The sequence below is a fragment of the Corvus hawaiiensis genome, chromosome 1 (assembly GCF_020740725.1).
Source record: "Corvus hawaiiensis isolate bCorHaw1 chromosome 1, bCorHaw1.pri.cur, whole genome shotgun sequence".
NCBI classification, from domain to species: domain Eukaryota; kingdom Metazoa; phylum Chordata; class Aves; order Passeriformes; family Corvidae; genus Corvus; species Corvus hawaiiensis.
The window spans coordinates 80,136,749-80,374,390 of record NC_063213.1 but is presented as its reverse complement, the minus strand read 5'-3'; the positions used below and the strand labels follow the sequence as shown (position 1 = coordinate 80,374,390).

The 237,642-nt window shown below is 41.2% G+C and overlaps 1 protein-coding gene across 1 annotated transcript; it reads right to left on the bottom strand.

Moving 5' to 3' along the window:
- Positions 1 to 4,708: 4,708 nt before the first annotated feature.
- Positions 4,709 to 167,143, bottom strand: MYO10 (myosin X). Its single transcript, XM_048311502.1, has 41 exons — positions 166,811 to 167,143; positions 133,472 to 133,570; positions 94,996 to 95,154; positions 78,024 to 78,211; positions 70,938 to 71,072; positions 69,808 to 69,932; positions 68,894 to 68,907; positions 68,685 to 68,769; positions 67,910 to 68,013; positions 65,712 to 65,841; positions 64,668 to 64,786; positions 63,846 to 63,992; positions 63,566 to 63,666; positions 63,277 to 63,343; positions 62,075 to 62,167; positions 61,267 to 61,335; positions 61,006 to 61,088; positions 59,410 to 59,518; positions 56,582 to 56,662; positions 34,824 to 34,948; positions 34,563 to 34,677; positions 31,430 to 31,536; positions 30,256 to 30,465; positions 29,916 to 29,955; positions 28,584 to 29,486; positions 27,230 to 27,353; positions 25,789 to 26,032; positions 23,415 to 23,510; positions 19,981 to 20,074; positions 19,166 to 19,221; positions 17,493 to 17,635; positions 16,853 to 17,047; positions 15,606 to 15,763; positions 14,178 to 14,301; positions 12,485 to 12,782; positions 11,552 to 11,759; positions 10,835 to 10,971; positions 9,905 to 10,025; positions 6,984 to 7,436; positions 6,429 to 6,620; positions 4,709 to 6,153 (listed from the first exon to the last, which is right to left on the bottom strand). The coding sequence occupies exons 1-41, from the start codon at positions 166,829 to 166,831 to the stop codon at positions 6,043 to 6,045; spliced, it is 6,183 nt and encodes a 2,060-aa protein (XP_048167459.1). The 5' UTR covers positions 166,832 to 167,143; the 3' UTR covers positions 4,709 to 6,042.
- Between the last annotated feature and the right edge of the window lie 70,499 nt (positions 167,144 to 237,642).

Sequence of the window (237,642 nt, the reverse complement as noted above, 5' to 3'; positions counted from 1 at the left end):
TCTTGGAGCTGGCAGGCATTGGCTCTGCAGACATAGGAAAAGCTCCTGGCAGCTTTTCACATTAGCCACCCCTGTAGCTCCCCTCTGACACTACCAGAACCTTGCCATTGCAAACCTCATACAAGGTGCATCATACCAGGTGGTATAAGATGAAAAATTTAACACAAGTGACAAAAAACATATGAGTGTTGATGCTGCTTCTAATTCAGAAATGATAGTATTTGGGATTTTTTTTCCTCACCGCTAGAGGTTACGCTGCTTAATGCCCATGAACTCAAAGCTTTAAGAGCAGAACTCAACAATGAAGCAATGTATGGAAGAATAATGCTTCAATTTTATATTTTCTGTAATAGAGATCATGATCAGGAAGCTCTGATATCTCCCACATCAGATATTCCTTTTTGTTTGGTAAAAGTGTGTGAGGACAGTAGTAAATATTCCATGATCAAATGCAGCGTTGTTCTTTTTTGAATCCAGGTTTTATAGAATTGAGCTAATGTAGCAATTATATACACTTATTTTAGCAATTATAAACATTTATATGAGTAATTAGAAAGAATAGTATTTCCGATACAACTGTTTAGGACTTGGGACAAGGGAGTTTAAAGAAGAAAATGTATGGCTCACCAGCTATGGTCAAAGCCAGTTAAGCCACTTAAGTGTTTTTAGCCCAGAAATATCACTGTACAGCAATCTCATGAAATATTTATGCAACAATTTACAGGTGTTTAACACCAAACCATGTTGAACACCAAACTATGCTGATCTTCTTGTCAGTATAATCATGCCATGTAAAAGATCAGTAAGAATAATTGATTTTCAAGGATCTAATTTTGGACCTAATTACTGTAATCTCTTAGATGGCATTACCTGTTTGATTGTATGTGGTGGAGAGTCGATAATGACTTTATAGGTTTAGCTCCCCTCTTCGGTCAACTTTGCCTGAGAGCAGGCCAAGCAGGCCAGCAACCTTTTTGAATCTTGCAATTGTTTAGAATTTATGAAACGGGTAAACTCATACAGGAGATGCCATTGGCAAGGAAGAATCAAAATCACTCTTAATCAGCAAGTTTGGACATTTTGGCCATATTTGTAGAAAGAGTGATCTAAGTGAAAACATTAGTACTGTTGTGAAACTGTACGAGGCCTTAAATATTGTGAAAAGGAATTAGATGCATTTGATTATTATGAACTTACTTTTTAGATGCAGCTATGTGAGTGATCTGTCAGGAGTTGATGTTTGGCATTGTGCATGGTTTAGAAGCTGTAGTTCAAGAGATCAAGATTCTCCAAGTGGGAAGAAGTGTGGGACATGGAAAACTGACAGCAGTTGAGCATGGAGAATGTTTGCTGTCTAAGTAGCCAGAAGTGCACCCCCACCTGCTTCCAGGGAGAGTGCTACAAACAGTGGTCTCCACAGCAAAGGCTAGATGAGGGCAGGTTATGTATCTGTGATTTGGCAAGGGTCAGTACTAAAGCGGTAATTTCATTTGAGGGCAAAATGTAGAAATTCTTTGTGGCAATCTGTGGAAAGGACACATGGGTGCAATGTTAGGTTTAGTGAACTGAGAAGTTCCTAATGAGGAGGGGCTAAGTAATGCCCAGCTAGAGAACACTGGACACTGGCACTGTACCTAGACATCTGATTGTGCTAGCATGGATGGGGAAATACTGCAAATGTACTATGAATATTGGTCTCTTAGATTCTTAAATATGTTAGATTAGTAAGTAAGTTAGGCCTGTGAGTTACTGCCATGCCTGTAGTAAATTCTGTAGAATCTTTTGTTAAATTGTTTAAATTAGGTTACCAATTAAGTGCTGTTACGTTTAAATGCTGTTTAAACCTTTAAGACAAAACCGCTGGTCATGTCTGAGATTAAACTTGGCAAAGGGGTCCACTGTGAACCTTGTGACTCAATGGGTAGGTCTCCCTCACTCCTTTTTATCCTTACCCTTTCTCATTCTTACCCTTTTTCCATCCCCAGCCTCCATGCAGATTACTTTTGGTTGATTCTAGGTTTAGATTGATTGATTTAATATTTTAGTTCGATTTTTCTCTGTGTGCTTTAACCACATAGTAAGTAGTAGGGCAAACCTTTAAACTAATTTTGTCATACTTTAATATTAAACCCGCTTTTGCTGGTACTTATTAGCTGGTGATTCTTTGAGCGACCTGAGACAGTTTTTTGTGACAGGTGGAGAGCAAGAATAATGAGAAGATTCCTCCCTGTTCCTTCTCCTACCCCAACCTCTTGATAAAGACCAGGTAAATTCATACTACAGGTGGAACCACTCGCTGTATAGTTCACTTCCTTGGATCGCTGCTGCCCTCTTCTGCTGGCTTCTCAGGGCTGCTGTGGCACGGGGAGTTCTTGTATTGCACCAAAGGCCTCGTGTCTGTTGTGATGTTATGGCAGGTTGTGGAGTGAAATGCAGTGACTTTCCAGGACTGGGCTCCACAAAGAATTAGTTTTATTCAGGACAGTGCTGTCATATGTGGTTGGTACCCTTTTGTTATTACTTCACAGAGCCGCAAATGATGTGGAGTGCATGTGTTCTGAGAAATAGTCTGTCAGCATTGAAAAAGCTGACGCTGTTCTGGCCATGTTTCTGTAAAATGGACTTGGGCCAGCATGACTGGCAGTGCTGTAGTGTGCCTGTGTTGGGCATTTGTGCTGGTGCAGACCTGTGAGTACGTGTAATGCCTCCGAAACGTGGGGCTTGAAACCCAGCTTTCTGATGCAACACTTCTGGGGTGAAGCAATTTCCTCTGCATAGCTTCTGTAATTAAGTTTATTAAGAATTCTGGCACCCTGACAAATGGATGTATTGTATTATGAGGCACAGGGAAAGTGCTAGACGGAAGCCTGAAGATGTAGGAGGAATTAAGGCATGGCCAGCTAAGTCCAGAGGAGAGCCACAAAGATGATTAGAGGGATGGAGCACCTCTTTTATGAAGACAGGCTGGGAGAGTTGTGGTTGTTCCACCTGGTAAAGGCTCCAGGGAGGCTTTAGGGCAGCCTTCCAGTACCTAAAGGGGACTACAAGAGAGCTGGAGCAGGAGTTTTTACAAGGCCATGTAATGATAGAACAAGAGGGAATCGCTTCAAACTGAGAGAGGGCAGGCTTAGATTAGATATTAGAAATTTACTGTGGGAGTGGTGAGACACTGGAACAGGCTGCCCAGAGAAGCTGTGGATGCCCCATATCTGGAAGTGTTCAAGGCCAGACTGGATAGAGCTCTGAGCAACCTGGTCTAGTGGAAGGTGTCCCTGCCCACAGCAAGGGGGTTGGAACAAAATGATCTTTAAGACCCCTTCCAACCCAAACCATTCTGCAATTTTATGATATAAGGGCATACTAAGATGAAGCTATACAATTTTATTTCCATTGAAGCTGACACTGTTCCCAGGCCTGACTGCACAGTTTCTGCCCAGCCTTGTGCTCTTGCAGGGTGCCTGGCTGGCTCCTGGGCTCTCCTTGGTGTGGCTGTATTCCACCAGGTGCAGTCCAAGGGTGTGTGTGCTCCCAGAGGGTTTTTGACAGAGTTGGTGCAACCACCTGGGAGTGACAGATCTTCCAGAGGGGAATGAGTGACAGTACCACAACTGGGGCCAGCTCCAAGTGCACGGACAGGCATTCTCACTTCCAAACCCAAGTGTGTCTATTATGTTGTATTTATTTTGGTAATCTGTGTGTTCTTTCTGTTGAGTATCGACAGTTATCTTTTTTTTTCTTTGCCTGAGTAACAGTAATTGGACTAAGATTTGCATGGCAGGTTGATAGACTTGGCAAGAATGAAGAGAAGCTCTTAATTACAGTGATGTAGTGACAGGCACTTCTGTGTACTGACCAAGAGCAAACATCCCTCCTAATGGTTGAGAGCATCCAGAAGTCAGTCAGCAGGCAAATGAATCAGGTAGTGGTGTCTGCTTCTCAAGACTGTGACCCTGTACAAGACTGTCACCAGGGGTTTCTTACCAATTACTGATTATGATGATGTGCAGGGACTTCTCTGAGCACGTTTACACATAGGCAAAATTGAACTTTTTTGCTGTGCTGGCTGAAATGTATAAATTGTTTCATTCCAAGGATGCCCTGATAGGAGCAGCTAAATTCTTTCTAAACAACTTGCATATGGGAAAAATAAAAACACAAAAAAGTCAGTCTCAAATACTCTGTGTGTGTGTAACTATGCATACTGAAGTTATAGTTTCTTTCATTCTTGTCTTCTTAGTAGTGTGATTTAGCCAGCCTTTAGGGACAGAGGGGTGGTGTCACAGATGGAGCGACTGAAAGTATCTGGCAGTGGGAGGAGGGTGGAGAATTTCTCAGAGCAAGCCTTGTAGTCTACAAAGGCTATGTACACTATGAGGGCAGTGCATGCTGCACTGCCATGATGTGGCTGGCTAATAAGAACATGCCATCTTTCACCAGGGCTACATAAATAGCAAAAGCTTTACTTGCACATTCCCTGTGGCATGGCATTGCTCAGCAGTCCTTCCCTCTATGTCATATAAAGACACACTGCATGGACAGGGGCACCTGCCCCAGAACAACACGCAGCACATGCACCTTTCCAAGCAAAAGCGCACACACACACACACACGTCTATGTAGCCTGTGCTGTAGGCTTGACTCCTGAGAAGACAGATGAAATTAGAGTTTTGTTGCAAGTTTGACTCAGTATGAAATAGAAACAGAGCACATTACATATATTTTCTTTATTGCTGGACTTTTTTTCCCAGTAAGTAGGCATGATTCCTTAAAGGCTGAGGTTTTTAACAACAGTAAGGTTTTTCAGGTTTCTTTTTTTCTTTTTTTTTTTGCTGTGGACAAAAAGATACCTTTGAACAAAGTTTTGCCTTATATTACAGTATTTCTGTACAAAAATAAAAGTCCAAAATCAAATCATTATTAGCTGATATTCCCCAATTTATTTACAGGGTACTGTCAAGAACCTTCATCAGGCAACCAGGTAAAATAGAGAACTGTATTTAAGCAGTTGCATTGCATAATGTTGCGTTCTCTAGTCATCTCTGAAGGGCTCTGGCCTTTGGCAGTCAGTCTGGGTTGAAGAGTCCAGCCAGAAGTATAAAACAGTGATGTCTTTCAAAGAAAAAATTAATATTTAAAAACTTAAGCTGACATTATGGAGAATTGAACTGATAACTGTATTTCCATATTAGGGTAGTCTATAAATATTCTCAGCTACATCTCTCTTTATCATACAGCAGATACAGAATGCAGACTTCTGCTACGTATACGGTAATACATATTTGCAATAGTAAAATCAATGTATGAAAATTTTGGAATTTACTTGTTAATAAAACTGCTTATAAAGTAACCATACAACTGTAACAACTATAACTCTGAACTATTAAAATGTACAGAAAGACTGTTTACACCATTGCACATACTTATTCCCTTTGCTTCAAAAGACTTGTGAAATACAGAATAAAATTTGTCAAGTTTTACTGACAGCTCAAATATGCATGCACAACGTGCACATCCACAGAAGCAAGGGGAAACAAAGTGTTGGTGTCCATCAGGAAGGCTGCCAGCAGCACTCCAAAAAAATATACCTTGCTCTTCTTCCCTCCCCCTTCCCACCTGTATACAGGCCAGTAGGTTAGTGCAGAATGGATGAATAATAACTTTGTTTTCAGTGTTCTGAAAGGACAAAGGAAATCCTCTTGACTTTTATCAGCAATTTTAGGACAATACAAGTTAGGCTTAATATTGTAAGGCACTTATTACTGCTTGTATTGCAGTGGATCGAGTCTTAAGGCATTTGTTGTATCAACTGAAGGTAATAATGCTTTGGAAAGTTTTGAATGAGCCAGCAGTTCTAGTATGTGACTATTTCAGCCGATTTTCCCCTGCCCCCCTGTGGTCTCTCTAAAACATTGTTTGAAGATATTCTCCATTGAAACTCTGGTTCTTGGTTAGCTTGTCAACAAAGGTGATCAATGTCCCCAGGTTGTTCTGAGGCCAAGGAGCGATAGATTCTATTTAGGGTGCAGTAGAACTGGTTTTGTTTTCACCTGGAGCTGCCCTGACTTCCATGACTACTCACGGATCGGGAGGTGCTGTAGCGTTTTTTCACGATCATACTGATGTAAGCTTTCATCAGCTTTGCAATGTCAACCACCTGCCAAGAGCATGAAGAGCACAGTTCTTAGTAAGGTAACAGTATGTGAATGAATTTCTTTGGACACTAACAATATAAAACTATCAAGCTTTCAACGAAGCCCTTTTGCAGTTAAACAAATAAAAATACTCAGCACTTCTACCCATGTCATTCTGTCTTCCCTTTACAAGGATCTTGAACAAATCTCTGACATTTGCAGCCATTACTTGAATTACTAAAGTGGCCTGGCTATCAGAACAGGAAGGCCACAATAACAAAACTACCTTGGCTCTTACCTCACTAGTTTCAAAAAGCAGTTCTCTTTCATCCACCACAATCTTGTAGGTGTTGGCAAGTGGAGCACCAAATGACAAGATATGTTCATACTGAAACACCTCCAGAGGCCTTCCTTCCCCACGCTTGTAGACAGAAACTGCATCGGCACTGACTCCAAGCCACAACTCCTGTGGGAATCCCCCTTCTTTACACTAGAGAAAAAAATGTAAATTAACAGCAAGGGGAACAGCAGGAGTCACACAACACTTACTGTTGGTGTTGTCTGTAACCACTTGTTAAAAAGTGCATATCACTTGTCCCTTTTTGAATGTAGCCTTTTACACTTCGTATACTTGTTTGCAACCCATCAGGACAGCATTCTGTCCCTCTATTTTATGGTTAACTGGTGGATTTAAATAGCTACAGTGCTTGCTAATGGGAGTAGGCTTTTAATAGCTCAAAGTTTATTACATCAGCTGTCTGAGCATTGTGATAATGTATTTATGGTTTCACTGCTCTGGGGTGAAATCATCACCTATACAGTGTAAGTAGTGTGAATGTTCATACGGTCTTACCTCTACGTCAAAGAGTGTTGAACCATAGCCAGGCCATTCCTTAATCAAAGCCATGTACTTTGCCATGGCCTGCTCCTGATTCATCCTCTGGAGTTTTTTCCATTTGTCAATAATACTAGTCCTGGAAGCTGAGATTTCCTCTTTGACCCACATGTCTAACATCTGATCCTCCTCAACCTTCTGTTTGCTGACAGAGCCACTGCGGAAACTCCTCCGCAGTGTTCCTTCAAGAAAGCTGGCTCGTTTCTTCTCGGCCTTCTCTGACACAGTAAATGTTTTGGTAGACTGTGTAATCCTAGACTTCAGCTTTTGCAAGGGATAGACTTCCTCCAGTTCTGGTATAGTGGTGTGCACACTGTAATCTCCCTGAAGGTACTGAAGGCGCAAAGCTGCAAGGACCTGGAGGGTTTCCTCAGGAGCAGGATAATGTCCTTTAATCACTGCTTCGTGAGCCTGCCAAGGGGAAAAAAGGTAGCTTTTTATAAAGCAGCCTTTGAAAGAAATATGAGAAAACAAGGGGAGTAGATTTACTCTCAGGCAAATTCAGGACCTGAAATAAATGATCCATTAAATAAATCAAATGGGGTAAATCTCTTGGCAAATTTAAGCTGGATAAGACTGGGTTTACCAGAAGAACTGCAAGGCAACTGAGGAACCTGCTAAATGGGAATTACTTTTACTAGGACAGCTTTTAGTGAGCTCCCGTAACTAAGAGTAACTGAACTATGAAAAAGGAAAATAAAATGTAAAGGGGAGAAAACAGGATCTAAACATCTGATTGAGGAGAAACTCTGTGTTCAAGGGCATTAGGAAGAAACGGGTCTCTAGTTTTGCTCACTGCTATCAATAATCTAGCTGTGAAAACGGATGTTTCTGGCCAAACAAGCCAAGCTCTAGGACAGCTTTGTAATTTTACTGAGGGGAAACAATAAATCTTCAATGGATCCCAAATCAAGTTAGTACAATGTCAACGTATTGCAGTGCTCTGTAGCATCAGGGATGAGATTCTGAACCAAGAAGATTCTCCAAAATCCCAGCTCTCTGCAAACTCATTCAAACCTGTGGAAATGTGCAGCAGCTAGGTGTTTTCTTTCATATGACAGTAGTAGAGGAAACAAACACACATCGTGTCTGGAGATCCAGGAATTGCAAGTTTAGTAATCACACAGAGATAATCCACAGTTAAGTAACAACTAGTTAGTTTAGGTGTACAAAATGTGCCTTTAGACATGCAAAATGGTTTACTTGAGATTGTACACGTGCAGAAGAAAGAGCTGTCTTTTAGAAATGGAAGGCCAATATTTTAATGAGGAAGAAGAACTAAAAGATTTTCTTCAGCGCTTTATGATTATTAAAGGATTGAGACTTTAAAATAATGGAGACTGCAGAATTAAAATTGATGACAAAAGGGAATTTTCATAATTGTGTGAAAAAAGTTGATGACTGACATCAAAAGCAGATAATTAGAAAAAATAGAACAGAATTGATGTTAGAATGTAATGTTACCTCTTCAAGGTATTGCTGTAATATTGCTGGTAGGGATTGAATGTCATGCTTTATAACAAATACTACTGGTTTTGGCAAGACATAAAGTATTTGGCTAAACACTACTCAGCACAGAATGCTGTGTGAAAACAATCTGTTTCAGCAAATGTGCTTGTTGTAGCTGCTCACAGAAAACTGCCTGAATCTGCCTCTTAAGCCAATAATGTAACGTAGCAGATTGGATGCAGAGTTCTCATAGATTTTCTTCTTGCTGTTTGAACTTCATCCCAGAGAGAGGCACTGGATGACTCTTCTAGAGGTAACAACAGACAGACAGAATGGCTGTGTTTCTAAGGCAACCTATTGCCCAGATCCTTCAGCCAACAATAAGCAGTTTTGGGCTGAGCGACAGTAGTAGGCTCTGGAAGGAGACTTTTGGTAGACTGGTGATGTAATAGGGTGCCTTAAAGCCTAAACTGAACAAGGAAGAAATACTCCATTGCAGGGAAGATGTAGAAGGGGAAAACCCTTCATATGTATGAAAATTGAGGTATGTCAGTTCTTGATTGCATCCGTCTTGCTCACCAACAGAATGTCAGTGTCTTGGCATTGTAAAGAGCCAGAAAACAGAAATCTTAACCTTATACAGAAATCTTTATCTGTGTCTAGTGCCCACCTGAAAGAAGGTGACTGCTGGAAGAATTTTTAATCATTTGCAATATAGTAGAACAGGAGAAGGTCAATCAACAGTAATAAGTGCCATCAGTGAGTTTCTGTGTAACTACAGGGATTGTTATAATGGAAATCCAGCTGCTGATGCATTTAATTTTCATTATAAATCAATTTAACTTGTTTTATGTTTTGTAATGTAGCTTCATTCTGAGCTCAGCATGTCCATTAAGTGGATTTCTGTTCATCAGAGATGTCTTAGAGTTACTGCTGAGACTGGACTGATTATACTATGGTACCTATGAAACGATGAGTTTTTGGAAAGATAAAAGGCTATTGCTCAATTAGTTCTGTACAGTTGCCAGCACGAGTCTTTTACTAATTAATTTGTTGCCACTTATACTTTTTTTTCACTTTATTTCTTACAATTTCCTCAGAAAATGGTTTAAGAAGAGGAAAATTAAAAACAAGTATTATTCTTGCTTATGCAGCTTAGACCCAGTTATCCCTTTTTCTACCACTGTACAGAAAGCAATTGGCAAGTAATGCAGAAGTAAGAAACGTAACACTAGAGAAATCATCTGCGCTTCACTTATGTCAGGATAGGCCTATTTTGACCACTGAACTGCTTCCTTTGCCCTTGATGCTTGAGTAGTAGTGCATTTAGTTGAACAGAATCAAAATCAAAACTCTCTCTGTGCTGCCTGGACCTCTTGCTTTTTTTCCTCCTCTTAGAAGTGCCTCAAAACAGAACCTTTGTCCTTTACCTGCTCAAACATAAAGGCAAATTCCACACTATCTTTTGGGACGTTTTCCGTGTCCAGGAAGCAGTAGAGCTTGAAGTAGAACTTCCAGTGCATCTCCCCAACTTCAGCAGTGGCAGCAAGCCTACACGGTTGTGTAAAGAGGGAGAGAGATCAGATCTGTGAAATCAAACTATTTTCTAAATTGCCACCTGCAGAATCTAAGCAAGGCATCAGCTGAATTTTGCTCTATGTGTGTCTGTGTATTTGGAGCCTACAGCAAAATCAAGGACTTACAAATGTTCAGTTCTCAAGTCAACTGTTTTTAACTCATATTCTCTTAGTAAACTTTGATTTTTAGATAAGTCAGGTGTTAATAGAGCAACATTATTAAGTCCTGTTATAAAACATAAGTGCACAACACTTAAAACATTCATTTTTTCCCCTTTTCTGGATAAAGGGTGCTGATTGCCATGCATACTACATAAGGATGATAAACAGGTATTTAGGCTTGTATTACATTTTCTTACTACAGTGCTATGGATGGTTTCAATTTTACTGGTAAGAGAAATGTTGTGATATTGTGGTGATTTCCATGTGAACTTAGATAACAGTTGGAATGGCAGTGACTGCCTGGAGGTCAGTTCTCACATCCACAATGGCAGTAATGGTGGAAAAATTTGTAATAGTGGAAAAGAAAATGTGGAAATAGTGATGAGAAATATTACTCTACTGATGTCAGGACAGAGGAAAACCAACACAAGTGTATAGGTGGCTATTAAGTCTTTTAAGAAAAAAAAAAAAAAGATCCTTTTGTTCCAGAAATGCCATGTGTGTAATTCAGCTGCATCACCACAAACAAGCAAGTGAAAGAGAAAATTCAGCATTATTGACATTGGAAATTTATTTAATTGCTACTTATTAGAGTGAAGAGAGACTGAGAGGTACACTCACTTTTCAAACTTTGCCAAGACATCAGCTACAATGGTTCTGCTTTCAATTGCTTTATCAGTAGTTCCATTGTATTCAAACAAAGCAAACATATTTCTGCTATCCTCCATGGCCAAGCCACGAATTAACTTTTCAACCACCTAATGAAAAACAGCACATGAAAAAACCATAGCATGGAAAAGCAGTATCACAGAGTAAGACAGATACTTAGAAAAAAATTAGAGCTAGGTTTTGCATTAGGCTAAAAATGTTATTAACTTGTCCTCATCAGCCTTATTAATTGTCAAATTCCACTGTAATTTTTATTCTTTCAGAATATGTATATGCTATCTCCTGGCCAGATAAAACACCTGTATTTTGCCAACTCAGCAAGAATCTTCCAGTTTTAGGAAGCAGCTTGGCTCTCATACACACCAATGTCTACTAAAGTTACTCCAATAATGCCCTCTGCCTAATTGCTTAGTCTTTCCTGTAATTCCTCCTGTAAGAAGGAACTACAGTTGGGTAATCCTCTGCAGCACAAAGACAGTTTTTATAGCAGGGACTTCTCCAGAACATACTGCAGGGAGGGACAGCACTGCAAGCCTTTCCTTTCCGGAAAGGAGGCACTGGCAGAGAAAGCCCCAGTACTTCCAAAGTGCAACACTACTGCTGCCTTGGACTGGCACATAAAGGGGCACACTGATCTTGCTCCAGAGACATTTTGTCACCACCTCTCACCTCTCCAGCTGTAGTGTGTGAGTTGATTGTAATCTTACAGGAGCCCCCACCATGGCAATAAACTGTGGATGTCATCTCCTGCCTGCCAATCAGTGCTTCTATTTCATCCCGCGATGGCACAAACTCTCTGCATTTGGTTTTCTTCAGAGATTCATAAGTAAAAAGTGCGTATTTCTCCATTTCAGTTCCTGGAAACTGGTCACGAACCCTGTGAGACAAAGTTTATTACTTTAAGCTGCCAGTCTGTGAAGCTTGCTTATTTGAGAATTTTTTTCCCCTGGGACTATTTCTGTATCCAGTACACTCTTTAATTGACATGCTCCAAGTACAGACAAAGCTTTTAAATTACTGAGTTTGTTGGTGGACTAACTTTCCTAATGACACACTCCGCATTCTTCCATTGCATCACAGCAAAAGGAACTCCACATTCTGGTTAATGCTGAACTGCCAACAATGATTTATTATTATTTAATGTTCACTAATACTTTAACATTAGATTTGCGATCATAAGTTTGTACCTCAAATACATCTTTAAATATGATACTGTTCTTTTATGTGCATAATGCATACCTCATAAAATTAAGGTAAGTGGGATGAAGAATTTTTAACAGGTTGGTTTGGACTGTTGAGAATGGGGGTATAGGCTGCAAGTTGTTTAAGTTTATACAGTTACAGGAAGTGCCCTTTTTGCCAACATTAACCAATTGTGCATTCAACTTTGTGGCATTTTGCTTGATTCTTCAAATGAGTGCAATTGCATCCATATGACCAACTCATACACACTATTCCTACAGCATTTTCTTTTTAGATTCACTATTTGGCATAGTGTAGTGGTATAGCCAGTTTGCTAAGGGAATACATCTTCAAGTCTCGCTTCTAGATGTCTAAATACTGGTACAAGTTGTGGTGCTTTAATAGTTCAAAGGTTCTTACCTTTTGAGATGAAACTTGAGATATTTGAGGATGCTGCGACTAGGCAGAAATGTGCAACTCATGCAGGTGAGTATTTGCCAGCTATAGAGGTTCCCCACGCTCCCAGGGTTAGGCACTTTATTGGTTTGCTTGATGAGCTGACAGTAGAGCTCATCTCGGAGAGGTCGTAAATCATGTCCTGTTTGGAGGATACCTTGGATTATAGGGATGGGATCAGACATAGACTCCAGCTGCTGTAAAGAATTAAATATCTTGATGGCTTCATCCTGCAGAGTTGTGTAGCCTTTGTCTTTCAGCACTGCAAAAGAAATATTAGGAGAGATGAGCTTAGATTGAGATATGAAAGAAAAAGCACTCAGGCTTAATGTGGAAATTGCCTAATGCTACTCTGACACCCTTGTTATGCAGGATATTAGAATCTCTATTTTCCACTTCAAATGTATGATGCAAACTCATTTTATGAGCTATTTTGCTGTTGAGATTTGTTCCAAATTTAATAATTTAAAAGGTGTATCTTGATTGATCATTTTTTGTCACTCTTGGGGCGGTCACAACAGACACAGACAGTGCCTCGGACAAAGGGCAAAAAACCATTTATTAAACAAAGCAGCCTCTTTTATACACCTTTTGTATGTTATCATTTGTGTTACATATTCATTGGCTGCTAAACTACCACAAAAGACTCATTGGCCATTATTAACTATAACATATTGTCATTGGCTACCTGTGGCATAAGCATTCAAGCATTCAGAAAAATAACAGGTGCAGATATGTTGCTGTTTTTCTCCTTCTATTGTTTAACTTTCTTGCTTCTGTTGATACTACATTCTCATGGGTAAAAACTAATTGCTTTTCTTCTCACGGGCTTTTCTCACGAATAGAAGTTAACCATGTCCAAATTAAGGTCTGCGAAGCCTCCAGACCTGCTGTTGGCCTCAACAATTTTTTGTGATGGATAGTCTTTCTTCCTGAGCAAGTCACACTGCTGAAGTCCCATATCACACTCCATATTAACCTCCCACCCTCCTCCCACGGATGAAACTTGTGGTCTGAGTAATACTTTGTTTAATATGCAGTTGCAAACTAAATGAACCAAATCCTTTTTAAGAACACCAAGTTCGCAATCATCAATAGTTCTGAACCATTCATTCAAAAGAGACTTCTAAATTAGTGCTTGAATCAAGAATATTAAAAGAGATGATTACACTCATTTCAGGACTAAACAAGCATTACTTTTTAAAACCATGTACACTCATAAATGTTTTTTCCCATAAATAAGGATTCCTATCACATCTGATAAAACGTACATCTGTTAATTGGAAGCTGTGGCTGCTGCAGGTTCCCACAGGGGGTAGGAAGCAACAATAATTGGAGGAGGAGAATATGATTCAAGGAGACTGAATGAATCAGGTTTAGTTGCTTATTTCAGTGCAAGACTTTTCAAACTCAGTCTTCTTAGCTGTGTTGCTGAAAGCAATAGCAACCTTCCCTTCTGTAACGCTCTTGCAGGGACACCACAAGCCCATGGCTCTATGCTAGGCAAACTGCTATTCTCAAAAGAGCACGGGGAAACTTGTCTATTTGTATTATAAACATGTATTTTGCCTACCATTACTTCACTGTAGACTTAAAAAAACTAAACCCTGGTTTAGTCTTTCATAAGGAAAAGTGGTTCTATTATTGGAAAACTTACAGTTTAGATTGATGTCCCCATATGGCAGTGGCAGTAATGGTGAGTGCAATGGATGATGAGTGTAACGGAGAATAGGATTCCTCTTATAAATCTGTTCAACCACATCAGCATTCAGGCAGTTTTCCTATTGGGGTGAGAAAAAAACCAGGATTTGGGGTCCAGCTTTAGAATAATGCAATGCTTTGTGCCCTTAGGTTGGTAGTAAAAAACTGAGCAATCGGTGTTACCAACACTATTCGGTGCTAAATGCACTTGTGGGTGCTGTGGCTGCCGTGGCATGCTGTGGGCTATGAATGCTTAGTACCTGCCAACCTCAGGCCTTGGATGGGCTTGTTTTATCTGTGCCATAAAAAACCAAACTACAGCAGAGCTGCAGGACACCAAAATCATAAGTAGTGTGAAGTATCATAACAATTTTTGAAGTGTGTTTTCATTTTATCTTCATTTTTACTCCAATAATTCATAATGGGAATTATGACATCTGTATTCAAGATTTATTTAAAAGTACTTCTCCAGCATAACTAATTGGCCTTTCAGTTAGAAATTGCAGGAGCTACCAAACAAAACAGTCCAGAAAAAGTGCTGCTGTAAACCTGATACACCCAGTCCAACATCCAAATACTGCTCTTACTGTTCCTCTTAGGCCAAGTTTGACAGATGTGTGACCACTGCCTTCCAGCAGTCCTGAACTTCCATATATTTCTCCTGCTCTGAGAAACAGCATTCACAGTCTTGGAACCAAGGACTTAGTATGTCTTTTCCATGAGAGAAGGGGTGGCACTCTAAGGGAGAAGGTCAGTAACAGTTCTCCCCTCTTGCCTATTTCTTTGATCTCTTGTGAGAATCATCATCCTCTCTTCTAAATGCACATTAGCAAAAAGCTGCAGAAGGACATTCTCTGGCTGTGCATGCACTGTCTCCAATGAGACCATAAACGGTAAGCATGAAATGAGTATTTTTCTCATCACACAGAGGTATGAGGTGCTTAACCCATGCTATCATAAAAAAAGAAAAGAACCAAAATGACAAAAAAATCCCCCAGAAGAGCTGTCTAGTCCACATCCTGGTGTGCTGCTCACTGTGGACAGAGTCAAACACATCTGCTAACTCATCAACCTGCACACTGTGCTCTACTGCCAGGTGTAGCCATGTCTGTCAAGTTACACAAACCAGTAAAACTTGTTACTGTTTTAATGGAAAAAAGTTATCCCTCTTGCCCTCCAAGCTGCACTTCAAAGTTTGCTCTTCTACTGTTTAGACAGAAATTCCTTTATCAGGTCAGAGAGTACATTCAGGTTTCACAATTTTAGTCCATGTCACTGTGTAATTAAAACATAATTTTCTGCTTTATTACCCAATATGGCAAAGCCAAATTAAAGATTTAAGCAACCGTTCTTTCTCACCCCACGCCATCCTGCTTGTGCCCACCTTAATATCCTGAATAAGCTGCTGAGTTGGAGTATCAATGGGTGCCTTTGTGTCAATCACGTTCTGGATGGCACTTGACCAGCGGGTCGCCTCATTAAGCAATTTCGTATAGAGACGGTAACAGTGTTTGCGTCCGTACACGGTCACGTTCCAGTAACCTGGCACAACAGCAAAACTGGTCAGCATGCAAGCTGCAGCCCAGCACACACCCACTGCTGCATCCCAGATCATGCTGGCAGTCTTTCAGGAACTATAGCTGTATGAGTTATTAAGTATCATAATACAGATACTGTGGTATTAAAGGAGATTTTCTCCTTTAAAGAAGCCTAGGAGCAGCCTCAGACTACAACTATGCATCATGCAGCCTCCTGTTTTACCCAGTAATCTTAGTAAAAATGACTGCAAGACAACGCTGTTAATACTGTAGAATACTGTTAGCTCCACTGTAGCTTGTGGACCCTACTTCTCCAGTCCTGTGACAGGAATATCTGAGACAGACTTGCTTTTCACTCAGGAGTCTTTCATAGTCTGTGGCATACGTACAAACAGGTACAAAGCACAAACTACCTCGTCTGTCATTAATTTTACACCAATGAAGTGGAAACTATGATAGAAAGAGCATTTCAGTTCAAATTCTCTCTCTGCATCGTTGTATAGGCTTTTTATGAAACAGATCCAATAAAAGGAAATGTGTTTCATCTTTCACTAGTGAAAGCCTCTTTGAAGTGTCAGTGACCCCACTGAGATAATACAGGACTGTCAACAGTCACTTCTCATTTGCAAACAGACGCTTCCGAGTTGAAAACCAGTTTTGAAAGTGCACAGTGGAGCTGACTCAGGTGTAATATGTAGGTTACCACAAACTGGACTCTAATTCTGGATCTCCCTATACCTGCTCCACCAATGTTGGCCCTCAAGAGTTCCTCAGCACAAAAAATAAGGTACAAGGAGAGTGCTACCTATGTCTCTCCCCAGGTCTTTGATGTGTAAGCACAAGTGTTCACACCAAGTTGGTAGCAGTGTCAGTCTGCGATAATTTGAATGTTGGTGAGAACAAATTTTACTCTTCTATACACTACTTTTGTTTTTTCACCCAGTAACACCCTGTAGAACACTTCAGTGACTTGGAACCCATTTGTTCATGGAACTGCACCCATAATAATCCATTTAAAATATTCTTATGCATTGTTTCTTGCATTACTAGCTACAAGGACAGAAGGCATACTTGAACAAGAGCAAACAATTACCTGTTTCTTTGAAGATTTTTTCATCAGGTGGGACCACTGAGCAGAGGCTGTTCAGGACCAGTGTACCCAATTTCAAAGCATTTTTCTCCGAACTCTTGTAGTAGTCCAAAGAGTTGTGTGTCAAAACAAACCAACGCTTCTTTAGTTTTAATGAGGACATCTTTGGGTTGTTCTTTACTTCCTTGTGTAGCCATCCTGTTAAGGACACAATTTGAATCACACTTCTTTTTCTTGAACAGAGTTGGACAAAAGTAGGTTGCTAAAAGTTGGTTGTATACTTTCAACAACAACAAAAACATTGTGTGAATTGATAAGCTCACATATTAAACAACATCAAGTAAAATTCCCAAACAATGAAATTATAAAGATAAAATTAATGAGAACCTTTCAATTTTGATGTTTTACTAGAAGAATTATTCTCTCATCTTACAAAAACACTTTTGTCATCATTACAGTGTTTTCTTACATGGCACAGCAAGAATATAATTTCAGCTGTATTAATTTGTGAGTAAACTCCACCACACAAAGATGAGGCTGCAACACTAACCATGTTGGCATATTACCCACATTGTATTGTGGGAACAATCTCTTCAAAGCATAATGGATGTTATTTACTTTTTACTGCCCAGTCAGTTCTTACCCCTCACAATGAATTCTTGTCCCTCCACTCTAGTGTCTCCCTTTGACCTCTGGAGCAGGGTTATCCAGTGATGCATCTCTTCAGGAGTGTCAGCATTACAGTGAAGAACACGATTAGCAGTGATGATCACAAATGAATTTGGTCTATGAAAATAAATGACAATTGAAACAGCCGTTATAATCAATATACCTACTGTTTATCTCACTCCCCATAACCATAAAAACTGTTCATTGTTTGCATTTTCTATTCAGACAAATACTGTCCACCTCCAATGCATTATTTATTTATCACCTAAAGAAAAATATTAAGCATTTGAAAAAACTCAGTTATGTTACATTCACACCAAAATGAGAGGGCTATGAATGGTGGGAAAGTTTACATTAAATTGCAACTTTTCATATCTCAAAATAAATCTGCGGTGAGAAGAACTTCCAATCTTTAATCAGCTTTGGATGTGAATCAGAACTGTTTCAGGGTCAGATCTATTTAGAGTGTCTGCTTCAGTAGCTACATTAGCTAAAACAAACTACAGTATACAAAGGTCTATAGTAAAGCAGCATGTGAACACGGATTCTTTTATTTTTAATGCAGTTGCAACCCAATTCACAGAGAATACAATCTATTTTTAATGAGAGTCTGGCTTTTACCCAGTCCTACACCAGGATTCACTGAAGCATGAAGAACTAGTCCAAGTGAAGTGTGCTGATGGCTCTCTGGATCAGACAGGCAGGTTCCTCAGCCTACAACGCTTTCTTTAACCCTTTATCATTAATTTTTCATCCTGGAGCAAACCCCCAAAACAAAACATAAAATTCCCCCACAAGACTAAAAAATCCATGTGAAAAATGCATATAAGAGAAATGCTTAACTTGTTGCATTAGCTTAATGCAGGAGAAATGCTAACTTAAAATTGTGAAAGCTTTGGACATTTGTATTGTATTGTTTATGAAATGTGGGCTTGTAAATTCAGTGTTACTTCTGGTATCAGTGTTTTGGCAGGCCAAGGACAAAGCAATAACTTAAAACCAGGTGTTTTACACATGTACACAATGAGGAGAAACTGAAGTGAGCCCTACAGTTCAAATAACACCTCACATCCAGTAACCTTATAAACTAGTCATAGTCTGAACCCAGTTTACTTTTTATTTCCCAAAACACCATTAGTAGTTCAAGAACTAAGAATATCCTGACATTTTTGTTGTTTTTATGCTACACTCTCTTCTTTGTTACAAGACATTTTTATTCTGGGGAAATAATTTTCATCCCTGAAGAATACAACATTCATGAATGAGAAGCAGAACAGAAAAAAAAAATTAAAATTAATTTTTCTACCTACTACATTACTAAAGAACTCAAAAATCAGCTGTTCTTTTTTTCAGGAGTATTATTCGTAGAAATGAAAGAAATATTTAATCTTCCAGTATTGGATCACTTTAGGAGCTGAAGAGCTCATGTATGAAGCAGTGTCATGGAAGTTACTGAAGCCCCCACAAAATGCACCATCATTCCTATTCCATCTTTTAACATGGGGTATTTAGTACTATGAAAAGGGAGGCAATAATGAATCATCAATACATGGTTGGCCAGTAGAATACAGAGACTAAAGCATAAAGTCTCTGATTTTGGCTAGAGAAATGACAAAAAGAAAGTCACCAGGCATGGTTCTGACTTACCTATCTGGATTGTCAGCAGCACAGACAGAATCAATTAGTCCTACATCGAGTGTACCCTATAAACAAATATCCAACCAGAAAATGAGGAAGACATTCACTATTACATTACTCACAGTACTCTTCTGAGAGACACGTGAAAGAAAAAGCAGCTTTGACCAACAAAATGAACTGCAGGTCTGGGCATCAGTTTCTCTTAATCATTAAAACTGCTGAGGGGAAAACTAAGAGACTTGGATGAACAGAACCAGTAAAAGATTATTTGTAGTTAGGATGGAGGCAGCTCAAAAACTGCTCTTTTCTATACTTCCCAACATTCTTGAATTTTTCACTGAAAACAGCATGCCAATATAAATGGCACCCTCTCAAACTTCTAAAGCCATTAAGCAGAAGTTTTTGTTTTCCTTTGCTTGATATTAGGTTCCAAATGTATTCCATTAATTACCAATGTATGTTGTACAGAATGATAAATGCAGGATCAGAGAAATCTCAAATTTTTAACTCCTGGGTTTTTAATTTACTCATTAACAGTATCTTTGCAAAATTTCAAAATCAAGTATCCACTGTGATGTGATAGGGAAGTGGACCAGAAAAAAACACTCCCAAAACCAACAGTCATTTTTCATCAAGGTGAATGATGGGAGAGCCACACTCTCTCCTTGTACAGCTACAGGACCAAGGACATGGAAGCTCTAGCCAGTGTCACAGCTACCACCACATTTAAAGAAACTAGGCTGTGACTCAGAAGCTGTGGCCACCACAGTGCCCCTGTTTTCTAAAAATATTTGGTTTGAAAAGTTCTTCAGATGTGTACTTACTACAGCATTCTGTGGATTTGCCTGCTCATCATGCATCTCCCGGATCTCCTGCTCTGTGGACGCATGGACTTGACTCAGTACACTGAACCACTGGCTGGGGAGAGAAAGGCAGCAGTGTAAGTAAAATTTTGGCTCTGCACAAGCCTTCTGTCACCTTTGTTCTGCAGAGATCTAGCAGGTTCTGCAGGTTTTTGAAATTGCTTAAGATTCCTTTTGTCAACAGGCAGCAAGGCTTTATGTCAGTTCAAGTAACACTGGGTGCAAGCAAGCCCCTCCAGATCTCCCGTCCAAGCTTGTGTCATTCCCTTCTTCCTGACGGCAAGTACCTTGTACACTAAGTGGCACCTCTGAAAAACTGCTGTAAGCATACTGAAGCATCTGAGTGCTTGGAGAGTCTTTGTAACACATTCACATATTTCATCTGGAATAAAATACATTACTAGCTACTCACAAAGCCTTTAATGGGAATCCCAACCTTCAGATTATAAATTGTGCTGCACTGATAGCATGACTGGTAGTAATTTCTTACAGTGAAAATTCTGCAAAGACCACCCAAGTCCACTGAGCTCTCTGTAGAAGCACAACTGAGAGGGAAAAAAAGAATAAAACCCCCAAGCAAATAGCTCTACAGTTTTTGTTGTCTATGGAGCACTGAAAAATCCAGCTGCTGGAAGGACGAGCAAATCTGTGCCACTCCAGTGGTACTGTGTATATCCACAACGGGAAAGTGGCAGAGAGGTTTCCAGCGCTTCAGCCCCTAGTCCTGAGCAGCAATTGCAGATGGATTTAATTCCAGCCACACCTTCTGCTTCTGGGAAACCTCTATCCTTCTGGCACTTGTATATGATAAAACTCAACTGCTTGAAGGAATCCCATTGAAATCTGAGGGCAGATCTTGGCCCGTTCAACAGGTTCCTGAATGCCATTCTTTGAGATATGAATTTGCCATTCTAATGAAAACCACCTGGGGCCAAGTTTTCAAAGGGCTCAAAAGCCCAGCCTTTAAAACAGACTCCTCACTTTCCAGCAGAGGCTCCTCAGCCACCACGGGGTTGAGGAAACACATGCAGTGTTTCTACTGGTCTTAAATATGGAGTTATCTTTCCTGCAATTGCTTTTAGTCATGGAATTTATGCCTAGGACACTAAAGAGCTGCCTCCTTAACTCCAGCATTCAGAAGCCAACTGTTCCCCAAAATGTACATTTCTGGAGCTCCTAAAATAGCTTGAGAAAAACTGTGTAGGCTGTCAAACGGTACCATCGCTGCCATATCCTAAATCCATTTTATCGGCTTACGATTTTATTAGAAACAGTGCTAGCAACGAAGAGAAACAAAGATTGAGAGTGCCAGACCATAAAGCAGATGAGAACATATTTAGTTCTGATTCTTTTTTTAAGACTCAGACACCCACAGAGAGGCTGTGCTTAACACTTTGCTGGATGTAAGGCAATGCCACCAAAAAAGGAGGGAAGCTGTCATCTAGAGAGGAGGAACCACCAGCTGAAGAAAGTAAAGAAACTGAAGAAAACTAAGCCTCATCTACTAAAAAATTCCCATAAATTAAATTCAGCTTTCCTTTCTGGGCTCAGGAATTGCAAATGTATTTAAATGTGAAACTTCTATTTCAATTTTAAAAAAAAGACTTCATAGCACTGTATGCACATTTAGTGATAATTTATGGATGGATTTTAAAGAACAATTCAGGTTTTCCTGATTTCATTTAATCTTCGTGTAAACAATGAAAATGAAATGAATCATGGCACTTTGCAAACGACAAAGGCAGACTTTACTTTTGCTTTCTTCCCTTTTGGGACCTCCTTTGTCTTTCAGCTGAGTCCCAGGACACACAAGTAGGGAAAAAAGACATGCTAGGGATTTCAAAGGAACAAACCCTCAGCAATGCCTGCCCACTGAAGCATTACTTCTTTCTTCAAATACATTTCCACAATCAAAAATAGTAATTCATCTTTTGGGGGCCTGTGCCGTGTTTTTCTTGGTTTTTCCCTTCATTTGAACAAAAAGCAACCCCAGATCCTGATCTAGCCCAGGTACAAAATATTTTTTCAATTGCAGATGCAGACCAAACACAGCCCAATGATTCATACTTCACAAGGCTTTGTTAACAAGGCTTTGACTTAAGCCTGTCTGCAAATCCTTACACATCTCCCTCATTAAGTCTCTGCGTTGAGTGAGAAAAAAGAAACATGAAATACACTGGTAAAAGGTAATTTAATCTGGCTGGTTTGTTATTCGTACTCTACACAACAAGAGTGTGCAGTGTCTCCTCCTCCATCTTTAAGAAAGAAATGAAGGAGATGCATGGCAATAGACAAGTCTGTGTGCTGATAATTGCTTATTGGTCCCTAGGGCATGTACACGTCTGGTAGAAGAGACTTTAGCTATGCCTTAGTTTTAAAGCATGCTTACATCCCACAAGAATCTTAATAGTAACTGCTAGAAAGGTCCTAAGTTATTTCAAGGATAACTTTAAGGATGCCTAAAAAAAGGAGAAAAGATTTTGCATTGCTACATCTACATCTGTACTCAGGGTCCTGTGACACAAGAAGGTGTTCTACCTTTACAAAGAACAGAACACCAAACAACTTTTGAGGCTTCTGAGCAAAGTAGCTCAAGTGATGTTGACAAAGGCATCCTGTATTCTGGCCTTGGGGCAGCAAGGCAATGGGTAATAAGCTCTGATTACTAAGTTAACTTTATTTAAATGCTTGATTTTTATAGGCAAGCATATTATTATCTTGCATGAACTGTAGCACAGGGATTTTTTTTTTTTTAAAGATGCTCTACAACTGATCTGACAAGTCAGACTTGCTCCTCACCTACTGCCTCCCCCCTATGGTTAGATATGGATCCTATAGCAACAAAAGCAAGACCCTTTTAAATATGTAGAAAGGGAAGCATTCTCTTACACACTCCTCTGACATGAATATGCTTTTGCTCTAAAATACAGTGACTGCATTACAACTTCCATCTGAAAAAATTTTAGGCTCTGCTTAGACAAACAGATCCCACCCCTGAGAACAAAATGCTTCATTTCAGCCAGACTACAAGGTCTGAAATATTGATTTGATCGATGCAGCTAAACACAGGAGGGTGATCCACAAGCCAAACATCAGTGGCTAACGACTGCCTCTCTACAGACAAGCTGTTTCAGAAAGTTGCTAGTAACACATGGATAACAGCCAAATTCTGGGCAAATTTTCACTGGCAATCTGACTCTTCCCAGTAGCTGTCTGCCACAAGGTTTTCTCCTCAGCAGGCCTTTCAAAAACCATGTTAAAAGCAACATGTTTAACACAGCCTGAATATTTTGTGACAGTGGTCAAACAAATTAGTGACAAGCCGAAGTCAGAATGGCGTAGAGGTTAAAAAGGAAAAGATAAGGAAAAGAAGATAGGCCTGATGATTTTCATACCTTGCATCCTCAGGAGATTCAGCAATTAAGTGGTAGGTCCTATCACTCATTATTAGATCAATACCATTTTCTTTGCCTGTATTATCAACAATCTCTCTGGAAAAAAGAAAAACACCAAGATTGAGCACTACAGATTGTCAACATTTTGAAAAAACTCTGTCCTGCTGAGAAGCTCACAAACTACTGATACTTACAACAGCAGTCAGTCTTCATCAGGTTCATTTGCAAGACTCACAACATGATTTATCACACAGAGTATTAGTTCACTGAACTACAGCTGTGTTTTCTGCCTACACAGTACAAATATTCAAACTACTAAGAATGTCACTATACCAAATTGACTATTCTGTTACCATTTTACGAAGAACTAAAGAAAAAGCAATGCATCATCAAACCTCAAGAGAGGCAAAGATAACTGAGTTGAGAAATGGATATATTTTTGAACTGACTGCATAACAAAGTGTTTTTTGGAGTGGTAAAAAGAAAGCTCTTGAAGATTGAAAACTGAAAGCAAACAAAACCTGGATTAGTGAATCTGTGTGGTTGTGAGTCAGCATAAAGACAATTCCAAACATGACTTCCAGAAAAAGTTAAGCACTCATCTGCTGAAAAATCACATATTTTTAGTTTGGAAATTTAATTATTGATATAAAAACAACTGTGAAGATTTTAAGCAATAATTAAAGTATTGTATTAGATTTTCCTGTGGCTTAAGAAATAAACTTAATTTCCTTTTTGCTGTTTTTCTGTATTTGTCTGAAGTTCATTATTTCCTTAACTGGCTATATTTCCTTATCAGCCTTACTATTCTCATAAATCTCTGTCCTACTAACAATATATGCAAGCTCTGCTTGTCAGACTCAGGAGGATGACCTATCTACTATCAAAAGAAAAAGCTGTAATTCTGTATTGTTTTCTTCATTTTGGATTCCTTCCCACCCAGTAACAGTGTCCAATAGAGTACCTCCCTGTTCTGTGTTTTAAGTGACTCAGCTTGAGATTTTAAAAATTGAACAGGGTCCCTAGTAGAGAGTGGTGAAATATGTGAGTTGCATTATAGGTTAGGAATGCATTCAGTAAATATTAACATTATCTAGAAAAGCTATTGTTTATTTCTTATGACACACAGTTCTTTATATACATGTACCCTTTCTTCTACCTAGTTTATACACAAATAGTCATTGACTGAACCTACAGCTCAAACTAGGTTCAACAACCTTCGTCTGACAATTTTAATTTTAATTTTTTTTTATTTTTAATTTTTTATGCAGCAAAGAACTTCTACAAGGCACAGCCAATGAAGCAATGAGGTAATGACGAAAAAAAAGAATTATTGATTGAACATATTATAAAAATATGCTAAATAAATGCTATGGTACATGAGACAGAGTCAAATCCAGTTTTAACAAAAAAAATATGGTAGGATCTTCAGCTTTTATTCAGAGATTTACTTGAAAGCCACCAGGCCATTGGTTTTTCAAGAGCAAGTCAGGATTCTCACTGAAACTATTTTCTGTACTACTTGAAATCAGGCTCAAGCCAGGACTGCCAAAGAAAAGATTAATCTAAGATTTCAATTTAGTTTAAGCTCCCTTAAAGTAACAGAATAAATTGGGTAGTTGCAGATTACAAGGCACAGAGTAGAATTGAGTGTTAGAAACCATTTCTGTTTTTCTCTGCTTTGGATGAAAGCTTAGGTACACTTTATAGAGAAATGGGACTACTAATGTTAGCACACCCTAATTTTTAAATTAGGTAGATAATCCTAGATTGTTTAGAAGGACAAATACCATCCAGTAGAAAACTGCTTTTATGCATGTTTCAGGAAGCGTAAAATTCTTAGGCACAAGGAACTTCAGGTAACAAGACATAAGTTATTAGGTTTAGTAATTTTGTTTTTTCAACGAATATATGCATTTTAAATACTTTCCTACACTACCATAATTATTTAAAGCATGAAAAAAAGATCCAGAAGATTCAGCTTTGACCCATGCGAACTTCAATATATTTGGGGCCTATTAATTCCACCCTCTTCATTCTGTGTTTGCCTGCAGCTACAGACTTGGCAACATGCCTCAAATTGCCTTGGGAATCATTACAGACTAAGTAGGGCCTCTAGTCTGGGAGAAAACATAGAGGGGTTCATTACAGCAGCAGTTTTCTGAAGTATTTGGCACTGGCTTAGCTCTGGAGCACTCTCTAGACTTAAGAGAGAGCCAACTAAGGACAACACTTGCTTTCACTAACTTCACCACACACACTCTCATGCTTGCATTCACACAATTTGTAGGCAGGGCACTCAATACCTTCCCAGACTGAGCCCCAAGAAGTACTCAGAAGGAACCACGGCTAACGTAAAACCATATAAACCTACTTGGCAGTTCGGACATCCATGGCACCCTTTAGCTTTTCTTCACTGTCATTTTCAAAGTACATCAGCCTGGACTGTCTGAGAACAAACCATCTTTTCTTCCAGTTCCTCCTGGAAAGCGTAGATGATCCACCCCCCTTTTTGTGAAGCCAACCCTGCTTAAGGGCTTCCTGCTTAGAACGAAACCACAGGAAGGTCTCATCTTTCAGGACACACCAGCGTCGCTTCCATGTGTTGATTAAGCCACCTGGCAAGAGAGACAAATGTGGGTTTATATGTAGTTAAAACAAACAACTGTATTATAAAATAGAAGCTGTGACCCCACCAAAACTGGAAGGTGCTGACCAACAACACTGCAGTTAAAATGACTTTCTGCTGTAAGCCACAAAACCTCATTTTTGCATATCCTTATGGCCACCAATATTGTTGTCAATCTAAACACCCTTAAATTATAAATTGTACTAAGTCTCTGTATTACAAAAATAAACGTTTTTTATATATATATTACATATACGTATACATAACATATCTGTAATAATAAATTACTGAAAAGTCTTGCTGCACACGACTGTCTGATCTTTAAGACAGTTTTCAATGTGTTTCAGTGATAATCTAAAAAAAAATTTAGCATTAAGCTCTTTCCTCTCACCAAGTTATTAGGAGGTAAGGATGTTTAACTCAAAACCACAAAACCCAACAAAGCTGTGTTTAGAGTAGGAAATACACCAGTGTGAGCTCGGTCATAACAAAGTGTGGCCATAGAGTAGGCAATGCATCTTGCACTGGAGTTACATCACAGTCATAAAAACCTTAACCAAACCAATATGCTCCTGTCATCCCACAAAAAGTGACTGCCAGCTATGTCAGAAAGTAAAAGCCATGCTACTGTGGAATGCATTGTTTTTCACACGAACATTGTGGTGTGTAGACTCATGACTGTTCCTACTCCAGGAAAATAAGGTACAATATATGAAATCATACAATGGTTCATCTAGATTATAATTTACTATCAATCAGAAGACAAATCCAAGAATTTTAACCAGAGAACTCCTGTGTATGTTCTTTCAGTCTCTTACACCCCTTTGCTACATGGAACCTTTGTCATGTCTTCCAGATCCAAAGCAAAATTCTACTAAGGTCAGTAAAATTGGTCTGCATTGTAGAATGCTGTCTGTGTTACAAGGTTTTGAGAGCAGGAATCAGCAGATTTGGTACAATTTCACTTTGTGACTTGTTTTTTTGTACTTATACTTTTGCAGAGGGGAAAAACACTGCTAGATGTAAGCCACTGCAAATAACTTGAGAACAGCTCAAATTAAATAAAGTCACTTTTCCACCACCCTTTGAAAAATAAGAAAATAGCGTAACTCTACAGGAACCGGAGTGTAATATACAATAAATATTTCTGGTTATTTTGTCTGTTTAGCAAATTCTGATTCAGTACCTTTCATGTACAGAAAACTGTGAAAGTAGGGCAAGCTGACACAGCTATAGACGGAATCCCTCCGGTAGGAAAGTTCATCATCTGTATCAAACCTGGAGTCAAAATCTTCTTCACTGTCTTCAAACTACACAAGAAAGGAAAGAAAGGTCATAATTTCTCAGGAAAGAGTTTAGACAAAGTTGGTTTAGAAGTCTCTAGCTAAAACAGTTATCATGTATTGGAAGGACATGATTCCTCATTAGTTTTCACCCAGCTAACAAAGGAAGGAGTACACTGTAGTAAGTTGCAGCTTAAGCTGTTTGATTACACAACAATCTGTGAAAAAGCTTTGTAGATGCTCAGGAAAGTTATCCCTTTGCAACAGTATGGTCAGGATAGGTTACCTTGTGCTACCTGCCCCGATCACTGAAGTGCTGTGGGGAACAGCTTACAGAAGTATTGAAAAAGAAACTTTGCACAAGCTGTGGTATTAGCTTTCCTCCACCCTCACCCCAGAAAGTCAGAATTTCTGTTCTGTATCTGACACACATCCAGAGTCATGCAGCAGGAAGGCATCCTCAACAAAAAACACTAAAAGTGCTTTTTTCTCAGGCAAGAACTGTCAACTTGTCCCAACACCCACGAGGCTTATCACTGCCTCAAATGCAGAAGATATTCTGTTGTTAAAGTTTTCCTTCTAAACAAGTCAGTGTTGCTGAAATACCTTTTCACTTTCCCAATCAGTCTCACAGAAGCACTGGATGAGTGGTAGAAGAAACCATATTCTTTCAAAAATATTTGTAGAAGGAAACCCCACTGTATACTCAGTAAACAGCACTGAAAAATTGCTCTGCAGAATGTGTGTCTCTGCCTCAATAATTTAAGCATTTGCCATTGTGTGAACTTTACTCTCCAAATAATCTCAAAATAACACCTGGATGTCAGGGACTTCTGCAAGCATCTCATTGTTCAATACTCTTGCAACTTGCACATATAAATAAATTTGGTTTTCCTGAAATCAATTCCCCAACATGCTACCTGGTACCCCAACTCCAAACTCATGCACAGAGAAGAACTTTGCTGTGCACTGAGCTCCTCACCAAGTAACACACAGTGCTGCATTAAAGCAGTTAAAATCACATGTGTGCAGAAGCCCAGGACTGCAAACAGCATCTGAGCTGCCTCTAACTCTAATGCACTCATCGCAGTGGCATCTAGATGGCAACAGACCACTATTTCCATAGGTGCTCTGAGCCAATCACGCTACACAATGTTTTCTAAGAACAGCTACAGTGAGTCTACAGCTGAACAGCAGGGAAAAAAATAATCAGAAAGCACCTATCAATTATTAGGTAATAAAAACAACGCTACTTACAGAAGACTGAGCTCCCTCAGAGCTGAACCGGTATGCTCCAGAGCTATTGTATGTCCCCACTGAGCACCGGTAGTCCGGTGACCACTGGCTACTGTGCGAGTTAGAGAAGGTCACACTGCTGCCAGAAGTGATAGCACCATCTTCGTAATCATCTTGGTCGTAATCATAGTCTCCATCAGGAGAAATAAGTTCCACAGAATTTGGGGGTCTGCAGGATACATTTTCTGGCATGCAGTAGGTGGATTCGCCACTCGAAGAGTTGTGGAGACTCACTGTGTCATGGGCAGGAGGTATGACCATGGCGTCGCTAGCAGCAGGAATTGTTGGCACCACGGTATCATTCATATAAGGATCCTCTTCTGAGGAATCATCGCTTGTTCTGATGCCACTGGTCCTTTGATCAGAATGGCCATGCTCACTCGGGTTGGGCGAATCCTTAAATGCATCATCATCAGCTTCAAAGCCCTCATCTACCTCCTCCTCAGGATATGGCTGGCTGAAGTTAAAATTGGGCTTTTCACCGCAGGCATTTCCAGTCTGTTCAGCCAGCTCAGCAGGATACCCACTGCCCACAGAGAGAGACATCTCAATGTTTCGGACACATTCGTCAATCTCATCAAAGTTCAGAGATTCCAGGAACTCCTGGGCTGCTCGACAGGCTTCATCCTCAAGCCGCCGGAGTTCCTCATCTCGACGCTGCTGCAGCCTCTGTAATGAGGCCTCTGTCAAGGACAGCTCCTGCTGCTTCTTCACACGCTGCAGGTCTTCGATTTCTTTTTCCAGACGTAGGATTTCTTCCACCTGTCTGCTTTCTTTCTGCTTCTCCACCTCCTGCTTCAGCTCTGCCTCCTTCTGGGCTTTCTGAATGGCAGCCAGTTCCTGCTTCTTTCTCTCTTCTTCAGCCTGCATAAAAAAAAATGAAACAAAATAAACTAGGCCCCTAAATGCAAGATTCTTTTTAAAAATTTATTTCTAAAGCACTATACTCCACCATGCTCATTCATTTAAAAGGAGCCCTACCTTCATATCAGCAAGAAATGAAAAGGAAAGAAAAAGAAAAAAAAATTAAAGCATGATTACATTTGCTCAGAGATAGCTGAGGAGAAGAAGTCCAAATATGTGCAGAAAATGCAAACTTTTCTGGAAATTAAATGAAGCATCAGGTGAAGGAAATTTCCATGCAAACAACTATACCGAGTTTCCTTTGGCTTTATCTGCCAGCTCCTGCAATTAGTTTAGTTTTAATGCTACAGGTACTTTTTATTTTTTTAATTGCTGGGTTGAGATACTCAAATAAACAGGGTGGCTGAAAGCATTAAGAATATCATTTACCTGCTGGGCAAGACGCTCTGCTTCTTGCCTTTGTCTTTCCCTAAAAGTGAGTGAAGAAAAGAAGTCAGTCAATTAAGCTCAACATAAGCTCATCACATTCCTTTGCTAGGGCAATAGCTCAGCTTACAGAGATCATCTGCCACCTGGAAAAGACATCCAAAAATAAGATCACCACGAATATGTTTGTGAATATGAAACTACCATGATAGCTACGTGCGTCTTTCAGCAAAATCAGCAAGGTTTCTAAAATCACTTGTTCAAGAATAGCCTGAAATAAAGGCTTTCAGACCAACACCTAATATGGCACACGCAGGAGAGTGATGTAAGACAGAGACTGCACCTTTCTTCCTCCTCTTTTCTTCTTTCCTCCTCTTGTCTCCGCTTCTCCTCCAGTCGCTCCCTGTAAAGACGCCGAGCAAGCTGGCCTCGCCACTGCTTCTGAAGGACCATGGCTGCTTTCTTCAGGCACAGGAACTTCTTCCTGCCACTGAATGCTCTGTAGTTCTTCTGTATCACAACCACACAGTAGAGGACCTTTCTATACCGTTTTCTGAGGGGAGAAAAAAAGAAGCAAATTTCTAATGAAACAGTTGTGAGAGATCTTGCCGTGGTGACCTGCAATAACGAGTCCATGATAATTATAGCTCTGAGATAGTTTCCCCACTGTTGCTCACTTTCTTCTCCCATTGAGAAGCAAGATTCTCTCATTTCTTGACAGCACTGTGTGTGTCTTCATTAAAGAAATGCACGTCTTACATGTTCTTATGCCCCTGCCGAGGAGATGCTAAAAAGACAGTTCTGTGTATGTGTGCACATGCAGAGAAAAAACACATATAGTCATCCCACATCTCTGAAAAGAAAGACCATAGATAGCAGGATAGGTGTCATTAAAAAAGGGATATAGTTTTTAAGAAACATACTGGTCAGAATATAAGAACAGGACTAATATGCGCATGAAAAGAAATTACCTCATTATGCAAACAAGCTTCCTTAAACTGTCCTCAACTGACTTGTAGAAAAAGCAGAGAAATAAACAGAGGGGATGAACAAGTCCACCTAACAGATAATGCATGAAGCCAGGTAAACAAGTGAAACATTAATCAGTAACATAATGTCTTGGTTCTCCAAGAACCAAATGGATTAGTTTTATTTTCCTTCTGTTTTCTTACCATGAGAAAGCAAAGATAAATCAGGATCTCAGCTGGTAACTTGGGGCAGCAGCCCCACTAGGTGCCATCCAGCTAGAGTTCCTACCATGCTACATGCCATGATACAAGCAGATGGATACTGGCTGACCTCCAAATTTCTGTACTGTCCAATTCATTATATTAAAACAATTCAAACTTTGTGTTATTCATGGGTATTTTCAGCTGCTATTTTCAAAGGCCACTTACAGGATTTGAACGCCTGGCCCCTAAGAAAAGTTGAGAATTGTGTCAGAAGGATTTAACTTCTTGACAACTCATCCATTTATTTCAAATCCTTACTATTAATATTCTCATCTAGTCACTTACCGGGCTGCATACCCTAAGATGTGTGCTCGGATAATCATTGCTGCCTTGGTGACTTCCACTTCTCGCTGTTTCTCCAACTTGTGTTCCAAGGACTCCCGGAGAAACACCTACAGAAGAAAACTTCTGGCTTAACAAATTTTGGTGAGCATCGTATTTGAAGGAGAGCCAGGGTGCTACCAATGTCATTCCAAGCAGCAAGCCTCAGCTTTGAATTCACAGAAAAATGTACGATTTCCTCAGCAGAAAAGAGAACAACAAAATGTAGTCCTCCTAAAAGAAAACCCCTGCAGATGATCCTCTAGCTCTGGATTTCAGTGGGAAGAGTTAGATTACTCTATTTCAACTTTTAATTAGGAGCAGGGTTTTTCCAAATGCAACGTAATTACTGGATTCATTAAACAGCCTTTCCCACCAGAATAACACAGACCAAAGAAGGTGCAGGACTACACATGAACTTTCCAATCAGAGGGGCAGAAATACCACCCCAATAATTTACTTTTTTCACAGTCACATCAGGCTCCACAACCCCTTACAAGGCTTGCTGCTTCCAAAGACATTGCTGCAGCACTGCAGAAGTAAGCAGAAATGAGAGTGCCTTCCTGTTCACATCGACTCACTGTGTTTTTCTGCCATTACATGGAGAGGGCTGCCAGGGCCAGACACCCCAGCACAGCCAGCCATCCTCTCACAGACAGAATGCTTCCCAGGCTCTCTTCCAAGCACTAACCTGCATCATTCACCTGCACTGCCTAAGTGCCTTTCAGAGGCAGCTTTAGCACATGGCATTGACATAAACTGAGCTAACATGGCCTATTTTGCCTTAAATGAGTAAAACTGCTTCTCCAGTCAAGCAGGGGCATGAGGGAGGCAGCTTCCCTCTTCCACCTGCCTTGACATCTGCTCTTTGCCACACACTCACATGCTGGTGAGCTATCTGCTGTCAGCACTTTTTCCAGCTCTTCTCAACTTTTCTTTTTTAAAGGCCAAGTATGCTGGTGTCAGCTATAGGTGACAACAGCCTGGCATGCTGCTGCCTAACACATGGGCAGCTGGAAATAGCCAGTTCAGTGACACTTTGATTATGTGGGATGAGAGCCAGGCTGCACACCACAACACAGCCATGAGAAAGCTCAGGGACAGGGTGGGCTCTGCTGAGGAAGGAGGGCTGCAAAGACATCTAAAAGCAGGAATGCATCTTGAAGTGCTGGGTGCTTTCTCTTGATGTGAAAAAAACCCCAAAAATCCAGCTAAAAAATCCCGCAACCCCCTTGCCCCTCCCCTCCACCCCAAAAAAACCAACCCCAGTGGACTTTTAGGGGTGTTTAAATGCAAAAGCAGCTGGTTTTTCCTCTGAGTTTACGTGAAAAAAAAGCCCATCATCAAAGCCAAAGCAGCACTCTCAAAGCACACTCAAGGACAGGCACAGTTGTGAGTTTTGAACAAAGCTAGAAAGAGACTCTCTAGCATGAATTACCCAAGAAACGGGAACAGAAAAAGTCCCACAGAAAGTTTCAAGGTCCCAGTGTCCAAGCTGCACTGGGCAGCTCTTTCTATATGAAGTTTTCCCTCATGGAAAAAGCCTTTCCTTTCACTCAGTGGGCAATTTTTCTTTGCTCTGCACACAGGCTTTCAAAAACACAACAAAATTCTTCAGAAAAGCGTTCAGCTACTTCTGGAACAAAAATGGATGTTAAGCTCAGGCTAATGCCTTTTCCTGACCAGGTGCATTGCAGCTTGAGATGTAAAAGACAAGAAAAAAAAAAATCACACTGAAGCCAAATCATTGCAATGTCATTATCATCCCTTTTAAATAATATAGGGGCAGGATAGTGCCTCATCCCATGTTCAGTCTGAAACCAGTGTCCTCTTGTGCTCTTCTCCTGTTTCTGAAGTCTCACAAATGCGCAGGCAGCTCCTGGGGGAGGATGAGCCCAGGCCACAGTAAGGGAAGTTAAAACAGAGCTCTGGCTCCTGCCAAGGTCCTGATGAGCAGTTGATTAAAACAATTTCTGATAAACATATGTCCCTAAGATGCTAAAGCACTCTCCAAGGTCCAAGCCTTTGGATACAAAAATGGGATGGAAGATGGCATCAATTGCCATCAGAGTATTTCAGATTCTTTCTTCTTTCTTACAGCAACTGTAAAATGATTAAAACAACTTTCCCAATACAAATCTAAGACCCCTTAAGCATACAGAGGAATGGAAGAAACCCTTCCAAACCATCCAGCTGTGGGGAGAATAGGGTGAGAGGAGGAGCATTTCCTACAGAAATCAATCAGATTTTACAAAATATTTTTGCTACCTTATGGCACTAAAAAGTTTTTAAAAATTTTTTTAATATTTAGGAAATCTCAAATCGTGAAATGGGGAATCTTCTCCCGAGTCTGCAACGTTTTTACATCACTTGCTGAAATCCAAGAGCACAAATTGCAAGCTGTTGTCTACAATCAAACTTGCAAAATGAGCACACAAAAACACCTGGATTGTTTTATTTCTCAAGTTAAAATTTGATTCTTTAATTTATTCTAAAATAATTAGATTTTTTTTTTTTAAGAAAAAAACCACTGTGGGCAAAGCTCAGGTTGTCTGGTAGAACACATATCAAGGCCTAATATACCTCTGGAAAAGACTCTCAGACTAGGATGGCAAACACACTTGGAGCTCAATTCTGCCACATGAATACTGGCTAAAATTCTTCTCCCTGATTTCTGCCACTGAAGAAGTACTGGTTAGGTTGGTTTACCAGTATGAGTGGAGCTCCCTGCAGAACAAAAGTGTTACCCCAGATGCTCCATACTTCTAAAAATGAAAAAATCCAAATACCACATTTTAAGTTCATATCCTCACCAGTGCTGCCAATTGTGAGCAGTGACAGAAAATTCAGGTGGACCCTTTCTCTGTGACTGAAATCACCAGTCAGTTTCTAAGTCCCTTACATAGCAAATTGCTCAGCACAACCATTAATTGTTGCTATAAGAGTTTCAAGAGCACCAACAGGCATGCACAGCTTCTTTTAAGGCCAGAAATAATTGCCATTAGAACTACATCTCTGCAGCTGTGCAGTCTAAATCCTGTCCCCTCAGCTTTGTACATGCATCAGCGCCACAATTTGCACATTCAGGTTATTTTACCTTATTTTTACCAAGCTGCCATTCAGTGCTTGTGTTGTCATACAGACGAAGTAGGACGGCACATTTCTCATTTAAATCTTCAGGGAGAGTTAAGTTTCTCATGAGGACTTTATACCTGGCAACCAAAAAGTATTTATTGCTTCACTTAAGAAATTAAGTTCTATTTTTGCCACATGATTATTTTTACTTCTATTCCTCGACACAGGAATATTGACTTGTACCTGTGACTTCCATTTGAAGTCCACAAGTCAGTGTGTTTACCTTTTATAAAAGTCTTGAAAGGGCCTCCGGACTGGGAAACCAGCCCTCCGAATCCTGACTGTCTCCAACATCCCAGAATAGCGCAGCTGATTAAGCACCACTGTCTGATCAAACTGGTCTGGCATCTGAAATGAGCAGGTACAAAACAACAATTTTAATAGCAATGGTTAGAGATGTCAGGGGAAATAAAGAAAGGGCACGTTGTATGAATCTGAAATGCACAAAGGCTAATAACTGGCTACACAATGTCTTAAAGGATACTAGCAGTTCTGAGCATATAAAAATATCTTCAGAATGGAAATCACAGGGTAATTACAGAATATCATTCCCACAGACAGAGCATTTATAACCATTTAATCTAATCAACTGTGTCTTTCCATTTCATGTATATTTGCAGGCCATTGCTGTGCAGGAAGAAACAACAGAAAGAAGCACAGGCAGCTAACAGGTCAACAGCTATAAGCTCGACTATTTTGCTTCTTCAGCAATTGAATTTAAAGTCCCTGTAGATGATTCCAAATGTTGAAGATACATAAATGCATTGGTTTGATATGGATTTAATAAAAAACAAAACCAGAAGAACAGATAATATTCAGTTTTTAGTGTACTGACAATTATCTGCTATGGATAGCGATGAAAGTTTGCGAGTGGTACCTCAAATCTTAAATAAGTTGTATTTAAAAGAGTTTCCATCTACTGCTATTCTGAACAGTAGAACTATTCTCTTCTGTAAACAGAACCTCACCCTGCATATCTGAAGTTGCCCTCAGTTTGCCTAAAGTTCTTCTAGCATTGTTTTCCATTTTGAAAACAGATAAACCCCACAGCCACTCAGTTGTGAAAACCTGTGAATACTGATCAGTATGGTTCTGCCATTGGGAGCCTCAGGAATGCTCTCATCCCATCTGAGAACCCCCCAAGTCACCTGTGTTTTCCCCACGGTTTGAGGTAACCCAGACAGAGCCATGCAAAGCTGCTCAAGATAGCACTAATTGCTGCATGGCAAAACACAGGCAACCCCCATACGGAAATGCCACCACATGCAAACACCCATTTAATTCATCAGCATGAATTATCATCATCCACTTTAACCCATCAGCTGACCCTCCCCTGCAGCCATTTGCAGAGCTGGAGTAGTGTTTAGTATTTTTCAAGAAGAAGTTCAGGAGTGGGATCTCACAGATACAGTCAATGGTTCACATTAAGATCTGAAGTTCTTCAGCTGACAGAAATGACAGCAAGATCAAGCCCTGGGAAACTGTCAATCAGACGACTGTCTTGGCATTTATTAACTGGCTTTAATCATGCCTCTTGTTCAACTTAGCAAACAAATTACTCCTCCAAATTTTAACTTGACAAATAAATTCAACTTAACAAATAAATTACACCCCCATATTTTAACTTTTTATAAAAAGTACCTTCAGGAAAGCACAGACTCAGAAGTTCATTTTAACTATCCAGTACAACCTTTTCCATCAGTGCCTTTACTCACAAACCAAAACAAAGCACTGTGTGCTAGTGGTGACACCAGAGGGAGAAAACACCTCTGTGAAAGGTGAGAACAAACTCATCTTTCTCAACAATGAGTTTCATTTGGATTTGGCCACCGCGAGTAAAATCCCTGTATTTCAGAGAACACGCAGCGTGAATGCTTTCAGTGAGGATATCGACATTGTCACGGCTGGTATTGCCAACAGGGCTTCCTGTACATGCCCACTGTATGGCATCCAAGTGTCAGGGAACCAGCCTGGCAAAGCTGCCCTTTGCATGTCCATGCACACACCTGCCTGCCTCCTTCTGTGCAGGTGGCTGCTGATGCCCGATGGGAAAGGCAAGGAATGGACACAGATGTACACACAAAAGTTGTAAGGAAAAGCTTTCGCTTTTCACCCCGTATTACTCAAGGATGATGCTTGCCACAAGCACACACAGCTCTTCTTTTTTCTTTAACACTAAAATTATTTTTAGTCCTTTTACCCCACCCAAACTTGCTGGCTCAAAAGGTGGCATTTTTCACAAGACTTGCAAACACAGCAGCATTTTTGGTGTGTTGAGAAGGGGAGGCAGATGCATGGATGGGAGTGGGGATACACCACAGCCAGGCGAAATGCCAGTGACATGACAGATGTCTCTCTCACTAGGCAGCCTCTCCCTCTGCAAGGGAGTAGCTCTTGCTTTGAGAGACAGATGGTTGCTGCACCATCTAACCCTTTTATTGCCACCTCCGGGCACTTAAGTCAAAAGTCAGCACCACGCCTGGCTTGAAAGCTCATGTTACTGTTCTAAAAAACTTGAAACACAGAGGAAGAAGCAACATTTTGGTAACATTTTCCCTGCAACTACAAAAGTTTGCAACAGCCCTGCTCTGTCACCAGAAGGTAGGATTGTCACACAGACTTCACACCTAACTTCAAACACCGGCATTTTTTAAAAAAAGCATGAAACATTGCAAGAGACGTTAGTATGGTATCAACACAGGACAACACAGAGACCATTGCAACTTTAATCACATACTTCAATCACTCCATCACTTTACATTACTCGCTATTTTTAATTACTCACAGACACATGAGACATTAAATTGAAGCGTCAAATCCTCCTGGCATATCAATGGAATTACATCTGCAACAAGTACGGCTGCTTCGAGCAAACTGAGGGTTGGTGGTAAGAGATGTGCTGGACTCATCAGTTATGCTTCTCAATATGAAATACTAAAAGATACCCCTCCGTCACCATTGCTTTGGGGTTTTTGACTGAACCCCCACCACAGCAGCTCTTCAGTCCTCACTGTGGAGAAGAGCTGCTGCTGGTCAAAGAGGGAGCTGAAACCCTAAATGCCAAAGATGCGCACAGGGTTTCCCACATCTAATAAAAACAAACCGACCAGAAGCAACAAGTGCAGTCCCATGCAAACCACCACAGCATCCAGCATATCCACCATACACAGGGTGGTATTACTGCCTCAGGTGGTTTTACTCTGTGGAGGAAGAGGATTTCAGCCTCAATCACATAAACATTTGCTGGCAGGGATAACCTTAAGCATAACTTCCAGCAGAACTCCTCACAATTAAAAAAAATCAACCAGAGTGCAAGAACTGCACATATCCCACTACTGAACTGCAGACCCTCTAAGAGAGAATGACAACCATCTCCACCCTAACAGCAGCAATGAGTTAAACCTTCAACAGTATCAAATCTCCAGGCAAAGGGTTATCTGTGCAGTTGGATGAGCCTTCCCTCTTTACTGGTGCTCCTTCAGACTTCCTGCGGTAAGCAAGCTAACTTTTCGATTGATACCAAAGTAATACAGGACAGGACTCATCTCTGGGGTCTGCTAAATTTCTACCAGTATTGCTGTTAAAGCTTGACTTGTTTCACAAATGAACACTTGGGAAGCAATTGTATTCTCTAGGAAAATTTCAGATAGACAACAGAACCATAACTGATTTTAAAACAATACATCTTCCACAGTAAAAATTTGAAAGAATTCCTAAAACTAAGACTCCTGAAAAGTAAGATCAAATTTACAAAAGATAAGGCAACAGTAGAGGTCAACAGATAGCTTCCAAAATTGTCTCTGAGATACAATCAACTAAATTTTCAATAGATATTTCACTTTTATCACGGAATGGCGGCACTGAACCACTCCAGCACACAAAACCACCGGACAACAGCTAGAATCACATCAGTCAAGTCATATTAGGGCACTGAGCAATATCAATGTGAAATTAATAGCTACAAGCCAGGTCTGTTCCACATGATAAGGGTGCTTTATTTTTGCGGTGCAGACACAACTTGTAATTCATTATTTCCTGGATCCAAAAGTCCCCACTGAATTTGCGCCAGACAGCACCAAAGCCAAGACTTTAATATGACCTGGAGTCTCTGCTGGCGAGACTTTGGTTCCTTAGGCTGCTAAATGCTTGCTCTGATCTGTAGTCAGTCTCCTAAAGGGCAAAGCTTCTGCCTGAAATCACAATTAGAAGCAGCCATTACGACAGACATCTAACACCTACACATAATTTTAATGATAAAATAGTTCTGTAGATTACAGCCTGACTGAGCTTTAAGAAAAAACACCATCCCCTTTCCTCGGACAGCACCCTTAGTGAAGACTCCAAGGTCTGGATAACACAGAGAACACAACACTTTCATTCTGTGCAAATCAATCACCTGCTGAAACACAGAGGATACCTGACTTCATCCTGTGGAAATCCTTCTTCCTCCCTGAACTCCTGGCTGCCTTACCAGAGTACAGGCACAATAATGATGAATTGCAGCAGCCTCACAGACTTTATCTAGGCAGGAGGGAGTTCACAGAGAGACTAGCCAGAGGGGTGGGGGTGAGAGGAGAAAGTGAAAAAATCCCACTCCCCTGTTTCTAGATTTCTCTGTAAGAACTTGAGCAGAACTATGTCAGCTTTGCTACTGTGGCTCAAAAGTGTTGATTTTCCTGGCTTAGAAAAGCCTTTTGTGGAAGATACATGCAGAGAAAGAAAAGATGAAACAGATAAGAAGATGTAAAAAAGTAATTTTTTGATTTAAACACCAGTTAACTTTTCCCAATGTCTTAGTTTCTTTATATCTGCTCTTTTACTCCAAAAATTAAATCCTCAGTTTTACTCTGGAGAAAATAATCAGAAATTAAAAAGAGATCAGTCGTTCTCTGTTTTATAGGGGGTTTTGAATTAGTTTTCACATATAAATGTGTATATTTTGTCAGAAATAGCAGGACTTACTAAGCTAGATGTTTCTGAAACGGTCCCCATGGTCTTCTGATTTCAGTCATCAGCTCCACAAGTAAAACAAACACCAGGCTTTCCTCACAGATAAGTTTGAAAAATGTGACTAATTTTATTTCTAATATTTATAATCTAGCTGAACTGATTTGAAGAATTCTGCATGCCCATTGTTTGCTTTTTTAAACCAAATTATGCTCAGTGATTCTCATCCAAATGTACTGCTTGGCAGCCTGTACTGAGAGTCAAGGATTCAAGCCAGTAACCTGAAAGAACTGAAAGGGAAACGCCCTTGCCCGCAATAGGAAAATGCTCTGTGACACCAGGACAAGCAGAGATAAGGCCTGTCAAACCTGGAGACTGCAGCTGCACTGCTGTGTGTGTCATACCCCTGCCTACAACAAATCATTTCACCCCCTGCTTTTCTAGCCATCATTTCTTCACTCATTTGCACCATCAGCTTTGGTAATAACAGTTTATTCAACAGAGTTTTGACCTCAGAATTGATGTGCTTCCAGCACAAGGAGCATTAAAATCTGTGCATGTCCTGCCCACGGACCTGGAGCATCAGGTCCCACTCACTAAAAGCCTATTTCAAAGGAAGAAACCCTCTACATTTTTCTCCAGCATGCAGCCAGCTCTAACTGGAACAGGTTTGGGTTGAAACACAGACAAGTTTGACACCTGCTTTGTTTTGAAAGGCATTCCCTTACTGTAGCAGAGTACTTGTTTCCAGATAAACACCATAAAAATACAGGACGATAAAAACAAAGAACATGCCACAACTAACATTTATTTGGGATTTCTACTGTATGATGCTGGCAAGTCAAGGAATATTTGAATAAACCTAAAATAACAGTAAGCATTTCACATGTCCAAAGTTCTCCTGGCCCTTTTCCACACACCCACCCCAAAACTCCATAAAAAGCCTTTAAAAACGACTGATGCTGCTGGTGGTAGCTTGCTAGAAAAAGAACATGGGTATATTGCAACAATCTCATGGGTATATTCCAACTCAGAAAAGTTCTGCTGCAAACTCCATGCCAGATTTCACTGCAAGCTCGGTAATGACATGCTGGCTCTTTTTACAGTCTGCAGGTCTGAAGTGAAAGCACTGCATTTACCAGCAGCAATCATTTACACCATTAGCTGATCACTTCAACTCCTGTTACTGCATCTGACCTGCATCACTCATCTTCCAGCCCTGGGTATTTCAGATAAGAGACAGACTGCAAAATTAGCTACTCTCATGCCACAGGTTAAAGTTTCCTGTGCTCAAAATAGTACTGAATACAAGGAGCACTGTAATTTTAGCGGTCTTCTACTCCACCAAAACAGTCAAAGCAGGAGACTCAATAACTGAATGTGAAAATGCTTCTGTATTTATATTCAGCCTGTCACCCAGCTTACTTTACAAGCAAGGGCATCCCAAGGACATTTTTAAGACTGCAATCCATTTAAGAGCTATGAGGCTGTACATTGCTACACATTTGCACTAGTGCTTAAAGATTTCAACCTGGTCAAGACACTGCTGAATTGGATCCATCCACAAAGATGCTGTGGTCATTTTTCAGGTCCTGCTTGACTATATTCAGCAAAGAGAAGAGCTGAAACTAGCTCCTGACTGCTTTGTTGGGGAAAAGATGCTCAAATTATTCAGACTGGCTCACTGAGATTTCATGCTTTCATCAACAACAATAAAATCACAACTGCAGGGCTATTTAATCTACTTTTTATTAGTTATTGTCTTTGTACTCTTGCATTTCAGAGTAATCTTTTTGATGGGTTTGTATGGACTAAATGCTACCCCTGAGTAAATACACAACAGCCTCTTTGTGAACCTTCCTTTTTAAAGGTATCCATGATTTCTTCTAAAGGAGGCCAGGATTTGCTGCCTCTCTCATAAGAGCCCAGAGGAATGCTAGCTACTCAGAATGACTGCTATTTCTTACACACTGGTTACAATTTAATGGAATAGGAACAGATTGTTAAAGGCACAGGCTTAAATGCTGGAGATACCAAAGTTTTCTAAGGGCATATTTAGAGCTCTGTGATTGCCTAAACTTTCAGCTGAAGTGAGCCCTTGTTTGAATACATTATTCAGGGACTCCATTGAAATGCACAGCAAGTCCCATGGGCTGTTTGTCCCAGAACTGCAGGACCATCCATGTGAGACAGGCAATTAAAAGCATTTGGGAAACAGGAATTTAAGGTTTGAAGCCTTGCTGGCAGGGTCTTAGCACACTGACAGAAGGTGTGACTCGCAGCATGGACCCCAGCTGGAACTTTTCATGGACCCTCCTTTCCACCTGTGAGGAATCTGTTGCCATTTCATCTGAGGTCATCCTCACTAAAGCTTCCAGTCCCTGCAGACTAAACCCCAATCTGGCCTCATTCTCCCCACATTGTGAGTAGTCAGCAGGCTTCTTCTGAAGAAAATCAATCAGGCTGCCTGAGCCACAGGCCTACCATGAAGAAACATGCTGTGAAGTACTAATTGCAGGGACAGCTACCCTTCCTTACCAACCCCATGTCAAGACAACCAACACCAACACTACCATGGTTCATTATGGGTTAAGAAAACTTGTGCACACACCACTCCACATCTGCTGAGGCTACACACAGACCAGCTGCAGGGAGTAACCCTGACCCTCCATGTCATCAAATAACTTACACAGACTGAGACCTCACCCTTTTTATTTTTATAATTTTTTTTTTAATTTTTAATTTTTCCACTGTACTGTCACTCCTCCATGCCAGACTTTTTTATCAACACCTTACAAGATTTTTTTGTTATTTGACAATTTACTGGCAGGCCGGGCATATAAATACACTACTAAATGCTTGAAAGCAATAAAAACATGTGTTACCATGGTCCCTCTAACATGGTTTCTTCAGATAATGGTGCTTGGTATTAAGCTTATTCCCGAAAGGTACAAAGTTTCATCAGAGTATAGAAAACTAGGATGGAAACACTTGAGAGAACATGTTTAAGATGAATTTCATCTTGCACAGCCAAAGCCTGACATGGCTGTAAAACCTTGGAGCAATCCATGTAAGAACCTAATCCTGTGTGTTTCTAGTAGCTGGTGTACCGCTACTACAACTAATCTCACCCATGAAACCCTCCAAGAAGCCAGTTCTCACTGAAATGCTAACACAGGATCACTTCAGCAGTACATCCTCAAATGGTAGCGCAGATAACTTTGTTCCACATTATCACAATTTTCTTTGCTCTCCCTGGCGACACAAAACTGAGCAACCTTTTTTCAGACTACAGCTGCCTGCAGAGGAAGAGAGGATATAGGGTTATTGCCTCCTCTTCTCTAGTGCAGGTTAAGTAAAAAGGAAGAGGTGGAAGAATCTCACTTCCAGCTCACGGGTGGAGGGCGCTACCACTGCATTCCACAGAGGGACAAGGGACACCAACTCTAGAGCACAAGAAAAGTAGAAGAGGATTCTAAATCCAAATCTCACTTTATTCCCAGCTTCAGTCCTGGGCACCCACCTGCTGCTTCTCTAGATCTCATCACATCCTCTCTCTTTAGGACCCCATGCCCAAATACCATTTACATCTCGATATTCTTCCATTTCGAGGCATTGCTTTAAAGAGGATACTTAAAATACGCTGCTATTTCAGAAGTCAGTTTAGTCATTTGTGAGCTAACCTGTGCTGCCCAGCTGTGCGACACAACAATCATGAATCACACCTCTGCAAACTACAAGATTTAGAATAATAAAAGTGTCATTTGTCTCTAGTTGATTTAAATGTGGAATGTCCTCACTTACTGTATGGCCCCAAGGGCCAGTGACTTCACAGAAACAAAAATCAAAATCAGATTCAAGAAACGTTAAAAAGTTAGCACTTGGTCACACCCCCTTTTCAATACTGAGGCCACCAGCAGCTTCTCTAGTGCATTTTGCCCCTGCACGCAGTCCATTCTCGCCATATAAGATGCCTACAAAGCACAAGGCTGACGTAATGCTCAGACTTGCTGCTCTGTGCTTTCTCAAGCAAGGAAACGTTTCAGAGCCGTTCTTTTGCCGAAAAAAAGTACGTGGTTTTATAAAATTATCTCCCGAGTAGCCCTTTCTCCTCTCCTTTCTGTAATGAGCCTGTTGTTCGAAAGCCATAATGGGCAATCAGCCAGGCTTAAATCACAGCCAGTATCTGACATGTGCAAATGAGGAACGCCACGAAATATTCAGCCGAGCAGCTTTGTGTTGCTAGGACACCGGAGGTCGGGCAGCACTGAAAGGGCAGATTATTCCCACCCGGCACAGGGCTCCATTCACAGCTGCCTCTGGGCTCTCCTACCCAGCCCTCCCAGAGCATCTCTGCCTCCCAACTCCCTGCACTGGCCCTTGCCACAGTGCCCAGCGTGCAAGCCCCTCTGCACCAAAAATGCCCCAGTGGGCTGCACGTGGCTCTGGCTGATTTGGATCATTTCCAAAGGCTCACTTCAACCTAAGGGAGCCCCAGGTGCTGGGGGGGGGGCGCTGCTCCAGAGCTGTGCTGCAGCAGACTTGCAGTGTGTGGTCTGGAGATCTCCTTTAAGTATCAGGAACCCCATAACACTGCATTTAAGACCAATTTTAAGTCTAGAGAGGGGAAATTCAAGTTTACAGAAGTGATGGAGATTCCTGTGACCAGCACAGATGCCCACCTAGCTTACAGCAAGAATTGTGTGATGGCCCACATGAACAGCCCAGCTCAACCCATATAACTGGTCTGTTAATTACTACTACATGTTATATCTCAGTACATCTCAGAAAGTGTCAGTCTAATTTTGGCATTTTTCTTAGAATTTGGTCCTCTGAGCTGCTGTTCTTGTATTCCTATATGTTTTTACATTACATACTCAGGACTTGCTTTGCAGATCTGCAACTGACTAGACAAGACCAGTGAAATGTGTGTATGTGTATGTTTGCAGGGCAGGGGCAGAAAAGGAAGGCAGTTGTTCATTCTTTTGTACATTAATTTCACAGGAAAAGGCAAGAAATAGGTTCTCATTGGGCAGCTTTGTTATAACACAACAGTCCTGTCCCATCCTCCCACTGAGCGTTGGAAAGTCTCATCCTTGAGCTCTTTGATGTTTCTGAGAACCGCATCAAAATCAAATTAGATATTTCTGGTAATTCTGAAATGCCCAGTATAAGTCAAACAAAAAGCTCCTTTACTGATTTCTTCATATTTTATATAAACATAAGATGGAGGAGCTGTGTGGATCACAGCTCTCTGTGCTGCCACAGAGGCCACACACCAGTGAGTGAACATCACCTTGGGCCAGAAGAGCAGGAAGATTCTGTGTCTTCTGCATTGATACTAATTGCATTCAGTAGAGAAAAAACACCATCACTGTCACCTCATTGCGACAGGTTATGCACTGACAAGCATTAATATGACTTTTTTGTTCCAATTCCTATACAACTGTGAAGTAAGAGTAAATTCACTTTGCTTTATTAGCATGGTGGAGGGTTATCCAAAATGAATGGCAATAAACTTTCTTCACATCAATATGGTTATCGAAGTAACTATTAACTGATTTATCTACAAATACATATCTGAAGAGCAAGAGAAAGAATGAGTTATAATAGATGGTAACAGTACATTGGAATCTAACTAATTTAACATTCAACTGCCTTCTGAGTGATTTAATTGTGATGCCACTGCTCATCTCCTCCAAGCCTGCAGAATTCACAGCCATGGATGCTGGTCAACAGCCCTTTGTTTCAGTAAGGTTTTGTTCCACCTTCACTTAGTTACATGAACCACACATTTGGTTGACTCGATCCATTTTTAAGATGAACATGTGGAGAAAAGACCTGCCCTTACTTATGGCCTTACAAGCTGTTGCATCATATTCAAGTAAGAATATGGCTCTTCTTGCCCTAGAAGTGGGCTTTTTTCTACCCCTCTTCCATAATTTCTGATCATGATGAAAAAAGACTGTTGAGACTCCATGACTAGTTAAGTGCATTTTCACTGCTGCCTACCAGCACTCTTTCTCCTGAGACTGGCCAGCTGCATGGAGCACACACAACTGGAAGCAATGGATGTAACAAGTCTTGTTTTCTCTATGCAGATGATTTGTGACTTTAGGCTGAGCAAGCACCATAAGGGAGCTGCACAAATGTCTCTCCTCTTCACAGCTGTGTGACAAGAGGTACTGTGGCTCCAGGCGCTCTGTTACATGCTGGCAGTAATAACTTAAGCAAAGCATTTACATGTGTGCTTAGAGCTCATTGAGGCAAATGAGATGTACATGTCTTGTAAGAACCAGGCTGATTTGAGAGGTGCTATGTTGTACATGCCAGGGGTCACAGGGAAATGGCAATTCTAGATGGCTGAACAGTCATTTCTTCCCTGAGAAACTCCGAGGCTGGCTTAAGTATACAACCCAACATAACCCTTAATGTTTGACTCAGAAGGAGACACTTGAGATAAAATCAGCTTTCCTAAATGCAATTTTGCTTGACATGTGAATTGTTTGCCTACATTAAAAACTTCCTTGAAGCTAATTTAAGCACTACACCACTTCTAATAAAAATCATCATTTCTCCCTTTGAAATACTACTTTTAACTGATGAAGCTGGTCACTGTTTCTTTTTTGGCTAAATATGCACAAATGGCGTGTTTGGCAAGCTGCAGGTGGACAAGCTCATCTTCATCAAGCTGAAGCTGGGGCAGCCATTCATTTGAGAAAGCCAGTATCACAGACATTTATCTGGCTTTCTGAAAGTGGATGTCTTCTCTCAAACCATTTGCATTGTCTCTGCTTCACTACTAAAGGTTTGGAGACCCCTCCAAAGCACCTACTTGCCACATACTTTAAGATTTCTAGATCTATAGAGAGTGTGCTTCAAAAATGCCATGATTGATCTCATCATGTAAACAGTGGAAATAGAAGATAGCAGTATGAGTTTGGTGACAAACTTGCCTTCTCTACACTAGATATTGTATAATGCTCATGGGTGTGTGCCACAGTCCAAGGTGGCTGCCAAACCAAAAAATTTACCAGTGTCCCAAATGATTTACACGGTGCAATGAGCTTCTTGGTAACTTCACAGACCTGAACAGTGTGCGCGCTTGCCTGGTGCTTGGGACCAAGCAACAAAACAAATACTGCCCACAAAGCCTGAGGAACTGTGCTGCTATCACCTCCCAGCAAAGCTCCTGGAAGCAGCACCAGCTGCCCAGCTTGCTGTTGCCTGAACAGAGAATACACATCGGGAATGTGGAGAGGAGAAAAACCAACGACAGCAACCTCAAACCTCACCATGTGTCAGCCAAAAACTTCCTGTAGGTTAGACTGACCACCCGTGCGGCTCAGCTGATGTCCTCAAACACGGACTTTACAGCTGCTACATTCCACCTCATACAACTGAAACCACAACCTGACTTCTAAGGACAGCATTAAGAATGAACCTGCCTTGCTACTGAGATTTATAAACTGCCTAAACCCACCAGAAATGGTAAATTCTGAGTGTAAGACAACAAACATAAAACACTTTGATGTGCTTTCAGTAAGCATTGCATGTTTAATGTTTTATCTGCTGAGGTGACACCAGATGTTCTGAAGTGTACTTAGTCCTTACAAATGCCTCATAGTGAGGTTTCCCTCCTGAAGTGTTCGCTGCATCCTGTGACTAAATTAAGAAAAGTCATATATATGTATGCACATAAACAGATAGATATAGTCCAAGAGAAAAAGGTTTAGTGACTGATCCAAGTTCTACTCTTAAACAACATTAACTTCTGCTCTTGACACAGATTTTGTGTTCAGAGTGTAGCTTTGACAAAGATATGTGATTAGTTGGGACAGCACTCTAACTTTCAGATAATTCCTATCAGTAATTTATCTATCTATCTGTTATGCTTTCATTTCTGTTACAGGTTGTAAATACATTTTTTTGAATAAGCCAAAAAATGAGAAACAAAATAAATCTTATCTTTTTTGAAACTAAGCAGATTTAGAAAAAGAAATCCTGAATACATATCATCAATATGAACACAACAAAACCAGCTACATTTTGACCTACCACCACTGCTACCCCTTGGAGTTTAAAAGGACATACTTTAATATCGATGAGAGAAGAACAGCTACAAGTTATGGCAACTCTGTTTCCTGGTCCCATAGGCACTTTATCAGATCATATATCCTCCATCTAGATTTGCAAGGCAAATCTACGGCTACAGTTCTTGAGACCAGAATAAAACTCCCATAGACTTCAATGATGCAGGATCAAGCCCATTCCCTTCATAACAGGTTCTCTCAAGCAATTTTATCCTAATTTTCTACCCTGTGGCTGAATTCTAATGTTTGCAGAGACAAGCACCTTAAGTGGGAAAGCAAGGCACGAAGTGCAGATCTCAGAAGCAAAGACAATCAGCAGTGAACAGCACTATTTTACCTGCTGTGTTAGAGGGTTATTTCATTGGGGGCAGAAGGGAGAGCTGACAGAGCAAAGAAATTCAAAATATACCAACTGCTATGCTGTCCTTTCCATTACTGCCGCAATCAATTTTTTTCCAGGCATATTCCATTTCCTGTATTTCTATGGCAAAAAATTACTGTTTCAAATGTGCCCCATCAAGTTTCTTCAGTAAAACTACAAAATTAATTTAGACTTCTGGGTTCTGAAGATACCTTGCTGGACTCCCCCCACCCTGAACACACTTGTCTCCAGTATCGCTTTCCTATGTAATCAATGCAAATATACATGCCTTATGCCTTAATAAATGGCAGGAATAGTATAATCCTTAACTTTTCATAGCTGGTTTTCCTGAATCTACACTATAGTCTGATCAACAGAAAGCAGCCCATCACTACAACACAGGTCTTTCCCCCTCTGCACACACAGCTCTACTTCTGCTGACTTTTTCCCAGCTCTGCAAACAATCACCCCTTTAGCTTTCAAACAAAGTGTGATTTATTAAAGCAGACTGCTTGGCAGCAAAGCTCTCCCGGCATTTGAAAATATGATTAGACCAGTAAATTTAGTTCTTTTTTAATAAACTTGATTCTGCATGCATTTACCCTCTTTAAAAGAAAATACAACCCCAGAAACATTTCCAGTATGGCTTGCTCAGCCAAACTCCAGGCACTTTCTATCCTTTTTCTACAAGTCCACTGCAGCTTCAAGTATGCAAGATTAAAATAATTTAAAAACCTGCATGAATTAAACCCCTTACCTCTTAAGATGTTTTCCCCCTTCAGCGTTCGTCCATTGTGAAACACTGAATCTTTAGCAGTTGCAGCTATGCACACACACACACAGACACACACAGAACAGAGCTTTCTTCAGCTCACTGGTATTTCAAGTCTTTCATGTGATATCTTTGGCTGTACTTGCTTAATTCATTCCTGCTGCTGCTCAAAGGAAGTCAAGCCTAGCGAGGGCTGGCTCTACAGCAATCACTGAAGATATTCCTGACTAACAGGACACGAGGGCTAATCTCACCTTATAGGCAGCAAGAATGTAAATATATTTTCACAGCCAACAAATTCCTAAACCTTAAGAGATAAAATGCACAGAATGCCCTAAGACATAGTTTAGCAAGGAAGAGACTTGTGAACTTTAAAGTTTTTGCTAAAGAACAATACTCTGTACCCCAGTGATGCTTTTGGAGCTCTGAGGATGTCTATTTATCATGGACTGTGCATGTTCCCTTGGAGTAGTTACCATGAGAACACAGCAAACAGGGTTTGAATGTAAATTGCCATCTAGAGATGGGGGGACTTTTTTTTTGTAGTAGTAGTTAAAGAAGAAAACTTCCAGAGCTTGATGAAGTACACAGTTTTTCAACGCATGCATTTGCATGACAATGTTTGCAATTCAAATGCTTGGTAGAGCCCACAAGAAGGAAGAAAAGCCAAGTTCTTTGCTGGTATTTAAAAAAGCAAATACTTCAGACTTGGGATCAGTAGTTGCAGTTCCACAAACGCCTATCCACACCACACAGTCACAGATAAAGGATTTCATAAACCACAAAAAAATCCATCAGGTGGCACAACATGCAGAATTATTGTAGTGCCTGAAGTCAGCTGCAGGCAGTAAGATCCTCTGCTGCTGGCAGATCAGTTGCTGCAGCAGTCAAAATCTTTCTCACTTCTAGATATTACATTGAACTACACAGCAAATGTTGCACATTAAAAATATCCCATCCCCGGGCATTTGATTTTTCCACAGAATTGTTCTGGTACTCTGACCACCTCCTTCCAAGTTCCTCCCGAAGCAGCAATTGCTCCTCATGTGTCCCTCCATCTTGCTTACATACTGCCACAGTTACTCTCCAAGATCCAAAAATTGCTCCTACCACTTGTGGACACAGTCCTACCAAACGGTACGTGCTGCAAAACATGCAAAACTCTGTTTGCCTGCTCTGCTCGGAGTTGGATGCAACCTTTACAGCAGTGTCTGCTCCCTCGCCTGCAGCATCCCATCTCAGCTCTCAGTCCCTAGCCTTAAACAGCTCAATTTTAAACTCCTTAACCACGGTCACTGAAAGGCAAACCCTAATACACTTAGCAAAGGAATGCCTCGTCAGCCCTGCTTAGCAAACAACAAACCTTGATGAGGAAGAAGAACATGCCTGTCTGGGTGACTGCCCGGAGAGTGGAATGACCTACTTCAGCCCAGCAAGCGGGGACACTGAGATGGGGACAAAGGGACAACCCAGTGGCTCTGTCAGGCAGCATAAACAGCCTGCACCGCAGCAGTGATGGGAGTGATCTTTCAGAGAGGACACTGAAGAGAGGCATGGCTTACACGTAGCACAGAACACCTTGCAGGAATCATCTTGTTCTTTCAGACAGGGATTCAGATTCACACGTAACATTACTGCCAGCACTCTGTGAGCAGGAGCGATTGCTTTCCTCACACCCACTCTCCTTATCACTTTTACCTAAGGAGTGAGTCTTCCAGTGCCTGACCTAATTACTCAAGTGACGTGTCAGAAAATGATGTAGCTGGGACATACTCCACAAGTCTTGATTTGAAGCTGTGTAATTCTGCAAAACCCAAGGCGACAAGATCCAGGTAGCTGAATTAAGTGGCGTTGGCCAGGCATGACACCACACCTTCTGACTGTGCCTTCCTGGTTATGAATAATAAAGCCTTATGAATTAGTTAAAGGGCTAGGGATAAATAGTTTGCAACTGGCCCCCAACCTGTGAGACCAGGCCAACATGCTGTGTTTTTGGGAAATGGTTGCTTTTCTCCCAAATGATGAGCCTGAGCAGCAGTTCCCTGAGTCTGACCCAAGCTGCCTGAACAAGACCAATCTGTGCTCGGTCTGTGGCTCTGTTTCCTCCAGAAGCAATGACTGCAATAATTGGCAGCCAGAAAGTCTTCTTAAACCAAGTATTTATTGAGAACAACTGAGATTAAAGACAGATTTTTAAAAAAGGCAATAAGGATCTCTAATATATGAGCTGCTTATACAGCTGTAAATGAATATTGCTAGACCATAACTTTCTACACCTGGGCTATATTATCTATTCCCTTTACTTTCAAATTATGACAGAGTAACTATTAACATGATCAGGCTATCTATTACCTTTTTCTTAGGGACAGCAAGTCAAATTTGCCCTGTGATCTGCTAGCTCCCAGTACCAGACACCACTGCAGCTCTGCTGAGGAAGAGCTACCCCAGGGCTCGGCCACTGACTAAACCATAAAGACACCTCCATTTAGGGCCTAACACTTTTTAGCTTTTAACTGCTGGGCTCAGGATCTTTAAAAACTCACAAAGGCATCTGCTCCCCTGTAGGGAGACCCAGAGTCTGCTGAATGTTACTGTATAAAGCAAATGCTTGGTATACAACTCCAGTAGGATAGGCACAGAAGTTTGGAACTACACCACCTTATTATGGATAATTTTTTTAAAATAAAGACTTCTGAAAGTAAAGTTATGCAGATGCTTAGCAATCCTGTGGCTCAAGTACAGCAGAATATCCTTGAAGTTCAGAGTTTCTCTCCCTGAATCTTCCAAAGTTATGTGTCAATGCTGTTCTCAATGCAGTACACCATTAGACTTTCACTCTTCTTATCCGTATTTCTGCAAAAAAAAAAAAAAAATCCCCCTAGAAGGCAAACCCAGTAATTCATACAGTCAAGTCTCAATATGACAAAACTGCAATTCCAGCTTGACAACCAGCTCACCTACTGCACTCCCTGCACTTGTACCTGCTCCACACCCTGCACACAATCACCCTGCACACAATCACCCTGCAGATGGGGTCAAGCTCTGCTATCACTGTTCCTTTGCTCTGCATTCCTGAGCTGTACTTCTACCTGGTGTTTAGGTTGGTATCATGCTTTACTTACATTTGTAATGATTCAGAGCTATTTTAATAACACAGCTTCAATTCAGGTGCCAAGCAAAATAGGTTTGTATCTTATTTCATATTAGAGGACAAACTGCTTGCTATTCCAGGGTGTCTCGTGGCTATTAATGACCTATGCCTCCAAGTACACTGCAGGTGCCAATAGCTATACCTTGACGCCTTCAAATGGCTCTGTCCCCAGAAGCAATGTTAACAATCTTATTGCCTTGATACTAATTGTCTCAGAATGAATATGGGGCATGACAGGACTCTAAGCAGCAGTAGACCTCACAGAATCTATTACAGACTTTTTTACTACCAGTCTTCCTTTGAACTGCAAAGTTATTACCAGTTTCATTTCTCCTGTTGCTCCCTGTAGCCCCTACCCTGCAGTAGGTTTAAAATACAGGTTTAATTTTGTCTCACTTATTTACCTGACCTAATTAAATTTTAAGATTAAAAAAAAAGTTAATATAAAAACCTGAAGATAAAAACCACAATTGTCCTTTTAGAGATTATTACAAGCTCTGAGAGAAGGCAGCTTTTATCTTGACAGTGACAAGACTATCACTACAACAGAGGAATGAGACAGACAATAAATGAGTGGACAAGGAGGTAAGTGGAGACCCTGCAACCCTCTTGCCCGGTAGCACACACCAACACAAGTTTCCTATCAAAACAATATAAAAAGTGAAATTTTTGTCTACATCAAATACTTCATGTGAACTCTAATTAAGCCAGGATTTTGTCTGTCAGGGCCCAACTGGCCTTAGATCTGTAACCAAAGAGAAGTGCATGCACCTATTTATGTGCAGGAGAGAACAGCCACATCTGAACCTGTTGAAGTCTCAAGAACAGGGAATTACAAAAACAGGCTGTAATAACTGAGGTTTTGAGAGACCAGCACAGCTGAGGCCCTGCAGAGTTTTGAGGTGGGGCCACTTGCTATGATTATACCAGTACTGTGTCACCGGAAATTATGCCAATATATTTTCAAGAAATATCCTAAATGGAAAAGGAAACTTGAGAAAGCACTTGAGCCAAGCTGCCCAAGGCTGGCTGCTTCTGGGCAACAGGAAAATTTCTGCCTCTGAAACAGCTTGAATAGGAAGTTTAGATCTTAAATTTACTCTGATCCGTCTCTTGAATGGCACCAAGGCTTAGCAACTTTATTAATAGCAGCAAGCTGGAAGAAACATTCAGCTGATGATTGTAGCAATGGCTGCAGCTTGTTTTAAAAAGACGGGCTTTTTTGTTGTCGTTGGTTTGGTTTTGTTGTTGTTGGGTTTTTTTGTCATGATGTTTACTTTTTAATTTAAGGTACATGAAGAAAAGGAGACAGAGATCAGAAAAGGCAAGGTTGCAGGGAGGAATCATTATTAACTAGAACAGGAGACAGGAGAAGAAACATGAAACCAAGAAATAGAGAAAGATGTGCTAAAGTTCAAAGGGATGAAATGATAAATAGTTCTGCCAGCTGCAGTGAAGATAAGGGGAGCTGAGGAGAAAGACACTTCATTAGCAGAAAATACTCATTAAGCATACCAAGTGGAAAAGTTTCCATGTTATGGATAGTTCAGAACAGATTGGAAATTGTGAAAACAGATACCCTGATTGTTTGGGGGTCTCCCAAAGATTAATGGGTCCTCTGTCCTTCTGTCTGAGGCCTGTCTGCCGAAATGTCTTGTGACAAAAGGTCGCATACTCTGTGCACTCCCTTTAGGAAATTGCACTAATGAGTGTAGAACCTGCTTTCATATGTAAATGTTCAATGGTTTACTGCTTATGCTGAATTGTTTTTGCCTGCCACTGCAACATATTTAAAAACCGAACTTTTGAAAAATTAGAACAATCAAATAATAACTGTAAACTATCACATCTGCTACCAACATGAATACACTTCAATATCTAGAACAGCAGAGAAAGTAGTCTGCTATACATTTTGCTTTTCAAAGGCTTGAATTTCACTTCTATTTGCTTAGCTTCATTCACCTACAGAATTCAAACACACTTCTTAAGTCCCCCAGCTCCTCTCCTCCAGTTACAAGGGATGTTCACCAATAGGTGTGTCCCCTACTTGTACCCAATCCAGAGAGGAACAAGCACATGGAGAGGCTTTGCTCCCAACAACACAATTTCAGCTCTCTCCTTGACGAACCTCTCTGGTCCAGCTCTCCTTTAATGCCGTGTATTTCAAAAAAGCAATAAAACACCTCTTTCTTCCACATGGTTAGGTATTTGGCAAGCACTGTTTAAGTACTTTCTGAGTGACATTTATCATTCCATATCACCATGACTGCAGATGGAAAACACAGAGGAAACTGCTTAGTGAAGACCTTTAATGTCTTTCCATCTGAGTAAGTCCACTTCAGAGGCTCATCCGAATGTTTCAAGCAGTTTTTTTTCTAACCAGCCCTGCACAGCGAGTCACGTATGTGGTGATCCCTGGTAATCCAAGCACAGCTCATGTGTCTCTCAGCTGTGCTGGCTCACTGCTGTGCAAACTGAGTGACCTTATTTTCCTCTGTCCAACTGAAAAGAAGCAAGAAGTTGTATGAGAGGATAAACTACAAACTGCTCAATGTGATGTGCACCTACAGAATCCAGCAAAGGTACACAGCAGTGAAATGTTGTTCTTGTGCCTGCACTGCTGCAAAAGGAGAGACACCAACAACATCACAAAGTCAGCACTAAAAATCGCTGTGTCTGTACAATGTGGAGTGAGGGACAGAGAGCAGTGTACAGCAGGCAAAACTACCAACAGTGAATCCCAAAAGTACATTTTGATAACAATTCCCTGGACGAAGAATGCCATTGACAAGCATTATATATGGCTTTCCTTCTCATTTTCAGTCAAGTCTTCAACTGAGTCAGCTACAGCAGAGAAACTGACACATGACTCTTGTTCTTCAAACAGTATTTCTTATTTAGTAAAGCCACTGACTCAAGCCAAATTTGCAACCAAATAAAGGCAAATGGAAAACAAGTACAAACATTTTTGTATAAGATTTTAGAGAGATATTAAATGTACATTGAAAGGGATTTTCTACAGAAATTTCCCCATCTGTTCCTGCATGCACTCCTGCAATTAGAGGTGGTCCCCTGAGACTGAGGCTGTCTCAAGCTTCTTCTCCTTGCACAGCTGCTAATTCTGTGAGAACTTTGTTTCAATGGTAGTGAAATATATGCAGAGATACAGTAACACATGCCAAGTTTGTCAGGGATGAAGCATTTTAGTGGGAAAAGACTGGAAGAACAAGGAACATAGGAGTGTGAACTCAGTGTTTTCCTTGCTATGGAAATACAACAAGTGCCTGCTTCTTGCATCAATCATGGCATAGCCTTGTAACTTTGCTACTGTGGAGATGAGCCTTATTAGTCAGGTACAAAAGGACAGATAAGGAAAATATGTGAGTTTCTTACTGAAATCCTTCTACTCCAGTGGCATCAGGCAGGCTTTATAGCGGTCATGGGGATTCTAGACAGAAACAGGAGCAGGGAAGCAAACAAGCTTTTTAAAACTGCCCTCCTTCCATGATCAGGGACTTTGCTAAACACACAAGCTCACAAACTCCAGCTACTAGCCAAGGCTCTGTCATCCACGTGCATTCAGCTGCCTGGTGGCTTCACATCTCAGAGTACCAAACACCTCAAGACACAGAAAGTTGTTCTTATTTGCTTCCAGGCTGCTCCCTCTTGCTAAGGTGCCCAAAATCTGCATGTTATTTAGCACATCACAAATAGCAGTGCAAAAGTAGAGTTAACAGTCAGCAACTGAGAACATGTAAAGCCAAGGATGTACCGTCCAGGAAGCACTAAAACCTACAATGAAATCCACACATTTGTTTTGTTAGCATCCTGATTAACCAGACAGCCCAGAAAAATGGAACATGGTAATATGGATTTATAGTTAAGTCACCAATCTCTCAGTGTCCATGTGAAAACCATAAATCAGATTCTCCAGCACCTCTGCCCGTTGTATTTTTGACAAAAGCAGACCATGCCTCAATAACAATCTGTTATGCCCAAAACAGATGTGCAAAACACCAGGATATCAGAACCAGGCTAACAATATTAATTTCAATGACTACTGTACCATTACCACTTCATTTCTAGAGAGCCCTCCAACATACTTAGGCAAATCTTGACACTGCCTTTCATTACCTGTAACTCAAAAGACAAATTGATATTGTAAGCCTTAGTCCCCAAGCCTAATTTAAAAACAAAATTCTGTAACAGAACAAAACATCCAGCATGTACAAATCTAGGTATCTTCATAAATTGAAAGACTAAGAGTCTGATGACAGTCATTCACACCAGTTTTGCTATATGCATGTGAACCACTGCCTCTAGTGACTTAAAACAAACTTTGACATTTTGATATTTTCTTCCTGAAAAGGGTCTCACAGAGCTGTCACACAAGAAGTGCAGCCTTCTACCTTCTGTTTGTAACCATCCTTAGAACCAGTCATTTATCAGAGTTGTGAGCAATGACTATTAAAGAGGTACATAGGCCACATGCAAAACAAAATAAATACTAAACCCCTTCCCAGTGCCTTCCCCTTGCAGAGCCTTCTACAAAATCAGTGAAGAACGGTCTCCTCCACACAATGATAAATAACCAGACAGGCAGCAAAAGATTAGGCCTGAGATGTACAGAAAAGATGGACACCATTTAAAATCTTACCTTCTGCCCGTTGGGTTTGATGCACCGAACAAAAAAAGGATTTGAAGAACTCAGCGTTGCCATTAAAGAATGAAGTGATTCCTGAAATACAGGTAGAGAGAAGAGAGCACTTCACAAGCTGGATTTCTGTACAAGCAACATAACCCTAGACAAGAGCTCCTGCAGCTCAGCACTGCAGAGAGCATCTAACTGCAACACCTAGTGGCGCACACCAGAAGTTACTGCACCGTGGAAGCTCTTGCTTCCAAACAGATGGGGTCAATATCTGTGTGTTTGTTTCTTCCACTGGCTCTTCTGATCAACACTAGCATCACTGTTTTACAATGAACAAGATTCACAGATTGATACAAAGAAAACTGTTCACAAGGAAACACCAAGTTGCTGTTTCAGGGATCTTTCAAATGACTGCTTAAGACTTAGGATCCACATTCCCAAACTGCTAAACTTGAGCAAGTCAAAAGGAAGGATAAGGGGTCTATGGCAAAACCCACCAACTCAGATTTCCTCTTTTCATTTCAACCACTCCAAACCCACTCATTTTCCATCTTCCCTGAAGAAAACAGGTTTTTTCTTAGCTTTAGAACTCTGAATGATCCCATGCACATTAGACTATCAGTTGTCTGAACCTCAGCCTGAAGATAAAAATCACAAAATCCCTCAGTCCTTTTATGATTATTACTTTAATTACACATCCGCCCCTTTTCCGCCTGAGCCATCATTCCATATCTTATTCCAACTTGCCTCATTCTGTATCATTAAGTAGGATGAACCTTTTTAAACTGAAGTCTTGCATTTACTTTGCAGAGATACAAATGATTGTCCAGGAGAGGAGCTCAGGCTCTGAAGAGCTCACGAAGTCAGCAATGGTAATGTTACACCCCTCAGAGGTGGCACTTTGTGCCAGGCAGCAGAGAGAATACAGAGCAGGCTGCCAAGGAGACAGAAACTGCACCTTTAAAGGAGCAACACTGTGTGTCCTGCCATATGTCTTGGAGCAAAACTGTCAATGTCAGTCTGTTATAACAAATTCTTGCTTTAATCTGCAGACCAAGCACTTACGTGGTGATTGAGCATGCAGTGATAAAGGCAGCAGGCAGAGTTATGGCTGTGCACAGGAGCTGGAGCAGGGCAAAGGGAGCAAACGGTGAAATGACTGGGAACATAAATGATAGTTCTTGGTTCACTTGCCTTTGCCAGCCTATGGACCAGGGAGTCGGGCAGCAAATGTTAAACAGAACATACAAAGACAAAAATCTTTGTGTAAAGACAAATATTTACAGCTTCGAAAAGTAAAGGCTTCATCCGTATTAAACCCGTGTGAACATTACACCCATGGACAATTCTCTCATTCCAGGCTCCTACTTACAGATACTGGAAAAGTTGGTCAGTCTAAACAAAGATGATTTAAACTATTTTCACTTTCACCTGTGGTACAGCCAGCCAGATTCTGCACAGTGCTGCAAGCCTCTAAGTCACTGTCAGGTGATGAGCTCATTTGGATTTTGCCCTGCTGTAATCAACAGGCTGAAACAGATGGTATCTAAGCTCTGCTATTCTGCATGCACCCCCAGGCCTGCATTAGGCAGGTCATCAAATGAAAAGAAGAGTCAACCAATTTATCATGAGAATAAAACTGTGAAGGCAAAGTTCTTATCTTCAGTTGAAATAAGATGGACTAATCCCTGTAAGGCTTTAAAACATGTAAAAAATACCCAACCTAATTCTCTGGGGAAGGCATGATGTGAAGGTCAACCTCTTGTAAAGCAGCCCAGCTGGTTAATGGTCAGTTACTGCAGCATGAGATAAGAGGCAATAATGTTTTGATTTCATGTTTTATCACCCTTATGTTTTCCAGGGCCCCTGACAGAGAACAGAAGGAATACTACACTTTGTTCTACCTTGCCAAATGGGTGCAAAAATATGGTCTGTTTTTGTAAGGTTAACATCTTAAAGGTCTACTTTGCACATATACAAATGACTAAGAGAAAACAGTACGTTCTGCTACCCCAGAGAACTAGCAAATGACACCATCTCGTGACAAGAAATGCGTACTTCTCAGATGAGTTATGGTAGCACAAAGCAAGCTGTCTCGAAAATACATTAGTGTTTTTTAATAAAAGACATTGTGTGTGCCCCAGCATACACTCCTTGCTGTTCTGTCCAACACTTACCAATAGTCTATTAGGATAACATCTGCCCTTAAGGGGTTTGAGTCTGCTCTTTTTTAAAAAAGTGAATGAACTCTGCAAATGTATATTAATTCAAGCACAATGAAAGGCAACTAATCCAGACTTGTACTCATGCAATTTAGGAGACGTTTCATGCCAATCTTTCTCTTTTAAATAATTTGCAGATAGACTTTATGCTAGATTTCAATTTGGTGCCATTTCTGATGAGAGGCTATAAAGCCTCATAAGAAGGTGTTTAACAAGAATGCCTTCCAAACTTTAAGTTAAAGCAAGGCAACACCTTAATGAGGTATTTATTTAGCACTTATTTTTCTAAGCATACAGGCACCGCTGTAAGGCTTTGTGGGATTTTGTGGTTGGATCTAGGTTATAAAGACAAACCGGGACAACTTCATAGATGAGCTTTAAAATAAGGACAAATAAGCAAGTGGTGAATGCAACAGTTTTGTGGGGATGGTGTGATGCAAAGGTTAGTGTCTACTTGAAACTAGCCAGGATCGGTTAATTAGCAGTGTCACAGAAGAGACAGAAATGTGTTCATGCTCAAGTTTAGCCTCTTTCAACCTGCACCTGTTCTTTACTCACCAGGGTTTGTCTATCACTGATTAGCTACAGAGCAGAGATGACACATTAACTAACCTTGAACTGGAGACTGACAGTGGGTTTTCGGTGCTTGCTTCCACATTTAAGAGTGTCCTGATTGTTGCGACTTGAAACATGTTCAAATAGATCATAGATGAAATCAAGACTGAAATGGAAAAGTAAAACAGTATTTCTGAAGTGGATCTTAACAGACTATGAGGTTCACCACTGTAGAATGCAAAGAAAGCACTGTCTCTTAGCAAGAAGCTCCTCCATCAAAAACTCACTTATTGATTTTCTCCACAATTTTTAATAAACAATAGATTTCGACTTTGCAGAATTTATGCAGGGGATTAAAAATAAAAACAAAACAAGGAGGTTCTTTCTTCTCTACTCCAAACACATCATTAGGGAAATGAAGTGTGAAGTCCTAGAGGCTTTACTGCATTTTACTCCACTCACTCAACCAAAACTCCAGCAGACGGCAACTGGAATTGTACCCGAACTAAGACTGGTTAGGGAAGTAACACAAAATAGCCACCCATGTAAGCCTCACTTTAGATACCAGCTGTGCATGCTGTTTTCTACTCTATCAGTTAGGTACCCTCCTCTTACTATTTCTACAGAAACACAGATATTTTAATTCAAGCTCCACACAGATGTTGGTGCAAAAGCAAAACTAGGCCCAGCCAAGTTTAACTCATTTGTTCTTTTTACCTAGATGCTTCAATTGACAGATGTTATAGCCAAAATGTCATAAATCCAGAACAAATAACATAGAGAGGGAAATGCTTATTAACTGTTTCCCCTCGACAAAAGGGCTTAAGGGATTTACAAACAAGCAACTTGCACGGCAAGGCAGGGTGACTGGATGGGATAGGGGAGGGCAGTAGATGAGACAGCAACACCCAGGCTCAGCTCCCTCTTCTTCTACTGTTCCTCTGTGTGTCCTGAAGCCTCAACCAAATACCTACAAAAAGGGATGTGGTACTGCCCCAGCTCACAGGGTACCACTGTAAGGACCCCAAGACCTTACACAACAGAACGACACGAGACATGTAGGTACCAAAGGCATCCAAGCTCAGGCTTTCAGTCAGATAAATCTTAACAGAAGTTCTCCCCTTGAAGCAATTACTGTATGGCAGCTTGCACTGTGGTAGTCCCCGACAGCAAGTGTTCAACCAAATTAGGGAATACCAGAAATACAAAAGTGAAGTAAAAAACCACACATACATGCTGCCTATGAGGCACTCTGAAACAGTTAAAAACCACTAACAGCTTCCACAATCCTTACTCATTACAGAGTAGCAAGTGAGTTCCCTAGGAATGCCCTGGACTGAACAGCAACAAGGTACTCTACAATATAGGTAAACTCGACTTTGTGAGAACCTGTTACAGTCAGATCTGCTTACAGGCAACTCTGATATGCTCATTTCTGTGATATGATATGCTCATCTCTATTTCATTCTATGCTCATTTCAGGTCTGTCAAGGTCTGATGCTATGCAACATCTAACATACTCAGACCCCAGCAGAATTAGGTGATCAATCCTGGCAGAATTAGTTGATACAACACCCCTTTTTCCTTAACAATCCTGGCAGAATTAGTTGATACAACACCCCTTTTTCCTTAACAAAAACGGCAGAAACTTACCTGCTTTCACGTAACAAGTTCAGGAGATCATCTCTGAAAGTATCTCTGTTCTTCTCCAAGATCCCCCTGACATCATACTGGACCTAGAAGGAAACAGAACTGGTTCAAACAACAAAGCCAAACAGTCAGGCACCTCTCACAAGAGCGGTACTGTAAAAAGTGCAGAGGGAACAGAGTGCTTTAGTTAATTTTGAACAGCCTTGGGGGAAAATTAAGCTAATGAAAATTCTGCTTGGAATAATTTCAGCAAATAAAAATTACCTCCCCAGCGTAGTGCTTCACTCCAAAGTTGTGAACGGCAACCCTTGGTTTTACATAAAAAGGATTGTTCTAATTGGAGGGGAAAAAAAAGAGAAAAATATTTGGAGGGGGTTGTCACATTATCCTCTCAACCCATACCTAAATAGACCATTGTCTTCCAGTGAACTCCCTGGAAGATTAGTGCTCCAAAAGCAAACAAGCAATTCATAATGATAATAGGATTTGTTAGTCTGGGCTGCTTCACATGCAGTAATAACAGATTTATAGTATATAAAAAGGCATTACACTAAACCTGAACCCCATCTGTCAGAACCATCTACAAAAGGCACTTTGAAAGAGAAGGTTCTATCTTAAGCTGGCAGTTATGAAGATTGGTGGATATGCTTGCATCCCAGAAATCGTGAAAAATAATTCAAGGATCCCAAATAAAGGTAACACTAACCTGGACAGAGGGAACAGCAAACTTCCAGTGAATGACGTAATTTACTGAATGATGTGAATACTTCATTAAATCAAGGGAATTGAAGATCTAAATAATCTGACCTACTGCAGGTTGACAGAGTTCTAATTAAGAGTAGAATTTGACTGATACACTACAATGGAAAGCTTTAACTGAACAGCAACAAGGATATGTTCTTCCAGTAACCAACTCAGCCTTGACAGCAAATTATATGGATTGCCATGGAAGTAGGATCACATCCAAAAAGCCTCTAGAACTATGCACCCATATGTTTGAACCATGAATTTCTACAGAAGCAAAGAGATCCTACATAATTTGCACAGAAAATATCAGCAAAACATCACATACAGCATGCTGGGCATTCAACTTCTCCAGTAAGGTGGAGTCAGTAGCTTGAGGAAAATGGCTCTCCTCATTGATGAGTGCCAGTAGTCCCAGTTTCTAGAATAGCAAGAAGAGGGAGAAGATGAATTAGTGCACAGATGGACACAGCTGTTTTCCCCAGTTTGGAAAAATCACAAAGTCCTTGAAGTTGCTGTGTGCAGAGAGGCACAAAAAAGTCATATACTACTAAAACACCAGTCTTGAAGGTGACTGCAATCCTATTTTTCTGGCAACACTCCTTTTGAAATACAGAGCACATGATCTGTGGGCAAAATAAAGAAAAACGAGCTACTGGAAGAATCAGCAGTTCTCCTGATGTAGGCAGTTTTTAGATGCATGCAATGACACTGCCCCAGAACATATCCCCAGCCTCCAAGATCTCCAACGATCAGGAGTCCAAGGAGTTTGTAAAACAGCCTTTCAGTTTCTTCCATATAATTATGTACCCAGTTGTTGAACCAATGCAAACTTTTAGCACCCACAGTGCCCAGGGGCAGAGCAAAAGATAGACAGTTTAACTTTGCCCTGCGTGAAGCACAACCTCCCTTTGCTTTGCATATACCCCTGTGTAATTTCCTTTGATGTTCCCTACTTCTCATGCTAGAAGAGGTGGTAAACAAAGCAAGCTGCCCCACAATTAATTAATGTGTCCAGAAAGCTCCAGGTTGATACAGCCTCTCAGAAAAACACAGTTCTCTGGGTGCACATTTTAATAAGCCATGTCCCAAGGGCCCAGAGCAGCTCCTGAAAAGCCACACTGCCCTGACTGCAGTCACGTCCTGCCAGCTGGATCTCCTGCCCGCTGCCACTCGCTTCTGTGCTCGGCTGAGCTCTTGCAATCACACACCCAGCCATGGAGATAAGCTCACACAGCCCGCCTGGACCGATGGCAAGAGTGAGCATGGATCAAATTACTCCTTTTAACCATCTCCAAATACTGCTTTTGTATATAATCACACACAGAGAAAAGTTGCTACAAGGAAAAGAGCTCACAATATAATTCTCAATATAAACATACATGAAAATGATATGATTAAAAGTTTGCTATTTAAACATGCAAGCTCTACCAGTCTCTTCACTTGTTCTTTGTATTAACAAATATTTTTAAGACCTATTACTGCAGAAGAAAAACGAACAATAGGTAACAGTATCAAATTCTTTCTTACCTTTTCAATAAGATCCAAGCACTCTCCATTGTCTGTCCAATCAATATCTTCCCAAATTAGTCCTTCCCTAAGGAAAATAAAGCAGGCCTTTTAATTGAAATTATTTTAGTTGTAGAAATAGGAGAAGCTAGTGTATTTATCTTGCAAATCACAGCAAAATCAGCTTGCTTTTATAAAATACACAGCTCCAGACAGAGATTTTCAAAGGAAGCTAAGGTAGCTGCAAACTAAGATTACAAGTGAATACCATATTGTCGAAATTCTTTCAAATTTGTCCTCTCTCTCTTACCTGCTGTACTCCAGTTGCTCCAAGGAAAAGATGTGCTTGTTGAAATACTCCTGAAGCTTCTCATTTGCATAGTTAATATTGAACTGCTCAAAACGGTTTACCTAAAGAGACAAGAAATTTTCAAAAATGCATACACTTCAAGTATTTTAATTTGTAAACAAGGGAATGGGTTAAGTCATAACATGTTTAACAATCAAGTTCCAGAGAAGAGGATAAAAATATGTAAAGCAATAAAGCAGAAATATCAGACAAGCCATTTGAATAAGCTTTTGAAACCTACCTCAAAGTTTTCAAATCCAAATATGTCCAAAATTCCAATAGTCTTGAAGTCTTCCTTGCTCCTGATTCTGCTATTGATTTTCTTAATGACCCAAGCAAAACACTGAGAATAAAGTGCCATAGCCATAGAATCTCTGCTGTCTATTGCCTGCATTAAAGAAATACACAACACATCAACCACCCCTTGACTGAGAAATGACCAGACTCTGCTGGTCAGTGTCCTTAGCACAGCACAAAGCAATGTATAATGCAAGAGGCTTCCTATTCCTATGTAGCTTGACAGCAATTATACTAACACTTACAAGGCATCATGATTTGAGATTTAACAGTTTAGCTTAAAACAGCTGTACACCTATGTGGCTTTAAAATTACATTTCAAGGCTAAAGCATTCAAAAAACTAGGAAATTATAAACTTAAGTTGCGGAGGAAGGAAGAAGTAGTGTAGGAAATAATACCTTAACTCACCCTTTTCCAGAGGGAAGCATAATGTTATGCATACCTATTTCTAATTCCCTTCTTGTAAATTATAAAAATATTTCTCCTGAAAATTTTGAAAAAATACCCCCCGACACAAGTCTCCAAAATGAAAAGAATATCAGCCTACATGTTTAGAATTTGAAAAAAATGGTAAGTAATCAGGCTTCATAAAAGTAACAGGAGACAAGCTACGAGTCCTGGCCAGAATAATAGATGGGATCTTGGTTACAACTCTGATGCATGAGCTAAGCTTCTGTTCTTGAGTGATCAATGACTTCTCTGGACTTGAAGACTGAGACATCTTTCAAAGACCCTAAAAACACGTCAAAACTGAGATGCCTTTACCTGTTGTATACTAAGAGGTGTTAGGATTTCTTCTCCCCTGAGTATCATCGACCTCTGTGTCAATGCTTCTGTTAGATGTGTGGAGTCCAACCCCAGTAACTCAGCAGATCTACCCAGGGCTGGAAAAGGAGAAAGAAAAATATAAATATGTCCTTCAATGTACAAAGTTATGAAACCAGTTTTGTTTTCTACCATTATTATTACTACTGCCACCACCACCATTTTAGATGCTCCTGAAATGACAGGGTTTAGAGATGAAAACACAACTAGAAATTCTAGGATACTGTTTTGCTGCTCATGAAAAGGCATAAATATGTACATCTGAGGGAAATTAGCAGTAGAAATACATCACAGGTAAGTCACAAATATTTATTTTTCTCCTACGTGTCAATAATTCAAACAATCCACTACTTGCCCTAACACATTTTTCCAAACACAAACAGTAATTGATTCTTTTCCACATGAATGTGTTTCTGCTTTGCTTGGGATGATGAGGATAAACCAATGAAATTTTTCTTCCATGCATACTTTAATTTCCAGTTTTGCTATAATGTGGTATAAAAAGCAGTACAGAATGCTACTCTCTAATGCCATATTTAAACAAACATTTTAAATGCCCACCAGCTCAATCTTTAGACATACCAGCACATTCTTTCAGATATGTAACTGAAATATTGAAAGCTCTAAAAAAAGATACTTTCAGTGGAGGTCTTGGTTAGGGAATGTATTTGAGCACTTAAGTTTTATCAACTTGAGAATATTTCAAAGAAGGAATTAAATTCAAATAGAATTTCATTACTGTTAATGGAATAAATATGTGTCCAAGGTCTTCCCAAATGAAGACCCAGTATACAGCAGCAGACTACTGTGCCTTATTTGTCAAACCCCATCCTCCCAAAGTAACATTTTAATCAACGTTTACAGACGTTAAAAAGTAGTAAAACCCTTTCACTGCCTGTCCTTGCTATGTTCAGATATACTAACAACAAATAAGGCTTTCAGAACCCCAAGAAACCTTCAGATTTGGATGCACAGCCTTCTCACCTGTTTTAAAGGACACTTGTGCCCCGCCAGCAGTGATGAACTCAACGTTTCCCAGATGCAAAATGCCAGCCAACAGCCTCAGAACTTCTTGTACTTCCTCCCTGCTGAACTCCATCACTTCCATTGCAGTCTGGAATGACATGTGAGCTTCTTCAATAACATGTACACAGACTCAAAAATAGGAGGCCTTGGAAAAGCAAGTCAGGACTAAAAGAAAGCTGGCTGAAGTCCATTCCTTTGGTTTCATCCCAAATTGAATACACTCAAAGGCATCACTGGGACATCTTGGAACATGTAAGTATTGCTCTGCTTTTAAGAAATTTCATTTTGATGCTGTAATGATGTTGTAATTTGCTTTCAAATTCATCATTAAAATCATATAAATATTGGAACGACCTACTGAGCTGTGCATCAGATGCAATTACTCTAATTTGAATTATTAATTGATTACCTCCTGCGTGTTTTTACCAAAATTTGCCTACTGGCCTTGTAGGTAACAAGGCATGGGGGAGGAAAAACACAGCAGCATGTAAGATTTGATCATTTTTGTGCCCAAACATGCACCTTTCCAATGTGGTCTGACAACTTCCAGTAGAACTGAGGAGGAAAGGTATCTATATAAAAAGTGCTGAATTTATGAATAAACAATATGGCAACAATCAAGGCTCCACTACATAAATGAGGAGAAGAGCAAATAATAAAACACTAAAAGAAGTACTAAAACAAGAGGAACAAATGCTTTCCTTTGACACAAAAAGGGTAATTGTATGCCTTTGAAATGACCAAACTTTCCAAATTTGGGTGTCACATGAGCCTTTTTGAGACCAGATCACAGTTTTGTACCCTTACAGACTCATTATGGTATAGTCAATGCAGGTGTTTGACAGAGGACACATTTTATCTTTCATAAATCATCCACTACAAATGGAAAAGCCTCAGACTCATCCCACAATCCAAAGCAGAGTAGTGATAATGGTTGAAGATTTAATTTGTAAAGAAGACCTCTCACAACAAAAGGGCAGCAGCACTACGAGTTCATCTCCCTGCTCACTGTGCTGCTCCTCCCTGTCTCCTACAAAAAAAAGTTTCCCTTAAGTAACATTTCCAAGACTTAGACTGCAATAAAAGCAGGCAGAGGAGATGACTACAATAGGGAAAGACAGGTGAGGGTGAGCTGCAGGGGTTTCTGCCCACCTCCTGCTCTGGGAATGCAGGCTGGCACCCCCTGCTCCCAGCCTGCCCATGCTGCGGGCAGCAGGCAAACATCACCTGCCCAGCTGATTTCATGCCCTGCCTACCCTGGGATGATTAGCACAAATTAAACGTCATGCTAATTAACTTCAGCATGTGACTACAATATAGACAGGTTACCAACTTTTCCAACACTTCCTTCCACCACACAAGATGAGAGATTTTTACTCTAAAAAAACCTGCTGCATCCACTACACATTCATTTGTCAATTTAGCAAAAAGGTTACCATAGCTAAGAAAAACAGTTTGGTGAAGGGCATAAAACCAAGCATTTGATCTGATTTTTAAAATCTAACACACATCACCTCAGTGCTACAATACCCAATTAGCGTGATCAGTATAGACTAATTGCTGTGGATGTAAGATATAAAGATATCCAGAGAGATTCCATCAGGACTCGGTTTTTAATCTGTGCTTATGTTTTCATAACTCTGTTGTGTAAATTACTGTATACAATTGGATTTCCCAGCTGCAACTTAGAGTCACAGGTGCTTCACTCCCTGTGTGCTGCACTGCAGGCTCCACCCAGTAGATGCCACATGATTTGGGCAAAGCTTTCAGATTGAAAAACAGTGAAAAAAAAATTAAAAAAAAAAAAAAATATACATATCTGTAGCACAAAACAATGCGGGGAAAGGCAAATGCATGTAAAAGTCTTACTGACTTCCCAACAGATACTATTTTCATTTCAAAATGTAAGCATTTTGCTAAATTACAGCACACTTTGAAACAACAGAGTAAATGAAATACTGGAGGAAAGGTAAAGGCACGCTCAAAATGAGATTGAAGCATTTTGAGAAAATATAAGTCCCTGTAAGACTAATGCCTCAATGAAAGAGCTGCACATGCAGGAAGGCACAGGAAGCCTTTGTACCCTGCTGTCAATGGACTCCACACACCCGAACTTCCAGCATTTTTAAAGCAAAAGAACTACGGAAGCAACTCACAATGACTTCCTTGAAAGAATCTTTGTCGCTGATTGTCTTATCCGCTATACATCCAGACTGGTTCAGGTAGTGGTAGTTCTCAGGTACAGACAAGTAAAAAGCATCTAATGAGGAGAGAAAACAGGGTGAGTGAAAAGAAATACCAAAACAAAAGTACTCCACAAACTACTATATCAGAGTTAAACAGGTCACAATTCATTTGCTCAGAAATTATAATAAGGCACAAGACAAAGTTTTACATTAAAATCAGATGGGGGGGTTATTTTGCTGGGTTTTGTTTTATTTAGCTGCATAATAGAGTTAACTCTACTTTTTAGCATGCAAAGACAGCAGGCCCACAGGGAGATGCTGAGACAGCTTTAGGCAATTTTGCACATAAACAAATGTCATTTCTTTTGTTCAGTGGATTTATTCTTTATGAGAAAGGATTAGAACAACCAGAATTATTTATCTTTGTTGCTGTGGAGTTATTTAGTACCAGCAAAAATATTCAGCTTGAACAGAATGAGGCATGTTTGTCCCCAAGTCATTTTCCCAAGGCCACAGCAGAAGCTGGGAGAAAAAACTACCATCAGCTCAGTGATATTCTTCAGCTAAGTAGGTTCCTTTATCAAACTGAGCTCAAATTCACATTCACTGAATCCCATCTGAATAAATAACCTATTTCTCTGCTTGGGTTAGTGGGTTTCTGCAGTTAAATTCTCCACTGCTGTCACCACTGCTGACTGCTAGCAGAAAACCACTACAGTTGTGTGACTTGTGCTTTGTCACTCACCTTTCTCTCTCTCTTCCATCCCTGCCAGCAGAGCATAGAATATATGATAATTTCTTTCCCCGGGGTTTTGTCTTACTACACGATTCTGTCAAAGTAAAAAATAGTTTCCACTTAAGTGATCATTTTTAAGGACAGATTTTTTATCCACAGTTTCAGAGAAAACATTAAATCAAACACAATTACTTAAGCAAAAGCAAACGTGATCTTACTTTTTCCAATAAATCTGGAGCCAGCAAGAACAGCTTCAGTCAAGGAATAAAAAGCAATTAATGCAGAAGTTTTTTATAATCTTGCTTCTTTCATTTGAGACAATAGGAAGACTATCACTGTCTTCTCACAACATGCTAAGCATGCTTCATACAATACACCTACAACAAGATAAATAAAGTAGCAACAATGACAATATTGTAGCAGTTCTAATATCAGTGGATCAACACCTTCTCTTCCATCGCATCAAAACTGGACTTGGCAGATTCTGCATTTTAAATGACATCTGTTTTCTTTTGCTTTTTCCTTTCCCTAAAGGTTGGAAACAACTTCAAGAACTAAATCTGTCCCACTGCAAAAGCAGCTTAAGTTTAAAAAAGCAGGTAGGACCCTCTTGGAATATTCCTCATCCCCACTGCTCTGGTGCTCTAGGAGAGCTGGCTCATAGTCTGATTTTGCTAAATGCAGGACAAGTCCGAGGACTTAACCCACCCAGACTCACACTGCAGAAACTGAGCAGCTCTGCTCCTTCAAGTACTTTTCCAGAGAACTAAGCAGCTTATCTTTGGATATAGTAATGAGGGAAATGGCTCACAACTGAAGTTATTCCCAAAGACTCAGGCTGTTTTAGCTCACTAAATGGGAACATGCACATGAGCCATGCCATGCTAGCAGTAGCAATACAAAATGCTGGTCCTCCAAGAGTACATACACCCCACGCTGCCACAAAAGCGTGTGTGCATGTGTGAATTTGGTGTTGCTGCCTCCCCTTCCCACCTACATCAGCTCAGTTTAACTGCACATATTTCAGGACAGGGTGAAAGGACAAAGGCAAGACAGTTCTCCCTCAGTCCTCCATCAAGGAGGTACATGGGGACTTCCCACAAACAGGCATGAAATCACTAAACGAGGATACAATCCATAATTCTTCCTCCCTGAATGTTTCCTTTCTGACAGATGTTCAGCTGAATAAACTTCCCAAAGCGACTTGAGTTGTTGTTGTAAACAGTCTTCGCATTGCCAAAAGCTTCCATAATTGGACTGTGAAAACAAAAAACGACAGGAGTGTTAACATGTGACCAGCATGCCAACAGCTTCGCATGAGGCTGGGGAAAGGAACAGCACTCTGACAAGCTCCCCTCTGACACTCTCCTCAACAGCAGGCTACATCCCAGCATTACCCTCCATTTATTAGCAATGGGCATCTCAGCTTCCCACCAAAAGATGCAAGTATTCATGCAACAGGAAGATAAATCATGCTGAACTACTCTGCAGCTGCAGAGTAGTTACTGCTACTCGCTACTTGTGCAATCGCTCAAAAGATGCACGCAATGCTCACTGCAGTACTCAAATGATAGAAATAAGAAATCTCAGCACATGCAAATTGCTAGACAGATGTAAGGAGTCCTTGTCCTAAGGCAATTAAAAAAAATAACTACATCAAGATACAGCACGTACAGCAGAGATGAAGCAAGATAAACAAAAGTAATAGCATCTTAAATTGCCTTTGTTTTTAAATAGTTTAGAACCGTGTCATTTCATGTGAACACCAAGATTTCTTTTTTGCTTGAGTAGATTGTGTCCAATTTATCTGATCATTTACTCATCTGTGTTATCAGTTCTCCTTATCCTCCCTCTCCTCAGCATGCTTTTACCGCTTGAGCACTTAATCCTCACCGTGCTGTATCTTGTTCTAAACGCATCCTCAGGCTACACAAACTGAACCAAAGGTTTCTCACTCCCATCACCCATTTCCCTCACTCTGATTATCTGAATTCAGCTCTACACAAAAATGAAAGCCACCATTAAAGCTTCATCCATTTCAAAACTCTGCATATTTTTGCTTCACCAAGAGATACCACCATGCTCACCACTCTCTAGAAGAGCCAGGTAATTTTGTTTAATGGAATATTTCCCTCTCTCCAATATTCATTTTATTGTTCAGTAAATACACACACACATATTTGATTACACTGCAAGCTCTTACTTCAACGTCAAGGCTCATGTCTTCTGAAAAAAATACCCGTGTATTGAAAGATCTAGTACCTGCTCTCAAGAATAGCTTGCTCCACGCAGGAGGTCTTCTCTCTGGAGGACAGCTCCAGTGAATGTTGGCTCATTGCAGACAAGAACTTGAGAATCAGCTTAGTGCTCTCTGTCTTACCAGCACCACTTTCACCACTGAAAGAAGAGGAGGAAACGGTTTGCACAGTCCCACTAGCCAGTGAAGAAGCCCTCTGGCTGGCCAGCCACACTCCACATTACTGGAAGTCAGGAAGACCGGGGTGATTAGAAATGATGGTCAGATGGAGACAGAACACCCTGTTAACTTCCTGAATATGACATCCAGGGAAAAACACAAGCTGTCCTTAGGCTTCATACCACTGCTCAGACAGCATTTCAAGGCACTGACTGCAAATGTACACACACCTAGGAGGCAACAAAGAGCTCTCTGAATGCAAACAATTATCCAACACTTCCCACTATCATGTTAAAGTCACAACAACGGCATGGCAATGGTCAGGGATAAAGACCAAACTACAAATTAAGATGGGAAAGTTTGGGATATGTTGCAGCAATCTAGCTAATGAAGGAGCCCTGCTGTGAAGAGGAGGAAGTTAAAGACACCAATGCTCATTCTAACACATAAAGGATACTTATAAAATTAATACTGAAATTCTTAGAGAACTACATACTCTTTAAACAAACTTTCTATATACCTATTGAAACAAACCAGTTTCATGTGAGTTCAAAATATACAATTTTCACCTCTCATTACCATCAGAGATGTAAAACCTCTCATCACCACCCACAGGAGAACAAAGCAATTTGATAATGCTAAATTGACATTCTCAAAACAAACTGTTAATAAGCAACCCTGCTGATACAAACAGAAGGCAATATACTCAGTTTCTCTTCAAAACCAACTCTCTAAAAAGGGAAAGTTTAAATTTGGCTCACTTCCCCAATATCCTTTCTCTTCAATTATGTAGCCTAAACACACACTGTGAGCCATTAAGAAATACAATTTGTGGGTAAAGTTTGTCTAGTTTTCTCACTCTTCATCTTGAGACATAGCACTGTATCCTAAGCTGTGGCCTAGTTCCTAATTAAGCTGTACCTAATTTCAGTTTACTCCCAAAGAGAGAGGGTATATTTTGGTCTTACTTCACGTTTTCCATTGTAGCAAGTGGGAATTTTGTCACTGACTTTGATGGAGCACAACTGGGCATGTGGAGCAAGCTTAGATAATTTGACAGTTCTATGTTGTGCCATTGCTGAGTAATGACCCCACTGGTTTTAGATTACAACAAAGTACAATGACGCTTTCTAGTAAAAAGCAAAGAAGAAAGGTACCACCCAAGAAAACAGCATGACATTTTCCTGCAAATGAATGTCAACAATAAAATTAGGGAAGAGACACTCAGGAAACATAATGAGACATCTTCATTACCGCCAGTATGTTCCAGCAAGTGTGATACATCCATTACATTTAAACCACATAAAAAAAATTCTGTAGTGATTTTATGTAATTTTACCCTTGATGTCTGGCCTTTTCAGTATTCCTTCCTTTTCTCTTTGCAGGCCCTCACTCATCTCCTCTGCCCCAGAAACAAATATTTAATATTCCTGCATTTAATACTCACCATAAAAAACATTTCTACTAGTAGTTTTGAGAAAATTTCACAAACCCTTGCATTATTCTTGCCTAGTGCAATACATCATCCAGTGATATGCACCTCTTCCTGCCTAAATTCTCTCTCTCTGAGCCACATGTATAGCTCAACAGCAGGCACAGGGTGACACCTAAGAGGACATCACCTCTTTCACTAACACCATCTTTCCTCTGCCCCCACCCACAGTCCCCTCCTTTGGAGAATCTGTAGTTCTATGGAAGCTGAAAGTTACCCCACTGTAACTGAGAGCCATAAAACAAGTGAGATACACAAAGCCAGTGGAAAAATACCTCCTGCACCTCTCTCTGGTACAGTTGGCATTACACACAATTATACGCTCTTGATTTTTTCTTGGAACAGGAGGGACTCAGAACTGGTTTGGTTCTGAACCTGCCCAGTGTCCTATTCTCACAGCTGCTAATTGGAGATGCCATGGAAGACATACAATACTTCCCTTCTGTGTTCTTCCAGCTTCCAGTTATTCGCTGTTCCGAGGCTTACTGATCTGAATCTGTTTTTTCTGTGTCTTGTAGCCCTGAATGGATTTATCTTCTATGAGTTTCTAGCCATACTCCCTTAAAAAGCAAAGGAACAAGCCTTGTTTTTTCAGATCCACCTCCTATTAGCTTCATGTGATACCTCTTAGTTCTCATGTTGGAAGGGGAAACCAACAATTCATCCTGGTGCTCTTTCTGCTGTGCATGACTTGATAGTGCTCCAAATTCAAGGTGCCTGTCTCTGTTAGCCATTTCCCATGTTATACTTCTGACTGCTTTTTAAATTTTCCTCTGAACCACCTTCAGTTACACAAAGTCTGGATCCATCCAAAGAATGGGTTTAGACAATGTTCTCTACTGTTCTCTACTCATTTAGTAGTAACCACTCCATTCTATCCACTTTTACAGTTATGTGGGATCAATCTTTCAGTCCTTAGAAAGCTTTCACCTACAAGGTCAGTAAAAGGGTGAATTTTTTAGTGCAACCTTTCCAGCCCATGAGTTAAAGTGCCCAGCTTGTTCCACATCACTACATTCAGGATTGTGAACATATTAAGTCTGACAGCAGCCCCAAAGGCCCCCACTTAGAAGATGTTTAGACTTTCTCCATGACTTGTTTTATGCAGGGCATCGTGCTAAGGGCACAGCAGCCTGGACTCATGACTGCCACAGCGTAAAAAGGGGTCACTGAGAGAGACTCCTCATTCTGAAGGACATAGCACTAAATCATTTCCCTGTTCTGTCTGGGTAAGAGACAGAACTGTCTGTAGTGGTTGCTAATCACAGGCACACCAAAGGCACTGGTCCATGGCCACCTCTGGAACTCCTAACCCAGCTCCTGAGTGGCCAAACAACCAGAAGCCCCACCTGGGGGAAGGTCCCAGGAAGGCCAAAGTGTACTTGAACTGAAACAGGAGGCCAGCACATGTCTTGACCCCACCTCCTCTTGGAATTCCTATCAGCTGAACACTGCTGGAACCGGGAGTGGTAGCTATACTTGTTCTTTTCTGTATCTTTTCTGCCTTTCTCTCTTTCTCTTTCTTCCTCTATTTCCCTCTTCTCGGAGTTTTGTGTAACTTAAAATTGGATGAGCTTAGAGTTTGCTAAGTTAATGGGCTAAGTTAATGCTGTTTTATGTTGATGGAATCCTGCTCTAAACTTTTGCAAAAGTTCTCTGACTTTCTGCAGTTGACAGTAAAGTTTTTTATTGTTTTGACCTCTGGAGAATATCTTGTCAGTATTTCTCCCATGCATCTGAGTACATGAACAACTGTAAGTCCTTTTAAAAGTTTCATCAAGTGAGGTTTTTGGGGCTTTAAAACCCCAAGACAGACACACACAGATAAAATAGGCCCTTCGTGAAGGAAGTCTGCCTTATTTGAGCAATAGCCAAACAGCAAATATAGTTTGTCAAATGCACGTCTGAACTTTGGTGTGTCAGGACATCACATCCATCACAGGTCTGGGTCCCAAATAAAGAGTTTGGTTCACATTGATTTTCAAGCTGAAAAACAACAACAAAAAGTTTCAGGCCATCAGATGATAACAGAGAGAACAAATTGCTATCAGACAGTGATTTCCCACTCACAGCACTGACTTGAATGTCATACAAAGCAACTGTTGCTGCTCCCTCAACTGCTTTACACTTCTTTGGGAGTGCTCTGAAGTGGATCAGCTGCTATTTTATCTGAGAGAAGAGCATGTGTTTGCTTCTGCACAGACTAAACCACCTTAAAAAACAAACCTAAAGATATTTTACTATTTGTGTAATAAAGAAGTGGAGGTTTGAACTTGGTCCCAACTTGTGAACTCCAGCTAATCATGGGGGAGCTCAGCCCCTTTCCTACATCAGGACAAGTTGTTTGGCTATTGCTCAAATAAGATGGGCTTTCTTCATGTTCCTGAGGCACCCAGCTGAAAAATCAGAGGATTTTTTTAACATGGTGGTGGGCTTTTTTCTTTTCCTGTTTTAAAAGAAACTGGACCCTGTGATAAGGGTTCAGACCAACATGAAACTGAGAATTCATTGATGCAGATGTTTTTTGTCTACAGAAAAACTCTAGTTTTTTAGCCTGGGAGAGTTAAAACACCATTTCACAACTGTGTATATATTCTAATGCACCAGTTGCGTACAGCTTCTTCAGTGTGCCGTTTTGTTGACATTTTAGGCTGCTAAGTCCTCTTTATGCAGCATTATCCTGAATTAAAATTACAGAAATTGTGCATGTTACACAAACCAATAAATAAGCATCTTTGGGTGATTCTGCTTATTATCATCTCTTCTGTATTTCCTTCCTTTTCACCTCTGACCTGGGTGGTTATACTAGAAAAAAATGGTCTCACATTTATATCATATTCTGAGTCTTTATGATGACAGTTTTTAATTTGTGTTCTGAAATTCACCCTCTCACCCTACCCCAGTCAGAAAAATATCCCAATATTAATATTGCAAAACACTAGAAGCTTTTTCCCAGGTTTTGGACCCAAAGCCTGAAGAAAGCAGCTCCAAACCAAAGCTGAGCTAATTCTGGGGGCCAGCAGGGGGCACTTCAAGTCCAGAGGATCATCAGAAAACATTCCAAGCGCCGTCCTCCGTGGGGCTGTTTACAATTTGCTGCGGAGTGCTGAGATCCCAAGGTCAGGAGCAGCTCAAACTGCCAATCAGAACGTGAGACCTACCCGAATAATTCCCTCATTTTAACTACTGTGTTTTCGCGATGCAACAGAATTTCCCTCTTTATCATCTCTTACATTAAATGCAAGACCAGAATGTTTTTCTGAATTCAGACACTAAAGAGCTCCACTTGGCTATTTTCTTTTTTAAATGCCAGTAGTAACCAAGGAAATTACAGTGACAGTACAGTGACTTGTTGCAATGTCTAATTCTAAGCCAGTAAAAGAGGCAGGAATGACCAGGATGCTGAACTTACCAAGCACACTGTTAAACCTCCACTTTCTATGTCCTAAACTACGTATGTGACCACAGGGACTTTCCTAAACCATATGAAGGCCAGGGAAACCTTCAGTAATTTAAAAAAATCCTATTCGGAGTCCTTCACAGACAGAGCAGATAATAGACCTTTAGGAAAGCAGATTTGACTTTTTTTAATTAAAATTGTACATTTCCTCAATTTCTGCAGTATCAAGATACCCTTCTAAAGTTGTGTGCCACTTACCTGAAACACAGAACTTACACAAATCAGTGTTTCAATCCATGACCACAGTAAACAATTTTAAAAGGGATTCCTAATACAAAACTTCTCCATATTATGGCTTATCTGTACCAAAGTACATGGTTTACAGAGCAGAGAATGCTGAAGACTCCCCTGGAACATCACATTCTGCTTATGCCCATTTTAGGACATAACCTGCTTTCCTCTTGGCAGCTTGTGAGGAACTGGAATGAAAGGTAAAATACTGAGGCTCATACAGAATGGCAAAAATACCAATGGCCACCAGAAATTGTTTTGGTTCCCTAAATTTGTGTACACAGGCTGTTCACAAGTAACTGTCTGGCAATAAAACACAAAACCATGACTCCAGGCTAGCTATTGTCACATGAAAAAGATCTCTGGGCATTTCATTTTGCTTGGACTCTTACTTGGACCCATCTTTATATGTACAGAACTACGTATTAAATAATAAGAAGGAGAAATAAAGTTAAAGAAAGCTGAAAAAACACACTCTTCAGCTTTGTCTCACTGCCAGGCAGAATCTGCCTACTGGTGAGAGCAGGTGGGCACTGAGACTGGAGAGCCTGCAGAAAGTTGCATGCAGGCCTGGCTGTGTTGCAGCTAATCCACATTTCTGACAATGGCTTGGGTGCTGAACTACATGCACCAAATCCCCTTCTTATCCAGGAAGCCTTGCAACCTGGCCTAAAAGCCGAAATGTCAGTAGAAACTGCCTATTGGAAAAGGTGCTGCTCTCACTCTGCCTCATCCCCTCTCTGTCCCACTGTCTGCCCCATGTGTGTCAGTCCTACAGCCACCACAAGGCCTCCTACAGAGGTCAGGAGACAGCCAAAATCATGTCAACTTGTGCCTGAAGAGCTCTACACACGTAACCTCATAGTGCAGGCAGGTGATGCCAAGTAGGCCTAATCTCAGAAATGTTGTGACGGCAAGAGAGGAGAGGAAGCAGAAACACAAGCTCTCTCACCCCCCTGAGCATCACCCCCTGCCCAGAGGCCGGTCACTGGTGCCATCACCAGCGAGCTGCTCCTCCCGATCTGGCAGGCAAGGCTTTGGTCTCCCTGCCTGTGTGTGAGCCAACGCAGCTGAGCTGGCAGGCTAGGGAATGGGAAAAGAGCTGGCTGCGTTTTCAGCTCTTCTGGAGCCAGAGGGAAGGAGGAGCTGAAAGCAGTGAAAAGCTATTGAAATGCCAACTGCTCCCTAACGCACACTCGGCCACAGCCAGATCCTGAATACCAGCGAAAGAGTGGTTCAAACGGGAAGCTATTAAATCACCATTAAATTAAAGCACAACAAGATTAAGCAAGGAAGATTAATCAGGCAGAAATAAGTGGCTGAAATGTGGAGGGGTTTCTCTTTTGCTATTCTTATTTACTGCATTTCTCAAGGCTGGTGGGTTACGTTTTTCTTTTCCTCTCCATACAGGAATCAGGGTCTAGTGGTGACAAACTACTGAGCTGCACAGAGATGTTTAAACTGGTGGGAAAACACATAAAACATTTGATGTGGGAAGACCAAAAAATGCACAAAATTACAATAGATTTTTTTCACTAAGTGACATTGGAAGATGCATAAGAAAAAACAACGTTTTGTTAGAGGTCCACAGAATGACACAGAGCCAGCTCAGAACTCTCTTGAAACTGTGCTGTTTTAAAAGCCTGCTACCTTTTGGAGTTCTCCCCATGTGGCCCATAGCCACGCTCCCAAATCACCTTGAAAGGCTCACCATGAGGGGTACCCAAAGCAGCTGCAGCCACCACTCACCTGATGAGGATACACTGGTTGTCGTGGCGCTTCCAGAGGCAGCGGTAGCACTCGTTGGCCACGGCGAAGAGGTGAGGCGCAATCTCTCCCATGTGGTGCCTGCTGTATCGCTCCATGGCGGCGCAGTCGTACAGGCCTGGGATGCTCTTGTAGGGGTTCACGGAGGCAACTATCGAACCAATGTAGGTCTGCAAGCACACAGCACCCCCAGAGCTGTTACCACATGCGGGGTGGAACAGATCAACACTCTTCTCAAATGATAGACAAAAAAATACGCATTTGCAAAACCATAACAATACTTCAGATAAAGGTGGCCAGCAATTTTCCCTGATTTCTTCCTTTCCAATAAAAGCAACAAAAGGGTGAAAGTTGTTCCCACCTCTGTCATGTTCTCAGGCTTACCCCACCTATAAGACTGAGCTTATTGACTGTACAAATCCCTGCCTTAATGCTGCCTACAGCTGCACGGTAATGCCTGTCAGCGCTGGCCTACAGCTGCTTCTCATGGGACTGCTGAACTAACTAAAAACCTGACTGTGCCTGAAGTAATGGTAGAAAAGTCTGCATTTCCATGTAGAGTATCCAAGTCCTTCTCTGCTACTCACTTTTAAAACAAGTATCAGGCATTATGGTAGACACTGGGACCATTATGTTTAGAATAGCAGGCTCCAAGAAAAGCGTGTGAACCGGCAGATGCTCCAAAAACAGTGGGTTTCCGCAACTTTTTTATTATTAGTTTGATGCAGAACAGCAGCTGTCAAGTCATTAATTTCTATCCCACTGCAATTAAAGAGCACATTGGTTCAAACCACCCAGGTAGCAGCTTATGCCCTCTCCCATTGCCTTAACTCATTAGGCTGTGGTAACCTGATCATTTGCAACAGTCTGTTCACAATGTGTTCAATTTCTCTCTCACCCTCTATCCACTTCAATGTATTTTTCGAATAAAATCAGATTAAGTGAGGTAGGAGATAACATTAAGCATGCTATCTCCACAGTTTCTGGGGCATGTGAAATTAATTGATATCTTGTATGGCGTGTGCAGCGTTACTGCTGCAATACCAATTTTGTTTTGTTAAACGCCCTTTCTGCAGTTGCAGGCAGGAAGCTAACACCTGGCTTCAACAGCCCTGCTCTGGACTGGTGAAGAGCCAGGCTGTGCAGCCTCCAGCCCTGTAACACAGCCCCCATGCACAGAGAGATGCCTCACCAGCAGTCAACCCTCTAGTCGCTGACAGAAACCAGCTGTGAAGCTGACAGCAGGACTGGGGCTCTCTTCATCTCCACCCTAACCAGAGAGGGATGGATAAGGGGAGCAGCATCTTGCACACCAGAGAAAGGCAGCCCCACATGCTCCTCCCGCAGCCTCCCTCTTCTCTGTACAGGCCCCCACAGGGCATTCACTAAGACACAGGGACCATCAGTTCCCCCAGACTTTCCTTTCCCCTCTGTCAGTCTGGTTTTGCAGCATTTACAGCCCGCATCTATCTGCCTCCCTCTTTTTCTCCTCAATTAACATGCAATTATCGCTGTGTATCAGCTCTCCTGTCTCACTGTTACCCTGCTGTTCCAGTCCCCATTATCCACCTGCTCACCCTCCATCAGGCCCGACACAAATTGCAGCTTAGAGCTTTTGCTAAGGGAACTGCTGTGGTGTCCTCAAAATCATGACGATTTTATTAGCAGTAAGGGGAATATCCCTCCTCACTGTAACTCCAGTACCTTTTACAGAGTGGTGAACTTTCAATCTGTATGTTTTATAGCACACCCCCCCCCCCACCCTCTCATGCTGTGCAACAGCTCAGAAGATTTCATTTAGAGGAGAGATACCATTTCAACATAAGATCGTATCGCAGGGCAATTACAGCACTGAGACAACAGGTTAATTTCCTGGGATCATCCCCTCTTGGTTTCTTAAATAAGTAATAAGTAACAAGGAAAGCTCTGAAAACAAAATTCCTCTGTTTGATACATATTTCAGCACAGCTTGCACAGGCAAAATTTTAAGAGGCTTCTTTTTTTTAATTACATGACTACAGCGCAAGTATGACCAATAAAACAGACTGCTACAGATCTTCTTCTTTACCTTATTAAAATCTGGCTAAAGACTTCTGAAAAGAGTAACTTGAGGCACACACAACAGATGCCATGACAAAGGCATAAATTAAAAAAACCCCATGAAATATGATACCATCTAATTTCATAACTAAATAACCACTCTATAGTTTCTGCATGATTAATACCTGACAGAACAGTATCTCCATGATAAAGCACTGGCAAAACTGCATCACCATGGGCTACACATGGTGACTTTTCCTGCTTCTCCTCTTCTAAATAGTAAATACCAGAAGAGGTGACAGCAGCCCACTTCATCATGCATTCATTTACGATGGGCAGTCTTTCACATGACTTAAGCACAATTTTTTTAAAGGGACAGAAAGACTTCCAGAACATGAGTCATTACTGTGAATAATAAAAGTTTATTAAATAAAGAGAGCTGCCTTCATTGCCTTGTAATTCAATAAGGTATAATAGAGAAACAGGCGGTGTGTTAAGGCAATAAAAGAAACCTGGTGAACAGCAGAAATGATACTGGTGAAAGCAATTTCTAAATCACCTCATGGAGTAATGCTTAGGACATGTCACTATTTTAAAAATTCCTTCTCTCTGTCTTTTTCTTTCACCAAAAATGTGAACCACCACAACCTCTGCTAACAAAGGTGCAGCTTTGTGGTTCCAGTTTTCTGGTGCTTTGAGTATGTACTACCTGTTTGCAGGACAAGTTAAATGCGTGCACACACTGCCACCAAATTATAATGGCATAAGAGAGAACAAACTCAGGACTTCAAAAAACAACCTCCTCATCCCAAGGCAGTATCACAAAAAAAGTATATTCTTCAGAGACACAGTGTATCACATTTATCACCTACTGGGTGTCACAGTCCAACCCAGGAGCACCCACAACCAGGTATCTGCATGGACTAAGGAGTTAGCTGGCCCAAGCAAAAGTTCTGCCTTTACCCACGGTAGTTCAGCAAAGTATCAATGGGCTGAAGCAGCACTGTTATTAAAAACTATTCCAATTATTTTAAAAGTTCACATTAAAAGACCTATCTTCCAGAAGTCTTTGTAACTTGCCTCTGGGATACTCAACTGCAGCAAGATCTGCTGCTGCAAGAATCATTTCCTACATCACTTCCAGGCTTACTACTTATCCCATCCAATACCTATCACAGGGCCTTAGTAGTAGCAATATTTTATAAGCAGTAGATCCTAGACTCTACCCTGGCACCTCTAAGAGCCCCAAAGTTAGGGACTTGGGGGAGGGGAGAAGGGCACATGTACTCCCCTGAAGAAGAATGCTGCCACCTCCCAATTTCATAGAATCACAGAATGGCCTGGGTTGGAAGGAGAGCAAAGATCATCTAGTGCCAATATCCCCGTCGTGGGCAGGGACACCTTCCACTAGAACAGGCTGCTCAATGCCCCATCCAATATGGCCTTTAACACTTCCTGGGATGAGACATCCACAACTTCTCTAGGCAAACAGTTCCAGTGTCTCCCCACCCTCACAGTGAAGAATTTCTTCCTAATATCTAACCTAAACATACTCTCTTTCAGTTTGAAGCCATTCCCCCTCATCCTGTCACTACATGCCTCTGCAAAAATCCCCTCTCAATCTTTCTTGTAAGCTCCTCCACTTGCCCTTCCCTTGGGAACTCTGAGCAGCCACACGACACAACCCCTTTCTTGTAGGGCAGACCTTCTGGTTTGGCAAATGCAAGCACCTTAGCAGCAGATTAAACCAGTGTAAAAATACACAAAAAATGCAGGACTGCTCAGTGGACATGTGTTGTCTCCTGAATGCTACTTCTGCACCAGACATCATCATATGGCACACTACATGGGTTAACAGTCAGAAGCAGGATCTCTAAATTACTATATTATGGCAACATCACAAAACAGGTGAAATTTCAGAAAAGGTATTTTCCAATAAGAATGACACTTCCACTTTGCTTATAAGACAGTAACCTAAATTTTCTTTTTGTTCTTTGCAGTTTCTAATCTGATTTTGGAAGTCAATAATTACTTATTTGAATGAAAGCATTCCAAAGCAATTATGAATATGAGAAATACTGCCAGAGCACTAGCAAGCGGACACAGGAGTTCTGAAGATTTCCAGTTGAAATAGTTGGAGAGCTTTTTCAGTGATATACTGTGAGAACTCCTGTTACAAGCCTGACCCCTTAAATCCATGGCATTGAACAGGGCAGTTTAATATTCCCTGTTACATGACTGACTCAACACTTCACACAGAACCGCACACAAACTCTTGAACTACTTTGGTACAGACTAAACCAGCAACTACTTGTTATCAGATCACCACTAATATATTTATTTAAGCCAAAGAATAAATGAAAGTTGAGTTACTCAGCCTAAACCCCAATGCAGCACTTTGACTGCCATATTAAAGGTTGGGTTCCTTTTACACTTTCAAATTTTTACTGAAATTTTACATTGTTAATTCATCTCCTAAAACACTTTCGCTCACAAGCCACAGACAGTCCTGCTCCCCCTTTCAGCAGAAAGCAAAAACAATGGTTTGCTGATCCTCTACAAGGACTTTCAAAACTAGAAGTTCAAATCCTATCTTCTCAGCTAGACATTCAGTAAGGCAAGACAAAATGAAAGATGTACTTCAGAAAGGAAGCAATTTTTCATCAGTTCTTTGAACGTTTTTTGTTTCACTTGTTGCCTTCTGATAGCGATTAGCTTTGAGCCTCTGTCTTGAAATCATCCCACAGTTCTTCAAACACTGAAAACCAATTTGTTCTTTAACAAGGTTCAAGAGCTCACAAAGACTGCTGATACCCACAGAAATACTCTACCAAAACTTAACATGGTCAGTGTAGTCCTGTCTAACACGAGAGGGTGTTTGGGTTTTTTTTTTAAATGAAGACACAATAAATTTACTTCAGTTTGATACCAAACAAATCTAAATTATGTAAAAAGTTTTATTGATCAAAATACAGTTTTTCAAGTTAGCTTAAAATTACAAGAAACAAGTTTGCAATGGATGAACAAAATAAAATTTGAAATGTCTTTCTTTCTCTTGTACAAAAGGCTTTCAGAAAAAAAGAAAAAAAGTAGAGTAAGAAATTTCCTCCTCAAATTTCTTTTCAGACTCTCTATAATGAAAAAGCAATAAAAAAGAAAACTGCCCTAATGGAAGACCACTTCATTAGTCCTATAAATAAATAAATACACCAGGGCCACCCTGCTTTTCATCTTTTCTCCTTCACAGACACTTTTTAGAATTTTGGGGTGTAGCCTTTCAGGTTTGCTCCATATCCAGCAACCATCCACCTTCTACTTCTTCCCTTTCATATCAAAACTTCTCCACAATAACTTTCCTGTTTCTAAGGATCCTTTATGACATCTGTATTTTACCCAAGCTCGCTTTTCCCATGTAAGGTCATTAAACCTATTCTACACTGCTTTTCTCATGACCTTTCACCTTCTACATCAAGGTGTCCCTCTCTGTACTTCACAGACTTCCAGCATCTGAGACATCCCAGTCTTCCTTCTTTCATAAATAAATAAATAAAAAGCGGGAAGCAGGGAAGGACACACACTTTTTTAGGCTTTCCATATTTCATGCTACAGGGAGAGTGGGAGAGATAAGGCAGAAGCAGCCTGAAGGACCCTGTTAAAGGGCATTATGTGCTGCTCCTGAGCTAAATCTTTGATCCACAACGATAACCAAAACCAAAACTGCTTGCACTATTAAAACAGGCATAAGAAGACTGCATTACTCTATTTCTTTCTATCATTGTGTTTCTTTACTGCCAACAGAAATCAAAATATTTTTCATAACTTGGAACCAGAAATGACGGAATAGATAAAATACAGAAATTAAGATGTTTTGTTACAGATATTAACATTGAGAAAGAGGACTTTGTCCAACTCTCTTAAGAGCACTTTCAAGCCTTTCTGCTTTAGATGAAAAATCTATGTTATTACAGAAAGAAAAGCATGGTTACAGATGCCTCAAAAAATATGTTTCTGGATAATTTTTGAACAACTCCTGACTCTCCTGGAGTCTCTTAAGGAACTGATTCTGTGTCTGAAAAGTAAAAGTATTTTTTAAAAAAGGGGGTATTGGTATCGACCTGCCAATTTATTCAACAAGTATTACTTTCTGGGCTTACCCTTAATATATAGGAAACTTCAAATAAAACTGCAGTACAACCAGCTCACCTCAAAGATACTTCTATGTTACTTTTACACAAGGCATGGGAAAAGATTTTTATCACCATTCCACACAACCTCTGCGTCTCACTTACCTTTAAATCATCACGGCTACAGTAACATTACCAAATAACAAAACCAGTGTTTTCACAGAACGTGCAGTGGCAGGCGACTTTTAAAAGACTACAAAATAGCCATCAAGCTTCGTTACATTTTCAACACCAAATGTTACGGTGTCAGGATGAAAAACTTGGGAACAGAAGGGTTTGCTCCACACTGCAGGTATGGCCTTTGTGGTTCCCAGCTCTCTTAGGAGAAGGGATTAATGGTAATCAGGGCTGAGTTTATCCTGAGGCAAAGACAGCCAAACGTCTAGCACATACACATCAGCAGAAAAAGGAGAAAGATGACTGGGCCACATTTTGGTGTGCTTTTTAGGGGAGGCAGAAGAAGGGGCGATGGTATGCCATAAAGAGGATGGTAATTAATGCCCTCATTCATGCTAGGTCCTCGATTTATCCTCACCACTGTGGTAAGTATACCCCGTCCTTCAGCTAGTCCCATGCTAATTTCAGTGGGACAGAATCCAGTTGTCTCCTGTCTGAAGCCAAGCTTCTTTCTTAAAAACCATAATCAAAGTCAAGTACTAAACTACAATTTTCAATGTTTTTTAAAACTACATATTTTAAATGTTTTCAACCAGTCAAGCCATTTCTAAGATGGAAATGCCATACTCTATAATCATCTTTACATGCTTGGGCTCCTGCAGTCTTCACCATGTCTGGTGACTCAGCGTGAGCTTCCAACCACGCAAATTTACATTAGCTTTGCTTTTCTCTGTGTTCCTTGTCAATGCACTCAACATTATGACCCTTAAAGTGTCCTTTTTTCATCTTAAGGTCAGCTGTAGGATTGATGAGCTGTTTGTAAACACACTGGCCACACTGCAAATACAAGAGTTAGCACCCATAGGAGAGGACCTTTAGAAGGGAACCAGAACATGGCATGGAATTTCACTAAGAAGATCAAGTGTGAACAGGCAGCTACCTACAGCCAAGACCCACCTACTACATGTTCCCCTTGTCACTGCTTTTGAAAAGTGTATTTTCTTTTGAAAAGTCTTCTCAGGCATGTTCACACTGCTCAGCTGCACTTTTTCATGTCCTTCAGTCCACAATGGAAACCGCAGCAGCCTCTCCTACCAACCACCTTCCTGCTGGCCTTTTTGCCTTCTGTGCTGAGCAAGGCATAACAGACCAAGCCCTTTTCAAAGCCAGGCTTTATGCTTATTTCCACTTGCACAGTTCTCAAGAAGATTTTGGAATAGTTTTGGATTATTTTAAAACATGTGATTTCAGATATCACAGGCAACTGTTGGGCAACAGGACACCCTCTTAGATGCAGCCTTGTCTGCTAGTTGACCCTTCAACCCAGCTAATGTGACCTTAAAGCTTCCCTTGGTGCAACAGAATTAGGCAACACCATCCTGTTCCCAAGCCACTCCAAGGGCGAAGGCTATGCTACCTCTTCATGAAAAACTTGTACTTTGTAACCCAGCTACCTTAACTTCTAAACTAAGAGATTCCTTTCACTCCCTACAGCTTCAATCTGGCACATTCATTGAGTCCTTGTCCTAGGAAGCTAAATGAAACTGTCTAGGTCTACTTCTTAAGGGTTAAAAACTGGGTTTTGGTCACCATAGCTGCCAATGCAAATACCCAAAACTGCATGGAGGCAGACACCTTTCTGCTTAACTCCACAGAAGGTTCAGAGATGGTGAAGAACTCTCCGCTGGTTAAGAGAAACACCCACAGCTTAATCTCATCTTATTTTTCTCTTCATTTTCTCCTACTGAACAGATTGTTCCATTTGGATGAGGATTACTCAAGGGAACCTTACAAATGTTATCCTGAATCCACACAAAAACCAATCCAGTTGGGAATTACGAAACCAATATAAAGAAAAGTTGATAAAAGAGCACTGTTAGAGCCAAAGGTAAAAACCAGCACAGCAGATAGTAATACTGATGTCAGATAGACATTTTTCCTTCTTCAAGATATTGACAGGTTTCTGGCAGTTTTTCTCCCATATAAAAAGCACCGAGTCTCCTTGTTTTTACTGCACTTTTTTGCTGACTAATACAATGCAATCTCTACCATGCAGCAGTCCTATCTACTGGGTCAGAATAATGATCTTTTGTGCAGTTTTCATATATACAATTACAGAAGAATTTCCCTCTTCACCATTGCCAAGCAGATACAGGCGGTGACCTCCTGAACACAAACATGATTGATCAGAACGAGACATTCATTTTTTGTTATTTTCATGGGCTGCAATACAGCATGTGAAAGTAAGTGTGCACTTCAGACTGTAGCAATCTGTGTGCACAATTTTAACCAGGCGAGCTCTAGCTCAAATCAAAAAAGGCCCCACAAAGAGCAGAGACCCCATGGCTCGTCATTTCATTTCAAATGGCCTGTGGCCACACACTAGTTCTTCCTCCTGCTTTGTTATTGCACAATGCTCAAATGAGTCTTTCAAAACTGTCTGAAGGTCTAATTTACCCTCCAGCAAGGAAAAGAAAAAAATGGTCTTCTTCCTTCCTATGGATTCATACTGGAGAGATGAAGGGGCTTTTCAGAGAAAATGCACACAAAGGAAAACAAAAATGCTGGTAAAACCATGAACCAAAGAGCAGTCTCTCTAGAACATTGGAAAAATGTTTTTATATAAAGCTTCGCAGATCCGTTTAATTCTGCCTGCAAGTGTTTTACATACTGATATCCAGATTTCCATAACTCCTTTGTCTCTTTAATGTTTGAAGACCTCTTCTATAGAAAGGGCTTTTTTTAGGAGGAAAGCAGGAAGAGCAGGAATTACTCTTTAACAGAGCATGAAAAGAGAAATCAAAAGCCAGCATAACTGAAATCTAAGTCTATGCCAGGTACTTACTTGGATGGCACTGAACTGCTGCCAAATAGCCGTCAGTCGAGAAATCAGGAATAAGATGGCAAATGGAATTAACTGTCAAAAATCTGCTAAATGGAACTTTTGGATTCCACTTGCTTGTGAAAGGAGAGACTGACAAACATCAAAGGGAAAAAGCTGAAACTGCTTGTGAGAAAGGGACCACCTCTTTTCAAATAAAAATAACAGCGTGGCTATGAATCAATAGTCCATTTACACAGATGAACAATAGCAATGAAAGTAAGTTAATTAATTCCCAACTTAAATGGGTTGCTTGTAGCCTTTCTAGTATTAAACTGCTGGAATATGTGTATAGGACAGTTGGACAGTGCAGTACAAACAGTAAATTTTGTGCAGTTCACTTTACAGTCAAAGCCTAACTCACGTAAAGGAAACGTATGCTGGTGTCAGGTAAGCGCCCTAAGTTTTGGAGCCCAAATTCCTGCCCTCCTTTCAATGATTTTGCTGGACTGGGAACAATAGACCTTGCAGAAAGGAGCCAAAGCTTACCTCCAAGTGAGGCAGTAGTGCACGCAGAAGCATTCAGCACTGTTTGCAAAAGCTCTGACTGAACAGCACTAAGCTGCTGTTGGCATTTGCGCAAATGACTGATAATTTTTCTTAAGATTTTGCGTGTTGGTCTGCTTTCTGTTTTCAGCTTATAGAGTTAGAAGTGACATGCAATACAGGTGTGGAGAAAACAACATGAATACTAGCCTTCAAATCTGGGAAGACATTAGCAATATATACCATCACCAATGACAAAATCCGCACACGATGATAAAATTTTTACTTCACAGCTTTTGATATGAAGTTACCATTAAATACAGCTTAGAGCTTTTGTATTACAAATAGAAAACTCATGGAAGTCAACAGGAATTGACCCTGTTGTCAGTGCATCTATTATTTATTCCCCAACCAACCAACCAAGGAAAAAAAATACTGGTACAGAGCAGAATAGAAAGAGAAGCTTTCATGTTTTAATAAAACTTTGACCTCTTCGCCCTCTCCATCTCACTAAAGCAGCCCACAAATGCTAGCAGGTAGGATCCTCACTGCAGTGTGTACACCCAGCAGGTTACCAAGAACACCTAATGTGCTACAACCCGTAATATAAATGTGTTTGTGCAGGGGTTGCGCACATGTAGCAGCCACTGCACACACTGCAAAATGTTTGTGTAGCTGTGGCACGCATCATAGTGCATTCAGCGACACACACCTTTCTGAGAAGCTCCCCTTTTAATGGTATCGCATTGATCACAACACCCCAGGCTGAAATACTTCCTAAGATCTGAAAACATGCACCTTTAAAACCCCAGTATTTTCAGTTGTGAGGACGAAGTTCAGACAAGCACTCTTTATTGTTGTTGTTATTATAACTATTAGCAGTTCCACAAGTCATGCAGTATGGAGGAAGTCAGAAGCAAGGTTGGTTAACCAACTGATGGCATTTGTTTACTTCTCATGTCATTACAGCTATGTTTTTCCACTAACACATATTTAAAAAAAAGAAAACCAAATAAAAAACAATGATAATTTTCCTTTGGTAGACAATTGTTGATCTATATAACTGACCAGCCTTTAGAAATAACAATCACCATAAATAAATTTCACTAGATTTCCAATTAAAAGCCTGCTGTGTTTTTATAGATCTTTGTCTGCTGCTCTCTAGTAACAGATGTGAAATGGAAGCTGTAATTAATGCTTGGAGACAGGAACTCACTTTGAACTGCATTTGAAAACATTATCTGATGTGTGCAAGCATAACATTCTAATTATGGAGGTAAGTAGCTATGTATAGACATTTGTCATGCATTCTTAGCAACAGCGTTCTCTGCTCTCCACACTTCCATGGAAAGAGCTGGTGGCAAGAATTTTCCCCATCTGCCCAGTAGCACGGGAAGGCGTGAAAACCACTGTCACTCATCAGCATACTTTTAAGATTTCTTTACTGTAAAAGTGGAGCAATTAAATAAACAGCAGTTTCCTCAGTGACCACAGAGCAGATCCTGCAAACCTGGGACTGCTCTGCAGCACTGGATGCCTCTGGAGAGGAACCATGCAGCCACAGTTGGATTGCAGACGAGACCAGGATAAATGTGGTTCTAGGGGCTAGTGTAATAACTAAAGGCTTAGTTTAAATGGACATGTACTGTATTTATATACATGTTTTATGGTACTAATTACTGACACAGTTTCTGTGTACCATTGTCTGGTTTTTTTAAGTCCACGGCCCACATTAATTTATAACAAGGCACATGACAGGCTGAAGACCAAGGCTGTTGAGCTGTCCAGGATATTGTAGGGGTCCATGATATACATTCTTTTTAGGTTCAGTTTCCACACAGTGTCCAACTTTTTCCATTTAAGAAACCAGTCATGAGGTTTTGACTTTATTAGTAAACACTTTGGGACTATGGTTTAGCGATATTTATGGAAGTAGTATTGAGTCAAAGGTTGGCCTTGAAGACATTGGAGGTCCTTTCCAACATCAGTGATTCTATGATCCTATTAGCTTCTACCAATCTTCCTTTGTTTCTCTGCCTTCACCTACAACTTGTGTCAATGTTAGAGGACACCTGAGCAGGAATACTACCAAAGTGTATGAATCATGTCTGTGCATTTAATCAACCAGGACTTTAGCGTGCCCCGCTATTTTCTCACTGTAACCTGCAGCAACATCCACTTCTGCTGACCATCGCAACACGGTACAGAGCAACTGCACTGGATCCAAAAGGAGTTTTACTGTGCTCAGAAAAAAAACCCAAATAGGCAAAAACCTAGAAAAACAAGTCACAGAGAGCAACTGACCTAGATACTAAAGTGCCTGTGTCTGCAAACAGAATTTGAAAAAAACCCTCTGGTGATTATTGATTAATACTGCACAAACATCAACTAGTTGCCTCTGGGAGCCCTCATGACTTCGAGGGAGATAAATTATCTAATTACTGGAAGCTTAAAAAACTACAACTGAACACGCTGCTTAAGTAAATAAACATTAATAGATTTAAAAATCAATGCATGAATAACTGAAAATACCTTTTAAGAATGGATAGAACTGAGCATTCTGTACAATGAAGTAGCTAGGAGCTCTGCAACAACCTTGTCAGGGAATGGACAACTTTTCCAGTTTAACACCTTTTTAAAAACGGGTAAATGTTGCTTTTTCATTCAAGTTATTCTATGTTTGTTGCTTCAGCTGAAGGGAAGCCAGCCATGAAAACTGAGCTCCTAATTACCATCATCCTCCCTCTGATGTGGATGTGGCTGGTACAGCAGTATATGTCGACGTGGCTGGTACAGAACTTTTCATACATATGCACACAAGCATAACAGATGGTTATAATTATCAGTGGGCAAGCTGCAGTCCTAATTTGAGAGTGAGCAAAAATAGGTTGTGTTGTCCCTCACCCTTCCTGGCCACCACACCCAACTGCTGGACAACTTGGAGGTCACTCTCCCCACATCAGGGGAGGGTGGCCGAGGGACCGCCACCCCGCAGCCCAAGCAGAATGCCGCTCTGGGCATGGTGCACATCCTCCACCTAAACAAGACAGGCACATGTCAAATCATCATCGCTTCAAAGGGGAATGTGCCTACCTAGCATTTCTTAATTCAAAAGGAAAAGTCTAATGAAAAGTGCTTTGAAACTTGTTTATTGCTTGAACTCATGCAAATGAGGGTAGATATGACGCTGAAAGCCTCTGGACTGACCTGCACAATATATACTGCAGTTATTTCCAACCTGCCTCTCACCTCAGCAAAAGCTGCTCTCTCATCCTCTGCTCTGCTCTTGGAAATTTGATTACCTGCATCAGTAATCAACCACTGGCCAGAGACAAGACAACTGCAGCTCATCCCAGAGCCAGCCCAAACACCATAATTTATGCAACTCACAGCACAATCCATGCTGTGTGGTTTATGGCATTCTCTCCAAGGCTAAGCCAGTCTGCTCCGCAGTGTGTACTTAACTAAAAGTAAACCAGAATCAACAGCTTGGGAACAACTTGCCTTTGAACGTCAACAAGAGTGGCTGCTGCAGCACTTGCCCTCTCCACACCACATGCCCTGTGATGATCTTGCTTCAGAGGTGACCAAATCCCCCAAAATGCCTTCACAAATGGCTCTGTTTCCAAATGCGGGCACCTTCCATTTTTAGCACTAGTGTTTATCTTTCCATATTTTGCCACATACCAGTCTAGCATGCAAGCTAATCAGAGCATTCAAAGATGAGCATTAAAACTTGCATGCTGATGTCCACAGCTGGATCACCCACTGTTGTTCCCAATAGGAACAAAATGGGAGATGAAGTAACACTGGAAGCCCATGCACCATATGATCACTGTCATTCTAACTTTTGTCCTTTTCTGGACAACAAAAGTTGTGATAGCCTGGAACCAAACATTCAGATAAATGCAGTATTAAGAACAAAGCCTGAAAAAAATACCAGACAGTAGCCTGCCTGGAAGAATCAAAAAAGGACTTGCATATCCTATGCTTCTCACAGGCCAAAAAGGGAAAGCACACACTATTTTATGGGACTTCAGACAAAAAGTATCACAAGCAGATGTCAACAGACTTGACACTGATACAAAAAGATGGTTGCACATAGACAAGAAAAACGTTTTGTCATTCACCTTCTTGCAAACAGCACAGATTCAGCTGAGAGCCTCAACTCATTATGTTCAGAGCCAGGCATCATTCACACTACAAACATAACCTGTAATCTGAATCAATATTCTTCCCTCCCCAAGAGATATCAAGAAATATAGAAAATTCTCTACTGACCCTTTACAGCTGCAGTTGTTGGCAGCAGCAAATAAAGTCACTGACACGTTTGACAAAACTTGGCATCCATAGCAAGTAACTTTGTAGTATGAACTAGGAAGTAGTAAAAAGTTTAGGAACGGGGGTATGAGTATGTGAGACAAAAATGTTAATAAGTAACGGAAGAGTAAACTGAGCTCAAACATCTGCATATATTTATTTAAATGCTTATTGCTGGAGAAACAGATCTTCAAATACAGAAAAACACACAAGTTAACAGTGGAAGATCTGCATAAATAATTGTCTTTCTGAGAAAATAACTTTAAATTTCCCTTTAATTGTTTCTTCTATTCAACTTCTTTTGAAATTATATCTGCTTTACACTACAATTAAGCACATTGCACTTGATATAATTTTTATGTGTGTGAACAAGCAAGCCCCAAAACTTAAACCCCCAACTAAGTGTATTCTTTATTAAGGTAAAAAGGTGCTTCCTGGTCTCAAGGCCACTGACAAAAGGCTACCATGCTCAAGAACCACACTAATACATTTGTAATACTACAAGCATAGAACTCAAAAAATGACAGCATAAACCTTCTCATATCTCTTCCCCCTACACAGGATATGGACAAGGAGGTGCACAGAACTGAGGTAAAAAGGGATCTGTAAGCTAAAAGCCACAACACAGTAATTGTCTGGTGGTTTGTATTGGAGGATGGCAAGAAGTCTTTCAATGGGATGATCAGCCCCTGAGCCCACAGTGGAGAGTGACACATGCCTTCCCAATTTATCCCTAATGCACCAGGTACACCAAGGTGATGATGCAGATACAAGAGACAATGTGTGAACTACAATAATGAAGCAATTCCTGGTCAAGGGAGAAGGCAAATGTATACTCTGGAAAATTTTGGTTGCTCCTGGAATAAATTTCAATGGCTTCTACTGTCCTGTACTAGAACTAGTCTGGTCTCAAAGCAAAATGATCAAGCAAGTTTGAATAATCAGCTGCAAAGTTACCTTCAACAAAGGTAAACAATGCACCTTCGGTCCTTTCTTCTTTTTTAACATTAAAATATCATTGAATTGCTCAACACAGTGAAGAAATTTTGGCTTAAAATGACAGAGCTCATTTTGCAATGACAACATCCCCTTCTAAAATACATGCTCCTATATTTATGAACTTTCATAAAATTATTCAAGACATTCAATCAGCTTTTGGGGGGATTTTTGTTCCTGAAGTCCTTTCCTGCTAAAACACTACTATTGCTGCAGTAGGAGTGGGGTACCAACGAGGATGGAGAAAAGAAGATGCTTCTTCAGTCAGGTCCTGGTTACACATACAGGGCAACAGAGAGGCTTTCACAAGCATTTCAAAACACAGCTTTTTTTCCAACCACCTTTTCCATAATTTTTCAGGTGGATTCAAACGATTAAGCAGTTAAATTAGCAACACTGAAGGGACAATGCATACTCAGTAGCAACTGAAGATCTGTCATCATTACCAGCACACAAACCTGTTTGTCTAGAAAAACGTACACCACACGAAGCACCAAGGATCAGAACTCCCTAAACTTGCCTTGACAAGCTAAGAAAGAAGCTAGGACATGTCTCTTCAGAACCAGGCTGTTCTATGCCTCATCAAAAAAATCACCCTCATGCTTTTCAAAAGGGGGGGGTGACCTCTATGTGAATGCACACCATGAAACAATTTTTTTTTTCTTTTGACTCACACTGAGTACATGTACTCAGTCTAACAACACCGGTAGAAAACTAAACTTTTATCAAGTACATGTTTTTTTCCTTGCACATGCAGGATTGCTCATTTATGCTATTTTTTTTTTGTTTGCCGATTTTTCTGAAATGTAAAACAGTTCATTTGTTTTGAGAAAAAAAAATATACATAAAGACCTATGCAAAGAGAACTACCTCAGTATTGAGGATTCTCCATGCTTTTACCACTTTTAAAAAGCCACTTTTACGATAATGTGCAAAGGAGTATTATTTCCTTGTGCTCTTTTTTGATTTTTATCAAATCTTAAATATGGGGAAAGTTTAATTTTTCACTTAGATATGTTTATATTTAAAAATAAGCAGCCAAACTCAGTAGAAGAAGCTTGAAATAAAGCATGTATATGGTCAAATCAAGGGCTCAGTCATAATGATGAAACAAAAATAGTGTTCTGCAATTATTAGTAAGAAAAGCCAAATCAAAATGACCAACCATTGATTCACTGAAAAGTGCAATTTTGCAATCTGTAGCAGCTGCTAATATTCCTTGTACCTTTCTCATGTTTAGTGCAGTTCCAAACTCAGGAAAGACTTGTATCTAGTTAGTTCAAGATTAATGAAAACATTGAAGGAGCAGGTAAATCTAATCATAGAAGTCTTCATTACAGAGTTAAGACAAGGAATTCTGTGTAGACTAATTCCTAGTTTTGGAAACTGATAAACAGCTGTCTATTCTCATAGACCCCCAACTCCAACTGTCTGTATTTAACAGCACAAATGCTCAGCTTGACAATCGTATGCTTCTTTCATAACAATCTTTCTACTACAACACAAGAGGGGAAGCTGATCTGAACTGGTTCTTGGCCTAACATGATCGCAAACGGCAGTGACAGACTAAGTTCCACCACATCCTCTCTGGTGACATACACAGCACATGTTGTTGGGGCAGAGAGTCTAAAGAAGAAGAGGAAAATGAAAGTCCTTTACAAAACCCTGTCACAGAAAGTGTAGACGTGTATGTAGCATGCCAGTTTCTCAAGATTTCCAAGGGATTCCATGTCCAGCCTGAGCTACTTTCTCCTTCCATCGCTGTGCATGAGAAGTCACTACATGAGGCCTGCTTCAGCTCTATGTGGATACACAGGGAACTGGAAAGCATTTGGAGAGGAGATAGCACAGAACAGCAAAACACACACAGCACTTACACATACAAAAACATTCCCTCTGGATATTTTTCTTAATTTTAGAAAAAACTTACATAGATTTTATCTTGCTGATATCGCTGGAATAAGTTGTGCATAATGGAGCCTTCATGGAGATCTACGAGTGCTGCCATGTCTTCCACGCTCTCTGTGCTTGTCTGATGCATAGGTGTTACTTTTTGGTGTGTGATCGTGCTCTGTTTATAAGTGAATACCTGAAAGAGGGGAAACAAAACCAATATTGATCAGAGCACACATTCAAGAACTCCTGTCTGAGAATGGAGCTTTCATACCCATTCATATCCCCTATCCAGCTTATCAGTGTGCAGACTTGCAAAATACAATAGTCTGGCAGGGATACCTTCCTCTAAAGCTTCTCTGACACTCTCTGAACCCCAAACACCTACATGGGTCATAAGAAACTAGCACATACTGACAGTGCACTTGAGGACTGTAAGGACTTTTCCTGTTCAAGGGCAAATGCAACCTTGTTTCACACTGGACTACTGCTGGACTTTATCAAGAGAAAAACAAACCAAGCAATAACCATTCCCAAAAATACCAAACCAGACAAACAAAAAAACACCTCTTACAGTAAAACCCACTTACATTCAAATTATTCTGGGAGGAAAAGTTTGACTGTGCAAAACAGCAAATTGAAATTAATGCTCTAATAGGCTGCAAGTGTTCATATGCTTGATCTGAAATCCACTTAAATGTTTCCATTCAATTCTCCAGTCAGGAAACAGTCATTACTCCTAATGCAAGTTGCATTCTAAGTTCTGTGTGCAGCAGATATTTAGAAATGAATAAGCCAACAGATTTCTTAATTGACTTTTGGGACTAATTTCTGAAGCCAGTTCTTAACAAACAATAAAAACTCTAAAAAAGACACCATTTAAATACTCGGTTGGAAAACACTTCTACATATCTTCTGTAAAACTATCACAAATGTGCTAAGACGATGTACACATCCTCAATCCAGTTGAGCTTTTATGAATACTAATAACACCAAGAAAGACTATAAAGCAATTGATTTTGAATTCAGCAACCCATTTCCTGCAAATTTACATCTTGGCACCTCATCCTTATAGACACATGCCCACATCTCATAGCCAATGCTCCTCAGGCAACACTTGTCCCTGCTAATGGCGCCATTTCAGTGTTAAAAAGTCAAAGCTTGGAATTAATGCAAATACTTTGTGGAAATACTAACGTGGAACATTAGGAAAAACCCAAACCCTTCCAAAATCCTTTAAAATAATATTTATGAAGCAGACGGAAGCAGAGCCATAACTGTCAGCCAAGCACCAGCAAGCACTGTGGAAAGGCTGCTGCAGGCTGGGGGTCATGCTGTGCAGCACTGCCTAAGGGGCCACCTCTGCGCAGCAGGAGGAAACCTCTCAGAGGTTTTTCAGCATAAAACCTTATGTATGTTCCTGGCAATAAAAGACTGAACAAGTGTCATAGTAGGAGGCCATCCAGAAAAACAGTGATGTTGTCTGTCCTGCTGAGACAAACGAGAAAGAGAGGCTGAAGAAGCAAGAGGCTGAAGGCAGATCAGACTGAACACCAGACCTCTGTACTTGGATATCCTAACAGCTGACAGAGGAGTGCTGCCTGAAGATATTTCTTCATTATAATAGTACTCTAAGCATAACAAATGCAGGCACAGGCCATCAGACCATTAGAGATGTCATTTGCACCAGCACAAAGCATACTGAAGGAAGGCTGAGGAAGAAAGGAGATCTGCGGAAGAAATTTCTGAAAGGAGCTGGGAGGCATCCCAGACATCAACAGGGTATGTGAGGAAATTGTTCTGTGAGCTGACTCAGAGACAGGACTGTGCATCACTCAGCTAGAAAACACACCAACTTCTAATAATGGCTGTCAACCAAATTAGAAAGAAGGAGGACCTTTTCTTCAACACCGCGTAGCTACTTTTCCTTTATTTTTAATTTTTGCCAGAACCACGCATCCCTTATATTTCTTAAACCCTCCATAAAACTTGATCAAAATCATCTAACAAGATCAAAGTCATGAGAGAGGGATCACATGTATAGACCTCATCTCCTTAAAACAGCTTCTTTTCGAGCCCTGTTGCTCAAGCTCTGAAAGGCCAGCTTTGTTTTATTTCATCCTGAATCACGTCTTTATTAGGATAAGGACGTGGAAAAACTACCTTGAACTTTATCATTACTAACTAGAAGATCATGTTATGAAATATTACAGCACTTGACATCCTCAGGAAATAGGAACCCAGAGCCATTCTGCAGGGTCAGCACGAAGAACAGGAAGACAACCAAGTTGGCTCCTGAACTTCAAGAGGACCCTGTTGGCAGAGTGCAGGAACATCCATCCTCAAGGACCCTCCCAGCATTTCTGGAAGGTCAAGTGAAATATGCAGGAAACTAGAATAAGATTTAAGACAAGCCTAAATGAGAATTCAGCAAAAACTTCTTTCCTTTCTAGATATAAATGGTTCAAGATAACAAACATGCTGAATGCATGGAGAACTCTAAATTAAACCTTAAAGAGACAGCATGCAAAATAAGAACTCTCAATGTTATTATGGAAATGAAAATTCGAGGTTGAGATAGGATGGACCAACTCAAAGAACAACAACAAAAAGAACAAGCTCAAGAAATATAAGACAAAACAGCAAACTGAGCCTAACAACAGTCAAGTGCATTTCACTGGGAAAAGAGAACCTTTCAAAACTGCCCTGCTGTCCCTACCACGGCTTCCTAGTGCTGTGATGAACATGCCAAAAAGAGACCCAAATGAGGAAGCGGTCTAGAAAGCCAGGGGACCAATGCTATCTTGCACAATTAATCTGGCACATGAGGAAAAAAAAAAAAAAGTTGTCTTTCAAGCCTTCCATTTAAGGGAAATACAACAAAACAATATAAAATTAACTTTCTGCACAAAATAAACACCCCAAGCTCAAGATCTAATGGAAATTATGTTTCAACAAAAGATGTAATTTGTAATACAATTTATTAACATGAGCAACGTATGTCAAAATAGGCTCTCAACAACAGGAGTACACATGCTTTCTCTCTTATGGTGCCATTTTGTGACACGATGCCAAATTTAAAAAATCCCTGCTTGGATCAGTTCATTAAATGGCATCAAGGGATTTCACAACAGCTCAGTCAAATGAGTTTAAGAGAATGCTGAATTAAGTGCTTATGTACATCAAAAAACCCACACAACCCCCACTTCTTGCAAAAGCTACAAGTTGCACTCAAGGTTTCCAGCCTGCATGGAGCCCATACACAACTGAATCTCTCAGGGTGTTTTTCACACGGAGACGGGGTTTCAGTCTGGTGCTGATGACCCACATTGGATGGGAGGAAGGCAGAAGGTACTCCAAAGGTTTCCTGATCAACAAGTCAGTATTTCAATTACAACCTTTGTTGTTTTAGTGAGATTTCTGTGAGATTTTTATTTCAAGGCAGAAGTAGGCTCATATGCACCTTGGAAGCCCTGATGTGAGCTAGATCACTACTGAAACTGCTCTCTGAAAATGTGCAAGGTCATCTACTGAAGAGTTCACATATTGCAAGCATTTTGAAACAGCCCCTTCTACCCAGCTGACCCATTACCCACCACGTGGGCAGCAACCGTGCCAGTCAGTCACCTGCCATAGCTTTGCCATTAGTAGCACATGCTGAACGTGGTACTGCCTGACTGACGCCAAGTACTGCCTGCTTGGGAATGGTTATGCAGCTTAGCATGTCCCTGTTGCCAGTGTTGTTCCAATAAATCAAGAGGGTTTCTTGGTAGGGGTAGCAGACACAAAGCAACCAAGCTCCCTCTGCTGCCTGTTTCTGCACAAGAAAATGCTTTTATCAATCCTCGGTGTAGTATATAAACTGCAGGGTCTTACAGAAGATAATCCTGATATGCAAACACATGAACCAGAAATACTAAAGTCTTGTCACACACTCAATTTAAATTAAGTTGCTTAAATCCATATAACCAGAGGGATAAGGTAAAATATGGAAAACATAAAATTCAGTAGGACAGGGAAAGCAAAGACAAAGATCTATTGTACAGAAGTCATCTGAGAGACAGGTTTACAAACTAAAAATACACAGCCAAACAACCACAATTTTTTCAATAATTCCTATGATATTAGTAAACCAACTGCTACAGCATCTGGGCAGCCCACAAGAACCAGAAAGCAAAACTAATTGACCCAAAAAGTAAAGCCCACAGTCTTCCTGTTGCTGTCCCCATGGACTGCCCCATGTGAACTCTTCACAGGGTTAATCGCAATGGTTACTGTGATGGCCACGAAAATCCATGGTTCAAGAGCAGCTCCAGAGGACTTGGCCCATACATTCACTACATCATTGCTCTCTGTTTTCTCAGGCATCTTTTTGCTTCTTGTCACCTACCCCACAGCAGAGATGAGCATAGCCCAGCAAAAAAAACAGGACTGTACAGACAAACACCCACTTTAAAATATCAATTCCTTTTTTTATTCTCTGCTGTTGGTCTGAACTGAGGATCATTATTTGTGTTTCCCTCATGTTTAGAAGTTAAAAGAATGCAATAAATCTTACAAAATGTCTTTATAGATGAGTCCAAGCAGAAAAAGGAGGCTATTACAAGCTGTGGAATGCGGTGTTCCAGGGAGCAAAATAAATCATGACAAGCCCAAGGACCCAGAGATTAAAAACAAAAATAAAAATATAGTATTTTACTCTTTTTTTTCCTGGAGAGAGCTACTGTCTAATTAGATACTTAAAATACAGGACAAGGATGCTCTCTTGATAAAATCTGAAGTAATTTAAGATCAAATGTAAAGCAGAACAACTACTGACATTTTAAAATTCTACAGTTAATCATGACAAGAGGGTGACCCAAGTAATGTTTTTGTCCAATAATTTACTATTTTTCTGTAACAGTTGACCTTAGACACTCACTGCATTGTTCCAAAATAATCTTTCAGGCAACAAGATGTACCAGGGCCCAAGGCTTGCTTTGATGCAATGTAATTTAATCTCTATCAAAGTAACCAGAAAACTCCACAATGAAGTCTCTTACCTATGAAACTATGAAGGAAAATGAAATAATTTTATGTAAAGTATTTATGTCAGGAAAAAATATTACCAATCCGCTATCTGTGACTAACTGGCCTTTTCTTCAAGCAACTATCCCATACACACATCAACTGAGAATCAGCCTATTTCCCACCTGTTTTGTAAAATTCTCCCCCTTTTATGTTGGGAACTACTGCACTCCCTGGCCCCCCTTACCCGTTAGATGTTAATCTGCATCTCTAATGGAAAACCTCTAAATGCCCACTCTGCACATCACTGTATCTACCCAATCAGTTGAGTAGTACACAGCCTGTAAATTGTGGTAATCCTACACTTTATCCTTACCCTCTGCTCACTTTGGTTCCTGCCGTTTTCAGTCTTTGTTCTTCCTCCTATCGATCAACCCCCTTCCAAACCCTTCCTCTCAGTCCCCATTTCATATCACTCCTCAGACTCGTCGGGGCCTGGGACATCTGTGTCAGTAGCTGCTCCCGGGTTCAAGTGCTGGGAGCCTGTGCTGAAGCCTTCCTCACCCTCTCCCCAGCCTCCAGCAGCGACAGCACCACCAATGGTTTGCAGCATCTCCCCGAATGTCTTTCCTACTACAACTTTCAGGTTCTCACACCCACTCAGAATATCCCCTTTTGCTCCCAAGCTCCACAGTGTGGGGAAGCATGCTGCCAGGATGACAGCCCTGGTCAGTGCCACAGCAGAGCTCAGCAACCCACTCAATTGTGCCTCTTTGTTGTTCCCCTACGTGCTGACCACTGTCAACAATCTTGTCTGATCAACACTTCCCACCTAATGCCCATTCCACAAGAGGTATTTCAAGTTTACTCCATTCTCTAAACCATTTTCACATAGACAAGCTCTGTCATCAAGTACAAACAAGCTTCTAATTACAGGTTCAGCACTTACGACCCTTCAATTGGGCTTCCCTACACAGACAATTAAGAAATTTAATTAGAACTAAACACATCCATTTTACCAAGATCATACTACTGTAAGATAAGCCTCTAGGCAGTCCCTGTAATTCTTACAAGAAAAAAACGAAAAGGTGCATCTTTAATTAAACTTTCTTTCTAAGTGACCTTGTCTAACTTACAGCACCTGCAGATATCGCAAAGCTCGAAGTTTAAGAAGCCCACCTATAAATACTGCAACTGCAGTACTACAGAAAATGTGCAACACTCCTCACATGTCAGCAGCATCTTCTTCACCATGCAGAAGTGCTCCTTTCTGTCTGTGGACAAGAAGTGGGAGAATTGCAGCTGCTTTCCCAGAATGTTGGACCAAGTGAAGCAGTCCAAGGGCAGGACACAGGACACGTACCTCAGCATGTGTCTTCAGCTCCCTGACAGGCAGCCAGTCAGCAGCGAGGTCTGAGCAGCTCTGGCCACACAGCAACCCAGGGAGGAGGCTCTGACCCACACATCACTGCGAGATGAGACAGGGAGCAGATCCTGTCTTGTAGCAGAGAAACAGAAGCTCTGGGCCCATGTTCCCAATCCTCCATCTGTTTCGGAACACCCCACCAAAGGCACTCCCAAATCAGTATTACTGTAAGCAGAATCCAGTAAACAGATGTAATGGCAGTAACTCCTTTTGCTTTCACTGCACATCACCTTACCGAGCTCAAAGGACAAGAGGGTGAAAACTGATGGTCTCCTCAGGAGGAAGACCAGAACACTAAAAACTCTCACCCCTTATCCATCATTTTCCACATAGTGGAAAAGCGTGTCTATGGATAATGCCAGGCACTGAAAGCATTAACTTTCCTCTCAGTGTTACTTACAACTCAAGTGAAACTCTCAGTTTCCAATTTGTATTTATTCCATGATTCATAGAAATAAACAATGACTACTTGCAATTGAATGAACAAAGCCAAATTTGAATAATATGCCCCACTATCAAGAAGTGGAACAACTATGGTCAATAAGCAGCCTACAAATTATACCAGCTTTTATGAGACACAAAGCAATTAATCTCAATAGGTCTTTTTTTCTAAAAACAAAAAAAAAAAAAGGAAAGAGCCCTGCAGATAGCTGACTGGACTGTCTCCAAGACTGGAATAGGAGCAGCCTGTGTGCAACTCTGCAGCAGTGAAATCAGAGGCAATGTTTTTATGGGAGCTCTGAAGGACCATCCCTGTAGAGCAAGCCTTGTCCCAAACAAAGGCTCGCTAGAGAAAAGGATGCTCCAGTGATGCTCTCCAGGATTCCAAACAAAATGTGAGCAATGCCATTGTGAGCCTTTTGGCCTCATCCCTCTACATTCTTCTCACCCCAATACTTTTCATGAACTGACCCTGCCTGGGCTGCCGGTGTAGCCCCCACGGCCTGCGGGTGCCAGTGGTGCCCAAACTCTGTAGGAATTGTCCTGCACGAAGTCAGGCACAAGGGGACCAGGAGCTACCTCGGGAGTTGCTGCCAGGCACAGTTGCCTGGTAGGAATTTCCCATCAGGAAAGTTTGTGGCACTTGTCACCACTGTATTATTGCCAAAACAAGGAGGCTCTGCCATAACACGAGCTGTAATGGATGAAAGGTTCTGGCATCAACCCAGTGAAAGCTGGTGCCCCTGCACAGGAGGACCACAGCCACTGGGCTGGGGTGTTTCCCCTACAAGGCTGCTGCTGCAGAGGGCTGGGAGGGAATAAAAAGCAAACAGACCCAGAAGAAAGGGTTTTGCATGGAAATGGGTGGTCTTCACAGCAAATTTCCATGTACTGAGACAATTTAGGGCTTAGGTTTCCTTCACCCCTCCTACCAGGGAGCAACCAACGCCTCAGCTCTGGTTAGATGCAGCCAGACACCAGAGGTTGTGCTCCAGCTCGTGGCTCACTCACTCAGTACTGGCTGGGTGTCAAGAGCTGGCAGACCTGCGGGAGCACCCCAGCAGGCTCCAGTGCCAGGGCCACCCTCACGCCAGCCGTGAGACAACCGACCTGGCCAGGAGCCAGGCTGGAGAAGAGCCAGCTCAGACAGCACTTGGCTACTGGCAGCATGACCCAGTGCGCTGCCACAGCAATGCACCAGGCAGGACTGCAAGGTCTTACAGCCCTCAACCACCTCCATCCTGAAAGACATCACCCCACAGAGGCTCAAGCAGTAACCTCCCAGACCCAATTCGCTCACACCTTCTCCTCCTGCAGGTCTTACACCTCTGGAAACAGAGCAAAGCATGCTTCTCCTCCAGGGCTTTCCACCACCAACTCCACCTCTGCATTCCTCTTGCAAAACCTCCCCTATTTCCAGTTATTTCTCCTCCCTCCCCCACGCCTCTTCCCCTTGCCATTATGGTCCCAGTTTCCCTCCTGGTGCCCTCTCCTGCCCACCACCTCCCCATAGGGAGATCTGTCCCTTTGGAACCGCCTTGTCCCAGCTAGCAAGGTAAGAACTTGCTTTCCAACCCACATATGCATTTCATTTGGAATTTAAAGTGTCCAGTCCCTGAAACACCAACAGAGGAGCACCTCAGTCTGGCTGTCAGTCAAGTGGTTCCCTATCTGTTCTGCCCACACCCAAGGGAGTACCAAATGTCACAGGTAACACAAAAGGGTTGTCAGACAACAAATTAATGCTTGTACTTGAAACAGGAGTGTAAATGTTCTGTGAGACGCCCTAAATATATTGGGGCAATAGAATAATATAGGATACTGGCAGGCATTAGTCATGAATCCAGTGCTGAGGGCAAAAAAACGCTCTGCACTGACCATTTTTAAAGCTGTACTGTGAATTAAAGACATGGCAACTTGCATATGCATAAAGAAGTTCATAAACACACAATCTCACTTTTCAGATCTCCTGACAACTATAGACTCCTCAATTTATGTTTCCCTTGGTTATTTTTTTTTTAATTTCTCCAAAACTTGGCTTGATTTTTGCTAGTGTAAGTACTGTATGCCTCACAGCAACAATATTTGATTGTATTCAGCTTTTTAATCAAACAACCCTTTGTTCACAAGAGCAATGTGCCTGCTCCTCTAGGACCTTCCTGCCGTAATGTAAAGAAACACCTTTGGAATCTTTACGTATTGACATGTTTTCAGAGAAACAGAATAGGCAAGAGATTGACATGAGAGTGAACTGGGGAAGCTTGAAATTATCTTTGAAGGATTAATTTTCAAGTTTTTTTGAACCCACTCCAATAAAGTTTAGATAAGGGTCTACTCTCATATTTGCTTGTTTAAAAAAATAATTAGTTTTAAGGTTTTTTTACCTTTATGTTACAAGAATAAAAAATCTAAATGAGAGACAGTACAAAGCTCTGTATCAGTTTGCAGAGATCACGGACTATCTCAAGTTGAGACGGACCCTTAGGGATCATGGAATTGAGCTCCCTGTTCCTTGCAGAACTACCTAAAACTAAATCATGTGACTAACAGCATTGTCCAGATGCTCCTTGAACTCTGTCAGGCTTGGTGCCATGACCATTTCCCTGGGAAGCCTGTTCAAGTGCCCAACCACCCTCTGGGTGAAGATTCTACCCCTAATATCTGACCTAACCTTCATGTAATTTCCTCTTGTGAAAGCCTAAGTCCAAATTGAAGCATGAATTATTTGTTTTAGAAGACAGCAAAAGCCCTTTTATATTTCTTATTAAAGTTAACTTTTGATCTTTTTTCTACAATATTACAAAACGGCATTTCTACAGTATCCCTAATTGCCTTGTAATGACAATCCAACCCCTCCCCTTTATTGGCACACCACACTCCCACCCACACCCCTGGCACTACTTACTGTTGCTCAAGCCCAGAAAATAGGAACTGGGTACAACCCCAGCTTGAACATCAGCCCCTCACTCACTCTTTTCTCCTCTTTAAAGGATCAGAGGGGCTTTTCATTAAGCCAGCATTTACTACCTGCTGTTCCTGCAGGTTGCCTGCGGTGAGAGGTTTACTGCTACACTGCTAGGAAGACAGCCAAGGGCATATTTTATCTACAGCTCAAAGCGGTCCTTTAAATGATGTAACTGTCTACTCAACTTGCCTTCCCCCAAAACTTGTAGGTGTACAATGGTAACTCACACTTTGGGGAGGAGAGAGAGGGCAAGATGTGGAAAAGGAGGAACTGAAGCCCTGAATACAGTAAGCTCCTAAGGATGTCTACCCATGGAAACAAATATGGACATGATGACCCATCACACACAATGGAGAACGCCCAAAGCAGAATTATGGGCAGGTGAACATGAAACACTGGGCATTTCCCCCAGACCTAAGCACACAGTACAGTTTCTATAGCAGCTTAGTCAACAGGGCTATGCCATTTCAAAGTTAACTTTTACCATGTGTGCTGATCTGAAAACAATTCATCAGGCTTTCAGGAAATGCTATCTGAGGAGAAACAGTAAGGCCACTCCCTCTGTCACTACAGCCATTAATTCAGCTGAACAGCAACTGGGATTTTTTCCAGGTGTGACCTAAGATAACTGGAAGGTGACCTTAGACAACCGTGGGAGGAGGTGACCAATTCTTATTTATGTGCCTGGTTCTGACATGCAGAGTTAATTGTAATTACTCTGTAGGCAGCGACAGACCAGCTTTCAGCAGGTGTCCAAAGCTGCCTTTTAACCTACCAAAGTTAGTGTTGGGTTCCACAACAGCATAGTTGTTGAAACAGCATAGTTTCCCCTGCCTGAGAAGGCACCCTAAATATCAACAGATTATTTTTTGCTAGCATGGAAGCACAGTCAAATTTAAAAAAAAAAAAAAAAGTGCAGGTGGTTTATCCACACTCAGAATTAGCCAGTGCCATTTATAACTATTGGCAGGAGCAGCACTTTCTTGGGACAGAAGAGGCTTTAGCCCTGTTTCATAGTCTAGGCTGGAACTGAATCTCAGCTGGCTTCACACAGCATGAGTAGTTTCCTCCTACCAGTGTGTGTTAACAAGGATCCCAGGACGCATGGTCCAGCAGCATGTGACAGTCCATGTGTAGAACTAGCCTGGGTCTAGGAAGGGATTCATCATTCCCTCAGCTTCCCTGTTGATCTCCCTGGGCCCAGTAATGAAGCTCACCACAATCCATGGCAGGGCCAAAAGGGGTAAAAGGCCACAACAGAAAGCTTCATGCAGCAGGCATGGATTTACTGGCTTTACCGGAGATACAGAGAAGATCGGCTTCAGCTCTGCATCCCAGTGAACCCCTCTTCTCAGAGGCTGAGACACTGAACCCCAACAACCTCGTCCACAGTGCTGTTTCTGTGGCTAAGCAGGGCTATGCTGCTCTTCCCAGGACATCCTGCACCAACTTGAGGTGCCTCACACTCCTGTTTCTCCCAGAAGACAGGGGGATGGCTGCACACCAGATTGTCAGCTTCAGTCTAGAATTAAAAAAATAGACATCCCAGCTTCCACATGCTGGACAGGAACCTGCCAGTGCATGATTACTGCAGGTTGGCTGCCCAAGTCTGCAATAATAATATGCAATAATCCCTCCTGAGAGGCACTGCTCTCGCACGCCCTGCTAGCAGGACCATGACAAAGGACTCTCTGTCTGCAGAGGGAAGGAGCAAGGGACCTTGCCTCCCTACCAGCAGACAACCACAGGTCACTGCAGAGGGCAGGGGGTCCCTCTGCTCCTACCGCTGCTCAGGCGACTTGGCAAAAATAGTAACTGACAGGTGAAAGGTGGGAGAAAGGAGAAAGAAGCTGGAATAATTCTGAATTTCTATGCAGTAAGCAAAAACTTGGGCTTTTCTTAATAATATATTCTGATAGGTTAACTAATCAAAGAGATTGCAGCATCAAAAATCACCATAAACATTATTTTCAAAAAAGCACAAAGCCATCTTATTTTACAGCTCTAGAGAGCATATTCTGCCCTTGGAGTCTTACTTTTCTCCAGGACCAGTGTGCTTAGACAACAGCAGCAGTCTCAGCAGATGACCACTGACAGCTCCTGGAGAAGAGCTGTGGGTCAGCCAGCATGTTGCACTAAGGCCTTGTTTCACTCTCTTCAACCAGGAATTCCTCCTAAAAAGCTACCCAGGCCCTTTGCTAGCTGTGCCACACAGCAAAACTTAAAGCTTCAAGACTCTCAGGGCTCTCATACTTGCATGTTATCCTCGCTACAAGGTGCCCACCAACATGTTAGGCTGAACTGTCCTGGAGAGCCCCAACAGCGCTCAGCAAGGAAATCTGAAACTTCTCAAACCTGCATAATGGGGACTGGCTCTCCATCCCCCCACCTTCCCAGCACTGTTAGCTGCAACAACATGAGAGCCTGCTGCCAGGAAGAAAACAGGTTTGAACAAGCACGAAACCAAGCTGCACGTACCTTAAGATAGCAGCCAGGCGGTTAAGCCCTTCTCATTACAAACGTGAAACCCAGATCCACACCCCAAGAGCCCAACTGGCCCCTGTCAACCGAGATCCCTCAGACCCATGTGCAGCTGGAGCTGGAGGGCTCCTGCAGCCACATGCCAGCCTTCACTGAGTCAGAGGGGCCAGAAAGCCCCTGACAGGTCATTTATGATATTTGCATTTACTTTTTAGAGGGAAACACTGCCTGACTGAAGTTTTCCAGGCCTCCCCTGCCCAACAACTGCTCTGATTTAAGATCAACAAAACCAGCTGAATATTTCACAATGGTTCAATCATCATGAAACCACAGTTAAGAGAAATGGAAGCAGTGGAGGGAAAAGAAAAAAAAAAAAGGCGACACATTCATCAAAAAAATAAATAAATAAACCCTACTGTATCTTGTTTTGAAAAGGTGTAGTAAGGGAAAGGGCATGAATGCATATTTATTCTCAAGCTCAAAATCTTTAAGTTTAGACTGTGAAAAAGAGAAATTGCTTATTCACAAGCAGCACAGTCACCTTCTAACTTACACTGAAGTTGCACAGTACACTCCTGCACTGCTGCAGGAGTATTACTCAGTCTGATTACACAGGTACTAATTATTTAGGCTCTCTCAAATGGATACTAGTAAATTTGACTATTACTCAAACAAAGCATACATTGTTAGGAATGCCAGAGTGAACTCCTTCTTTGACTGAAACCTTTTTAGGAAAAACTCTACATCTTTGCTATAAAGTTTTACAGTGTCTGGTACAAAGACCTCTTGGAGATTTTTAAAGTATGAATATGAAAACACTACTAAATTTTAATATGTCTAGTTTGGGGAAAAAACAATATTATATTCTTTTGCTTGGTACTATTACCAGGACCGTGAACAAATATACCAGGCCCAGGAGCCTAAGAATTCACAGAACAGCTTAAAAAAAACTTTTCTTCTGTCTGTCCTAAGAGTCTCTACAAGTTCCCCTTTCTTACATCCTTAGAGATAATATTGCATATAATACTGTTCATTTTTTGTTATTGTGCAGGTAAGAATCTCCTTTCATTGCACTTGTGAAAAGCCTGTGGATGTTACATACAAAATCTTACATTTTTCTTAAAAAAGGAATGATAGAAGGTTTGAATATAGGTTGTCTTGTCACACTCCTGTGGCAGGCTTCTTTGAAGAAAAGGACAAGTAAGCGGCACTGCTAGAACATGCTGAGGAGACAGGAGCACCAACTAGTCATTGCAGGGCATGAATGCACAGATAGGGGCAGACAGAGTGGTCAAGAGATGCAATACTTTTCAAAGCCATGTCCTAAGTCTTATTGCATGGCATAGCTATTGCTTTATGTGAGAACATGCACTATATACAGATAAGGGGAAGAAGTTGCTCTTGGCTGTAAAAGTTTGAGAGACTGTTCTATATGTTACTCCCATAAAATCTGCGTATAAACTGGCTGGTTTGCATTTGAACTACAAACTCCAGCCCTGCAAGAAGCAAAAGGGCAAACTGAACACACATGAAGGTCGCTCTGCTTATTAAAAGGTGTGTGTGCAATTTTATTTTCCACAGCTTGCCTGTGCCTACATTTGAAAACCACAGTTGTATCACATACCAGAGAGCATGTATGTGAATGTTGGAGAAGCCCAATTACAACTGGTTCCCATGATACCAGCAAAGAGTAATTCACAGCACTGTTTTTTCCACCCCAAATAAGGACAGCACTACTTCAGTAATTGTGTCAGAATTATGGAGACAGACAACAAAGATGTCTTATATTCAGAGAATTACTTGGTAACTTTACACATAACCATAATGTTTATAGCTCTGGAAAGAAAAACCCAAACTGCTGCTGCAAATAAAAACACACCAGTGTTTTTCTGTCTTTGTAAGGATACTGCTGTTTGTTTTTGAATTTACTTTGACAAACCTCAAGCACATGAAGCTGTAAAAGCTCCAGTATATATTCTTTAAAATGGGGGTTAGCCAGAACATGAAATACTGTGAGATTACCTTAACATGCTAGTAAAAATCAATTAGAAGAAACAGATTAAAATTGGACCAACTTTTCTGATTGCTTGCACTGGAGGAAAGGTTGTGAGAGAGATACATGGACGTGGCAATCCCATGTAGTAGTGAATAGTGCTCCCTCTACTTACCTTCCCTCCTCTCTTAGCTCCTCTCAGCTACCCAAAGAAGTTTATTTTACTGTGTTTTCTGATAAATACACATCTTAGAATTCAGCTTTAGAAATCAATGCAGGAAATCCCCCTGCTAGCTACAAAAGGCTGCCTTTTCAATGTTCTCTTCCCCGAAAGATTTGACTCCTCTCACCTCCCAAGACAGGTTCAGCTTATAAATACACAATCTTGTTGAGGGTGCAATCTCCCTGTTAGGACACCAAACAGTTCTTTTTGTAGCAGACGCTTTCAGTGCATAGGCCTGAACATGAAACAGGCTTGGAGAACAGGGAATGAAGCTGCACATCCACCCAGGACAGAGCTGACCTGATGGAAGATAAACCCAGGCAGGTGTGAGTCCTAATGCCCTGCACTGAAGGACACTGGGGATTGTATGGGTTGCCTGGCTTTTTACATCCCGGTCCTTATCCCTCTAAATGCTAGAATTATTCACCATAAATTTCCAATAGTCTGCAAAGCTCCTTAAGTTGTTCATTATGATTTCTGGTGGAAGGCAAAATGAGCAAGGACTTTAATTTTTCTCATTTTCTAGGTTTTTTTCCTCTTTCTCAATAGAAAGAAAGCAAGTTCTGCTACAAGGGATGTAGAAGAAAAAAAAAATGCAGAGTTGGTCTGAGTGGTTTTATCCATGTAACTTACAAGCTGGTGGATACATTTGCCAGAACCTACTGCAGTACAGAATACAAGCTATAACACTGAAAAATCCTCTTACAGAACAAACAGCATCAGACCAGAAGACAAGGGATGCCTTAAAGAACCATTTAATTTAGCTACCCAGGGTCTGAGCTAATGTCACCTCACCCTGAGAGTACTGACCTAACAGGATTCAAGCAATGGCAGTGCTGGGTTAACAGTTGGACTCAATGATCTTAGTGGTCTTCTCCAAACAAAATTATTCTATTATTTCATTATTTTTCTCACTTGTTCCATCTCAACTGTGTATGCTTCAGAAGTGAGTCCTGGGCTTATGCTAACTGGCAAAATCCAGTGACTTAGTTCCACACATAAGCTCTCTCCTGCTCCAACAATGCCACGATTTTTTTGCTAATAGCATCAGCCTGGCAGATTAAATCAGAAGTTTCTAGAAACAAGAGCATGTTTCAATCCTACAGCCAAAGACCATGAACGTAAAGAGACTATCATGATCTTTTGATCTGAGCAGCTGTGTAACAAAGAAAAAAACAGAAATACCTAAATTCAGTTTCTATTTAGCAAAGTCTGACCCCTGAAATACTGCAAATCTCTTTCCTTCCCCCTAAAGTATCTTGCATTTACTACCATTCATTTGGACATTACTTTTTGCTATTCACAATATTAACTTAAACTAGTAGAGAAAACTTCTCTACAGGCACTTCTTGTGCAAGATTAATGGCTCCCAACTCCTGCCCAACTGATTTTTAAAGCCTGAGTTTAGTAATGTTCTGTGATACCCAACTTCAACTGCCCTTATGCAAGAGCCATGAAGCTCATGGCTCCAATCACATACCATCACATTTTACATCATGCAGGGAAATCCACTCTCAGTGGTGTGGATAGTAAAGACCATAGAACGGACACATCTGGGCAGTTCCTTGAAGGTGGGAGAGAGGTACTACCTAAAACCCAAGTTCAAGTGTGGTTGTAGTTCTGCTTAATATCAAGGCAATCATGGAAACACGTCCTCAACAATGAAGAAAGATGTTCCATAAAGTGGCAAATGAGCAAAGTGCATCTGCGGACACAGCAGGGCATGACTGGTTCCTATTGCACCACCATGCGCAGCACAGGTGGACTCCAAAAAAGACATTATACCTTGTCAAAAGTTAAGTGCTCTGAATTGAGGGCCAGACTTGGGCCTTTGAGTAACTGTTTATGCTTGCCACAGTTAGAACACACAAGTGAAGGGGAAAGAACTGCATTCCTTTAGTAGGACTTCTACACACAAACATCGCCAACAAGCATTTTATTTGGAGTCATTTTATGGCCACAAACACTCCTAAAGGTAGGGAACTGAGCCCACTCAACAGATGGTCATATGACCCACTAATAGGAAAGCCATAGCAATCAGTGATTTCAGAGTTGCTGTCCCAGCTATCATCTCCACTGATTATAAAAAAAAGTAAGCTGAAGTGACAGGTTGTCCAGAGAAGCTGTGGATGCCCCATCCCTGCAAGTGTTCAAGACCAGATTGGTTGGGGCCCTGAGCAACCTGGTCTAGTGGAAGGCGCTCCTCGCCATGGCATGGAAAATGGAACTACAGGGTCTTTAAGGCCCCTTCCAACCCAAGCCATGACTGACAAATCAGTCATGCAATATGGAGCTGACTCACCACCAGGTGACACATAACTAGTGACTTAATGATTCTAAGTCAACTGCAAAACATGAAAAATGTGTGATCCTACAAAAAAAATCCCTTAACATTTGTATTGCAAGCTCCTTCATTGGCAAAACACACAGCAACACCAGCTCTAAAAGTAGTTTTCTTACTCTGTAACACAAATGTATAGAAAGTATTTAATATGTAAAAGAGATTATTTCCTAGAAGAGTCCACTGAGTTATACAATTTCCCTTCCTTCAGAGAACTATAACTGTTAACAATGATTCAAATAGAAGATCCATTGTCATTCTGCATCACCATGGCTTCAAGTAGAAATCTTTACACCAGTATCTTCATACACTTTTTTGTTAGCATACACTCTGACAAACAAGACACAGCTAACAAGGCAAAGCCCACAAAGACCTCCAACAGTGAGTTATATCCACAGAGGCACCAGTGAGGAATCACCCAATGCTTCATTTAGTCCAAGACAGGTAGGTAAAAGAAAATCTTATGGTTTTTTCCAGTATGGTTTAAAAATTAATCTTAATTTAATCTTAACTTAAAATTTAAAAATTAAGTTATGCTTACAACATCCCTGTATTATAAAGAATATAAAACTACTGTTAATTTGGAAGTTCTCAATTCTGGGCTTCACTCATCTGAAAAAGCCTAGTCAACCCAACAAATTTGCTGATACTTTACAAGGCCTTGCATGCTTTGCACATTGAACAGAAAGTACACAATCTTGTGCTTCTCTGCAAAAATACTACTATGCTGTGGGAAGAAAAAACACCCCACAGGAGAGCATACCTGGAGAATGACCACTTGCAAAAAGCACACAGGCATAAATGTGAGTTTCCAAAGCACCAAAATGGAGTTTCTTTGTAGCTGAAATTTTCAGAGAAGGAAATGGGTCAAAAAAGGGAAAGAAGGCTCAAACTCAGGTGCCTAAGCACAAAATCTTAATATCAAATATTCAACAGCTGCTGGGAAGAAATTTAGCATCCCTAAAAGTAAGCTATACAGGTTCCCACCACAATCTAAATTAGAGCACCTGCCTTCAATTATCATTTTTTATAGGGTTTGATTTAACTGATCTGACCAAGACCAAAATAGGTCCCCTTATCAGATGTTGCACAGAAAGACAGCATCTCCACCCTACCACGAGACTGTCCATAAAGACTGTTTCATGTTCCTAGGCAGAGAAGCAGTACTTGCAGCCCAGGTACTGGCAGAGGAAGCCTGTTGGTGAGGCAAGGTTTAACCTGGACTACCAGGATGCACTTCTGGAGAGGACAAGCCAAAGAGAGCGCATGCCAGGCACACAACTCATCAAAGGGATTAAGTCAATAACGAAGTTGAAACAGCACTCATTTTGATCCCCTCCGCCTGCTCCTGCTCCTGCAAGGTAACTCAAGCACCTAGATATGTGGGGCTGCTGACTGAGAGCAAGCAACTGCTGGTCCCCACACAAATTCACTTCTCATCACCAGAGGCTTCTCCCGTTAAGACAGGTCTACACCACATCCTGCTGATGCATCCTGTGAATCACAGATATAAGGTTTTCCCAGCCAAGGCCCTTGACCTTGCCATGATTACACTGACGGTGCTTTTTCAGTGAATTTTCATCTGCTCATGGGGCTACTGGGGTTCCTTGTTCCAGGGCTAGCAGGCTCTCCACACAGACAGGGAAGTGCTAGCACATCTGCCAAAATGTTTTTCCAGGCCCCTTGGGGCACAGTTTATTCCAATTAAAACACACACAAAAGCAATAAAACTCAAAAAATTATTCCCTTAGTGCTGTGGGCTCCAGCAGTCCAAAGGTCTTCCCTTCTACTATAGTGCCAGCAACTTGAAGTCAAACCCCTTCCAATAGAGTTGTATCAGCTGTTTCTGAAATCACTTGACCCTTTTCCATGTGCATTTGAGACACAAACCATGCTGACTGGCCTGGGGTCCTTGGCTGTAAAGGAAATTTTTCTGCCCAGTTGCAAAGAAACTGAGAACAACTTTGCCCCCAGAAAATTAGCACTTAACTGCAAGCATGTCCTTCCTCTCATACAACTGCACCACTGCAGTGAAACCACTCTGCTACACCAGCTGAAGTTACAGTGGTAGCAGTGCCCACACAGAGATTTTTATTTTGCCCACTTGCTAGAAAGTGAAAGATGGAAGTACTGGGAAGAAAAGGAGGGGTGAAAGACAATCTCATTTCTAAACAATGGTGCAAAATGTGAGTCAGCATGCAAAGCCTTGTCAACTCAGTGATCTCTGAAAGATGTTTTGAACCAGTGGAGAGACATGCCCTTGGAGCACAACACTACAGGCAGATGGTCTGAATGGGATATTGACCACAGGAAACAGAGATTCCACAATTCAAGCTATCGAGGCACAAAATATGCCATGTAGGAAGGGCACAGGACACTCTCTGGAAATACAAAGGAGTTTTAAATGTTAGTAAGACGCTACCACTTTTGTCTAAAGGTCTCAGAAGATAACACTGCTGAGACAAGCTCAGGCAACCACTCCCGCTAGATCACTGGGCAAAGAAATGCATTCACATCAGCAACCAGTAAATGTTTAATTCCAGTGGGAAGAGGCTGCCAGGAGTGCAGAGACTGGTTACTCCAGCGACCGCACACTGAGCTCACATCAGATAGACAGCTTTCACCCTGCTGGATGCTCACCTCGCCAACCTCAGGCTGCATCCACCCTGCAGGGATGGCAACAGGATCTCTGGCTAAACCCAACACACACACACGTGACAATCAGTGCAGGTACTGCCCAGAGAACTGCTACACATATGGCTGCTAAACCTACCAGGAGCTGAAAAGTGTAATGGGGTGCATTCGTTAGTATTTTCTATTAAGAAAAATGCTTATGTTCCCATGGTTACAGACCTGTTTCAGACTATTTACAATAAAAAAAGCTGCAATTCTTCTCAAACAAAATAGAAAAACAGAGCAGTTCGGGGATGGTTTGGGTTAGTTTTTCTTTTAGACCCACAGACTTATTTTCAAACACAAACCAAAAAGTGAGTAACAGGCCTTTTAATACTAAATTTATATGCCCAGAAACTGTTTTTCATGAGTTCAGAGACCAAAACTCAGACACTTACCACTACCATGTAGTTCAATACACTTGTAACGGACTCAAGATCTTTTAAAAGAAAGTTCAAACTCAATTTGTACTCCAACAGCCAGAGCTGTCTTTTCTTCCAAGCCTCTTCACAAACCTGTTGTTCAATAATGAGCCTTCAAAACTATAGTAAAATTCATTGCTCCCTTTATACTCATCTCATTATCCTGGCCTCTTGCTGTGCTTGCTCCTTTTAATGGATGGAGTGAGTAATAGCTTGATTTCCTACCACACATCAAGTTTTCAGCTGAGGTTAGTAACATACATCTCTAACAAATGATAAGATCTCTATTAATTCACTACTAAATGCATAAAGCTGGAGATTTTATTTTTGCCTTGCATCTGACAGATAGTGAGAATGTACCTTACTTTCCTGACATGCTCCAACTTTTGTATGCAGACACAAGTGATAAGAGGAATTCAAATCAAAACCCAGTTATCATAAAAGAACTGAATTGAATATATCCATTTGCATCCATATGTAGAAGACAAGAAATAAAATCACAAAGAAGTGCTCCAGGAATACTGCAGTCAATATATAAGAAAAGAAAAGTTTTAAGACCTGAAGTTGGAAACAGCACATTTTGATGAGAAAATTAAATTAAACCACATGCCTGTTCAAAATACAGCTTATTGAGAAAGTAAAAAAAAAAAAAAAAAAATCCAAACAAAACCAGTTAAAAAATAATTTCATTTCATTACTACATTTTCCATTTATTCATGAGGCCTTGCACATTCAGATATGGATAGCCAGGCATGAATTCAGATGAAGTAGCATAAAGGAAGAAGTCAGAATTGATTCTGACAAGTCATGGAAGTCCTACCTCTCTGGGTGACTCCAAACTAGGCAGATGTGTCAGGACAACGTAGCAAGATGCTCTGCTGTTGGCAATCCTGTGCTGACACAGACACTAAATGTTTTTCCTGTGGTAAACTCGTAATTCTTTTGTCTAACAGAAATGCAGATTGTTTCTTAAGTTTCATAAGTGGAAATTAGCAAATAGTATTCACAAACTCACCTCAGTCACCAAGCATCCTGTGGTGCCCTAGGCTGAAGGCAACAGCCGCAACCTGCCATCTATATAAATGCTGGAAACAGTTAAAATCACAAGCACAAAAAGCCTGGAGAGAGCTCTGAACCGAAGGAATCTCTCACCTGCAAGTCCAGGGGAGCAAGAGCCAGCCCCTCTGATGACATGTATGCCATACTGCATGTTCCTGTAAAGGAAAATGCCAGGCAGGCACTTGCCCTTTACAAGCACAGATGCTGCCTGGGCTGGCTGCAGGAGCCCCAGCCATCCTCACTGCTGCTGCCCACCCTACCTGACTGCAACACGGCGAGACGCCAGCCTAAACCTTCCATGACTGTTCCAATTGTTCTGGCACTATGAGTTTGTCATTTTTGCTTTTATGCCCTACTTGGTACAGTGGTGTAACAAATGCATGAGGATCTTCACGTGTTACTGCTCTGCAACAAAAATAAAACAGCAGTAGCTGATGCACACATTTACTTGTATTAAATTTGTGGGTTTAAGCACTCAAACGTTTCAAACGAGTGAAAAAGAATCACCACAATAATTTCCAGAATTCCCCGCTACTGCAAGGACAGGTCTGAGCCTATCAGTACAAATCAAGCTCATTTTAAATAAGCATAAGAGCCACCACAAAATTTGTTTATTGAAATTAACTGCAGGGCTAAGGATAAGTTTGGTTTATTTGCTGCATTAATTTGCAAAGCCAGAGCTGTGTGCTGGAACTTTTAAACAAAGTGCTGGAGTCAGCAGGACCCGAGGTTCTACCCCACCACTGATTCAGTGCCTGACCTTGAAGAAGTCCATCACCTCATCATAAATCTGCCAGCCCAGCTGTGAAACTGGATGAAAGCAGGACTACCCCACAAAATGCATGCTGCAACTCGTTTGGCCTTCTGTTAAATAAACATAACGCCCCCTCAAAACAAACCCGACCAACTAAACAATGTGTTTTTTTCTGTATATAAAGCACTTTGTACTGTACAAAAATGGAGTACTTTACCAAGTGGGAGGGAAATGGATGTAAATATTTACACATGTAACTGCAAAGAGCTGTTACTCACCCTAGGGATGTGCATGCTGGTAGCTGTATAATTCAAGAACTACATCAGGATAATAGGGTGCCTTCACCAGACAGAAACTACACGCTGGTCTCTGGAAAGCATGCACTGTGCCAAGGAGAGTAAGGAAAAAACTGACATTAAGGGGACAGTTCCTGCCGGATTGGGAACTAAATTAGCTTCAGATAAAACAGAGATTCAACAAAGCTACAAGTGCTCAGAGCTTAATTACAGGAATAGATGAAACTACTAGCTTAGCATCCAGATTTTTTTTCCACTTTTCCATCATCTCACAGACTCTTCCAAAAGGCAAGTATATTTTGGAGCAGTAAGTCAGTCTAAAAATACAGAGGGTAGCTACTTCTCCCTATGCAACTTGTGTTCGATTTTCCCTTACGCCTGCCAAGAAGAAAAGTAAATGCTAAGATTGGGAGGAGAAGGGTCACCTCAGCCAGCAACTCACCTGCTTCCGTTGTGTCCTGCTGCAAATGCAGGACCTGCTACTTTACATCCCTCCACACTTGAGCTACTATGGAGGTGACAGGACTTTTTCAGAGTTTTCAGATAACACTTCACCTGTGCTATGTAAGGGAAAGCGACTGACTGGACTCCCTTCCACATGGCAAAATCTGGCACCATAATTCATGGGTGCTAACAGCTTAAGATACCACTTACCAGTGTTGAGAAAACCTGGAACCAGGTTCCAACAGCTTCCTTATAAATTAATTTTGTCTTCCATTATAAAAATTAGTCTGTCCTTTTAGAAATTTCTTGACAAAAGAGAAATGTCTACTGTTTCCCATTGCTATCACTTCAAAGATGAGTTTGTTTTACAAGCGTAAGTGTGGCAATGCTTGTCCCTAGTTTGCTGTTCAATTACCCACTTCTAATAAGACATTTCTTTCCATTACATAAATAGAGGAAGCACTGCTTGTAACTGCAACCTTGAACCACATGTGATAATATGCTTAGTATTTACATAACATCCACACTAAAACTGATAAGTACATCACGTTGTGCACAGGTTAAAAATTATGCAAAAAATGCATGACTTGAGAACAGCTTCCGCAACTCTTAATCTCTGTGGTGTCTGAATCTTTGTGGACTTCAAGCTGCCTAATCTGCTCTAAGGACAGAAGGTACAGTAAGCTGTTTGTTCAGCTTGTGGAAAGTCAGATTTAAGGATTTAATATTCAAACAGCGCTGACTCAAGTAGCGATGTTCAAGGACTTTTCAAAGTGCATCTGTGGAGCTTATCAATACCGCGAGTTGCATACTGGTCTACCTGACTGTGTTTTCTTTAGCCAAGGCCTCGGGTTTTGCTTTAATCTAGCATCAGCGTGATGCTATAACTGAAAAATCAAGCCTTCACTTAGAAAACTTCTGTAGGCTACTGTTGTCCACCATTTCTTCTACAGATATGGACCTGCATGTGACGCAGAGTAAACACATTCTCAGTCCAGTGTTTTTAAGAAACAGTACACATATATCTGTGTGAGCACCTACACACACATTTCCCCATTTCATCATCTATACAACATATGTACACATGACAATACTTTCCAGGAGAGCTGTATCAGCCTACTAGGGGCATTAAGTTACCGCACTGCATTGCAACAGCCCTGCTCATTTCAGAAATGTGAACAAATGCATTTGATATGTACACTGTCAGCATGCAAGCAGGATTAACAGAGATCAGCAACCAATTTGGAGTAATTGAATATTCACAGCAGCGTCTGGTCTGATCTGTTAACACAGTCACACACAGGGAATGTAGGGCAAGCATTTTTAAAAATGTCCAGAAAAACAACCCAGAAGAAAACCAAGGGTACTGCTTAAGAAAACATGGATCCCTAGCAGCCTTCTGCTTCTTGGCCTCCCCTTCACCTTCTGCAGTCTTTGCTGGCTGCAGCCCATACCCACATTGAGGGTTTTGTTCATGTACAAACTCAGTGCAGTGATCACATTCTTCCTAGAAGTACATGCTCTTGTGCTGGACTTAGCAAGCCTTTGTCATGCTCCTGTTGCTTTCCTGATCACGCAGTAATACTGCCCTCTCTTCCCCCCCACTGAGGACATGTGAAAAACATTAACATATCTCAAATGCCTAGCAGACCTTGAAGTATCCTTGTCAGAACTTTACATTTCCTGGGCAAATCTTGTGGTGACAGAAACTCTCTGTAATTGCATTTAATCCAGTAATGATGCACTGATAATGCCAATGAAGTCTGACCATCAGATTTCAATGTATATTAAATGCCTGCCTGAAAGCAGCATTAATAATGGAACACATTTTATTATTTACTTCCAATTAGAACTCCTTGCTGATACTAGTGAAAAAACACATTTTCAAGAGAGAAATAATCAGTAGTAACATACAAGTAATTATTTTTATTATAGGCTTGTGCTACTTCTACCTATTAAGATTGCTCCCTTCCCAAATCAGTTTCCCAATTCTGCTACACATGGAAAGCTTTGGACAAAGCATTCAGTGGCAGGTACACATCTTACTAGTAAATGCATTATTTTTTCAAAGTACCTTATTTTATCACCATAGGCAAAACAGTACTTTTGGGTCATTCAGGCCTACAATAACTCTGGTGATTTGATACATGAACATTCTACCAAGCCATTCTTTGGAGAGGCAATATTAATTTAAAAAGGGAACAACTGTTTCCAAGAGGCAAGATTTTATCTTTTCTGTTAAAGTCATCAGCTCTACAAAATTCACTGGAGAAAAATCGCACAGCAAGCCTTCAGTAGAGCCTCAGACATTTAGCAGCCAAACACCTTGGGAAAGGCCTCCTGCCCTTGGCATGCTCTAGATGCTGCTGAGCAAGACCTCCTGGAGCTTCCCTTGGCAGCTCCAACATGCCACCACTCATGCTATCCCTGACCAAAGCCTGCCAATGGAGGACGAGAAGGTCACCTGACCCTTGTGCTCCTCGTGAGCTGAAGGAGGCTGTGTGAGGCTTTGTGCTTTGTTGAAGTTTGCTGGGTTTACAGTGAGGTCCCCCCGCTGCCCTGCTCCTGACTGGGGAGTGCAGAGGGCCCGGCCATGATCCACCCGGAGAGACCCCTTGCTCCCAGCCCCCAGGAACTGCCTGCCCGCCCTGTGCCCTGACGTGCACACGTGTACTCGTGTGTCAGAGAGAAAAGCAGGGAGCAAGGCTGCATGGATGAATGAGCAGGGTGAATGATGAATGGGAACTGAGTCTGAAGCAGAAGCTTGCAGAGACCAAACAAGTAAAAGCACAGGAGCCCATGCATGGAAGACAGAACAAAGGGCAGGAAGAAGGCACAAAAAATACCCCTCAAACAAACAAAAATTGAACAAGGGAGATTCCTAGGGCACTTTGAGGAAGCACCCTTTACTTCTCATATGTACACATCCTTGTAACTCCAGAACATCCAGAAGCTGCTTAGAGACGACTGATGCTGCTCCCCCTGGTACCGGTCCTTCTCCTTTCCAGTGTGTGCCACAACCACCCACCTGCAGGGGGGCAGCACACTGCTTTTTCTACGGTGCAAAAAGAGGCCCAGCAGCATTTCTGAACTCTCCAGGGTATGACTTTGCAACACAGAAGGGTTTTCTCCATGTACATTTTGTGATTGTCCTTGGTTAAGTCAGCTTGGGTAGATAAATCTCCTTAAATCGTCTCTCAGCTCCACCATGTGTATGCTAAACAGGACCTGGCTTGTTTTACAAAATAAAGAGTGCTGGATGAGGAGGAGGCACATGACCTACGCTAACATTTTCTTCCCCTGGTTTAGCATAAATAAAAGCACCACTATGAAAGAGCACTTGAAGTTCCTTTTGCAGCTAACATTGAATGAGTTTATTATCACACTGCAGAAATGCTTTAGGGGAAATCTTGCTCTGATAGTGTTCTCATGAGAACACTTGACATTTTCAAACAAGTCAGTTTGAAATGTTCCAAGAATACAAATGTCATGAGGCTCCCAAAGGTGCAATGATACATCTTATCCCAATGGGAAGCTCCTGTGCTGCCTGCTAAAAGAACCTGAAGCTCTGCATCTTTCAAACACTATTTCAGACATCAAGCCTTGAAAGTGATCTGGCACTGAAACACCACTCTGGATGCCCAGATGTAGTTTGTTTAAAGTTAACTTGTATAGTGAAGGGTACCTGGAGCTGCAGAAGATCCCCCTTTGTTTCTGTATTTCTCTGGTACACAGAGGCAACGTAGATTTCAGGAACTACTTGAGTAACCACAGGATAGGGCAAAGACCAAATGAGCTTTCCATCTGCAGAACCAGCACTATGCAGCCAGAGGCACTGCAGCCTTCCCCAGAGGAGACGCCAGTGGACACAGTCTCCTTTCCTACAGATTCACCACCCCATACCTGCCATGAGCTGAGATCACCAGCACACCTAATGCAGTACCCCACACACCTGCCCAATGGCTACACTTTTTAAACTATTCAAATGACTTGAATAGGTTTTTCACAGCTCACACCCTTCAGTGCAGTCCTCAGTCCCTGACAGAGAAGTGGGGTGGGGATGGGACATGGCTCTGCCAAACAGTGGCTCCCAGGTGGCTAACTGTGAAGTAGAGAGTGAGTGGCCTCTGCTTACTACTACCAATACTTTTTAAAATGGTGCCTGCAGACGCACTAGCATTTTCCCAGAAGCCCTCATTGTGTAAAATCCTGTCCAGAATTACCCAGTCATTTGACTTTTTAATTAAAAAAAAAAAAGAGTATTAAAATTAAAAAATCGATATAACAAAAAATAGGGCACTCTAGGCCACTTGTATTTTGCTCAACTCATCCTCTCCAAGTAAAAATCTCTGTGTCCATCCACCATTTATCTGCACTGTAAGGTACAAAGCCTCACCAGAGCAAAACTGAGCAGTGCCCTGTTGCAGAGCAAAGTATCCCGGCACATAATTGTGCTTAACCTAAACCATATGTTCCTAAGAACACCAACAATGCTGAACAATGAGACCAGCCTCACATCCAAGGGAATTTAGGAACAGGGGAACAACTGAAGTGACAAGCTTGTTCACCACAGAGCTACAGATTCATTGTTGTCGTTGTTTTTTGGCACGATGGTGCCTGAATTCCTTCCCATGTTTTGTGAACAGCTGAACTGTGTTCCCTTACAAAAGAAATTAATATGGCAGCCTGTGTACATCTGCTTTAATCTTAAAACAAAGCAGTTTTGCTATCTTTAGTACAAGCATAATAAAGGCACCAAAAAAGACAGATGGTTTGGATTTTCTTGGCAGAAAGCAAGAGAGAAGACTGACATCTCAACTGTTTACGTAGCCACAACCCATTACATGGCCACAGCAAACCAAGGGGGGATGCAGAAAGTACCTCTTTGTCAGCATCTCAGATGCTGACTGCTTTCAGTCAGGTCTTATAAAAAGCATAAAACAACTCTGCTCACAGATAAATACTTTTGTTCATACAGATTTAATTTATATTGTTAGGAAAACACTTAACAACAGCCACACTAATGCCAAACAAATTAATTTCAGTAAAGCTCGAGCAAACACTACCATTATGTTTAGGCAGCACAGAACAAAACCCTTGAAAATCCAACATTAAAGGAGTTATTTATGGTCATTGCTCAGCCCTCCTGCCCCCATCATTTGTGCATTAGAAATCTCCTGACTGCTCACTTGCAAACTCCCTGGCTCCTGACAAAAACTGGCCACGCACTGATAGCCAGAAAGTTCATTATGCAGGGATAATACAATCACCTTGGTCTGGAAGTTGGGATGGGTTTTGGGTTTTGCTTTTAGGTTTTTGTTTTATTTTGCTTTGGTGGTTTTTTTACAATTCAGCCTTTCTTTTAAAATATCTCACTTCAGGATTAAAACTTTCCCCTTCCTGAAATCAATCAAACTGATAGTGGTTTTGGCAGAAAGGCAAGTAACAGGAAAAAAGTAAGGACAGAACATGTGCAACATATCCAAGAAGTAATTCATAACATGCTCTGTATTTTTTTATGTAATAGATACATAGTTCAGGGAAAAGCACACACAAAACAAGTCTTTTCCCTACTACCCTTTAACAAATATTCAGAGAATGGTAGTCATGTAAAAATATCACCTTTGATATACAGTGATAAAAAGACAAGCTGAATTAGCTCCTGAATTAGGGGCAGAAAAAGGTTCTCTGATACAGATATTGCTTCCTTTAGCACAATTAAATACCTTTTTAATATTTCCATGTTGGAGAATTCAAGAGAAATTAATGATTATTCCGAATAGCAAGTACTTAAAAAGTAAAAGAAGATGGCACACATGGCAAAAACCCAAAACACTTGTTCAATTTGTGAGTGCTTCCACTTGAGCCAGTGCTCAAACACGGTACTGACAAGTAACACTTGGGGTTTAGAAGCAGCGTTTCCATTAAGGAAAACTTTTGCTGCAGTTGCATTAAATCCTTACCAGGCACGGGGAGGCTTTTGTACATTGCAGTTACACTCCATTAAACGCTTCCCAGGAGGGCTGGGGTGACACGGCTCACTGGGCCTGTGGGACACATGGGCTTGCAGGGCACGTGCAGCCTCTGCAGCATTGCTTGCTTCACTGGCACCCTTCTCCAAAGAGCACGGGATGGAACAAGCACAGGCAAGCGCGGCACAGCCACCCCTCCTTGCAGCTCCTTCTAGGAGATGCCCCACAGGCAAAGGGCCCCTGGGACAGCCAAGGGCAGTGGTGCAAGGCGGGGAGGCCAGACTCCCTGTGGATGCTCCTGGAGGAAGCTGCCGGCTCACATCTGTCACGAACTCTGTTTACAGGCACGCCAACACATGCTTGCAGCGAGAGTCGCTGAACTTTGACATCCAACATAAAGATGTAAACACTTCTCCACAGAAGATAAATCCTGAGTACTAAAAGGCGCTCTGGATGACTTCTGGCCCTCCTAACCCCACACCATCCGCCAAACCCAAAACTCCCGCACATATCCCTTAAAAACAACAACAATAAAAAAGACCCAAAGCACCAAAAAAACCCCAAGAAATCAACATACTAATAGGCACAGCATCAAGCTTTTTAAAGTATGCTAATCAGTAGAATTATTACAAGTAAGTCAAATATAACTAACTGGAGAATAAAATGAACTTTACAGTGTTTAGACAGATGGAATCTGATTTCCTGCTGTAAAGCTGCTGAATTTGGCATTGACCCTGAGCCCCAAAGGCAGGGGATCTGCTGCCCAAAACACACACGAGCTACCCAATGTCCGGAATCAGCAGTCACTACCCTTCATATGCACCATTAAATTAAAAAGCATGGACATCTTCATAAATAAAGTTTGCAAAAAGAGATGGATTCATTTAACGCTAAGAGCAGCCAAGACCAAAGCCCACTGCATATATTTGTGTATTTTCTTAAGAGGCTGCACATACAAGGGAGCTCACAAAGGGCTTCCTTAAAATGCTCCCTTGTAAATGTGCATTTGAAGGGTAATAGATATTGAATTCAGGGAAACGTCAAAAAAACCAGTTTGGAAATATTTTCGGGTCTTCACGTGGAAGAGCTAGAAGCAAGCATGACGCTTTTCAATGCTAACTAAGAAAATCCTTGTCCAGAAGGATTTACTTCTCCAATGCCTGATCCTATGAACTATGGATGCAGCCAAACACAGCATTTACTGATAAACAGTCCTACTGACTTCAGTAACTTAAGCCAAGTAACTTCAGTGGTGTTATTCATGCCCTGTGAATATGAACGGAAGACTCTTGTTTAAAAGGGCTCCTCACAACAGCAAAGGCTAGCACAAGAGAGTCCCAAGTGAGGGTGAGAAAGGACACAAGGCAAAGAAAAGAGTCCTTATGAGAAATGCTTAGCCATTACCTGCAGGTTTGGGGCTTTCTTTTTAATTTTAAACCGAAAGTGAGGAAAACATGAGCTCTCCTGGTATAGCCACACAGTAACTTCAATATAATCCTATAGATAACTCAAGAATCAAACAAAAGGAATGCCTGCCCCTCCCCCCCCAAACTAACCAAAACAGAAAGAACAAACCCCAAACCTCAAACAAAGCCCAGGTCTACAACTCCTGAATGAGGTCATGATGAGAAACTCTCCCAGCCTTCAAACCAGAAAGAAAAAAAAAAAAAAAAAAGTGAAAACCTCCATGGAAAACATACTTGAGCTGTGTTTAACAAGGAACATCTGTAGCCTTCCAATTCCTGAGATGCAGAAATGCCGCAGGAGGGCCACAATAAGTTAAACACACAGGAAAAAATACTTTTGTTGCTGCCCAAACCATTTACAGGTGCCTCTGATTTGAAGCTAAGGATACCAAGCTCTACTCTGTTTGCTGACGTAACACCATGCTGTGAAGGACTTCTTTGTGAAGAAAATTCACAGAAAGCTGGTTTAACTGACAAAAGTCTTTACTGGTGAAATATGACATCTGTGTTTTAAAGAGCCCACATTTTTTGGATATTGTCACTCAGCTGCTTCTATTTATAACATTTGATGTAAAGGTTACTCTCAGTCAGCTAAGTAGGTATGCAATTAAGTATCCTGAAATTTTAGTGTCAGACAGAGGACAGTTTGCAGCAATTGATTCAACTTTTACTTCTCCCTGGATGAGTTTGTTCAGATAAGATTTCCCCTACACTCACACACACACGTTATGTCTTACATATATACAATTCTTCCCTTGCAAGGGAATGGATGTTATTAAAAATGTGTGTTCTTAGTTGCTGTTCTGGAAGTCCTCAATTCTCAAAGGCTTAAACATAGTGCTACTTACATCAACAGCCATGACTGCATTAAAAAAAAAAAAAAAAAAGATGGACACAGACATGCTGACTATATATTTATTGGCATTACTTTTATATATACTTGGATGTACAAATGGAAGAGAAAGTAGAGTCCTACTTAGAAGACTAGAAAAGTGTTCTTGAAATCAATGCCTGCAACACAACACAGCTCTTCTGAAAGATTTCACTCCCTCCAAGCTTTTTGTATTTGCTATCTATGCTTTCACTGCAGTTTCATGTGTGTCTGTACAAGTCAAGAGCACAATGCAGTCCTCTTTTGATCTGAAATAAAGTTCACAGTATTCAGAAAAAAAAAGAAAAAGCAGAGAAACTGGAAAATGTTTTTTCTCAATGGAACCATTGATTACTAAACATACCCAAGTAAGTCATTTCAAACAAAGCATAGAATGACAGCAGGGCTTTTAGGATTTTATTTAAACATTCACTTGAGTACTTTATAAGCTCACTCAACTTCATTAAAAATACAGTAAGACACTGAGGAAATGTCTGCTTTACTGTAAATAAAACCTTTAAGGAAGAAATCATTTTAACCTAAAAAGAGATGAAGCAAAAATATCCTCAAACATGAAAACAAAAATGACATTACAGTAACTGTAATGTCATCTTATACATGAATATGTATCTAAACACACAAGGAAAGATTAGGACCTACCTTTATAATTCTAAGTGTTCATAGACTTCATTGACATACTTAATATATTCATACTAAGTATGAATATACTATATTAATACAGTATAGCCATAGACATGGTGTTTCCAAAACATCTGGGACAGAGCCCTTCAACAGCTCTTTGCACACCAATGGAACAAAAAAACAAACAACACAGCCATCCCACCCACCAACTAGCAAATGAGTACAGCATCTTCTCTTCTGGAAAGCACTAGGTTTGTGCTTATAAAGGGAAACATATTTACAATATGAATTGTCTGCATGTGGTAGCTTTTCCAGTCACTGCAGACTCTCTGTTTTGAAGGCCAGCCTGCAGGAAGCTTTGAAGAGCTACTCCAGAGCCAGCTACAGCCCAGAGTCATGAACATGTGCTAAGACGGAGGTCACACCTTTCATCTCCCACTACTTTATCGTGGGCCAGGGTGCTGAAACACACGCCTGAAGTACTCTTCACCTCCTTGTATTTAATGAGGCTTTCATCTACCCCCATACAGTGCCATATTTTTCTTCTTTTCATAAAGAGCTAAGAATTTTTCATAGCTATTTGCTCAGAGAAATCCAAACTTACAACCTGATATTCCTCATTTTAGTAAACCATATCTCATGTATCAGATATTCCCCACAGACCACCAAACCAGCTAGTTTTATAATCATCTCACACAGAGGATGACAACAGCAGAAGAAAGTATCACAGATGTCTGTAATGATAATTAGCCAATGAACTGTTTGACTGTAACACTCAGGCAATAAATACAAGAACGCTCGAGGAGGAATTACGTCACCATGTGATAATCAAGAAATTTCCATGCAGCTTGTTAAAATATCATTATATAATCCTACCTTCACACTGGGTAGGATTCCCTACAACCACCCCTTCAGCATACAACTGCATGCTGCTACAGGTTTTTGTGGCAAATTAATTTCTGCCACTCACAACAGAACAGAAAGCAGAAACTAAGAAGTAATGTATTGTGCTATGAAATTTTAATTATTCTGCAAACTGACATTGGCAAAGACCTGAAGTCCAAACTCATAAAAGTAAAATCCGAAACCAACTCCAGCAACACACCTTCCCAGTCCCACTTCCCTGCCAATCACATCTTCAGGAGACATGCAAAGTGCTCAGTGGAAAGGTGAGAACTGAGAAGTCTAGTAGAAGCTACGGAATCAGAGAAGATGAATAACAATGCTGTGCTTTGATAAGGTCCCAACGCTTTCATCAGTTTGTCATTAAACTTAAACATGAGCTCCAGCTGTCAAAAAGATGTGGGAATCAATACACCAACATGCTTCAAAAAGCATCATCACCCCATATTTCTGCAACCTCACCCCTTGCTTCCCCTCTCTTGTTCTTCAAAGTGATATCCAGCATTGTGGGGATTGCCAAACAGTCACAGGTAATAGTCAAACATTATCTCAGTTCCATTTCACCTGCTTGCAACCTTCTGCAGCCTATAGGTAACCAAACAGCAAGGGCAGGATGGTCTAAAAGAACATCAGGAAAAGCAATGGGAGAAAATATATTATCTGACCAATGTCAGCTGGCACAGTCCTTTTACACACAAAGTCCATTCCTGAAACTATAAGCCCTGAAAATGATTAAAGTTATCAAATGCAGTGAATTTCTACTATGCCTTTGGCTGTGTAGCTGCCAGCTCAGACCCACTGAGGAGGTGGAATGCCACATCACAGGTCTGAAGGTTGATCGCTACGTCCTTCCCATTTAGCACTGCCTGGTTTTAACACGTGTACACCAAAACAAAGGAGGTAACTTTTTTCCCAGTGATGTTTATAACACCAGGGTTTTCTAAGCAAATTTAATCCATCAGATGACATCATGGTAAAGACTTGAGACTTTTTCCACATCACCTGAAGTTTCAGCTCACATTATGTACACCATGGAAAGGCAGTAACATCACACACAATACACACACAGAACACCATTAACAAGCAACTTATCTGCTGGTGGATGCTAGCACTAGCTCTGCCATTCTTTTCTAGGGCAAACTGTCCCTTTTACAGTGGCATCTGGAATTCCCTTAAGTGTAAGGATTTTGCAGCTCAAAACACTTCTAAAACTCTTTACGGCTACCCATCCAGTTACAAAATCCTGTGAAAATTACAGGCAGTCTCCCACGTAAGCATGTGGGTCACTCCTACTAGGAGCTGGAGAGGGCTTGTGTTTAAGATGAAAAGCCCAATGCTGGACATATCCTGGAGGATGTTAGCATAACAAAACACAGAGCAGCCTTTCTACACTGCAGTTCAAATATAGTGGTGATGCTTTAATGTGATGGAGCCTTTAATTGATGGAACCTCTTGAAAAAGCCAACAGAGGAGACAGTCTCAGCCTTTCCACTTAACTGGACCTCAAATTTCAGTAAGAAAAGTCAAAATATGCAACGCCCCAATTCTGAGAACCTTAAAGGCACAATTTAATATGCAACACACAGAAAACACACCAGCACATAGGTGGCTTTCTTGTTTCTCTGAGAGGAGGCTTTGTACCCAGTAGTAGTTGTTCTTCTCAGCCTAATTTTGTGGGTGTCTTCCCCCATACCATGTGTGCCTGGGTCACCAACAACTTGGCGCAAGAGAAAAGGATGATAGAGTCATAGAATGCCTTGGATTGGAAGAGACCTGTAAAGGTCATCTAGCCAAACACCCCTGCCGCAAGGGGGGATACCTTCCACTAGACCAGGTTGCTCAAAATCCCATTCAACCTGACCTTGAAGATTTTCAGGGATGAGATATCCACAACTTCTCTGGGCAATCTGTTCCAGTGCCTCACCATCCTCAAAATAAAGAATTTCTTTCTTAATCTCATCTAAATCTACCCTCTTTTAGTTTAAAATCACTACCCCTTGTCCTACTGCAACAGGCCCTGCAAAAGGTTTGTCCCCAGCTTTCTTGTAAGCCCCCTTTTGGTACTGCAAGGTGCTATAATGTCTCCCTGAAGCCTTCTCTTCTCCAGGCTGAACAACCTCAAGTCTCTCAGCCTGACCTCATAAGAGATATATTCCATCCCTTTCATCGTTTCCATGGCTTTCCTCCATGGCTCCAACAGGTCAATGACCTTTCTGTGCTGGGGGTCTCAGAGCTGAATACAGCACTCCAGGTGAGGTCTCACGAGAGTGGAGCAGAGGGGCAGAATTCCCTCCCCTGACCTACTGGTCGCGCTGCTTTTGATGCAACCCAAGATACAGTTGGTTTCCTGGGCTGTCCACACATTGCCAGCTCATGTCCAGCTTCTCATCCACCAGCACCCTGAAATCCCTCTCAGCTGTTCTCAGTCTGTGTGGATACCAGGGGTTGCCCCAACCCATGAACCTTGTACTTGACCTCATTGAACTTCATGAAGTATATGCATGTGCCTACTTCTCAAGCTTGTCCAGGTCCCTCTGGATGGCATCCCATCCTTCAGGCTTGTCAGCTGCATCACTCAGCTTGGTGTCATCTGCAAACTTGCTGAGGCCATGCTATATCCCACTGCTAATGCCATTGATGAAGGCACTAAACAGTTCTCGTTCCAGTCCAGAACCCCAAAGGGCATCCTTATCGCCAATTGAGCTTTTGAACACTACTGTCTGGATGCAACCACCCAACCAATTCCTCACTCACCAAACAGTTCATCCATCAAATTCATATCTCTCCAATTTAGAGAGAAGGATGTTGTGGGAGACCATGTCAAATGCTTTAGAGAAGTCCAGATGGATGACATGCACAGCCCTTCCCTTGTTCACTGATGTGGTCACTCCATCATTTTCATCCCTCACTGCCAGCACAGCAGCAATTTAATCATGACTATGTTACATCTTGCCCGTCAAAAGCCACTCTACAATTCTGTCTGGTTCCTTTCCTGCCTGGAGAAAGGCATGTAAAGAAAGCAAGGGTATCCTGTCTCTGAAAAACATATTTTTATTTTTTTGGCTATGTGCCAGCCCCCACTTTCTGTTACTGTAAGGGAATATAGCCTTGGAGGGGCTACCTTCCTCCAGTAAACTACTTAATCACTGACCTATGTGGAACAAGGCTCTCACACTCAACAGCATAACTTCAGCTTTGTCAGACACAATCACAGCAACTGACTGGAGAGGCAAGAGAAAGAGCTATTAAAACCAAGTTGCACATTCAGGTCATACAAAATCACTATTTTATTCACAAGCCTTTTAGTTTCACACTATGCCCTCCACGCAAGGAGAAAATACATTGCTCCCGCAGCTGCTGTCACTGCCATAATTTTGGGGGTTTTGACAACAGAATGGCCAATGCAGTGCCAGGCAGGCTGGCAATGATGGGACTCACCCTTCTTAGTGAGACTTCAGTCTCATGGTGATTATGGAGATCTGGTGGGATAGTTCCCATAGCGGAATGCTGCCATGAAGGGCTACATGCTGTTCAGGAGAAACAGCCCAGGAAGGCACAGTGGCGGAGTTGCCCTCTCTGTGAGGCAACACTTGGAATGTATCGAGCTCTGTCTCAGGGTGGATGATGAGCCAGTCGAGAGCTCATGGGTCAGGATAAAAGGGGAGACTAGGAAGGGTGACACTCTGTAGGTGTTTGCTCCAGGCTGCCTGACCAGGAGGATGAAGTGGGTGAGGCCTCCTACAGGCAACTAAAGCAGCTTCAAAGTCACAGGCCCTGGTTTGTGCATCCTGACATCTGCTGGAAAGCTACACAGCAAAGCACAAACAGGCCAGGAGGTTCCTGGAAATCACTGATGACAACTTCCTGTCACAGACAGTGGAGGATCCCACAAGGAATGTCGTGCTGCTTGACCTTACAGTAACCAACAAGGAAGGCCTTATTGGAGATGAAGGTTGGGCGCAGCCTTGGCTGTAGCTATCATGAGACTGTAGAGTTCAGTATTGAACAAGGAGGTAGTAGAGCAGTGAACAAGATTATGACCATGGACTTCAGATCAGCTAACTTTGGCCTCTTTAGAGATATTCTTGCAAGGATTCCATGGGAGCAGGCCTTGCAGGGAAGTGGGATCCAGGGGAGTTAGTCAATAATCAAGGCTCACTTCCTTCAGGCTCAAGAACAATGCATCCCAGTGAGAAACAAGTCAGGCCAAAGGCACAAGAAACCTCTGTGAATGAATTAGGAACTGACATTGCTCAAGGATAAGCAAGAAGTGCACAGCAGATGAAAGTAAGATCAGGCCCCTTGGAGTGAGTTTAGTGAGGTGATCAGGTTAAATAGAAATGAGACTAAAAGGCCAAGGCCCATCTAGAATTAAATCTGGCCAAGCATGGAAAAGATAATAAAAAGGGCTTCTTCAAAAACATCAATAACAAGAGGAAAACAAAGGATAACGTGGGACCGTTACTAAATGGAGGGGGGGATCCTGGTAACAGAGGACACAGAGAAGCCAGAGTTGCTGAACGCCTTCTTTGCATCAATCTTCACTGACAACACCAGCCCTCAGGGGTCTCAGGAGACCAGGGCAAATGAGTGTCAGGGAACACCTAGGCAAACTTGACATCCACAAGTCCATGGGCCCTGACAGGATGCATCCATGGACTGCTGAGAGAGCTGGTGAACACCACAGCAAGGCTGCTCACGATCCCGTTTGGAAGGTCATGGAGATCAGGAGAGGCACCTGAGGGCTGGAAGAAAGCAAACATCACTCCAGTCTTCAAAAAGAGCAAGAACGAAGACACAGGAAACTACCAGCCAGGCAGCCTCACCTCAATCCCTGGAAAGCTGATGGAGTGTCTCATTCTGTAGGCCATCTCTACCCACATGGGAGACAAGAAGGTGATCAGGAGTAGTCAGCACGGGCTCACTAAAAGTAACTCTTGTTTGACTGGGCTGATTGCCTTCTGTGCAGAAACAACTACCTGGATGGATGAAGGGAGAGCAGTGGATATTTTCTACCTTGACGTCAGCAAGGCTTTTGACACGGTCTCTAAGGAAATCCTCATAGGCAAACTCAAGAAGTGTAAGTTGGATGAGTGGAATGAATTCAGAACTGGCTGAGTGGCAGATCCCAGAGGGTTGTGATCAGTGGTACAGAGTCTGGTTGGAGGTCTGTCACTTGTGGTGTCCCCCAGGGTTCTATACTGGGCCCAGTGTTATTTAATTTGTTCATCAATGGCTTGGATGAGGGGATAGAGTCCCTTCTCAGCAAGTTCACTGCTGACACAATGCTGGGAGGAGAGGCGGATACTTCAGATTGTGCAGCCTTTCAGAGGGACCTGGACAGCTTAGAGAGCTGGGCAGAGAAGAACTTACTGAAATTCAACAAAGGCACGTGCAGGGTCCTGCACAGAAAGACCTGGGGATCCTGGTGGACAACAAGTTGTCTATGAGCCAACAGTGAGCCAAGAAGGCCAATGGTATGCTGGGATACATAAAGAAGAGCACTGCCAGCAGGTCAAGGGAGGTGATCCTACCCCTCTGCTCAGCCCTGCTGAGGCCACATCTGAAATATTGTGCGCAGTTCTGGAGTCCACAGTACAAGAGAGACATGGAGCTTCTGGAGCAGGTCCAGCAGAAGTTGGTCAAGAGTCTGGAGAATCTCTCTTATTCTGAGCCTTAAGAAAGGCTGAGGAAGCTGGGCCTATTCAGCCTCAAGAAGATGCAACTATGAGATGACCTCATTGATCTGTATAAATATCTGAAGGGAGGATGTCAAGAGGATGGAGCCAGCCTCTGCTTGGTGGTGCCAAGCAACAGGAAAAGAGGCTACCAGCAGAAATTGATGCACAGGAAGTTCCACCTAAACACAAGCAAGAACTTCTTTACTGAGAGGGTCACCATGCACTGGACCAGATTGCCCAGAGAGGTTGTGGAGTCTCCCTCACTGGAGATATTCAAGAACCATCTGGACACAATCCTGTGCCACGTGTTCTAGGATGACCTTACTTGAGCAGGGAGGTTGGACCACATGACCCATGTGGTCCCTTCCAACCTGATCCATTCTGTGATTCTGTGAAAACTTATTTTTTACAGAGTTGTGCAAAAGACAAAACATAGAGGAGCAATGCCCATACCTGACCATAGTCTGTCCTGAATACGACAACTCCTTCTGCACAGGAATGAACAGTGCTGGGATAATGCTGATTATTTTCTCGCAGCCAGACCCGAGACCCCTGCAATAAGAAAAACAGAGTTATAGATGGCATAACAGAAAAACTGAAAGAAGAATTTCACTCACTATTTTTCTCTGGAAATACTTACAAGTAATAGGAGAGAAAGTGAAAGCGAAATCCAAATAAGCAAATGAAAAAAAAATAAAATAATCTCTTAGCAAGTATTTGTTAGTGTCTACTCGATCAGTAAACACAGGAGAACTACAAAGAAGAGCCTTTTTTTTTTAACAAGTTCCTAAATGCCGGCAAGAGCAGCTGGAGCCAATGCTCTGATTCTCAGAGTCATGTGCCTCATGTTAGCACAAGTAAAATTACAGAGCGGTGTTTGAATTTACACACAGTTTAAAAGATCCGCCCCAAAGCCAGCTGGCTCCCTACCTGTTTATTTTCAACCTCAGTCAGACACTCCCAGCACTTCTATCTTTCACCTTTTTTCTAAACTACTTTGCCCTTTATATGGTTCTCCTCACTTGGCTGCACAACAATGCAGAGGATTAAAATAAAAAAAACAACCAGCAGCAAGCAAGGTTATAAAGAACTGATATCAGCTATGAAGGCATTGGAGACACTATCAGTCAGACACCTAAGTCAGTCTAGTAGAGCAGGTAGAGCTTTATGATGCATCTACCACCTGCCTGCTAGATGCAGCAGTAAGAAAACAGAAGTATCCAGCACTGAAAACAAGGGAGGAAGACCACAGCTGATGCTGCAGCTGCAGGAAAAGCCATCCTGAGTGAGAGCCATCCAAGTTGCTCCTGCATAGGAGAAGACTTTAGCTGGCATGAAAACACTGAGCAGCAGCGACCCACGGCCTAATTTCCAACCCAAATTATACTCCTGCTCTCTTCAGACATCTGGCTCCATATCAGAACAACAGTACTTTAGTGGCATTCAGCAAACTGAGATTTTTTTCACCACCAGAACAGTCAAATATCCTCCTAAAGAAAAAGTAAAGAGCTGGTAGGAAAGTGCTGGGATATACTCTGACAATCATAAGGTTTGGGTGTGCAATCACAGAAAAAAAACCCAATTAAAATAATTTTGAATGCTAGCATCCAAAGGCTGTCCTTGCCTGAATTTTCACACAGAGAAACCAGACACAGAGTCTTTTTAAGATGGAGGGGGTGCAGTCCTGATTAATAATCAAGACAAATACAGATTTTTATTCTGTTGCATATTTAAGGTGAGTGGCCCGTGAGCTTACCCTGGACTTCAGCCACATTACAAGTTACATATGCTTTAGATAATGTTGAATAAACATTATTCTTCTTTCTGTGATGGGACAATAGCAGCACTGAGACAAAATAGTACTCATGGAGAATTTAAAAACTCTTGCTGTTTGGTTTCTCTAAATGGGAAGAGCTCACCTGGACACTGAGGACGAGGCAAGAGCATTCATCTTTATTTTTTCCCACTGCATCTTTTCACAACTACAAGGTTGTCCAGCTCCCAGAAAATTTTTACCTCACTGGTCTTTTCTGCCTCAACCTAATAATCCCACAGAAGCAAGGCACAGCAAAGAGTCATAGTTCGGTTCACAAATTGCAAGGGATTTAATCATGGTGGTTACTGTCACCATCAAGCTCTGGAGACCTGATGGCTTGAGGGGTGGATGCAGGTACTACCATCACTCGAAGCAGCAAAGGGAATTTGGTGCCAGCCTTCCCCCACACAGAGAAATACTTTTGCCAGACTGCTGCTGGGCACTAAGGGTCTGTACTGGTCAGTCTCCACCACCTGTCTCCTTCTACAGGAGCTCAATCCACCTAAATGCAGACATAAACAGCAAAAAAAACCTATCTGTCAAAACGCAGTCAAATACTTCAAGTGCTTCAGGACAACCAAACCCCTGTTATTCAACTGGTTTATTACTTGCCAGCATCTCAGAAGCTCGAGTAATGTGAAGTTTATGCTTTCAAGAGCAATGAAAAGCTTATAAACATTAAGCCACAACAAAATTTGCCAAAACCTCAGCACTGAAAATAGCCTCTGAGGAGGAGGAGAATGTTTTCCATCTTGGAATTAAATAATTAACGCTGCAAATTTTTTTTCTGGCTATGAAGGGGAAAAGAAGGGGCCTGCACAGAAGCCTTCACTTGATTGGACTAGTGCTATAATAGTTTTAAAGCAGGGAAAGGGGTTGATTTAAACAAATGTACATTGTTAGGGGTCAATAGCTCCTATTCAAAGGAGGCTGGAACAATGCAGTTCACAAAGCCAGAGGCATCTGGAATGCAAATACAACAAGTTCCCTGGCAAGGTAGCTCTACAATGAAGTGTCTGTCCATGGGCCTTTCCCTCTGGGTGGGGGCAAAACACAAAGCTCTTGGCAAGAGATACCTTGCCAACTGTGTGAGCTCCAGCCACTGATCCAGCTGCCATCCCTCTGCAGTGCATTAGCCATGCACCAATGACAAAATCTTCACCAGTGCTTAATTTATGGACAAGACTTGGCATACAGGATCCACCTGAGGAAGGACTCCTCTCAATGCACATGGTGGCTACATTGACCTCAGCCTCTTTCTCACGAAGCCAGGTGTCTTGGGTTACTCCCGAGCTCCTGGACAAGCCAGCCTTCTGTGGTAAGAGGGCAAACAAAGCCATGGAGCACTAACTACAGCCCAGTGTTTTTTTATTTCCATGAAGTAAGGCTGTAAAAATACTTGGAATAGTGTTTGTAGAAGAACAGCCATATGCCATCATTCCCGTAGCAAATAAATTTCTCCTGACTGCAAAACTGAAAGGAAATAGCTTTGCAGATCTCACAGCTGCAAGACCACCTGGAGAAGTCCTGGGTCCTCCTACCTCACAGATTTTGCTGCTGAAAATGCAAACACTACTTCCTGTCTTCCTCAGTATTCTGTTCTTGGAGATGACAAAAATCCATTATTTTTTACTTTCTATTGGATACGTATGCTGAAAATCACAAAATTAATGAAGAACTTTACCTCAAGTAAAATGGTGTCGTATTCTTTACAAAACTAATTAACAAGTTAGATTTTGTATGCTGAATAAAATAACTGCACATTAATTACATTTCATATACATATATGTCATATATATGTCATATCTATGAAAAAGCAGATACTGCATAACAACCGTGTTCTCATCTCAGTGCAAATGCTATTCATTCACACCTTATAATGTGAAATCCAGTCGACACATCAATGCAGTTGATTCAAAACAGTTAAAACTGCTTTACATTAAGAGCAATGAATGTAGGTTATGCTGCATCTGCATTCAAAAAGCACATCACTATTAAGGCTTGGCAAAGCAAAAAGGAACAATAGTCAATATGTATTTAGAGAACCTTTTGTTTATGCACCTCAGCAGCTTGGCTCCAAATACAAAGTCTGAGAGACAGGAAGATATGTTATTAACTAGGTCAAGCAGGACATAGCTTTTTAATGCAAAAGATAACCAAAACCACATTCATCTTCATTCCTTCTCTTTCCTAAGTCACAAACCAATGATTATTAAGGAGGGGCCACAAAAAGAAAGAAGTCATCAAGAAAAAGACCACAACTTTGCTAGTTTCATATTAATAGTCAGTTATTGTTCTGAAAACTCACCCTTCCCTGTTGGCCTTGGCTACTGAAAACTCTTAAATTTAGGTACCCAAAAACCTTAACATATTAAGTGCCTGGCCAGACTACTCAGTGGAAAGTTCACTGGAAGCTGAATATCCCTCATTGACTTCAGTTCCTATATGAACCATTCAGCCTCTTGAGCAGAAAACCAGACCTGTTCTTCCGTATCTAAGTCCAGGGAAACAAGCAGTAATGGCCATTTGTCTAATGTGTTGCTCTTTAATTCAGAATGTAGGTCTAGATGCCCTCCTTTGCACTGCCTGGCTTCCCTGGTGCTGCTTTCCATCAACAAAAGGCTTCCATAAGAGCTGGTCATCAGTGGTGGCTGAGTATGGGAACTACTGTAAAGGTCTGTGGTTGCTACTGCCACATGACGTACAAAAGGGAAATAAATGGACACTCCAGAAATTGCTCCAAGGCAGTGCCACCAACAGGCTCCACTTCTCAACAGCCAGGCTACCCCTCCCTGCCAACAGTCAGAATCAGCAGTGTTTATTCAGGGATGATAGGGTGGGAAGGGATGGACAGAGTTACAGTGAAGGACTAGTTGAACCCTGTACATAGTGAGAGAAAGCACAACTTTGTAAGTTTATTTGAAAATGCAATCTAAATTTCAGTTCCTTAAACTCAACTTCATGAACTGATTATCTACATATATCAAGGCATATACTTAATCCATCTTAATGGGGTAAAATTACTTTTCAAACCCTTACAGTAGTATTCACAATTTCCTCAGAAAACACTCAGGGGTAAAATACTAACACCTTCCTCTCAACAAATTTAGCTCTGCCTCTTGAACAATACTGTTTTGCTTTCCTGTTTTAAAGCAGAACAAAGCCATGAAGATGTTTCCATGGGATATAAGGCCAGTTCTGGGGGGGGTCGTTTCCTACAGAACAAAATATCCTTGAAAATGAGATGTTTCTGTTATCTGTCAATCCCCCACATCAGATCAAAGCACCAGCTCTCCTGCTCCTGCAGTCTGTGCAACAGCTGCTGATTAACCTTGAACAGGCTCCATCTCCTTCTGTTTCAGTAACTGGAGATAGCACAGAGCTAGTGACGGTATACTACTTTAAAAACAAGAAACTGGATTAAAATATATATTATTACTGACTTGAAAGGGAACCAGAATAAATTTGTACCTTCCTCAGCCCTTTGAAGGCACTAGCACTTCTTATAAGACCACTGCTTCATATAAGATAGTATTTTTAATATAAATTTTAAAAAAAACCCCCAAAAAAACCACAAAACATAAACAACAGCACAAAAATTTTTATCTTCCAGTTATGCCCAACACAAACAGCACACAGACACTACCCTCAATATACGCAGGTGGACAAGCATGTTCATCTGCTGCTGCTGTTGAGTGTGAAGACACCCATCACTAATAGACCTCACTCAAAAGCCAAAAGGCAATTCCATCAAAAAGCAATTGCACTTCTCTGCTAGAGCTCTGAAGATGTGGTTTCCAGTTCTTGAGGCCAACAGATTTCCGCAAAGCTAGGAAGCAGCAACTTTATCATGCGCTCAAAAGCAAACCCAGCAAGAAGATATCATCAAGTCTTTTTGGAAGAGTTACTAGTATTGCTACAGTCTGAGTTAGGACTTTCATGAGAGATTCAGCAAACCTGTTTTGACAAGTTTAGCAAAATACCTTTTTTCACTTTCAAGATTGCCTAACCCATACCCTGGCAACATGGCTGCAAAAACATGACAGTGCAGGACTTTGGAAAGCCTATTGCCATTATTGGTTGTGGTCAAGTTAGGCTGCTAGCAGACAACAGCTTCTTCTCATGCCTGCAAATGTAGGTGAATAAATAACACTTTCTGTGCAGTCGAGACAATGGCATTTCTGATTAATTCTGAAATTAAAAATCATTGCTCTAAGTATTACTTGGCAACTGACCATGAATAGAACTGCAAAAATGAGGAAGCAGGGAAACACATACAGCAACTTTTCTCTATCTACTGGATCTACAGTTTCAGGTCCCACTTTACATCATCATCATCGTCATCGGGTATCACAGACTTTCTTGGCTTAAAGCACTGCCTCCACCACTCTCCTTGCTCCACTTTAGCTTGGAAGGAGGAGGCAGGATTTTAATCTGTTAAAATTCAGTAAGGAAGATAAGTAATTCAAAAAGACAACATGTAGGTGAGGAGAAGTAAGAGGAGACAGCTACTGATGACATCAGTGAGATATAGGGAGTACATGGCGAAAAGAGCTTGGGGCAACTGTACATCTTTCCCTCAGGGTCTGCATCAGGGCAGGGGGTAGCAGTGGGCAGGCAAATGACAGACATCCTGGCATATTCATGTTCATCTTAAAAGTAGCACATCATTCTCTCTCCTTATTTGAATTCTTGAAGAGGAATACACCATACATTCAAAAACCCCTTAAAATTTATCCTGAGAATCAAACCAGCTCTAACTCTGCCTCCACAGATTTCAATAGCAGTTGCAGTTCCATCGTTGACAGCATGGTTTTGTCAAGCACTCAATATTTTTTTCAGAAACATTTTTTTCAGAGTCATTTTTTAATTAATTGCAGTCATGACCACAAATGCAAAAACACATGAACAAAACAACAGCAACAAAAAAACCCCAACAACAAAGCCAAACACAAGAATTCCAACAGGTATTTTAAGGAGCACAGCACTGAGGAAGGGCAGTGCGCAAGAAAGCAGCAGGGGAAGAGAGACTCTCCACTAAGAACCGCTCACCAAAGCCTACAGCAATGCAGGAGTAGTTGTCCCAGCACGACTGCCCAAACAAGCCAATTTCAATCATCACTAGCTTCTGCTTACATACTCTTTGCCACATCATCTAGTCAGCTCTTACACTGCTGTGCAGCTCTGCCAGTGACTCAGGGAAAAGGAGAAGAGTCTGCCAAAATGCCTGTAGCTCATCCACCATGCCTGGTTGTGCCTGGCAGTCCCCAGTCCAAAAGCTGCCAGCTTGGCAATGTTTTTCTTATGCTACATGACATGCTTATAAACTCACATCAAGGGGAAGAAGGATTTTTAAGTCCACATGTGTGAGAAGTCATGCTATCATTCTCTTCTTCCCTGCTTAAGCTGCCCTCTTGGGACTGGGGTTTCAAAGAGTGATGAGGCAAAGCAATGGTAGAAATTTCTTCACTACCCTCTTTGTTGGGGCTCAGCCACACAGCTTCACTCTTCCTCAGAAACTTTGCCCTTAAAAACTCCCAGGTACCACATTGTCCTCTGCCACAGGTTGCTAACCATCTCAAAACCACTTTGCACAAGTTTTGTAAAACACCCAAGCAATTTTTTCCACCTTCCTCTCACCCCTCCTGTCTGGACACAGAGCAAAGGCCAGGCAAGGCGACTCACGAGCACCAGTCACGGGGCATGGGAGAGACCAACCATTCTGAAACAAAGTTTAGTTTGAGACTGAACTTGAGATATGTTTCTCATTAACTGTCTGTAAAGCCCAAGTAGAGTCTTGTTTGCAAAATACAAGCTTCTGCTTCCAAACATACATGTTCAGCCTGATTTCAAAACATTTTGTTTAGGAGGAACATCCTGAGTACTTCAAAGCTGATTAAGTGGAAAAAGAAAAAACATTCGTTTTGGCACATTTGTTCTGAAGAGAAGCATTTACCATTTACCTTCATGAGACATTAGGATTTTCATTAGGTTCATTGGTCAAGCACTGTTCAGTTCCTAACACTGTTCTCTACGTACCTGGATATGGAATTTAGAAGAAGATGCAGTATGAAACAACTATATAGTAGTACTAGCTCTTGCACAGATGCTAGTTGTGCTACACAAGCCGGGACATGCCCTTGTCTAGGAGGGCAGTATTGTGATTCAGCCTGATTTGAATTTGCAAAGCAGATGAAATTTCTGATCAATATACATTTTCTACCTTTGAACACTCTTTGTCAACTATCTCATTTTATTCTGGTAGTATTTACCAAAGGCTTCTTGCATCAAGAAGCATCACTGATACAACACCAGTGTTGCACCTAAAAGCAAGCAGGAGGAATTGCATTTAGCAAGGCAAGGACTATTCCTGGCTTCTAGGAAGCTCAGTGTTCCCTTTTTCTTTTTTTCCTTTCTCATGCCAAAGCAGCAGCCAATTCCAGGAAAGTATACCTTTACTCAAGTGGGATTCTGGTATGAAAAAACTAATCCATATTAAACAGCAGACTGTGTAAAGTAACAAGCATACTTAAAAATTATTCCCAAGAATAGTACCACAGCTTTCACTTTTCAATTTACTGTCATAGAAGCACAAAAGGTTCCACTTTAGTTTTATATTCCATATTGCCAGTTTTCATGATCCTTTTGCAGGTCTGAAAACATTAGAGGGATTTTTTGTAGTTTGTTTATGTCTCCCTGTAACTCAAAAATATCAGTTTACACATGAATAATTTTTGTGGGTTGAAGTAGGGATGGGCAAGCAAGGAAAGTATTTCCAGACTCAACTGTTGCAAAAAACAGCTGTAAGATCTGAGCCAGAAGACAAAAGCAAACTGACCCACCCAGACCACATTCTTTGTAAGTGGGTTGGGGTATTTTCCCTCCTCTCTTCTTCCAAGCTCCATATTTGCTTGAAATTAAAACTCAGGAATTTTGGAGAGACACAGTTCACACTTTGGTGTGATAAGACTTAGCAAAACTTTATTCCAAGACTAAGAAAGTAAGTGTGAAAAGGAGTAAGAAAAGAGAATAATGGACCACAGTTCTTTCATTCTTTTATTAATAGAAACACTGATTATTGAAAACGGGAGAATCTTAAATGTCAGGTCGAAAGTTTTTTTGCAAAGTTGTATTGATCCCCTACATTGAATTTACAATTGATGATTCAGTATGCTTCATCTCACTTGGCAGCTTTGCTTTCACAATATGATCACTACATATCTCTCTCTTGCCACAGGGACACAAGTATTAAAAGTATGTATTTACACTGAATTATTTCTTTACATTGGTAGTTCATGCTTCAGTTTGGGTGGGGTTTTGGGGTTTTTTGTTTTTTGTTTGGTAGGGTTTTTTTGTTGGGTTTATTCTGTTTTTTTGTTGTTGGTTGGTTGGTTTTTTTGTTTTTTTCAAATCAAATTTTGGCAATCTATATGGAGTTTACCCTACAAAAACCAGAACCCTTTGCTAACTTTGCCTACCTGTGATGTCCTTCAGATGTCAATAGGACCCTGAATATAGGCAAACATCTGTAGAACAAGGACTTACTATGGTTAATACCCAATAGAGTACAGAAACCGGGAGAAACAGATGAAAAACACAGTTGGTAAATTAGGATGTGCTGTTGGACCTGTACAGTAGCCTTTTCAACAAGCATTTCAGCCTTGCCTTTCTGAAGCCCATGTGACCGCTCTGACCTCTTGCTGAGGAACAAATCCCAGCTACACTTTGACCGCAGGCAGTTGAGAGGTTTGGGCTGCTCAGACCTTGGCAGTCGGAGCTCAGGTCCTCCATTCCCACGAGCCACAGCGACTCACCGAGCAGCTTCCTGCTCCATCCTGTTTATACACCCTGCTACAAACCAGGGGCAGGATTCAGGACAAGCACCCCTTCACAACAACAGCTCCAACAGGTGAGACACTTGGGCAGCGCAGCAGCCTGCCCCACACACGTGTGGTCCCTCAGGGCAGGCACAAGGCAGCGCCCCACAGCTCAAAGGCACGATCAGCAGCCCAGGGAAGCTTGCTGAAGATTAAACACGTCATGTCTACACCTAGCCAGGAAAATGTGGGTTTCTGGCCTGCAGCAAGTGGGTAGCAGCAGCACTGAGGCTCATTTGGGAAGCTTGGGCAGACATTATCAAGCCTTGGATAGACATTATCAGGCTTGCAGCATCATACAGAACGGGTCCAACATGGGTTACAAAACAAACTTGAGGTGGTGGGGAACCAGGACCACATTCTCAGGACCTAATCATCCTTAAAAATTAAATAAATTTAAAAACTAAAAATCCAGCAGGTAAGCAGGAGGGGAATCACACTCCTCTACATCTGAAGCCCACTGTGCTGCCTGACTTCTAGAAGCAGGTTTGGAAAATAGGATGACACCTTTGCCAGGGCATGGATGTCCAAGTGAATGGCAGGCAACACAGCATCCTCTGTGCTCTCCCTCCTTGCCTTTCATGCTTCAGATGAACACTGAAAGAGCCAACACTGCCACCAAAGTCCTAAGCTGGAAGGCTAATGTTAGCAACTTCCCACACTAATTTGTACACTGCAAACCACAATAATCACTGAGGAACTCCAAATTGCCTGCCTGGAGATCACCTGATGAAAACACAACCAATTAAGCAAAACATAACGGCACACTTTATCATTAGAGGGCAGAGCACTGGCTTATTCCCATGCACCCGAGGCAGAAAGGCTGGCGAGCGCAGCGCACACTCCCGGGGAGCACGGGGGATGCAGAGGTGCATTGCTGTGCGTGCTGAGCACTGCCTGGGCTCAGCCTGGCTCCTCACACAGAACATGTGTGACCAGCCTCACTGTGGGAAAGGTTTTGTAACTCAGAAGGACATGTGCACTTTTTATGGTGCGTAATATCTGATGCCTTTTGCCCTCTGACTTTCTGGAGCTCACTGCCTTGCATGTAGCAATGAAATGCACACCTTAAAAACCAAAAGCAAGCAGGCAACAGAGTTTTAATGAAATCCCAGCAGTTTATGAAAGCGTTCACAACACACTAACTAATGGGTATTGTACTTCTACACAGAAAAGGGCAAGATTGTTTGCTGGAGGGTTATGGAAGCTTTAGTCAACAGAACAGAACTAGGTACCTCAGTAAAAGAGTAATCTGGGAAACACTGTTTAAATAGATTTTCTCTATTTTTAGAAGAGAGGGAGTGGTGGGAAACGAGTTGAAGGGTGACCCTCACTTAGAGTCCCCAGCACACCTGTGAGGAGACACACAAGTCCACACACATATGAAAAAGAAAGTTTATTCCACTTTCCATTTATTTTAGAATTAATTCACACTTCCAGCATCTGGAAAAAAGATGCTAAGAGGACTCTCTGAAATTATTGCACCTACCTACAGTCCTGAAGAGTGTCCTTTCTTCCACTTACCTAAATCATCTTTTGTTTTCTCCTGCCTATCCTGATCAGCATTTTGGGATGCCTGGGAGGAAACACTCCCTGAGACTTTGGTGGACACTTCTGTTGGGCCTGGAGCAGACAGGAGAACTGCTATCTCTTCCCATCTCCTCCTTCTCCAGTGATTACCTCCTTCCCTTCCTTCCCAGGTCAGGAACCCAAAAAAGACTCCCAACAAATTTTAGAACCCAGCCATGAACAGAGATGTAAAACACGTAAGATTTGATTACTGTTGTCTTTCAATGTATTTCAATTTTCTCTTGAAATACGAAGAGAATGTGTCAAATTGCAAAGGACACAAGCCTATAACCTTAAATAACTTGCTATTTAATTCAAAATTCATTATTTCTAAGTAGTTTATAAATAGGATCTACCCTACCGACCCTAAAACAAACACAAAGGTGTCAGTAAATATGAAATAGCTTCTTATGAGTTACTTCTCAAACCTATGATCATATGTTTTTAAACAAAAATAAATTGCAACAGGCAGTTAAAAAACACCTAATTCACTTCACCAACACACAGGACAAGGAAAATTAGGTGGCAGTAGTGGAAGAGAAATTTAATCCCAGCCCAGTCTCTTTCTCAGCTGTTGCACAGTATGAGTAGAAGACTGTCAATCAGGGCTAATCTCCACTTTCCCAGAGGCAATGTGATACCAAAGCAGGCTGCACAGGTGGCATTTCACACCACTGTAATACAAGCAGAAGGTGCAACTCAGTACACAAGAGAGTTTGGGATCCATATTGAAGGAAAATTTAGCAATTAAGTTCATATAGTGGGTAAAGTCAGAAATTCATGAAGTTCAGATAAAAGGCAGCATTTCCTGCATGCACTTTGAACACTTCCGCATTTTATCAACTTTAAACTTCTCTCAGAAACAAGATGATGCTTTGCAAGGCTTCTCACTGCAGAGCCTGGTCACTGCTGATGAATACCAATGGTATGCAGCAGTTGCAAGGTAAAAAGGCAGCCTGGAACACTGCATTCATTATAGTCAGCCGCTCAAGGTCACAACCCTCTGGAAAGCAATCTCCTGCTTTTTTGCTTACTCCACTTCTCCCTGACCAGATACATTTCCTTGCAGTAATACTACCCTTATTAGGGTATCTGTTTAGACTCTTCTGCACTTGTGCAACTATAAAATGAAACATCTACAGGGCAAGTCAGCAGAGTCACTATGGCAAGTCATTATTGCTTTTACTGGCATTTTTCCTACATAGTAATTTTAAAAAAATTTACTCCTTTGAAGCTCATTCACTACTGAACTGTCAGAAGGGAACACCTTTAGTAGGAAACACAGAAACAGAGCATGTATTTTATATGAGCAAACCTTCTTTCCTCCTGTCATAGACACTTGCACATCACACGCTGGACAGAACCCTGTAATTGCCTATTGTTCTGTCTCATCCATAGACAAACCCCCAAGGCAGGTCATACAAAGCAGCTCACAGGTTCCTTGGATGTGCAGTGACACACCTTTCCTCATGGCTTGCAGCACCTTTCCAAAGCAGCTTAAACTGTACACCCCACCTTTCAACAGAAAGGTGCGGCACGTTTCCTCATTTGCAGGCACACCTAGAGATCTGACGCATTCCCATTCTGCATCCTTGTTTCCATGACAGGGACAGACATCTACTGTATGACTCTGTATTTGAATGGTTTTTTTTCTTTCTTTCTTCAATGCATGTTTACAAAAGCTGGTAATTGTCTAAAGGAAAAATGACTACCTCAACCTAGTGCTTGTGTCAGGAGCAGGAGAAGCAGAAACACAGAGAAGTTGCTTCTGTAATTTTGTTTGCTCACATGCATGTTTTCCTGTGCAGCAGGTTGCAGAAGATTTAATCCAAAACTAAACCACAAAGCAATTAGAAGAGCTTAACCAAACAGAAGTGATTTAAAGCATTACCCCCTGACAAAATAGGCATTTATCTCAGAGATAACCAGGAGTAAGGAAATGCATCTGGGTCCAGACTCTCTTCTAGTTTACTACGTCCAGCACGCAAAAGCATAAAAAACCCAGGGCTGAACAGCTACATGCCTGTCAGCAGGCAAAGGACCTCCTTAGCCAAATGATTTTGACTATACACTGTAATCTCCTAGAGATGCACCATTCATACATCAAGGTGGGAACCCTTTGCAGCTAAGCTCTTCCCATTAGCCAAGGGGATTAGCTCAAGCAAGCAGTGAAGGATTGCTGCAACAGAGAGGAAGAATTTTCTCCCCCCATTTCTCCAGGATCAGGTCTGAAATAAGATCACACCCTTTACTAACGGATGTGACCTACTTGGGTCAAGACACCAAACTCAAGCAGGGAGGAGATCCCACTCCCTTCACACAAACACCTGCCAGCTGTGACTGACAGTCCCATTTTGCCCAGCCTGGAACAGTCTGCAAGTGCCAGCTGTGGAAAGCTGTGCTTCCCCAGATTAGAAAAACTGATGCAAGACCAGAGGAAGGGCTGGCAAGAACACAGCTGCTTTGAGACAGAGATATATGAGACAAATAACAGCCATGAAGATGACTCGGAGTATGGAGCAACTCTCCTATGAAGACAGAGAGTTGGGGTTGTTTAGGCTGGAGAAGAGAAGGCTCCAGGAAGACCTTTTTATGGTCTTCCAGTACCCAAAAGGGGCCTACAAGAAAGATGGAAAAAGACTTTTTAAAAGAGCATGTAGTGTAAGCACAAGGAGGAATGGCTTTAAACTGAGAGGGCATGTTTACATTAAATGTAAGGAAGGAATTCTTTACTGTGAGGTTGTCCAGAGAACCTGTGGATGCCCCCTGCCTGGAGGTGTTCAAGGATGGGTTGGATGGGACTCCAAGCAACCTGGTCTACTGAAAGGTGTCCCTGCCTGGGGAAGGGAATGGCACATGCAGAGGATGGTGGGAATTAAATGATTTTTAAGATCCATTCCATCCCAGAAAATTCTATGACTCTATGATATTCAAAACTGAAATTCAGCAGTCTTTAAGGCTGGTGAAAGTAACGAAACGAAAGCAGAGATGTAGGGGGTGTGACACATTTGCATATGAAGCAGAAGTATCTTTCTGGTGAGCCCAGCATGTACCAACAGGCACGGGATCAAGCTGCTGGCAAGAGCTAGCAAGAATATAGCCAAGAGCAAGCTTCTCTTTCCACTCTAGACATCTTGTCTTCAAGAAGTAGTTGTATTCCAATATACATTATCCAATACCTCAGACTACCCACAGACTAACATAAAATTACAGAATCATTTAGCTTGGGAAAGACCTCTGAGATCATTGATCACTCAAGCACATCCCTAAGTGTCACGTCTACACATATTTTAAATACCTCCAGGGATGGTGATTCCATCACCTCCCTTGGCATCCTGATCCAAAACTTGACAACACTCTTGGTGAAGAAGTTTTTGCTAATTTCCAATCTAGACCTTCCCAGGTGCAACGTGAGGCTGTGTCCTCTTGTCCCATCATTTGTTACTTGTGAGGAGAGACCAACCCTACCCAGCTACCACCTCCTCATGGGTAGTTGTAGAGAGACACCTCTATCAGGCAACAGACAGAAAACACACAGATCACAGAGCAACTTTCAGTCTGACAAAAGCATCATCTTCTCCTACAAGGTAACTGGTCCAGTAGATTTACACATCCCTGCTATACCTCTCCCAGCTTCCCCCCTCACCCTGCCACCCAAAAGGTATGCTGGAAGCTATGAGTCAACACACTGGACAGCAGGTTCTCACGAGCAATCCTCATTGGCCCTAAATCTCAGGGAACCATGACTTTTCTCTTTAGTTACCCCTGAAAGTGCGTCTACTCAGGAGCACAAACCTTTACATGGCAATTCATTTTACTTTGCAATGAATTACATCAACCAACTCCTCTGTAAACAACAGCCTAGACAATTCAATAAATATCTGCTTCTCACAGCGTGGTGCAGTTCCCCAAGTCTGTGAGACCTGGGAGGACTTTGCAAGCTTTCCATCACAAGGATGATGCTTTAAATTATCTATAAAGAAGCTGACTGCACAATAATTTCAAGTCAAATTATCAGTGTGCCTAAATTAAAGAGCAAGTGCAGCACTCAAAATGCAGTATTACTGATTCTTCCCTGCCCAGAGAGGTGCTTTTTCTTAAATAAAAATAAAATAAAGTTTAAAATTTAAAAAAAAAACCCCACAAAAAACCCAAAACCAAAGCAAAAAAATCCACCAAAAGAAAAAAAACCAAACAACACACAACAAAAAAACCAAACAAAAACCAAAAACCAAACCAAAAAAAACCCCAAACCCTAAAAGCAGAAGAAATAACCCAAACAAAACTCTAAGCAAATGAGCTTCATCGTATGCCTGCAGAAGCTCAAACTGGGAATTTTCCATGACTGCTTTACACAGTGCTATAAAAATGTATTTAGTTGTACATACTCATAATCAGATTTTTATGGCACAAAAGAATGCAAGTCTAAAACAAACATAAATGCCTTCCTCTGCCTATACACAAGCAGTATCTTTTACTACTTTTCATGCTAATAATAAAGTCACTCCTCATATTACGATGCTGTGAACAAAAAAAACAACCAGCTATTTGTTCTCTTTGGGTGGTGGGTTTTTGTCTTGTTTTGTTGGGATTTTTTAGTAACTCTAAGGTAAAGTGACCTAAACATTACTAAAAAAACAACTTTCCCACAAATGCTGAAGCATGGAATTGTGCAAAGAGAAGCATTTTTGGCTAATTAGCGTAGAACAGAAGAGAATTCAGGAAAACCTCCTTGGTCAGAAAGAGCACATGCTTGATTTCAGCTGATGTGAATGTGACATACACCCAAGAATGAATGATTGCTTCTTCAGCCCAGACCTCCTCTGGGAAAAATGCTCCAATTTGGTCACCTGGAGGGGCACTCATCCCTACTGAATTACTCTCAGAAATGTAATTTCAAAAAAAGGTGAGTATTTTCAAGCATGTTACTAATTATTCATACTGCTTTAGCCAAAATTTTATTTTTACTCTTCAAAAAATAAACACAACAGTCTGTTACCACTAATCTCAGCTGCAAAACAACTGAGAAGCATCTTGCTCATGATTACCAAAAAACCCAGCCTCACAAGACAGTTCTGCTGAAGCTGGTGGCTCAAGCACTCCTGAACTCTAGGAAATAGGAAACACCAAAAGCCGCTTAGGCTTTATTCCAAATAAATGTTGCAGTAGCAATGCATTCCATCCCTCCACTGCCAGCTCAGTATTAGCTTCCTCCAGGCTTTTGCTTGGCTGGTCAAAAAGACTTGGCCTTAAACAGAACCAATTTTCTTTTTAAAGAAGTCATAAATCATCATCTCAAAGTGGAGCAATAACTTTCTGCTTACCGCACATACTACCTCTAACCCGCGATGCAGCATATGAAATACTTCATTCTGCAGACAGGAACAGAGATTTCCTCACCTCTAAGGAAATTAATTTTGAGTCCTCGGAGCTCCATACCATTTTCATGTGCACAGTGGAAAACACTGCAAGCCGCAGGGACTATGTGCCTGCTCCTCCTCCACGCAAGTCACCCAGACCTTGGCCCCCTGCTTAGCACAGGCGGTAGATCTGGTTTTATTTGCATGGGCGCAAACTCCCAAGGAGGGCAAGAGCCTGATTTATACACTACACCTCTCCACCCAGTGAAAGGGAAAAAACATACTGGAAATGGAAAATGTTGTAGTGACTGGACAACCATGACAAAAGCAGAGTGAAGCTTTTGTTGAGGGCTGCAGGACTTTGGCACATGCAGCAATGCAGTTTAAATCACTCAAATCCCACGACAGCATTCACATGACGTCACCTCCCCCCCCGCTTTGCTCACAAATCACTCTTCCTACAATTTCACTGTTGTTCCAAGTACCAACTTGTCTTTATTTTGAAGAAATCAATATAATTTCATCATAATTCTAGCTGCTTGCTAGTAAGATGAGCACAGCTCAATTCTGGCAGCGTCTTTATCACTGAACATGTGTCTTTTGAAGAGAGCGCCGATACAACATTGTTTTGCTCACATTTTCATCTTCATCTTCAGACAGACACGAGAGTATTTGTTTATGCATAAATGTGACCTTCAGAACCTCTGTGTATATTTTCAGATATACACATGGTTTCACAATGTTCTTTTCTTGTAGGAGTTAAATCCACACCTCATGTTCACATAAGCAAGATCCCATTTGTACAGGATAACTACAGGATCTAGGCCCATAGCTAGAAGTATGAAGAGACACATGCTCCATTTTCATTCCTCCAGATCACATTAAGACCCACCTCAAACATATCCAACTTCCAGAGACGATACACAACTTCAGACAATTTGGAAGAAGCTTGTTCAGGGATTTTTAGCCTAATACGCTGTACAAGTCTTTCCCTCAGATAAAACTTTTTGTCTAAAAATGATTTATGGACACGCTTACAGAAATAGAAGATGTGAATCATTCAGTGGTTCTTCTCTTGCGAAAAAAAAAGCTTCCAGCAGGAGTTTTCCCCAGCAAGTTGATTCTCGAATACTCAAGACTGAGCATGGGCTGGTGATGGATCACCCCGAGTGCACACACATCCACACCCGCTGTTCCCGAGGCAGCTGCATGAGTAACACAGACCGTGCTGTGCCACAGGTGTGGAACACTGCTTGCCCTGTAAAGCACAGTTACTGCTTTACACAGTAATGTGTAATGTCACATGCAACTTCTTCCTGCTCATCTGGAGGAAAGAGCAATGTCCAATTCTTTTTTAAGTCTATTTTCTGTACCATGTTTCCAACTTGGGATTTTTACTCCTAACAGCAGCTCTCATGATACCATCTGTCCCTGAAGGACAAAGGCTGATGTGTAATTACTCCTATCCAGCCCTGAGGCAATTCTATTTCATTGGTAGAGGTACGAACTACATGGCACCCTCTCCTTTACTCCCAACTTCATACACTACTCTGCTCCCTCTCCAATAAATTAAAGGAAACATAATTGAACTCAGTCTTCTCTGTGACAGCATGGTAGCAGTATTTGTACTCTTTTGGACAGTTTCCTAAAAAGCCAAAAAATCTCCTCTGGGTCTTGTAGGTCAGTTTTGAACATTTTCCCTACAAAAGGCACCACAGGTAAATGTTTTTCCATCAGTACATGCCATGCCCAGTATCGGTAAGGAGACAGCGTGGCAGCTTCATTAAAAGAAATAAAGTAGAAATAAAAAACTGATTTCTGTCTTTCCAAGGACATGTCTGCAATAAAAGCAGCTCTACAGTCAATGTACAAATGAATGCAACAACGATCCTGAGATGGGTTAAAAAGCAGTGGTAAGTTAGACAAGTCACCTGCTAACAGAGACATGATTGTGGCAGAGGCCTCCTGCCCTCATCCCTGACAGGAGGCCACGCCACCCACTGCTGCCCACCTGGGAGCTACGGCAGCAACGCACAGGGGCCCCGCAATGTGCACTGCAGTGAGTGGGACAGCAGGTTTGCAGAAGCTGTGCTCGGACCATGGTCCCTGCTACTTGAATATAACTTGTACCAAGATCAGCAGTAGTTACCTCATGGATTTTAATCATTTTCTCCTGGTTACTGTTAAGTGGATTTTTGGGAGTTTCCTGAGTTCCAACAGATACAGTGTTCACAGACTCACAGACAGGTTTACGTTGGAAGGGACCTTTAAAGATTATCTAGTTCGACCTTCCCTGTCACAGTTAGGGACATCTTTCCCTAAATGTTCATTAACTCTCCCACAGCAAGCTTGGACTGTGACGTGTACGAAGCCACTTGCACCCAGCTAGAAATGAAAACAGGGAGGTATTTCAGAAAATGCTTGATTTTAAACACATTATGACCCCACTCTTACTCAGGTGGAACTGTGCCCCATATTCATCCTGGGATTACCATGTCTTTACTTATTTTAAGTAGAGCAACACCAGGAGCTAAATTTCCATGGAAAAAATTACACAATCCAGTACTGTGCAGGTCAAGGCGCCAAATTTTAGAAACCCAAGCCTCAACACTAACTCCCACAGCTTGTTTTGGGTTCGTTACCTTTAGACATGATCACATAGCTTAGCTATAGATCACCAAAACCCTAGAACTCTTCTGTGCCTTTAAACCTACCCACCCACAAGCCTTTGCTTAGCCAGCAACTTCCTGCTCCTGCCCAGTCAGAATCCACTATTGTAGCCGCTTGTTTGGGAACTGCCAACATCTGCTGATAAGAGAAGCAAAACTCACAGACTGGGAACAGGCTACTCACCTGCATCCCCCATGGCTCAGGAGAGACCTTAATAACAGTCCCCTCAGCCTCAGAAGAGCTGCTGGGCAAAATGCACACAGGGAGCTGGGAGCCACAACAAGTAGGACACTCCATGCTAAGCTTTGGACTCAGGATAAGCCCAAGAGCATCGCATCTTTATTATTACTTTCCAAAGAAGCCTGACAAATGTAACACGTCCACAAACACACTTGGCATTAAAGGGGAAAGAGGACATGACACGTGCCACTGCTCAGTCAGCCAACACCAAGGCAGAAGAAACCTAGGTCTGAAGATGAACATTCTAGTTCTGCACCACTAAGTCAAAGAGAGGTTAATTATTACTTGGCTATTCAGGCAAGCCCCCAAATTCTTCACTTAATTGGGCCAAAACACAGCTAAGTGTACAAGGGAGCTGCTTTTTAAACAAAGACTTTTAAACTAAAAATGTAATTTGTGGGATCAGTACTGTACACAGTGCAACAAAGACACAGAAAGACCCAGACTGTACTTGGTGCACTTCTGAATAAGGTTAATCCCAACACCTGGAGCCTAGAAAAAACAGCCTTCTGTCTGAAGTCTCACCCAAGCTCAGCACGGAGCCCCTGGAGTCTTCAAGACTCTGCCAGGGTCCCCAGGGCAGTCTCAGTGCATTGCTACTTCAGGCTGGTTTGTTGCATCCTCCTCACTTTCATGGCTGTTGTCCCCAAGGAAGAAAATCAGCCTGCTCCTTCACGAGGTTGCAAATCAGGTTTTATTTTGCAAAAGACAAGGCCAATTGACCCACAGGTACCCACTAGCTACTCCCTACACCATTTCCATACTGCTCACATGACCACAGATACGGTTAAAAACTAAATTCAGAGTTTTATCAGAACTGTAAATGTACTGACAGAATAGACACTGCCCTGCAGGGAACACAACTTACTAAAAGTGAAATGATTCATAAACTCATGTATTTATTTCAGACTGGGGCCAAACAGCTGTCGTCACTTACGCAAGTATGCTTGAAAACTTTCCTTTGAGCAGAAAACAGCACAAGTGGAGCTATTTTTAAAGCCATATAAATAATGGCAGGGCATGACATACCTTAACTTTTTACCACATGGTAAAGATGAAAAACTGGAACAACCTCTCTCTTTTATCCGTCTGAGGGCCTAAATGAGTAACTTTATTTATAGCCACTAATGGCTACTACTTCTGACCTTATTTTTTCTCCTCAACAAACCAGCTTTCCATCAGGGAATTTAATCTTTCAGCAATTCAGTCATTTCTGTTATTCTTGCTCAGTATGGCTTTTGAGCTGTGAACAAACTTCCCAGGTCACTGGGAAAAATAAACAAACAAACAGCTTTTTTTTTTTTTTTTTTTACTGCTTCAGTTAATTCCAGCTGCAAAGGTCAGAAAGAGGGAGAAGATACACAAACCAATCACATTTTTTGCTTCTAAATAACCTCGAAGCAATTCATTGCCATATATTTCCTCCTGTGCAGACACAGCAGCTGTGCCAAATCATTTACTTAAATTTAAGAAATGGAAAAAACACATGCAATATACAAGAATGGTAAGTAACATCAGCATTAGCAAGGAACAACAGGTTAACAGAAGGCACAAATATCCTGTTTTACATCTACACCAGCAAACAATACAAGGTATTCTCTTCCCCCACACCTTTCCTCTTCATTGGTACATAGGGAAAGGAAGGAACAGCACAGCATTGCAGCTGGAGTACAATAAAATATGACCAGCTAAATAAATATACACACCCACAAAGGAACCAGCACCTTACACAGTCACACCTTTGAGCTTACTGACACAACCTTTTCTTTTTCAAAGTACATACAAGGACCTTCCCGGTGGTCTCAGACCCTTCCACAAGTGAAGATGTAAAGAGCAAACATCCCAATGGTCTCAAGTACAGACTACCTTCAGCAGCCTCAGCAGCAAAGCATCTGCCAGGTGACAGAGATCTCTTGAAATTTTTCCCTAACAGTTACAAAGATCTGATAAAAATCCAGCTCTTTCCTGAAAAAACAAGTGCTAGTACCACGATTGGACTTCTGGAGAGAAAGAGCCACTTGCTGACTATTAGTTCCTCCGGTAGAGTGTCTGGAACAAAATGAGTGGAAAAGATGATCACATGGTAACAAAAAGTAGGAACTTCAGTGTCAATAAAACCACAAAGGGCAAATTTTATTAAAGTAATTTTTGCCACCCACAAAGCACTACTAACAAATGCCAAAGTCCTATTTTTTGAAAGATATTTTATTGCAGCTTTCTTGAGGAAAAAAAACCAGATTTCTCCAATATGCCTACACCACACTATCCAGAAGCACATCATTGCTCAATACCACTAAACAAAAGATGTTTAAAAAGACCACTATAAAATGCAAGGCTTTCCAAAATTTTGGCAAAATTTTAAAATGGAAGGACTCCCTCAAAGGAAGAGAGGCCCTGCAGAGAGACCTAGACAAATCAGAGGGCTGGACAATCACCAATCATATGAAGTTCAACAAGGGAAACTGCTGGATTCTGCACCTGGGATGGGGGAGCCCTGGATGCATGTGCAGGCTTGGAAGCAAGAAGCTGGAGAGCAGCACTATGGAAAGGGACCTGAGACTCTTGGTGAATGGCAAGTTGAATATGAGTCAGCAGTGTCCTGGCAGCCAGGAGAGTCAAGTGTGTCCTGGGGTACATCGGGCACAGCATCGCCAGCCGGGCAAGGGAGGGGATTGTCCCGCTCTGCTCTGCACTGGGGCAGCCTCACCTCGAGTGCTGGGGGCAGTTTTGGGTGCCACAATGTAAGAAAGGTATAAGCCATTAGCAAGCATCCAAAGGAGGGCCACAAATAGGGTGAAGAATCCGGGGAGGAAGCCATACAAGAAGCGGCTGAGGTAACTTGGTCTGTTCAGCCTGGAGAAGAGCAGAGTAAGAGGAGACCTCATCACTGTCTACAACTTCCTTCTGAGGGGAAGCAGAGGGGCAGACACTGATCTCTTCTCTGTGGTGACCAGTGACAGAAGCTGAGGGAATGACATGAAGTTGTGTCAGGGAAGGTTTAGGTTGGATATCAGGAAAATGCTCTTCACCCAGAGGGTGGCTGGACACTGCAACAGGCTCCTCAGGGAAGTGGTCACAGCACCAAGCCTGACAGAGTTCAAGAAGCATTTGGACAATGCTGTCAGGCACATGGTGTGATTCTTGGCGTGTCCTGTGCAGGGCCAGGAGTTGGACTTCAGTGATTCTTGTGGGCCTCTTCCAACTTAAGATATTCTATGATTCTATAATACCAAAGACCCAACCAGCAAATACACACTCAAAACCTACAGTTAGGAAAACTCCAGCTGGTTAGAGGACAGCAACAGAAGATTATTCTACAAATTTTAAAGGAACTACAAAGCAAAAAAAGCTTAATTCATGCATTCTAAAGCAACAGCTATCAGACATTGTATCCAACAAGGAGCCCCCTTGGAGGAGCCACCCTGCTAAAGCATCTGCTCCTGCTCAGAGCCTGATGCTAGCTCCTCTCCTCCACCTCCTCAGGACTCCCTGGGGCCATCCCTGCAGCAGCATGACCCATGATCTGTTGCTGAAGGTGTCTGGGCCTTTGCTGCCTTAAGCCTTTCTTGTCCCTTCAATTTAGCCACGGATTTATGTGCAGCCACTCTTCTTGCCTAACGTCTACATGCAGAGCGGGAGGCACATCCCTGTGCTCTTGGACAGTCACAGCTCATACTGCCTACCAAAACCTCTGATGCCTTCCAGCAGGAAAAGAAAAAAAAATCCCAGGAAAACGGCGAAGCTTTTATGGCCTTTCTCATCGCATAAAGCGACTGTGCACTTTTCAAATCAAATGTTTCCAAGCAATATAAAGAAGTGTTTCTGTAAGTGACACACTAGTTCAAGAAATCAAAATTCAGAATTACAGCCTTTATTTGACTGAGTCCAGAAGCACTTGGAATACAGTAACTGCTGAATCCCTGTCTGAAGGAAAAGGATTCCATGATTTCCTTTTGCACTCAGTAAGGACTGCTAAGAACAAGCCACCAGCAAAGGACCACTGGATGCTCATAAGAAAACGCACAGATTTCCATACCACTTTCTGTCCTCCACCAGGAACTGATGGCATCTCCACCTTAACTACATGGTACAAAGGCATCCTACTGACAGAGGTGCAACTACACAGTAAAAGTTTAATACAACTATTTCATCACATTGCAATTAAGTTTATTCATGGGCTTCTGTACAAAAGAAACTTGGGGTGTTAACTACTGCACCAGAGTCCTAGTCATTTAAGGTACTAGATCACCAGAGCAAAATTATGGGAAAAATGGCATGATAGAAACAGAAATTTGGAGTAGAGACTCCTAAAACAGAAAACAGAAACAGCCTTTTGCCTTAAGTGCTGTGAAACTTTATGCCAAAATCCCATGTATCATCTGTTAAAACTTCTCAGATTTGGTGCACACATTATTAGAAATGTTATTGCAAGGAGGAAAAAAAGGGGCTGCTGCACAAATTACATTTTCTAGCATAGATTTGCTGTATGTTTTTATTCCTTGAAATAGCTTATCAAGTATCACACGGTAGAATCCAACTGGAGTTTTTAGAACAAAGAGCTCACTTCATGGGACACTCCTCCCGGTACACGGTCTGAAAGGCAGCAGGAAATGCCACCCTTCAAAGCCCTGCTGTAAACGTTGCTCTTATTTTCTTCTGGGGAGTATACTAATTGATTGGACACACCAAACAAACCTATTCATCATACCCATCACCAGAAAGCTGTAATGAGGGGATAAACCCTAATCACAAACCCAGTCTATATTTAATAAGGGGAAGAGATCCAAGAAAACGACCAACAAAGAAAGAAGTCTGACCTACAGAATGAGCATCTACTCCTTGTCCTGACATGAACTGCAGTGTGACTCCTGACGTGACTCGTGTCTTGCCAACTTGGCTCCTTTCTGAAGCAAATAAAAATATAACCTAACCAAGATACAAAGCTGGGTTTGGTCCACTAAAATGGTCAAATAGAAATGATGGCCAATGGCTCTGTAACCAGATGCGTACATTAAACAAAAGGATTTGACTTCTCCTCAAGATAAACAACTTCATAAGAAAAACAATCCCATTCTCTTAACAAATATATTTAACTTAATCTGAGAAAACATTTTAATGTCACTCTAAACAACAGCAACTAAAGTAGAAACAAATAATCCATTTCCGATAATGTGATAAACATCAATACTTTTTCAAAACAAGGAAAAAACTTCTCTTATCTACTGTCCCCAAAAGCAGGGCCAGTTTGGCTGAAAGCAAAAGAGAAGGCGTGAGAACCTTTCAGAGAAATCCTGCACTTCTCTCAGCAAGATCAACAGACACATACAGCACACAACACCAAAACCACACAAGGCTTTGCCAGTAGCTCCACTTTCACAGTTCAAAATCATTTCAAGAACTACAGAAATGTTTTCTCGAGATGCTGGAAAGTTCATCAAAATGAGTTTCCTAAAGCCTTCTGAAAGTCTGTAAGAGAAAGAGGGCCAAGGGATTTGGGGTGTTAACTTTGATGACAACTTTCAGTAATACCCTGCTTTGTAATTCCAGCTGACAGCTGGCACTCAGCAACCATTGAGCCTCAGGTCTCTACCTGAGGTTATGCTACACGCACCACAATCAGTCCTGACTTTGAGACCATGATAGCAGACTCAGGTAGCAGGGTGCCACTCTACCAGCATTACCATGCCAAGAAGTTAAGAACAGAGAACACAACCCAGAAGACCCTCAATACTTTTAGAGACAGCCCCAGTATAGAGCCAGGTGTGCCATGATAAAATGCCCTTAGGTAAACCTGCTCAGAGTGGGAATATAGTTTTGCCCCCCCCAGCGGAAAAAGCAACAAGCAAACATTTTCCTCTGCTAAGGTGTCCTTACAGCAACTCCCTTAAGGGCATTCTCCAAAACAAAACAGACTTGTATTAACACACTCTTGTATCACTGACCTATAATAAAGGATTATGAATAGTTTCCCAAGAATATATAGGAAAGGGCAACACTAACACATCAAAGGGCAGTTAGTCTTTTACTTCCTGAGTCCTCTAACACAGCCCTCCGCCCTGTGCATGCCATCAGCCAGGATCCCACGTGATGGCACAGCTTGGTCCCTGAAGTCTGCTGCTGAGCTACCCTCTCTTTCTTCCTCCTTCCCTCATTTGGAACAAAACAAAACCAAACCCCCAAAAATGTCATAGAAATATTTAATCCATCTAAGAGATGGATTAGAAAGAATATTGATTTCTTGAACATTCACCTCAGCTTAGTATTAACTCAGAAGTCTAGCAAGGCTTGCTGCAAGATGATGACAACACACTCTCAAAGAAAAGAAAATCTGATACCATAAACCAGGCAAAATGCCCTCCTGAAACAATGTATGTGCCTGCTATAATGTATTAACATACAAATACAGGAACCCTGTTCAGCTTTGAAGTCTGGCAGGACACTGGATTGTACAGGAGTAAAGTCTGTCCTCTAGAAAGTTTTCCTTCAGAATGCCATTAATCCTAGACGGAGTAAAAGGTGTTACACTGACTCCCATATTTAGGCCCTGCTCCAACATGCTTACATTTAGCCACTGGGGACAGGGTCATTGAGACACATAAGAAATCCAGCTTAATGTATATTGCATCTGAAATTTCAGTGCAGGTTTAGCAAACCATACAAGTGACTAGTACCTTTCACTTTTGAAGACTTCCTTCCATATACCAGGGTATGAGCTTGTTGGATACAATGTTCCTCAGAGCCTTAAAAAGGCTGAAGTGTGCCTTGTGGTTTTTTTTTCCAGTTACTGACTGTGGCTACCCCTTGGTGAAAAATACCTAAGCACAACTACACACTAAGAAAAACTACAAGATCTCATATAGAAATTGTGTGTTAAACCCCTCTACAGAAGAGTCTACAGAAAACAGAAATGTTAACTTTGGCTGGCAAAACCAAACACACCCCAATTTCTGCCATGCTTCCAAAGTGAACCAAAATTATGTCTGTTCCTAAGTAACCGATTCGACAAAAAAAACCCCATATATTATTAAGTTACTCCAACATCACTTATGTTTACAGTTTCGATAAAAAAGAAACCCCAACTCCCTAAACTTTCCACCAAATAAGAAGGCATTCACAGGCTGAAATGAAAAAAGGTCACCTGGCCGAAAGGAAAACAGCAGCTAAATACAGAGCAAGTATTTACATTAATGAGTAAAACCAGCATGGGCATGACGTGTTTACAGCTGGATCAGCTCAGCAGCCTTCCCCAGTCAGTCACTGGTCTGCAGTGGGAGAGTGTCCATCCAGTCACAATGCCCATGGAACAAGACCTTCCAGAAAAGCTGCCAGACATCCCTATGCTGGCTGTCCTGGCTGAGGATATCAGGAACAAGCATAAATGGCATGTGGACCTACCTGAGATCACATTATTAATCACCAACTTGGCCTAGGAGTAGACAGTATATTCTCTCCCAACATCCCCTTTCTTGTTACAGGAACATTTAGAAATACAAGCAATCTTACTCATTCCTTCTCCCCTAGTGAATCTTTCCCAGTCTATTTTCCCAATATAACGCTCATCTTTTCCATGTAGCAAAGCTGTAGTTTCCTCCTTGGCATGGATGTAGTTTACTTCAAAAGGCAGATCTGGAGCATAGTCAGTATCAGTTCCCATTCTGAACCCAAACTTTGAAAAGTTCTGCCTTTAAAAGAATGGAGTGTTTGAGCTACTTAACAGACTTCTTAAGAAAAGGATAATCCACTTCACATTTCTTTATCAAGGGGCTGTCCAGAACAAAGTTGCATTACAGTAAATACGGCCAATGGATAATGCTCATATTTCAGACATGGGACATCTTAGATAATCCTAAGTAATTAGAGAAAAAAAAACCAAAAACCACCATGCAAAATTTGAACCATAATACCCAAAAAACAGTAATTTGCCATTAGCTGTGGTCCCAATACCAAATCATCCTCATTTACGTCTCACTAATGGTTTAAAATGTTGCATAATGATAAACAGCAGGAAAAACCAAGAGAAATGAGAACGCCTAAGCCATGACCCTCTGATATAAGCCTGAAGTCATAATCAATCTAGCAAGTTTTGAGGTCACATCCTAAAACTTGTAAAGTTGTTACAATTAGTGACTTAAGGCTGATAATTCCTTTTTTTTGTCCCTTCAGCAGAAGTCTTAATTCAGAGTGACTTTTACCTCCTGCCCTTCTACCCACACTCCACTCAAAACTATGTTCCTGGCTCTGACCACATCTGGAGATGGTGATTCACTAAGGAAAAACACTGGCCCTGCAGCCAAAAAGGTTGGTGAGATCAAACTACCCAGCGGACATGCTTCCCTTCAGAACTGAGACGGCACTGCAGTCAACACGCCGGATGCTCCAGGGGTGGAGCTGCTGCTCCTGCTCTTGGATGGAGGCTGCTGCACCTTCCACTGGGTCTGCACCCATGCAAGAGACAGAAAAGGGCATTTGTCTTGCTAGAATTTTTTTAAAAGTAATACCAATATTAACAATTCATACTGAAAGAAAAAAAAGGGAGGCACATTATTCACTTGCTAGGGGTTGGTTAGCACAGTGACACTGTATATAGATACACATATGCACCAGTACACAGAGCCAGGAACCTACCAGCTTTTCTTCAGCTATTTTCTAAAGTCAAAAAACAGATTCATGAGACTATATTGGTCTTACCATGCTGAAACCACCACAGAAGCCAAATGTGGTTCAACCATGCATAATTATTTATATGGGGCCCCAAACTTTTCTTCTATATTTTGAGGCACAATGGGGCAACAAGAGCACTGAAAGGTTGCAAGGTTTCTCAGGTTACTCATTGGACCAGCACACTAAACTCCCCACACAACACTGAAACCTAAAGCTACCCTTCCTTTTTGCTTCCCTCTCTCCCCCAAAGTGGCCCTCTCCTGCCATCACAGAATCATGGAAAAAAATGAGGAACATTTCTGATAAAAGCCCGTCCCACCTGGCATCAAAAATAAGTTGGGACTAGCCATGCTTTCAAACACTATTCCCTTTTACCAGCCAGCAGGCTGCACGACAGCTCTGAAACAAAAAAAAACCTGAAGAGGTTCACAACCACCAATATCACCCATACACAGTGCTCACCAAATGAAAACACATATAAAGAAGAGTATCTTGTTAGAGCAAAACAGCTTGCACACGAAGTGCTAACACAAACATACAATTAGGGAAAAGACCAAAAAAAGAAAAAGGTAACATTTCAGTGAGGTGCCACCAGAAGGTAAAAAAAATCCCAGACTCAGAAGCAGCCAAGTCTTCTGTAATAGTGGGTTTCACAGCTTTTCTTTGGTTGGAGTCTGACTGAACATACCAAAAAAACCACAAGCAGACCTGCAGAATGTAGAGCCTCCACTGCCAACTTCAAAACTTACGTATTTTGCAGCTTTAAGAGAATTCTTGTGTCATTTTACAGTATGTGCAGTGCCAGCAGGGTTGCTAGGCTCTAGCCCAGCGACGACAATGCTTCAGTTGCACAAATTTGTCTTATGAAAGGCACGTGTGAAGTATCTGTGGTGGGCAATGACCATTACATGATACTGATGGCGAATGTGATTTCCAGCTTGGAGAAATAAACCTGAAAAAAACTTTATCTTTCTGACTTGATAGGTAGTCCTAAGCTCCCTTGAAACATCTTCTATTCAAAACACAGTGCTCTCTAATTAACCTAAAAATAACTGTAGACAAAACAACCATCAGCTTTCAAAAAACCTAAATATGAGAAGTCACAGCTCAGAAACTTCAGAGAACACAGCCAATGTCAACAGCCAAAAGAGGCACAGTTTCTGCTTGGCATGGCTTTGGCAGTCAGAAGGTCTCCAGATACACCTTTATGCCATCACTCACGGGATGATGGTTTTGCCCTACCAGTCTAAAAGACAACTTTGCTGGTGTAAGCTACACAGCTTACACCAATACCAAAAGCTGAAACATCAAACCTATGCTTGTGTTATCGTCAAAACACTTGTAAACGAAAACTTGGGAGACTTCCAAGGTCGTCCCAAACCCATCCTCTGAGCTGCACGGCACAGCCAGAAGCCATGTATATTGATGCTCGTATTTATTTGCATAACCAGGTTTTCTCTTTAGGCAAATAACCCTGGTGGTGCCAAGGCCACTTGTTTGCAGGAGATGATGAATTCCTCAAAGGACTCAGTCCTGTGAGGCTGTGATCTGCGATTGCAACAAGGGAGAACCAAGGAAAAGTTTGCTGCAAGCTGCATAACTGAATTAAGAGCTTCCAGGTTCAAGCAGATACCTCCTCTGACAGCTTTCTGAAGCTAAATTTCTGTCCCATATCCTTCCCACAGAGGGAGGTTCAACACTTGCTCCCCCAGAATACATGCTGGGAGCCCTCTCCTTAAAACAGAGTACACAGGCAATTATGTGCAGCTGTAGAGAGCACAAATGAAGGAAACCATTCTGAACTCGAGGTACCAGTGGTACTGCTGCAAATAAAACCAGAGTATCTGCTGTGCCTCAAAGGGCACTGGGAAGGTACCCTGCAGTTCCAAATAAACTCCTGTGCAGTGTTGGAGAAACATGAGCAGGACCTCTATGATGGTGATGCTTTTATAATGAATTCTTTCAACATCATCTACCCAGACATGCTGCACAGAAGGCAGGACACACAGTTCTCCTCCCTTCTCAATTTCCACAATTGCAAGGGTGGGGGGAATCCTTGAAGGTTGGCAACAGCTAAATCCAAACAATCCCTGCAGCCACCACTGTGCACACTGTGCTGCAAGTTCCCCAGGAGCTGAGCACCAGCTCGGAGGGCAGGTTTGGACATGACCTACAGAAGTTCCTCCCAACCTCAAGCCCTTTCTGACCTCTGTTGGGTCAGCAAATGCCACACTGCTGTGACAAGGACAGCAACCATGGCTCAGTGCAACACCCCGTACGCACTGGACAAAGTAACTACCGTGCAAGAGGAAGAAGACAAACCTGACTTCTGCATCCCCTTCCTCTGCTGCCCTGATAAGCACTGCTTGGGAACTTTACATGCTGAAGAGGCAGTCTGAGCTCCACTCTCCTGCCTTTTTTTGTGATAAATTTCCTTGTCTTCTGCCTCATCTGGAAATTACTTTCTTCCTTCCCTTACAGCATACATCCCCTTTCTGCAGGGATGCATTCTCACTGGAAAAAAGTCTGACCTCAGCTACCACAGGAGCCTGCTCCCTTGAGAGCACCGTGGCTGTCAGTAAAACATATGGGAACAATTTTTTCAGGCTGTTTTAAGAAACACAGCCAAATGGCTCTATTGCACAGATCCATACAGGATTTCTACAGGTTTTATTACTATAGATAAGCAAATATGACTACATAAATGTATTAAAAAAAATTAAAATTTTTTAAGCTCCATCTTTCCTCCAAAAACTGTAAGGTAGCATAGACCAATCAACAGCCTTTAAAAAAGCCTCAGAAAACACTTTTCCTCTGTATTTAGAATGCAACTTTGTTATTATGTTAGTACCTTGCAGCAATTAAAGCATACTGGGGAGTAAGTTACAGGGCAAACTCTTCTTGCCTAATTATTTACTTAAAGCCATGGGTTTTTTTAAATTGGTTGAGCTAGAAAATTGGGACAGGGATGGAAATCATGGCTTCCGTGGAGACAAGTACAGCCACTTGTTGTCCTTTAAGAATGAGAGCTAAAAATACTAAGAAACAGTAAAGAAAGGAAACTGGGCAGCAGGATGGAGAAGTCAAAGAGCTGCTAAGTCACAGATGATGGCAGCGTCAGGTGATTGGCAGGAGCATGGTGTTATCCCACACCTCACTTAAGGCAGCAAGTCCCAGCAGCAGTCCCTCCCTTGCAATGCACCTCCTGCTCTCCGGAGGTGTCTCACTCAGTTGCCTCATTTTGTTCCAGTAAGCATCACCCTATACCGAGAGAATGTTACATTTACCATCTAGCTATGGAAAAATATGGGAGAAATAGTAATGCAGGGTTGTTTTTTTTTCCTATTAACTCTTAAGTTGTACAGTATTTTCTGTAACAGCCAGACTGAAGACACTTCTGCCTCCAGTGCAGCAAACAGGAGCTGCTTGGTAATGCTGAGGAACAACCCCTATGAAGTGCCAGTAGATACACTCCCTTCCCACTATCAGCTTTTCTCCCACAATATAATCACATCAGCAGGCTTACGTCTCTGACAAAGAAGAGCAGAGCAGATTGGGCTTTTCACCTGTGCCTTTCATCCAGCTTCCTCCTTCTTCCACACGCTATAACTTATTTTAACGAGAACAGTAATTCCCTAGATAAGTCAGCAAATATTTTTGTAAAGAGCAGCTGCAGGATGTCTGCCTCACACAAATTAAATTACCTAGTGGCTCAATCCAGTGCCTTCAACAGACATTCTTCTGTGGTAGCTGGGTCAGACTCAGTGCATTTCTGCTATTGTGCCTCAAGTTCCCTGATTGCCATTTACATGTGCTCTGCTCCAGAGTGAGGGAAGGAAAATGTTTATACTTGTGGGTGGGACTTTGGATGCAGATTAAAGTCAAGGTGCTATATTTACTGATCTTTTAAAGTAATATCAACATGTTGAAAGGGAGTCAAAGTTCTTAAGAAAGATCAAAGTCCACATGAAGCAACCACAGATTAACATAAATACATGCTGAAATGCTAACACAGACTGGCAAAATTTATTTGTATTTTCCCTGGAGCAAGTAATTCTGCCTAATAGAGGAGTCAAAACCATGAAAACTCTTCTTCACCTGTATGTAGGGCACACTACAGTACTTTGTGTTGGGGAGGATGACTCTTCAGACTAATTCTGCAAGGCGAGGATAATACTACCATATTGCTCATGGCTTACGAGCTTTTGAGAGGTGAGGACTACATCCTCTACAGGGAAAAAAAAAAAAAAAAAGCAGTATTACTACTTAACTCAGACTTCATCAAAGCTAATCCTGCATTTCTTCCTTCTTATTGCACTTGACAGAACTTTTGTTGTCTGACAAATGAAAAGCCAACAAGCAATAAAGTGTATGACCTTCTTTTATTTGACTAATTACTATTTCAGTAAACAGATCACCTATTTTTCTTGTGGAAGCATCAACAGCAGCACCAAGAACACGAGGGACGTTGTTTCATGAGGGCAAAGGACAGTTTTGCAGTTTAATCACAGCCCTGTAAAACAGATGTCTGGCCTGTATTTACAACCCTGACAGTGCAACTGCTTCGGCAAGAGGTGCAATTAAAGCAAGTGTGCAGGCAGTCACCAGAAGTCACAACCCAGTCATGGGCTTTGCCAGCAAACTACAGGCACAACACACACGTGCCATTGATCCTTCACACCGTATGTTCATAACGTTGTGTCGACACCAGGCGGGCTAAACCGATCCAGTAAAGTATTGTTGTGCAAAATTCAGCTAGCTTGGACCAGAAGAGGACCCAGGTTCTGAGTTTAATCAAATACCCTGAGTCAGTAGCAAAGCACCTTTGATTTGGTTTCTTCACCCGGCATATACTGAAGTTGTCAAGATTCACAAGACCACGGTAAAGCTCAAACGACTTTAAAGACTTCGGCCCCCCTCCTCTGCATTCTGTACAAAAAGATTTCGTCTGTACTTCATAACATGAACTTAATAAACAAACCTTTCAAAAAGAGTGCCCAACGGCAGCCCTGCCTCTGAAGCCTCCATCGTTTTGAAGCCTCTCATGCCCGTGCAAGGCGGACAAAGCGCGCTCCCCGGCTTCCACGCAGGGAACCCCCAAGGAAGGACCCCCACTCCCACCTCGGCACGGTTTCAGAGGCTGCCCCACCGTCGGCAGCAGGAAGAGGGGCAGGGTCCGCACCGGCGCCCGCCGCTGCCCGCGTCCCGCAGGGTCCCCGCCGCGGGGGAGGTGCCGCCGGTGGGCGCGGGGCTGGGGGGCAGAGCCGCGGCACCGGAGCCTCCATCCCCCGCCTCTCTAATGAGCCCATTTTAGCGCGGAGCACCCACCCAGCTGCGGACAGCCCGGGGCAGCACCGCTCCAGCTCGGCGGCCACGAGTTCCGTCCCGGTCACGGCCACGGAGGCCAGGAATTTGGGGGGCGCAGCTCCCTCCCTCCCGCTCCCCCGGCGCTGCTCCCGCGAACGCCCTGCAAACCGAACCACTCGAGGGAACGAACACTTTCCGTGAGCCTCCCGCCGCTTTGCTGCCGGTATCCTGCCCCACAAAAGCAACCCCACGTTGGAGGAGAAGGAGAAGGATCCCACCGGCCCGCGCTCACCTCCGCCAAGAAGTTGTCCATGGTGGCCCCTCAGCCCGCCCGCGGGTGCGCAGCGCCGGGCACCAGCCGCGCACCATGTGCCGCTCTCGTCCGGCCCGGCCCGGCCCGGCTCGGCTCGGCTCTGCTCGCCCCACCGAGCCGCCTCAGCCACCGCGCCGCTCCATCGCGCCCCAGCGCCGGCACCAGCTCGCAGCCTTTGTCCGTCCGCCCGCCCCCTCAGCGCCGCTCGGCCGGGCGGTCCCGGCAGCGCATAGCCGCCGCGGGGAGCCGGCAGCGGGGGTGACGCGGAGGAGGAGGAGGACAAGGAAAGCTCCCGCCGCCGCACGCTCCTGCCCGAGGCCGCCCCGTCCCGTCCAGGCGGGGCAGGAGCAGAGGCGGAGCCGGGGCCGCGCCGCTCCCTGCGCCGCGCTCAGCCTCGCCCCCGCCCCGCCCCGCCCGGCCCTGGCCGGAGCGCGGGCAGCGTCCCACAGGCTCTTCGCTCGTCCCGTCCCGTCCCGTCCCGTCCCGTCCTGTCCTGCTGCTGCCCGCGGTGCGTCGTCCACGGGGGTCCTGGGGACGCGTGTCCGGCTGCTCGGGGCGCGGAAACGCGCGTTGGAATGCGGAGTGTGAGGAGCGCGGGCGCTGGAGGGGGAGCGGAGGCTCGCCCCGGTGTGGGGGCGGCTCCGCTCCCGTGTCGGCATCACACAGCCGTGCAAAGCTCCGCCAGCCGGCGAGAGGTGCTGCCCGAGATGGTTAAAGAACGCGTACCTGCAGGGCTCCGCTGCGGACAGGCAGCCCTTAGGTAAACGTGTAGCAAACTTGTGTACCAGCTCTCCTCAGCCGTATCCGTGTTCCTTTGCTAAACACATCTTGCAACAGCCACTCGCTGAGACATCACTGCAAATGAAAATAGCCCTCCTGTATATAGTTTTTCACTCCCTTACCTTCTTGCAAAGCAGATTTAAAGTGTTCAGGTTTTGGAGACTGTCTTGTTCATAGTTTTGCGCTGACCCTCTAGGAACTAACAGCACAAGAAACGCAGCAAAGGAGAATCAAATCTTGCAGATACTGGCCTATTTCTTTCACATTGCAGAAAGAAATGTACCAAAAAATAAGTCACAGCCATAAAGAAAGGGAATGCAGTATTCTGTCTTTCAGTTGCAGGCAGCGCCCTAATATTGGTTTGGAACCTTGAGCATGTGAGCAGAGATATGGGATAATATGGGATATCTGGGAGATATGGGATATCTGCCCTTGATAGCAGAAATAATCATGAATGTGCAACTCTCATTTTTAAGGTGTCACGGCCAACACGTAGAGCACAAAGACCACTAAAAAAAGCGAGTTTAAGAATACATACACTACACAAGGAAAAATTTTCTTGTTTCACCTTTGCATCAAAAAAAATTTATCTGAATTAGGAGGAGAGCAGGTAAAATATGTTTGGCTTTGAGATAGGTCATGTCCAAAATGAGGTTGTGCTGGTCTTGGAGGATCACACAGTGACATCCATGAAAACTGATCTGCCATCCAGGTTAGCACTGGGACAAACCAGCACAAGAGAGACTTTCTGCCAAACAGGTACCTGTTAGAGCCTACATGGGGGCTGTGGCTGCCTGTCCTATCACACAGAAACAAGGTGGTGGGAAGTTTTCAGGCAGAGAGCAACCGCCTTGGACATGGCCAGCTGCTAGAGACCAGCATCTCTCTGCCGCTCACCTTGCCATGGCCAGCAACCGTGGCTTCTGGCAGGAAAAGCAGAAACACTTCCCAGCTTGCTTGTAGCACAGACCAGAGTCCCTTGGGCGGCATCCCTGTTGCAGCTTGCCAAGCCCAGCTGGGAGACATCCTGCTGGACACCCTGCAGCATCCTGGGGGCTGCCGGGGGATCACTTCTCTTGTCACCCCCCTAATCTCTACACCCAGGTAAACAGGTTGGACCTTCCTGCAGTTGCTCTGAAACTCAAGATTTGCAAAGGATTTCACCTGAATTCACCTGTCTACACAGTACCAGCTTACACAGAAGTTAGCCAAAATCATTACTCTGCTGTGGATTGTAAGGTATAAATTCCAATGTGGAAACTCTGTAACTCTATTCCATACTACTGCACTTCCAAAGTTACTCCAGGGAAACAGGTTTTTTTCCACGATCACTGTGCCAAAAAGCTTCCCCTCTGATACAATCCCTAGTTTGGCAAGGGCTGAGTCAGATTGGAGGTATTTGTTAAATTATTTTGACTTCTGATTGAATACTTTGTTTGACACCATGTTATTGGAATGTAGCGCGCATGTCTGGCTACTGCATTGTACTCAGGTCTGTGAAACACAACTGAAATAGGAATTCATGAAAACTTGGAATCAACCATCCAATAAAAGCAGCCTATGTTTTTTAAAATGAGAATTTCAGTAAATTACAAGAAAACATTACCAATAGAATAGGACCAGTTTTATGCAGCCTAAAAATACATTGCAGAAAGAATGGGTATTCTCTTGTGGTGGGGAAGCATTGCAAAAGAGTTGTAAAACTCCTAAGACTTTGTTAAGATTTAGAACAACTGAAAAGCTACAGGAAGGATCTAGGAAAAGGGGTTTTGGGAGCAGAGGGGAACAAGCTTCTTCCTTTTCTCCTTCTATGTCTTCTTCTGTCAGTTCTGCTCACAGTTTGTAGGGACTAGCATCTGTGTTTCGTAGGAAAGGGGGTTTGAAACACGGTGTTTCCTTTTCCCGCTCCGAAAATGACCCCAAACTAGTTTCTTACTCATTTTATGCAATTGTTTTGGAATTTGGAAAACCCCACAGACACAGTGTACAAAACTCCATGAACATCTGGAGACTTGGCCAGTTCTGAACAGCTCCAATTTTTTTTAATCGGTAGAAATTCCTTCACTGATTGTGTGCCTAAGGTAAATTACTTCCTTTTGAAGCTGCTCACATGCATGCCGGCTCAGCTTTCAGCTCGGGTGAGGACCAGGAATGGACCAAAAGCTCGGTTCCACCTCTCTGATGAGACAACTCACAGGCTGTGAAGATCTTACCCCTTCATGCGGGTGGTCGGTGGTGAGGTGGCTGGTCCTTGGGCCCCTGTCCCCCAGCCTCTTTCACTCCATGCAGCACAGCTTTGGCATTTGCTAGGTTGGCTTTGCTCTCAGCTGGTCTGTGAGGCTATTTTAGTATCCCTCAGTTATATCCGCTGCATTACATGGGCCAGGACTCATCTTCACCCACTTTTTCTGACCTTTCTTCCCTCCCCCAGTAGTTGCTAAAGTCCATATCTGACCAAAATGTCTGACTAAAACAGACATCTCTTCCTTTCTTAGATCCCAAAGTATTCTTAGCAGCTGGAACTTTTGTAAAACTCTGGACTCTTAAAACAGATTTAAATTACTCCTGTTTCTGTCAACAACTCTATCCCATTGCATGAAGATTTCCATTTCTGCTCTGGAGGCAAAACCAACTTACTGACTAAAGCCCAGCTATCTATAAATCATATGCTTCACCTGAGCTCTGTTTCTTCACAGGGAATTTCCGCAGACCAGATTTGTAGGGCCTTTTTTTAAGATTTATTGCCTATATTACGAAGTTCGTAGACATGATTGCATCCCAACAAACCATTAACTCATTCAGTACTTTGAGCACACTTGGTCAAATTCTAGATGGCCCTTTTTAAAAGTAGTTTTTCTCCCAATTTTCATCTACCAAAACTGTCAGGGCAACACGAGGGCTGAGAGGTGGGTGATGGCAGAGCCTGGCATCCAGGGTCCATCCTACCGCCCCAGCCAAGGGCGTGAACCCATGGGGAGGTAGGAGGAGCCCTTGGGAGTGGGCAGAGATGGTCAGGACTGGTGGTGCCCTCAGGGTTTTAACAGTAAATGTGTTTGAAACCAAACAAGCTGGGTGGTAGCAAGTCCTTGTCTTCACTGCGTCTGATTGTCCCTGGTGATGTTTCTATGCATTTCACAAATCCTGCTATCTTTTCAATTAGCAAAAACTTGTTCTGTTGCCCCAACCTTAACACAAGATCTGGGGGGGGCAACTTTATGCTAAAAGCATTCTACTCAATGATTTTTTGGAAAGGCTGATGAATTTTCATTGCATGCATGTGATGCTTTGCTCCTCCTTAGCTTACCTTATTTTTAGTTGCCGTTTTTCCACAGTGGTATCATGGAACTGAGTGATTTTAGTTTTTGCATGTCCGACAGGTTTATTGCATGAAAGTTTTTTTCACCCTCTGGAGGAGTTTTCTTTTCCCTGCTGGTGGCACTGAGGTAGGTTGTCTGCCTTACCCACAGGGCTACTATCCTTTCTGTAAGGCATGTAGATTGATTTCAGTCAGAGAATTAAATGATATATTCAGTTAATTCAATCTTATTGATTAAAAGGAGCCTAAATTAACATTCTCTACTCACCAAAATGAGGCAGTGTGTTTCTTTGTTCATGGCTCAAGGCCTCATTCCATCCAGTGTTATCTGTAAAATCTGCTCTCAGACTTTTCCCCTTGGTGTCTTTGTCAACAGCACACATCATTTTTAGAGTGGGCTTGCTTATGGTCTACATTTCTGATGAGAATTTCTGTTTCTTTAAACTTACTCCAAAAGGGGAGTTTTACCCCCACTGTGGGACTGCTATTGCACTTGTGAGCTCCTGTCAGGTTTTAGCTAACTAACTTTTGGTAGACAAGATGTTGGGCGTTGACAAATGCTTCTGTAATGGGTGACAGTGTACAGGCAGACTGCTGGACAAAACCCACAATTTTCTACCATGCAAGTTTTAAAGGATGCCTATTTCTTGTTTGGCATATACAGATCCAAAACTCTTACCATGGAGCTGGATTGTCACATGACAGCGCATTTTGCACTACCAGCTTGGTGTCTGGCGAAGGCCATTAAGTTTGTGCTGTTGTACTCAGTTTCTGACCAGAACCTCCACCTGGGACATTCTAAGTTTTATTTTCCACATAAGAAGATGTTCTCTATAATGAGATTTCAACATATGATTTCACAGAGTCCAGACTTTTTTCCCCAATGACACAGAGCCACCTCCTCATTCAACATCTGGCAGCACACATATGAAGACAGACAGCTGTCTAACTCTCCATGTTTTTACCTGTTTCCTGAATTCTACTCAGCCCCTTAGCAGAGTCTTTCTCCTCATTGCTTACAACCTTTTGTCTGCCTCTTCCCTCCATCCTTCGTATCACGAAGTGACCTGCTTCCTTCTGGGTCCCTCAGGCAGCACCACTGCTCATGGTGGCAGCCTGTCCCCTATGTGCAGCTTCTGTCACATCCTGGTGGTCTGAGCTTCATTGACCCTTCATTTCATTTAAGATTGCTGCTGCACTTAGTTGTCACCAGCATCTTTTAATCCAGCTAGTCTTCTCTTACAATCTTACTTGCAACCTATTCATTTAAATTCTGTTTATCAGCTTGGAGTATAGTTTTTACAGAAGTTGCCAACAAAGAGAGAGTTGTATGGTACAAGAGCATTGGTTTATCACATGAAGAGACCCACTGGAACAAAAACAATGAAGTGACAGACAAAAGCTATCAAAAAGCTTAGAATCAGTCGAGGGATAAAGACAGTAGTAAAACATAAGAAAAAACATAAAAATAAATGAAAGCTTTTCTCATCTTCTTCTCAATGAGATTGTGAACACATTTTCCTTGCCTTCACCCAGGAAGCCTGTATGAAGACAAGTGTGTGAAGGCAACTTGTAGTTGCACACCCTGAAGTCACAGTTTATGGCATGTTCATTTATCAGGTAGTCAGACCTGTGCAAACCTCTCAGCATCTCTCAGAAGGTCACCACCCACGGAGCAGGGCCCAGAGGGGAGCCCACGAGGGCACCTTTTGCTGCTCCAGTGCCATGTAAGCCAGGTTAGTCGAAAACACTTCCCCTAGCAGTTTAAACTAGGTCATCCTTGTTCTGCTGAGGCAAACAAGCAACACCCACACTTTCCTTACCACTGACAATGCTGTGGAAGGAAAAATTTTCAGTAAAAGGGCATCAAAGCCCAGTAAGGGCCAGTCATACCTTAAGCAATTGCCACTGTTCAGCCAGCAAATATAAATCAAAGGCTGCCTTCCCACTTGTGGTGTCAGGCCAGTTTAAACCATGCCCATGCTCTCTCCCTACCATTTATTGTTTCCTCAGCTGTGGCATGTGAAGGGTAAGCCTACCTCAGTGCTGCAGCTTGGCACCTTACAAATTATTTTCCAGGTGTCTCCCACTTCTCATGCTTGGATTCGTGTTGGGGAGCAGTCCCAGAGTACGCAAACTGTGTGGCCTCTGTGGAAAATCAATCTAAAAGATATGCTTTGGAAACAATCTTGGTAAATAAGGATCAGGACATAGGACCAGATTAGTGCTTGTGTGAAATGCAGCCTCTGAAGTGCACCTAGGATGGGCAGTGGGCCCCCAGCGTGGTATTTCATTCTACAGATGAGCTCTTATTTTCCTGCACTCCTTGCTTGTGTAGCATAGCTGTTTTATCTCTATGGGTCAGTGCAGCAAATGGGGGATGGAACAACTGATCCAAACTTTTCTTTTGGTTTGAGTTCTGGTTTTGTGTCTGTTTTCTTAAAACAAAAACTTTCCAGAAAAAAGTTTTGGTTCTGATCAATTACCTGAGCAGGTTCATATAAATACCTTGCAAACAAATATTGTTGCAACGTGGAGAAGTACAAGAACAAGGGTGCTTTGCATTGCTGCTAGCATTTGTTTCTCAGACCAGGTCACAGCTTCAAAGAGCCAGGAGGAACAACCTTCACAGTCTCTTGTGCTTCAGAGAAAGCTTATCTGTTTTGCATATTTAAGGCTTTATCAGCCTGAGGGATAACTGATACTTTCTGTCAGTGCTCTTCTGTTAGAAGTTTCTTTCCATGCATCTGCTATGGTAAGAAATATTCTTCCCCTTTGCCCCTAGATTCCTTCCTGTGTTTGAAATCAAGAAATCCCATCGTAGCACAGGAGAACTAAATATTCATTTCAAAGGAGACAGAGTTTCCCACAAAGTCTGTGAGGGCTTAAATGACAACCACACAGTCTTAGTGAGACACTCAAAATACTGAGAACCTACACATTATAGAGGAGAATGTTCTTTAGAAGTTTGTTAAAAACAGTATTTAGTAATACAAAAATGAAATGTGATGATTGTATCTTTTCATAATCACGTTTACAACTTAATGAATCTTGTCTGAAATTACCTGAAAACCTTCTCTGGTATTGCTCTAATGTGGTAAGTTCAATTTTGGTAGCTTAAATTGTTGCCCAAATACACTTGTTTTGCTTTAGTACATTATTGTGCATAATTTTAGGATGTGTTTAGGCCTCAGTCAAACTATAACTGTATAGCTTTGCCTATTTACTGAATACTTTCAAGTGAATAAACATGCCATTTCTTTGTTATAAGCAAAAGCAAAGTTCCTGGCTTACATCAGTTTGTTGTCCAAGAATAGAATCAAAGGCTGCTGAGGTAGTTTAGGTCCCTATTTAGAAATAGGAAAACCTTTGTTTTGTGTACAGAGGCACTAAGCACTCCAGTGTGAGAAGTTAGAGGAAGCTGGGGGTGAGCAAGCCCAGTACTAGCTACGTTCTTGGCATGCAGTCTGCCTGTAGCAGTACTTGGTGTTTCTGTTTACTTGCCACATATGACAATTAGTAGACTGGAAAGACATGGTAGTGATGTTTAGTACCAGGCTTGTTAAAGGATATATGAGACTTCATCTTCTGTTTCCCTTGATTCTTATCCCAACTGTTTTACCGTATACCAGTCCCCTAACACCCATAAAACTGTAGCAATGCTCATTCTTTTCTTAGTCAGTGAATTACAGGATTTGCACAGGATGCAGCAGCAAGCTGTAAACAGAAAATGAAGTAGAAAACAATTCCATAAATACCATTGTTAACATTTGAGTAACAAACATGGTAGCAGACATGGTATTTTTCAACAAACTGACAGTAGCAAGCCTTCTAATTCCAATGGGCTTTCAACCGGAAACAGGGAAATGACTTGCATTTGGATCTTTGCAAATTCTTTCTTGAGACAGAAAACACCTGTGTGTGCACCACCAGAACTTGATTCCCTTTTGCCTTTTCTGCCCAGTTGCTGCAAATAGGATACAATGGAATATATTGACCAGTGAACCCTTTTCTTCCCCCCCCTCCCCCCCCCCCCCCCCCCCAACTGGTTCAGAATTCCACAACTGGAAAGATTTATTTTCTTTTTATTTGTGGGCAGAAGTTTGAGTACAACAGTATGGTGTGTGTGGGATCTGCCCTTCAGTTATGTTGGTAATTTTTTCCGTTGGAAAACTACTGAATCTTTGCTAGAGGTTTTTTTTTTTTTGCTCAAAAGCATTCTAAACCCTTTTAGGAGCCCTGCAACACAGCTAATCCCTTCTGCATCTAGCACAAATTCGCCTTCAAGTTTAAAGACTTCAAAAGCAAGTGTAAATCTCTTCAGGGAGGAAGCCAAGACAGTTGTATTTGTGGGACAATCCCAGCAGAATCAAGTCAGATGGAGAGAAATCATCTGGAGGGTGAGCAGAATAGTGCCATTCCTCCCAGTCACAGTTGTCAGTGTAAAAACTGCAGGAAATCACACCCTTGCTCTGGGCACAGGTAAAACTCTGCAGCCAATGTTCATCTACTGAAGACTAATCTGGCAGCAGGTCTCTGCCTGGGCTGGAATCTTTAAATTCTGACCTAGACCAAATTTCTTGTTGGCAACAAATCTGAAGGATATTTTGTCCTGACTAAAAATAAAAATGCCTGGTTGAATTCAGGGCAGCCTTTGCTACTAACTGACCTGAATAAGCTTTACTAGTTGAAAGAGACACGTAGATCAACTTTGTAGGTGCATTTAGTGAATCAACTTTTGCCTAGAAGCATTGGGAGAAGATTTCCCCTTATCTTCAGAAAAATAGGTGAATTCCATCTCAGGGAAAAAGTCAACATTAAAAGATAAACATCAAAAGATGGAGATGAGTCTTATTAAGAACAAAATGTGTGCTAAATTAGGGTTGTATGTTTTGCTTTTTATTAATGTCATCCTCAGAGGATACTGACTCACTGGATGACGGAAGTGCTTGTGGCTTGGGACCCATCCTGAGCCGCTCATCCTAAAACTAGGGAAGCTCTTCCCTTTTCTTATTGTAAGGAAGCTTCCAGATACAATTGTCATGTGCTTCAATATCAAGAAATACAGGCAGCAAAGCACTCAAGTAAGGCCCTCTAAAAGGGAACAAGTTATCTTCTTGTGAGGTTACCCAGCTACTGGTGAGGTTTTCTAACAGGGAACAATCAGGATTTCATCAGCCTTTGAGTACTGTTCTTTTCCCACTTAGTCAGAACAGGGGTTGGTTTTGCAAGTCATCCATTCACCATGTCCTGGCAAGGAGGGCTTTGCCAGCTATGGACACAGACAGACCACAACTGTAGTCTGAGGAAGAGACCTAAGGACCCAACAAGGGTGATTTCTTCTCATCTATTTAGTCTGCCTTCAGAGCCTCTCTCTGATGGAAATTCCTGTGCCTTCTCTTTGCACAACTCTAACACACTTCCAGTTGTTTTTCTGTTGTTCCCAGGAAGAGATAGATTAAAGGGCTGCACATCTCTGACACAGCACTGTGTTTGTACTTGGGTGTTTTAGCCTGATTAGAAATTCAACTGTTTCTATTACTCAAGTGTCAGGATTACTGCTGTGGAAAGCATCTGCTTTTAGGGAAAAGAGATAAATAATTCAAACATCATACAGAAAGTCACCTTCTTCTTCCACTGTACTAGCTGTTTACCAGAACCTTCTGGCAGTCATAATCATTGTAATGCCTCTACTCTCTGATGCTGCCACTGTTGAAGGGAGCAGCAATTTTGCTGTCATGCTTCAGTAAACACATGGCATGTAAGAAATGGACCTTCCCAGTGGTAAGATGATAAAGGATTCTTATTGTCAGTGTATTTCAGTCAGAATTACAGAATTGTCGTTGTATGTTTTCCCAACACTTGACCTAACCGCAGCAAGATAGCAATCCATAGCTATTCCTACAGAAAATGTATTTATGATTTTACACTTAATTATTTTTAGTAGTCTATGTGTTTTTTAGAAACGCCCAAGCTGAGGAAACTTTAAAACCAACAAGATTTCCATACTTAGATGTGAAGTGCTAACACAGTTTGAAAAATCTGGGCAGGGTTCTGCTGAGCAAGTTGGTTAGGCATGCAGTGAAAAGATGCCTTCAAGATGCTCACAAAGCTAGGAACCTGCTGAAGCCCTCCTAGGGTTTTGTTCTCATTCCTCACTTATTCACCTCTGCCTGTTTGTTTCTGTTGCTACTAGGTACCTTTTGTTTCCAAATTATTGCCGTGTGAGTGGGCTTTTGGAACTGCCTGGAGCTCTGGCTAAGGCAGGGAGTCCTGTGCATAAGTGGCAGCAGTCAGCAGTTCACAGACTCCCTTCAAACTACATGTCAGGTTTGCCACGGTGTCTCAGCTGTGTGAAGACGAGCTTGTGCTTCAGTCATCACTGAACTGCACCAAGGGACAGTACTCTTTGTAAGGTGGTCCTTTGAACACACAACTACTGTTCAGCAACAAAACCTGGGAACCTGAAGTGACGTGTGAGCTATTTTAAATGCTAATTTTTAAATCCTTCCTGTTTTAAACATTTACAGTCGATAACAATGTTTATGAAATACACCCAATGTTATTTTTATCTAGTTGCAAGTTACTCCCATGGTCTATTGGAAATGTGCTGGGATTTACAGACAAATAACATTCAAGTGGTTGGACTATATTCTGAACAGTGATGCAGGGAGAAGGTAGCTCCAGTTTCAGTGAGTAAATGCTGCTCAGGCCTCAATCTGCAGCTGCAGTTGGCACATGCTGCTGCATGGACAGGGCAAATCTGTAAGTGTTCCACCTGTGGCTAAGCCATGCCAGACCTCTGTGCTGCAGAGTGTAACCCTTGAAGAGGAAGGCTCTGTGCTACATCCTGGGGTCCTGTGGGTATTCTGGTGTTCTTCTGCACTTGTCTGAGCTCTGGGAGTTGCCCCTCACCTGTGCCATGTGGCAGTGCAGTGCCACTGCAAAGCATGATGGAAGTGTTGGCACAGCAAAGGATTGGGTCGGTTTGTAAGAGCACAAATTTGATGTGAGGCTTCCCAGTTCATACAGATCAAGAGTATTTTCTAATTAAGATGTCTCTACTGCTTTAAAACTGTCAGTCAAAATGGGTTTCTTTTTAGTGTTGGGGGAGTGGGAGATTTTTTTTCTGAGTGACCTTAAATTACCCAGACTATAAAATGAGTGGCATGATCAGGACACTCACAGTGACCACTTCTTGCTCTGTAGTCCTCCCCCAGCATCTTTTGTCCAAAATACATCAGATCCATTCATGAGGTTTTCTTCTTCCAGTCTTACACTATTCCTAAAAAATTCACAAAGGCAGAATTGAGATTCCAAAAAATAATGCCAGCAGGAAACAGAATGGAGACTGAAGCATTCCCATCTTGAGAAACAGGCCAACAAAGAGAATATTGTCTTCATTTTGTAGAAGTTTATTGTCAAATTGCTTTGACCTCAGCTTTAGACTTATCTATATGTTTCTCAGAAGCAAAATTTGAAATGCTGACAGAACGGCATCAGTGCTCCCGGTACAGTAATCTCATGACATCTTTTGTGGTCGGTCTTTATGCTCACCATGATAAAACAGCAGCCAAAAAGGGCACATTATGTCTAATTACCCTCACTCAAGCTTGGACGCTTTGCAATGGACAATTAAAAATCAGCAAACGTTTTCTTAACTGCTGGCAGTTTTCAGCTTTTGAAATCTTTCAATATAAAAGTATTTATGAAGCTTTTTCACTTAACCAGGTGCAATTCAGCTTCTAAATATATCCTGGTTCTTCCTGAAAGCCTGCCACGAAGGGTCAGCACCGGTACTGAATATTCTTGATAGCAGCACATAAGCACATAGGTAGCTTTTGAAACAGCTGGTGTCTCTTTAGCTGTGCTAAAGCTATGCTTGGTCAGGAACATCACAGTCCACAGGGATGGCAATTAGAGCAAGATCTGCACGCATGAGTAGGTCATCCAATTAGTGACAGTCAAACAACATCAGATCTCTAAAGTCTGCAGGTAAAGACTTTACATAAAGCCAGCAAAGTCTCTGTTTCTGCAGAACTAGAGTTAAATGAAGAAAATACTGCCAATACAGAAATTCTGAAACAGCCCTTAAACATTCACATCTCAAGCAATGATAGTGGGGGATTTGGTCTCTGAATACAACTTTTTATAATAATCTATTTTAATTTAAACAGAAAGGTGATGATGTACGTTATGGGCCTAGTTTTCTTTCACTTACCCTCCTTTTCCTGGATGATAAATCCCTTCATTTAAAGCAGTCATAAGAATAAAAGACAGAAAGAAACAGGATTCAATTTATTGAAGATAAAACTGAGATTGGGAGAAATACCATTGTATAGAGAAGTTGCAAGATGAACCTCATGTAAAATTCCGTGGTAGTTCATAATCTTGCTACATATCTAATGGCAATGTCCTGGGGGATGGGGCAGAATGGACATAGCTCTTTGCATAGGACAGCTTGACAGATAAGCTATCAGATTTTCATTACAGAGAAGAGTTTTTTCATTTCTACTGGATTTATTATAGTAGTTATTAAGGTCAATAAAGCACACCATCGACTGCAGGGAAGATGACAAGAGATACAGCAAACAAGCTATTATTGATCTGTCTCGAGGACAATGAAATACCCACTGACCCATTCCCAGATCAGATATTTACTGCTTTTCCTTATTGCTAGATGACAGCTAGCTTTATGTTTGTTGTATATAAATATTCTAGTTTGCTGGAATACATATGTCATGGTTTAGAATCTCATGGTGCACAGATGAAGAGCAACAATATGTGCAATGAAATGAACAGATACAGATCTGAAAAAGAAGTTGAAGATTGTCTTTTCTAGCACAAATGATCTTTGTAAAAGGTACTCACCATCAAAGGAATACACTGGGTGTGGATGTTTACATGTGCATCTAACATCTAAATACAAATTTTCATGCTCCTCATGTATTATTAAAATTAATGGATACCAGTACCTTGTCCAATTATAAGCCATATAAAGATTTTTACCTTACATTTTAAATTTATGGTATCATCATTTATGGTATCATTGAAAGACCTTGACAGATTTATATAATGCATGAATTACAACCAGCTGTGAATTACCAGGTTGCAGTTCTATCAAAAGCTTCAGGTAATGTCATAAACCACAGGAGAGAAGCCTGATTCACTAAAATTCCAATGGAAGTACAGATCTGTAACTTCATCTTATTTGCAATTTTACATACAAACTCTAAGTGAGGAGATACTGATGCATATACACCTCCTTGCCTAGATTCTCTTCTCTCAACTCCTCCTGCTTCATTATTCCCTCTTTTTTGTGACTCCTCACATCCATGGGCATGTTGCTTTGTGTGGCAGCTACAGTCACTGTCTCAGCTGCAATTTTAAGGCTCACGAGTCCTAATCTCTGTCTATTCTACTTTGCATTAACACTGGATTGCCCTCTGCAGAAAAGTCAGCAGAAGCAAATATGCATGGTGAACACAAGTCTACAGGCCAGTGAATGGGCTTAATCCATCAGTGAAAGTGTCTGTGCTACCTTCCTTGTGGAGAAATGGTGTACCTGGGGTGTGGTATAACCCCTGTCCTGATACTTACATTGACACAGATGTCTGGAACACACTGTCAGTCTGTCCCACCTTGGTCAGCACATCCCAGGGTGTAAGGATTTCCACCTTCTTTAAAGGAGCAGGCAAGCCAAGTTATTCCTAAATGTCGGTCTTTTGATGATCCAGTTTGCATTTTCCTGCCCAGTTTGTAATGTGTGGCACAGAACAGAAGGGAATTTTACCTCTGTGAGGATGTATCAGTCTGGCAGGTTCACCTGCATTATGGCTGTGACATCCAGTCTGTCCGCGACTCAGTTGCTTGTGTTTGACAGATACAGACATGTGGTTCATTCCAGTTCTAACAGTGAAAGAAAAGATATTTCATATACTGCCTTTTTTATTTATGTAGAGTCAGGGGACTTGGAAACCAGAGGAAGAACCTCTTCCATGTCCCCAGCCAGTCCACTGGTAGGTGAGGCCAGGGAGTCACCAGGGCTCCAGGACGCACAGGGCCAGCCACCGAATGGTTTCAAAGCACAATGCAGCACCAAGCCCTTGTCACTGGGACTCAGTCATGTCACCCAACACCTGCCCATGCCTTATTGAAATGTTAAAAAATAAAAAGATATGGTTTGCATAATTTACACCTCGAAGAGCTACACCTCACCTTGTCTTCTCCAGTACTCACAGTTTAAGGTGTTGTAGCTTTCTGGAAACATTGCAGATCAGGTGATATTGAAAAGGTTAAGAAAATCTAATAGCTAGCAAGGGTTAAAGAAGCCTAATAGCTAGCAAATAAAACCTGGAATTCAGAGCTGCAAAAAGCCAGGACTTGCAGAATTTGGCAATAGAAAGCAGATTGTACAGGTGCAGAAATATGACAGCTGTGTATGAGCATAGCCAAGGACCGAATTAAAATTGTTCTTGAAATTCCCTTGCAATTAGTGCAGGGACACTGCACATCATCAAAGTCTGTGCTTGCAAGTCCAGGATTTCACAAAGTGAAATAATGCTCATGGCACTGCTATGTTTTGGTGTCATTAGCTGTAATTAGGCAGTGGGGAAAGTCTCTGCAGACCAGAAGATCTGGGACCCCATTTTGAAGTCTGATGTGGAAAAGTATTTAAAAAAACCTGCAGGCTTCCATTTTAAAATGGAAGCTAGATCGACCTGATTTTAACCTTTCATAGTAAGCACTTATTGAGACTATAAACATCCATAAAACAAATGGCTTGTTGGATGTAGCACCTTGGTCAAAGTGGATTAACAAAGCTCAGATAATTTCCCCATACTGATAGAGCACCTTTTCACCACCAGTTTATCTGCAGATGATTTTTTAGGAGAAAGAACATAAACTGGCAGGAGCGTACAACCTAATTTCAGTGTATTAGTTCCTTTGAAGTGTAATTGGTCAGGGGAAAATAAATCAATACAAAAAAAGCCATATCAATTTTTAATCTTTGATTTTTCAGATTTGGTGGTAAACACATGAACAATACCATTTATGTCAATAGAAAATTTAAAAATGAATCATGGTCCAATTTTTGTTGAGCATTTGCAACGATGAGGAAAAATGTTATTTTTTGTAAGATTCAGAGATTTTGAAGATTCAGATTTTTTAAAAGGATATTGTTGATGTCTGATATACAAAACCTAGACTAACTTGTTATTAAAGAAACCACCTAAAATCAAATCAGATAATGCAGTAATACAGCTTCTACCAAAATGGTTGTTGTTAAAGGGACTTTGTTTTTTCTTTAGTACTAATACAATACTAATCCTAACTCTTCAAGAGAAAGAAATTGAAAAAAAAATGTGGAAACTGCATCTATCAAAAAGAATCACGCACTGGCACAGACAAGACAAAACCCATTTGAGTGGCCAGTGTGCCAGGGCACTCTGCTAAATGCAAATTATGGTAACATTTTAAAATGTGCACGTTGGGAAAATAATCTTTAAGCCTTCTTCTCACTTAGTGACTTCAAACATTGCAAAGATGTCTAAAAATATACATGAATAGCAAAAGTGATCTTCAGGTCATGATAAAAATTTGTATTGAAAGGTATTTAAGTTGTTAATTGTGTGCAGTTAAAATCTTCAGTTTTCTATGACACTGCAGAGATTTATGCCTGTGTTCAATGTTATACATTGTTCTAATATAATTTACAACATGCCTAATTGAGCATAATGCATGTATTTTTATCAAGATCAGAGACCTGCTGTGCTTTTTGAACTGCCTAACCCTAATAGTGTATCCACATCAGTAAAATGAAATGTGCCTACCCGATGTGGGATATGTACACCTGAATTCTGCATGTGAGTTTGTCAGTGATTTTCCTCTTGACCTTGGGCAACTCACTAGAAAGGTCTACTGGCCCACTGCCAGGCACACTTGACTCCCGTGGGACTTTGTAAACTTGTGGAAGGATTAGGCCTTCAATGCCGTGTCCCTGCATTCATTTCCATAGCTGGATCCTCAAAGGAAAGATTGCCTCATATGAAAAGGTATCTCTGACAAAAGCATAAGACCTAAAATTTTAGCAGATACTCTATTCCTTCAGCTCATCCTAAACAATGAAAGGCAGAGAAAAGCAACTTCTTTCACCAACAGGCCCTAATCCTTTTTTGAATCTTCTTGACAGAGCAAGTTTCCCCAGGCAGCTGTTTTCTGCAGCACTGGCCCCTCACCCGTGCTGAGAACAGCTGGGGAACTGTTGCATGGAAAAAGAGCAGGAGAATTATCTTTGGGACCTTTCACTTTAGGACATAGTTCTGTTTGCAATTTTAAAGTCCTGGAGCTTACTTACATACAGATGCCATATCAAAATGAGCAAACAATGATCCTGCATGGTGAAGCACGGAGCAGACAGGAAATGCCTTAAGGTAACTCTGGCAACCTTAATTTTCTCCATTTGTGCAGTCTTTAATTTTGTCATCACACGGTAACAATTCTCCTTCGGCAGACTTCTCTGCCAGATGTTTAGAGCAGCACCAGCAACCACCAAGTTTAAGATATCTAGATGGTCTGTGCTGGAAAAATAACAAAAAAACCAGTGGTAAAGCCCACATGGAAATGTGCGGATCTTTCAGCTCAGACAAAACCCCTGTAGTTTCTATGTATTCTGTTTTCTCTTGTATGACAAGTGGGGAAAACTGAGGGAAAGGAAGTACAAAAAACTGCATGAAAAGTCCATCTTACATAGAAATGATACCTCTAGGATATTGATGAGAGTTTATCTAATCCTTCAGTACCTCTAAAGGCAGATATGTTGCTAGAAGTTCAATTTGGATCACTACCAAGCTGTTTCTCAAGGTTTCCTAGCCATCAAATTTATTTTTCAAACAAACATTCGTTTACATAAATGGGAAAAAATATCATTATATTAAAAAATTATTTTTCAACACACCGTAAAATATTTTTCAATATAAAACATTTTGAAAGATCCAAATTCTCATAAAGTCCCTTTTGGGCAAAGCTTTCCCTGGAACTCTCACAAATGTGAAGGCAAAAGAGGAGCAGTAACTGTTACACTGCTTATATAGTGGCTGTTTATAGCAAACACAGTTGCTGATTTTGCAATTTTATAGAGATATCCCAGCTGGAAATGCAGTAAGATTGTTATCCCCACCCCCACTGGATTAGCTATGCTAGGATTTTGTGTTGAGGAGATTGGCAACTGGAGTTTCCCCCTGTACTAAAACCATAAATAATAATCCTCTTCTCTCTAGCTAGTGGAGCTAGTAATCAGACTAAGAAGAACTTCTAGGACAATTGAGAAATATCTGCATTAACATTTGTGAAATATTAGGTAGGAAAGATCCAATTGGCTATTAATTTATCCACTATAAATACTTCCACATTAAATTACAGAAATAGAGATGGTACAGAGTTAAAAAACAGACTACCCGTATTGCTTAAATTGCAGCATTTACTGGATACTGGCTGAGTAATAAAACACCCTATTATTTATTCATGAATACAAGGGCTCTAGAGTCAGATTCACTATTTTTCAGTTATAGATGGACCAAAGTTCTAAAGCAGAAATTAGTGTTTATCTCAAAAGGCAAGTGATCTGTTACTGTTGAAGCAAGCAAAAGGATTGCATTTGAAAAATGAGTCTAGGGTATCCTCTGCAGAAAGAAAATATAAAAGTACACAAACAACAGTAATAAGCAAAAATGAAAAGATGAAGTAGTAATAAATCAGCATGAAATTAATTTAAGAACCTTGCAAGCTGATGTGCAGCTACTGCAACACCTGGAAAATTCCTCTGAAGAACGAGGCAAGCAGATCACGAGCATCCGTTAATAATCCCTCTTGTTTCTTCTGGTGTCTCTTATCCCTTGCAACAGATCTCCTTAAAATGTAGCATGCTGGCCTCAAAATGAAAATCAGGTTATTAATCAGAATTTGAGAAGTATTTATGACAATCCCTATTTCCTAGTTTTTCTTCCATTTCAACAGGACCCAAAGGCTTTTGTACCCAAGGGCACATATAATATTGCTGCTTTGAAATAAGAATTTCTGTGTGGAGTTTAAAATCAGCTGAAAACATCAGTCCAGTCCAAAGATATTCCATCCATGTAATAAAAACAATGGAACGGGGGCTGCAGTGTTGGTTTTGTGGTGTTGGTTTCTAAGTTTTCCAGTAACACAGGGAGGATGGAGGTCTTTCTCAACTCTCTGCTTTTACTTTTTCTCCTTAGCTATTATGCTATGGGTTGACTTGAGGGGATGATATGAGGGGCTCATAGATGGGAAGGGAGTGGAAAAAGCTTCTGGTCAAGTTTCCCCAGGGTGGGTCTGGCACTGCTCGTAGTGTTTCTCCTGCCCTACAGTGTCAGGAGTGGGGCTGTTGCAGATGCCCACCTTTTCTCCTCAGGCTTGGCATGCCTGCTGGTACTTCTGGCACTTCTTGTTAAGTGCAAAGAAGTGCTAGAGAGCTGGCATTAAACACAAAAAATCAAGCAACCATCAGATTGTACCCAAAGTCACCCAAAACCTCAGCTACCCTACTTCTGAGGTCTGCTCAGGAAGATGCAGATAGTTGGATCCAGCTGACTCAATCCATGTCCAGGAGCAGAATGAAGTCAGGGAAAGTTGTGCATCTTCTACTCCACGCCCCCAGCTTTTCTCCCAGGCACTGGTGAGCAGCAGTGACTGTGAAAAGAAACGCGCATTTGGGACAAAGGCACAAGCCAGGCATGTTGTAACCAAAAGGTTTAAAATAGAGATTCACTTCAATAGTTCTATTCAGCAGATTAGAAACGTGCAAGAGGCTTTAAAAATTTTGTTTGGACAAATTGTTTATTCTAAAATATTCACTAAAGGAAAAAGTGTAAGGTATTTAATTGTATTTTCAGTCCAGAATAAAGTATTGCTGGAAATGAGGAAGTCATGCCAGAAGAATGAACAGTTTGGTGGTTAAGGCAGCTCATCTGCTGTGTGGGATAATAAAGTCCAGATCCCACTTGAAGTTAGGGAATGTGATTTTCTTCCTATTAATTTAATTGTTTTCTTATTCATGCCAGGAGCAAATTTAAATTCACTCTTGGGAGGTCAAAATTCACTTCATGTTCTTGCAAATGGTCTGAATTATTTATAGTGCATAATGTTAATAAAAAAGACTAGAAAAAAAAAGATGGTTTGGGGGGGATAATCTACATTTATATTAGGTAACCAACTTTGGATTTGACCTGCTTGGAAATAGATCAATTCAAAACCATGAGAAATTATTTCCTGACAATTAATAATTCTGCCCACATTTTTCTAGGGCTATAAGGGCTTGAATAATATTCACCAGATACCAAATGGCAAAGAAGAACATGGGAAAGTGAGTTATACTCACCATCAAATTTACATCCATAAGCATAACCAGCATTTGTGTTTCTGCATTCTTCTAATTTCCCCATGAGAATGCAGTAATCCTACTATTCCCATTCAGGTAAAAACACATTTTTTTCTTTCTTTATTGTGAAAATAGCAATGGGATTTGGCCCGTGGGGAAATAAAACTGTAGCAATAGTTTAGATATTTTATGCATTATATCATTAATGTATTTTGATAAATGGTTTTGATAGGGCCATCTCCTCTGCTCTTTCAGTTTCTTGATCTGAGCTTGTTCTCTAGGTCAGCAGTTGAAGTCATCAACATTTTGTAGTTTCCATTATCCTTGGTGTTACAGTTGCTTATTGTTGTTTTCATACCTCTTCTATTCCCTAAAGAATTGTCCAAATTTAAATTAAAGCGTAATGGTAATATAAGGCACTTTTATTGGTTTACAACTAACATACTGGAGTACTGCTTGTAAAAATAAGGTGATTTTCAGTGGTATGATGTACATATCTCAGCATTTTTCAGAACAGCTTTGATACAAATCCCCCCTAAAATCAGCTAGGATTTTAAATTAAGTGTAACACAATGGCTTGAAGGCAGGAACTGAAAGAGCCAGCACTCATTCCCATTTCCAAAAGCCCCTCTGGCAACAACAGGAATTAAATGCCAGTGGTGACCCAGCGAGATCACCTCTGTGAGCAGCTCACCAAATACCTGCCTGTGCACACTGCAAGAATGCACTCTGAGCTGTGGGAAACTGTGTGAGCTCATCCCTGGGGCTCTTTGTCTGGGCTAATTTACATGGACTTCCCAGTGCCTGACATCAGTTCACTTATCTCTACATCTCTAGCCATATATCTGGGAAAAAAAATCCCTTTAATTCAAAATAATTTTAATTCAAAACCCTTTTAATCCAAAACCAAATTTGGCATAAGCTTGGCTAAAGCCAATATGTTTGAGGAGATTTAGAATTTTTAATTTCAGTTTGTAGAACATACTGAAACCCTTTCATATGCACAGTTAACTGCAACTTTATATCAGTTTTGGAAATAAAGTCCTCATGGATAAGAACCTATGGAGTCTAATGCTTATAATTTTCTATGGCATCTTTTATGCAAGCATCTCAAGGCCCTTTCTAATATTAAATGTGCTTAAATAATCCACATGCTATTTCCACTTTAAGGAAACAGTGACACACAAAGAGGCTGAGTAATCTGGCAAAAAGGGACATGTAACCCAGACATGCTGGACTCATGCCTTAGTCAGAGAAAAATTCTATTGGGATTAGGTAGTCAGCCTGCCCTGTTAAAATTATCTAATTAATGGGATTATGAAATGAGAGATTTAATATTCCAGTAAGACCTGTAAAATGGCTATAATTTCTAATACTTGTAAAAGTGTCCGGATTGTGATACCATATGAAGGAGAGTATACACATCACCCACCAATATTTTGCTATTCACAAAAAAAAAATTTTCTTTTGTTAAGAGTGAACAGATGAACAATAAATAAAACTAAAACCCACAAATGTTTCGTGAGTTCAGTGAAGCCCTCTCCCAAAAATTAAGCTGTCATAACAATATATTTTTTTAAAAGATACGTAAAATTTTCAAATAAGCACGTCAGATAAAAAATAATACAAAATGATGTATCGTGAGAGATTTATACTAATAGAGATTTACAGCAATGCTACACGTGTAAGTTTAGTAATTGAGTGAACAGAAAGTTCACTCAAAAACTAGAACATAATTAAACAAAAGAAGTAGCAAACCCATTCTATAAAATAGGAAAGATTTTCTTATGTAAATTCAGAGTCTGTTTTTCAAACAAGATTTGAAGGCAGCAGCAGGTCAAAATACAGATTAGCAATGTCTAGGAAGGTATCTCTTCTTTTAATGTGTTATTAATAATGTAAAACTATCCTGAGCCACACAAAATATTCTGATAAGGTAAATAAACATCACTGATATGCATTCTGAATACATTAACAATTAAAATAGCTCTGACTTCTCCCTCTGGAAAAACCTCTCTATTTATCCATTCTCTTTGGCAGTGACTTTCTAGATATTTTATTATCTGTTGGCATAAGTGAAATTATTCTGAACATAGCTGTCCTACAATTACTTTTCACATAAACCCAGTTGTTATCACACTATCATTTTCTGATCTCCATACCATCATATCCTTCTTTTAAGTTTATACTATGGTATTTCCTGTGTTTCCTTGTGCTGAGTTCACCTTACAGGAAAGGGATACTGTAAGAGATGGAAAGCTACCAGTGTGATCCTCTGCTAGTTCTCCCTGTCAGCAGGTCCAGGACTAGCACATCTCTTTCCCTCAAGCTCTTCTGAATCTTAGCTGGTCCTGTGAATCTTTGGCTATTTTTATACCACGCCATAGTCAACATCCAGTAAAGATGATGGGGAATTCTCCGACCAAACTGACAGAAGATACCAATGAATAAGAAAAGGTTGTGAGAATGTGTTAATGTCAATGGAAATTTCATTTGGGGAGACTCCTGATCTCACTTATATACATTAAAATAGCCAATAAGCCAGGCTATGGTTTAAATTACTCCTTGCTCTGATTCAGCTCCACAACACAGACACCAGACTACAGGTGAACGCCAAGCAGATTTCCCTGTCTCTGCTGTTGGAATGGCCCACTTCTCATGGATTTCATTATGTTCTGTGGACCAAGGAACCTTAGTTTCCACTAACACAAGTTACAGTCCTCATGGCTGGGCTTGCCAAAATATTTAATGATTAACACAGAAAAGCTTCAAAGAGAGAAATGGAAATATCCTGCCCAATTCTCCTCTTTCCAAGAACAGTCACCCTGCGAGGGGTAACTTATTTCAGTATAAATGAAGGCACCAGAGCAAGGAGTTACCCTGAGTAACTAGAGGATCACCCAGAAACATTAGCTACTCTGAGACAACTTCCTTCATCATCTTGGTGGATTTGAAACAGTTTTTAACACACAAATTAGTGTGGTATAGGTAAAACATTCCCACCCAGTTCTAGCCCTGTGGCTACATGGAGTTGCACCAAAAGCTCACCTGGCTGCCAGGCCTCTGAACCTGGGCAAACATAAAGTTAGATTAAAACCTTTTCCTGTGTGGAGATTACTATAAATTGGTTCTAACCCTTTATAAGTTCTCTTCTGCATCTGCAGAAGAAACTGTTCAGGGAATGTTTAAACTATACGTTTGATACTGGTTTTTTTCGCCCACTACTGCATTTGTATAGGAGTAATGCCCAGGAGCTCTGATGTCAGGTACAATCCTGCTGTCCTAGCCAATGATGCCATGAAAAGAAGGTCCCAGTCTGAAGAACTTCCTCCTTCATGTACATCTACCAGTACTTATGACTTCATTTATGTTTTGGGGTTTGGTTTTGGCTTGTTTGTTTTTGTTTTTTTTTTAAGTGGATAAGCTGGGAGACAGTGGAAAATCAGCAACTGGTCAAAAGCACACCCTCTCTGCAGGTTTGGAAGACTTCTATGTGGAAATCTGGGCAGGAAGTAACTTATTTGGGAACTGTAATAGCTCCGCAGGTTTCCTATTCAGCTGTTGCACAGGTGGACCTTGAAGGAATTTCCTTTTAGAAATTAAATAAAACCATATGGTAGTATCTACATGCACTCAAGAACTTGAATATAAACACAGCATCCTGACTTATTTTTTATTTAGAACAGATGGTATTTGTAAAGGGAACTCGAAGGAAGCACTTAAGATGGGAGATACACAGCACAAAACAGGTGAGTCAGAAGAAAGGTTCCAGTCTTGTTTTGAAAATCAAATCTCTTACTGAATAAACAAGGCTACACTCGTTCTCAACAGAACAGTATCAAAAATAATATTAGGGGCCTTGTTTCCAGCCTTTTGTACACGCGTCAAACAATGACTGTTTTTATTCAGGAAACATGAAAGGCAGGGCTTGCAGTGAGGATGTAAATCATAATTGAAGTGTACTGGCAAAGAGCTGCAGCGGCTGAAGGAAATATGCATCATGTCCATTGAGTCTGGATCTGCTCCGTGCTGTTAGTCACCCAATTCTGCATGAACTGCTGCTGTAAACCATCAAAGGGTGGGGGATGTTAACCTCCTGCAACACTGGCTGGAGATGAGAGGATGGTTAAGTCTGTCTTTCTCATTAACCAACACATTACAAATTCATCGCTTCACAGAACTGTGGCAATAAATCACTGATAACTTTTTTTAGATCATCACTCTTCTAACATCAACTTTATAAATGTCAAAGCACTCTCCTATTTTTTTTAAGCAACCCAGAAGGGATTACTGTTGTTATGATGCAGAACTGGGGGTCCAGTGGTCTATCTTCCACTCCCTGTAATACTGTTGAATTCATGTCTGACCTTGCCTTGGGACACAGTGCCATGAAACAGTTATTTTGTATTTAAAAGGAACTAAAGCTTCCATACATCTCACAATAACTGTCAGTTCTACTTCATTATGAAGAAAGAAATTATGCTATTTGTTGCCACACATGCAGATATTTTATATTTCAATATGTTGAAGTCATAACCACAAATATGACATGTTGCCCAATACCAAAAGGGAATCAGAAAACATTTCAACAGAACATTCTTAATGGTGCCCTAGCAAAGATACTTTTACTTTGTAATTTTTCTTTGGCAGCAGATGTCCCAACAACTAATGAGAGCTTGTCCATTGATATAATCCAGCTTTGTATCAGGCAATTCACAGCATTAATCAAAAATATTTGTTTGATCCTCAAAATCCAGGTGATGAGCTTACCTTTCAAGAATTGAGTAATAATTTGGACTCTTTTTTCTTTCAGCCTCCTACTTGTCACTTTTTTTTAAAGTTTTTTCAAGTGTTTTTTCTGTAGCAACAAAGACATGCAATACTTAATTTGAAAACATATTATATTCTTTCATTTCTAGTGTTGTCTTTAAAAAACACCTATTACTTTGCCTATCCTTGATAATAAAACAGGATTAACCAAATGTTAGTACTATAAGCTGTGTGACCTTAAGAATTTAAGTTCCAGTCAGGAAAGAGTCATGTGCTGAAAACATGTGTGCTGAATGTCAGCAAGTGAACATACAGCTATCCAGTCCTAAAGGACTTCTTCACCTCTGTATATTATTGAGATTTAATGGGTTAAGATTTGTTTTTATAATTCAGGATATAGAAGAAATTCGTAAATTTCCATGTTTGCGGCCATGAAATCAAGAACTCTGCTTAGCAGTGAGCCCACATCTCCTTGTTTGGCCTTTTTTTGCTCATGCAGAGGCTGAAGCTCTTTGTTTTGCCCTTGATGGCCTTGCCAGTTCAAGCTGAGCTTTGGCTTTCTTAACCCTACCTCTGCATGTCTGGCCAATATTTCTAAAGCCCTCTTTTGTAGTCTGGTCCTGTTTCTGACTCCTGTATGTGGCCATTTTGCAATAGAGGTCTGTCATGAATCATAGAATTATTTAGGTTGGAAAGGACCTTTAAGATCAGCCAGCACAACTGTTAACCCAGCACTGCCAAGCCCACCACTAAACCATGTGCCCAAGTGCTACATCTACACATCTTTTAAATGCCTTCAGGGATGGTGACTCCACCATTTCCCTGGGCAGTCTGTTCCAGTGCTTAGTATCACTGTGTAAGCAGAGAGGAGAAAACAAGGAAAGGATAGCAGCATTTTTCAAGTAACGTGAAAGTCATGAAAAGAGATGTGAGAAAATTTGGGATGGCATCAGTAAGTGAATGCTGAGAAATTAATTTTAGCACTGACTGGTAGGCAACGTTTACACTAGTCACACCTGCCTTATGGGTTCTGCAAGGGCAAGATACACAAGAATAATCATTCAAGCACTTCATAGGGCATACTTTGCTCCCTGATGCTGCCACAGCCCCCCTTCCTCCAGAAACCACTGCCTGAGCTAGTTTTGGGAAACAAGAGCTTTCCCTGTCTAATGTTCAAGCTGAAACCCAGCTATCTCTGTCCTGCAGGGCAGGAGACTGCCCTGGTCCCTATCCTGTGCAACTTCCACAGCCAGACTCCTGCCTCCAGCTTTGTAAATCATTTCAGGAAAGGGAGCTGTCTGCCACTTGTGCTTCAAGGACACCACGATGACAGCCCGTGATGACAGCCCAGTGATGCAAAGCTATTGGCAGAGCAGTCAGATAGACAAGGGACAGGGCAAATAGAGCCAGAGAGACACAGCTCTCCTTAAACTGGGGGTGCAGCCTCACGTGGTCATCCTCTCTCAAAAAGAATGCTACACAACTGGTAGGCTGAAAAACACTTCTAGGAATGAATGTTAATACTATTTAAGACTATTAGGGCAACATGACAAAAAGTATTTATAATGAAGTTTTGCAGAAGGTAGATAAGAGGTTCATATTGTATCCGATTTCCTTTACTATGGGAAATGGGAAATGTTCGTTAAGATGTTCTTCTATTATGCTTGACAAGGATCTGCAGGAAATTTATATTTGTGATTTTTATGCCTTTAAGCTAATGCAAGGCATGGACTGAGGGGACTGGAATTTTGTACAGAAGCTCTCCTAGGGCGTGCAAGTGCGTGATGGAGTAGGGCATGCGTATCCTAGAAGTAGTCTCCAGAAAAGGAAGCAGTGCTTATGGGTCAGAGCACTTCCGTGCTTGAAGTCCAAGGGGCTTCATGTTCAAGAGGCAGGTTTGCTTTTCTTCCTGTCAGTGCCATTCCAGAGGAGTTACATTGCTTCCACAATGCTTCACTGCATTGTGTGGATACACCAGTCTGCCCAAGTTTTTTTCTGGCTCCTTGCACCATACTTCAGTGCCTGATGATGACATTAGTCCTGTGTTCAGTACCAGTGGGCTTAACACACAAAAGTTTTAGACTTGGAATTGCTCAACTCAATAATCGAAGAAGATTCCCATCTTCACCGGGAATACTGCTGCAACCTTCTATGCTAGCCTGGTCAAGAGGAACTATAAGATTTGACCCGTGTTGAAACATGCACTTGTAAAGCTATCCAAGTAATGGAACATTTAATGTGTTTTCTGCCTAGTGCAGTTCTACACTGCTGTGCTACGCACGTGCCATACTAACCAGTTTATAGGTGGTTCAGTCAGGTCTACATCATACTGTCTCCACAGAATTGGTTTCAACACAGACAGCCTGTCACAAAGGAGCCCTAAGAAGGCATAAATGATGTGTACTTTTCCTTCTATCATTCAAAATTTGAGTAAGAACACTATACGAACAGGACTGGAGGAAAAAGCTCTCATAAACTTTTATAGACCTAGATGTAGGCACACGCTCAGCATCTGAAGTTAGTGGCTTCCCAATAATTCTCTGTTATTAATGACATTTGAGTTAACTTTCCTATCAAAAAGAACTCACCTATGCTATCAACAGCTGGTAAATGATTTATAGGATCTGTATCCAGTAACTAGGTGAGAAAAAATGCTGGATTATATTCTGCTGTTAACATTGTCGAAAGTAATGCCATATCTAAAATACTTCTTGTCAGTTTTAGTAAAACAAGTGCTCTAATTAGTAATTTTAACCTTAACTTCCTAATGCAAGCACAAATTACAGTTTATAGAAACTTCACACAATTTTACCATTTTACAAAATACATGGTTAAGAACACACTTCCCTCACCCTCAGGTGATGATGTACTTTGACCTCTAAAAGGCTTCACTGGAAAGACTGAAAAATTTGCCATCATCAGTAGTTCCAATACGAAACTTGAGCAAATATGATTTATCAGTTTTGGAAAGGACCAAGTCATACAGAGGCACAACTATAGGAAAGCACTGGTTCTTCTTTCACTTCCTGGGTATTAAGTAAATAAATGTATTCCTCGACCTCATTGACTTCAGGTTTGGAGATAAAGTTCATATACATATTTAATTTAGCATTATGAAAGTTCATAGAAAAGACCTGCACTTCAGGACTAAAAATCAGAGAAGACGACTGCTAAAAAAAAAGCCTAAACTGTTGTGGCAAGCTCGGAAAAACCACTCAGAATTTTTATTTAGGCTAATAACAGAACCCTAGTATTAGAATTATTGTTGGATTATGCAACACAATTTATTCTAATTTTAGACAGAAGTGTTAATACATGGCAACAGGTAAAAAAGGTTCCTGATTGGAGTTTATGAGCTAAATTAAGAATGATGACACAAAAGTCATAAGATCTGGAAGAAGCTGCTAAGGATGAAAAAAGAGGGGTCAAACAAGTAGAGGCCAGAGGGATAAAATGATGATCTCTGTGTTTGCTTATTTACAGCAAGGTTAAGAGTCAAAAATGCTGTGGTAAAGATTTGATAGAGAGCTCATGAAAGAAAGAAGTTCCAAGATTCAGTGGCCAGAAATGAAGTTCACAGAGGCTAAGTTCACACCACAAATTAGATACAAACTTTAGAGTAAGTTTGGCTGTTCGCAATGTTTACACAGAGGCATTGTTTTCCTTTCAGAATGCGATGTTTTATAGTATGTTACAGTTTACATAACTTACCGTGCTGGATGGAAATTGCTTGGTGAGGAAGTTGCATGGCCTCTGCTGAACAGAGAATACAGAAGACAGTAAATCCTGACTAGGCAAAGTCCTGTCTTGCTTACCAGGTTTAATCCATACAGGCCTGTTTGAGTCCCTTCCCATTCCTTACATTCACCTCTATAAAACTACATATGGCAAATGAGAAATTTTCAAATACCAAGTCAGGAGGCTACACAGACTCCTTGGGGGAGAGATAATTTCCCTCATTTCATTTTGCACCTATCAGATAGGCAGCAGTTCTGAAAAGGGGCTCTGTTCAAAATGTCTGGTACAGTGGCACCCCCACTGCAAACCATGTAATTAGCACCATTCCTATGATGTAGGAAATCAACCATCCTTTATAGGAAGAAAATTAAAATCTTTAATTTCTTCTAGAATGATATAGGTAGTAAGTCCCAAGACTTATTCACTCTCACATGGCAAAAGAGAACCAAAATACATTTTTTTTTAGTAAGCAATTTTACTTTTATGTGTGTGAGTTTTAAGAGGGAAAACTTAAAAAATAACATTTTAAATAAATAACATTTTTAAAAAAAAATAACATTTTAAAACAGTATCTGTGGACAGATTTCTATAAATGTTTTCTTTCCTCAAGCCTTTCAACTGATTGAAAAGAGGGTCCCCAGGGAGAGAAGCTGAGGCTGACCCTCCTGCCAGCTGGACAGCTTCAAGCAGGAGAGCAGCTTTGCAGTTCCAGGCTGGCCACAGTGCGTCCTACCTGGTGCGCTCTAGGGATCTCTGTCCAGAAAACCAGGACACTGTTATCAGTGAGATAAAGGGAACATGGGGGTCCTTTTGAAATGACTCTGCTCTTTATGGAAAACTTATTTTAGACAGGTCAGTGAAACACAGCTTGCCTCAGGTATGTTTTGTTCATCAGCAAGTACATTCCAGTACTTAACAAATGAGTTCAACATAGGAACTTCCTCCTGTGGGTGAAAGCAAGGTGGGCAGTCCTGAGGGAGTGCTGCTGAAGCCACACTGGGAGGTTGGGGCAGTGTTGCTTGGGGTATGGAGAGCATGAGGACAAGGATAAGGATCAAGAGATACTTTTCAAAGCAAGACCTGAAGACTAACCTAAAGGAGAGGGAAAACGGAGCAACAAGTGAAAAGAATGAGGGTAAAGAAACACATGAGACTAAGACTATCCAGGCTGGATGAGGCTTTGAGCAATTTGGTGCAGCAGATGTGCAGGTCCATGGTGGTGGAGTTGGAACTAAATGATCTTTAGGGCCCTGACCAACTCAAACCATTTTCCGATTCTATCATTGTCCCACTATCGTGTATAGCTTCTCTGTACGGTGAGCCATTCATCCAATGTGAGACCAAAAACCATTGGCAGAAGCAGAAGACAAATAGAAATTCCAATTCCCTCACTGTGAAACTATATTTATATTGTGAAACTATACTTTCTTTAGTTTTTCTTTTTGATGTCAAGCCTATAATTATTTTTTTAATAGGGATTACATTTGTCTTTCAGGGATTGATGAAAGAAGCCAGTCTTTACTATACTTGCTATCAGAACTTCTCACAGCACAAATATTACTAATACACAAATCTTATTCCTGGGTTACTTAAATGCTCATGACACAACAGTTAAACAGTCACCTTTAACGAAAAACTTCCATTTTACAATTTCACAATGCCTATGATCTCAGGATGTAAGCCCAGGCAGCAGGTACAGAGAAGCAAAGTTCTATAGCCCTGGAAAAAAAGAGGCTAAACAGTGTGACCATATAATGAATCATCTAAATTAATTTTTGCCTATGTTTTTTGCAGGTATTTATGACAAATTCAAAAAGTTCAACAACAGGAAGAGTGAAACAAACAGATGGCATTGTGTTTCAGCTCTGGCTACAGTTAAACTGGGCTTTTAACCAAGGTAGACCTGTCCTTTTCTTTCTTATACATCATCACTGATCTGAGAATGCAGTTTCACAAGTGAAATTTCTCTCCTGTTACTTGCAAGTGATACCTCTGCAATGCAAAACCATCAAAATGGGACTGCTAGGCTGCTGGTAATTACTATTCTCTAAAATTCATATTATATATTGCTTACAAAAAGTGAGTAGCAAAAAGGAAAATACATCAAGGCTTATGAAGTTCTTTAACATTTACAAGTGGAAAAGTACAGTATTTTCCCCTTGTTAACATGCAAATTTGAAAAACTCCTTTGTCAGAGAAATGAATTTAGTAGACTTAGTGCTGTTATCTATTCACAAAATAAGAAATTATGTCCTGCTGATTTCAAATTATTGGCAGAAGGAAGAGAAGTACCTAAGTGAAAATACTTCTGCAATCATGAAGTATATGTCAAGAATATGTTGAGAAAAGAAAGTGCATATATAGAGAGAACTTAGAGATGTCAGCTGCTATGGGTGCCCCCTTCTCCAGCCACATGTTGCCAGCCCCCTTCCTACACAAACTTATTCCAGTTTGGTCTGCCAGTAAAAAGCCCATTGTAAAAAGAGAATAAATTTTGAAGTTTTTTACCAGGTTGGTGTTTCATGCCCTACAATCCTTTCACCAAGAAGTCACCTAATCAATATTGTCGATGGGGGGGCTGTAGGGGATTGTAGCAGTGCTTGTTTCAATAAATTTGGGCTGCCTTGAGGCTGTGGCTAATACGCCAACCATATGGGACAGTGTTTCGACTGTATACCGTCTTAGCTTCTGATTCCCATTTGATTCTGCTTTGCACCAGCACTTATTTTCCTCTGATGGTGTCAAATGCCATTTATCATAAAAGTTTATGGAGGAGAGTCACAAACACATTAAATACTGTTTTCTTCTCATAGTTCACTACAATGGCATGTTATCGTGCAGTGAGAAACACAGTATCAAGCAGCACCCAGTTACTTTTGATTGTGTTGTGATCCTGAAGGGATTTGCCCAACAATGCTGTTATAAAATGTATTTACCCTTTGTAGAAAATGCCACAGGCTTCCATTGAAGCTTTTCCTTCCTTAATATAGCAGTCACAATCTTAATAACTCTAAGTAATATAGCCCTTGAGTTCCCACAAATAAACTATTTCAGAGCATTTTCTGGTCTGCTGCAGAAAAGCATAGCATGAAACCAATGATAAATGGCATTGTTTTACATTACATGTGTGCCTATTGTTTCATAGCATAATGTCCAAAGAGGAAATACCTCTGACAGAGTCCACTATAAAAGCATAGGATTAACAGCAAAGCCAGGGCTAAATTAAATAAAGCAGGACTCTAAACATGTATTCTCTTTGGAGGTACCTTTCATTGCAGGTCACTGTGAAGGGACACACAGAGGATAAGACAAGAAAATTGCATTATGAGGTAATTTGTTGAGGACAATGAAGACAAATGTCTAGCTGAAAGATGTTACGAGGTTTACTAGGTTGCAAAATAGCAGATGAAATTCAGATAAATTTAGAGCAATCCTAAATTTATATACCCATTACTACAGGATCTGAAATTAATGTTTCCATGCAGTAGCATGACGTAGGGGTTATACTTCCCTGAAAACTTTGACTCTGTGTCCAATAACAAGCACAAAACCAACCACATATTAGGAAATTCTAAGTATGGAATGGCGAACAAGGCAGAAGATATCATGCCACTATATAAAACCCTATGTTTAAATACTCCTGCTAAATGTACCCATACAGTTAAAATACTTCATATAGATCCATTATTGTTCAAAATATATGCAGGAGACCTGAAAGAGGTGTAGAGAAGGGAATACACATGCAGCTGTTTCCATAGAGGAAGTTGCCTAAGGGCAGACCTAGATATTTAAGGAAGGTATCCCTTATGCTTTATTATCTTCTTTCACTATTGGCCTCTGTCATAGGCAAGATATTAGATGGACATTTAGTATCAATCAATGTTGTTTCTCCTTATGTTCTCAATCAAATCCTGAATCAAATAAAGCTGTCTGTCACCATGTAGTTGATCCAATTTCACCTGTGGTTGGAGAATGACGGTTGTTTTGGCAACAGTAGGCATTGTGCAAGGGTTAAATAATGAGTACCATTTATATTTTGGAGTACTAAGCACATCTAACTCTTTCAAACCCTAGGCAGCCTTGACCCCAATAACTCATTTTGCCTGAATGATTCTCTAATTTTAAGACTATCCTTCATAAACCACAGATTAAATTTGTTTCAGCACAGATCATTCATTCAAGTCTCCCAACAAGTGAGGTTGATATATTTTATCCCCCTAGAATAATCCCAGTGGAAAGCCTACAGTGAGGCATGCTCATTGAGAATCCAATACAGACCAAATATCCTTTTTCATAACCTCTCTTCAACAATGACAATGAACAGATGGCAATGAAGAGTAAGTAGAGGGCACAAGACTTATCTCAAATATTATCCTAACCACCACATATTTTCAGATCGACACAGCCTAGGCCTGACATGATTTGTCCATTTAAAAATCCTAAACTGATCTTTTTTCCAAGTGGCTGTCCTTTTCAACTTATAAAAATTTTAAGTATCCACAACATTCTTTGTAAAGGAGTTCTTCAAGTCTGCCACCTACTGTGCCAAAACCCGCCTTCTTCAATTTCCTTTGCATTCAGTTCCTACTAGAAGCCTGTTGTAGACTGCAAGAGACAGCGAGTTTGTCATCTTTACCATTATGTCTCCACAATGCATGATTCTGGAAACCTCTATCACATTTCCTTATAAACACTTTATTTTTCAAATTGGGAAATCCTACACTGGCTATGGCATGTATTCAGTCATCCTTGTTTGTCTTCTTTGATAAGATTTTCCAGTTTTAGTCAACCTTTTTTTTTTGCAGCCTACCCTGAGTACAGTACAAGGTTTTGAGCACTACAATATAAAAAAGATATTGAGCTCTTAAGACTGCATCTTAAGGAGGGAAATGGAGATGGTGAAGGGCCTTAAGGGGAAGCCATATGAGGAATGACTGAGGTCGCTTGGTCTGTTGAGCCTGGATGAGACTGAGGGGGCATCTCATTGCTGTTTGCAACTTCCTGTGGGGAAGAGGAGGAGCAGGCACCGATTTCTTTACTCTCATGACCAGTGACAGACTTGAAGAAAAAGCATGAAGCTAAGTCAAGGGAGGATTAGGTTACATATTAAGAAGAGATTTTCCACCCAGAGGGTGTTTGGGCACTGGAACAGGTTCCCCAGAAAAGTGCTCACAGCACCAAGCCTGACAGAGTTCAAGAAGCATTTGGACAATGCTCTTGGGCACACAGTGGGATTCTTGTGGTGTCCTGCAGAGGGACAGGAGTTGGACTTAATTATCCTGATGGGTCACTTCCAACTCAGCATGTTCTATGATTTCATGTTGGGGTTTTTTTTGGTTGTTTGTTGTTGGTTTTTTTTTATGATAAGAGAAGCAGAACTGCATGCAGTATGAATGCTGAGGGCAAACAATGCATTTATGCATGCAAAATAGTGCTATTTATTGGCCCTTCGTTCCTTTCTAAATCATGCCTAACTTAATTTTCGCCTTTTTTTGAACTCTATTGAATAGACGTTGAATTGACATTTTCCATTGAATTGCTGTTCATAATCCAAAGGCTTCCCTCCTGAATGTCACTGGTCAGTGCAGAATCCATTATCCATGCAAAAAGGAATTTTTCCACCTTACCTGCGTTGAATTTCTTCTAACATTCTATTGTCCAGTCACTAGTTTCAAAAAGTTCTACTATTCTTCTTCCTTACCCTTACTATCCAAAAGAACACAAATCCTCTCTAAATCCTTTCACTTCCTACTCAATGTCTTCCTTGTCTTCTTCCTCCCCTGCCACTTAGGTAGAACGGATTTGAGCATGGACCCCCACAGACTGCTGACTTTTCTGAAAGGCTGTAATTAACATTTTCCTTCATCTCTTGCATTCCATCTCATAGCTGAACCATGTCTTACACCATGGCTCTTTGGATTCCCACGAGCTTTTGAAGGAAACTGACTTGACTAATTATTATGAACCAGCCATCTTCCCACACAAATCCCATATGTTCACACATCCATCTAGTAAATGATTTCTCAGAGTTTTGCTAACTTGTTTGGTTTAAATCTTATGCTACAGATGTGTAGTTTCCTTCTTTCTCCCTGGTAACTGGTTTAAAGACTGGTATAATATCTGCCATCGTTCCAGTCATCATGCACCAAAATAGTTTTAAATGAAGTGGCTACACATTATCATTATCAATTCAACAATTTAATCCTTGACTTCTTTAAAGCCCATGGATAACCACTGTCCATCATTAGTTAGTATTTCCATCGTCAATGTTTCCATGACCTTTTCTAGCCACTTAAGTGTCAGACATACTCTCTGAGGAACATCTTGTCTCTCCAAAGGGATCTAACATGGATCTCCAATTTAGTTCACAATGAAAACTGAAGCAAAGAATGTATTTGGCTTCTCAGCAGTGATCTTGCCCTCTCAGTGCTCCTTCAATTCCATGAGCACCATTTGGCTCTGCAGCCTCTCTAGTGTGCTTCCTGCTCTTCACATGTCTGCACGAAAATTTAATATTCATTTGATCCTTTTAGCTCATTGTTCCTTGGTCTCCATTTTGACATGCACTATTGCATTTATACAATTAATCTGCCAGGGTTTAAAATCCTTTGTCTTTTCTTTTTTTAGATACAATTCCATCTTTTTGAAAGATGTCTTCTTATTCTAATAATCTGGTTATTGTTTTGATTAGACATGCTTGCTTCCTCTTCACCCTTATTCAAGCCTTCTTAACAGATGGTGCATTGCTGGGTTTCCAGTATGCAGTCCTGCACTAACCTTCTTGCAGCCTGCAAGGATTTACTCACTTTTGGTTCAATTTAACAAATACCTAACTTTCACATATTTACCCTTTTTGAAATTGTGAACCTCTGGGGTAGTGATGGCGGGGGGTGAGACTGATGGTGGGGGATGAAACCATTCTCAGTAGCGATGCTGAATTTAGAACTTGCATGCACACCCATCAAACACTAAACACTGCTTGTGTCTAAGAAGGGATAGGTTAAGAACTACACATCAGGACTTACTGGGTTTAAAAGGAGTAATTTCTATTGGTGTCTCAAAGCTGCTTAAAAATTGGCAACGTGATTAAGAACCACTCAAGGATTTTGTACTAATAATGAAAGAGGTACTAAAAACTTCGTAGCAGGCATTCAACAATGGGATATATTAGCAACATTAGCAGCCTTCAAGTTAAAGAATAATTTATATAACTGAGAGCAGTGTCCTTTTGTCATTTATAAACTCTTCATCAGCAAGTCCCCTTTTATTAACTTTAATATGTTACATGTGTTATTTGGTGTATGTCAACCATACACAGCTTTAATACATTGTTTTAATTAGTTAAAAGACAAGGAGCCACTAAAAATACACATTAATCAGTGAGAAAGCAGAGACAGTAAGCATTCTTTAGCTCGTTTTTAAGCTGGTACTTTACTAAATCCCTACAAGCTCTCTAGGTCTTTTGATACGCCTGCAGAACATGGTAGTTTGAAAACACCAAATTAACTTTTGAAAGAGTCATTATCATGAGATACATTTACTTTTTTTATGAATGACTTGCCTTTTCTAAAGCTGAATCCTCTCAGAAAAACACAGAAATTCCAGTTTATTTCAAACAGATAACATCTTCTTGTGGTTCAATTCAAGACATTATTCAGTAAAGAAATTTGGCTCAGATTTGTGTTACAGTATAAGACATCAGTAGTCCTCTAAAAATACTTGCAGTGCCTCCAAAACGTACTATTAACACTTCTCAATGTATTGAACAAACCCCTGAGAGTCATGAAAGGTGACATAATTAATGTAAGCCAAAACCATGAAGACTCTGAGGGGGGAAAAAATTCATACTATTCTCTATTTAGAAAGTATGATAATGCAAGTTACAGACAATCAACTTAAACAGTACAGGTAACTATTTCTGGCATGGTTGACAAGAGTTTGATTTTATAGTCTTAATATTTTTCACAGGCAGTAATTTTCAAGCCCTTTTCCAGATCTTATAAAAGACAATTCTAGCAATGCCTATCAACAGAGCTGGATTTTTAATATCATGGCACAGAGCTCTATCATTTGAGGCAACAGTAATCACAGCAGACTGCTCCTCTCTGCTCAGGCAAATCACTGGAGGAGACACATGTGGCTTTTGCTGAGCCTTTTCAGATAGTTGTATCTTTTCTTTTATCCTGCTTCTGTAGACCTTTTCTGTTTCTGTCTGTCCACATCCTCACCACTCCTTGTCCTTTTCTTTACTATCCTCTCTCCCTGCTCTGATCCCTGTTGATACCCCATACTATCCTCTTTATTCTTGTCCCCTTATTCTTCTCCAATTTACTTAATTTCTATCAACAGAACTATGTCTTTTTCTGTGGTACTGGTCACAGAAACAACTTCAGCATTTAAGTTGGTGCTCAAAATCCACTTCTCCTTAGGCAAATACCCCAAGGAAGCTCAATCTCAATTGCATTTGACAAATACAAGCATTTGGTAAACAGGAGCTTAGATAAAACCCTGGCTACCAAGCTGTCCGTAGCAGTTAACTGACCCTTTGACAGTGTCAGAAGAGCCTGTAATAAAGAAGGCCCTCTAAATTTAGCTTGGAATCCAATAATTAAAAATGAAATCTAGGAGCTAACCCTCCCCTTCATTTCCATATCTGCAGCCTGGCTCTGCCTTTACCCAGTGGTGGCTGTGCAATGCATCAGCTTCTGTGGACAAAGTAGTAATTTCATATTTTTCTGAAAGTTTCAAAAGGCAAGGACAAACTGTGGCACCCTGGAGGCACACATTCTCTTTTATATGCTTCTATTTTCATATAAACCCCTTCCCAAACCCGAAGCTAATGAATGGTAATTGGATACATGATAAGAAACTCCATAATTCATGACTATTACTCTGAACTGAGCACTGCATGATATTGAACATTGGGTAGTCAAAATCATCATGGGCACCCTCCACCCTATGCAGCATTAATGACCCAGGCTAAAGCTTTCTTGGGAAAAAATACTTTGAGAACAAACATGTGACCAATCACATTATCACCCCTTGTTAATTTCTTTCACAACCTCTGGCAACCTGAACATTTCAAATTCTTTCCTAGTGACATCTGTATTCATGCATCTAACTCAGATTAAAACCCGCAGCAAAAGGACTACCCTTGTGTAAGGAAGCATCACTGTCATCCCTGTTCCTGTACTCACCGAAACACATTGCTCTTTGGAGTCCCGCTATCAGCTCTTTCCTATTGATCCAATTTGCTAGACCAGCTAACAAAGGATATCCCACAGCCACCTGTAAACCCTGCACCTTCTAGTTTTCAGCTGAAAACAGTCCCACTCACTCATTATTTCTCTGCTCTTTCCATACAAACTCCTAATGCCTGTCAAATGTCCCATTTCTGTCATTTGGGAGTCGGCTTAAAACTGCAGGGCAAAAAAAAAATATCCCCACAAACAAATGGGAGAGGTTTCCTTGGAGTTGGGCATACTCTGTCTACACTCTGCCTAGGCTGAACAGCACAGCCTGCTTAAAGCATCTTACACAACATGGCAGGGAAAATTAACATATTACACTGACCAACATGCTTAATTTGAAAGTTTTAATTGGGTCAGGATTTTAAACTGTCAACTTTTTTTTAGTTGAAACGTATTTTTTGGACTCTCTCCAATTAATATTTAAATAAAGTGTTTTCATCAGCACTTAACATGAATATCAGCTGTAAACTAAGACAACTTGTCAGGAGCAAAAATGCAGACTGTGCAAACAAATCCACAAATTTCACCAATATTTGCAAGATCAAAATAACTATACTGAAGACCACGGGAACTGTTCAAATAAAAAGTAGGTATTTATACTGGTTTAAATTCACACTTAACTTCAGAGGTTGAACTTCTCTGGGTAGCCTTTGCATTTTGAAAGTACTGCAGATAAGAACATCAAAGCTAGTAAACCTGAACAGGAAAAGAGGTTTCACAGACTGGTCTGAGGTACTTGTCTGCAAACCTAATTTAGCATAATATTCAACTGTGCCCTAGATAGAAGCACTTGGAGTATGTTACAGCTCCATTCCCCAACTCTTACACACATGCCTACATGCCTACTTCATCAGTCATACACCAGAAACTATAGCTCTTTTGTCTTCTATGAGGCAGTTTTCAGAAGCTGCCAGAGGTCATAAAAGTAACAAGGATAGGCAAACAAAGGGAAAAGATGTTTTTCCTCTATGGAAAGGCAGATTCAGGGCTCTAGTTCTGAGCTGAGAGACTGGTGGGAAAAAGGAAAAGAAGTGCGGGAGCAGCACTTATTACAATACAGTCAGTTTGACTAAGCAAATTTAGTGACATTTCCTATTCTCCGTAAAGGCAAGGCCACGTGCAGTCCTAAGTAAATATTCCAAACTGTAGCTGCTATGAATTATGGCTTTTTGCTATGAGTTCAAAGCTCTCCATGACAGATCTACGGCCTGACTCGTTGTATTTGGAGTAATGATTATCCTGTATAAAACACAACAGCTTTCCTCTTGGGGTATACAATGGAAGACTTTCTCCAGTGGTTTACTACGACACTTGTCACTTAAGGATTTACAGAACTGGTTAATGGGACTTTCTGAAAGTACCCAAATTCTTATCCATGTCTGGAATAAAAATTCCCTTCGATATTGACATGTGGATGCTCTTTAAGCACTTAAATACAAACATTTATCAAATTTTCCATTTCTCTGTTCAATAAAAGGAGAGTATTCAAGCAACCTGCCAAGCCACACACTCAAAACATAGAGTGTATTCTTCCTCAGCAGCTGACTACCTTTTGCTGCTATTTCTGACCCCAGTTCCTGTCAGTCTTTGCTCGTTTCATGAAGCCTGTTTCCATATGGGTTCATCATTCTTCAGGCTTAGTCACCATTATTCCATTAGGTTTCAGTGTCTTTGGGCTATGTTAGCATTGGAAAGGCCAGAGGCTCTTTCATAGTAATGAGGTACAGATGTGCCTCTGCTTTTCAGTCTGTGCCGTGTTCCTTCCCTGCCCTGACCTAGTAAGACAGAAATTTATGCTCTTTACATGACATGGTATGAAATACACTTTAGGACAACAGTCCTAATTCCCTGTCAGATCTGGAATTGGAAAACTTTTCTACTGTTGGGAAGATTTGAAGAATACAATCATCTCCCAGCAAACTTTAGATACTTTTTTCCTATAAAGATGTTTATATTTCACTTTTTGGATGTAGATTACTTACATAAATGTCATCATCTAAACAAGATAAACTGTATCTGGCGAAGCAGAACACACACTGCTGAAGTGCTTTATCTCAGTGGAACAGGGGCAGCTTTGTATTCATGAAAGTGACCATCAGAAAGGGTGCTGGTCTCTTATTATTTAGTCTAACAACTGAAGGAAGCAAAAGACCAAGCTATTCTAATTTTTATTTTTAAAGCAGCTCTTACACAGATTGTGACGGGAGCATTTTGTGAAAGACACTCTCACATCTTTGTTGAAATCAGGTCTAGTCAGGGAAGGAAGCTTTTACTTCCTTTTGCTGCTGATTAAGAGTCTAGGGCTTAAAGGGCAATTCCAGACAAGGAATGAGATCTTTATCACCGCCCTTGGAACAGTTCCCACTGTTGTGCTCATTTTCCCCCACTCTTTTAATCACAATTTACAGCTGTAAAACATCTCAGAGAATGGTACCAGCATATCAGCTGTTCCATGAAGACGCTAGATCATTCAGCATTGTTATGTTTTCAATACTTATAAATGTTTCTAATAATATTACAGGGTGTCAATCAGTAAACAGTTCTTAAGAAATACCACAGCTGTTTTCTGAGCAGCTAAAGTAGATCAGCTTTTAAGAAAGCAGCACAGGACAGCCCTCCTCTAAAAAACACAGTGTGGGAAGAAGCCATCTGGTGAGTATTACATGTCACCTTCTTCTCTTAGCATTATTCACCTAGGGTCCAGTCCCTTCAGGAGAGATATTTTACATTGCAAACCAGGAGCAGAGCTTAGGATCAACTCTAAGCATTCAGATATAACACATCTCTTTAAACAATCAGTAAAGTTGATGCCAGGCTGAACATGTGCCAACCATGTGCTCCCATCATGAGCAAAGAAAACCACTAAGAGCTTAGGAGGAACATAGCAGATAAAGGGAGGTTATTCTGTGCTTAATATGCTGCTGGAGGAACCGGGCATAGCTGGTCTACTGTGTACACTTTTGGGAACCCTCACGCAATTCAAGAGAGATGTTAAAATTTGGAGAGGGTCTATGAAGTATCTGTCAAAGATGGCCAGGGACATAAATCGCATGAGCTTTGAGGAAAACCTGAGGGAGTTGTACTTCTTTCTTCTGTCTGGCAAAGGAAGGGCTAAAGGGAGATTGAGTAGCAGACTGGCTACACGAAGAGATCAGAGAATCACAGAACTACAGAATCAATTAGGTTGGAAAAGACCTCTGAGATTATTGAATCCAACCTATGACCTAACACCACCATATCAACTAGACCGTGGCATTAAGTGCCACATCCAGTCTTTCCTTAAACACCTCCAGGGACTCCATCACCTCTCTGGGAAGCCCATTCCAATATCTAATCACACTTTCGTGAAGAATTTCTTCCTGATGTCCAACTTAAAACTCCCCTGGTGCATCTTAAGACTATGTCCTCTCCTCCTGTTGCTTGTTGCCTGGGAGAAGATGCCAAACCTCACCTGGCTACAACCTCCTTTCAGGGAGTTGCAGAGAGTTATAAGGTCTCCCCATAGCATCCTCTTCTCAAGGCTAAACAACCTCTGCTCCTCACAGGACATGTGCTCCAAACCCTTCACCAGCTCTGTTGCCCTCCTCTGGACATGCTCCAGCACCTCAATGACCTTCCTGAATTGAGGGGCCCAGAACTGGATGCAGGATTCGAGGTGTGCCGTCACCAGTGCCAGTATAAATGGTAGTTGATCACTCTTAAATTGCCTTGTGCTATACTTTAAAGCTTAGATGAAGATTCCTTTCCACTACTTTTTTTTTTGACTTGTACAGTTTGAGAGTGACTGCCGTGATTGCCATGCCAGAACATAGGAATTTGAGATTCTTATTGAAGCACTGTGTTTGGCAGAGCTCCAATATTTTAATTTGTTTGTCTTACAGTGGTTGACAGGCCGCCCAGGGCCTGCAGTATGACACTTGGTGTCACTGATTTTGCCATCCAAATACTACTGAGGGACTTGCAGCAGTGCCAGTGATTCTGGCCATAAACATTTGTGTTGGTCTGTGACAAAAAAGAACATAATTTAGACCAAAAAACATATGCGATTGAACAGGACCTGTTTTCCACTGAAAAATTTTCTAAGTCACAGAAGCACAGGCACAAAGCATTTCTGGGAGGATGAGTGTATCTCAGTGTACGAGGAAGAAAAAACGCTGGAAGAACTGGAGCCCACGTTTGGCTGCTGCCTGTACTAATAAGGTCAAGAATGATAACTTTTTCTTTCGGGCTACTATGTGAGATTATCAAAGTCAATACACATGTTATTACCAAAATTGAAAATTTTGTAATTCTTATATTTTTTTTTAATACACCTTATTCAAACCTACATGGAGGTACTTGCCAACAGTTGGCAATTTTGCCTAATACCTCCCTATTAACTTCACCTGCCACATCAAAACAGAAGAGCCCTCTGCATTGTGGTTTTGGCAGCATGAAACCAGACATCTAGAATTAAGACCTTGCCACATCTCATCGTTGACCATTTTCCCTGAAACACACAAAAATGCAGATGTTAAAAAACCGAATTCATCTAGATTCTGACACTCTGAGACTGTCTTCTAGTCCGCAATATTGGACTTATGTGATCTCCTTAGAGTGCAGCATGCTTGACTTCCTGGTACAAATAAATGTTCATCCAAGGTTAAAATACAGCCATCTTTAACAGAAATATTCTGAGTATAATAGAGCACCAGTGAAAATGAGGCCTGCCTCATCTTGTGGAGCTTAGTAACTTGTAGTTACATTCCTTTATTTTTCAAAGTTCATGACAAGCCACTCTTTCAAATGTAGGATTGGAACCTGTGTTAATATAAGTTTCTTGTTAGTTCAAGTTTTTGTAGGACAGTGCTTGTGTCTGCTGGCCATCAGATAAAACTGTGATCATCAGGTTTGCACAACTGCCAGTTCTAGGGTAGTCAAAAAAACTTCTCTCAGATATCCCCAGAACCTGACACCAACATTTTGATGGTTGTTCTCCCACCATTCCCTAGTGCATATTGGAGAGAAAAAAAAAAGCTTTATATTACAGAAGGGCTAGGAGTCACTGACAGCATGCCTGGCTAGCTGGGAATGATATGACAATTAAAAACACCAAAGACTGTTCTTAATATCTCAGCAGGTGAAACGTTAGTTGTTAAATTGAGGACAGGTGACAGATTCTTGAATTTAAACATACCTTACAGCAATCTGACATCAAGTTAATGGGAGCTGGGTAGCAGTTTCTGTCTCAGCCACTGGTCCAACTGCTGTTCTGGAGGTGATTTATTTCCCCAGTATAACTCCACATTGACTGAGTTTTCTAAATCTCTTTTGTTCTCCCTCCCAGTGCCAACACCAAATGTGCTATGAAATATTTTGCTAATAAGCTTTCAGACCTATGATCTAAAGGGTGATCAGAATTTCTTGACATAGCACCCAAGAGAAGGTATGTATTAAAAGCCCATCCTCTTTTTCCAGATTACACCTAATTTCCAGATTAGACATCACCATTTTTACCTGTGATGACTTCTAGCTGGTTTTGTGTTAAAACATAATTTGCCTCCAAGGATAGTAACAGCTCCAACATCTTTGTCCAAATCCTCTAACGTAACTATATGAAATAATGGTATTTAGCATTCATTTTTTACAGGGAAAGAATAATGGACAAACAATATTAGACATGAATAGTTGGGGGTTTTTTTCTCTTCAGCATAAGACATGAGATGTATGAGTGTGTTATGGATCTTTTTCTCAATGGCATAAATTCAGCACTTCATTTTATTATGTGCTAATTTTATATCTTTCTAAAGGCTTTGTACCAAAAAAAAGCTAAATTACAGAAAACTTAAATCACAAGTTCCAGCTTGAATCATACAAAAGAAAAAGGCAATTGATTAGTTCATGACTGCAGAAGTTAATTTGATTTAAGAGCTATGGAACTTACTTCAGATTCTCTTACTAATATTTATTTCCCTTTTATTAACTGCCATTAGGGCTACAACACTGCAAAAAGCATCATGAGAATGGCAATAGATGGAAAAAAGGAAAAAATAACTATTTACAATGTAACATATACAAAGCTTATACAAAGAAGTCTAATGATCTGTGAGCTTGATGTCTAGCCAATTTTAACTTTATTCCTGAGAACTGGATTATTGTCTAAGATTTTGGTTTGGTTCAAAACCAAAACTTGGATATGAATTCCCACTCAGTTCAAGAATGCTTGGATCTATGCTTACCCTGGGATTGTAATATCAGTGAAGGGTTAGTTAGTTTAAGAGAGCTAAAAGGAAAAATCTAGGATACCCTAGGTAAAAATTGCATAGCACTAGAAGAAAGGAGTGGAGTGGAAAGCATGCTTGCTTAAGTAGTGTTTAGACCATTAACCTCATTTGCAGTAGGACTAATATAACTTGAAGTGATGAAGGTACAATTGCAAAATCCAAACAAGTAAGTGATAGATTCATAGGTTCTCTTTACCCCTACTGCAGCCAAACAGTTATCCAAAGAGGATATCAAGTAGCTGCTGGAAATCTGGAAGGTGTTTTCTAGGGCTGTTTATATTGGACTGCACAGTGATGAAAACTATTTTTGTGTTAGGATTGTGTCAAAGCCATTAGGGGAAGCTATTCTGCTAAAGCCAAAATTAGAAATCTTGCATACTTTGGAAAAAAAAAGAAGGACAAGGTTAAGACAGAGTCTTCTGCCCTGACAATTCTCTGGCTATGTGAATTAACATATCCAGTAACCTCTCACAAAATGAAAATAGTTTTGGTGAGAGGGAAAACATTTTACACTCTTGAAGAGTGTACAATTCACCTTTTTGCTGATGTTATTTTGAAGTAAATGGTAAATTTATGAAAATCCAGACCTTTTAACACATTATGTATAGATTTAAGAGGGCACAGAATGATGACTGTGGTTCTCCTGGGCAGGACGAGAAACTCCCCTCAGCTGTATTGCTTATTCCTTGCTAGCTCTGATCTTACTCAAGAAGTGAATGGGTATTGCCCCCTGCTTGTTTCTTTGTTTTCTTGCCTTATGGGAGTAATGAGATATATATGACCCAGAAAACCAAGAGGAAATCCACTGCTAGCTGTTGCAGAGCACCTTAGGAATCAGTGGGGCAGTGAGCACTAATGGAGTCTGATTTCCTACAGGAGAGCTCCTAGTTCTCTCAGCTCTGAGCACTTCTTCTGCATGGGGTTCCCGATACCTAGTAAGGAAATAATAAAAGAGAAATTGTAGTAGTTATCCAAGTAGAAACTCTTGAGTCACTCTTTTTTATGAAGCTTAAAGTAATTACTGTAGATGTTTTCATCTGTGGGAAATTTGATTGGAATATTTCAAAGACTTGGAGGGTGAATAGGACCACTAGTGGCTGAAGACAGTGTAAGGACCTGTGGCTTAGTCTCTCAGGGAATCAAACAGGACACCCTTTCAGGAGGTGAGGAAATACATTATCAGTGTTGAGTTGAGCAGTCATGGCAGGCCTGAGCCAATAGAATGACAGAAAGCACAGGATGATACTTTGTGACTTGTCATGCTGGCAATCTTTTGGTTTCAACTACCTACCTTTATCTGATTTCCACAACTACAGAAAGACTCCTGAAGATGAGCCAAAAAAAAAAAAAAAAAAAAAAAAGAGCTCTCCCTCCCCCAAGCACTTTGAAACATAAAGTATTTTCATACAATAAGCCAAAATCTAAAATTATCTGGTATCAGTAGATAACAAAAGGAGCTGAAAACTATTTGGCCATATGAAAGCACACATACCATCTCCCCAGTGCTTTAAACAACTGATCATGGCTGATACTCTGTAATACTGTTCTAAACCAGAAAAATTTTTCCCAAGGATTCAGTTTTGATGTAATTTATATTTTATGCTCTTTTTTCTATACTGAATAGGTTGGATGGAAATATATCTCATCTTGCTGTTAAAAGTACTGTCTTTTCCTTAGTAGATAAGGAAACCCAGGAGAGCAAAGCTGGGTGTGAGTATGTATATAATCTGACAGAAGCAAATGATGGTCCTTAGTTCAACAGCATGGTTCAAAATAAAGTGAATTTATATAGATTACAGTATTTTCTGTCTAGATATTTATTCCAAGAAAATTTCAAACAACTCTGAAGTACAGTTACCCTCATTTAGCCAAAATAATAAGTAACATTTTTCAGAGATTATCATGTATGTATGTTGTGACAGAGACAAAAAGTGTTTGTCTGAAAATAACTTTATTTGCAAGACAATTTGCAAACTGTACCTAGAGTTCTATGGTTTTGCATTCTCAGCTCTCTCAGCCAAATGGACTGCTGTCTAAAAGATGGAACCTCCATGCACCATTATTTCTGTTGACCTAGTTTAGCCACTTCATACTTTTGATCAGCAGTAAGATCTGGGAAGCAATACTTTTTTTGCCCATCATATATATAAAGCAGCAGATTTCTAACACACAAGAATAATAGTAGAAAAGGTAGTCCATCTGAGGCCTTGCTAGAAGCTCAGGAAAACTTCACTATGACATGTCATCAACACATCCCCACCCTACAAAGAATTACTGGTTCCCTTCAAAAACTGTCATTCTAAGCTAGGATGTAGATCCATGATATTTTCTGGCAGAGTTGTGCAGCTAAGCCTGGTAATGACTTAAGGATATGGCTGTGCTCATGAGTGAGTGATCAAATGCTCAAGACAGCCCTAGAGAAAGTAAGCATGAGGTGGAGATGAAGATGTAAAAGGGTTATGGAAGAAAAGCAGGGGTTGAATATATTTTTCCTCAAAATTTTCACTGAAAGTATTAATAACAAACAACTGTACTGGAACCATGCTAATGCTAAAGATACAATTCAAAGCACAACAAAGACAACAGGAACCTTGCCATCCCCTTAAGAGGAGAGGAAACTTACTTTGGTAATATACAAACTAGTTTGAATTTTCCCTGATGCTTACATTTCATCACTACTTTTCTGCCTAAAATGTTTGAAGTTTTTAAACTTTTCCAATTGCCTTTTGGAAAACACCTCATCATGTTCTGTGTGGTTGGCTCCAACCAAAGTTTACTACTTAAATATCCAAGAAAAGACTGTTCTCATGGTATTTCCTCCCAAGCCAAAAATCACATATTACTGAATATCTTTCAAGAAACCCAAATCTTTCAAGATTTCTAACATAATTAGACTTGGATAAAGTCAACAGACCAACTTTTAATGATCTTGACTCCCACAGTTTGTCAGCATCCTATAGCTACCCCAACCCTACAGTTGGGATTTACTTTCTTCGCTGTTTTTGCTAAGCAGAGAATTTATTGGGGTTTTTTTAATACCCAGCTGCAACCACAGCTGCAGAGATTTTTGTGTTCTCTGCCACGTTATTATCCAAAATTCATGGCTTTGAGCTGAGGTTACATGCTTAGGTGCATGGGCTATCATGGTTATACCACATTAAAGATTATTTTATCTTTGAATTGCATCATCTCTTTTAAAAAATTGAGCATGTGATCAATTTGCAGTAATTTAGTGCTATGGAGAAAATGCTACAGATTGCAAGAAATAATTCCATTTTTATTTTTTTTAAAACTAATATTCTGTGTCTCCATAGAAGAAACAATTTTTAGTTAGTTGGCTGTCTTTTGGATGGTTGCTAGAGGTAGATAAATTTGTAGGACACAAACCAGCAGACCAAACACCGGTTCTTGTTCTCCACACTCCCATCATACTACAAAAGCCCACCTATGTTTCCTTAGAGCTACTCTGAAAAGGTATTGGAATATTTTTTCTTGTAGCAGAAGTCCTTGGAAAACACTGCTAAAGGTCAGCTTGAGGCTGCTCTTCTCCCTGAGCTGTTTCACAGTTGGGAGAAAAAGTTCCCTTGGCCACATGATTAGTATATACAGCTGAAATAATCATCTGCAGGAGGACCATTCAAGTTGACACAAACTTTCTAATCATGCATTGACTGTCAGATTTTTATTGCTCATTTGCTGTAAATTGCAGTCATAACACCCAAATATGGAATCTTTCACTGGCAGTAAAAACATGCCTTTGACCTTTTGGAAAATATGAGACAACACACCTGGCTTTTGAAACTCTGAAAGCAGAAATCTTTGAATTATTAATGTCTCTCCCTTATCCTTGCCTGAAAACTTGATAGGAAAAATTTATTCTGTTAAGAAGCCATACCTGAGAACTTAATACCGAGTTTCAAGAGACAGGAAAAAATGGAACAATGCATGTGAACTGCACACATGAACACCTCAGCTATTTGCTTGGTCCAGCAACAGTAGGAAGTGTCAAGTATGGGTTGAACAGAGACAGCTTAATCCTGAATGATTTTGTTGTGACAGGGTGGGACATACAACCTTTGGACGTTATTGTTGCATGTGCATAAATTTACTGGGAAAATCCCATAGTCAGGAATAAGTAACTAAAAATGAAAGACTTATGAAAAAGCCTTCAGATGGGGAATTTGTTTATGAAAGAACACAACACAGTGCTTTGAAAAGGTAGGTAATTTTCTGTTTAGCAAAAAAAGCTCTTAGTGCTGTGAAGCTCACTTGTACATCTTGCTGTTATTACATTGCTGAAGGGCTGTTCTGTACAAAGTCAGAGCTGTTTAATCTCAAAACATGATCCAAGAATGCCAGGAAGCAGTGAAAGTGGGGCTGCTCGATGCCTGTCTCACAGGGTCTGAACACATCAGGCTGGTGTCAGGGTCCATTGCCAGCCACAAGCAAAGCAACAGATGAGCCAACTCAGGGTCCATCCAGGAGGTTCATTTGAGAGCAAAAAGGGACAAAGACACAGTCAGGGCTGGACATGAGGCTGCAGCATAGGTCTTCCATCCATGAAGCAGGGCTGGAGACCAGGCATAGCTCAAACATAGCTCTGGCATAGCTCAAACAAGGTCTGTGTGCCTCAGGAAGGGTTAAGATGAGGTCCCGAGCTATGGGTAGTGTGGCTGTAACCACAGGAGAGGCTGGGCAGGGTCATTCAGGACTGGTAGTGCCTTTGGGGCCATAGCACTGACCTGATTCTGCCTAAGGATATCTTTTATACATCTGAGGGTTTGAGACTTATTAACTAAAGAGTAAAATATTTTCATCCCTTTCATTAAAGACTTTGGAACCTGTTTCTATACATTAATCTTCATGAATGAATATATACTGGAAGGCTGGCTTTCCTGGTGTAACCCTAAAGCCGTTCAGTTCTGGGAAGAATGTCTCCAAACATTTCCCAACATTTCCCAGTGCAAATTTCAGGCCAACAATCAGTTCAGGGTCATTGGCTATTCCTTGCCCAACTCAATTACCCAAAGGAACTGATGGACAAACACTAGGATTTATTCAACACAAAAAGCTTCTGAAAAGTAGGTTGCTTTCTTCCCCTTGCAAGAGCTACAGTAGGTACTCAAAACATTCAATTTATGACCTGCTTGAACTCCCCAGTTTCCATGTACTGGAATGAGGTCAAATTCTCTCTCAAACACAACTTACTTTTATGATAACTAGAGAAATAATGCTTGTCTACGCTTCTCCTATGACTTTCTTCCCACACAAGCATGGCTAAGAAGTGGTCCTTCCATCGTTTGGCTCTGTTCATACCTGTGAAACTTGTTTATTCTCTTGGAGGAATGTTATGGCTGGACCACACATTCCCAACATATTAATAAAGGTATCAGACATTGTGGGATGACCTCACTTTCAACGAGAACAGCAGGTGAAAATCAAACAACTCCTATTCCACTGAACAAGACCAGGTAACAGGGCAAACACAGTGTAGAAATTTCCAGTGAAACTCACCTTTTTACTCTTCTTTCTAACCATTAAGTGTGGGCTGGAAAACAGAACTCTGATGCTGCTCCCTGAACTTCAAGTCTAGCACCTGAGCCAGCCTGAATATGAGGGCCAAAACAATACTTCATTACTTTTAAACTTTTTTTTTAATTTGAACTTGATTTCAACATCACCTTTCCATTCCATGTAAACAAGTCCATCAGCCTTTAGCTCTGTGCAGCTGCTGTTCACAGCACTCCAATGTGTAACATCTCATCTCCCAGGGATGTACAAAGGGAGGCAGCTGTGCCTCCCCTGAGTCTCAGTAAGGAGTCATCCTGTTAAGCAGGAGTTATTCTACCTTTGAACTCAAGTTGTTTGGCAATTTTTTTCCTGACAGTTGCATCCTCAGAGACCTTGGAAGTCCCCAGCTCACACATTTTCTCAGACTAAACAGTTTATACATTCTTTTATCTCCACTATTGCATTTATGGTCAGTAGCTATTTTCACAGTCTGTATTAAGATAAACTAAGTCCCACCTACTCTGATGTCACAGAATCACAGAATATTCTGAGTTGGAAGGGACCCATAGAGATCATCAAGTCCAGCCCTTAAATGAATGGGGATCAAACCCACAACCCCAGCATTATCAGCACTGTGGTCTAACCAGCTGAGCTTACCCCAGGGCCTTCAGTAAAGCCTGCTCACCTGCCTTAGTGCCAGTCTTGCTCATCAAGAAAAGAATGATACATTCCTTGTGCTGTGGATGATGGATGAATGGTACAAAGCAATTAAAATTGCTGTTTGGTGAGGTAGGGACTGCTTGGAGAACTTATACCATAGGAACTGTTGTGGGCCTCCTGCTCTCCTGTGGCCCCTCATTCTCTGGAGCAACACACATGGGATAGACAGGCAACAGGACAACACTGCAGGCTTCCCTGCAGCAGCTAAATTGGCAGGAAAAGGGCAGGGAATCTCTCCTGACCTGGAAGCAGCAAAGCAAGCAGATGAGGGACTTGTTCAAAAAAGGAGAAGAAATCCATTTCTCCATCTCACTTTGTTCATTTTGGTGCACCCAAATTTGGTTTTCTTATGGCTACAATGTTATGCAGAGTCTTTACACCTGTAACAACAGGATCATCTGTAACGATGCTGTTATTTATGATGTGGCAAGTGATGCTGAGCTTCAGGGATTTGCTCTGCTTTATTGCTTTATTTCATTCTCTAGGAAAATATTCATCTCCTCTCTGTGTGGATGAGCAGTGATGAAAACAGGTGTTTAGTGTTCCACTTAGCTTCCATTTCAGTGGCTAGGAACTCATTTCATGTGCATTCTGGTGCAGTCAGACCAAAAGATAAGTACATAGAAGCAAAGTAAGAAAATGTAAACTAGCGCTACCTATGGCTATTTTTGCATCTATTCTGCTTGCATGCTGGCTGTTCAGGTATACTGTCAAATTCACTGCCAGTTTAATCACTTCCCTCATCATTTCAGAGGAATTCCTAATTAATGATATTAATAGTTCCTGAGGTAGAAGGAAGACAAGACATTTTGGCTTATTATCACAGTGGTTCAGTGTATCTTCCATTTCAGCTACCTAATCTTGCTCTGAGCAGTGGATTTTTCGTTGTGGTGCTCAGGGGCAACATTTTTGATAGATCTGGAAGTTGCAAGAATTCTTCCAAAAGAGTGATTTCAGATTGAAGAAAACATTTTCTTCAACTTGAAAAGGGAATGTTTTAGCTTTAAGAATTCCCTGGTCACTTTTGTTAGATATTTGCATCTCTTGGGGGTGTTTTCCCTCAATTATCTGTGTACCATAGATGCAGAAAAGTGGATTTCTGAAGACTAATAGTATGGAGGCCACTGTAGGGAGAAAATTTCCTTCCACAATAGGGTAACCCACCTAGCTGATCAAGGGAAGCCAGTAGATGTAATCTTTTGGGACTTCAGCAAAGCTTTTGATACTGTCTCTCACAGTATCCTTCTGGACCAAATGTCCAGCACACAGCTGGATAAACACCACATCATGTGATGGGTGAGCAACTGGATCATGGATCGGGCACAAAGGGTTATAGTGAATGGGGTGATATCAGCTGGCATCCATTTGCTAGTGGGGTTCCACAGGGCTCTGTTCTTGGCCCAGTTCTCTTCCATATTTTCAACCACTTGGAAACAGGACTTGAAGGGACACTAAGTAAGTTTACCAATGGCACTAAATTGGGAGAATCTGTTGACTCCTTCAGGGGCAGAAAGGCCCTGCAGAGAGACCTCAACAAATTAGAGAGATGGGCAACCACCAACCATATGAAGTTAAAGAGAGGAAAAGTGATGGATTCTGCAAGTGGGATGGGGCAAGCCTCATTGAGTGTATAGACTGGGTAATGCTGCTGGAGAGCAGCACTGTGGAAAGGGACCTGGGGGTCCTGGTCTGTGGCTGAATCTGAGTCAGCAGTGCCCTGGCAGCCAGGAGGGCCAGCATCACCAGCCGGGCAAGGGAGGGGATTGTCCCACTCTGCTCTGCACTGGGGCGGCCTCACCTCGAGTGCTGGGGGCAGTTTTGGGTGCCACAATACAAAAAACCATATATATAGATATATAAAATATAAATAATATCTAAATATATATATTATAAAAAAAATATATAAAAAGATACTAGAGAGCATCCAAAGGAGGGCAATGAGGATGGTGAAGGGCCTTGAGGGGAAGCTGTTATGAGGAGCAGCTGAGGGCACTTGCTCTGTTCAGCCTGGAGGAGATTGAGGGGAGACCTCTCTGCAACTACTTCCTCATGAGGGGAAGGGGAGGGGCACTGATTTCTTCTCTGTGGTGACCAGTGACAGGACTCAGGGGAGGTTTAGTTTGGATATCAGGAAAAGACTTTTCATCCAGTGGGTGTTTGGGCACTGGAACAGGCTCACTGGGGAAGTGTTCACAGCATCAAGCCTGTCTGAGTCCAAGATATGTTTGGACAACACTTTCAGGCACATGCTGTGATTCTTGGGTTGCCCTGCACAGGGTCAAGAGTTGGACTCAGTGATCCTGAGGGTCCCTTCCAACTCAGCATATTCTACGGTTCTGTGATTCCATGTAGAACTATAAGCTAAAAGGCAATCAAACAAAATTAAATTAGATGTTCTTTGCTTACACCCCAGAGGAAAGAAAGATATTCCTCGTGCTGCACTGGAGTAAGAGAAAACAGACCTGATTTCCAGAGGTTCCTGCTGAGCACTGAGTTGCCAGGTCTCAGCCAGCTGGCCCCTTGGACAGGTAAGTGAGATCTGGACATGAACACAGCCTTACTGGGCAGAGAGCAGCAGTGACAACCAGCAACATCCAAATACACATTCAGTAAAACTGCTGCCTCTGGGCACCCCAGTAAAGCCAAGCTCTTCTCTTAAGCTTTTGTGTGACTATCCCTCTTGCTAAGCTGTATATTATATGCTGCTCTTCAGTCATGCTCAATAGTAATTCTTCACCAATTCTTCACCTCCTGCAGGAGGAGGTTCTTGGTGGTGCTGTGTGACCTCTGAGATTTAAGAATGGAAGAGGAAAATCCTCTGCAAAAGTGCCATATGAGCTGTGACAGAACTGTTAGTGCTCAGCTGTGCCAAGTAGTGGAGGGAAGGGGGAATTATAGCTTTGACTCTTCTGTATTTTATAAACTGACCTAGACTCACTCACCCTGCAGGTTTTAACCCTGTTTGGGCACAGGAAATATGTTATCCATCTCTGGTTTCAAACATGAATAGCAGAGCGCCCAATTTTAAGATTTTGCAGTTGTAGCACAAACATTTCTGCAAACCAGGTCTGGCCCACCCAGCCAAACCCACGTGTACATTAGCAGGGACTTGTGCCCATCTCAAATGCTTATTTAGTCACTGCTTGTCCTAAGAGCTGCCACTGAGGTTTCAGCCACAGGCATGACATAAAACTCTTACCTCTTCAAGTAAACAGTGAATCCATCTACAGTAGGCAATTTGATGTAATTTAAATTAGTTTCTAGTAATTCTCACACACTGACTATCATGGACTTGTCAACTTTAAAAAATGACAAGTTGAATACTAATTATTACATCCCCAGTAGGAGAGCATTAAAAAATAGATTGTGTTACCATGGTACAATATACTGGAGTAGAATTAATTAAAAAAATGTAATATTTCTATATTTTGATCTTTATATAATTAATAATTGATTTTGGCATTAACCTTTGGGGATTATAATTATGGTCCTATTAGGAATATTTGCCAAGAAATGGTTCCCTATACATATGTTCCAAGAAAATGCTATATAATGTGTCTTTTCTTTTTCATCTATGTGAAGATATAAAGTTTGGAGGAAGTAGGGATCTATCACTGATGCAGTACAGGAGCACTTGTGATGGGACCTCCAAAAGCCAGAACAGAATGTGCACCATGCTGGAAAGAACAACATACTGGTGTGGTCAATTTTAATTTCCATTTTTTGCCATTCATAAAATGGGCATGGTACATTGCTAGTTTAAACAAAGAAAAGCCCGAGATTTACAAACCCAAATCTCCTCAACCATATTTTCATAACCTCACACAGATAGTGTGGTGTTAAGTCCAGTGGCTATGTCAACTTTAAAAGTTAAAAAGACATTGTATGTGATATTTATTTTTAAAGAAAGGCAATTAGGAGCTGGTTGCAGCAGTTTACTGAGATGTAGCAATTATGGCTGCTTCCAAAAAATAAAGCAAGCTGCTTTCAGGGAAGGTAATGATGCAGTATCCTGTTGTCTCTAACACACAAAGAAATACAGATTCAAATCAAAGAGGAAAGGATGGGGAACCTGGCTATAAGCCTTCTGGACAAAGGTTTCCCTTGTTGTTAAAACTATCTACTTTGTAAATACACCAGACATGTATGACGGAGAAGACATGTTATGAGGGGCAAGGACAGGTCTTCTGTAAACCAAGCTTGTTTTCACTTCAATGTATCATCAGTTAATATTCCCAACTAGGGACAAATATAGAAAGAAAAGAAAAGAATGTAAACACTAATGTCTCTTATGTCTTTAAACTTCAGCCATATGTTAAAGCTTTCATCAAAGGGAAGCAGTTTATATCATTTCTTCAGTGCCTTCTAGTACTGAAAACTTGCTATCAGCTGTCCTTCTCTGCTTACTCAGTTTTAATGAAATAATCTAGAAGAAAAACCAAAATACCTATCTGCAATCCAAAGTACTAAGACATTCACTAAAATGGAATAAAATATATGTATAAAAGATTCTCTAATTCCTCTTAAGGCTTATAAACTTTGAATTTACCTGATTAAGATAAGCCATGCAAGCTCTGCGCAACAAAAGTTTTTTATTGATTTCTCATTTAAAGACAAGATTAGGTACTTCTTCTCAGAGAATCCAAATCTGGGTGGGAATCATCATGCAGCCAAGTGGAAGTCAGCAGTGAAATACAATTGTATTTGGAGCTGAGAAGCAGAAAAATGAACTAGGGGTTTGGGTTAGGCTATCCAAGCTGCTCTCAAAATAATATGTACCCTGCCTTTAATTTCTGAATTGAAAAATGACTGACAGTGTCTCCATCTTTAGAAAGTCAGACTCCAAAGCCTCTGTCAAGGGATTGCTATAAAAATTTCATTAGCCCAAAAACTCCCAAGCTTCTGCATTAAATATGGGTCCATGATTTCAGACTGTATGGTCTTGTCCTACCCACATGTGGCAGCTCATATCAAACACTTTGCAATGTTTATGCACTTAGGGATGATTGGTAACAGTCCCTACTCCCAGCTAGGATCATGTACTTTGGTAATATGTTTTCTTTTAACAGAAGCTGCTACTTACTGACACACAAGTACATCCTTGGGAAGAGAAGCACTCCCTGCTCTTTGGCGTGGGACAACTCCTCATCTTTCAACACACACAGTTGGCAGTGCTTGCTCCTGTCAGCACAGGCAGCTCTTGCCATCCAGTGTGGAAACTCTTCAAGGCCTGAAAATGATCAATTTTTTTCTTATTTCCCCCACTAAGTTTTAGTGCAAAGTGCAAACTTTACAGTTTGCTATAACCCTCAGAAAAGCAGACTGAACTGTTTGCAAAATCAATTAAGTGCTGTGTTTGCACAGAGAAAAGAAGGAGCAGTGTTTGAAAAGGGCTTCTCTCTCTTGGCAACAGCAGCACGTGTCAGACACTGGCCAGAAAGAGAGATTTTAATTCCCTGCCTTAGAGAAGAGAAATGGTGGTGACCCTAGGAGACAAAAGATAGATGTGAAGGCAGGACAATGTGGCTGACAGAGGAGAGCAGTGGGATGGCAGAGCCTGGAGAAGGAAGGCTGGCTGTCTTGGGATGTTGGGCTCCTTTCCAGTTTGGATTTTTTCCTGCTGATTAGGTTCTCACAGAGCAGACAGGTAAATTTGGGCTCTTTTCCATGGTCTTTTGCTTTGAAAGAAAATTCTCACTAGTTTTCCTGGTCTGCAATAGTGGGTGGTTGTGGGATGCAGACCAGGGTGCAGGCTGGTTGGAGCCACACAGCGTATTTGGCACTGGATTCTCCTCCTGCCAAGTTTCTGCAGCCCCACTATACCATGGGAACTGCCTGCATGTAGCCTTTGATTCTGCAGCACAAACAAAGCACTCTTTATTCATGCAGAGAAGGAAAGTGAGCTCATATGAGCCACTGGCTGAGAATGATCATATGGTCTAATGCCTGTCCAGCTCCCATCTCACACATCTGCTCCTCTGCACCCTGGATATAGGGACTGCAGGGGCCAGGCTTCCAAGTGAGAGACATGCCACAGCTGCGGTAATATGGACATCAGGATTCACATTTGAAGGCAGAGGAAACGGGCACTAGGTCTTGATTGGGCAAAAGGAGAAATAGGAGAGGTGATTTTCGAATTGATGTGGTTCTCCAACACATTTACGCCAACTCATACATTCCAGGTCAAACGTAAGTGATGATGCCGAGTTTGGATTCTGAATGCTCAACATTTGCAATCTTTGCAGCTACTCAGATTCAGTTCTAATTTTAATTCCTCTCAATTTGATGTAATTTCCTGACAATGATACCTTTGGTAATGTTGGAGAGGCAATATTATTTTAGCTGTTCTTTCCAGCCGATCAGAAAGGTTATGTTAAATTAAAATGTAGTGGCCTAAATTAAGACTGATATTCAGCCACCAACTATCTGAAAGCATTTCTCAGCCATATGCTGAAGAAGCAGTTAATTCTATCATTTGCATCCAAGGGCACAGCTAAAATATCATCCATATATGGCAGTTCCCAAGACGCAACTTTTTATTGTTTCTTACAGTGTTGCCGTGTAAATGCAGACACATACTTACCAAAAAGGGGAAGAAGAGTGGAGACGTTGGCAGAAAAAAGGAGGCTAAACACACAAAAATTAAACAAATGCAGTCTTGTTTCTAAAAATAAATTATGGTAGTATTGCCACTTTCAAATAAGAAAGAGAAAGCTCTCTAGTATAGTAAAAAATATTTAGGTCTTGTAGCATTATAGTCACATTCAATAACAAAGAATTGGAATAAAATAGTACCCATCATTTCAATTTTTTGATCAAGATGTCCAGATGTGCCCTAAAAATAGTAATGAAACAACTGTCACCATTCCTGAGAGACACAGGAGTACCATTACAGGAAGAATTTTAACTTAAATTATTTTAAGTGGGTGCCTAGCCACAGAAACCTTAAGATAGCTTCACAGCTGACATAAATATCCCAAATGTCATGTCTTACACACCAGTAATACACCCTCTGCATTTCTTAATGTGCTGTAACCAAGCTTTCAGAACAGCTTCCTTCTTTTTTCTGTGACTGGAAAGTTCACTACATAGTAAAGAACACTAGCTAGGACAATTTTTTCAAGGTTATAACCCAAAGCTTTCTCATTATTGGATTTGTGATTTGGGGTGCTAGAATAATGACATAAATTTGATGTAGGTTTTCCTACAAATCAGAGGAGCTGAAAACTCAACTGTAGAGTGATGGGAACGGCTGTGCCTCCAATTAGGAAAGGGGAGTATATTGAGTCTATCGAGTGCCTCAGGCCATAGTCTTTCCTTTGAATGCAAACCCTGTTGCTGAGGTTCTGGCTGCACTTGTCCCCCTTGATTTTGGCACCTGACATCCCTATTCGTGCTCTCCTTGTCCAGACTGAACTGACCACCCACTGCAGTCATAAAAAGCATCATGACAAGGGGAGATCTCAGCAACTGTAGATCCTATTTCTGTTCCCTTGTTCTCTTGTGTCTCTGAGCAGAATCCACTTCTTCCTCATACATTTTATGGAGCAATGGGCACTGTTGGAGATCCCAGCTAAGCAGCCTCTGGCTATTTTGCATTTCTGATTCTTTAATCCTTTACCCCATCCTTTTAACACTCATCTTCTGTGAGTTCACTAGTGTTTTTTCCTGAGCTTGCTGCCTCTACCTCTCCCTTTTGGTGTTTCTCTACCCTCCTTTAGTATTTTGGGGAGACTTTTTCCTGGGCTTATGGGAAAACCAATAACCCACAGCAGACACAGGGGAAATACAACAGTGGGACCATTATGTAATGACACATCTTCTAAATGCTCTCCCAGCCTCCAGCATTTTGTGGCTGAGAGAGTCACTGAGAAGGAAGACGTGTCTTTTTACTTAATGGAATTTGATGGATTTGTTTTCCATTTCCTTGTCCAAAGAGGTGCTTTATCAGAATTAGTTGAGCTGTGCCCATACACAAAGTAAGAGACGCTTTTGCATACATGCACGGTAAACCCTGTGTGTTTATCATCCAGGCCTCTTTGGCAGTAACTACATAGATGCTTTCAGATTTTTCAGGAAGATTTTAAACCTGTTTTAGAAAATCACTGCTATTGAAGAATTATTTTTCTTCTTGTTACTGACATTTTCACTGCAATTTGCAAGATGAATATGTACATGATGAATATGTTTGTTTCAGTCAGGAGCTTAAGAAGCCGGTGGGTAACAGTAATGGTGAGGTGATACCTTTAGATTGCCTGGAGTTGTTTTACATTTGGCATTTGTCCTTAACCATATTAATTCCCAGAAGAGCCATGGCAGATATTCATTGTTCCACGTATCAGAGGAGTATAGCAAAGAACTTGCCAATATTAAAGCTTCCATTGCCCACTGTAATCCCTACTGGAAGGTGAAAGTTAGTTATACATTAGTTACACACCACAGTTTATGTAGTTATGCCCCATTGATCAACTACCCCTGCAGCACTGAAGTCACTTGACATTCATCTTTTGCAGCAGTATTCTGATGAATGCAAATTTCAAAATGTATGACTCTCTTTTCGAATTGTAATACACTTTATGGGTTTGCACTAAGTCTGAGATAACATGAAGTGTCATTTTATGTTGCAGTTATTTCCAGTTGTTGTCAGTGACAACAAGTAATAATACCCTAATTGAAATATTTAAGTAATAAGGAGAATGTCCAAATCACTGCGCTTTAAGAAAAGTGTAGAGACTCAATAATTCTGTTTTCAAAACACAGTGCCCAGAAAAGACCTTACAGTGTTTGGTCAGCATTTTTGCAAATGTTAACAAAACCCAATTCACAGGGTACTGGCAGCATCTGAAATACCACTTGATCAGGAGTGGTGGGATCTTGTGACCTCTGAAAATATCTCCTCAATACTTTGTTTTCTAATATTAAACTTGTAATATGAAATGAAACATATCTGCTTTATCATTCAGTTCCTACTTTCTGGTGCCTTGCATCCCCTCTTGGGGCATCACAGGATACCCATGTGGCTCAAGCAAAAATGATTTTTTTTTTTCTCACAGTGAGAAACTGAGGTAACATAGGAGTTTTCATCTCTGACTGATACACTCTTTTTGAATATACTGATTCTGGAGGAACACACCTATCTACATTACATCTGTGTCTGTAATCACTGCTATAGATAAAGATAGGCCCCCTTGAACCTGAGATTGGGCTCTAAGAGTCTTTTATCCCCTTTCCATCAGATTTTTCTTAATTCTCCCCTTCTGCTTATACTACTGCTCTGTGTTAATGAAGCATAATGCAGAAGATTTTGCATGCTAGTGTATGACTTTCCTGATACAATCTGTAGAGGATTCAACAAGAAACCTATAAATATCTTCATATTTGGGCTAGCATGGAGATTCTTCCTAACCTGTTAAAATAATTTGGATAAACTTCCTTGATGCTTTTGCAAAAAGAAATTCCAGGGAAGGTTCAGGAAACTTGATCAGTGAGTTGGATGTGGCTGCAGAGCTACTTCATATAACCAACACGTGCATGAATGACACACTTCAGAGGATCAATGTTTTTGTAAAGGAAGTCACATCTCAGAAATCTCTTGTAACTTTTGAAGGTGCAGTCTGATTTAGTCTTCCTGGAATTCCAGAAAGCTCTTAAGGAAAGCAGGCAGCCTTTGCATACAAGGAAGATAACTCCATAGATAATTAAATAGTTAATATAAAGGATAGGAGAAAGGTTGGTTGTAGTTATGGAGAGGGACATCAGCAGCACATTATGGTGAAATGTGGTATGGCTGACGTGATGAGATAGGCTGTTCAGCACAGTCATAAAGAAATTGGAAGGGCACAAGCAGCAAGGTGAGAAAATTCTCCAATTGTGTCAGTTTTTAGAGGATAGGAAGAATGAATTGCATGTAGCCCTTATTGGACTGAGTGACTGGAACTTCAAATGAGGGTTGAAATTCAACTATAGTTCAGTATTAAGTGGAGTTCATGAAAATACACACTCCAAATTTAAATACTAACTGATGGATTCTGAACAAACTATTATAACTCACAAATAAGAATTACTTATTAATGTGTGGATACATTAGTAGTGACCAGAAAGCAAGGATGATGTTGAGAGTTACTAGCAAAGATGTAGAAGACAGACTATATCAGTGTGTCCCTGAATACTTCCATGGCACAGCCCCCTTATAGACATGGTGTACTCTTCTGCTCCTTCAACTCAAAAAGGATGAAACAAAACTAGAAGAGGTCTAAAGAAAGGTATCAATGTGTGGAAGATCTTCCCCACTAAGACCAGGACTCTTCAGTTTGGAAAAGGGATAACTGGAGAGAGACTGAGTCCTAAAAATCATGAGTGCCCTGGAGATGGTGAGGTTGTATTGGCTGTTTGACTGTTCTCCCAAGAGAAGAATTGGTCGGCATGCCAGATTAGAAGTAGAAAGGCTTCAAACAAAAGGAAAATAAAGTATCTCCTCCTCCAATGTAACGCTAAATGGTTGCAAGAAATCCCTTGCCAAGGGGTGGTGTGGACACTGCTGGTGTACATAAATTCAGAAAGCAGCCAAGCATTCACAGAAGAGTATCCATCAAAGGTAATCGCATACAAAGCCTGCAACACCTGCCACTGGAGCCAACAAACTGCAAATTGCTGGAGGATGGAAAAGTATTTTGGGAATGTATCACAACATGAGTGCGCTGCCACACTCTTTTCCAGATATTAGCAGTTAGGCTGGCCATACCTTTGGTATAACCCTGCAGAGCTTTTACACCATCTTCTGCCCTGGCAGAAGCCTGGCCCCTTAGAAGTATTTCTGAAAGGATATCACACAGGATTACCACTCTAATTCCTTCGTTTCAGTTTTGTATCACAATGCAGAGCAGAACACAAATCAAAAAGAAAGCTACTGTTTTAGCTTTTAGCATAAAATAGATAATTTGAAAACCCTTAACCTTCACTTTCCTCAGTACATGTGAAATGCCAAAAGCTTTGTTGCCTTGCAGCGGCAGAGTCACTCATTAGCCACACGTTGGCTTTCTCCAGGGTGCAATTCTGTGCTGTTTGTGTATGCAGCACACAAACTATGCACAGCAGGTGTCGTGTTCAGCTCTTTCCTAATATGTTTGGATGAGATGCTTCTAATTAGTTATCCTTGCAAACAGAGAAAGAAAAAGTGGTAAATATGGTCATGTGGGGTGACTACCTAACAGCCCAATTAAGTCATCGTTCTGTGGGGTTTGGCTAGAAGTTGCTCCCCTGTGTGAAATAGAAACAGTTTATGCATACTTTTTTAAGGGCAGTTCATCATGGCTTCTTCAAAGAAATATAATGATAGTTCAAGCATATTTGCACAGACTGCTGTGTATTTTGCATATACAGTTAATCTTTAGTGGTTGCATAAGATATTTGGTATCACGTCAGAGCTGCAGCTGGATGTATTCAAGAGTGGTCTAAAGATACTAAGAACTGAAGGTCGGAGCTTTTGAAGTATCAACAACCTCACCTAAAGGGTTTAGCCAATACACTGAATCAATCTGAGATGTCAGTAGTGAAAAAAAATGAATACAGATTAAGTTGCCGACCAGGAAATATTTTCATCTACCTGAAGTTTGTTCTCCTTATCTGGATTCTTGTAACACAGTTCTCATACATACCAGGCTGTTTCTCTAGAGACCTGATGGGCAAGTCCCGGCTCATGAGTAAGCTGGCTCAGCACTGTGATGTTAGAAAAAAGGTCCAGCAGGCTCATTTAAGTAAGATGGTAGCCCATTTGAAGCTTTTCAGTCCATAATTAGACAAATTCAGGTGAACAGAGAAAAAATATCTGAGCTTCATCTGATGCAAGCCTCAGTGTCACACATCAGGTACTGGCAGCCTCTGATCTGCTCTAGTGCTAGTCCTGCAGAGGCTGAGGTGCAGCTCTAGTTGAACTTGCACCTGCCTGGAACTGTGCTAAGCTCTACTGGTGTCACAGCGAGCTGCCCTTTGGAACCTTGGGGATTGTGCTGGTGCAGTTGTGCCAGATGGTGGCTATGTACAGCATGGAGAAAGTTGACGTGGAATCTGGCTTGAGCTACTAAACCCCTAAATATGCCTCACTTTAAAATAAACATCTCATATGAATAACATCTAAACTGAGGGTCTTATCCAAACACAGTATCAAATGGTGGTCTAATCCTATGGCTATTTTCAATTACTGAAAAGTCAGGATACATCCTTGTCTGGGATGCTATGTTGGAAAGTCTAGGATTCCTTTTGTAACCCTTGAGACTCGATAGCTCCAGGCAAAGGAGCTTTAAAATAGCAACTCCAAAATTGCCAAAAGCATACTATTGCTAGCTAGCTTTACTTGACTCTATATAAGCAGTGATGACCTAGCTTGTGGCTTGGCATAATTTTAGAGAACATGGCAGACAATAGAGAAAACTCTGCCAACACTAATATCACATTTCTGAGAACTGTCCAAGCATTATTAGTTCAAATTAATTGCATGGGGTAAATGAAATTTTACCTAATAAGTACCATTTTCATAAAAGAAGCAGTGAATGAAAAATGACTAGTAGAAGTCATGTTGAATTTTAAAAAGTTCGTGGGATCTCCCCAGAGTAAAACAAAATAGACGTTGACTTGTGACTTGGTGGAGAGGGTATGAGTCTCATTCATGTGTGCAGAATTTTCACTTCAAACTAAATGGGTGCAGGAATTCCTATTTCCTTCAGTCAAGCTATACTAGTTGTCACTCAGAAGTGCCTACGGGAAGAAATATGTTTGTCAGCTAAGACCTGCTGTTGGGTTGCTTATGCATGTCTCTCCTTAACTGGACTCTCTTGGGCTGCACTGCATGCTGAAAGGCTTAGCTTGATTTCTCTTTGAATTCTAAGCTCTTTGTGGAAAAGTATCTTGGTGTGGCATATTCGACTTCAGAGGCTTAGTCACACTCTGATACAGTTGCTAAAGGTTTTAAGATTGTATCTTAACAATGAAACAAAATTGAAGCCTTTGTGCTCATGAACCTAAAGAAATTTTTGTGCTACTAACTGGGAGAATGACAAGATTAACACAATTTAAAGAAAAAACAAAATGAAAACCCAATGCAATTGCCATTTGAAACCAGGGATTTAAGTTCATGTTCTCAGAAGCATGAAACCAGAGTTCATGCAGTGTGAGCTCTGTTCCTCTATGTTATGAATTATTTTGCACAAGCAGCTCTTTAAAATACACAAGGCAGAGGAATAGTCTGATGAAAATGTGAGACTCTGAGGAATTGAATTGATCTCTAAAGATTCTTCCTTTGTGGGGATTTAGTGTAATGCAGAGACTTTTCATTATAAATCTGAGAAGACAAATTTTGCTTCCTTGTCTGTAGCTAATGGCTTCCTGCCAGCCCTCATGGTATTTCTGACATATTTAAAATACCAATTATTTGAAGTAATGGTGACCCTCTGCCCTTCTAAAACTTTTAGCTTTGCACATAGGGAGTGAAATTGAAAAGCAGATGGTGAAACTAGGAAACTGAATGCTGCTACTTGCCTGAGTATAATGTTCTCTAACTCTAGAATGATGAATTTTTTCTGGGTCCTTTTATTTTGTGTTTCTTTTTTTTTCTTTTCCTTCTGAGGAATTGAGTATTTTTGCTTAAAAAAGAAACCTAGAGAGCTGTAAATCAACATAGTCCATGTTTTCTTAAAACATAAACAGTATACAGCATGCTCCAGTTCCTGCTAGAAGTCTCTTAAACTAACAAACCATTTGAGTCAATCATTGTAATAGCTTAAGGGAAGTGCATGGCCTGCACAGTCCTTCTGCTTTCCTACAAAGTAATCTGTCTTTTGAAAATGAGTTTTTGGCACCCACAACACTTCTAGACAAGTAAACATATTTTCTAGGAAAACACTTATTCAGTATAAATTATCCTTTCATTTGATGGCCTTCAAAATTATATACTTACTTGCTGTCAAGTTTACATTATTTTTGTCTGTACTTGAAGAAACTGCTCATGTAAATAACCATGTGAATAAGGACGTAGATACCTACTCCTTCACATATAAAATGGCTTTAGCCTTAAGACAACTCCACATTTACCTGGCTGAGCATCTCTGTGCTTCTGTCTCTGCATCTGGAAACAAACTGGTGTAAGAGGATGTGAGGAGCACAGGAAAGAGCTCAATCCCAACGACCTTGCTAATGCACTGTGTTAGATCACTGTGGGTCTCAAACACTGACAGATCACTTTCCTGAAGAACCTGTGGGCAACTGAAAGCTCAAATCCTTGTCTGAAGCCACTTTCTGCACAGACTATACTGTAGGCCACTCTTCTCAGTCAGAACTGTGAGCTACTTTTCCTTCCTAGTGAACAAGGCAGTTCAGCTTTCTGTGTTAGAGACAAAACCAACTTCACCATGCAGAAAAAAGCAGGGACAGCTAAGGGACATAAGCAATTTAAAGAGGAATACTTCAGCTTTTGGGGAACGCCGCATCCATCCAGATGAGATGAACTGTCATCCTCTCCCTTACAATATTTGTACAAGGAATTCTGTCCATCAATCATACCTTTTCATGCACTGGATCTATCAATACCTACTGTATTAGCCTTAACATGAACTAGACAGAGTGTCATGACTTCCAGTAATGTCCACAAGGTCTTTCCTTTTTTTTTTCCCCAAATACTTGCCATTTTTCTTTCAAAAATATATGCTTAGTTCTAGTTCTCCTTGCCAGTAAGATGCCTTAAGGCTTTATGCCCAGGAGAAAACATCTTTCTTTTAATATCACAGTTATATGAGTGATAAGTAAATTCTTTAAATGAAGCTAAGCAATAAAGTACAGAAGCTCTGCAGCATTCATTCCCTTCTTGTTCCCTTTTGGGGTACCTGAAGCTAATGTATTGACAAGTTGAGTGACTGTTTTTTGCTGATTTCGGGTGAAACTGATCTTCTGTTCAGCTTTTCCTTGCTCAACCTCATTCCCCTGCTAAAAAACTGAAGAAAACATAACAAAAACAGGGTCAAGAACAACATCAGAAAATGATCAGTATGTATTCTGACACAAAGAAAAATATATCCAATTACTCTTCTTGCAATTTTGTTTGCAAGTCCTGTTACACTGGAGGAGTTCATTTATATATCACAGGACAGTGATAAAGTTCTGTAGACTTAAATTCACTGAACAGACTGAATCTACTCTTCTCATTCCTAGTCATGGTTTTCAGACTTCAAATCATGCATGTAGGTCCCACTTCCCAAGCCAAAATTCCTTCTTGAAAAGTATTTAAACAGGTCTGGCAAGAACACACTCCAAAGCAAGATAGTATTACCTGTTAGGGTTTTGCTCTCTCAGTTGTACTATTTTGTAATATCTTTGTGTTCATTGTTAATACACCATGACTACTGATAATGAGGAGGACCTAAAGGACAAAGCAAGTTCATTTAAGAGTAAGCCTCTTTTAATAGTCAGATGCAGAAATGAAGCATATATTTCACTTGCTGGTACATTCAGATAATTTCTTTTTTCACTTTTCTTGTTTTTATAATAAAAAAGTCTTATGTTTAAATACAGGATAACTCAGAAAGAACTAAGATAAAACAAACTGCTATCCCAGCCACAGAGATTTTATCACTCTATTAATTGTCCTGTGATCTTCTGAGTTATGGAAAAGTAGGTGAGACTAATACCTCATAATCATTACATCACATACCACCATTATGAGGCAGTAATGTTTTGGACTGCATGAAACTAGTAAAACTTACTGCATGCTTTATGTATATGGCTTTCTGCTGAGTGTGTTACATCAAAAGTTTTGTTACTTCTATTTGCAAATATACCTCTTGCTGAAATAATGTTTTGCAAACCTCATTTTGAAGGTGACATTATTGATCCAACACTATTTTTAAATACTGAAGTACTTAGTCTTCCTGGTTAGCCACCTAAATTCTTAGTTAGTTTCCAGTTTTGGACTCAAGTTCTTGGAAAAGATCTTGTCCTGCTACCTTGTGATCACAGCTTTTCCATCTTACATTGCTGTTTCCAGACATTCATCCACGTTAGGTTCTGACTATCTCTGATATGGCATTCACTCACTCCTCCAGCAACTTTGGTTTGCTTTTACTCTCTCACAACCCTTCATTTTTACACTTTCATTATATGTTTCCACTTTATATGCCTGGGAATTCACCTTTCCACTGCTTCTCTCTAATACACTCTAATTCTCTCTAATACAAGCTGACCTATTGTCATGACTGAAATATGACTCAAACCTACCAGCCTTTCTTCCACTACTGCACATTTGATTCAGTACCATCTGGCAGTGGATAGGAAAACCCAATTACTTAACTGAGCTTCTGAATGAGTCTGGAAAATGACCATTTGCTCACATATTAAAATTTGTTTTATTCAAATAAGAATAATAGCGGCCCTCATGTTGTATGATACTTAATGTTTCATATCCTAGAAGTCCCATTTTGATTCTTAGACTAACATAGTTACTGCTGACTTCAGGAAAAAAAGGGAGAGTGGTATCACAGAATTTGATTAATCTTCTTTGGGCCTCCTGATCTTGAGGGGAAGAGGTCTTAGAAATAAGCAGTTCTGACTTAAATTACTCTTCTTGAAACAAACACCAATATGTATACCCCGAGTTCCAAGTAGCTGGATCTTACTCCTACACATGGAATTAACAGGGCTTGCTAGCAGATTACAAAATAGTTTTCTTTAATGATTTTCATACATAAAATTGAAAAATGCTGCAAATCCTGCATGTGGGATTGTAGGAGGGACTAAAGACAAAGGCAGGTGTTCAGCACATGCCACAGTGCAGACAGTGTGTTCTCATGGTTTCTTTCTCTGCCTCCTGACACAACATTGGCCACAGTACTGGTACCCTCAGGCTGCAGAATAGATTTGTACCATCAGACTTAGGAGAACAGACTACATTTACTCTTTAATGCAACACAGGATCATAGGATAATTCAGGCTGGGAGGATCTCAGGAGATCTATATTTCCATCTTCTGTTACAAGCAGGGTCATCTGTGAGATCAGACCAAATTGTACAAGGCTTTATTCAGTGTGGTCCTGAAATTCTCCAAGGATGAACAGAGACAGTATAGCCTCTCTGGGTAACCTGTTTCAGTGCTTGACTGTCTTCAGAGTGAAAAAAAAAATTTTCATCCTTTGTCCTGTTCTTTTTTCCTTTTTTCATCCTGAACATCTCTTGTTTCAGATGATGCTCATTGCCCGTATCCTCTCACACTCTGCTTTGAAGAGCTTGCTTGATACTCTCCTTGCAGGTACAGGCAGGCTACTGCTGGTTTTTCCCCAAAGCTATCTCTTCTCCAGGCTGAACGAGCCCTGGACCCTCAGTTTCCCTCACAAGGCAAGACTCTGGGCAGCTTGGGGTCCTCAGCTGAACTTGCTCCAGTTTGTTAATGTTGCTCTTGTATTGGGAAGCCAAAAGTGGGTGCAGTATTTGAGATGCGCTCTAAGCCATGCTGAGAAGAGAAGAACAAACCCTCCCCTCGATGTCCTGGCCTTTGGCACAGCCGAGGGGGAAGCTGGCTGTCCACGCAGCCAGGGCACACTGCTGGCTTAGACCCAGCTTGTGCCGGCTAAGGCCCCAGGTCCCTTCTTGCAGAGCTGCTCGCAGTCAGGCAGGCATCACCCTGTGTCCTTGCACCAGGTTGTCTTTCCTGTCCAGGGGCAGCACTTGGTATTGGTCCTTGACAAATTCAGCTGGTTCCCCCTGTCCTACTCCTCCAACCTGTCTAGGTTCCTATGGATTACACCCCTAAATTCTAGACCCTGAATGTATCAACAATTGCCCCCAAATTTGGTGTTATTTCTGGACTGAAAGTGCAGTCAGGCCATTGATAAAGATGTTAAGCAGGACAGGTTGCCAGAAAAGACCCAGAGTACTCCATTTGTTACTGGCTTCCAGATAAAATATGACCCACTGACCCCTACCCTTATGAGCCTCATGAATAAGTTTTTAGATGGATGATTGTCCATTCATCCAAACCATAACATTCTGACTTGGATACAAGAATATTATGCCAGACTGTGCTGAAAGCCTTGGTGAAATCAAGATAAATGACATGCAGTGCTCTGCCTTCGTCCAGAAATGGAGATCCTCATCACAGCAGGCAATCAGGTGGGCCAGACCTAATTTACACTTAGAAAATCCATGCTTAATTATCCCCCCAGGGACCATGAAAGCGGGACAGATTAGCCTGTAGTTCTTTGGGTTGACTTTTTGGCTTTTCTTGTGTTTAAGATACATATGACTTTTGCCTGTCTTTAGACATCAAGCATCTCCTCTTGATCTCCAGGGGTACAGCTCTAAATAGTTCTTGAGAGGGAGGCTTTGCCAGGTAGTGTCCTTGCCCTGTGTTCCCTTCAGACACTTTGTTTGGATGAACAAAGTTCAGTTGGAACACAAAGCAGTATGTTGCTTTGGGTTTCCCTTTTTAGCACAATGGTAAACTTCCATCAAGCAGAGATTATGCTGCTGTCAGCACAGACAGCACAGATAGAATGAAGCCCTTTACTTGTAGGCCCATATGCACTCATGGGTACAGTGTTGCTGTGTGGCTGTAGAACTGGGGAGAAGAGGTAAGAGGCTGGGTTAGGAAGCTGCTGCTGCTTTGTACACAAGGTGACAAAATTTCCCATTCTAAACTTCCCCTTCTGAAAAGGCTAGAGAAACTTTCTTTAGTGACCTCTACAAGTTATTAAAAAAAGGCTCTAAATTTTCCCTCTATTTATATTTGGTCAGAGTGTTTGGAAGAGGTTTTTCACACTTGAATCATTCAAAAATAGCTCAACAGATTTTACTCAGATGTCCAATGTAATCACTTTTGGGCTGAGGCTGAGTGTGGAAAATTGAAGCCAAAAGGAATTTGAATTATGAGCAATGGGAAAAGGTTTAGGGAGGCAGGAGAGCAGCTGGATTTCTAACTACATCATAAAGAGCCTCACAGCTACAACTGCTTTCCTGTTCTAATTCCACATGAATGGACACCACATATTTGTATAGGTAACATAGGAAGGAGTTTTCAAAGTCGCAAATGAAAGCAGTCTGAAACATCAAAACATCGGACAGCATTTTGCTTGTGTGCAACCAATCACTTAGGAGGAGGGAAGGAGAAAAAGAAATCTTTTGACATGGTTGACTTAACAAGTGGATGCAGAAAGTTTATATGCAGAAAGTTTATTCATGAGCTGGAGGAAGTGGTATGCTCTAGATAACTGTATTTACCAAGTCTGCTGAGGAACAAGGGTTGAAGATTTGGCACGGCATGGGTTAGCTCAGTGACTGTCCGTGGAACAGTGACATGGATGATGCCATACTGAAGTGAAAATTTACCCTACAAAATGCCATATGGATTTTTGAGAAGGAATGACCAAGTGGGAGGGAAAGCCAACTTTTTTCTGAGTATTTCAGCATAGGCTGAAGCATGCCACTTCAAAATATTCTGGATTCCCTGTGTGAAGAAGGTTGGCGTGAACACAGGTAACTGTGCCTAGTGACAGCAAAGCAAGCACTAATGTCTCTGTGAAAGCTGCTGCTCCTTGTTCCTGTGATGGTTTGTCTCTCTATACCTAGCAGGCAAAACCTGGTCACATTCAAATGATCTCTGATGACTAAAACCAGCTGCCTTCCCCTTCTGTCTCAGGAAATCTCAGACTTGCCATTGCTTTAAAAAGCTTCTTGGCAGTTGTCTGGATGAATTTGAAGGGCAGCTTGGAAAGCTGAATTTGAGCATTTTCTGGAACAGCACTGAACCTCGGCTAAGTGTGATATGCTCAGCTTTGTGTTTGGGTCCCAGAGAGAGGCCAGACTGGATTTTCCCATTGAACAAAGCGGGAGTCTTATCACTTCCACAGGAACCTTTGGGAAGTTCATCTTTTCCACTAATACAGACAAAACTCCTCAGCATGTTTTATGTAGTGACACAAATGAAAAGGACATTATAAATAAGAGTTCAAGCACCTACTGACTAAATCCAGTGAGAGTGTTGTAAGAAGGTGCCGTGTGCTAGCATTCAGCTAAACCCAGAGGGCTGCTTTTAGCAACGGGAAGGCAGGAACTTCAGTTTACCCAAGTACTGACTCGGAGGAAAGCAGTGAAAGCAGCACAAAATCCCAGATCGGGAAACAAGGCATGAAGCAAAAGGTGTCATTTCTGTCCAAGCTCGGTGGGGTAAGATCTAGTGCAGTGGTTCAGTCTTGAAGGGTACTTATTCAAAAATATAGATGACTAATTTAAAATGTGATTCAGGTGAAATTCAAGTTTCCTGTACACTAGACATTTAAATATATTTCTATAGCAATGCAGTGTATTTTAATTAGTGAAATTTTATATAAGCTTTTCTATATAAACACACAATAATGAAATGCATATGCACATAAACATAACAAAATTCAAAGAACATCCTCTCTTCCAATAAAATTCAAGCTTTCAAGCTCAAACAAAACTGAAACATCTGTTTTGAAAAAAACATTTTATATTTAAGAAAAAGAAAAAAGCAACAGAGAAGAAGAAAATAAAAACTAAATGTTCAACTTTTTCCAGAGAAAGTACATTTTCAAATGTGCAGACAGGAATAAATGTCTATGAATGTCTCAACTCGTTTCTACTTCTGTGCACTTTGGGCATTATTAAGAAAACAGAATGTTACATACAGAGAAAAAAAAAGTATAATTTGTCATGTTGAAAGCAAGATGGTCCTGAAAAATTTCTTATTCCCGTTTCACAGTGTCATTTCCGAAATGAGTTACACCTGCACCTTCTGAGGCTGCATTACTGATAGGGAAGTGTAGTGGTTTGGTTCAAAGTATCTATTACTTACTTTCAGAGAAAATGGCTGGACCTACCGGATCCATTCTGGTCCAAGCCAGCTGAATACTTAAGTGCCTGTCAATTTGGAATGGCCATGGCCCAGAAGCAGCTTGAATGCAACATGGTCAGAGCAGCTGTGTGGGGCTCTGCTCCCTCGTTCCATAAGCCTTGAGAAAATTCTCAGTTTATCAATGATAGTGTTTGTGAAAGCAATCAATGCTGCATTAT

Coding starts and splice junctions, on each gene's coding strand:
- MYO10 (XM_048311502.1), bottom strand. CDS start 166,831: ATGGACAACTTCTTGGCGGAG. Junction 34,949..56,581: donor TCAAACCCAACGGGCAGAAG/GTAAGATTTTAA, acceptor TGCTCATTTCAG/ATGCCAGACCAGTTTGATCA. Junction 14,302..15,605: donor AGCTTATTCAGGATATTAAG/GTGGGCACAAGC, acceptor TCACCCCAATAG/GAAAACTGCCTGAATGCTGA.